This window comes from Pan troglodytes, chromosome 6 (genome assembly GCF_028858775.2).
Source record: "Pan troglodytes isolate AG18354 chromosome 6, NHGRI_mPanTro3-v2.0_pri, whole genome shotgun sequence".
NCBI classification, from domain to species: Eukaryota; Metazoa; Chordata; class Mammalia; order Primates; family Hominidae; genus Pan; species Pan troglodytes.
The window spans coordinates 6,927,876-7,172,500 of record NC_072404.2 but is presented as its reverse complement, the minus strand read 5'-3'; the positions used below and the strand labels follow the sequence as shown (position 1 = coordinate 7,172,500).

The window sequence follows — 244,625 nt, the reverse complement described above, 5'->3', positions numbered from 1 at the left end:
AGATATTTATCCACGTTCGGAGGGCTGTAGTTACATGTTTGAAGTTAGGGGGGAAAAGTGAAGGATCTGAGCTGCCATTCTAAAAATACATTAACAGTTTCCAAAATCTATATCGTTGCTTAATTAAATATGTTATCCTGTTTATAGGATCTGTGGCTAATTATTTAGAGTCATTTAATCTACTCAATTTGCACGTTAATTAAACAGCATCGGTTTGCAGAGCGCGGCCGGGCGGGCTCGGAGGGGCGCAGCGCCGCCTGGTGGGGATCGAGCCTGGACAGCGCGCTCGGGGCCGGAGCCGCGCGGACCGGGCCTGGATCCCGGGGTCCCGGGGCCAGAGTCCCCAGAGGGTGAGCGGCCCCGATGGTGGAGGCCGGGAGAGGGGCTGCGCGGCTTCCAGGAAACGCTCTCAGGTCATCCTGCAGGGAGACATGGGGTGGCTACGGTCAGCCACCAGGACGCAGCTCTTGTTATTTACAGGCAGGGGGATTCATTCATTCATTCATCCATTCATTCACTCATTCACTCACTCACTCATCCATCCCTCCCTCCCTCCCTCCCTCCCTCTCCCCTGCCCCTCCTTCTGCCGCCACTCCAGGCACCGGGACGCAGCTCTTCTGTTATTTACTGTCAAGGGGATTCATTAATTCATCCATCCATTCATTCATTCATTCACTCATTCACTCATCCATCCCTCCCTCTCCCCTGCCCCTCCTTCTGCCCCCACCCCGGGCACCGGGACGCAGCTCTTCTGTTATTTACGGGCAGGGGGATTCATTCATTCATTCATTCATTCACTCACTCATCCATCCATCCATCCATCCCTCCCTCCCTCTCCCCTGCCCCCCTTCTGCCCCCACCCCCTGCACGGAGTGGAGGGGTCAGGGCGTAGTGCAGGCCGGGGTGCAGGACTCGCGCACGCAGCAGAAGCTGGTCTGCTCTGCGCTTCGGCACCGCTCCAGCCTGGGGCGTGGGGCCCGCGCCGGCCAGGCCTGGTTAACTGGAAAACGATGGAGCCGCGCCCCGCCCCCGCACTTGCGGCCTAATTGTTTTCCCTCGCCCGTCCCCATCTGTCCCTCTCCGCCCGTGTGTGTTTTGGCCTTTGTCTCGCTGCCCCGCGCTGACACCCTCTTTCAAAGGCCGCTTCTGTCGCCCTTCACCGATCTCTTCTGCCCCATTAACCCATCGGCACGAGGCTCCGGCAACAAAGGCCTGAAATCGGATCGACGCGCGCGCGCTCTCCCCACCGTCCGCCGCGGTCTCCGCGCCCCGCTCAGCTCGGCCCGGCCCGGCCCGATGGGGCGGGAACGGAGCTGGCCAGGAAAGTGCTCGCGGTGGTGGCCCGAGCCCGAGTCCCGCCTGCAGAAGCCGGAGCCTTGGCAGGGGCCCCGAAGCAGCTGCACCCCGGGAACCCACCGCGCGCTGCGAAAGCTAATCCGGCCGCGTCCCCCTTTGTCCCTCCCTGGATGTGAAACTGTCGAGTGGGGGGCCCAGGGCTGCGGGAGGAGAGAGGCAGGTCCTCCTCGGAGCCTGGTAAACAAAGACCAGGAAGCCGGGGACCGAACCTGGGGTGGGACCTCTTCGGATTCCCCCCACCTCCCCGAGAAGGCCACGCAGCGGCCGAACCTCAGGGCGCGCAGATGCCAGCGCTCATGCCCAAGCCGCGAAACCCTTGGGGCAGGAAACCCACGATACCGGGAGGGAGCAGGGTCCTGAGGCCCCAGGCGCCCTCCCCAACCCACCGCCCTCACGGAGGCCGGGACCTCCGTGCAGCCTCTTCGACTAATGCTCATGGGAGAGGAAGGGGTCGAGGCTTCCCCTGGGACCTGTGCAGTAGCTTGACGCCTGGCAGCTCCTTGGAGAGGGCTGGGGGCAGAGGGGAGCCTCCAAGCCGCCTGTCTCTGCAGTGCGGCCTGCATCTTCCCTCTCCTGGGCGGGGGTTCCTCCCAGGGCTGCCTTCTTCTGACCGCTGTGGCAGGAGGAAGGTGGAGGTCACCTGAGTGTCATCCTACAGGCCACCCGAAGGTCACCTTTCTCTGAAGCGGGGCTTGGGACCTCGGCAGGAGGCCTCACATTAGTCCAGCTGGTGCTGAGATGCCCATGGGTGCTTAGCCAGTGTAGTCTAGGAGTCCAGCTCAGAGAAAACTTTTTTCACCCAGCACTGACCTGTTTTTATTTTCTCTCCTATGACTCTGCAATGCTCTCTGCAGAGCCATCCTAGGAGACGCCGAGCTGGTCCCCGGGAGGATGGGGACACCTTGTGTCCAGGCTGGGTGAAGGGGTTCCAGTGTCAAACTCAGCCTGGGTTATCTTCTTGTTTTTCAAATTCATTAAACGTTTGAAATTAGGAAGTTGCAAGAACAAGAAAGGGCATAGCAAGGCCGATGCAGACCTCCCAGTCCCCTCTGCCAGGACCTCCCATGCCTGATGGGCCTCTCCATGCTCCACCCTTGCGCTCCTTGGACCAGAGGCCCAATTCTGGGAGTTCTGCCATTTCCTGCGGCTGATCTGGTGAAAGAAGGGTCTTTGTATTATTCCTTTTGGAGGGTCTGGTGGGCTCTAAGGATCCAGAAAGGGCAGGGTCTTCACTGTCTCCCTATCTCCCTTTGACTGGGGCTCAAGTCACATTTCAGTTTTTCTGCTACAGGAGTTTTGTTGTTTTTTTTTTTTTTTGAGACAGAGTCTCACCCCGTCGCCCAGGCTGGAATGCAGTGGTGCGATCTCGATCTCGGCTCACTGTAAGCTCCACCTCCCGGGTTCACATCATTCTCATGCCTCAGCCTCCTGAGTAGCTGGGACTACAGGCGCCCACCACACCCAGCTAATTTTTTGTATTTTTAGTAGAGATGGGGTTTCACTGTGTTAGCCAGGATGGTCTCAATCTCCTGACCTTGTGAGCTGCCTGCCTCGGTCTCCCAAAGTGCTGGGATTACAGGTGTGAGCCACCGCACCTGGCCCTGCTACAGGGTTTTTATAAACCCATTTTACAACTTAGAAATCCAAGCCCTGGCCAGGCACAGTAGCTCATGCCTGTAATCCCAGCACTTTGGGAGGCCAAGGCGGGCAGATCACCTGAGGTCAGGAGTTCAAGACCAGCCTGGCCAACGTGGTGAAACCCTGTCTCTACTAAAACTACAAAAATTAGCCAGGCATGGTAGTGGGTACCTGTAATCCCAGCTGTTCGGGAGGCTGAGGCAGGAGAATCGCTGGAACCCAGAAGTTGGAGGTTGCAGTAAGCTCAGATCACGCCACTGCACTCCAGCCTGGGCAACAGAGTGAGACTGTCTAAAAAAAAGAAAAGAAATCCAAGTCCTGTGTCTGCTCCAGATGCAGCTTTTAGCACATGGACTGTGGATGGGACACCAGGGGGTCTTCCATACTGGCCAACTTGTACGAGTGTTCAGGCAAAAGCTAGGGGTGAATTCAAGCTTTGAGGGCAACTCACAGAACCACTGGAGTAACTTCACGTGAGTTCCCACCCAGAGGCTGAAGACACGCAGTCTCAGCAATTGTAATAGGACTGTAACAACAGGCAAGGCTGATTTTTTTGTGTGTGTGTGAGACGGAGTCTCTCTCTGTCGTTAGACTGGAATGCAGTGGCGCGATCTCAGCTCACTGCAAACTCCGCCTCCCAGGTTCAAGCGATTCTCCTGCCTCAGCCTCCTGAGTAGCTGGGATTACAGGCATGGGTCACCATACCTGGCTAATTTTTTGTATTTTTAGTAGAGATGGGGTTTCACCATGTTGGTCAGGCTGGTCTTGATCTCCTGACCTCGTGATCCACCTACCTTGGCCTCTCAAAGCGCTGGGATTACAGGTGTGAGCCACTGTGCCCGGCCAAGGCCTATTTTTAAAATAACAGCTTTATTGAGATATCATTGACACCATCACATGCATCCTTTTAAAGCATACAATTCGGCATCTGTATATACATCCCCAGAGCTGCGTCACCACCACCCCTATCCAGTTCTGGAACATTTTCATCACCCCGAAAAGAGACCTGGCACCCATTAGCAGTCACTCTCCATCCCTAGCCCCCTCCCCCAGCCCCTGGCAACCACTAATCCACTTTCTGTCTCCATGGATTAGGCGAGGATAATTTTGCAAGAAGAGATCCTACCGTCTGGAAAGGAGTATAAAATGAGGAAAGGCGGGGTGAGGACTGAAAATACTTTCTCCTGTGATCAACACGAGAGAAAGAAACAAGGGAAGAAATGCTACCTGGGAACTGGAGGCGGGGAAGGACCAGGAGCTGAGCTCTGCGTCCCTGTGTCCTCAGCGCCCGCCATATGGTTTAAACATCAGCACTCTTGTTTTTTTCAGAGTTTACAGACATGCTCTCATATCTCCCCAGCCCCTTCTGCTGGCAGTGTCTGCATTCTGTGGGCGCAGGGTGGCTGCCAGCATGCTGAAGGTCACAACTGTCCTCTCATTCCGGCCCCTCCTGTGTGGCCAGCTCGGCCCCCGAGGGGTCCCTGGGGAGGATCCTCTCAGCCTACTCGTCCCCGCCACTCCCTGGTCTTGAGGACTCAATTCCGTATCTGCTGGGTTGGTGTCCTCCTACTACCTTACCAGGTTCGATTTGGAGTTTAATACACTTAGGAGAAAGGTGCGGTAGCTCATGCCTGTAATCCCAGCAGTTTGGGAGGCTGAGGCGGGCAGATCATGAGGTCAAGAGATTGATACCAGCGTGGCCAACATGGTGAAACTCCGTCTCTACTAAAAATACAAAAATTAGCTGGACATGGTGGTGCGTGCCCATAATCCCAGCTACTCGGGAGGCTGAGGTAGGAGAATCACTTGAACCCGGGATGCGGAGGTTGCAGTGAGCCGAGATCGCGCCACTGCACTGCAGCCTGGGTGACAAGAGCAAAACTCCGTCTGAAAAAAAAAAAACAAAAACTTAAGAGGTTGCTCAGTTCAGAAAATGCCATTTTGTTTTCCCTGAATAAAAATACTTTTGAACTTAGCCTATTTTCACACTAAATTTTGCCCTCCCCCCAGTTTTTTATAAGCCCCGGCTCCTGACAATCTCAACGTTGGGCTTCTAATGAGTATTTTCTTGATTTACAGCAGAAATGAGCAGTTATCTGCTAATACCCCTGAGTCTGAAATTAAAAGGGATAGAGAAAATCAACCAAATTGCAAAGATTAGCTCTCGTTAAATAAAGTCGTTGTGAAAAGACACGTAACAACATGTTCACACACCAGATCAGCGACACGATGGCTCGTCATTTGAGGGTTGCAATTATTTAACACTACTTAGTAGCCAAGGAACACTTACCCCAGAAACATTAAATGGACATTTGTTAATTAATTCTCAGCAGAGCCCTTCCAGCTACTTACACACAGAGAAACTGAGGCAGGGGTGAGGGGCAGGGTGGAAGGGAGCTCTTCCCACCTCCCCCCTGCTCCATTATGACTTAGGCCTCTCCCATCTTATCAACTCGTTCCTGCCCAGGGATGTATGACAGTCAGAGGGGTGGCTAAATTGCTCTGAAGATTTCATAAACAAAGGCATAGCTAAAGGAATAATGTTCCTGTTGCCTTGACCTTCCTACAGAGTCAGAGGTCAGTCAAATTCCACCCACCAGGAGAAAAACAAGAAACTTGAGATGGTTCACAGTAACCTCAAGTTAAGGAGTCCATGTGTGGTGAGTTCCGGGGGTGACGGGGGTAGGACATCTGTCTACAGAGATATGCAGCAAGTCTGCAAGAAAAAATTACATCCCAGTTAGGGTCATGTGTGAGAACTGGTCATGAGTGCGAACTGGAGCTCACCGGTGTCGCTGTGAGTGAGGGCCAAGGTGGCAGAGAAGTTTAAACCTTCAGTCTCCCAGGTTCCCGGTTCTCCCGCCTGCCCCAGCCACCAGGGGTGTCTCCAGGCCCCACACAGGAACCTGAGAGCTGTTTGCTCTCTGTGGCTTGCTGCAAGGAGCTTTCGTTCCTAGACACAATTTTTTTTTTTTGAGATGGAGTCTCACTCTGTTGCCAGGCTGGAGTGCAGTGGTGCAATCTCAGCTCGCTGCAATCTCTACTTCCCCGGCTCAAGCAATTCTCCTGCCTCAGCCTTCCGAGTAGCTGGGACTACAGGTGTGTGCCACCACACCCAGCTAATTTTTGTATTTTTAGGAGAGACGGGGTTTCACCATGTCGGCCAGGCTCCTCTCCAACTCCTGACCTCAGGCGATCTGCCCACCTCAGCCTCCCAAAGTGCTGGAATTAGACACAACTATTAACAGCAGTGGGTCAGGGGAGTGAGCCCAGGAGACCGGGGGAATGCAGCTTCTTGGTGCTCTGTCTGAGAGACTTGCTGCCCAGCTCGCAGGGGAACGTGTGCCTGGCAGGTGCAGGGGTTGCCACTCCAGGGCCCCTCCTGACCCCTACTCCTCCACACCCGGCTCATTTTCAGAACCCCTTCGTGACCTCCCGCTGGGCCATTGCAGCTCTGGGCCGGTCAGTCTGACACTGCAACGCACCCGGGGTGCACCCCACGTTCAGAATAGGCAGGAGGAGCGCTGGGGGCCTGTGTCACAATGGCCTGAGTAGAGGCTGTGTGGCCCATCGGATTCTTGGGACCACTGCAAAGCAGAGGCAGTGCAGCCTGTGGGAAGCGTGAGCGGGGGCCGCCTGCTGCTCCTCCTCTGCCCGGTTACACGGGCTAGGGCAGGCTGCTGGAAAAGGCCCACCGACTTCCCCCATGGCAGCGTCTCTGGGGTCTTGGGGCCCAGGCCACTCCCACGGAGCGGCCAAACCATTCCCTACTCACGGGGCTGCCAGCATTGCTGAAAAGGCCTCTTTTGCTTTCATCAGCATTGTTAAAGTGCGCTGGAGACCATGGGCACCTGGCTTGTCCACCTTCAGGTTTGGCTCAGGGTCACTGGCAAGGGTGGGCCAACCTCTCTCTGCCTTCTCTAGGAAACTTCTGCATCATTTGGTTATGGCTTCGTTTCCCCCTAAATAAGATACCCTCAAACTTACTAAGATGAGAGTGACTCATTTTTTTCATTAAAAAAAATTTGTTATTATTATCAGGCCGGGCTACTAAATACTAAATATTTAATATTTTTGTATTTTGTATTTAGTAGAGGTTTTCACTATGTTGTCCAGGCTGGTCTCAAACTCCTGACCTCAAGCAATCCACCCACCTCAGCCTCCCAGAAAATGACTTTCAAACAGAGTTCTGTATAATGGTGAAGAACCACAGACTTCAAGATGGAGGAAACGGTCATGAGTCAATGCCTCAGCCCTCAGACAAAACACAGGAGAAAAGAGACAGGGAAGAGGACCTGTGTCACCAGGAGGCTCCTGCGGCCGCCGTCCTGAGAAACTGGGGGCGATGCTTTCCCGAGCTCAGGTGTGTGGACGAGAAGGTGACTGGTGTGGTGTGCGGGGGTGGCTGGGAGCTGTCCTAGAAAGGAGACTTCCGTTGTCTCCCCCGAAGGACAGGCTGTTCCAAAGTCCGGGAGAAGCTCCCACCTCCCTGAGTGCCCAGGGGTCAGAGGGGTGCAGCAACCTCGTTGCCCTGTACATGGCACACATAAAGGCCCCAGCTTGAGGCAGCATCCGGGGTCTTCCACCAAGACTACCAGGCCCCACCTGCACAGGTCGGGTTATTGCTATGGCCATGAGGGAGGCCACCTATCTGGGGGTTTTGGGGGCATCTCAATAAAGAAGAGTGAAAATGGCCGGGCGCGATGGCTCACGCCTGTAATCCCAGCACTCTGGGAGGCAGAGGTGGGCCGATCACTTGAGGTCAGGAGTTCGAGACCAGCCTGGCCAACATGATGAAACCCTGTCTCTACTAAAAATACAAAAATTAGCCAGGCGTGGTGGCACCCACCTCTCGTCCCAGCTACCCGGGAGGCTGAGGCACGAGAATCACTTGAACCCAGGAGGCAGAGGTTGCAGTGAACCGAGATTGTACCACTGCACTCCAACCTGCGTAACAGAGTGAGACTCTAAAAATAATTTTTTTAAATGTCAATTAAAATAAAATAAAAAATATTAAAATTTAAAAATGCACGTTTAGTCCCAGTTACTTGGGAGGCTGAGGTAAGAGGATCACTTGAACCTGGGAGGTCGAGGCTGTAGTGAGCCTTGGTTATTCACTGTACTCCAGCCTGGGCAACAAAACGAAACAAAAAAACAAAAACAAAAACAAATGGGTAACATGGAAAATTTTATGTTATGTCTCTTCAACACAGTGAAGAGACAACTTGCAGAAGGGGAAAAAATATTTGCAAACTATCCACCTGACAAGTGACTAATACTCAGAACGTACAAAGAACTCAACAGCATAAACCCAAAGATTACAGTTTAAGAATGGGCAAAGGATCTGAAGAGACTATCTAAAAAGAAGACATATAACTGGCCAACAAACATATGAAAAAATGCTTGGCATCACTAATCATCATGGAAATGCAAATCCAAACCACAATGCGATATCATCTTACCCCAGTTAGAATGGCTATTATCAAAAAGACAAAAAATAACCAGTGCTGGTGAGGATGTGGAGAAAGGGGAGCTCTCATATGCCCTTGGCGGGAATGTAAACCAGTAAAGCCGTGACGAAAAACAGCATGGAGATTCCTCAAAAAACTAAGAGAGGGGCAGGTGCGGTAGCTCACGCCTGTAATCCCAGCACTTTGGGAGGCCGAGGCGGGCGGATCACCTGAGGTCAGGAGTTTGAGACCAGCCTAGCCAACGTGGTGAAACCCCATCTCTATTAAAAATGCAAAAAATTAGCTGGGCATGGTGGTGCATGCCTGTAATCCCAGCTACTTAGGAGGCTGAGGCAGGAGAATCGCTTGAACCCAGGAGGTGGAGGTTGCAGTGAGCTGAGATCGCGCCATTACCCTCCAGCTGAGGCGACAGAGCGAGACTCCGTTTAAAAAAAAAAAGAAAGAAACAAAAAGAAAACAGACAAATGAATAAAGAAAATGTGGTATACTGTGCAGGATCTTGATTTAAAAGAAAAGGAAATGTGGTATATATACACCATGGAGTACTACTCACTCGTGAAAAAGGATTCGATCCCGTCACTTGCAGCAAAATGGGTGAGGCTAGAGCTCATTATGTTAAGTGAAATTAGCCGGGCACAGAGAGACAGGTACTCCTTGTCCTGACTCATGTGTAGGAGCTTAAAAAGCTGAGCTCAGGCCGGGGGCGGTGGCTCACGCCTGTCATCCCAGCACTTTGGGAGGCCGAGGCGGGTGGATCACCTGAGGTCGGGAGTTTGAGACCAGCGTGACCAACATGATGAAACCCCGTCTCTACTAAAAATACAAAATTAGCCGGGTGTGGTGGCGCATGCCTGTTGTCCCAGCTACTAGGAGGCTGAGGCAGAAGAATCACTTGAACCCGGGAGGCGGAGGTTGCAGTGAGTCAAGATTGCACCATTGCGCTCCAGCCTGGGCAACAAGAGTGAGACTTCATCTCAAAAAAAAAAAAAAAAAAGTGCTGAGCTTGTAGAAGTAGAGAGGAGAATTGTGTTAGGAGAACCCGGGACGGGGAGGGGAGGGAGGGCGAAGAGAAGTTGGTTAATGGAGCAGAATCACAGCGGGTCGGGAGGAGTAAGTTTAACTGCTGCATGGCACTGTCGGGTGACTCAAGTTAACTGTAATTTATTGTATATTTTCAAAACGCTACAAAAGCAGATTTGGGTTTCTTTGGGGGGGTTATTTGTTTTGGTTTTAGTTTTTGTTTTTTTTGAGACGGAGTTTCACTCTTTTTGTCCAGGCTGGAGTGCAATGGCACAATCTCAGCTCACTGCAACCTCCACCTCCTAGGTTCAAGCGATTCTCCTGCCTCAGCCTCCCGAGTAGCTGGGATTACAGGTGTGTGCCACCACGCCCAGCTAATTTTTTGTATTTTTAGTAGAGATGGGGTTTTCGCCATGTTGGCCAGGATGGTCTTGATCACTTGACCTTGTGATCCACACGCCTCAGCCTCCCAAAGTGCTGGGATTACAGGCATGAGGCACTCCACCTGGCCTTGCTTTTGTTTTTTGAGACAGAGTCTCGCTCTGTCACCCAGGCTGGAGTGCAACTTCCACCTCCAGGGCTCATGATCCTCCGACCTCAGCCTCCCGAGGAGCTGGGATTATAGGTGTGCACTACCATGCCCCGATAATTTTTTTATTTGTAGAGACAGGGCCTCACTATGTCGCCCAGGCTCGTCTCAAACTCCTGGGTTCAAGCAGTCCTCCTGCCTTGGCCTCCCAAAGTGCTAGGATTACTGGCATGAGCCATCACAGCCACCAAGAGTGGAACTGGAATGTTCCCTACACAGATGATGATAGATGTTAGAGTGGTGGGTCTGAGAATTGCCCTGATTTGATCATTATGCACTGTATACATATATACAAATATGGGGTACAGGGTGATATTTGGGTACATGTATACAATGCATAATCATCAAGATAAATATGCCTAATGATCAAAATAAAGTAAAAATGATATAAATTATTACATAGCAACTAAAAAAAAGAAGAAAATATTTCTCAAACCGGCCCCCAGCAGAAGTGGGGCTTCCTCCAGGAAAAGGGTCTTGGGTGCAGGTTGAGCTCGGCTGGGCGGGTCCGAACGCCACACCTGAACACAATTTGGGTTTCAGCAAAGCCGTGAAGTCCATGGAGGCGGGGAAGTAGAACAGGTCCCAACAGAAATCTGAGGGCTTGATCTCATTCCTTCCATCCTGATGGGCTTCATCCCAAGCCAGCCTTTCTTGCTCTGGGTGGCTCTTGCCCCTCTTTCTAAGGAGTCCTCAACAAGACCCAGGACACCCACCGAACGCAGGCAGGCTCTCCCTGCGCCTCTCTCTGCGGCAACTCAAGACGCAGGGCTTCCTTGGTGCCCCCTGGCTCCCGGGGATGCGCCCCAAGGGGGAGGCGTCAGGAGGCTTCGGGCCGCTGCTGGCTCCCTCAGGGTCCCTCTGCAGACCTCAGTCCCACTGCATTCCCCGGCTTAGAGGTCTCGCAGTTCACACCTCACGCTCTGTCTCCCCCAGACACACGGGTGTCTGCCCACAGGGCAGGGCACCGATTTCTGGCCAAGTTTAAATTATTTCCAATTCTAGTTCTGGCATTGAGGGAAGAAAGCTGGCTGCATGAGGACCACACTAACCAAGGTTTTCTCTTCCCTACTGCTTTCATTTTTAGACTCTCCTCACCTTTAAAAAAAACTCTGCCAGGCCGGGCGCAGTGGCTCACACCTGTAATCCCAGCACTTTAGGAGGCCAAGGCAGGCAGATCACGAGGTCAGGAGTTCGAGACCAGCCTGGCCAATATGGTGAAACCCCATCTCTACTAAAAATACAAAAATTAGTTCGGCGTGGTGGCAGGTGCCCGTAATCCCAGCTACTCGGGAGGCAGAGGCAGGAGAATCGCTTGAACTGGGAGACACAGGTTGTAGTGAACCGAGATCAAGCCACTGCTCTCCAGCCTGGGTGACAGAGTGAGACTCCATCTCAAAAAGAAAAAAAAACAAAAAAAAACAAACTCTATCTTATCAAAAACACTCCCATTTGATCGGGGAGAGAATCTCTCAACAGAGTAGACTCCGACTAGAAGCCCTGGGCTCCGACACGGGTGCTTTTCCAAACCATAGCAGTCATGCTTCCTGCAGACGCCGCGTCTGATGGAAAATCCCCTTTATCTATGATCACACATCACACCTGGAATTTGTTTCCTTTCTTCCTTCCTTTCTTTCTTTTCCTCTTTCTTTTTTCCCCCTCCTTTCTTTCTCTTTCTGTTTTTCCTTTCTTTTTTTTCTTTTGAGACAGAATCTCGCTCTGTCGCCCAGGCTGGAGTGCAGTGGCGCTATCTCAGCTCACTGCAACCTCCTCCTCCCGGGTTCAAGCGATTCTCCTGTCTCAGCCTCCCAAATAGCTGGGATTACAGGCATGTGCCACCACGCCCAGCTAATTTTTTTGTAATTTTAATAGAGATTGGGTTTCTGCATGTTGCCTAGGCTGGTCCCGAACTCCTGACCTCAAATGATCCGCCCACCTCGGCCTCCCAAAGTGCTGGGATTACAGGTGTGAGCCACTGCACCTGACCTTCCCAGCACTTTGGGAGGCTGAGGCGGGTGGATAACCTGAGGCCAGGAGTTCGAGACCAGCCTGGCCAACATGGTGAAACCCCGTCTCTACTAAAAATACAAAAATTAGCCGGGCGTGGTGGTGCATGCCTGTAATCCCAGCTACTTGGGAGGCTGACGCAGGAGAATCGCTTGAACCCGGGAAGAAGAGGCTGCAGTGAGCCAAGATTGCACCACCGCACTCCAGCCCGGGTGACAGAGAGAGACTCCATCTCAAAAAAAATTAAAAATAAATAAATAAATAAAAATAAGCCACCAAAAGAAGAGGGTTAGTTAAAGGCCCAGGGAGATGTTCAATGCACAGAGTGAGGGAAAGGCACTTGGAGGGCATCTGTCCGGCCCCTGCGCCACCGGGCAGTCGTAACACACAGTGTGTCCCCGTATTTGAGCCTCACGGTCCCTAGCCTCAGCTGTTTTATTAATTTTTTTAATCTACAATTTTTAAACTACTGTTGCATTTATGAGAAGAATGGGGGAGCTTATTGAGGTTGTGTTTTTATTAAAATTTATATTAACTTTTGCTATCAGTGCAGTTGTAGATTAATTAATTTCTACTACTCTTCTACAGCAAAAAAGTATGAGAGCCAATCCCAAATTACCTCAAATGTGAAACAAGCCAGAGAAAGAGCAAGCGTGATCTCCAAACGCACATTTACACTTGGAAGAAGTTTGTGACTGAGGCACTGAGGTCAGCCAGGCGGCGTCTTGGGAGAAGAAAGCTTCCCTTTGTCTAGGAGAGATTCAGGTGAAGTTCCGCTCGAAGAAAGATGCTCTTAATTCTGATCAATAAACACATACCGATTTACTCTTTTAGTTTAGTTTCGGGGAATGTCGTTCTAAGAGTTTAAATTGAGGTTAGATTCACATGATATAAAATTCGCTATTTTAAAGTGAGCAGCAGCCGGACGTGGTGGCTCATGCCTGTAATCCCAGCACTTTGGGAGGCTGAGGTGGGTGGATCATTTGAGACCAGGAGTTCGAGACCAGCCTGGCCAACACAGTGAAACCCTGTCTCTACTAAAAATACAAAAATTAGCCGGATGTAGTGGTGCATGCCTGTAGTCCCAGCTGTTTGGGAGGCTGAGTCAGGAGAATCGCTTGAACCTGGGAGGTGGAGGTTGCGGTGAGCTGAGATTGCGCCACTATACTCCAGCCTGAGAGACACAGTGAGACTCCATCTCAAAAAATAAAAAATAAAAATAAAATAACAAACAGGCCAGGCATGGGGGCTTCCACTGTCATCCCAGCAAGAGGAATGGGAGGCTGAGGCGGGTGGATCACTTGAGGCTAGGAGTTTGAGACAAGGCTGGGCAATAGAGCAAGACCCCATCTCTAGAAAAAAATAAAACAGTTAGCCATGTACTGTGGTGTGTGCCTGCAATCTCACCTACTTGGGAGGCTGAGGCAGGAGAATCACTTGAGCCCGGGAGGCAGAGGTCGCAGTGAGCTGAGATTGCACCACTGCGACCCCGCCTGGGTGACATGGTGGTGCACACCTGTAGTCCCAGCTACTTAGGAGGCTGAGGCAGGAGAATCACTTGAGCCCGAGAGGCAGAGGTTGCAGTGAGCTGAGATTGCACCACTGTGACCCTGCCTGGGTGACATGGTGGTGCACACCTGTAGTCCCAGCTACTTAGGAGGCTGAGGCAGGAGAATCACTTGAGCCCGGGAGGCAGAGGTTGCAGTGAGCTGAGATCGCACCACTGCGACCCTGCCTGGGTGACATGGTGGTGCACACCTGTAGTCCCAGCTACTTAGGAGGCTGAGGCAGGAGAATCACTTGAGCCCGGGAGGCAGAGGTTGCAGTGAGCTGAGATCGCACCACTGCGACCCTGCCTGGGTGACATGGTGGTGCACACCTGTAGTCCCAGCTACTTAGGAGGCTGAGGCAGGAGAATCACTTGAGCCCGGGAGGCAGAGGTTGCAGTGAGCTGAGATCGCACCACTGCGACCCTGCCTGGGTGACATGGTGGTGCACACCTGTAGTCCCAGCTACTTAGGAGGCTGAGGCAGGAGAATCACTTGAGCCCGGGAGGCAGAGGTTGCAGTGAGCTGAGATCGCACCACTGCGACCCTGCCTGGGTGACATGGTGGTGCACACCTGTAGTCCCAGCTACTTAGGAGGCTGAGGCAGGAGATCCCTTGAGCCCAGGAAGTCAAGGTTGAAGCATGTTGTGCTTACCTCACTGCATTCTAGCCTGGGTGACAGAGTGACACCCTGTCTCAAAAAAAGAATAACAAACGGACCTGAGGCAACTCTGGCTGCCTTCATCCCCCTGGTCTGGACAGTCCTGGCTGAGAGGGCATCACCGCCATTCCAGAGCCTCCTGCATGGGGCTGCCGGGCTGGGCCGTGTTGGCTGCCCGTGTGGCTAGCTTGGCTTTCGTGCCTGGCCCCCACCGGTCCTCATCTGTGCCCAGCAGCCGGCTCTTCCTCTAATGATGACACTGGTGGGTTTGCCAGTCGAAACTCCTGCTGTGGGCCCCGGGGGAGCTCTCCAGTGTCTGTGTCCAGGGACCCTGTGGATCGAGCATGACGTGGACGGCCAGGGACATGGCCCAACCCCACCTGCTCATGAGAACGGAGTTCTCTTCCTGTGGCTTCTCCCAGATGAATCCCTGCAGAGATACCGAGGCATGAGGAACCCACACAGGCACCAGGGTCTGCGGCTGCAATCACCAAGCGGAGGTCGGGCAGCCGCTCCTTTGCACTGCCAGGCAGGAAGGGGTGCCACGCACGGGTCTGGGCGGTGCAGAGAGGAGAAAGGCGGGCAGCGGAAAGGAAGCCGGCCCGGCCTGTCTCAGCTCGGCCTCCAGCCCTGGTCCCTCTGAGCAAAGCAGCGATGGTGTGGGTGTGGAACGTGCGCCTGTCGGGTCAACAGCGGTCCCCGAGCAGAGGGCACATCTGGTGCCCAGGTGCTCCAGCTCCGCCTGGCAGCCGGCCAGCAGGCGGGACCCCACTCCCCTTCCTCTGACCTCGCCGTGCTCCGTGTTATCCGAGGAACAACTGGGAGTCGTTGCCTGAGTTGGATGAGGCCAAACAGCAAAGCAGCTTCTGTCTGAGAGCCCGGGCTTGGCTTTTCACCCCATACCCTGGCTCAATCCTGCCTTCTGTGCTCTTGCTGGAGAAGGAGGGAAAGGAGGTGCTGGGCTGACGTCTCCTGTCTAATGAGAGCAGCTGGGATGAGAGGCACCCACGGATGGGGGAAGAGTTTCCTGGGAATGTTGTGAAGAGAGGCTTCCTCTGGGCTTTGGGAATACCCTCCCAGACTAGGAAACTCCCCTCTGGGGACCTGCAGCCGAGGACGTGCCTGGAGGGGGCCTGCGCCAGCAACGCAGCCCAAGACAGTCCCCCCACCGTGGCTAACGTGCCTCTTTAACCCTCACAGACAGTGAGCACCGCTTCCTACCATTTACACAGAAGATGAGAGTTTAGAAAGGGCTTTACATCCTGCGTTTGTCTTTTTTCTCTTTTCAGGGACAACTGTCCAGGAGGGGCTCAACTGCAAGACAACTAATTGCAGAGAACAGACCTGGGTCTGCTGGAGGGTCCACGGCTCCTCAGGGCGGGAGGTGAGCCAGAGCTCGTGGCCGCCAGGAAGCCCAGGGCAATGATTTGTCTGTCAAAGCTTGAAAGCATAAACGCAGTTATCAAAATAAGCACCGGCTCCTATGCATGGGACCAAAAATAAATTAGGGTGGGCTTAAAAGAAACGGGCCGGCTGCCAACTGAAACACGGGCGTCTCAGAGAGGAGTCTATAAAGCTGATCCTGTTTATTTGGATGGCGTTCTCAAGGAAAACCTTTTTTGAGTGGAATTCTGGGTGTTTCTTCCTGAAATTTCTTTTTTTGTTGTTTGATTTTTTTTTTTTTTTTTTTGTAGAGACAGAGTCTGTTGCCCCAGCTGGAGTGCAGTGGCACAATCTCGGCTCACTGCAACCTCCGTCTCCCAGGCTCAAGTGATCCTCCCACCTCAGTCTCCCAAGTAGCTGGGATTACAGGTGTCCACCACCACACCAGGTTAATTTGTTTGATATTTTTGTTTATTTTACTTTTATTTATTCATTTATTTAATTAATTTATTTTTTTGAGATGGAATCTCCCTCTATCACCCAGGCTGGAGTGCAGTGGTGCAATCTCAGCTTACTGCAACCTCCGCCTCCCAGGTCCAAGCGATTCTCCTGCCTCAGCCTCCCAAGCAGCTGGGATTACAGGCGTGCACAACCACACCAGGCTAATTTTTTGTATTTTGAGTAGAGAGGGGGTTTCACCATGCTGGTCAGGCTGGTCTCGAACTCCTGACCTCAAGCGATCTGCCTGCCTCGGCCTCCCAAAATGCTGGGATGACAGGTGTGAGCCACCGCACTCAGCCTGAAATTTCTTAAAATGAAATTAAATTAACAAATGGTTATTGTGGTTGTATGATGAGTAAGGTATTGTTTTGGGTGCTGTAATTTGGGAGCAGGAAAGGAAGAGAGAGAACAAGGATGAAAAGGAGGGTCAGAGGATTCCTGTATCTAAACCCAGGTGGGGGCAGGCAGAAGAGAGAGCAGGGCGAGGTGAACTCAGGGCCGGCAACAGGGCAGCCCAGGGAAGCTAAGAGCCTGCAGGCCAGTGAGGCCACCTGCGTCCCTCTCACAGGTGCTCGGGGAGGACATGGAAATGGGGTAGAGGCCAGAGGCAGAGGGAAGGGCTGAGAATTTTATGGAACTGATGAAAGATAGATATTCCTGGACTCAGAAAACATAAGTCCCAAGCAGGATGCATGAGAAAAAATCCAAACCGAAACAGGCCTCAGTGGAAAAAACACAGGCCATCAAAGACAGGGAGACGGCTCACAGACCTCCAGGGATAAGACACCGGTCACCCACGGGCGGGTGACGAGAGGGGCGGCAGACTCCCTAGCGGCAGCAACAAGCAGAAACGCGACAGAACGAGGCCTCTGAACGCTGAGAGAAAGCAGAGGCCAGTGTAGGAGTCTGCACACCCAGCTGAGCCATTTCAAAAACATTTTGTAATAGAGTCTTGGCCTCTCTCTGTCGCCCAGGCTGGAGTGTGCTGGCGCCATCATGCCTCACTGCAGCCTCCAACTCCAGCCTGCCTCACCCTCCTGAGGAGCTGGGACTACAGGCACGGACCACCGCACCAGGCTCCAGCTAAGCTGTCTTAAGGTGAAATAAGGACTTTTTTTTTTTTTTTTTTTTTTTTTGAGACGGAGTTGCACTCTTATCACCCAGGCTGGAGTACAGTGGTGCGATCTCAGCTCACTGCAACCTCCACCTCCTGAGTTCAAGCAATTCTCCCGCCTCAGCCTCCCCAATAGCTGGGATTACATGCACGCACCACCACGCCCGGCTAATTTTGTATTTTTAATAGAGTTGGGGTTTTGCCATATTGGCCAGGCTGGTCTTGAACTCCTGACGTGGTGATCTGCCCGCCTCGGCCTCCCAAAGTGCTGGGATTACAGGCTTCAGCCATCCCACCCAGCCCAGGACATACATTTTCAAACAAGAACATTTACCTCAACAGGCCTTTGCTGAAAGAACTATCGGGCCAGGTGCGGCGGCTCATGCCTGTAATCCCAGCACTCTGGGAGGCTGAGTTGGGTGCATGACTTGAGTCCAGGAGTTCAAGACCAGCCTGGGCAACATGACGAAATCCCATCTCTACAAAAAATACAAAAAAAAAAAAAAAAAAATAGCTGGGTATGGTCCACCTGTGGTCCCAGCTACTCAGAAGGCTGAGGTGGGAGGATCCCTTGAGCCCAGGAGGTAGAGGTTGCAGTGAGCCAATATTGTACTTCTGCACTCAAGCCTCGGCGACAGAGTGACATTGTATCTCAAATAAAATAATTTAAAAACACAAAGAACTACTAAGGAAATAAGGAAATTCCAGAAGAGGGAAGTGAGATGCATGAAGCATTGGTGACATAAAAAAAAAAAAAACCAGTGGCCAGGTGCAGTGGCTCACACCTGTAATCCCAGAACTTTAGAGGGCCAAGATGGGAAGATCGCTTGAGCTCAGGAGTTTGAGACCAGCCTGGGCAACATGGCAAGCCCCATCGTGAAAAAAGAAAAATTGGCCAAGCACGGTGGCTCACGCCTGTAATCCCAGCACTTTGGGATGACTAGGCAGGCAGATCACGAGGTCAGGAGATCGAGACCATCCTGGTCAACATGGTGAAACCCTGTCTCTACTAAAAATACAAAAATTAGCCGGGCATGGTGGCGGGTGCCTGTAGTCCCAGCTACTCAGGAGGCTGAGGCAGGAGAATCACTTGAACCCGGGAGGCAGAGATTGCAGTGAGCTGAGATCGTGCCACTGCACTCCAGCCTGGCCACCAAGCGAGACTCCGTCTCAAAAATAAAATAAAATAATAAAATAAAATAAAATAAAACGAAAAGAGAAAAAATTACCTGGGCATGGTGGTGCACGCCTGTGGTCCCAGCTACTCAGGAGGCTGAGATGGGAGGATCACTTGAGCCCAGTGCAGTGAGCTGCTTGCACCACTGTATTCCAGCCTGGGCAACAGAGCAAGTCATGTCTAAAAAAAAAAAAAAAAAAAAATTGAAAACAAGATGGAAACAAAATGCCGGTTAACAATAACATGTAACACAGAGGATGGTTGTTACAACTGAAGAAACCTAAGGTCCTTGTGTCTGGTTCAGGAGGAGGGTAAGATTCTAGTTCATCGTATATTTTGTTAATTCAACTATGCCCGTTAAAAATTAAGAGTAGATGGAACCCCGCCTCTACTAAAAATACAAAAAAAATAGCTGGACATGGTGGCATGTGCCTGTGATCCCAGCCACTTGGGAGGCTGAGGCAGGAGAATCACTCGAACGCAGGAGGCAGAGGTTGCATTGAGCCAAGATCGCGCCATTGCACTCCAGGCTGGGCGATAAGACTGAAACTCCGTCTCGGAAAAAAAAAAATATTAAGAGTAGGCTGGGCGCAATGGCTTGCACCTGTAATGCCAGCACTTTAGGAGGCCGAGGTGGGTGGATCATTTGAGGTCAGGAGTTCGCAACCAGCCTGCCCAACATGGTGAAACCCCATCTCTACTAAAAAATATAAAAATTAGCCAGGCGTGGTGGCAGGCACCTGTAATCCCAGCTACTTGGGAGGCTGAGGCAGGAGAATCACTTGAACCCAGGAGGCAGAGGTTGCAATGAGCCGAGATCGCACCACTGCACTCCAGCCTGGGCAACACAGCGAGACTCCATCTCAAAAAAAAAAAATCAGGAGTACAGGAGTCCCCCCTTATCCAGAGGGGATACGTTCTAAGACCCCAATGGAGGCCTGAAACCACAGACAGTCCCAAACCTACTTATACTAGATATTTTCCTATGCACACATACACACCTATGATAAAGTTTAATTTATAAATTAGGCACAGGAAGAGATTAACAACTAGTAATAAAATAGAGCAATTATAGCAATAGGGTGTAATACAAGTTATGTGAATGTAGTCTCTCTTTTTTTTTTTTTTTTTGCATTGCCATGAAAGTTTATTTTGGCTTCTTACAAAGTTATCTTTTTGGGATTTTATCAAATGGATTCCTTAAACCTGACTAGTATCAATCTTCAGAAACCAATTATATGGTTTCTTTTTTTTTTTTCTTGTTTATCAACATTCTTTTGGTTTTTTTGTTTGTTTGTTTGTTTTAATTTTATTAATATTATACTTTAAGTTTTAGGGTACATGTGCACAACGTGCAGGTTTGTTTCGTATGTATACATGTGCCATGTTGGTGTGCTGCACCCATTAACTAGTCATTTAGCATTAGGTATATCTCCTAATGCTATCCCTCCCCCCTCCCTGCGAATGTAGTCTTTCTCTCTCTCCCAAGATACTGTAACATTTTCAGACTGAAACAATAGAAAGCAAAACCTTAAATCAGGGGGCACTGCCGTCCTCCCAAAAGTGTAATTCTACAGCAGTGAGGTAGAGCTTCATCTCAAGTGAATTTATTTAAGCTAAAAGAGCAAATTTGTTTAAAAAACAGGTATCATAGTTGATCATACAGGTGGTCTGGGGATGTGGCCGTGGCTGAGCACGGGGCGTGTGAATGACTGAAGCTTGGAAACTTGGTTGCAACAGATGTCACAGAACTTGGTTTCAGTTGAAGGATATCAAATTTGTTTGAGTGCTTGGGATTTTTTTTTTTCCTGTGCAATCCTCGAAAGCTATCTTGAGGCTGGGCGTGGTGGCTTACGCCTGTCATCCCAGCACTGTGGGAGGCCAATGTGGGCGGATCTCCTGAGGTCAGGAATTTGAGGCCAGCCTGGCCAACAGAGTGTAACCCCATAAGTACTAAAAATACAAAAATTAGCCAGGCCTAGGCCGGGCGTGGTGGCTCACGCCTGTAATGCCAGCACTTTGGGAGGCCGAGGTGGGTGGATCACCTGAGGTCAGGTGTTTGAGATCAGCCTGGCCAACATGGCAAAACCCCACCTCTGCTAAAAATGCAAAAATTAGCTGGGCGTGGTGGCAGGTGCCTGTAATCCCAGCTACTCCGGAGGCTGAGGCAGGAGAATTACTTGAACCTAGGAGACAGAGGTTGCAGTGAGCCGAGATGGCACCACTGCACTCCAGCCTGGGCAACAGAGTGAGATTCTGTCTAAAAAAAAAAATTAGCCAGGCCTGGTGGCAGGCACCTGTCATCCCAGCTACTCGGGAGGCTGAGGCAGGAGAAATCACTTGAGCCTGGGAGGTGGAACTTGCAGTGAGCAGAGATTGCACCACTGCACTCCAGCTTGGGTGACATAGTAAGACTCTCTCTAAAATAAAAATACAAAAAAAAAAAATACAAAAATTAGCCAGGTGTGATGGTGGGCACCTGAAATCCCAGCTACTTGGGAGGCTGAGACAGGAAAATTGCTTGAACCCAGGAGGCAGAGGTTGCAGTGAGCTGAGACTATACCATTGCACTCCAGCCTGGGCGACAAGAGCAAAACTGTCTCAAAAAAGAAAGAAAGAAAAAGAAAAAGAAAGAAAGAAAGCTATCTTCAGTATTTTCAGACCCTTGTCAACTAATGCTATGAACACTCATAATTACATCTTTTAGATTTTCAAGTAACACCAGAATCTGTGGGTGGTTCTATTCAAAATGAAGTCGCCGCTTGGTGTCCCTGGAGGTCATCTATTTTCTTAAACCAAAATGCGCAGCTGAGGACTTGTGCTCTGGTGCTGTTCTCTTCCTGGTGTCACCAATCATGGTTTTAAATGAACACCGGCAAGAAGGCCTGGAACCCAAGAAGGCCCCACCCAGCGCAGCTGAGCCCAGACGCTACCAGAAATTCACGGCAACACCACTTGTGAGGCTTGCCAGAATAAATACGGAGCTCCTCACACAGCCCAGGAGGGGGAGAAAGAAACCCTGCTCCCTGACTGCAAGCAGCATATTTTTTATAGAATCAGAGTTAGAGGGGAACTGTCTTGCTCTCCAAAATCCTTAGCCGTGCACACACACACACACACACACACACGCACGCACGCACATGTGCACACACACGCGCACACACACACACACGCACGCACACACACGCACAGCTCCAGCAAAGCCCGGTTGGCTGCCAATGGGGGAGTGCACACGTGCTGTTTTGGGGGAATTTGTCCAGCCAGCCCTGGCCTCAAAGGCTCAGATCTAAAACAAAAACAGAGTGAGGTGCCTGGGCGGAGTGGCCGGCATGCGTCCCTCCCCTGGGTCTCTGGCCAGCCTTACTTAATTTTTTTTTTTTGAGACAGAGCCTCACTCTGTCACCCAGGCTGGAGTACAATGGCATGATCTGGGCTCACTGCAACCTCCACCTCCCTAGTTCCAGCAATTCTCCTGCCTCAGCCTCCTGAGTAGGTAAGATTACAGGCGCCCACCACCACGCCTGGCTAATTTTTTGTATTTTTAGTAGAGACAGGTTTTCACCATGTTGGCCAGGCTGGTCTCGAACTCCTGACCTTAAGTGATCTGTGTGCCTCAGCCTCCCAAAGTTCTGAGATTACAGGTGTGAACCACCTCGCCCAACCTGGCCAGTCTTATTTATTTCACATTTTGTTTATTATTTGGGAGTTCAGATTAAATTACTTGACAAATTTGAATACTAAAGAGAAAATTTACACATTTGGCCAGCCTAAATCACTATCGAAATTTACCCGTGGCTCTTTTCCCTCCATCACCTGTTGTCGGAGTTTATAAGTATTGCTAAAACCTGAATGTGTCATGTCTTCCCATGTATCTGTGCCTTGTGACGGTAACTTACATACATTTCCAGATCTCCCTCAGCGCCCGTGGTTCTGAGGAATACTCCTTCCAACCTTAGAGAGAATGAATTGCTGCCGCCTTTAGGTTAAATGTGATTTGGCTTCTTTCTGTTGCACAATCTCTTTTTTTTCTTTTTTTTTTTTTTTGAGACAGAGTCTTGCTCTTGTCCCCCAGGCTGGAGTGCAATGGCACAATCTCGGCTCACTGCAACCTCCGCCTCCCAGGTTCAAGCGATTCTCCTGCCTCAGCCTCCCGAGCAGCTGGGTTACAGGCATGCACCACCACACCCGGCTAATTTTTGTATTTTCAGCAGAGACGGGGGTTTCACCATGTTGGCCAGGCTGGTCTTGAACTCCTGACCTCAGGTGATCCACCCACCTCGGCCTCCTAAAGTGCTGGGATTACAGGCGTGAGCCACCGCGCCCAGCCTCTGCTGCACAACCTCTTTTGCACAAATATGTCAAATTTGAATTTTCACATATTAATTAGCCCCATTCAATGGCTTCTCAAGTCAGCTTTCAGTCAGTGCAGGCCATTGTACTTTGGTAATTGCATAGTGTAAACCTTCTTCTTCTACTGGTCCACAGATTCTCACTAGTGAAGTGCTATTCTCTTTTCATCGGGACTAAAAATAAGAAATTAGGGACCCTCTGTTTTAAGTATATTCTGCATGACACTACTGTGGCAGTTTGGGGAAGAAAGAAGGGAAAGAATTTGCAGGCTGGGCACAGTGGCTCAGGCCTGTAACCCCAGCACTTAGGGAGGTGGAGGCAGGAGGATCGCTTAAGCCCAGGAGTTTGAGACCAGCCTGGACAACATAGCAAGACCCCATCTCCACAAAGGAAAAATTTTAAAATTATCTGGGCAAGGTGACACACACCTGTGGTCACAGATAATTGGGAGGCTGAGGTGGGAGGATTGCTTGAGCCTGGGAGTTCAAGACCAGCCGGGGCAACACAGTGAGACTCCACCTCTAAAAAATTAAAAATAGGCTGGGCGTGCCAGGTGCAATGGCTCACGCCTGTAATCCCAGCACTTTGGGAGACCAAGGCGGGCGGATCACGAGGTCAGGAGATTGAGACCATCCTGGCTAACATGGTAAAACCTCATCTCTACTAAAAATACAAAAAATAGCCAGGCGTGGTGGCGGGCGCCTGTAGTCCCAGCTACCTGGGAGGCTGAGGCAGGAGAATGGTGTGAACGCAGGAGGCGGAGCTTGCAGTGAGCCAAGATCACACCACTGCCCTCCAGCCTGGATGACAGAGGAAGACTCCATCTCAAAAAAAAAAAAAAAGAAAAATATAGGCTGGATGCAATGGCTCACACCTGTAATCCCAGCACTTTGAGAGGCTGAGGCAGGCGGATCACTTGAGCTCAGGACTTTGAGACCAGCCTGGCCAACATGGCAAAACCCCGTCTCTTGTAAAAATACAAAAATTAGCCTGGCATGGTGGCGGGCACCTGTAGTCCCAGCTACTCGGGAGGCTGAGGTGGGAGAATCACTCAAACCCAGGAGGAGGAGGTTGCAGTGAGGTCACTGCACTGCACTCCAGCCTAGGTGACAGAGCAAGACTGCATCTCAGAAAAAATAAAAATAAAAAATAAAAAAAGTAGTGCCTGAGCGTGCTTCCGTGCTGTGGACGGCAGGTGCCTTTGGATGATGACAACGGAGGTGGCCATGGTGGCAGCACAGCACAGTTGCTGAAAAAGCCTCTGCATAGAGGCCCCTGTCCATGCCACATGGCCACCTCCAGGGGACCAAACTGCCAGAAATACCAAGACAGGAATACCGAGAAGCCAGCAGAGAGGCCTCACGACCTCTGCTCCCCGGGACCTCCGGCTCTCACTTTCACAGCCACAGAGATGCACCCGGGCGATGTGGCAGGGCCGTTTCTAAAACTGGAAAGGTTCCCTTGTCCCCCTCGCAGGACGTGTGATGAGATGTGTCTCGCTTCCTCAGTACCCCGCTCTCAACCTCCAGGGCAGCATACAGACGGGCGGGCTGTGGGGCTCCCACCCCACGGCAGTGTCTAAGGCTGGATGTTTCCAGCTCCTGAGGCCCCAGTGGGCGTGTGTTCCAGGGTGCCCTATAGGCAGCTTGTGTTAACCAGCTCAATTCGACCCTCTACCTTGCCCCAAGGACAGAGGGCTTTCTGCATCCCAGGTTCTTGCCTTGGTGTACCAGAAGGATCACACTTCGGCTGGGAGAATGAGTGCAAAGTTTTATTGAGTGGAGGTGGTTTTATTAAGCCAGAAGGGAGATGGTCTTTCCCTGGAGATGGGCCTCTCGGGGGTCCCAGCTCTCCTCTGACTGCCCCGGTTGATGGATCGATGGTCGGCCAGCGTGCCAGAGTCTGTCGGTGAGCCCTCCTGGCTGGCGTGCTCCTCTCGATGACCAGCCACATGCATCTTCTTCCTCCGATGTGCTCCTCTCCATTTCTGGCCACCTGCGTGTCTGCCCGCTAGGGTCTCAGGTTTTCAGAGGCCCAGGATGGGGGTGTGGCGGGCCAGGGTGGTCTTGGGAAATGCAACATTGGGGCAGGAAATCCCTGTCCTCACCTAGGTCCATGGGGGTGGAGCCCTAGCCAGGGACCCGCCTTTCTCTACCCAGCACTTCCCTCCTGTATCATTGAAAGGGGACACACTCTTCCCTTCCCAGTACTCCGGTATCATTTCCACTGCAGAAGTGGCAAATGTGGCCGTGGCCTGCATGGCCAAGCTGCAGCGTTCGCAGCTGCACATCTTCTGCACAACTTTGCAAGGAAGAGGAAGCACTCCCGGTTTTGGGTTTTTTTTTGTTGTTGCTTCTTTTTTTTTTTTTTTTTTGTAGACGGAGTCTCGCTCTGTCACCCAGGCTGGAGTGCAGTGGTGCCATCTTGGCTCACTGCAAGCTCCACCTGCTGGGTTCATGCCATTCTCCTGCCTCAGTCTCCCAAGTAGCTGGGACTACAGGCGCCTGCCACCACGCCTGGCTAATTTTTTTTTCTATTTTTAGTAGAGATGGGGCTTCACTCTGTTAGCCAGGATGGTCTCGATCTCCTGACCTCGTGATCCGCCCGCCTCAGCCTCCCAAAGTGCTGGGATTACAGGCATGAGCCACTGTGCCTGGCCTGTTGTTGCTTTTTTGAGACGGAGTCTCGCTCTGTCACCCAGGCTGGAGTACAGTGGCATGATCTTAGCTCACTGCAACTTCTACCTCCTGGGTTCAAGCAATTCTCCTGCCTCAGCCTCCCGAGTAACTGGGATTACAGGCACCCACCACCATGCCTGGCTCATTTTTGTATTTTTAATAGAGATGGAGTTTCACCATGCTGCCCAAGCTGTTCTCAAACTCCTGACCTCAGGTGATCGTGTGCCTTGGCCTCCCAAAGTGCTGGGATTACAGACGTGAGCCACCACACCCCACCCACTCCTGGTTTTTTGTTGGCTGAGGTTAAAAATCAATCTTAAGAAGCAACAACACCAAACCACTCTGAAGAGCGCTGTTCTCACGCACGCACGTTCTCGGGGCTCCTGGGTTTGAGCGCAGCCTCCCTGGGATGGGAGATTGGCAGCCTGGAGCCCTGGGGGACCGACCCATTCAGCATCTTTACCTTAATTGCTTCCATGCGCCATATGTATCCGAGGACCGCCTAAACAACAGCCCAAAACAACAGGAGGCAGAACTGTACTTCTCACCGGGGCTTCTGTGGAACTTGGGAAAACTGCCAGCAAGATTCAAGAGCCAAGCGCGGCGCCTTCCCTAGGCTCGAGGCCAAGTGGAGGCCGGGGAGCGCGCAGGCAAGGGCCTCCGAAGAACTGCACGCCCCTTGGGGGGCCCCGAGTCGGGGAGCCAACACCCAGCACTGTTGGGACAGGCACAGACCCATCTCTAGCAGGGAGACAATGTGCGTTCATTAGAATTCCGTGGGGCCCGGGGCGGCTTCTGAGAATTTAGAGGCCAGCAGTTTTGCTAGGTGAGGAGGTTAGAAGAAAACAAGCCCCTTGACCCAAACTTCACTTAAAAAAAATTATGTATTTTATTTCTATGGATTGATTGATTGATTGATTGAGACAGAGTTTCACTCTGTCGCCCAGGCTGGAGTGCAGTGGCATGATCTCAGCTCACTGCAACCTCCACCTCCGGGTGCAAGCAATAGTCCTGCCTCAGCCTCTCAAGTAACCGGGATCACAGGCGCCCGCCCGGCTAATTTTTGTATTTTTAGTAAAGGCGGGGTTTCACCATGTTGGCCAGGCTGGTCTGGAACTCCTGACCTCAGGTGATCTGCCCCTCTTGGCCTCTCTAAGTGTTGGGATTACAGGTGTCAGCCATCCTTCTGGCCCAATTTTTGTGTATTTTAAAAGTAAAGTTACAGACAGGATTTCACCGTGTTGCCCCAGCCGGTCTTGAACTCCTGACCTCAAGCAGTCCTCTGGCTTCTGCCTCCCAAAGTGCTAGAATTATAGACATGAGCCACCACGCCCAGCCCCTAACTTCACTTTAAAAATACGACTTTTCGCTGGGCACGGTGGCTCACGCCTGTAATCCCAGCACTTTGCGAGGCTGAGGAGGGCAGATCACGAGGTCGAGAGATCGAGACCATCCTGGCTAACACGGTGAAACACCGTCTCTACTAAAAATACAAAAAAATTAGCTGGGTGTGGTGGCGGGCGCCTGTAGTCCCAGCTACTCAGGAGGCTGAGGCAGGAGAATGGCATGAACCCGGGAGGCGGAGCTTGCAGTGAGCTGAGATTGCGCCACTGCACTCCAGCCTGGGCGACAGAGCGAGACTCCATCTCAAAAAAAAGAATACGACTTTTCTGGCCAGGCACAGTGGCTCATGCCTGTAATCCCAGCACTTTGGGAGGCTGAAGCAGGTGAATCACGAGATCAGGAGTTCCAGACCAGCCTGGCCAACACAGTGAAACCCTGTCTCTACTAAAAATACAATAATTAGCCAGGCGTGCTGATGCATGCCTGTAATCCCAGCTACTGGGGAGGCTGAGGCAGGAGAATCACTTGAACCCAGGAAGCGGAGGTTGCAGTGAGCCGAGATCGTGCCATGGTACTCCAGTCTGGGCGACAGAGTGAGACTCTGTCTCCAAAAAGTGATAGATAGATAGATAGATAGATAGATAGACAGACAGACAGACAAATAGATAAAAATACAAAAATTTAGCTGGGCATAGTGGTGGGCACCTGTAATCCCAGCTACTTGGAAAGCTGAGGCAGGAGAATCGCTTGAACCCAGGAGCCGGAGGTTGCAGTGAGCCGAGATCGCACTATTGCACTCCAGCCTGGGTGACAGAGTGAGACTCTGTCTCAAAAAAAAAAATACGGCTTTTCTTCATAAACAATAAACACGTTACGTGAGTCTGTGTTGAACTATCTAGTCTGGGCTTCAGCCTCGGTGGCAGATGTCTTGTGTATGACATCTGAGAAGCCGCTGTTACCCCATAAATATTTATGGGCAACCGTAATCCTCTCACATTACAAGGATTTCTGTACTCATTTTACAACCCTGGTCGATGTTCTGTGCTGGGTTAGAAGTCATTTCACCAACGTGTGTTTCTAACACTCCAGAAAACCCTCTCCTCACTCTCGTCTCTGAATGAAGAACAGAGTTACAACCAATGCGGGTCAGTAACAATGTTTAAACCCCTCCAACACCGGGCAGCCGGGCCAGATGGTGCCAGCGACGCTGCTGACATGGCCACGTTGGTCTGGTGCCCAGTTCAAAGGTATCTGGTGGGCCTTCCTTTGTTGGTGAGATTTTCACAAGAATGCGTGCGATTTCTAGCTCCAGCCAACTTGGCCCCAAATCTACGACTGTAGGAAAAAATCCGCTGTTAATACGGTCTCACTCTATCTTAAAAGAGTTTATGTATGCACTTAAAATTTAGCCATTTATTATTTTATTATTATTATTTTTTATTATTATTTTTGAGATGGAGTCTTGCTCTGTTTCCTAGGCTGGAGTGCAGTGACACGATCTCGGCTCACTGCAACCTCCGCCTCCTGGGTTCAAGCGATTCTCCTGCCTCAGTCTCCCAAGTAGCTGGGATTACAGGCGTGTGCCACCACGCCTGGCTATTTTTTGTATTTTTAGTAGAGATGGGATTTCACCATGTTGGCCAGGCTGGTCTCTAACTCCTGACCCCAAGTGATCCGCCCACCTCAGCCTCCCAAAGTGCTGGGATGACAGGCGTGAGCCACCACGCCCGCCTTATCCATTTCTTTAAAACAATCACTGTGCATTTTCTTCTCTGCAAGCTGTGAGGTCTCTCCTTTATTTTTCATCTATTGATGTGAGAATCGCTAATTTGATGGTCCATTTAATGACTATCGATTGGCTAGGGGAACAGGACAAAGTTTCTGATCCCATGGAACTTATATTTTAGGGGAGAGAGACAGAAAATAAAAATAGTCATTTAAATAGAAAGGAAAATACCAAACAGCAAAAAGTACAAAGAAAATTAAAATAGGGTGTCCTGCTTCAAAAAAGAGAGTGGCTCTGACATGTCGGGTGGCAAGTACAGCCCTCGCTGGGGAGGTGACCTTTAACCTGACGTCCGCCCCACCAGGGGACAGGCAGGCCCAAAGAAGAGCTCAGGTCCCGAATCACTGATGTGAGGCGGGTGTGGTGGCTCACGCCTGTGATCCCAGCACTTTAGGAGGCCGAGGCAGGAGGATCGCTTAAGCCCAGGACTCCCAGACCAGCCTGGGCAACACAGCAAGACCCAGTCTCTACCAACAAAAAAAAAGAATTAGCCAGGCATGGTGGTGAGCGCCTGTAGTCCCAGCTACTGGGGAGGCCAAGGCGGGAGGATCTTCTGGGCCCAAGAAGTTGAGGCTGCAGTGAGCTGTGAGTGCAACTTTTCACTGTACTGCAGCCTGGGCAACAAAGTGAGACCCTGTCTCAAAAAAAAAAAAGCAAAAGACCAAAGTCACTGATGTGAACGCAGTTTGTGAACTGTAAAGGATTCCACAGCCTCCTGTGTTCCCCCCACCCGCCTCTCTTCATCACAGCCTCCTGTGTTCCCCTACCCGCCCCTCTTCATCACAGCCTCCTGTGTCCCCCCACCCGCCCCCCTTCATCACAGCCTCCTGTATCCCCCCCACCCACCCCTCTTCATCACAGCCTCCTGTGTCCCCCCACCCGCCCCTCTTCATCACAGCCTCCTGTGTCCCCCCACCTGCCCTTCTTCATCACAGCCTCCTGTGTCCCCCCACCCGCCCCTCTTCATCACAGCCTCCTGTGTCCCCCCACCCGCCCCCCTTCATCACAGCCTCCTGTATCCCCCCCACCCACCCCTCTTCATCACAGGCTCCTGCGTTCCCCCCACCCACCCCTCTTCATCACAGGCTCCTGCGTTCCCCCCACCCATCCCTCTTCATCACAGCCTCCTGTGTCCCCCCACCCACCCCTCTTCATCACAGGCTCCTGCGTTCCCCCACCCGCCCCTCTTCATCACAGGCTCCTGTATCCCCCCACCAGCCCCTGTTCATCACAGGCTCCTGCGTTCCCCCACCCGCCCCTCTTCATCACAGGCTCCTGTGTTCCCCCCACCCACCCCTCTTCATCACAGGCTCCTGCGTTCCCCCCACCCGCCCCTCTTCATCACAGGCTCCTGCGTTCCCCCCACCCACCCCTCTTCATCACAGCCTCCTGTGTCCCCCCAACCACCCCCCTTCATCACAGGCTCCTGCGTTCCCCCACCCGCCCCTCTTCATCACAGACTCCTGTGTCCCCCCACCCGCCCCTCTTCATCACAGGCTCCTGTGTTCCCCCCACCTGCCCATCTTCATCCATTCTCCAGCCCTGGGAGGTGAATCCTGGAAATGCTGACCACAGTCCTATCCCGCCAACGTGTGCGTGTGTGTGTGCGTGTGTATGTGTGTGTGTGTGACAGAGAGAGAGAGAGAGAGAGGGACAGGGTCTTGCTCTGTTGCAAGGCTGGAATGTAATGGCACAATCACAGATCACTACAGCCTCAACCTCCTGGGCTCAAGTGATCCTCTCGCCTCAGCCTCCTGAGGAGCTGGGACCACAGGGGTTCACCACCATGCCCAGCTAATTTTTTAATTTTTTGTGGGGATGAGGTCTCACTACGTTGCCCAGGCTGGCCTCGAACTCCTGGGCTCAAGCAATCCTCCTGACTCAGCCTCCCAAAGTGCTAGGATTACAGGCGTGAGCCACTGTGCCTGGCCCCAAATCACTTCACAGCAGGTGGAAAATAGTAACCAGACACCAGGCTGGACCGTGGATCTGGTAATAAAATCAAGGAAGGTGCCGTGGGCTGCAGGGAAGGTGACGTTCCTCCAGTTGAGAGGATGATCTGGAGAGTCTGTGAGCTGGAAACTGCGGTCTTTGGGGTCAGATGGCCCGAGGTGGAATTCCGGCTCCGCTCCTCCTGGGTTGGACACCTTGGGCAAGGTCCCTCGCGGCTTTGAGCTTCATGTCTGTGACCAACACCCACACTGACCTGCAGGGTCACTGTGAAGACTGGACAAAGCACGGCGCGAAGGGCACAGGGGCAGGCTGCGAGCGGCGTTTCATAACGGTAGGAACTGGTTTTCTGTTTGTTTGTTTTTGTTTTGAGACCGAGCCTTAGTCTGTCACCCAGGCTGGAGTGCAACGGCACCATCTCGGCTCACTGCAACCTCCACCTCCTGGGTTCAAGCGATTCTCCTGCTGCAGTAGCTGGGATTACAGGCTTCTGCCACCATGCCCAGCTAATTTTTGTACTTTTCGTAGAGACAGGGTTTCACCACGTTGGTCAGGCTGGTCTCAAACTCCTGACCTCAGGTGATCTGCCCACTTTGGCCTCCCAAAGTGCTGGGATTACAAGTGTGAGCCACTGCATCTGGCTGGCAGGAACTACTGGGTTTTTTTGTTTTGTTTTATTTTGTTTTTGAGACAGAGTCTCGCTCTGTCACCCAGGCTGGAGTGCAGTGGCACGATCTCAGCTCACTGCAAGCTCTGCCTCCTGGGTTCACGCCATTCTCCTGCCTCAGCCTCCCAAGTAGCTGGGACTACCAGCGCCCACCACCACGCCCAGCTAATTTTTTTGTATTTTTAGTAGAGACGGGGTTTTACCGTGTCAGCCAGGATGATCTCGATCTCCTGACCTCGTGATCCGCCCGCCTCGGCCTCCCAAAGTGCTGGGATTACAGGCGTGAGCCACCGCGCCTGGCCGGATCTACTGTTTTTATCAGCTAAGAGCCAATACTGAAATCAACAGCTCCCCAAGCAGAAAGATTTCTTCCCCAACATTTATCCAACATCAAGACCGCTGATCTCGGCTGAATACCTGCCTCCAGGAATGAGTAAACTCCACAACCCCCTGTACCCTAGCACGGCCCCTTGGGGCACATGGGAGAACTCGGGAGCCCAGGCTGTCCGGGGCATCGCTGTCCTCTGCAGAAAGCTGCACCTGTTTGTCCCGGGGACACCTGCCGTGTTCAAGGACATGCTCCCAAGATTCTGCTAGGTTCAATCACCTTCTCTGCGTTTCCAAAATACAGATGAAGGAAACTGACTAGATAAAAGATTTCTAAATGGCCCCTCCACAGCCAATCCAGTTCCTGAAAGAAATGTCTAAGTTGCGTGGTCCAAACCAGAACAACGTGATTTTTAAACGCAAAGCTCTGAGCAGCACAGGTTTCCTGAGCCTTGTGGGAGCAGGAGCACTTCGAGCCGGAGGGATGCCTGTGAGGCAGAAAGCGCCTGGGAGGCCGAGGGCTTTCACGCCGCGCCGGGCACCACGCTGCCAGCAGAGGCCAACGGTGAGCAAACAGTGCCACCCCCTGGCACCCGGCTCAGAGACACTCACGCACGGGCTCTGCAAAGCCAGGGTGTCCTGAGAGAGGCAGGGTGAATGAACATTCCGGAGCAGCTGAGATTCCCATGCAGTGTCCCACAGGGGGGCTCGTCTGGGGAGACAGCTGCCCTGGGGTGAAGCCCACTCTCTCTCCAGCTCGATGGCTCCAGCACAGCCCTGTCCCGAGGCTGCACGCAGGAACCGCCTGGACCCTTCACAATCACCCTCCGAGGCTGCCACCTGTATCTCAATCTCTCTTCTTCAGAGCAGGAAACTGGGGCAGACCGGCCCACACAGCTGGGGAGCGGCAGAGTCAGGAGACAACACCAGCGCGTCGAGAGCTGCGCCCGCTCCCTGACATCAGGGCGACAGACCCCTAGGACGGAGACCCAGGTGGGAAGAGCCACTGCCTGAGAAAAGCCAGGTGTGGCTGCGTGGGGCCCCTCGGGTGTACGGGGACGGCTGGACTGAGGCACCCGGTGCGGAGTGAACTCAGTGTTCGTTCATTCATTCACCCACCCTCCGACATCCACCACGGCCTCAACGCAGGCCCTGCTCCAGGCACTGGAGCTACGGTGGCCTCGGTTTTTTTGTTTTTTGTTTTTTGTTTTCTGCTTCATCGCCCAGGCTGGAGTGCAGTGGCGCAATCTCAGGTCGCTGCAACCTCCGCCTCCCAGGTTCAAATGATTCTCCTGCCTCAGCCTCCTGAGTAGCTGGGATTACAGGCACCTGCCACTACGCCTGGCTACTTTTTCAATTTTTTTTTTTTTAATTATACAGTGGTGCGATCTTGGCTCACTGCAACCTCCGCCTCCCGGGTTCAAGCAATTCTCCTACCTCAGTCTCCCATGTAGCTGGGATTACAGGCACCCGCCATCATGCCCAGCTAATTTTGTATTTTTTTTAGTTGAGATGGGGTTTCACCATGTTGGCCAGGCTGGTCTCAAGCTCCTGAGCTCAAGTGATCCTCCTACCTTGGCCTTCCAAAGTGCTGGAATTACAGGCTTAAGCCACCACACTCAGCTCATTTTTGTTTTTTGCTTTTTGATTTTTTGTTGGTGGGGTGTGGGTGACAGGGTCTTGCTCTGTGTTGCCCAGGCTGGAGGGCAGTTGTGCAATTGTATTAATAGCTCACTGCAGCCTCAACCTCTGGAGTTCAGGTAATCCTTCCACCTCAGCCTCCTGGGTAGCTGGGACTACAGGCATGAGCCACCACGCCCAGCTAATTTTTAAATATTTTATAGACATGGGGTCTCTCTCTGTTGGCCAGGCTGGTCTCGAACTCCTGGCCTCAAACGATCCTCTCGCCTTGGCCTCCCACAGTGCTGGGGTTTCGGGTGCGGGCCTGCACACCTGTGGCCTCGGTTCCATTTGTTCTGGTGCCTCCCCACTCTGCAGGTGACTGAGGGTCCCTGCTGGTGCTCCCCATGTCCCCAGGTTGCATGTAGATTGCCCCACACTAGTAAACGACTCCCCACCTTCAACTCCCTTTTGGTTACACAACCAGAAGGCGGCTCCGTTTTCCTGTTTGGACTCTGACTAACATGAAGCCACAGGAAGTCTTAAACGGCCAAATGACATCATCGTATTGCTGTTTTTGAAGGAAATCTCTCTGGCCATTGTGTTAAAGAAGGATGTTATAGGGTAAAGGCAGAAGCAGGAAGTCCAGCCGGGAAGCATCACAGCTGTCCTAGGGAGGAGGACGCGGCCTGGACCAGGGCGGCTGCGGTGAGAGGGACGGGGTACAGCAGCAGGCAGGTTGGCTGGGGAGAGAGGACGCGGCCTGGACCAGGGCGGCTGCGGTGAGAGGGACGGGGTACAGCAGCAGGCAGGTTGGCTGGGGAGAGAGGACGCGGCCTGGACCAGGGCGGCTGCGGTGAGGGGGACGGGGTACAGCAGCAGACAGGTTGGCTGGGGAGAGAGGACGCGGCCTGGACCAGGGCGGCTGCGGTGAGAGGGACAGGGAGCTGCAGGCAGGCTGGGGAGATGCCTGGGGGTCATCAATAGCAGGGAGCCCCAACCTTTTTGGCACTAGGGACCAGTTTTGTGGAAGACAATTTTTCCACGGACAGCGGGGGCAGGGGATGGTTTCGGGAGGATTCAAGCACGTTCGATTTATGTTGCACTTTAGTTCTACTATTATTACACTGTGATACAAAATGAAATAATTCTACGACTGGCCATTGTGTAGAATCAGTGGGAGCCCTGAGCTTGTTTTCCTGCAACTAGACGGTCCCATCTGTGGGTGATGGGAGACAATGACAGATCATCAGGCATTAGATTCTCATAAGGAGTGTGAAACCTAATCCCTCGCATGCACAGTTCACAATGGGGTTCACGCTCCTGTGAGAATCGAACTCGGCTGCTGATCTGACAAGGTGGAGCTCAGGCGGTAACGTCGGCGATGGGAGCGGCTGTTAATACAGATGAAGGGGCTGGCTGTGGCGGCTCACGCCTGTAATCCTAGTACTTTGGGAGGCTGAGGTGGGTGGATCACCTGAGGTCAGGAGTTTGAGACCAGCCTGGACATCATGGAGAAACCCCATCTCTACTAAAACTGCAAAAATTAGCCGGACATGGTGGTGCTCACCTTTAATCCCAGCTACCCAGGAGGCCGAGGCAGGAGAATCGCTTGAACCCTGGAGGTGGAGGTTGCAGTGAGCCAAGATTGTTCCACTGCACTCCAGCCTGGGCAACAACAGTGAGACTCTGTCTCAAAAAAAAAAAAAAAAAATACAGGTGAAGCTTTGCCCACCGCTCACCTGCTGCTCACCTGGTGTGCTGCCCCGTTCCTAACAGGCCATGGATGGGTACCAGTCTGTGGCACGGGGGTTGGGGACCCCTGGTCAACAGGACGCAGTGATGGATGGAATTGGGGGTTAGGAAGGAAACAAGACATCTGTGTCTCCTGGGTGCTGGCCGGGGCGGCTGCAGGAGGCGGCTCTGGAGCTCTGTTCCGAACGCACTTTGTCCAAGTTCCAGGGAGCAGCTGGGTGCTCACAGCAGCTGCTGCCCAAGGGGGAAGGAAGGCAGGAGGCTGTGTCCCAATTTTGTCTGGGACTAAAGTTGACCCTTCCTTGAAATACACTTCTGATTTTTTTTTTTTTTTGAGACAGAGTCTCGCTCTGTCGCCCAGGCTGGAGTGCAGTGGCGTGATCTTGGCTCACTGCAAGCTCCGCCTCCTGGGTTCACGCCATTCTTCTGCCTCAGCCTCCTATGTAGCTGGGACTACAGGCGCCCACCACCACGCCTGGCTAATTGTTTTGTATTTTTAGTAGAGACGGGGTTTCACCATGTTAGCCAGGATGGTCTTGATCTCCTGACCTCGTGATCTGCCTGCCTCGGCCTCCCAAAGTGCTGGGGTTATAGGCATCAGCCACCGCACCTGGCCTCACTTCTGAATTTTATCCCTAAGTTGGCACGGGAACGTTCCAGAAGGCAGAGATGGTTACTCCCTGTATGCCAGTGAATCTCAAGTTAGCTCAGGTAGCAGAGCCTCCAGAGGTCATGGGAGTTTTCTTAAACATTTAGAACTATGCCTACATTTGACTCCCATGTACATTTGACTCCTGCCTACATTTGACTCCCGCCTACATTTGACTGACTCCAGCCTACATTTGACTCCCGCCTACATTTGACTCCTGCCTACATTGGACTGACTCCCGCCTACATTTGACTGACTCCAGCCTACATTTGACTCCCACCTACATTTGTCTCCCACCTAAATTTGACTGACTCCCACCTACATTTGACTGACTCCTGCCTACATTTGACCCCCACCTACATTTGTCTCCCACCTAAATTTGACTGACTCCCACCTACATTTGACTGACTCCTGCCTACATTTGACCCCCACCTACGTTTGAGTCCCACCTACATTTGACTGACTCCCGCCTACATTGGACTGACTCCCGCCTACATTTGACTCCCACCTACATTTGACTGACTCCTGCCTACATTTGACCCCCACCTACATTTGACTCCCACCTACATTTGACTGACTCCTGCCTACATTTGACCCCCACCTACATTGGACTCCCACCTACATTTGACTGACTCCCGCCTACATTTGACTCCCACCTACATTTGACTGACTCCTGCCTACATTTGACTCCCACCTACATTTGAGTCCCACCTACATTTGACTGACTCCGGCCTACATTTGACCCCCACCTACATTTGAGTCCCACCTACATTTGACTGACTCCTGCCTACATTTGATTCCCACCTACATTTGACTCCCGCCTACATTTGACTCCCACCTACATTTGAGTCCCACCTACATTTGACTGACTCCTGCCTACATTTGAGTCCCACCTACATTTGACTGACTCCTGCCTACATTTGACTCCCACCTACATTTGACTCCCGCCTACATTTGACTCCCACCTACATTTGAGTCCCACCTACATTTGACTGACTCCTGCCTACATTTGAGTCCCACCTACATTTGACTGACTCCTGCCTACATTTGACCCCCACCTACATTTGAGTCCCACCTACATTTGACTGACTCCCACCCACGTTTGACTCCCGCCTACATTTGACTCCCACCTACATTTGACTGACTCCTGCCTACATTTGACTCCCACCTACATTTGACTCCCACCTACATTTGACTGACTCCTGCCTACATTTGACTCCCGCCTACATTTGACTCCCACCTACATTTGACTGACTCCCGCCTACATTTGATTCCTGCCTACATTTGACTCCCATCTACATTTGACTGGCTCCCACCTACATTTGACTGACTCCTGCCTACATTTGACTCCCGCCCACATTTGACTCCCACCTACATCTGACTCCCACCTACATTTGACTGACTCCCACCTACATTTGACTGACTCCCGCCTACATTTGACTGACTCCTGCCTACATTTGACCCCCACCTACATTTGTCTCCCACCTAAATTTGACTGACTCCCACCTACATTTGACTGACTCCCGCCTACATTTGACCCCCACCTACGTTTGAGTCCCACCTACATTTGACTGACTCCTGCCTACATTGGACTGACTCCCGCCTACATTTGACTCCCACCTACATTTGACTCCTGCCTACATTTGACTCCCACCTACATTTGACTCCTGCCTACATTTGACTGACTCCCGCCTACATTTGACTCCCACCTACGTTTGACTGACTCCCGCCTACATTTGACCCCCACCTACGTTTGAGTCCCACCTACATTTGACTGACTCCCGCCTACATTGGACTGACTCCTGCCTGCATTTGACTCCCACCTACATTGGACTGACTCCCGCCTACATTTGACTGACTCCAGCCTACATTTGAGTCCCACCTACATTTGACTGACTCCTGCCTACATTTGACCCCCACCTACATTTGAGTCCCACCTACATTTGACTGACTCCCGCCTACATTGGACTGACTCCTGCCTACATTTGACTGACTCCCACCCACATTTGACTCCCGCCTACATTTGACTCCCACCTACATTTGACTGACTCCTGCCTACATTTGACTCCCGCCTACATTTGACTCCCACCTACATTTGACTGACTCTCACCTATATTTGACTGACTCCCACCTACATTTGACTCCCGCCTATATTTGACTCCCGCCTATATTTGACTCCCGCCTACATTTGACTCCCGCCTACATTTGACTCCCACCTACATTTGACTCCCACCTACATTTGACTGACTCTCACCTATATTTGACTGACTCCCGCCTACATTTGACTCCCGCCTACATTTGACTCCCGCCTACATTTGACTGACTCCTGCCTACATTTGACTGACTCCCGCCTACATTTGACTCCTGCCTACATTTGACTCCCATCTACATTTGACTGGCTCCTGCCTACATTTGACTGACTCCCGCCTACATTTGACTCCTGCCTACATTTGACTCCCATCTACATTTGACTGGCTCCCACCTACATTTGACTGACTCCTGCCTACATTTGACTCCCGCCCACATTTGACTCCCACCTACATCTGACTCCTACCTACATTTGACTGACTCCCACCTACATTTGACTGACTCCCGCCTACATTTGACTCCCGCCTACATTTGACTCTTGCCTACATTTGACTGACTCCCACCTACATTTGACTGACTCCTGCCTACATTTAGCTCCCACCTCCATTTGGCTCCTACCTCCATTTGACTCCCAACTGCATTTGACTCCCGCCTCCACTGGACTCTGTCCTGCATTGGACTGACTCCCACCTACATTTGACTGACTCCCACCTACATTTGACTCCTGCCTACATTTGACTCCCGCCTACACTTGACTCCTGCCTACGTTTGACTGCCGCCTACATTTGACTCCCTCATCAATAAACTTCCCCAGGGGCAATTTGCATATAGTTCTCTGAACCTAAAAATTCACTCTAAAAAATATAATATTTCAAGAAACCCCATTTTCGCTAGACAGAAGTACATTTCATAAGTCTGTTTAGTAAATCCAACGTGCAGGGTCATGGCAAAGCTCAGCTGGTGCTGGACAGCTAAGCAACCGGGCGCCCTCCCTGGCAGCAGGTAGCAGTCCTGGGTACCCAGGGTCTGAGAAAGCTGTAGACAGAAAATCCTTACATCAAGCACATCCCATCGTTAATTTAGTCTCCTTCCCCTGAGACTACTTTCTTCTTATCTTTATTCTGTTTCTGGAGACAGCGTCTCACTTGTTGCCCAGGCTGCAGTACAGTGGTGTCAGCTCACCTCACTGCAGACTCAACCTCCCCATGCTCAAGCAATCCTCCAGCCTCAGCCTCCTGGAGAACTGGGACCACAGGGATGTGCCATCGTGCCCAACTAATATTTTTGTGTTTTTTGTGTATTTGGCAGAGTCTCTCCGTGTTGCCCAGGCTGATCTTGAACTCCTGGCCTCAAGCGATCCTCTCACCTTGGCCTCTCAAAGTGCCGAGATTACAGACATGAGCCACTGCGCCTGGCTGAGACCATTTTCTTACTTTGTTACAGGATCCCCTGGGTCCCCAAACCTCAGCGTTAAAGAGCTGCCCATAGTGGACAGCCCGTCTAGCTAGGTGCGTCACGGCCAGTGGAGGAGGTGGGGTCGCAGACTAAGGAGGCCTTGCCCGGCTTCTTCTTCTTCTTCTTCCTCCTCCTCCTCTTCCTCCTCCTCCTCCTCTTCCTCCTCTTCCTCTTCCTCCTCTCTTCTTCCTCTTCCTCTTCTTCCTCTTCCTCTTCTTCCTCTTCCTCCTCTTCCTCTTCCTCCTCCTCTTCTTCCTCTTCCTCTTCCTCCTCTTCCTCTTCTTCCTCTTCCTCTTCCTCCTCTTCCTCTTCTTCCTCTTCCTCTTCTTCCTGTTCCTCTTCTTCCTCTTCCTCTTCTTCCTCTTCCTCCTCCTCCTCTTCCTCCTCCTCTTCTTCCTCTTCCTCTTCCTCCTCTTCCTCTTCCTCCTCTTCCTCTTCTTCCTCTTCCTCTTCTTCCTGTTCCTCTTCTTCCTCTTCCTCTTCTTCCTCTTCCTCCTCCTCTTCTTCCTCTTCCTCTTCTTCCTCTTCTTCTTCTTCCTCTTCCTCTTCCTCCTCTTCCTCCTCCTCTTCCTCTTCTTCCTCTTCCTCCTCCTCTTCCTCTTCTTCCTCTTCCTCCTCCTCTTCTTCCTCCTCCTCTTCCTCTTCTTCCTCTTCCTCCTCCTCTTCCTCTTCTTCCTCTTCCTCCTCCTCTTCCTCTTCTTCCTCTTCCTCCTCCTCTTCCTCTTCTTCCTCTTCCTCCTCTTCCTCCTCCTCTTCCTCTTCTTCCTCTTCCTCCTCCTCTTCCTCTTCTTCCTCTTCCTCCTCCTCTTCCTCCTCCTCCTCTTCCTCTTCTTCCTCTTCCTCCTCCTCTTCCTCTTCTTCCTCTTCCTCTTCCTCCTCCTCTTCTTCCTCCTCCTCTTCCTCTTCTTCCTCTTCCTCCTCCTCTTCCTCTTCTTCCTCTTCCTCTTCCTCCTCCTCTTCTTCCTCTTCCTCTTCCTCTTCTTCCTCTTCCTCCTCCTCTTCCTCTTCTTCCTCTTCCTCCTCCTCTTCCTCTTCTTCCTCTTCCTCCTCTTCCTCCTCTTCTTCCTCTTCTTCCTCTTCCTCCTCCTCTTCCTCTTCTTCCTCTTCCTCTTCCTCCTCTTCCTCTTCTTCCTCTTCCTCTTCCTCTTCCTCTTCTTCCTCTTCCTCCTCCTCTTCCTCTTCTTCCTCTTCCTCCTCCTCTTCCTCTTCTTCCTCTTCCTCTTCCTCCTCTTCCTCTTCTTCCTCTTCCTCTTCCTCTTCTTCCTCTTCCTCTTCTCCTCTTCCTCTTCCTCCTCTTCCTCCTCCTCTTCCTCTTCCTCTTCTTCCTCTTCCTCCTCCTCTTCCTCTTCTTCCTCTTCCTCCTCCTCTTCCTCTTCCTCCTCTTCCTCCTCCTCTTCCTCTTCTTCCTCTTCCTCCTCTTCCTCCTCCTCCTCTTCTTCCTCTTCCTCTTCTTCCTCTTCCTCCTCCTCTTCCTCTTCCTCCTCTTCCTCTTCTTCCTCTTCCTCTTCTTCCTCTTCCTCTTCCTCCTCTTCCTCTTCTTCCTCTTCCTCCTCCTCTTCCTCTTCTTCTTCTTCCTCCTCCTCTTCCTCTTCTTCCTCTTCCTCTTCTTCCTCTTCCTCCTCCTCCTCTTCCTCTTCTTCCTCTTCCTCCTCTTCCTCCTCTTCCTCCTCTTCTTCCTCTTCCTCTTCCTCTTCTTCCTCTTCCTCTTCCTCTTCTTCCTCTTCCTCTTCCTCCTCTTCCTCTTCCTCTTCTTCCTCTTCCTCCTCCTCTTCCTCTTCTTCCTGTTCCTCCTCTTCCTCTTCTTCTTCCTCTTCCTCTTCTTCCTCTTCCTCCTCCTCTTCCTCTTCTTCCTCTTCCTCCTCTTCCTCCTCTTCCTCCTCTTCTTCCTCTTCCTCTTCTTCCTCTTCCTCTTCTTCCTCTTCCTCCTCTTCCTCTTCCTCTTCTTCCTCTTCCTCCTCCTCTTCCTCTTCTTCCTCTTCCTCCTCTTCTTCCTCTTCTTCCTCTTCCTCTTCTTCCTCTTCCTCTTCTTCCTCTTCCTCTTCTTCCTCTTCCTCTTCTTCCTCCTCCTCTTCTTCCTCTTCCTCTTCTTCCTCTTCCTCCTCCTCTTCTTCCTCTTCCTCCTCTTCCTCTTCTTCCTCTTCTTCCTGTTCCTCTTCTTCCTCTTCCTCTTCTTCCTCTTCCTCTTCCTCCTCCTCTTCCTCTTCTTCCTCTTCCTCCTCCTCTTCCTCCTCCTCTTCCTCCTCTTCCTCTTCCTCTTCTTCCTCTTCCTCTTCTTCCTCCTCCTCTTCTTCCTCTTCCTCCTCCTCTTCCTCTTCTTCCTCTTCCTCCTCCTCTTCCTCTTCTTCCTCTTCCTCCTCTTCCTCCTCCTCTTCTTCCTCCTCCTCTTCCTCCTCCTCTTCCTCCTCTTCCTCTTCCTCCTCTTCCTCCTCCTCTTCCTCTTCTTCCTCTTCCTCCTCTTCCTCCTCCTCTTCTTCCTCTTCCTCTTCTTCCTCTTCCTCCTCCTCTTCCTCTTCCTCCTCTTCCTCTTCTTCCTCTTCCTCTTCTTCCTCTTCCTCCTCCTCTTCCTCTTCTTCCTCTTCCTCCTCTTCCTCCTCTTCCTCCTCCTCTTCCTCTTCCTCCTCTTCCTCCTCCTCTTCCTCTTCTTCCTCTTCCTCCTCCTCTTCCTCTTCTTCCTCTTCCTCCTCTTCCTCCTCCTCTTCTTCCTCTTCCTCCTCCTCTTCCTCTTCCTCTTCCTCCTCTTCCTCTTCTTCCTCTTCCTCCTCCTCTTCCTCTTCTTCCTCTTCCTCTTCTTCCTCTTCCTCTTCTTCCTCTTCCTCCTCCTCTTCCTCTTCTTCCTCTTCCTCCTCTTCCTCCTCTTCCTCCTCTTCTTCCTCTTCTTCCTCTTCCTCTTCTTCCTCTTCCTCTTCCTCTTCTTCCTCTTCCTCCTCTTCCTCTTCCTCTTCTTCCTCTTCCTCCTCCTCTTCCTCCTCCTCTTCCTCTTCTTCCTGTTCCTCCTCTTCCTCTTCTTCTTCCTCTTCCTCCTCTTCCTCCTCCTCTTCTTCCTCTTCCTCTTCTTCCTCTTCCTCTTCTTCCTCCTCCTCTTCTTCCTCTTCCTCCTCTTCTTCCTCTTCTTCCTCTTCCTCTTCTTCCTCTTCCTCTTCTTCCTCCTCCTCTTCTTCCTCTTCCTCTTCTTCCTCTTCCTCCTCCTCTTCTTCCTCTTCCTCCTCTTCCTCTTCTTCCTGTTCCTCTTCTTCCTCTTCTTCCTCTTCCTCTTCTTCCTCCTCCTCTTCTTCCTCTTCCTCTTCTTCCTCTTCCTCCTCCTCTTCTTCCTCTTCCTCCTCTTCCTCTTCTTCCTGTTCCTCTTCTTCCTCTTCCTCTTCTTCCTCTTCCTCTTCCTCCTCCTCTTCCTCTTCTTCCTCTTCCTCCTCCTCTTCCTCTTCCTCCTCCTCTTCCTCCTCTTCCTCTTCCTCTTCTTCCTCTTCCTCTTCTTCCTCCTCCTCTTCTTCCTCTTCCTCTTCTTCTTCCTCTTCCTCTTCCCCTTCTCCTTCTTCCCCTTCTCCTCCTTCCCCTTCTCCTTCTTCTTCTTCCTATTATTTGTAGAGATGGAGTCTTCCTTTGTTGCCCAGGCCAGTCTTAAACTCCTGGGCTCAGGTAACTCTCCTGCCTTGGCAGGAGGAGGGTTAGGTTTAGGGTTAGCGTTAGGTTTATGGGAAGCAACACCATCATTTTAGACTAAAAAGTCATGGTAGATTAATCATCTTAATGTACAGAATGTGGTGAGATGCCTGCTTCTTTCTTTTTGGTCAAAGAGAAGTAAGCTAGAGTTTTTGCCAGAGAAAAAAGGTGCCTCTGGCACTCCCAGAAGCCTGGGCAGGCCAGGAGCAGTGCTCATGCCTATAACCCCCACACTTTGTGAGGCCAATGCAGAAGGATCCCTTGAGCCAGGAGTTCAAGACCAGCCTGGGAAACAGAGAGAGACCCCCCCCCACCGCCCCCGCTCTACAAAAAATTTAAAAATTCGCTGGGCATGGTGGCTCACGCCTGTGGTTCCAGCTACTCAGGAGGCTGAGGTGGGAGGATTGCCTGAACTCTGGAGGTCGAGGCTGCAGTGAGCTATTAATACGATTGCACTGCACTCTAGCCTGGACAACAGAGCAAGACCCTGTCTAGAAAAACAAAAACAAAAACAGACTCAAAGACTCAATAATTCAAATTCAAAACTTCTCAAAAGAGAAGATAGAGGCCGGGCGCGGTGGCTCACACCTGTCATCCCAGCACTTTGGGAGGCCGAGGCAGGTGGATCATGAGATCAGGAGTTCAAGACCAGCCTGGCCAAGATGGTGAAACCTCATCTCTACTAAAAATACAAAAATTAGCCATGTGTGGTGGCACACACCTGTAATCCCAGCTACTCAGGAGGCTGAAGCAGAGAATTGCTTGAACCGAGGGGGCGGAGTTTGCTGTGAGCCGAGATTGTGCCACTGCACTCCAGCCTGGGCGACAGAGTGAAACTCTGTCTCAAAACAAAAAACAAAAAAACAAACAAAAAAACAAAAAGAGAAGATAGAGACAGACTTCTTTTTTTGGTGCGGGGGGATGGAATCTCACTCTGTCACCCAGGCTGGAGTCCAGTAGTGACAAGATCTTGGCTCACTGCGACCTCCGCCTCCCAGGTTCAAGTGATTCTCCTGCTTCAGCTTCCCAAGTAGCTGGGATTACAGGTGCCCACTGCCACGCCTGGCTAATTTCTTTGTGTTTTTAGTAGAGACAGGATTTTACCATGTTGGCCAGGCTGGTCTCGAACTCCTGACCTCGTGATCCACCCGCCTCGGCCTCCCAACGTGCTGGGATTACAGGCGTGAGCCCCCGCGCTGGCCGTGGCCTATATTTCTACACAGCTGTCATTTCAGGAATATCGTAGGCATGAAACCACATGGATCACAGCCTCTGGGACTGACTTCTCATCCAGCACAATTCTCTGGAGATTAACCCACGTTGTGTGTGTCAACATCCCTTCCTCTTTCTTGCTAAACAGATTCCACCTGAAGAGATTTCAAAAGAAAAGAACAGTTTTAAAGACCACGTGCACTTTTCAGATGAAGGGGGATTCACCCTGCTAGGTTCTGCGTCACTCAAACAAAAACACATTCTCGCATAGCTCCAGAGTCTTAAAAATGCCTAAAAATTCTACTTGCTTGTCTCTTTTTTAAGGAACTAACTAAATCTCCCCCCGCCTTTTTTTTTTTTTTTTGAGACAGAGTCTCGCTCTGTCGCCCAGGCTGGAGGGCAGTGGCGCGATCTCGGATCACTGCAAGCTCCGCCTCCTGGGTTCCTGCCATTCTCCTGCCTCAGCCTCCTGAGTAGCTGGAACTACAGGCGCCTGCCACCACACCCGGCTAATTTTTGTATTTTTAGTAGAGACGGGGTTTCACCATGTTGGCCAGGCTGGTTTCGAACTCCCGACCTCAGGTGATCCTCCCGCCTCAGCCTCCCAAAGTGCTGGGATGACAGGCGTGAGCCACTGTGCCTGGCCAGGAACTAACTTAATCCCGATCATGTAAAATTTCAGCTCAATTTATCACCTCTTACTTCACTGCAATTAAATAATCTCCAACACATATATTAAAAGTTATAGAAGTCATTTATTGTTCCTCTTTAAAGTTATTTCTGCACAGAATATAACCTACATCTTATTTCTATTTTATTTTCCCTGTGGTTAACACGCTGTCCATTCGTCTCTTCCGTCGGCTTGCTTTTTAATCATGCTACTGCTCTAATATATGGTCTTTATTGTATTAGTTTATGCCTTATATTAAATTATGTTCATATAAGATTTGCAAGAAAAATAGCTTTTCGGCTTACTCAGGAATTTGGGAGACTTAATTTTGGTCGGCTGATTCTCAAGAAAGAAATTACAGTGTGAAAGGCAAAATGCCAGGGGAGGGCTGGAGGCTTCGGAGGACGGGAAGGCGCCCTCAGCCTCATGCCTTCTCTCAAGGTGACAGGCACCTGAAGATGTTTTCACTCAACACTTTCTTTTCTGTTTTTTGTTTTTCCAGACAGGTCTCACTCTGTCACCCAGGCTGCAGCTCAGGGTTTAATCATAGCTCACTGCAGCTTTGACCTCCTGAGTTCATGTGATCCTCCCACCTCAGTCTCCCAAGTAGCTGGGACTACAGGCGCACACCACCATGCCCGGCTAATTTTTCCGTTTTTAGTAGAGATGGGGTTTTGCCATGTTGCCCAGGCTGGTCTCGAACCCCTGACCTCAGGTGATCCGCCCACCTCGGCCTCCCAAGCAGCTGGGATTACAGGCGTGAGCCACTATGCCTGGCTTCGTTCATTAAACACTTTCCATGGCAAGGCAGGGGGCTCGGGTAGGGCGATTGGCTGCAGGGCCCCCGTGGGGAGCAGGTGCTGGGTCGAGACCGGCACTCCTGGGGGCCTCTGACCTCCCCAGCAGCTCTTCACTCGGTTTCCCCGTTGCAATGATAACATCAGCTTGTGCCTGCCCCCGTCTGCCTGAAGCTTCTCCTCAGATCCTGCTGCCTGGCTCGGGCCACTATGGACCCTGGGACTGACAATCTAACTGCCTCTGCTGCACCTGGCGGGGGCCCTGTAGACCCTGTCCACATGCAGCCTGTGGACATCCAGTGCTCAGCCAGTCTTCCCTGCTGGGGGCTGAGGGTGGGCAGAAAAGGCGGCAAGGAAAGTCCTCCACGGAGGGGGAGGGTGGATGGAAAAGGCGGCAGGGAAAGTCCACGGAGGGGCCGTGGGTGTCGGGGCCACAGCATGACCATGGAGACAGCTCGGTCTGCGTCGCCACGCTGAGAGGTGCCATCCTTTCAGGGCATGGCAGGTCAGGAGACCGAGGCAGGGGAGAGGTGCACAGTGAGGCGGTGACTCCTGAGGCCACAGTCCTCACCAGCCATTTCAATGGCAGCTGGAAAAGAAGTTCCCAGCTCTGTCCCTGGGACAGGGCTGGCCGCGTGTGTGGCACATTCTCAGTGCATGTTGCTGAACCAGGAACACGTGAATGTCAGACTCCAGTTCCACGCCTGGGCATGTGCCCAACAGAAGGGGGTGCCTGTGGCCACCCAGAAACAGCGCTGGTCAGAGCATGATATTCATAACAGTCAAAAAATGGAAGCATCTGCCAGACTGGGCAATATAGTGAGACTCCATTGCTGCAAAAAAATAATTTTTTTTTTTTTTGAGACGGAGTCTCGCTCTGTCACCCAGGCTGGAGAGCAAAGTGGCATGATCTTGGCTCACTACAACCTCTGCCTCCTGGGTTCAGGCAGTTCTCCTGCCTCAGCCTCCTGAGAGTAGCTGCAGGTGCCCGCCACCACACCTGGCTAATTTTTGTATTTTTAGTAGAGATGGGGTTTGCCATGTTGGCCAGGCTGGTCTCAAACTCCTGACCTCAGGTGATCCACCTGCCTTGGCCTCCCGAAGTTGTTAGCCAGGCATGGTGGTGGGCACCTGTGGTCCCAGCTACTCAGCAGGCTGAGGTGGGAGGATCACTTGAGCCCAGGAAGTCGAGGCTGCAGTGAGCTATGATTGCACCACTGCACTCCAGCCTGGGTGACAGAGTGAGACCTTGTCTCTAGGGGAAAAAATAAAAGACAAACCAAAAAACCAAGGAAGCAGCCCAGATGCCCATCACAGAACGGGTGGGTGTGAAATGCACTCATCATGGAATACTACACGATAAGGAAGCAAGGAAAACTGCTGCACATGGCCACACAGATGAACCTCACAGAACCCGAGGCCGGGTGCGGCGGCTCACACCTGTCATCCCAGCACTTTGGGAGGGCAAGGCAGGTGGGTCACCTGAGGTCGGGAGTTCGAGACCAGCCTGGCCAACATGGCAAAAGCCCGTGTCTACTAAAAATAGAAAAAATTAGTCTGGGCACGGTGGCTTACGCCTGTAATCCCAGCACTTTGGGAGGCCGAGGTGGGTGGATCACCAGGTCAGGAGATCGAGACCATCGTGGCTAACATGGTGAAACCCCGTCTCTACTAAAAATACAAAAAAAAAAAAAAAAAAAAGCTGGGTGTGGTGGTGGGTGCCTGTAGTCCCAGCTACTTGGGAGGCTGAGGCAGGAGAATGGTGTGAACCTGGGAGGCAGAGCTTGCAGTGAGCCGAGGTCGTGCCACTGCACTCCAGCCTGGGTGACAGAGCGAGACTCCGTCTGAAAAAAAAGGAATGAGGCCAGGTGTGGTGGCTCACACCTGCAATTCCAACACTTAGGGAGGCCGAGGCAGGAGGATCAATTGAGCCCAGGAGTTCGAGACCAGCCTGGCCAACATGGCAAAACCCTGTCTCTACTAAAAATACCACATTAGCCGGGCGTGGTGGCGGGCACCTGTAATCCCAGCTACTCGGGAGGCTGAGGCAGGAGAGTCATTTGAACCTGGGAAGCGGGAGGTTGCAGTGAGCCGAGATCGTGCTACTGCCCTCCAGCCTGGGCGACAGAGTGAGACTCTGTCTCAAAAAAAAAAAAAAAAAAAAAAAAGCCTGACTCTGGGCTTTGCAATATCGCCAGGAAAGGCAGGCACTCCACACCCTGAACGGAGGTAAAGTCCTTGTGCCTCCCATGGGCCCAGCTGAGCTGGACTCAGGTTCTCATCCCTCCAGGGCGGTGTCCACCGCTGGAACAGGTGTCTTGCCTGCCTATTGCCACTTGGTGGCAGCGTGTTGACCAAAGGAGAATTGGATCTTTTCCCCCAGTTTCCCAGGAGCAAATCACAATGGAAAACCTTCAGTGGGGAGCAGTGGCTCAAGCCTCTAATCCCAGCACTTTGGGAGGCTGAGGTGAGAGGATCGCTTGAGCCCAGGAGTTTGAAATCACCCTGAGCAACATAGAGAGACCCTGTCTCTACAAAAAAATACAAAAGAAAAACTTTGCCAGGTGTGGTGGTGTGTGTCTGTGGTCCCAGCTATGGGGGAGGCTGAGTCAGGAGGATCACTTGAGCCCAGGAGGTGGAGGCTGCAGTGAGCTGACAGTGTACCACTGCACTCCAGCCTGGGTGACAGAGTGAGACCCTGTCTCAAAACAGAAAAGAAAAGAAAGTAAAGCTTTGTAAAGGAGGTTCTCATCCCTCCAGGACCGGGTCGGCTGCTGGAACAGGTGTCTTTCCTGCCTCTTACCACTTGGTGGCAGCGTGTTGACCGAAGGAGAATTGGATCTCGTTCCCCAGTTTCCCAGGAGCAAATCATGGTTCCTGGAGAGCAAGTCATCCAGTGCATAGGATTTATCCAGAAGGCTGCGCATCGGCAGTAGCCACGGGTCTGTGTCTGCAAGAGCAGCGCATCCGGGTGCTGAGTGCTGTGGTTCCAGGGCTCCCTGAGTCTGGGGGAGTTCGCAGCAGAGGTGATGTCTACGCTGAGCGGGGTAAGGGATGGTGTGCAGAGCTAAATGGACGCCACCCTCCCTCCAAGCCCGGTCTTACCACTGTGTTCCCCATGCAAGTAGGAAAGGGGTTCATTTCCTGCCCTAAGCAAACTTGCCCAGGCTCAATAGGAGACAGGTCTCAAACTCTGAACCCTCCAAATATTCCAAGCATGGCTTCTGTTTTTAGCCAAATGCATTCACTCATTCAGAAAATACTTATTCATTTATTTAACTTATTTTTTAGAGAGTTTTTTGTTTGTTTGTTTGTTTGTTTTTGAGATAGAGTTTTGCTCTTGTCTCCCAGGCTGAAGTGCAATGGCATGATCTTGGCTCACTACAACCTCCACCTCCTGGGTTCAAGCAATTCTCCTGCCTCAGCCTCCCAAGTAGCCGGGATTACAGGCGCCCGCCACCATGCCTGGCTAATTTTTGTATTTTTAGTAGAGATGGGACTTCACCATGTTGCCCAGGCTGGTCTCGAACTCCTGGCCTCAGGTGATCCACCCGCCTCAGCCTCCCAAGGTGCTGGGATTACAGGCATGAGCCACCACACCTGGCCTTGTGGTTTTAATTTGAGTTTCTCTGATGATTAGTGATGCTGAGCATCATTCATATACCTTTTGGCCATTTGTTTGTCTTCTTTTGAAAAATGTCTCTTCATATCCCTTGCCCACTTTGCCCCTCCCGGTTTCAAGTGATTCTCCTGCCTCAGCCTCCCGAGTAGCTGAGACTGGAGGTACGCACTACCACACCTGGCTAATTTTTGTATTTTTAGTAGAGACGGGGTTTCACCATGTTGCCCAGCCCAGTCTTGAACTCCTGACCTCAGGTGATCCACCTGCCTCGGCTTCCCAAAGTGCTGGGATTACAGGCATGAGCCACCGCACCTGGCCTGTCTTTAATTTCAAATGCTGTGTGTCACCGATGTATAGGAAAGCAACTGACTTTTGTTTCATAACCTCGTACCCTACATTTGCTCATGAGTTCCAAAAGTTGTGTTTTTCTTTTCTTTTCTTTTCTTTTCCTTTTTGGATTCTTTAGGATTTTCTGCAATCACATCATTTGTGAACAAAGAAGTTTTATTTCTTCCTTCCCAATATGTATACTGGTGATTTCCTTTTCCGGTCTTTTTGCTCTAGCGGGGACTCCCAGTTTGAGGCCTGATGGGGTGGTGGGAGGGGACGTTCCTGCCTCTTCCTGATCATGGCTCCCTTCAGTTCTGCCTGCTGGGCCCTGAGTTGCTCTGGGAACCGCTGAGCACTGGCTCTGTAAGCCTCGGGCCCCCATACCACTTTCCTGCGGGCCCTGCCCTGCCTGCCTGCCTGCCTCCAGGCCCCACAGCCCTGTGGAGCCGCCCAGTTGAGCAGTCCTGCCCCCTCCCTGCCACGCCCCCTCGGGGGTCCTCACTGCTCCCAGATGAAAGCCCCTGTTGTCCCCAGAGGCTCTGTCTCCTTGGGGGACGTTCACCAGCTGCCTCTCAAAGGACCATCTGAGACCAGACACTTCCGTGGCCTACGGCTTCCTCAAGGACTCTACAAGACACAGAAATCCCTGCTGTCTCCACTGAAAAGAAAGGGTAAGGAGGGTCATTTCGACATCATGTCAGAGCCGTTCCTCACTGCCCCGGCTTCCTGTGTGACCAGGTGTTGGTGAAACGAGATTAATCCACCACTCACACGCATAGGAGTCCGTGACCAGGCCCCCCGCCGTGCTGGGCTGAGTGGACGGCACGGGAGACGGCCCACGGGAGACGGCCCACGGGAGATGACCCACGGGAGACGACCCACGGACCATTCTCGCTTTGCCTCCAGTGTCGCTCAAAGGGGACCTGCATGAAGGAGACGTGGGGCTTTGGAGGTGCGGGATTTCTTCTTACCTCTGTTCCCACTACTTACCTTCAGAATAAATCTCTAAGTCCGGTATTAGCAAATTCTTCACAGATGTAGGCCACACAAAGCACCCTCATTGTCTGTCATAAATATAATATCTTTTAAAATCTCCAACGCAACGCACGGGCCTGTTTCTTCTCATAAATCTAGGCTGCCTGTCTCTGATCAAATTCTGCTTTTCCAGCAGTTTTACAGCTAAGTCCTCCCACATAATTTGTAATCGTTTCTTTACAAAGGACATTAAGCTAACCGTGATCCTGTGCTGAATTATGTAGCATTTACCACGCTCCTGTTTTTAGATTCCTTATCCCTTTCTAGTGGATTCTAAAAATATCAGTTAAGCCACCAACTAATTTCTAATCCTTGCTTCTATTAATATTGACCGTTCGTCTCTTAGCCTTTGTCCTTGCTTGATTAAGGAATTCAAATCTTTTCCTGAAAATGTGATTGTTGACAATATGACCGGCTCTGGCTAGAGCACCAGGCAGGAAGGGATTCTGGCTCGCGGGGGTCCGGAGACCAGCTTAGCCACAGAAAGCCCTTCAGGTAACTCGGAGTGTTCTCTCCCCGTCTCACTCTCTCGTTAGGCAAGAAACCAACAGTATCTTAACATATAGATTAAATTTTAAATTCTCCATTATCAGCACCCTGCACGGTGAGACAGGCCTCCAGATTTTGAGGTTGGCTTAAAAGGCCTCCTAACCGTGAGGCGGCCCAGGTGGACCACTTAACCTCGAGCCGCATCTGTCAACGCAGACAGCTTCTCTGATGAGTGAGATTCGGCTGAGATCTGAAGCGGGTAGTGGGTGCTGGAGTCCACCATCCAGAGCCCTGCAAAACGGAGGTGCTCATTCCCCTAGCTGCCTGTCTCTGCAAGGGAACTTCCCTCCGCCAAAGGGGCCTCCGCACCCAGGGTCTCACGGAATCATTATGAGATGCAGGGACAATGCCCAGCCCCTTGGCCTCAATTTGGGACTATGGTGAAGGGACATCCCAGCTCCAGAGCCCCTGGGTGCCCTCGGATGCCACTGGATTGTGTTCCTTTTTTGAGACAGAGTCTCACTCTGTCGCCCAGGCTGGAGTGCAGTGGCGCGATCTCAACTCACAGCAACCTCTGCCTCCTGGGTTCAAGTGATTCTCCTGCCTCAGCCTCCCAAGTAGCTGGGATTATAGGTGCACACCACCACGACCAGCTAATTTTTTTTTTTTGTATTTTTAGTACAAACGGGGTTTTGCCATGTTGGCTAGGCTGATCTCGAACTGCTGACCTCAGGTGATCTGTCCACCTTGGCCTCCCAAAGTGCTGGGATTACAGGTGTGAGCTACCATGCCCAGCCCACTGGATTGCATTTCAGCTTCACCCTCTGCCCCCCAGCTTCCCGCAGGGCCTTCCAGGTGCTGTCCTCGAATGCACCCCTTAGTAGGCCCCTGCACGCGATGATCCGTCTGAGTGTGTTTCCAGGGAACCCAACCTACAGCAGTCAGTGCCAGGAGCGGTCCCAGCAAGTACACTCTGCAGGGGAGGCTTAGAGCCGGGCCCCTGCCAGCCAGTATCAAGGCTGGCCACCAGCACCCGTCACCAGTGGTTGTGGATTACATTCTGATAGCCCCTAGCAGGTGCAGGGAAACCATTTTTAAGGCTTTTAATAACATCTGACTTCAAGACTTAACATGAAGCTACAATAATCAAGACAGCGATATCAGTGAAACAACACAAATAGATCAATGGAACAGAAGGGAGAGCACAGAAATTGGCCACACGAATACGGTCCGCCGAGCCTTGACAAAGGAGCAAAGGAAACGTAATGAAGGAAGAATAGTCTTTTCAACACATGGTGCTGGGACAAGTGAACATGCATATACAAAAAGAAAAAAAAAGAATCTAGGCCAGCCTCGGTGGCTCACGCCTGTGATCCCAGCACTGTGGGAGGCTGAGGCAGGAGGATCACTTGAGGTCAGGAGTTCAAGACCAGCCTGGGCAACACAGTGATACCCAATCTCTACCAAAAAAATTTTTTTTTAATTAGCCGGGCATGGTGGCGTGTACCTGTAGTCCCAGCTACTTGGGAGGCTAAGGCAGGAGAATCGCTTGAACCCGGGAGGTGGGTGTTGCAGTGAGCCAAGATCGTGCCATTGCACTCCAGCCTGGGTGACAGTGTGAGACTTCATCTCAAAATTAAATTAAATTAAATTAAATTAAGTATATATATATGTGTATATATATACATATACATATATAGACACAGGCTTTACACCTTTCACAAAAATTAACTCAAAAATGGATCATTACTTAAAATCACTTGATTATAAAATGCAAAGCTATAAAACTTCCGGAAGATTACATAGGAGAAAATCAAGGTAACCCTGGGTTTGGCAATGAGTTTTTATCATCTTTATTATTATTATTTGAGATGGAGTCTTGCTACATTACCCAGGCTGTTCTCCAACTCCTGGACTCAAGCAATCCTCCCTCCTCAGCCTCCCCAGTGGCTGGGACTGCAGGCACACACCACCTCGCCTGGCTTGGCAACGAATTTTTAGATACCACACCAAAAACATAATCTATAAAAGATTGATAAGTTGGATCTTATAAAGGGCATCAGATGCCAAAGAAGATATACAGATGGCAAATAAGTATATGGAAAGACGCTCAACATCTTATGTCTTTAGGGAACTGCCAATGAAAACGACAATGTAGAAACCACCACACCCCTGTTAGAATGACCAAAATCCAGACACCGACATCACCAAATGCTGGTGAGGACGTGGAGCAACAGGAACTCTCATCATGGCTGTGAGAATCCACAATGGTCCGGCCACTTTGGAAGACACTTGGGTGTTTTCTTACGGATCTAAACATATTCTTGCCATCAGATCCAGCAATTGTGCCCCTTAGAATTTACCCAAATGAGCTCTCCCTCTCCCTCTCCGTCTCCCCACGGTCTCCCTCTCCCTCTTTTTCCACGGTCTCCCTCTCCCTCTCTTGCCACGGTCTCCCTCTGATGCCCAGCCGAAGCTGGACTGTACTGCTGCCATCTTGGCTCACTGCAACCTCCCTGTCTGATTCTCCTGCCTCAGCCTGCCGAGTGCCTGCGATTGCAGGCGCGCGCCGCCACGCCTGACTGGTTTTCGTATCTTTTTGGTGGAGACGGGGTTTCGCTGTGTTGGCCGGGCTGGTCTCCAGCTCCTAACCGCAAGTGATCCGCCAGCCTCGGCCTCCCGAGGTGCCGGGATTGCAGACGGAGTCTCATTCACTCAGTGCTCAGTGGTGCCCAGGCTGGAGTGCAGTGGCGTGATCTCAGCTCGCTACAACCTCCACCTCCCAGCAGCCTGCCTTGGCCTCCCAAAGTGCTGAGATTGCAGCCTCTGCCCAGCCGCCACCCCGTCTGGGAAGTGAGGAGCGTCTCTGCCTGGCCGCCCATCGTCTGGGATGTGAGGAGCCCCTCTGCCCGGCAACCGCCCCGTCTGAGAAGTGAGAAGCCCCTCTGCCCGGCAGCCACCCCGTCCGGGAGGGAGGTGGGGGGGTCAGGCCCCCGCCCAGCCAGCCGCCCCGTCCGGGAGGGAGGTGGGGGGATCAGCCCCCCGCCCGGCCAGCCGCCCCGTCCGGAAGGGAGGTGGGGGGGGGTCAGGCCCCCACCCGGCCAGCCACCCCGTACGGGAGGGAGGTGGGGGTGTCAGCCCCCCGCCCAGCCAGCCACCCCGTCCGGGAGGTGAAGGGCGCCTCTGCCCGGCCGCCCCTACTGGGAAGTGAGGAGCCCCTCTGCCCGGCCAGCCGCCCCGTCCAGGAGGGAGGTGGGGGGGTCAGCCCCCCACCCGGCCAGCCGCCCCGTCTGGGAGGGAGGTGGGGGGGGTCAGCCCCCCGCCCAGCCAGCCGCCCTGTCCGGGAGGTGAGGGGCGCCTCTGCCCAGCCAGCTGCCCTGTCCGGGAGGGAGGTGGGGGGGTCAGGCCCCCGCCCGGCCAGCCGCCCCGTACGGGAGGTGAGGGGCACCTCTGCCCGGCCGCCCCTACTGGGAAGTGAGGAGCCCCTCTGCCCGGCCACCACCCCGTCTGGGAGGTGTACTCAACAGCTCATTGAGAACAGGCCATGATGACAATGGTGGTTTTGTGGAATAGAAAGGGGGGAAAGGTGGGGAAAAGATTGAGAAATCGGATGGTTGCCGTGTCTGTGTAGAAAGAAGTAGACATGGGAGACTTTTCATTTTGTTCTGTACTAAGAAAAATTCTTCTGCCTTGGGATCCTGTTAATCTATAACCTTACCCCCAACCCTGTGCTCTCTGAAACATGTGCTGTATCCACTCAGGGTTGAATGGATTAAGGGCGGTACAAGATGTGCTTTGTTAATCAGATGCTTGAAGGCAGCATGTTCGTTAAGAGTCATCACCACTCCCTAATCTCAAGTACCCAGGGACACAAACACTGCGGAAGGCCGCAGGGTCCTCTGCCTAGGAAAACCAGAGAACTTTGTTCACTTGTTTATCTGCTGACCTTCCCTCCACTATTGTCCTGTGACCCTGCCAAATCCCCCTCTCCGAGAAACACCCAAGAATGATCAATAAAAAAAAAAAAAAAAGAAAAAGAAAAAGAAAAAGAATTGACCCAAATGAGTTGAAAACATATATTCACACAAAAACCTGCATGTGAATGTTTGTAGCACTTTTATTCACCATTGTTCAAATTTGGAAGCAACCAAGGTGACCTTCAAGAGGGAAATGTTGAATGGATAAGCAAAGTGTGGCCCATCCGTATGGGGAAATATTATCTGACAATAAAAAGAAATGAGGCCGGGTGCAGTGGCTCACACCTGTAACCCCAGCACTTTGTTAGACCAAGGTAGGCGGATCACATGAGGCTGGGAGTTCGAGACCAGTCTGGCCAATATGGTGAAACCCCATCTCTACTAAAAATACAAAAAATTAGCGGCGTGGTAGTGGGCACCTGTAATCTCAGCTACTTGGGAGACTGAGGCAGGAGAGTTGTTTGAACCTGGGAGGCAGAGGTTGCAGTGAGCCCAGATTGCACCCAGGTCACACCACTGCACCACTCCAGCCTGGCCTCGACACAGTGAGACTCCGTCTCAAAAAAAAAAAAAAAAAAAGAAAAAGAAAAAGAAAAAGAATTGACCCAAATGAGTTGAAAACATATATTCACACAAAAACCTGCATGTGAATGTTTGTAGCACTTTTATTCACCATTGTTCAAATTTGGAAGCAACCAAGGTGACCTTCAAGAGGGAAATGTTGAATGGATAAGCAAAGTGTGGCCCATCCGTATGGGGAAATATTATCTGACAATAAAAAGAAATGAGGCCGGGTGCAGTGGCTCACACCTGTAACCCCAGCACTTTGTTAGACCAAGGTAGGCGGATCACATGAGGCTGGGAGTTCGAGACCAGTCTGGCCAATATGGTGAAACCCCATCTCTACTAAAAATACAAAAAATTAGCGGCGTGGTAGTGGGCACCTGTAATCTCAGCTACTTGGGAGACTGAGGCAGGAGAGTTGTTTGAACCTGGGAGGCAGAGGTTGCAGTGAGCCCAGATTGCACCCAGGTCACACCACTGCACCACTCCAGCCTGGCCTCGACACAGTGAGACTCCGTCTCAAAAAAAAAAAAAAAAAAAGAAAAGAAATGATCTGGCTGGTTGCAGTGGCTCACACGTGTAATCCCAGCACTTTGGGAGGCTGAGGCAGGAGGATCATTTGAGCCCAGGAGTTCAAGACCAGCCTGGGCAACATAGCAAGACCCCATCTCTACAAAAACTAAAAAACAAAATTGGCTGGGCATGGTGGGGTGCGCCTGTAATCCCAGCTACTCAGGAAGCAGAAGCAGGAGGGTCGTTTAAGGCCAGGAGTTCGACGCTGCAGTGAGCTGTGATGTTACCACTGCATTCCAGCCTGGGCAACAGAGCAAGATCCTGTCTCTAAAATATAAAAATTTAAAAAAGAAGGCTCCAGGAAGTGGGCAGCTAACAGAGAGATACCACATAAAGCTGGAAAGGGATGCTGGACACTTCAGGGACGGCTGGACGGGCGTCTAGGCTGCGGTTGATGCTCAGGGAGGGAAGCTTCCTCGTGCCCGGTAGGTCTTCTGGTCCCGACCAGCCGTCATTCCCGCAAACACCGCTGGAGGGCGCGCGTGGTAACTGGAAAACACCCACATGAGTTCCTCGGTGTGACGAGCTGTAATGGTGCCACTGCACTCCAGCCTGGGCAACAGAGCAAGATCCTGTCTCTACCATAAAAAAAAATTAAAAAAAAGAAGGCTCCGAGAAGTGGGCAGTTAACAGGGAGATACCACATACAGCGGGAAAACACAATAAAACCAAAACGCCAGCCAACCACGTTGCACAGGAGGGCCCAGGGGAATGCAACCTGGTATCAACAAGGAATGGGCTGGCCGGGGGCACCGGTGCTGTCAAGGGGCTCAGGAGTGTCTGTCCTCTGTAAGCCAGAGCAGACGATACAAGACGTGGTTCTAGAAAGGCTTCCCTAGTAGCAATGAAAATCATGGGACCCCAGAATAATTGGGGTCAGGTGGCAGTGCTGACTCATCAGAAGCCAGGTGGGTGGAATCCTTGCGAGGGCAGCAGGCTGAGTGGTGAGGGGGAAGCGGGAGCTGCAGACGGCTATGAAGATGGTTCATAAAACGTGGTATTCCTAGGGGACAGACAGACAGACAGCCAACAAGAATATTACTTAAAGATCGAACCAAGAGAAGTCAACAATGGATACCAGAGGGCGGCGGGAAGCCACTCCAAGGCAACGTCTCGGTGCTTTGCTTGGCTTCCTGACCTGAGCCAGCCTTTGACCTGTGACTCAGTGCCTGCAGGGAGACCTCCCCAAACCACAGCGCGTGCAAGCTGTCACGATGCGCCTGGGCCTTGCACGAGAGGACCCTACAGCCTCCCTTGAAGGAGATGCCGGACACTTCAGGGACGGCTGGACGGGGGTCTACGCTGCCGTTAACCCTTAGGGAGGAAACGCTCATGGTGCCCAGTGGGTCTTCTGGTCCCGACCAGCGTCATTCCCGCAACCACCACTGGAGGGCGCACGTGGTAACTGGAAAACTCCCACATGGGTTTCTCGGTGTCCCGGAAGCTGTCCTGGCTGACGCGGCCACGCAGAAGCCTCTGAAACTGCAGCCCCTGCTGCCCCTGCTCCCCTTGCAAGATAAGAAATCAAAGCAATGATGTGTTCCTGGGAGACGGGCAGGGCTTTGAGCCAGCTGTAAAGATCCAGAGGTCCCCATCCCCTGCCCGTTTAAATAATTATTCTGGCCCCTGCAAAAAAGCAAGACCAGTCATGAAATACAACCGAGGATGGTGCAGACCTCACCAAGTCAAAGCCCGAAATGGCTACAGGCATGGCGTCTTTCCCGGAGCAGGCACACGGCCTCAGGGATGCGACGTTGGCCGCTGAGCTGGAAAGGGCCTTTTCCCATCCCTGTCAGTACGGAGATCAGAAGCAGTTCCTGTTCACACGGAAGGACAAGAGCATGCGTTTAAATTTTGTCCTGGCTGGGCACGGTGGCTCACACCTGGAATCCTAGTGCTTTGGGAGGCCAAGACGGGTGGATTGCTTGAACACAGGAGTTCAAGACCAGCCTGACCAACATGGCGAAACCCCATCTCTACAAAAACAATGACAGAAATTAGCTGGGCATGGTGGCTCACACCTGCTGACCCTCATGGCACTAGGGGTATCTTGGGTGGGAAGAGACGTGTGTGGAATTCATGACAGCCCGACCAGAGAACACACTGTATTCCCAAGGCTCCACAGCAAGGCCAGGTGTCCCCTGCCCCATGTCCCCTGCAGCAGGGAACCGTCTGGCCCTGGCGGAGACGGAACAGGGCACTATCTGGCCAGGGGGCATGAAGCAACTGTGTGGCAAGAGCTTCCCTTCTGAGTTGGACCCCGTCAGATCCAACAAGTCACAGGCCAGGCAGCCCAGCCGCAGGGCTCCGAGTGGAAGGGTCCATGGGACAGGCCCAAGCAGGTCCGAGTGCGGGGGGGACACCACCCTCCACTGCCACGCCAGTACCTTCTGCCCATTCCCACCTGCGGTCATGGGAGGGGAACTTGGTGACCAGCAGACGGAGGAAGAACAGAGCTGCCCTTGGTTCGCAAGTGGGTTGGCTCAGTACTGAGCGCCCACTGAAAGTGGATTGTTGCCACGTTACAGGCCCACTCAGAGGTGGCCCTGAAAGACACTGTGGACAGAAATCTCCGGGCCAGAGCCTCAGGCCACGCATCTGGCCGTCCACTCCTCTGTGTAGGAAGAACAGTGGCCCACGGTAAGAACACACACAGCCCACGGGCGGTGGCGGGTGGCGTGGCTGTTTTGTCAGGGGCCTGGAAGTGAGGTGGGAGCGGGGACTTGACTCCAGAGGCGGGGCTTGGACATTAGACCTAATTGAGGACTAGCTGAAACAGGGACGAGGCCCAGACGCGGCCGCTCACGCCTGTAATCTCAGCACTTTGGGAGGCCAAGGCAGGTGGGTCACCTGAGGTCAGGAGTTCGAGACCAGCCTGGCCAACATGGTGAGACTCCGTCTCTACTAAAAATACAAAAATTAGCCAGGTGTGGTGGCATGTGCCTGTAATCCCAGCTACTCAGGAGTCTGAGGCAGGAGAATCACTTGAACCCGGGAGGCGGAGGTTACAGTGAGCCGAGATTGTGCCACTGCCCTTCAGCCTGGGTGACAGAGCAAGACTGTCTCAAAAAAAAAAAATTAAATTTAAATTAAAAAAAATAAATCAGTGTGTGGAGTGGGGGTGCTCTCACCTCACTCTATTCACTGCATCTCCTGGCTGACACGCGTCCAATCCAGCTAAAATCAGTACTTCCTAATGATAGCAGCCTGGTCTCTCCATGCGCGCCTTACTTACGACACCCCAGAGAGCTGAGTAACTGCCAATTATTATTGCGGGGAAGGAGGTAAGAAACCTTAACTGTGTTCTATACCTTTACCCTGAAGGAGACTGTCAGGGAGAATGGGAAGGGATGAGGTCCTGTGCCTGTGGGACTCAATTTTAATGCTCGTGTGGATGTGGCACGTCGGGCCCATTTCCCCCCCGGGTTCCTGGCCCTGGATGTATGGGGCTGGGGAAGCTCAGCGCTGCTTATCGAGCTCTGCTGCGGAAGCTGCAGCCACATAATTACTCATTTGCCTTGTTTGTGCCTGTCTTCACGGCGCACTCTTCCTCTGGTTCTAGGGTCTGTTCACGTTTGCGAGTCTGTGTCGCTGGGTTCTTTATGTGCCCACTTAGCCACCCTGGCACCTGCCATCCTATTTCCTGCTTAGACCTAACAGGAATGGATTTCCATCACGGGCGTTTCTAATGTGCTCTGAGCAAGCTTCTGGGAGGCGCCAAGACGTGCAGAGTGGATGGCTACTGATGTGGCAGGCGGAGGGGAAGCAGGAGGCACACTGGGGCCTATGTGTCCTTAGAGAAGAGACGGGGTTTACCGGGTGCGGTGGCTCACGCCTGCAATCCCAGCACTTTGGGAGGCCAAGGTGGGTGGATCACCCGAGGTCAGGAGTTCAAGACCAGCCTGGCCAACATGGCAAAACCCCGTCTCTACTAAAAATACAAAAATTAGCTGGGTGTGGTGGCAGATGCCGTAATCCCAGCTACTCGGGAAGCTGAGGCAGGATAATCACTTGAACCCGAGAGGCGGAGGTTGCAGTGAGCTGAGATGATGCCACTGGACTCCAGCCTGGGCGACAAGAGTGAGACTCTGTCTCAAAAAAACAAAAAAAAGAGAAGAGACAGGATTGAGCCCCATGTGTGAGAGCCAAGGATAGAGGAGATGGCAGCCTCAAGGCTGCCATGCAGTGGGCAACAGTGCGCTGTGACTGCGGATCCAGGGGACGGAATCTTCCACCCCCAGCTACCTGGACCATGCCATCCGAAGCCAGGGAGAATTCGGCCCCGGCAACCTGGCAGAGGGCAGCTGTCTCCTGCTGATGACGGACAGCCACAGAGTACACCCCACCCACCCTTCGGCGCCGCATGGCCAGCAGCAGCAGCTCTGTCAGATTTCATATCCGCAGTCCTCCATCGCGTTGCACTCGTGACTCAATGTTCAAAAGCTTTCGGCCAGCTCCGTTCTGCCCTCTCTGGGATAATATAATAATCAGAGAAAAGGAGTTTGGCCTGCACGGGAGGCCCCAAGAGGAGCCGGGTTCAGGCCACGTGGCTTCCAGCGCCTGCGTCCGCTTGCCCACCAAAGAAAAGGTACAAAAGTGGGAGAGTCTGTGGTTTCCTCATCAGCTTAGACCAAAGCCGTGACAGGGGAGAACCCCAAACTGCTAATTAAATCCATTCAGTTTTGGGGGTGGGGGAAGAGTAAACTCCTTCTCTGTGAGCACCAGGCAGTGGGTTCTGATTCCCACGCAGGCCAGCCTGGTGCTGTGGGTGAGGGCAGCTACTGCTGGCTCCTGCCCCAGTCTCCTGCCAGCTGCTCAGACCCGGAATGTCAGGGACCTGGCACCCGCCACCCCGGGCCAGCACTGTCCTACACCCTAACACAGAATCCAGCCACCGAGCTGCCTGAACTCCAGCCAAGAGGGACCAGAGAGGATGGAAAGGCCGTCGGTACCTGGGCTTTGTCTACCTCGCCCCTAGATGAGCACCTGAGTGAGTGGGAGGGGCTGGATGAGGAGCAGGGCCCCTCCCCGGGGGCAACAACCACCTGAGAGAGTGGGGATGGCCTGGACAGACGGGGGGGCCCTCCTGGGGGTGATGAGCACCTGAGTGAGTGGGGGGAAGCTGGGCAGGGAGGGGGGCCCTCCTGGGGGTGATGAGCACCTGAGTGAGTGGGCAGGGGCTGGACAGGAGCGCAAAGCCTCCTGGAGGTGATGGACACCTGAGAGAGTGGGTAGAGGCTGGACAGGAGCAGTGGGGCCTCCTGGGGGTGATGAGCACCTGAGTGAGTGGGCAGGGGCTGGACAGGAGCGGCGGGGCCTCCTGGTAAGGTCCGTTGTGCTTTGCTTTCTGCCTGGCCTCAGCGGAAGAGTTTGGTAATTGATTGCTATAATGGTGGCTGTTTTTAGAGTTTCTGTTGCTGGCAAAAAAGGACACAGGGACCCTTTTCAAAGAATATTCCAGGGAGTAGCGGGAGCTTCGGGGATGCAGGGACATAGTGTGTCCGGAGGTGGTTCCTGCTGGTGGGTTCGTTGTCTCCCTGACTTCGATAATGGAGCCAGGGACCTTTGCAGTGAGTGTTAACAGCTCTTAAAGATAGCACGGACCCAAAAAGTGAACAGTAGCAAGGTTTATTGTGAAGAGAGAAAGGATAAAGCTTTCACAGCATAGACGAGGACCCGAACACGTTGCCACTGGGGGCTGGAGGTGGGGGGGGGGTGGTTGGTGGCAGCCAGCTTTTATTCCCTTATTGGCCCCGCCCATGTTCCATTTCTGTCCTATCAGAGTGCCCTTTTTTCAATCCTCTCTGCGATTGACTACTTTTAGAATCCTGCTGATTGGTGCATTTTACAGAGCACTGATTGGTGCATTTTACAGAGCCCTGATTGGTGCATTTTACAGAGCCCTGATTGGTGCATTTTACAGAGCCCTGATTGGTGCATTTTACAGAGTGCTGATTGGTGCATTTTACAGAGCGCTGATTGGTGCATTTTTACAGAGTGCTGATTGGTGCATTTTACAGAGCGCTGATTGGTGCATTTTACAGAGTGCTGATTGGTGCATTTTACAGAGTGCTGATTGGTGCATTTTACAGAGTGCTGATTGGTGCATTTTACAGAGCGCTGATTGGTGCATTTTACAATCCTCTTGCTAGATAGAAAAGTTGTCCCAGTCCCCACTTGACCCAGGAAGTCCAGGTGGCTTCACTTTTCAATAGGGCTGCCTGGGAGGCCGGCGCCTGCCACCTGCTGTCTCCCTCCCGAGGACGCAGCCCACCCTTCCCTCCAGGTGGAATTCCCTAGGACACAGCCCACCCTTCCCTCCAGGTGGAATTCCCTAGACCTAATCACAGCATCCTGGAAGGGCCAACCCCCCACGGCTCAGATTGGCGTGGGGCGTGACTGGTCCAGAAGGAACAAAGCGTGAATACATCAAATCCCAGGAGACTAACGGAGTTCCCCTGGGGAAACTCGAGGGTCTGACGCTTCGCTCGGATTTCAGACTCACAAAGACCATCAAGCACTTTCAGGTTCCTCAAAGATCCCAGGGGTCAGCTGCTCGTCGTGCTGACTTCGGGCCTGGGCTGAGCTCTCCCTCTGCTGGTAAAACCCTTCCTCACCCTGCACAGAGGTCAGAGCCCTGTGTTTCCCAGGGACCCCCTGGTCCCCTTTCCAGCCACGGGCAGGGTCCCCGCAGGTCCAGCCGGCCGCATACTTGCCCCCACAGCCTCTGTGTACCTCCAGCACTGTCTTCGTCACTCGGCCTGTCCATGCTGGTGCTACTTTGGGTTGAGCTGTCCTGAAAAAATACATACATTGGCCGGGCACAGTGGCTCACGCTTGTAATCCCAGCACTTTGGGAGGCTGAGGCGGATGGATCACATCGTCAGGAGTTCGAGACCAGCCTGGCCAATGTGGTGAAAGTCTGTCTCTACTAAAAATACAAAAATTAGCCGGGCATGGTGGCGTGCACCTCTAGTCCCAGCTACTTGGGAGGCTGAGGCAGGAGAATCGCTTGAACCTGGGAGGAGGAGGTTGCAGTGAGCCGAGATCGTGCCACTGCACTCCAGCCTGGCAACAGAGGGACACTCTGTCTCCAAAAAAAAAAAAAAAGTATATATATATATATATATATATATATATATATGTATATACACACACACATACATTTGCATTCTCCATGCAGCTTACAAGCTGAAATCATGCTTTCCCCAGCTGTACCCCGCAAAGGATCTCGTGTGAACCAGGTCTTCAACAGCTCCCTACAGCTTGGGTGGGAAGGCTTCGATGTCTTCCAGGGTTAAATCGAACAAAGAACAGCCTAAGGGCCGCAGTCCACGCCACCAGCAGGTGTGGCAGCCAGACGGGAAATTAACTTCCTGTCTGTTTCAAACTAAAATTTGTGGAAGAAAGAATGTTGCAGTCCTAGCCAACGCGCATCCATTAAAATAAGGGACAAACCCAGCGGCCAAGCAGCGGAGGGGCTGGCTCCACAAAGACCCGCTGCTGCCGCCAGGGGGAGCTGCCAGGGTGCAGGGCGGAGATTGGAGGGGTTGCAAGGGGGCGTGGCCGGGAGGGAACATGGCGGCACAGAGGAGGAAGGGGGTGGCCCTTATTCAGAACCCCTCAGGAAACAGAACAAAGTCGAAACAACCCGCTGACTCCGCATTGTTGGTACTGCGTGCAGGACTAGGCTTTCTGACCCGCGTTCTCGGGAACAGACGCCTGGGGATCCCGAGGCCACAGGGGCTCAGATCAGAGTAGCATTGTAAAATCAGGGATGACTTAAAAACTGTTTCTTTTTGTAGAGACAGGGTCTTGCTATGTTGCCCAGGCCGTTCTTGAACTCCTGGCCTCAAGGGATCCACCCGGCTCGGCCTCTCAAAGCGCTGGGATTCTCAAAGCGCTGAGATTACAGGCATGAGGCATGGCGCCCGGCGCAAGGATGGCATTTCTGATGCGAAAATACCATGAGTGATGTAGCCTGAGTGTGGTCATTGCTAATGTGGGAGGAAAATAAGGAGAGGAGGTGTCTCTGCAGCCGAGGAAGAGCGTGTTGTTAAGAGGTAGGAGGGCAACCCGCCATGGCTGGTGAGAGCCAGGCTGAAGTGTCTGTTGGACTTAGCAGGTGGGAGGCCGGTTCGCCTTCAGGACGTCCCGGAGGTGGTGGCAGAAGTCGGGGGAAATGGGCTGAAGGAAGGCTGGATAGAGGCAGGAGAAGCTCGCATGCCTAAAGATGATGAATGTGTTCACCCGTCCAGCCTGGCAGACAGGTGACTCCCCACTGCCCGCTCCCCATGACACCCTCTCTTCTGCTTGGACACAGTGGATTGGACACAGTGGATTCTACCTTTGCATTTATAATTCACAGCCTCAGCAAATATTTGTAAGAAGTGCACAGCAAAGATAAGAAAGATGAAGGTGGGTCCTGTTTCTTCCCCAGAGCTTACTGTCTTCTTGTTCTCAGACAGAAAAAAGGGTTGGGCGCGGTGGCTCACACCTGTAATCCCAGCACTTTGGGAGGCCAAGGCGGGCGGATCACCTGAGGCCAGGAGTTCCAAACCAGGCTGGCCAACATGGTGAAACCCCATCTCTACTAAAAATACAAAAATTAGCTAGGAGTGGTGGCAGCGCCTGTAGTCCCAGCTACTCAGGAGGCTGAGGCAGGAGAATCGCTTGAACCTGGGAGGTGGAGGTTGTGGTGAGCCAAGATCGCGCCACTGCACTTGAGCCTGGGGGACAAAAGTGAAACTCTTGTCTCAAAAAAAAAAAAAAAAAAGCAAAGCAAAGAAAATCCACGTCCTGAAACAACTGGACAATAAATGTAAACGTTGCGTTTATGAGGGTGAGGCAGAGGCTGCCATCATTTTTGGAATTCAGGGAGTGAAAATTTCCCAGCGCACACCTGAAGCAGCTGGGCTGGCGTGTCTGGGAGTTTCACAGTGGAGGAAGACCCCAAGCGCCTTTGAACACAGGGAATGGGATGGGGTGGGGACACCCAGGGAGACTGCTGAAGCCAAAGTTGTGTGTCGGCCGGGACTTCTGATTGCATGTGGCAAGAACCCAACTCAGAATAGGTTCTGTGAAAACGGGAGTTTATGGGCTCCTAAATTTTAGATGTGCCCAGATCCAGGAACTCACGTGTGGTCCTTGATGCCTTTCCCTGAGAGCCGGCCCCTCTCCCCTGACTGCAGAGCAGCCCCTCGGGGTAGCCAGGAAGCAGCTACCGTCAACGCAGCTACTCATGGGCAGCACCTGAGGGTCTCCCTGCAAGCCTGCATCAGAATCCACGCAGGAACTAGGAGGAGTTTTTTTGTTTGTTTTTGAGACAGTCTCACTCTTGCCCAGGCTGGAGTGCTGTGGCACGATCTGGTCTCACTGCAACCTCCGCTTCCCGGGTTCAAGTGATTCTCGTGCCTCAGCCTCCCGAGTAGCTGGGATTACAGGTGCCACCACCACGCCCGACTGATTTTTGTATTTTTAGTAGAGACGGGGTTTCACCATGTTGGGCAGGCTGGCCTCGAACTCCTGACCTCAAGTGATCCACCTGCCTCAGCCTCCTACAGTGCTGGGATTACAGGCATGAGCCACCATGCCCAGCCTGGATGATTTTCTTGACCTCGTTTAGGGTGACTTCACATGACACTAATGGAGACATTTCTGAGACTGAAAATGGGGTGCTCTGAATAATTTTGCTAGAACAGTTAACATAACCTGGGACTCTTCTGGGAAAAGCAGGACATAAAGTCACTGTCATTGTTAAGTGGACACTGAGGGATGACCCACCAGAGCCACATAAAATTGGGGAGAGGTATCACTCCAAAGGGGTGGTCCTGGCCGGGCACGGTGGCTCATGCCTGTAATCTCAGCACCTTGGGAGGCCAAGGTGGGAAAATCGCTTGAGGCCAGGAGTTCTAGACCAGCCTGGTCAACATAGCAAGACTCAATCTGTATTAAAAAAAAAAAAAAAAAGGCTGGGCGCAGTGGGTCACACCTGTAACCCCAGCACTTTGGGAGGCCGAGGTGGTCGGATCTCTTGATGCCAGGAGTTCGAGCCCAGCCTGGCCAAAATGGCAAAACCGTCTCTACCAAAAACACAAAAATTAGCTGAACGTGGTGGTGGGTGCTTGTAATTCCAGCTACTCGGGAGGCTGAGGCAGGAGAATTGCTTGAACCTGGGAGATGGAAGTTGCAGTGAGCCAAGATCGCACCATTGCACTCCTGGGCGATAGAGGAAGACCCTGTCTCCAAAAAAAAAAAAAAAAAAAAAAAACTCACCAGAAAGGACTAGTGCTATTGACAAATGCAGGAGAGACAGGAATGCTGGAGTTACAAAACTAACAGGCATGGCCGGGCACAGTGGCTTACCCCTGTAATCCCAAAAAACTAACAGGCGTCGTCCAGGTTTGAATTCTGACTTCTCTGTTTCTTACCCCCTCCACGCCTCAGTTTCCCCTTATTTAAAATAGGGATCGTAGCAGGGACCCGTTGGCGAGGAACACTTGTGGCCCCTTGTTGCGGAGTTGATGTGTTACTGGAGACGCTGCGACTTCCTTTTTTTTTTTTTTTTTGAGACGAAGTCTCGCTCTGTCACCCAGGCTGGAGTGCAGTGGCGCAATTCTCGGCTCACTGCAAGCTCTGCCTCCCGGGTTCACGCCATTCTCCTGCCTCAGCCTCCCGAGTGGCTGGGACTCAGGCGCCTGCCACCACGCCCGGCTAAGTTTTTTTATTTTTAGTAGAGACGGGGTTTCACCGCATTAGCCAGGATGGTCTCAATCTCCTCATCTCGTGATCCGCCTGCCTCGGCCTCCCAAAATCCTGGGATTACAGGCGTGAGCCACCACACCCAGCCACGATCTCCTCCTTTCTAGTGGACATCTCGAGATCTGCAAACTAAGGCCATGAGAGCTGCCCGCCTCCCTGCAGTCGTGCTATTACAAGGCCCTTCTTCCCTGCTGACCACAAGGCAGCTATCAGAGGCTGTCTTAGGAGGACTTCACGTAAAAAGAAGCCCCTAAGCTTGATAGGCTGAGAAACCTAAGTACGCCACGGCCACCTTACTTATGCGTGGTGGTACTTCTCTGTTTCTTTGAATGCAGGTGTTCAATTAATTACAAAAAAGATGAAACTTAAAATTCTGACTTGGCCGAGTGTGGTGGCTCACGCCTGTAATCCCAGCATTTTGGGAGGCCAAGGCAGGCAGATCACAAGGTCAGGAGTTCGAGACCAGCCTGACCAACATGGTGAAACCCCGTTTCTACTAAAAATACAAAAATTAGCCAGGCCTGGTGGCACATGCCTGTAATCCCAGCTACTCAGGATGCTGACGCAGGAGTATCGCTTGAACCCAGGAGGCAGAGGTTGCGGTGAGCCGAAGATTATGCCGCTGCACTCCAGCTTGGGTGACAGAGCAAGACTCTGTCTCAAAAACAAAACAAAACAAAAAACATTGAGCAAATAAGAAAATCCACTGAGGACAAAGGAGCCAGGTTTCTCACTGCTGGAGAAGGTATTCACAATCGTGAAAGGTAGAAAGCTAGAAAGAGCCCGGAGGTGTTGGACTGAAACTGAAGGTATGGTTATGGATTTGGTTTTTGGAAACACACATGTATGCAACATAGACATAGCTACAGACGTGTGTATATACACAGGCACATACATCTTACGTTCCTAGCCTATGTCCACTGAGAGAGCCCAGAAGCAATGAGCGCACTGCTCACCCAAATCCTGCTGTTTTTAAAATTATTATCCTTTTTGAGATGGTGTCTCGTGCTGTCACCCAAGCTGTAGTGCAGTGGTGCAATCTTGGCTCACTGCAACCTCGGCCTCCTGGGTTCAAGAGATTCTAGTGCTTCAGCCTCCTGAGTAGCTGGGATTACAGGCACAGGCCAACACACCCAGCTAATTTTTTATTTGTAGTAGAGACGGGGAAGGGTTTCACCATGTTAGCCAGGCTGGTCTCAGACTCTTGGCCTCCAGCGATCCGCCCACTTCGGCCTCCCAAAGTGCTGGGATTACAAGCGTGAGCCACAGTGCTCAGCCCAAATCCTGGCTTCTAAATGCCACCTTCCATAAAGGAACCAACGTCCTTAGGGAGATGGCTGACTGCAGGGTTGGAGCAGGGAGAGAAGAAATGACCCTGGAATATCTGAGGCCAGGAGGTAAGGAAAAGTGCAGAGAAGGACGGGGACACGTCAGCACTCGGGAGCCAGTGTGTAGGGGTGCTCACTCACCAAATCTGGGATGTGAACATCAAAATAAATCATGACTGCAGTAGAATACTCCCCAGTGAATGAGACAGAACTCTGCATCCATATGGTGGTGACTATAAACTAACAAATAAATGAGTAAGAAAATCTCTCCTTTACAGTAGAATACCAACTAAAGGTGTAGAAGAAACTATGGAAATTATTTTAAAAAGCACCACTGGGCAACAATCAGAGGGCTTGAGGTAGAAGTCACCGACGGAGGTTCAGGTGGGTCTGCAGAGGTTTCATGAATAAGACAATGGTTGTGATGGTGAACTGAAGGGTGGCTAGATGGCTGGTATTGTTTCTGGTGTGAGGGTGCTCCCAGAGAGACTGAAATTTGAGTCAGTGGACTAGGAGAGGAAGATCCACCCTCAGTGGGGGTGGGCACCCTCCAACCGGCTGCCAGCGCGGCTAGAACAAGGCAGGTAGAAGAAGGTAGGTAAGCTAGCTTGCTGAGTCTTCTGGCTTTCGTCTTTACCCCATGCTGGATGCTTCTGTCCATTCCTCCTGCCCTTGGCCATCACACTCCAGGTTCTTTGGCCTTTGGACTCTGGGACTTACACCAGTAGCTTTCCGGGGTCTCTGGGCATTTGGCCACAGACTGAAGCCTGAACTGTCGGATTCCGTTTGAGGCTGTTGGACTCCGGCTGAGCCACTGCTGGCTTCCTCACTCCTCAGCTTGCAGACGGCCTGTCATGAGACTTTGCCTTGTGATGGTGTGAGCCAGTTCTTCATAAACTTTCTTTCATATGTACATATATCCTATTAGTTCTGTCCCTCTGCAGCACCTTGACTAAGACAATGCTGTAATCTCAGAATGTCTTCCTGGAAAATACGAATCAACTGACAAATGAAAACACGGTGTCTTCATTCTGGCAAAACCCAGCAGACACCAATACCACCAGGGAATTGAGATAAACATAACCCAGGTAGAATTGGCTGGAAGCCTGTGCCCCGACATGAGGACCCAGGACACGGCACCTTCTCTGCAGTCCCGCCAAGAATATATGATCCATCCTAGGTGTATGAGAAGTCTTTGCCCTTTAATAAGGATGGGAATCTGCAAAGACATATTCCAGTTTGGGGGAAGCTGAAACTGTGATAGTGGATGGGATCCTAGAGCGGAAAGGAAAAGAGACATTGTTGATACTGTTTGTAAAATCTGCAGGAGGCTGAGGCAGGAGTATCGCTTGAACCCAGGAGGCAGAAGTTGCAGTGAGCCAAGATCACACCACTGTACTCCAGCCTGGGCGACTGAGCGAGACTCCGTCTCAACAACAACAACAAAAAACTGAATGGGGTCCGAGGATCAGAACTTAGTATTGCTTCTTTTCTTTTTTTGAGACAGAGCTTCACTCTGTCAACCAGGCTGGAGCGTAGTGGCACAATCTAGGCTCACTGCAACTTCCACCTCCCAGGTTCAAGCGATTCTTCTGCCTTAACATCCTGAGCAGCTGGAATTACAGGTGCGCCGCCCCCGCCACCACACCTGGCCAATTTGTTTGTTTTGTTTTGTTTTGAGACGGAGTCTCACTGTTGCCCAAGCTGGAGTGCAGTGGGGCGATCTCAGCTCACTGCAACCTCCACCCCCGAGATTCTCCTGCCGCAGCCTCCCGAGTAGCTGGGATTACAGGTGTGCACCACCATGCCCGGCTAATGTCTGTATTTTTACTAGAGAAGGAGTTTCACCATATTGGTCAGGCTGGTCTCAAACTCCTGACCTCAGGTGATCCACCCGCCTTGGCCTCCCCAAGTGCTGGGATTACATGCGTGAGCCACCGCACCTGGCCACACGTAGTTTCTTGATTGCAAGAAGGCTGTCATGTGCCTAAGGGAGAAAAAGACGTGCTGATAAACTTCAGTCAGGCATGAGTGACACAGGTACTGGCCGTGAATTCCATGTTAATGAATCAACTAGACATTATTAAATAAGGAACCTTGAGAGAGAGACACGTACAACAAGGTTAACGATGAACTGCTTAACAAAAATGCTGTGGCCAGCGGCTTGGAGGAACCTGACTCTGTATTTCCCCAGGAGCCAGTGCCTAGGGGTGTTACTCACCAACACTCACGACAATTAGATGATTCCATGTTTGCTGCGACTTTGCAGAACTATCACTGAGCAACGCAAGGTGAAACATAAGCAGGGCCACTCACGTTTGCTTTTTTCACAAGGTCAGACTTTTATTGATACTTAATCAGAAAAGCCGTAACTACACAGGGTTCCCAAGGTGGCAATTCCCCTTAGCACAGCCTGTTCACTTGGTGGCCACAGCCCCGGGCATTCAGGCTCAGACCACTCCACAGGTGAGTCAACACTGCAAACCATAGATAGTAGTAAACTTAATGCATAAATGTTACAGATTATGGATTTAAATGTCCACTTACATCAAGAGAAAAGGGGGGCAGGCCGGGCACAGTGCCTCACGCCTGTAATCCCAGCACTTTGGGAGGCCAAGGCGGATGGATCACCTGACCAGGCTGGCTAACATGGTGAAACCCCATCTCTTCCTAAAATACAAAAAAATTAGCTGTGTGTGGTGGTGTGTACCTGTAATCCTACTTGGGAGGCTGAGGTGGGAGAATCACTTGAACCTGCAAGGCGGAGGCTGCAATGAGCTGAGACCGAGTCTTTGCACTCCAGCCTGGGCAACAAGAATGAAACTCCGTCTCAAAAAAAAAAAAAGAAAAAAAAAGAAAATGTGGGTAAAACAGGGTTAACGAACCAGTCCAAGGAGAGCGATGTGGCCAAGGAGGAGGTCCTGCACTGATCCAGACATCTTGAAAGGTGGGAGTCCGGGCCTGGGCAGAGCCTTCAAGGGGAGATGTTGTGTGATTGGGAGGGACAGCAAGATGGAGCCAGTCACCACCGCCGTGCAGCTGGTGAGGTCCTGCTCTTTTCACAGCCCTTGAGTTCTCTGGTGAAAACCGAGAGTAAAGACTGTACAATAAGCCGGGCACAGTGGCTCATGTTCTGTAATCCCAGTGCTTTGGGAAGCCGAGGCAGAGGGATCACCTGAGGTCAGGAGTTCAAGACCAGCCTGGGCTACATAGCAAAACCCTGTATCTACAAAAAATACAAAAATTAGCCAGGCATGATGGCGCATGCCTGTAGCTCCTGCTAATCAGGAGCCTGAGGAAGAAGGATGGCTTGAGCCTGGGAGGTGGAGGCTGCAGTGAGCTGTGATCATCCCAGTGCCCTTCAGCCTGAGCCACAGAGGAAGACACTGTCTAAAGAAAAACAACAAGCTGGGCGCAGTGGCTCACGCCTGTAATCCCAGTACTTTGGGAGGCCGAGGCAGGTGGATCACCTGAGGTTGGGAGTTCGAGACCAGCCTGACCAACATGGAGAAACCCCGTCTCTACTAAAAATACAAAATTAGCTGGGCGTGGTGGTGCATGCCTGTAATCCCAGCTACTTGGGAGGCTGAGGCAGGAGAATAGCTTGAACCCAGGAGGTGGTGGTTGCGGTGAGCCGAGATCACACCACTGCACTCCAGCCTGGGCAATAAGAGTGAAACTCCATCTCAAAACAACAAACAAAAAACAAAACAAGAAAGAGCATGCCTGGTTGTGTCTGTCCTTACCTGATTGGGCGTGGTCTCTATTGATTAGGCGACCATCTGGTCCGGTTGACACGACGCTTTTTGGGTTTGAGGAAGGGTCTGCTCTGCTGCCCAGGCTCTAGTGCTGGGCGCATTCACAGCTGACTAATGCCTCCACCTCCCAAGAGGCTGGGACTGCAGGTGCATGCCACCATGCCGCGTTCATTTCTTATTTTTGTGGAGACAGGGTTTCGTCATGTTCACCAGGCTGGCCTTGAACTCTTGTCAGGCCTCTGAGCCCAAGCTAAGCCATCATATCCCCAGTGACCTGCATGTATACATCCAGATGGCCTGAAGCAACTGAAGATCCACAAAAGAAGTGAAAACAGCCTTAACTGATGACATTCCACCCTTGTAATTTGTTTCTGCCCCATCCTAACTGATCAATGTACTTTGTAATCTCCGCTACCCTTAAGAAGGTTCTTTGTAATTCTCCCCACCCTTGAGAATGTACTTTGTGAGATCCACCACCTGCCTGCAAAACATTGCTCCTAACTCCACCGTCTATCCCAAAACCTGTAAGAACTAATGATAATCCCATCACTCTTTGCTGACTCTCTTTGCCGACTCAGCCGGGCTGCACCCGGGTGAAATAAACAGCCTTGTTGCTCACACAAAGCCTGTTTGGTGGTCTCTTCACACAGACATGTGAGACACTGACCTCAGGCCATCCTCCCACCTCGGCCTCCCAAAGTGCCGGGATTACAGGCCTGAGCCACCGTGCACCGTCCGGCTAATATTTTATTTCTGCAGAGATGGGGTCTCGCTATGTTGCCCAGGCTGGTCTCCATGTCCTGGGCCCACGCCCTCCTCCTGCCCAGCCGGGCGGGGTCTTACCCAGGCGGAGCCCCTTACGTGCAGGGCGTTCTGTGCAGTGACCGCGGCCCTGGGCAGAGTCAACCCCACGCGGCCACATAACCGTCCAGGGGGCGGGGGACAGCGCGGTGAAATGGGAAAGGGTTTAACTGGGGGATCTAGGTGCTGGGGACACTGACATTTTCGGTATTATTCTTGAAGCTTTTCCCTAAGTTTGAAATTACCTAAAAACACGTTGTTTTGAGATGGAGGCCTCCTGGGGCCCGCAGGATGCGCGGCCATGGGCGGGTGCCCGGGGCGGGAGGCGCCGGATGGGTCGCTAGGCCTCCTCCCTCAGGCCGGCCTCGCGCTCCTACCCCGCAGGACCCCGGCCGCAGCCCTGAGTCAGCTTCCCCGCTCCTCGCCCGCCCGGCTGCGCCTGCGCGGAGCCGCCTCACTGTCACTCAGCAAGCGCGCCGCCTGCGAGAAGCGACCGGACACTTCGAGAAGGGAAGTGGAGAGGCGAGGAGTGGGCGGGCCTGCGGGGCGCGGCGGGGCGGGATTGGCCGGATGGCTGGTGTCGTCTTCGGTGCGCGCCGGCGCCACTGGGCCGCGGCCTGGCGGGATTGGCCGGTCTGCGGGTGACGTTGTCGGGGCGCGCCCGGAAACCCCAAGGCCCGGACGGCTCTCAGATCCGGCGGCTGCGGATAAATGGCCGTAGGCCGCGGGCAGCGAGATGTTGCGTTCCGGTGTGGGTGTGGGTGTGCCTTCGACGGCGTCTCGGTGCCAGTGTCGAGGTTCTTTCTGCTTAGCTACCCAGAGCCGACTACGGAGGAGGACACCTGAGTTTACGTCTCTTCCATCTGCTATTCACCTCAGCTACCTGGGTCCCCGACGAGAGCCAGGTACGGGACCGGGATTGCGCTGTCCCCGGGGACAGGGTCTGCCGGGGGTCGGGCCTGCCTTGAGGTCAGGTTGCTCGGGGGTTCGGCCTGTCTGCTAGGAGTCCGGCTGTTGAAAGTCCGGCTGCTTGCTGGGGGTCAGGCTGCTGGGGGTCCGGCTGTCTGCTGGGGACCGGGCCTGCCGGGGTGTGGCTGTTGGGGGTCCGGCCTGTCTGCTGGGAGTCTGGCTGTCTGTTGGGGGCTGGGCCTGCCATCGGGGCCGTAGTACCGGGTCGGACGGGGTCGTTAACCCGCCAGCCGAGTGACAGCCACGTAGATGTGTGTTTTCTTGCTGCGGGCCCGGCCCGCCAGGGTAGGGTGTTGGCTTCCTAGGACGGGTGCTGTGCGTCCAGAACAAAATCATTTAGGGATTCACATCAAACTCTTGTGAATTCCTTGAACAAAACAATTTCGGAACGCCTGCTGTGTGTCGGGCACCGGGAGCTAATGGTAAACCAGCGGATCCGTAGTTGGAAGCTGTGGGCGAAGGAGGGCTGGGAAAGGACTAATGGGCACCTTAAGTAGCGGGCGTGTAACATAGAGGGAACTGGGGAGGGTGGGAATGGCTTTAAACTGAGGCGGGAGGGGATAACTAGACGTTTGCCATGGGCGAGAGTGTTCCAGTCTTAGGCGACAGTCTAAGAGGCCTCCAAGAGCGGGGAGAGAGCTGATGGGAAGGTCAGGAAAAGGCCCCGGGAGGGGCTAGTGAGTACTAGATGACGGGACCTCGTGAGCCCCAGGAAAAGGCCCCCGGGAGGGCTGGTGGGTACTAGATCATGGAGGGGACCTCGTGAGCCCCTTGATTCTCTCTCGAGTGCGGTAGTTTCACCACCTGTCTGCCTGTTTTCCATAGTGACTTAACAGCTTGCGCTTCTCCCTCATCAACTCCACGTTGATGTCATCGAGGAATAAGTTCACAGTAAGATTCAATGCCTAAGGGAGTTGAAGAGAGAGGCGAGGGACAGAGTTAAATCTTCTCTGGATAATGGAGTCAACTGATGTGATTTAGCACCTAGTAACAGAGTTTTGTTTATGTCAACAAGTATATTCCATGGATAAAATTGTGACTTAAAATTCACCAAAGTCGTAATCATCACTGGCAGCTGTGTGAATTAGCTCTCGCCCCCTCAGTGTGAGTTTAAATAGAAACCCGAGTTCAAGGAGTGCTTCATAGACAAGGAATTAAAAGGCCTATGAAGGAGTCCGTGTCTCTTAATGGGGTTGACTACGAATGGCGGACACCTGGTATTTGTACTAAAACTCCGTGGAATGCTCCCCACACAGTGTTTGTTGACTTTCATTAGCAGTAATTACATTGTAAATCCTGGTGACTGAAGGGCAGTCCAGCTTTCCTCCTAACTATTCTGATTCTCTTGTAGGTGACACTTAACTCCGCCATCTGCGTTTTGAGCACTGTTCTCATAATGGAGTTTCCTGATTTGGGGAAGCATTGTTCAGAAAAGACTTGCAAGCAGCTAGGTGAGTACTTTTAAGAGACTTAATAGAAAATGGTATTTTGTTGGGGGAAAGCTGGCTGTTCTGTTAATTAGCTGATAATTGTGTCTTGGCCTTCTTGGCTCTTCAGTATTGGGAACTGTGCTGGTGCAGGTTCTGTTTGACACTTAGCATCCACCAGAGGCGGGGTGCAGGGGTGCAGGCTGGCTGGCAGGGCCAGGTGGATCCAGGGGGCTGCTGGAATACTTGCGATGCCATAGGAGGTCTCTAGAAGACAGCCTGACCCTGGGATTGTTTTCACATGTGTGGCCCTCGAGGACCTGTCCATCTCATAGGCCTAAAGCACCTAGTGTAGGTAAACACTTTGATAGTACTATCTGAAAGTATTTTGTTCCAGTTGTTAAAACACTTCCCTGTTTTTTGTTTTTTAGATTTTCTTCCAGTAAAATGTGATGCATGTAAACAAGATTTCTGTAAAGATCATTTTACATACGCTGCACATAAGTGTCCGTTTGCATTCCAGAAGGTAATTGATCCTTTGTTCAAAAGTTTCTCATCTTCACCGTCTGAAGCTGCACTGTCTTGCTGGTATGGTAGGGACTAGCCACGTGTGGCTAACTCAGTGAAAATTAAATTTTAAAATCCAGTTTGTCAGTCCCACTAGCCTCGTTTCAGGTGCCTGCTGTTAGGCAGTACAGAGGAGCGTGTCTGCCCTCACAGGACATTCTGTTGGGTGACTCTCAGACAACTGAAATCTTATTTTCAGGGACTCATGGAGTCACTTAGTTGTAACCTTATGTTCCAAGCTTACTTTAGATGTTCAAATACTTGGTTCCTTTGATCCGTTACACCATAGCTATTACACCATAGCTGTGTCTTCACCAGATGCAAGAAAGGTTTTAATATTTGACTTGGAAGCCAATCAGGAAGGCAGTAAATATGCTTATTGATTTGAATAACTGCAGCCTTGACATCGTATTTAGGTGACTCCCAGAGTACACAGCAGAAACTGAAAGAGGACCTAAGGAAGTGAGCTTGCCCCGAGTCCAGAGGTTTGAGACTTCTGTTGACTTTTCAGATGGTTCCCAGCCCGTGTTCACTTTGTCTCTGGATGGGTCACAGGTCATTTTAGTGAACTCTGCCACTTGACCCTGGTGGTGGTGGTAATGTGGGTGGCCCAGCATTCTGTGCTTTGACCAGTGTTGGCCAGGGTCTGACCCTCCAGCCATTTTTAGGCCATCACGGTGGGTGGGGAGGGTGACTCACATTCCCTGCGTTTACTAGGCACGGATGACTAAGCCAGACTGGCCAGCTTGTCTTCCCACTGCCCCTTCCTGCCCCAGCATGGGGTGGGGTCTGGCTGGAGACCGTTTACTAATACTTTATTTCATTTGACCAAATGAGGGAGTACCACCACCTGTGACTCTCCCAGCTCGGTCTGCAGACGGTGTGCGCATAATTCCGTGAGCACCTGCCACCTGTTCGATGTTGGTTGCCACCTCAGTTTTCTCATTGACCTTTCCATTAACTCCTGCCCTGGCTCAGGTTTTTAGCCATGCTGGGCGTTAGCTGCTGGGCGGTCCACCCCTCCAGAGCCCCCACAACCTTGGCCTGCAGCCAGTGACGGTCGTCAGTACCTGGGAGCTCACCCTAGGTACACGTGGCCTCATCTGGGTGCAAGCAACTCTCTGTGTACGTGGAAGCCACTGGGGAAACCGCAAAGGGATCAGGCCGTTGGCGACTGAGGGGAGCTGGAGGGTCTTTGTGGTCCGTGTTTCCCTCCATCTCCTCCCTGTGGAGGTGTCTGGGCAGGCTCTGTTCTCACCTGGGCGGTACCAGCCTGAGATGGCCCCAGCTGGTTTCTGCAGTTGGCTGAAGTCCATTCGTTGAAACTTCACTAGACTCCTCAGGGCAGCTGATGCCCACATTCTAGAGACGGCTGCCGCTAATCCATGACCCAGTGATGCTTTGTTCTCGGAGGGCTCGGGAGACCGGTTTTTGTCCTCTCTTTGTGTTTAAGTGTGCCGCACAGGAGTACTCGTTTAAAACTTGTGTGAGTTTAGGTTGCGTGAGTCTCAGATGCCATCTTACCTTTGTTATTTTTAGGATGTTCACGTCCCGGTATGCCCACTCTGTAATACGCCCATCCCAGTAAAAAAGGGCCAGATACCAGACGTGGTGGTTGGTGATCACATTGACAGAGACTGTGACTCTCACCCTGGGAAGAAGAAAGAGAAGGTAAGGACAGAGCCCGCCTCAGTTCCTTCATCTGGGAAGCCTGGTTTTTCCTTGGGAAGAGTCAGTTTGCTACCTGAAAATTACTCCCAATAGTTTATGTACAAAGTAGAAAAGAAGAGTCCTAACGCTGCGTTATCCCTGTCCTAAACTGCGAGGGGCCTGAGTTTTCAGTTTTATATATGTTCTTTAATATGAGGGATCCCAGGTCAGGTTCGCCTTTCTTGACTGGAATTTACTAGTTTCCCTCCTGAGATGGAGAATTCACATGGCTTTCTAGATCCATTCTGTTCATGTGCGTTTCATTTGTTTGTTTGTTTGTTTGTTTTGAGACAGAGTCTTGCTCTGTCACCCAGGCTGGAGTACAATGGTGAATGGTGCCGTCTCGGCTCATTGCAACCTCCGCCTCCCGGGTTAAAGCGATTCTCCTGTCTCAGCCTCCTGAGTAGCTGGGACTACAGGCGCATGCCACCACATCCAGCTAACTTTTGTATTTTTAGTAGAGACAGAGTTTCACTGTGTTGGCCGGGCTGGTCTTGAACTCCTGACCTTATGATCTGCCCACCTCAGCCTCCCAAAGTGCTGAGATTATAGGTGTGAGCCACCACGCCCAGCTCAAGGAGCTTCTCTAGTGAACTGGCTGCTGTCAGGCTTAATCCGTTCCTAGTCATGGGTCCTGATTGGTGGTTACCAACTATCTTAGTATATGATGTTCAATACTTTACAGTTATGATTACCATAAACCAAGTAACTTTTGGTCTCAAACATAGAGAATAAAATCAGTGTTCCTTAGTCTGCCACACAAAATTCTCTGTGCGGAAGCTTGCTCTGGTCCCCACTTTCTGGCCCTGTCTAGCTCTCCCTGCTGTGGCTGTGCCCTGGGACCCTCAGCCTCTGGAGGTCTCTTAAGCCTCTGAGACATCACAGCTCTCTGGCACACCCGCTTCTTCCACACGACACAGCTTCCCTTGCTGGGGGCTCACCCAGCACTGCCCCAAGGCCCCCACACAGGTATGCCCTCCCGGCTGCTCCTGGCCCGCTGTGCTCCTGCCCTTTTGGTGGGCACACCCTGTGTTCTGCCTGCATCCCTGCACGGGTCCCTCCTGCATGGTCGCTCAGCATGGCCATGCCTGCCTGCCTTGGCCGGAGGGCCACCCCCGGCTACTGGAACCCTCCCCACTCTCCTCACTGCCTTCCCCTCTTGGAGTTCTGACTCCTAGGACTTTATATCGCTGCCTACATCCTGGCACCAAAAAAAAAAAAAAAAATGACCGGTGGGTACTGGGACATGATAGATATTCCCTTGATGGGGACAACCTCCACTGTCCCAGGGCTCCTGGAGCCAGTGCCTCTGTGGGGCTTGCCTGTCATCTGTGCTTGGCCTCCTTCCCTCCCGCTCCCTGCTTCCTGGCCGCCTCTCTCTGTTGTCCTCCCAGCAGCACCTCTGGGCCATCTTCACGGGAATCCCCAGCTTCAATGCTGACCGGCTTTTTTTCTTTCTTTCTTTTTAAAGGGATGAACTCTTGCTCTGTCGCCCAGGCTGGAGTGCAGTGGCACAATCTCAGCTCACTGCCGCCTCTGCCTCCTCTAGCAATTCTCCTGCGTCAGCCTCCCAAGTAGCTGGGATTACAGGCACCACGCCACCATGCCTGGCTAATCTTTTATATTTTAGTGGAGATGGGGTTTCACTATGTTGCCCAAGCTTGTCTCGAACTCCTGAGCTCAGGCAATCCACCCATCTTGGCTTCCCAAAGTGCTGGGATGACAGGCATGAGCCACTGGGTCCAGTCCCATGTTCTTCTTACCTACACTGAGATGGTCAAATGAAACTTTGCATCTGTACTCTGTGCAGACAGGAACCGTGTCCAGTTTAAATGTGAATGTTCTTACCAGGGGCTGTTAAAGAATTTATTAAGGCCGGCACAGTGGCTCACACATGTAATCTTAGCACTTTGGGAGGCCAAGGCGGGAGGATCACTTGAGGCTGAGTTTGAGACCAGCCTGGGCAACATGGCAAGACCCCATCTCTATGAAAATAGACAAAATTAGCTGGACGTGGCGGTGTGTGCCTGTAGTACCAGGTACTAGGCTGAAGCAGGAGAATCACTTGAGTCCAGGAGGCAGAGGTTGCAGTGAGCCAAGATCAAGCCACTGCACTCCAGCCTGGGCAACAGAGCGAGACCCTGTCTCCAAAAAAAGAATTGCTTGTTGAAGTCACTTTGCTCTCTTAGATTTTTACATACCGTTGCTCAAAAGAGGGCTGCAAGAAGAAAGAGATGCTGCAGATGGTATGTGCCCAATGTCACGGCAACTTCTGTATCCAGCACAGACACCCTTTGGACCACAGCTGCAGACACGGGAGTCGCCCCACCATCAAAGCTGGGTGAGAAGAGACTCCGCTGCGATGGCTCAGAGCACGCAGTAGCATGCGTGGAAGCAGCTTACACTCTAGTGGGAAGTGGAGCCCCATTGAGCACCATCCCACACTGGCTGCTGATCTTGTTTGTTGAGGGAGATGGGACTATAATAAAATTGAATGCTGAAGTTGATTCTAGTTGTTCTCATTTCCCACTGCTGCCGTCACCAAGTACTAAAAACTGGGTGGCTCAAACCATAGAAATCGGTTCTTTCACAGTTCTGGGGGCTCGAAGTCCAGGTGCAGGATGTCGGCAGGGCCAGCCCCTTCTGAGGGCTGCGGGGAGCATCGGCTGCGTCTCCCCAGCATCTCGGGGCTCGTCAATGCACAACCCCCGTCTCCACCTTCATCTTCACATGGCATTCTGTGTGTGTCCCGACTTCCCCTTTTTGTAAGGATGCTGGTCATGTGATGCCACGGTCATGACCTCTGAAAAGACCCTGTCTCCACAGAAGGTCACACTCTGAGGTCCCGAGTCTAGGGCTCCGGCATGTCTTGTGGGGACATGATTCAACTCGTAATGCTAATGTTTGACAAATCGAGAAGCATCTGTATTTGCCTCAACTGTTGCACCTGGTGGTGTCTGGCGTCCATCCCTGGGCCAGGCCAGTGGTAGTTGCTTACCTGCAGGAAGCTGTGTGGGTTCTTGTGGTCAGCGCATGGAGGCTGAGCTGATCCATCCACCATCTCTGTAGGTGCTCACCCATGACAGTCTCTGAATCCAGGCCGTTGGGAGATTTCCTCACCCTGGCTCCTGGCGGGCTGGCCCAGCGACTCGGGTGCTGGTTCACCCGGCTCATGTGAACGCAGTTTGGTCTGTGTGGGGTGCTGCAGCTCTTGGTTGGTGAACACGGAAAGGTTGCTGTGTGTAACTGCACAGTGTGACGCGATGCTCCAGTGGTGTGACTTCATCAGGATGGATGAAGGACACAGGACTGGGACCCCAAGTTACAAAAGCAGCTCGCTCCAGCGCAACCTCTCGGCAGCAGCAGCATCATACAGCTGGTTTCTGAAACACCTTTTCTGCCCTCCAAGATCCTCTGACATGATCAACATTTCTGCATCATCAAGACAAACCTGAAAAGAGCTGTTCTTTGTTCTTTTTGGTGGAAAGTGGTGAGGTCCTTCCCGTTCGCACTGCCGTGTGGGTTATTTCCACTCTAGGTAACTTCCGCCTTCGGGTACTCCCCATACTTCTAATGGCCCAGCAGCACCTCCGGGCCATCTTCACGGGAATCCCCAGCTTCAATGCTGGCTGGCTTTGCTTTTTTTTTTTTTTTTTTAAAGGGACAAAGTCTTGCTCTATTGCCCAGGCTGGAGTGCAGTGGCACAATCTCAGCTCACTGCCACCTCTGCATTCCAGGTTCTAGCAATTCTCCTGCCTCAGCCTCCTGAGTAGCTGGGATTACAGGCACCAAACTGCCATGCCCGGCTAATCTTTTATATTTTAGTGAAGATGGTTAGCCTGAAACCTTGAAATTTTCCCACTGAAATACACAAACTAGGCCGGGCGTGGTGGCTCACACCTGTAATCTCAGCACTTTGGGAGGGCAAGGTGGGTGGGTCACCTAAGGTCAGGAGTTCAAAACCAGCAAACACCAGACAGCTCACTTGCGCTCTTCACCATGTCACCTCTGTAACGATGTGACTGTCTGGCCAAGAAGGGGGAAGGACATCCACCTGCCTGGCCGAGGGTACTTGTCCAGTGGTGGCCACAGGTGCTACTTGCATTCTCTGAGGGCACAGCTGCGTGCCCGTTCCTGACCTCCAAGGGGCTGGGACACTCTGTGAGAGAAGGTGTGTCTTCCTGGACCACTTGTCCCTGCCACGGCCAACTTCTTAAAACAGGCACAGTTCAGCCAGGCGCAGTGGCTCACGCTTGTAATCTCAGCACTTTGGGAGGCAGAGGCAGGCGGATCACCTGAGGTCAGGAGTTTGAGACCAGCCTGGTCAACATGGTGAAACCCCATGTCTACTAAAACAAAAATTAGCCAGGTGTGGTGGTGGTACACGCTTGTAATCCTAGCTACTCAGGAGGCTGAGGCAGGAGAATCACTTGAACCTGGGAGGCGGAGGTTGCAGTGAGCCCAGATTGTGCCACTGCACTCCAGCCTGGGCAACAGAGCAAGACTGAATCTCAAAAAAAAAAAAAAAAAAAAAAGGTACAGTTGTCAGCAGCCAGCAAGCCCGAGAGCTGCTTTGCACCTGGATCTATTTCAGCACCAACAAGAAAGTTGCAAAATGCCACCTGTTGAAGATGGCTCTGTCCAGTGATGAATCAGTGGAAACTTCCAGAAGTGACTTAAAACTACAATGGCAGGAACTAGGGCTTCCACAAGTGCCAGAGATTACAGGAAACTGGGTTTTATAGGTTTGAAGAGCAGAAAGCCAAAACGGGAGGGAAGGGGGGTAGTGAGGTGCACAGTCCTTTGTGGCTCAGATGACAGATGCGGCCTTCGTGGCCTGACACTTTCCACCACCGTCTAATTTTGTGAAGTGATGAACACGGGTAACGTAAATACTGGTGTTAGATTTATACTGACAGCCGCTCTGCTCATCAAGAGTGCAGTGATTTCCTGGGAACTTAGGGGGTGTCAGGGAATAAGGTGAAACAAAATTACCCCAAGTTCTGTCCTGTTCTGAGCTGCCCCGGCCATCCAGCTGTGCCCACCAGACGTCCCGCTGAGACAGTTCACAAAAACACAAGCCACTGCATTTTTTTTTCTGGTTTCACCATCTAAAAATGGGAAGGGTTTGTATTCTGTTGGCTTCTGCAAAAAGGTGGTCAGACCTGCAGTCAGGCGAACGATGTTTCTGTCGATGACGGACCGTGTATATGTTGGTGATTGCAGAAGATACTGTATTTTCACTATATCTTTTTATTTTAATCTGACAAACTTTTTTGCTTTTATTTTAATTGACATAATTGTACATATTGATGGGGTACATTGTGGTATTTGGAGGAGTTTGAGACCAGCCTGGCCAACATGATGAAACCCCGTCCCTACTAAAAATACAAAAATTAGCCGGGTGTGGTGGTGAGTGCCTGTAATCCCAGCTACTTAGGAGGCTGAGGCAGGAGGATCGCTTGAACCCGGGAGACAGAGGTTGCAGTGAGCAGAGATCGTGCCATTGCACTCCAGCCTGGGTGATAGAGCAAGACTCCATCTCAAAAAAAAAACAAAAAACTTAAGAACAAGCTAGTCACCCTGCAGTCCCACAGAACACTAGGATGTAATCCTCCCAGCAAGCTGGACCGCACCACGCCTAGGTTTAGGAGCACAAACACGCAGCGCCGTGCCGCAGTGGCCTACAGCATTCAGCGCAGTAGCGCTCTGCACGCATTTGTAGCCTGGGAGCCACAGGCTATGCCCTACAGCCTGGGTGTGGAGGAGGCCGCACCATCGAGCTCTGTGTAAGTCCCTGTAGGATGCTTGCACAACAATGCAATCACCTGGCCACGCACATCCCTGACGGTGGGTGACATGTGACTGTTGCTGTGCTTATTTCATGGTGTCTGTCCTAGGCCGGCGGTTCCCAAGCCCTAGCCTGTGTCAAAACACAGGGCTCCTTACGGGAGGGTGCTGGACCCCACCCCGAGGCCCTGGTTCTGTGGTCTGAGGTGGACTCAGGTTTACACCTGGAGCTGCCCGGGTGACATGTCTGGTCTGGGACTGCGCTTGGACAAGCCGCTTCCCTGTGTCTGCAGCACCTGTGGCCGCGTGTGCTGTGGAGCAAGGAAAATGCAGCCAGCACAGTGTTCAGTGTGGTTAAGTTTAAAAACCACTAACTTGGTTCAGTCAGTGGAAAACAGGTACGTTAGGAACCTGGGTGTGTGAACTGTGAATCTGCAGATCAGGTGTTCTAATGAAAAAATGTTTTTAATTTTTAAAGTCTTGAGAAACAAAGTTCTGATAATTTAATGTCCAAATTGAGATGTATCCAGCCGGGCCCAGTGGCTTATGCCCGTAATTGCAGTACCTTGGGAGGCTGATGTGGGCGGATTGCTTGAGCCCAGACGTTTCAGATAGGACTGGGCAATGTAGTAAGACGTCGTCTCTCAAAAAAATAAATAGCCAGACATGATGGTGCATGCATGTGGTCCCAGTTACTCAGGAGACGTCAAGGCTGCAGTGAGCTGTGATCACACCACTGCACTCCAGCCTGGGTCACAGAGAGCAAGACTGTCTCATTAAAAAAAAAAAACAAAAAAACCAAAACAAGGCCAGGCGCAATGGTTCACGCCTGTAATCCCAGCACTTTGGGAGGCTGAGGCGGGTGGATCACAAGGTCAGGGTTCGAGACCAGCGTGGCCAACATGGTGAACCCTGTCTCTACTAAAAATACAAAAATTAGCCAGGCATGGTGGCAGGTGCCTGTAATCCCAGCTACTCAGGAGTCAGAATCACTTGAACCCGGGAGGGAGAGGTTGCAGTGAGTCCAGATTGTGCTATTGCACTCCAGCCTGGCCCACGGAGTGAGACTCTGTCTCAAAAAAAAAAAAAAAAAAAGTATCCAAAACACACTGGGCTTTGAACATAATACCAAATTATCTATCTATCTATATCTCACTGTTAAAGGTATTGTTTACATGTTGCCTTTATTGTAGAGTGGGGTCCAGGCACCCACTGGGAGGCTTGGAACAGATCCCCAGAGGATAAACGGGGACTGCTGTATAATTTTTGTAGCACAGAGTTAGAACTGTGTGTATATTTCTAGAAATGCAAATAAAACCAAGGCCTGAAGAGTAAAAAAATATTTACATGTTGAAATAATATTTTGAATATGCTAGGTTAATAAAACATTAAAATGAATTTCACTTGGGTTTTACTGTGATTGCTCAAAATTTTGAGACTGGGTGGTCAGCTCGGTGCTGTCCCTGTTAGATGGCGTTGTCTAGCTCTCCCACCAAAGGCCAAACAGCCCTGGCACATTTTCTCAGCGGGGAGAGGCGGCGCCTGGTTCATGCATTGCGTTTTCTGTCTTCGATTTGACGGAGTATTGAAGTATAAAACTTAAGAGTGAGGCCAGGCGTGGTGGCTCAGGCCTGTAAGACCAAAACTTTGGGGGGGCCAAGGCGGGTGGATCACTTGAACCCAGAAGTTCAAGACCAGCCTGGGCCACATGGCAAAACCCTGTCTCTACAAAAAATACAAAAATTACCCAGGTGTGGTGGTGCGTGCCTGGAGTCCCACCAACTTGGGAGACAGAGGTGGGAGGATCGCTTGAGCCCAGGACCTCAAGGCTGCAGTGAACCATGACTGTGCCACTGCACTCCAGTCTGGATGACAGAGCGAGACCCTTCTCAAAAAAAAAAAAAGTTGATGGAACCCAAAGCCTCCCTGATGGAAATGAAGTTGTCCCCAGAGTGCCACTGAGAGCGGGCGAGTCGGCCGTGGCCCTGCCGGCTGGAGTGCCACTGAGAGAGGGCGAGTCAGCCGTGGCCCTGCCGGCTGGAGTGCCACTGAGAGCGGGCGAGTCGGCCGTGGCCCTGCCGGCTGGAGTGCCACTGAGAGCGGGCGAGTCGGCCGTGGCCCTGCCGGCTGGAGTGTCACTGAGAGCGGGTGAGTCGGCCGTGGCCCTGCCGGCTGGAATGTCAGAGTCAACCGTGGAGGTCACTGGCCCTGCCTTTTCTTTTTTTCTGAGATGGAGTCTCACTCTGTTGCCCAGGCTGGAGTGCAGTGGCACGATCTCAGCTCACTGCAACCTCCGCCTCCTGAGTTCAAGCTATTCTCATGTGCCGCCTCCCCAGTAGCTGGGATCACAGGCGACCGCGATCGCGCCCAGCTAATTTTTGTATTTTTTAGTAGAGACGGGGTTTTGCCATGTTGGTCAGGTTGGTCTCGAACTCCTGACCTCAGGTGGTCCACCCGCCTCAGCCTCCCAAAGTGCTGGGATTACAGGTGTGAGCGACCACGCCCGGCCGAGGCCCTGCCTTTTCAAAAGCAGATTTGGACCTGGGCTGGTGCGGCCGCGGGAGCAGATGTTTGCAGATGCTGAACGTTTTCTCTTGCTGGGTTGAACAGGCTCACAGTCCCGCGCCTGGCATCTTGCGTCACCCCACCTGCCTACAGCAGAGGAAGCGCGTCTTGGGAAGTGTCCTCGCCCCCTGCCTCGGCGGCTCTCCTTTGCCTGAGTTGGGCTTTGGCTGGCATCACTGTTTTATCTGGGCAGGGCCCAGGGCCGTGCCGTCACCCCTGGTGCCTGGCATCTTGGACAGGAGCCTGGGAGCCTGGCTGCTACTTCCCTTTCTGGTGTACGGGCTGCAGTATCAAAATATTTTCACAAGATGTCCCCAAAAGGCCTTTTAAGTCAGAGTGAGGGTTGACAGCGTCCGGTATTCCTGGTGAGAAATTAGGTCCAGCATCACAGGAAGGACGGATATAACCAGCCCGTCAATCCTAACTCAGTTTCTCCAGGTTAACAAAGTTAAAAGGGATCGGGGATATTTTTAAATGTACTCTTCATTAACCTTCCAGATGTATTCTTTGCAGTAAGCCTAAGACTGCACTTGAATGATCAGCTCAGAGATGAGTTCCTAAAATAGGTCAGCGGCTGAAATTGCCGTAGTTTTCCAAATGCTAAGCTTAAGAATGAGGATCTTTGACATCCGCTCAGTATTGTAAATGTCTGTATTTCTTTGGAGACAGGGTCTTGCTCTGTCACCCAGGCTGGAGTGCAGTGGTGCATTCATGGTTCACTGTAGCCTTGAACTCCTAGGCGTGAGTGAAGCTCCTACCTCAGCCTCCCGAGTAGCTAGGACTACAGGTGTGCACCACCATGCCCAGCTAATTTAAAAATATATATATTTTTTATAGAGATAGGGTCTCACTACGTTGCCCAGGCTGGTCTCGAACTCCTGGCCTCAAGTGACCTTTCTACCTTGGCCTCCCGAAGTACTGGGCTTATAGGCGTGAGCCATGGTGCCTGGCCTTCAATATTGCAGATGTGTTGAGAGGATCATTGTGTTCTGGGGAACCCGGTGACAGAGAAACTAGTCTGACTTTTCTGTGTGGATGCATATGAAGTTTTTGCAGATAAATGTTGATTTACTTCATTTTGCTGAAATGATATTAAAAACTTATAATCACAGTTTATTATACAAGGTGAATAAAGCAAAGAGGAGAGTATTTAGGCCGAGATATTAGTTGAATGCTGTTAGAGAGATTTTTTGCTGTTTTTCAATTTGTTTGTCTTATTTAGAGACAGTCTTGCTCTGTCGCCCAGGCTGGAGGGCAGTGGCGTCATCACAGCTCACTGCAGGCCTGACCTCCTGGGCTCAAGGGATCCTCTCACCTCAGCCTCCCAAGTAGCTGGGACTACAGGTGCATGCCACGATGCCCTGCTAATTTTTAATTTTTTTTGTAGAGGTGGGATCTTGCTATGTTGCCCAGGCTGGTCTCTAATTCCTGGGTTCAAGTGATCCTCCCACCTCAGCCTCCCAAAGTGCTGGGATTACAGGTGTGAGTGCCCGGCCCTGTTTTTCATTTCTTTTGTTTGAGGATGTTGTTCTTTGATTTCTACCTCACATTGTTCCGACATCGGGATGGGGAGGCTCTGCTGACATGCAGTGTTGAGGCTGCACACACTCCTGAGCTACATTATGACATCATCTTAGAACACAGTAAAAGCTAAGATTTTCTTGCAATCGATGCTGCAAGAAATGCCTTTCAAAATGGCCTTTTTTGGCCGGGCGCGGTGGCTCACGCCTGTAATCCCAGCACTTTGGGAGGCCGAGGTGAGCGGATCGCGAGGTCAGGAGTTCAAGACCAGCCTGGCCAACATGTTGAAACCCCGTCTCAACTAAAGATACAAAAAAATTTAGCCAGGCGTGTTGGCACGTGCCTGTAATCCCAGCTACTCGGGAGGCTGAGGCAGGAGAATCGCTTGAACCTGGGAGGTGGAGCTTGCAGTGAGCTGAGATCGTGCCATTGCACTCCAGTCTGGGCGACAGGGCGAGACTCTGTCTCCAAAAAAAAAAAAAAACTTTTTAGAGCAGCTCTGTAATTTTTCATTCTGGATGTTTCGTTCCACACTAAAGCTATTTTTGCACATAGTTGGGCTGTGGTGAATCTTAAGAAAAAAATGAAACAGCAGTCCACTCAGAGGACCAGCGTTTCCCTCTCCTGGTTTCACTTAAACAGTCCCTGGAGAATGAGGGCAATTAGAAAGGTTACTGTTTCTATGGCAATTGGGTAAAAAGTTGATGAGATTCTAGATAAAATCGGCTGTTCAACGAGCCGGGGTCAGCGCACACAGTGCTGAGCAGTGTGATCGTTTGCAGGGGTGATTTGGGCCAGTTGTTTGGCTGGGCGTTGGCCCATTTCCCCAGGACTTCTGTGGCACCCACGCTTTGTCCATCACTCGCAGCCTCTGATTCCCTGTTCTGCGGGAGCCAAGCCCATCTTCCATCGTGCTACACAGCTGGGTCTCTTGGCGGTAAATCTTGGAAGTTCTGTCTGAAGCAGTGATTCCTAAACTTGTTCAGGTGTCAGAAACCCAACCAGTTTTGGCCTTCCACGGCCTACCAAGAATACAGCTGAACTGAGTGCTGCACATGCAGTGTTCTGCAACACCAGATGCATCAGATACTGAATCTAGCATAAACAGACAACAAGCATCCAAGGTGTGAGATGAAGTTTGTAGGAAGAAAGATACCGTGGAGAAAATGGTATCACTTTAAGCTTTGCTGTAAATGAGAAAAGCCAGCTTAATCCAATTTGAGGGCCAGAGATCCTTGGGAGATGGTTAAGAGTATTTTGCAACAGTTGGGTTGATCAGCTGTGGTTCATGGTCTTATTAAAACAGCTAGTAACGGCCGGGCACGATGGCTCACAGCTGTAATCCCAGCACTTTGGAAGGCGGAGGTGGAGAGATCACTGAAGTCAGGAGTTTGAGACCAGCCTAACATGGTGAAATCCTGTCTCTACCAAAAATACAAAAATTAGCCAGGCATGGTGGTGGGCGCCTGTAGTTCCAGCTTCTCAGGAGGCCGAGGCAGGAGAATTGCTTGAGCCCATGATGTGGAGGCTGCAGTGACTCGAGATCGTGCCACTGCACTCCAGCCTGGGCAACACAGCAAGACTCTGTCTCAAAAAAAAAAGTTTCATACCTCAGGTGTCAATAATTTAGTGTTCAATAAAGTAGGAAGTGAGTGATATAACTCCTTAATATTCTAAAACTTGCATACCTCCTCAAACAATAAAAGAACCTAGTTAAGATAATAGGATATAAAACCAACACACAGGATCAAAATCCTTCATTCACACAAACAATAATCAGAAGATGTAATGGAAGAGGAAAACTCCATTTACAACGGTAATAAAGATAAAACACATAGGAATAAACTTAGGACATATGTAAGACCTATATTGGATAAAACTTTAAAACATGTTTCATGAAGTATTATTTTGGGAAGAAAAGAGAAAAATGTGTGTCTCATGAAAGGTACAATAGTAGATGCAAATCAATGGACAGACAGTCCTTGTTCTTGGAAGACTCAACAACCAAGAAAGACGGGTGCCAGACATGACGTGAGAGTATGTGAGGATGACCCTAGATAGCCTGACAAGGGTATCGCCTGAGAATGTGTGAAGATGACCCCAGAGAGCCTTACAAGGCTATCTTGTAAAGGATGTTCAGATTTACCTATTCAAGGCCCATCTTGAGCTCTCCCTGCCACAGCCCTGGGATCAGCCATTTCTCCCAGGAGCCCTGGTCCGTATTCATGGGGGATGGTATTTAGGAGCCGTGTTCTGGGTGCCAGGAGTGCTCAGTGCCACTGGGATGTCATTGCATCCAAGTCCTTTCAGCATTTCTGTATTAGTCAGTATTCACACTGCTATTCAGACATACCTGAGACTGGGTAATTTATAAATAAAAAGAAGTTGAATGGACTCACAGTTCTACGTGGCTGGGGAGGCCTCTCAGTCTTGGCAGAAGGCAAAAGGCACATCTTACATGGCAACAGATGACAGAAAATGAGAACCAAGCAAAAGGGGTTTCCCCTTATCAAACCATCAGATCGCATGAGACTTACTCACTACCACGAGAACAGTATGGGGGAAACTGCCCCCATGATTCAATTATGTCCCACCAGGTCCCTCCCACAATGCATGGGAATTATGGGAGCTACAATTCAAGATGAGATTTGGGTGGGGACACAGCCAAACCATATCAATTTCCAAAAATAAAAATGAAAAAAATTTCCTTTTTTCCTTTTTTTTTTTTTTCACCCAGGCTGGAGTGCAGTGGTGGGATCATAGTTCACTGCAGCCTCCATCTTCCAGGCTCAAGCAATCCTTCCACCTCAGCCTCCTAAGTAGCTGGGACTATATGCGTGCACCACCACACCCAGCTAATTTTCTATTTTTATTTTTGTAGACATGAGGTCTTACTATTTGCCCAGGCTGGTCTTGAACTCCTGGTGTCCATCTATCCTCCTGACTCAGCCTCCCAAAGAGCTGGGATTACAGGCCTGAGCCACTGCACCTGGCCATGATTCACTTTTTTTTTTTTTTTGAGCTGGAGTCTTGCTCTGTTGCCCAGGCTGGAGTGCAGTGGCGCGGTCTCAGCTCATTGCAACCTCCGCCTCCCGGGTTCAATAGGTTCTGATGCCTCAGCCTCCTGAGTAGCTGGGATTACAGGTGCATGCCACCATGCCTGGCTAATTTTTGTATTTTTAGTAGAGATGGAGTTTTGCCACGTTGGCCAGGCTGGTGTTGAACTCCTGACTTCAAGTGATCCATCCACCTCAGCCTCCGAAGTGCTGGGATTACAGGTGTGAGTCACCACACCCAGCCGACTTCTAATGAACAGAATATGGCGAAAGCCTAGGGAAGTCACTTCTGAGATTAGGGTGCAAGGAGACTGTGATGTGCGTCTTGTGTGTGCCTCCAATTGTGTGTGCTTGCACCGTCTAAGGCAAGCCAGCTGCAGTGTTGTGAGCTTCCTTGTGGTAAGGCCCATGTACCAAGGAACTGAGGGTGGCCTTTGGGCAGCAGCCAGCAAGGCTGAGGCCCTTCTCTAATGACCTTGGAGGACTGAGTCCTTACGATATCCGCGTGTGTGAGCTTGGGAGTGGATCATTCCAGACAAGCTTTCCGATGAAACCACAACCCTGGGGGACACCTTGACCACAACTTGGTGAACCCTTGAGGCAAAGGCACAGAGCTTAGCCACGCCCACTTCCCTGACCGCGGATACCATGAGAAAATAAATGTTCTTTTAGGCTGCTAAATGTTGGGTTAATTTGTTATGCAGAAAAAGGAACCAAATACAATCTTCTACCAGTAAGGAAGAGTGCACCTTCTTTGCTTGTCACCTTTGGATTCCTGAGGCAACGTACATCATACTTGATACGGCTGCCAAGCACTTAACTTACTGGGTGACTTGAAAGCATGCTTTTTTTTCTTTTTTTTTTTTTAGACGGCGTCTGGCTGTGTTGCCCAGGCTGGAGTGCAATGGCTTGATCATAGCTCACTGCAGCCTCCATCTCCCAGGCTCCAGCGATCCTCCCACCTCAGCGTCCAGACTATCAGGAACTACAGGCACGTGCCACCACACCCGGCTAATTTTTATTTTTTTAATTTATTTTTTATTTTTTAAAACAGAGTCTCATTCTGTCGCCCAGGCTGGAGTGCAGTGGCACGATCTCGGCTCACTGCAACCTCCACCTCCCGGGCTTAAACGATTTTCCTGCCTCAGCCTCCCGAGTAGCTGGGATTACAGGCACCTGCCACCACGCCTGGCTAATTTTTGTATTTTTAGTAGAGACGGGGTTTCGTCATGTTGGCCAGGCGGGTCTCGAACTCCTGAGCTCAAGCGATCCGCCCGCCTGGGCCTCCCAAAATGCTGGGATCACAGGCGTGAGTCACCGCTCCCGGACACAAGCATTATTATAACACTACCCACCCTGTGTATTTTTAGCACCTATCCTGATTTTTTAAATTCAGCACGAAGTTTAAGTCCTAGCCCTGTTGATCCCAATAGCCGTAGCTCATCCATTTCGACTCCGAGCCGAGCTCCATGCCCTGGACCCTCGGCGGAGGCCCCACCCCGGGACGCCAGCCCGGCCGGGGCAGCTTGCTCCCCAGACCCCCAAGCCCTGCGGGGCCCAAACCTAGTCATCTGCACTTGTTCTGGGCAGGGCGGGTTGCCTTGGCAACCAGCTGCTCTCCAAGTAACTCTAGGCCTCTAGAGATGGCGTCAGTAGCCCGCGCCCGGTCCCGGAACCGCCCCCCGTGCTGCCGCCGCTTGCCATTAGCCGGCGGAGAGACGGACGCAGACCTCGTCCAATGGGAGGCTCCGCGCTCCTGAAGGCGGGACTAACGCTTACCTGGGGCGCGGGTCCCTGCCGGAAGGCGGCGTCCGCGACGCAGCTGTTCACGCTTAGGTGGGCGACGTGGGCGCAGGTGGGCGCAGGTAGGCGCGTGGGGCGGCGGCGGGGTGGCCGGCGGGTCAGGGCGCCAGGAGACCCAGAGCCCCGGGGCGGGCTCCCGCGGGGCTCCGCCCCCTCCACGTGGGTGCGCGGAGGCCCGGCGCCGCGCGACCGGGCGGTGGCCCTGGGGTCCGCGGTGCTGGGGAGGCTGGTGCGGCCGGTGCGTCCCGGCGCGGGCTCCGACACCCGCACCCCCCTCTGGGTTAACTCAGCGCGGGCGAGTGGAAGGGACTCAGCTGGCTCCTAGGTTTCAGGCCGTCAGGGCTTGCAGTGGCTCTGGTTTCATTGTCTTTCTCTGAAGACGCCCTGATTGCCCTCCGAGGCTTTCAGCTCGCACTTTGTCTTTTTTAATTTTTGAGGCAGTGTCTCGCTGTGCCTCCCAGGCTGGAGTGCAGTGGCGTGATCATAGCTCACTGCAGCCTCCACCTCCTGGGCTCAAGCCGTCCTCCCGCCTCATCCTCCAAAGTAGCTGGGACCACATGCGCGCGCCACCACACCCGGATAATTTTTAAAAATGTTTTTTGTAGAAATGGGGTCTCACCATGTTACCCAGGCTGGTCTCGAATTCTTGGGCTCAAGCGATGGATCCTCCTGCCTCGGCCTCCCAAAGTGCTGGGATTACAGGAGTGAGCCAACGCGCCCGGCCTCACTTTCCATCATAAGCATGCTTTCCATTTCCTTCCTTCCGTCATTCATTCATTCATTCATTCATTTTTAAAAAACGTTCATTGGGTTCCTCCTGCACTGTTCGGGGCATTGGGCTACAGCTGTCAACAAGTGGAGACAAGTCTGTGATCTAGTGAACTTCCATTCTGGAGGGGAGAGACAGATGAACAAGTTGCACAGAGCAGGTGATGGTAAGTGCCATGGAGAAGATGAGAACAGGGGTTTTGAGAATGGAAAGGAAGCAGGAGGAGTGAGGCACCAGAACATTCCAGGTCGAGGAAACAGCAGGTGCAGGGGAAACAGCAGGGAGCCCAGTGTGGCTGCAGCCAATTTGGGAACAGAGAGAGAAAGAGGAGGTGAGTTCCCAGAGATGCGAGGAGGGGCCAGGGCAGTCGTGTGGACCTTACCAAGTGCCAAGGACCTTGACTTTCCCTCCAAGTGGAAGGGGACAGCTTGGGAAGTTTTTTGAGTGGAGGTGACACACCATCTGATTTAGGAGTTTAAAAGCCATCGTGAGAGGTGGTGGCTTGGACTGGGTACCTATGGGATCTTAAGGGAGTCACATTCTGGGTGTATTTCAGTAGTAAACCAACAGGAGTTTGTGGTGGGTTGGACGAGTATGTGAGAAAGAGAGGATTTGTGGATGGACCAAGGTTTTAAGCTTTAGCTACTATGTGAACCTCATCAGATGGATGTTTATGGAGAGGATGAACACTAGGAAGCTCAGGTTTGTGGAGGGTGATCAGGGGTATTGATTACGAATTCTTAAGCTTGAGATGATATATGTATAGATGATATATATGTACATATATATGGTTATATATAGTTATATATATACACAGTTTATACACACACCCGCATATATACATATCTCTATATATATTTATATATATTTTTATATATTTATATATTTATATATTTATATATTTTATTTATATATATATTTATATAGTTTATATATATTTATATATATTTATATATTTATATAGTTTATATATATTTATATATTTTATATGTTTTTATATTTTTTATATATATTTATATATACTTATATATATTTATATATAAGTATATATACATATATATTTATATATGTATATATACTTATATATAAATATATATGTATATATACTTATATATTTATATATACTTATATATATTTATATATACTTATATATACTTATATATATTTATATATATTTATATATACTTATATATATTTATATATATTTATATATACTTATATATATTTATATATACTTATATATATTTATATATACTTATATATATTTATATATATTTATATATACTTATATATATTTATATATATTTATATATACTTATATATACTTATATATATTTATATATACTTATATATACTTATATATATTTATATATACTTATATATATTTATATATATATACTTATATATTTATATATATATATACTTATATATTTATATATATTTATATATACTTATATATATTTGTATATATTTATATATACTTATATATATTTACATATATATTTATATATATTTACATATATATTTATATATATTTACATATATATTTATATACTTATACATATTTACATATATATCTTTATATATATTTATATATTTATTTATATATTTATGTATATATTTATATATACTTATATATTTATATATCTACTTATATATACTTATATATTTATATATACTTATATATATTTATATACATATTCTTATATATTTATATTTTTTTATATATTTATATAAATATATATTTATATATATTTATTTTTATATATTTATATAAATATATATATATATTTATTTTTATATATTTATATAAATATATATTTTATATTTTATATATATTATTTTTTATATATAATATATTATATATTATATGTAAAATATAATATATAATATATTATATGTAAAATATAATATATTATATATTATATGTAAAATATAATATATAATATATTATATGTAAAATATAATATATAATATATTATATGTAAAATATAATATATTATATATTATATGTAAAATATAATATATAATATATTATATGTAAAATATAATATATAATATATTATATGTAAAATATATTATATATTATATGTAAAATATATTATATATTATATGTAAAATATATTATATATTATATGTAAAATATATTATATATTATATGTAAAATATATTATATATTATATGTAAAATATATTATATATTATATGTAAAATATATTATATATTATATGTAAAATATAATTTATATATTATATGTAAAATATAATATATTATATATTATATGTAAAATATAATATATTATATATTATATGTAAAATATAATATATTTTATATATATTATTATTTTATATATATTATTATAAATAAATAAATAAATAAATATATATATATATATATATACACATATATTTCTTTTTGAGGTGGAGTCTCACTCTGTTGTCCAGGCTGGAGTGCAGTGGCGCGATCTCAGCTCACTGCAACCTCCACCTCTCGGATTCAAACGATTCTCCTGCCTCAGCCTCCCGAGTAGCTGGGTTTACAGGTAGGTGCCAGCACACCCAGCTAATTTTTGTGTTTTCAGTAAAGATGGGGTTTCACCATGGTAGCCAGGCTGGTCTCAAACTCCTGACCTCAAGTGATCCCCCCGCCTCGGCCTCCCAAAGTGCTGGGATTACAGGTGTGAGCCACCATGCCCGGCCATACACATACATATATATACACACATGTATATATATGTGTATAAACAGTGTAAACAGAGGTCAGGAGTTCAAGTATATATATGTGTATATATGTCTAGGTACACATATATGACCATATATATATATATAACTATATGTATATACATATAACTACAGCTATATACATATACACAGTTGAGTTGGCGTGTAGTTCAAGGAGAGGGTTAATAAGAGACTGTAAAGAGAGGAAACAAAGTCATCAGTGTCTAGTTGGTATTTGAAGCCACATGACTGAATGGGATCACGAGGGAGTGAGGAGGCTGAGCACTAAGCCTGGGTCCTTCAGTGTTCAAGGACAGGGCGATTAAGAGGTGGGAGCAAAAGCAGGAGTTGTGCTGTCTGTGCTGGATGCGAAGTGAAAAATGCCTGTCAAGAGAGAAGGAAGGATCAACAGTCCAATGCTGTTAGGTCAAATAAGTTGCATACTGAGAGTTGGCAATGGGATTTAGCCACATGGGTGTCATTGTGGTAGGGTGTTTGGGGCAAAAGCCTGATGGGATGGGGGAAGGAAAGGAGTCAGAGACAGGGCAGGTAGATGACTCTTTATTTATTTATTTATTTATTTATTTATTTATTTATTTATTTTTGAGAAGGAGTCTCGCTCTGTAGCCCAGGCTGGAGTGCAGTGGTGCGATCTCGGCTCACTGCAAACTCCGCCTCCCAGGTTCACATCATTCTCCTGCCTCAGCCTCCTGAGTAGCTGAGTAGCTGGGACTACAGGCGCCTGCCACTATGCCCAGCTAATTTTTTGTATTTTTTAGTAGAGACGGGGTTTCACCGTGTTAGCCAGGATGGTCTCGATCTCCTGACCTTGTGATTTGCCTGTCTCGGCCTCCCAAAGTGCTGGGATTATAGGCGTGAGCCACCGCACCCGGCCTATTTATTTATTTATTTAGAGACACAATGTCACTCTGTTACCCATACTGAAGTGCAGTGGCGCGATCTCGGCTCACTGTAATCTCCATAGTTTCAAGTGATTCTCCTGCCTCAGCCTCCCGAGTAGCTGGGACTACAGGCACGCGCCACCACACCTGGCTAATTTTTGTATTTTTAGTAGAGATGGGGTTTCACCATATTGGCCAGCCTAGTCTCGAACTCCTGACTTCAGGTGATCTGCCCACCTCGGCCTCCCAAAGTGCTGGGATTACAGGTGTGAGCCACCGCGCCCAGCCTTGCCCCCCCCCCCCTTTTTTTTTTTAAGAGACAGTCTCTCGCTCTGTTGCCGAGGCTGGAGTATCGTGGCGTGATCGTGATTCACTGCACCCTTGAACTCCTGGGCTCATGTGATTCTCCTGCCTCAACCTCCCAAGTAGCTGGGACTACAGGCACGCACCACCATGCCCAGCTAATTAAAAAATATATATATATATTTTGGGGCCAGGTGTGGTGTCTCACGCCTGCAATCCCAGCAGTTTGGGAGGCCAAGGTGGGAGGATCACTTGAGCTCAGGAGTTTGAGACCAGTCTGGGAAACATGGCGAAACCCCATTCCCACAAAAAATACAAAAGTTAGCTACGTGGTGGTGTACACCCTTAGTCCCAGCTACTCCAGAGGCTGAGTTGGGAGGATTGCTTGAGCCTGGGCAGTCGAGGCTGCAGTGAGCTGTGATTATGCCACTGTGTTCCAGCCTAAATTTTGTCTCACAACAAACATTATAGCAAATGATCTTTCTCCCATTCATTTATTTATCGTAAAGTAGCACTTGGGTGTTTTTTTTTGTTTTTTTGTTTTTTTTTTTTTTGAGATGGAGTCTCACTCTCGCCCAGGCTGGAGTGCAGTGGCTCGATCTCGGCTCACTGCAATCTCCGCCTCCCGGGTTCATGCCATTCTCCTGCCTCAGCCTCCCGAGTAGTTGGGACTACAGGCGCCTGCCACCACGCCCGGCTAATTTTTTTTTGTATTTTTAGTAGAGACAGGGTTTCACTGTGTTAGCCAGGGTGGTCTTGATCTCCTGACCTCGTGATCCATCTGCCTCAGCCTCCCAAAGTGCTGGGATTACAGGCATGAGCCACCGTGCCCGGCCGCACTTGGGTGTTACATTTTTAAATTTATGGTAAATAATTTGAGAGGGATTATGGTTTTTTTTTTTCTTTTTTTGCAGTATATCGAGGGATTGTGAAACCATCACCACAATCTAATTTTAAGACTTTTTCCTTCTGCCACAAGAAACCCTGTACCCCTTAGTGGTCACCCACTCTTCCCTCCACTTGCCCTATCCCTAAATAATCTCTCATCTCCTTTCTGTCAGTATAATTTACGTATCCTGAGCTTTTCACAGAAGTGGAATTTTGCAGTGTGGAGTCTCGGGCGTCTGGCTTCTCCTGCCCGGCACAGTGTCTTCTGGGTTTATTGTCTTGTGGCACATGTCAGTATCCCATTTCCTCTGGTGGCTGAATAGTATCCCCTGTGTGAATACGCCACGTCTTGTTTCCCCCTTCGTCCATGGATGCACAGACACGGAGGTTGTTTCCACCACTTGAATATTAGGCACATACTGCCGTGAACATCATTGGACACATTTTTATGGAGATGTGTTCGTTTCTCTTTGATTGGCATTTCCTAAATGACCCGTGATGCTGAGCTGTGTTTCATGTGCCTGTTGGTCATTCGTGTATCTTCTTTGGAGAGACGTCTCTTCAGATCCCTTCCCTATTTAAAAACCGGGTTATTTGTCTCCTGTTGTTGAGTTGTTAGAGGTCTTTATATATTCTGGTTACTAGTGTCTTGTCAGATATGTGATTTGCAGGTATTTTCTCCAATACTATGGGTGGTGTCTTTTTTTTTTTTTTTTTTTTTTTTTAAAGACAGGTTCTCACTCGGTTGTCCAGGCTGGGTTGCAGTGGCATAATCATGGCTTATTACAACCTCGACTTCCAGAGCTCAGGTCATCCTCCCACTTCAGCCTCCCAAGTAGCTGGGACTACAGGTGTGCATCACCATGCCCAGCTAATTTTTTGTATTTTTTGTAGAGATGGAGCCTCACCATGTTGCCCAGGCTGGTCTTGAACTCCTGGGCTCAAGCAGTCCTCCCATCTCATCCTCCCAAAGTGCTGGGATTAGAGTTTTGAGCCACCGTGCCTAGCCTGGGTTTTCTTTTTGTTTTGTTTTTTGTAGAGATGTGGTCCTGCTGTGTGGCCGGGACTGGTCTGGAACTCCTGGCCTCAAGTGATCCTCCTGCCTTGGCCTCCCAAAGTGCTGGGATTACAGGCATTAGCCACTGCACTCAGCCTCTTTACTTTCTTGCTGGCATCCTTTGCAGCACAAAAATTTTAAATTTTGTTGTAGTCCAATTTATTATCTCTTTTTCTTTTGCCGCATGTTTTTGGTGCCATATGTAAGAGGCCATCGCCTAATCCAAGGTCATGAAGATTTAATCCTGTGTTTTCTTCTAATAATTTTATAGTTTTAGCTCTTCCATTTAGGACTTTGATCTATTTTGAGTTAGTTTTGTGTATGGTGTGAGGTAGGGCTCCAAATCCATTCTTTTATATGTTCGTAGCCAGTTGTCCTGGCACCATTTGTCTTTCCCACTGAATTGTCATGGCACTCTTGTTGAAAATCAGTTGACAGTAAATGAAAGTAAACGTCATTTTCCATAACAAACATTCATTATCTCAAAGCTTGAGTCACTTTCCCTTAGAACTATTTAAAGGAACCTTTCCATAATATGGAAAAGTCTTTTATCCCTTATTAGCAAATAGACATAGTGATTAAGTTTTTAAATGATAACTTACAGAATGAATATAGATTTTACTTAACTTTTATAGTAATGGGTGTGTAAATATTTGCTGAACTTTTCTTACTTCTCTCACAAGGTAATTGGCTGGCATGGTCTTTTGTCTTTCCAGAGCCCCTGTGTCAACATTATCTCATTCTTTCAAGATTTCTTATTACACAGCTAATTGAAATCTGTAGCCTCTGGCTTCTGATGCTTTTTAAAGATAAGGCTCAATTAAAGAATAAGGGGCTTGGGGTTTTCTGATTCCACAATAGGAATATTCTTCCAATGTGCTGTTACCAGTGACAGCCCCGAGTGGGAATGGGGGGAGCCCTTGTGCAGGCTCTGCCCTTTGGACAGGGCCTTTGCTCTTTGACTGTCTCCTTGGTTTCTGGCCTCACCTGGCATCCCAGGCCTGTCTTGACCTCCCCTGACTCTTTTTCACAGCGAAGGGTATTTAGACCACACCTGGGCTCTAGGTGGGCTCAATGCTGCCAGGCCCTTTCCATGATGATCATGCTTTTTAAACTGCTGCTCTCCTGTAACCTTTCCTGCTTTACTCTTCTTTTTTTTTTTTTTTTTTTTTTTTTTTTAAAACTCAAGGTCTCATTCTTTTGCCCAGGCTGGAGTGCAGTGGTACAGTCATGGCTCACTGCAGCCTCGACCTCCCAGGCTCAAGCAATCCTCCCACCTCTACCTTCTGAGTAGCTGGGACCACAGGTGTGCACCACCAAGCATTGCCAATTTTTAAAAAATGTTTTGTAGACGTGGAGCCTCGCTATGTTGCCCAGGCTGGTCTCAAACTCCTGGGCTCAAGCAGTCTGCCCACCTCAGCCTCCCAGAATACTGGGATGACAGGCGTGAGCCACTGTGCCTGGACTGTTTTACTTTTGGGGTGGGATCTGGCTTTCTGGGTGTTCCCTGGCTTACTGACGTGGTCCTTTGTGGGTGTGTGTCCGAGCCGTCCGGGCTGGAGGCCATGGTGAAGCAGCGTGCATGCCGCGTGTGCTGGTTGTTGAGCTCCTGTCTCTTGGCTCCCCAGCACCTCTGTGGCACCCCCCCGCCCCCACCCGCCCGGGGCCCACATAGCCTGGGGCTCTGCAGGACACTTTTCTGTTCTCAGCTCCTTTTAGGCTGCACCCAGTGGGGGCGGCAGAGGAGACTGGGAGCTGGAGGGTGGGGAGGAGTGTAGGGAGGAGTGTGGGTGAGGGGGTGGCCCTGGGGAGGGTGGGCATAGGAAGGGAGGGGTGGGGACAGGGGCATGGGGTCAGGTGAGGGCTTCTTCTGCTCCTGCTGTCCTGCATGAGTGAGCCCATGCAGGAGGCTTCGCTGCAGCAGCAGGCGTGGGCCGGGCCCCTGCTTCTCCCTCCTAAAAGCAGCCTTGTCCCTGCCCGCTGCCACCCCAGGTTGTTCCTTAGGTCCTGGCCACAGACGCCAGCACCCCTCCATCAGGGGCCCAGGGCCTGCTACCCCAGCCCCTCCAGCAGGCTCCCAAGTCTGGTGGCCTCAGCTGCCTCTTTCGGCTCCCTCATCACACAGTCCACAAAGGACACGGGTTCTGCCGTCCCTGGACTTCTCCGTCCTGGCGTGGTGTTCTGGAGACAGCTGTGCTGGAGAAAGGAGGCCTAACCACATGCCCCTTGAATGCCGCATCCACCCTCATACGTGGCCTGCTCCATGCTCCTTGCCCGCTCAGAGGAGACCCCAGACTCACGGTGGTCCTTGAGCCCCTCCACCCGAGGGGGCCAGGTGTCCTGTGATGGGCAGGAGCGGTGCCCGCAGCCCGTGTGGTGCCACAGCTTCCCTAGTTGATGGGGAGCATGAGTGAGCCTGATAGGAGAAAGTGAAAACAATTCAAAATATTCAGTAATTAGAGAGCAGGCAGATTTTCACCTTTGGGAAATTATGATAATGTCACTAAAAATGGTGTTTCTCTTCATCTTAAACACTTTGTGTTCATGTTCAGTTAGAAATATAGAATATGTAATCCATGTATGATTGCAGCTATGTTAAATAAAAACACTCAGAAAAAAGACCGAATGGGGCTGGGCACGGTGGCTCATAGCAGTGGCCCCAGCACTTGCGGAGGCCGAGGCAGAGGATGGCTTGAACCAAGGGGTTTAAGACCATCCTGGGCAGCATAGCAAGACCCTGCCTCTACAAAAAATTTAAGTTAGCCAGGCATGGTGGCATCCGCCTGTGGTTACAGCTGCTCAGGAGGCTGAGGTGGGAGGATGGCTTGAGCCTGGAATTTTGAGGATGCAGTGAGCCGAGATGGCGCCACTGCACTCCAGCCCGAGTGACAGGGTGGGATCAGCCAAGACGGCGCCACTGCACTCCAGCCTGGGTGACAGTGAGATGAGCCGAGATGGCGCCACTGCACTCCAGCCTGGGTGACAGGGTGGGATCAGCCGAGATGGCGCCACTGCACTCCAGCCTGGGTGACAGGGTGGGATCAGCCGAGATGGCGCCACTGCACTCCAGCCTGGGTGACAGGGTGGGATCAGCCGAGATGGCGCCACTGCACTCCAGCCTGGGTGAAAGGGTGTGATGAGCCGAGATGGCGCCACTGCACTCCAGCCTGGGTGACAGGGTGGGATGTGCCGAGATGGCGCCACTGCACTCCAGCCTGGGTGACAGGGTGTGATGAGCCGAGATGGCGCCACTGCACTCCAGCCTGGGTGACGGTGGGATGAGCCGAGATCGCGCCACTGCACTCCAGCCTGGGTGACAGGGTGGGACGAGCCGAGATGGCGCCACTGCACTCCAGCCTGGGTGACAGGGTGGGACGAGCCGAGATGACGCCACTGCACTCCAGCCTGGGTGACAGGGTGGGATCAGCCGAGATGGCGCCACTGCACTCCAGCCTGGGTGACAGGGTGTGATGAGCCGAGATGGCGCCACTGCACTCCAGCCTGGGTGACAGGGTGGGATCAGTCGACATGGCGCCACTGCACTCCAGCCTGGGTGACAGGGTGGGATCAGCCGAGATGGCGCCACTGCACTCCAGCCTGGGTGACAGGGTGGGATCAGCCGAGATGGCGCCACTGCACTCCAGCCTGGGTGACAGGGTGGGACCAGCCGAGATGGCGCCACTGCACTCCAGCCTGGGTGACAGGGTGGGACAAGCCGAGATGGCGCCACTGCACTCCAGCCTGGGTGACAGGGTGGGACGAGCCGAGATGGCGCCACTGCACTCCAGCCTGGGTGACAGGGTGGGACGAGCCGAGATCGCGCCACTGCACTCCAGCCTGCGTGACAGGGTGGGACCAGCCGAGATGGCGCCACTGCACTCCAGCCTGGGTGACAGGGTGGGACGAGCCGAGATGGCGCCACTGCACTCCAGCCTGGGTGACAGGGTGGGATGAGCTGAGATGGCGCCACTGCACTCCAGCCTGGGTGACAGTGAGATGAGCCGAGATCGCGCCACTGCACTCCAGCCTGCGTGACAGAGTGAGGCCCTGACTCAAAAAAAAAAAAAAAAAAAGACAGAAAGGAAATATACCAAAATGTGTCAAGCTGGTTGTCCATAGGTTATGAAATGTGGGAGTTTGAGTTTATTTTAACTTTTATATGTTTTCCATAATACTCTTTTTTTTTTTAATGGGAGAGTGCCCTACCTCTTTTTATTTAAAAATCTTATATGAGTTAAGCCTTTTATTTCCTTGTCTTCAGCAATTTACTTTCTCTGTTGCAGGATGGCAAAACAGAAGAGAAAAGTTCCTGAAGTGACAGAGAAAAAGAACAAAAAGCTGAAGAAGGCGTCAGCAGAGGGGCCACTGCTGGGCCCTGAGGCTGCACCAAGTGGCGAAGGAGCCGGCTCCAAGGTAAGGCCGCCTGTGCTTCACTGGCCCTGCCCTCTGGGATCCACCTGTTATCTGATCCAGAGGGAGAGGGGGCAGCTCAGCCTGCTGGTCTCTGTGGAGCAGAGGCTGGAACAGGTGCGGAGGCGTGGTTGGGCTTGGTGCCTTCCAGAAGCGATTGTAGGACAAAGAAGGATTTTAGTAAATTTTGAGTTGGAACCCTATGACTGCCTTTCTTAGCTGCCAGGAAACTGCTGTTTTGGGTGCCGTGTTGTGTAGGGGACTTGGTGGCGGCATGCAGGATGGTGAGGGGCCTGCAGCAGGCCTTCGGTTGGGCCCTGAGAAGGTGCGAGGGGCGGCTCCTCACCTGGGCATGTGCAGAGGGGTGTCCTGAAAGCCTGTGTTTAAAAATGCACATCTAGAAATGTTCGTGTCGAATAACACGATTATTGTCCGTTTGAAAGTCACCTATTGGTATCACGTTCTAAACGGTGTGCAGCGGATTATGAATAACGTTGAGATTTGAGTATCCACCACCATTCAGTTGAAAAGACACGTGAGCCATCTTCTCCTAAAGTGATGCATTTTTATTCTTTGTTTTCTTGAGACACAGTCTCTGTCGCCCAGGCTGGAGTGCAGTGGTGGGATCTCAGCTCAGTGCAACCTCCATCTCCTGGGTTCCAGCGATTTTCCTGCCTCTGCCCCACAGGTAGCCAAGACTGCAGGTGCACACCACCACGCCCGACTAGTTTTTTGTATATTTGATAGAGACCGGGTTTCACCATGTTGGCCAGGCTGGTCTTGAAACTCCCGACCTCAAGTGATGCACCCACCTCGGCCTCCCAATATGCTGGAATTACAGGCGTGAGCCACCGCACCTGGCCTGCATTTTTATTCTTTTTTTTTTTTTTTTTTTTGAGACAGAGTCTCGCTCTGTCACCCAGGCTGGAGTGCAGTGGCGCCATCTTGGCTCACTGCCAGCTCCGCCTCCCAGGTTCATGCACTCTCCTGTCTCAGCCTCCTGAGTAGCTGGGACTACAGGCGCCTACCACCACACCCAGCTAATTTTTTGTATTTTTTAGTAGAGACGGGGTTTCACCATGTTAGCCGGGATGGTCTCAACCTCCTGACCTTGTGATCCACCCGCCTCGGCCTCCCAAAGTGCTGGGATTACAGGTGTGAGCCACTGCGCCAGGCCCTGCATTTTTATTCTTGAAAGTGTTTTATTATGTACTGTATCGTTTATCTTCCACAAAAAGATGCATATACATTTAAATTTGAAAATATAAAAAATTTTTTGACCCACCAAGTTCTGAGTGTTAAAATTTTTCTTCTACATTGAGCTGTGTTTACCATTAGTAGCATGCAGTTGATCGAAACAGCATAATAGATTAGGAATTTTCACAAATGATTCTACATAAAGTGAAATCTGACGACGCGTGCATCACATCGTGGTAAGAGCATTGTCACCCCGTGTTACCACCCCGTGGAAGGGCAGGGCTTTCCGTGTCTGCGGTTGGCACACTCACCCGTGGATCCGCGCTGTCATTGCTCGAGAGAAAGTGGGTTTCCACGGGCTTTGTTCCTGTTCTCATGTCAGATTTCAGTGCTGAGCGCCCTTGCTGACATAGATGAGTAAATGGGAACAAGAGTAGTGTTGTAGCTTTGTTGCTTAAGTCCTTAAACTTTGAGACCATTCTGTGGTTTGGGCACATATTTTCAGGATTTATTTTAAAGCTCTATCAGTAAGTGACAGGTAGACTGGGTCCCTGAGTTGTGCAGGGGCTCGGTGCTGGCTTGTTACATTTGTTCACTTCCCCAGGGTGACACCAGGGTTCAAGCTTGGCCATTGATTAGTGCTGGAGGTCTCGTGCCCGGGGCAGTGTGCCATTGTGAGATGTGGGGTGGCAGGTGGCCCTGTTTTTCATGAAATGAGAAAATGGCCGCTGTGCAAAGGGAGGTGGAAAGGGGGAGCCCACGCGGGCCCTTCAAAGCGGCTTCCAGCAGGAGGTGGGCACAGCCAGTGCTTGGAGGGGTCGGTCTCTGGGCTACCCAGCCGCGGATGCCCGGGACGGTGGAGTGTGCCTGGTTGCTGGGTGTGGCCCAGCTCACTCTGGGATCCTGTCCAGTGAGGCAGTGCTGAGCTCTCAGAAGGTGGTGTGGAATCACGTCCACCACGTCTGTGGCTGCAGGCGGCTCAGCAGGCGTGGGTGGAGGGGAGAAGCTGGGGTGTGTGCCTAGAGGAGGTCCTGGCTGTCTCGGAGGGTCGTCTCTCACTGCCACCCCCCGGGCGAGGGAAGCCAGACAGCACCCCAAGCACAGCCAGACAGCTTGTCCTGGGCTCTCTAGCAGAACACCCCAAGGTCACCCGGAGGCTGAGGCCTGGCAGGTGCAGAGGTCCTGCGGCTCCCGCGCAGCGGGTCAGCAGGCAGCCCCGCGTTCCGCCTGAGCCTCACCTTGAATTTCGGTTCCTCCTCCGCAAGCTGTTGAATTCCTGTGTCCCCCAGGCCGACTGCCTCTTACTCACTCCTTCTTCACAGCCTGAGGTCCAGTTGTGCTTTTTAGTTTGGGTTCCAGATGGACCCTGGTTTCCTGAGAGCTGTTGGAGCTCTTGTTCTGTGGTTCAGCCCAGTCTCAATTCCGCAGAGCCTCAGGCACACACGACTTTGGTGGGCGCGGCATCACCCTGGACTTTTTGAGTTGAGTCAAGAGGCTTCTGGCTCTCCCTTCTTGGTGAACCCTCCTCCAGCCAGATCCCCACACAGGCCGCTGGTCACTGGCAGGACCCCCAAGACAGCTCGGCTTACAGTGACTGTGGGCAGAGGTTAAAACTCCTGCCCAAGTGAGGGAGTGGTGTCTGTCCTTTTGTTTAGGTTCAAGTAATTATTTTAAAGTATGTGATTATTTTTCATTGTTAAAATACGTGTTGATTAAAAGAAAGCTGGAAAGCAAGAGGGGAAAGAAGAAAGCCTTTGTTTCCTCCAGCTCCGCTTTGAGGGCTGGACTCTGCTGGTCTGTAACATGCGGCTGCCGGCAGAGTCACCAACTCTCACTTGGCTTTCCGGCCACTGGTGTGGAGTTGGTCTCAGGCCCGCCCAGCTGAGCATTGGGAAGCGACCTGGAGCTGGTTCCTTAGCCTTTGGAGGAGCTGGCAGCGGGAAGAGGGCCTGGGAAGCCAGGGAATGCGGTCTCGGTGGAGCCCGTTCACCAGCAGGGGTCGGCAGCACGTTCCTTCCGAGGGAGCTGGCGGAGGGAGCTGCCTTCACTGGATTCTCTGCAAACTGCATGCCCCTGTGGCCAGTTTCCAGGCTACTGGGAGGGTTTTCAGATGGAGTGTGGGGGCTCAGGGGCTCATGTTCTTGTATGTCTGGGAGCCAGTCTCCCAGCGAAATGGGGTGTCTCTGCTAATATGGATATTTCCTTGCTGACTCTCCCTGGTTCTCATGGGAAATTGTTTAAAAAAAAAAAGTTTCAAGCGTTTTTGTGAAGCTGAACCCAAGCGCTTAGGAGGGTGGGCGGCTGGGCCTGGGGAGCAGCATTCCTGGGCTCCGGCGGAGCGTGTGGAAAAGTACTGCGCTGCTTCCCTCCCCTCCCCCAGTGGATCCTGGATGAACCTCCGGAATCCACCATCGAGGATGGAGAAGCCCGTGTCCCCCCGTGGGCCATGGTGTTGTCCTCCCAGCAACGTCCGTCTGGGGAGCCTGCGGGTCAGCGGCCACTCCCGGGGCCCCGTGCAGCCTCTTCCCACAGCATGAGCACTCTGAGCTTGCGCCAGGATTGCCGCCATGTCCCCAAGTGATGGGAACTTCATCGCCCCTTGGGGAGTGTTCCTTCAGCGTTCCGGTTCCCACTCAGGCCTGTGGGCTTGGCCCGGGAAGCCTCCTGGGCCGGGTGCACTCATTCTCCCAGGCTTCAGTCCCTGGTGCCTCTGTCTGGCACTGGTGAGGTTTGGCCGTTCCTCGGTCCTGGGCACCAGGGCCTCAGGGTCTCGGCTCTGGGTGTTGTTTGCTGAGCTCCCCATCCTGGAGGGCCCTGCTCTCCTGGAGTGCTGGGGAGGTAGGTGGCTTGTGGTGGCCCCGGCAGGAGGAACAGTTGCTCCCATGGGCCTGTCTCGTGTCTTGGTGACTGGGCTGTATGATTGCCCACTGGTCTTAGGAGGGACTGGCACCTGCCGCTTCTGTCCTCCTCAGCTCTGCGGGCAGGAAGTTCTGCCGCTGGGGTTGGCGCCTTGGGCCTTTCCTCTTGTGGACCAGAGGGGTCCCAGGGTTTGCCCTGTCTGCTTCCTGTTTCATAGCTAAGCCCTCCCCGGGGAGCTGGGGTTTAGGAGTTCTGTTTTCACGTTCCTTTAACCCTTCCAGGCCTGGTTTCCCACTTGAGCGGGTTGTGAGGATGAAGTTTCAAATGACACATGTCCTTCGGGAGGACTGTGGGGCCCCAACTGAGCCAGGCCTGCTGCCCAGCATCCCTTGGGGTCGGCGGACGTGGTGGGAGGTCATGTGACTCGGCAGGTCTTTGTGTCTTTCGCCCTCCTCCTGCCTCTCCAGTCTCACTAAAGGGGACCCTTAGCTTCTCTGTTTCTGTCTGAAGCCACGGAGCCGTATGCGGGGGAAGGCGGCATACGCATGACCACCCCATGCAGAGCCAGCCGAGTGGCTGCTGGTGTGGAGGCGCCTGTGATGACCTGGCCGCCTCCCTGCTGCTGTCAGTGCTGTTTGGCTGCCTGGAAATGGAAGGTGGGCTCCCTCAGTCCACTGCTGTCAGCATGTCAGCAGAACCCCCCTGGCTTCCTCTGCCTCGTAAGAATCCCTCATGTGTGCAACACTTTCCGTCCCCACGAGCATCTTGACAGCTGATTCTCAGCAGCCTGGAGGTGCCAGGGGCAGAGGCGTGGGTGTTGTGCTGGTTTCAGTCACCCGGCCAGCTGGTCCTGGGGAAGAGACTCACCCCTGGTTTCTGACTCTGGTTACCTCATGGAGCCCACTAGCAGAGACCAGGATCCCTTCCTGTGGCTGGCTGCGAGCCAGCGGAGCCTCAGTCGAGGGCAGGGTCCATGTGTCGAGGTGCCGTGTAAGGACCATGAGGGCTCAGACAAGGCCTCGGGCGTGTGCAGCATGCTGCCCTGTGTGAGTGCAGTGGGTGGGTGCAGCACGCTGCCCTGTGTGAGTGCGGTGGGTGGGTGCAGCACGCTGCCCTGTGTGAGTGCGGTGGGTGGGTGCAGCACGCTGCCCTGTGTGAATGCGGTGGGTGGGTGCAGCACGCTGCCCTGTGTGAGTGCAGTGGCCACAGAAGGCTTCGTGGGCCACAGTAAGCCCAGGGTACCATGTTCCCAGGTGCAGTCTTTCTGGCCCTGGGTGTTTCGTGGTCTTGGCTGTAAACCCGCCTGGCGTGACCGCCTGGCTGTGGGGCTTGCGCCTCGCACAGCCAGAACGCGGGGCACAGGTGGTGGTCAGCGGAAGGGAGCAGGGCTACTTGGCTTGAACCGGCGTGTAGAGGCTCTGGATTTGCTGCTTTTGTAATCTTGAAAATCAGTGTGTATTACTTGAGCATGAAGCCCACAGCTTTATAAAACCATCAAATGAGGCCGTGAACTTCATGGCCTTGAGAATTTGCTCTGATCCAAAATACTTAAGACCAATGGTATTTTGTCCCAAGAAGCATTACTGCCCTGGCAGTGGGATTGTGTGTCATTGAACTCTTGGGGCTGAGTGGTGGCTGGTGTCTGTGGAGGCTCCCTGGGAGCCCGAATTGTTTTTCTTAGTAGAATTCCACCCACCCCCACCACATTGTTTTTATTTTCTCCTGTCTGACTGCTGCATGCTGGGTTGTCTGCCGACTGAATTTTGAACTCATACATGTACAGGGCTGAAAGGCAGGTGGAACCTGAGGAACAGTCTTACGTGTGGGGGAACTGAGACCCCGAGAACTTGTGTGGTCTCCCTGAAGCCCGCGTAGGCAGCGGGAGGCCGGCTCCCTCCTCCATCCCTGCCGGCCGCGCTGCCCCGTGTCCATCCGTTTTTGATCCGTTTTTGTGGCTGAGTAAAATAGTCCATCTGCCCCATGTCCATTCATTTTTGGGGCTGAGTAATAGTTCATGGGCTGTCTGCCAGCCGCGCTGCCCCATGTCCATCTGTTTTTGATCCGTTTTCATGGCTAATAGTTCATGGGCCGCCTGTCGGCCGTGCTGCCCCGTGTCCATCCGTTTTTGGGACTGAGTAAAATAGTCCATGGTGCGGAATGATCACAGATTCTCTCACCCGTTTACCAGGGTTTGGAGACTGAGTTGTTTCCAGCTTGGGGCTGTTATGAATGTGCTGTGAACATTTGCATCTGCGACTTTCTATGCTTTCGTTCCGAGGACCGGAATTGCTGGATCCTATAGTAAGTGCGTGGTTAATTTTTTGAGAAGCTGCTGGCTGGGTACGGTGGCTCGTGCCTGTAATCTCAGCACTTTTGGGAGGCCGAGGCAGAAGGATCACTTGAGTTCAGGAGTTTGAGACCAGCCGGGGCAACATGGTGAAACCCTGTCTGTATAAAAAATACAAAAATTGGCCAGGCATGGTGGCGTGCACCTGTAATCTCAGCTGCTAGGGAGGCGAAGATGGGAGAATCACCAGAGGCTGCAGTGAGCCAAGATTGCACCACTGTACTCCAGCCTGGGTGACAGAGCGAGACCCTGTCTAAAAATAAAAAAAACCCCAAAATGTTGAACAAAAAGGAAGCATGAGGGTCCTGGCGCCTCCACACCCTGGTCGACACGTGGTGCTGCTAGCTTCTTAATCTTGGCGGCTCTGGTAAGTGCTGTCTTGTCATACTGAGTATGTGGTTTTAAAAAACAGCTTTTTATTGAGGTATAATTTTTGGCTGCTCTTATAGGTGTAGTTTCATCATTCTGAGTATGTGGTTTTAAAAAACAGCTTTTTATTGAGATATAATTGACGTAAGGTCAGTTTTTTTCTTTATGACTTCTGTTTTTTTCTTCCGAAAGAAGTGCTTCTCTTTTATATTTTTTAGAACTAATTTAAATTTGTTTTATGTGTGATAGGGATCTAACTTCTTTTGTTCTAAAAGAAAGATACACTTGCCTTAGAATCTTTTGTTGAGCATTCTATCCCTTTTTTTTTTTTTTTTTTTTGACGGAGTTTCGCTCTTGTTGCCCAGGCTGGAGTGCAGTGACACAATCTCGGCTCACCACAACCTCTGCCTCCCGGGTTCAAGCGATTCTCCTCTCTCAGCCTCCCGAGTAGCTGGAATTACAGGCATGTGCCACCACGCCCAGCTAATTTTGTATTTTTTTGTAGAGACAGAGTTTCGCCTTGTTGGCTGGGCTGGTCTTGAACTCCTGACCTCAGGTGAGCAGCCTGCCTCGGCCTCCCAAAAGTGCTGAAATCACAGGCGTGAGCCACTGCGCCCAGCCGAGAGTTGCACTTTCTCCATGTCCTCGCCAGCACTGTGATATGTGACCTTCTGATTCTAGATATCCTAGTGTGTCTGGGAAGTACACTTGCAGGTATTTTCTCCCATTCTGTGGCTTCTCTTTCACTTTCTTGATGTCCTTTGAGGCACTTAAGATTTCGATTTTGATGAAGACCAGCTGATCTATTTTTCTTTTGTTGCCGGTGCTTTTGATACCACATCTAAGAAGCAAGCCTCCTGCCTTGGCCTCTCAAAGTGCTGGGAATACAGGTGTGAGCCCCTGTGTCTGGCTTTACATTTACGTTTTTGATTTGTTTTTTGTGAATTGTTGAGTGTAGTGCAAGGTGGAGATACGGTTTCATTCTTCTGCATGTGAATATCTACTTGCCCCAGCTCTGCTTGTTGAAAAGACAGTTCTTTTATCATTTGAATTGTCTTAGAATCCTGGTTAGAATATCCTATTAACAGGTGTGTGCCACCACGCCTGGCTAATTTTGTATTTTTAGTAGAGACGGGGTTTCACCATGTTGGCCGGGATGGTCTCGATCTCTAGACCTCATGATCCTCCTGCCTCGGCCTCCCAAAGTGCTGGGATTACAGGCGTGAGCCACTGTGCCCAGCCCACAATAGCCTATTTTTTTTTAAGAGTCTCATAGTATTCCATTATCTTGTTATACTGTAATTGATTTAGTGAGGTCCTTACCACACTGTTTAATACTTTAGTTTTTTTTAAAAAAATATGCTTTAATATCTAGCAAAGTAAGTACCTCTTTTTTTTTTTTTTTTTTTTTTTTTTGGTAGAGATGGGGTCTCACTATCTTGCCCAGGCTGGTCTCAAACTCCTGGGCTCAAGTGATTCTCCCTCCTCAGGCCTCCCAAAGTCCTGATATTACAGGCGTGAGCCACCTTGCCCGGCCATAAGAAACTCTTTCTTCATTGTTTTTTTGGACAGTGTTCTTGGCCTTTTATTTATGTGAATTTTGGAATCAGCTTTTCTACTCCACGAACATTTTTTTGCGACTTATTGAGGTTGTCTTTTCTGTCATTCAGGAAAGTTTTATGGTTTTCTCTGGAAAGGTCTTGCTTGTTTCTTGTTAGGATTCTTGATACTTTTGAGTCTGTTTCCTCCTTTGGTGTGTCATAATGGTTATTGATGGTGTATTGGGAAGTTATAGATAATTTGGATGTTGATCTTAGAGCTAACAACGATGCTGAGTTTTCTAATTCTATTGTCAATTGATTCTCTTGTATCGGGTTTTTTAAGTAAGCGAAAATGTCTGCAGAGAATGGCAGGTGTGTCTCCACTTCGTGTTTATGCCGTCTTTGTTTTTCTTCTAGCAACGGCTAGGACTTTTGAGCCAGTGTTGTATGATAGAGGTGATCATCTTTAATATGACCATATAATTCACATTTTCCAAAGCAGAACTACTTTTTTGTTTCTGGCTTAACCCAGAAGCCTGGTGTTTTAATATTTTTGCTGGGTAAGCATTGTGCTGTGGTTTTCTTGTTTTGGTCTCAGTTGAATTCTGAAGGAAACATAGTGTGGCTCTCTGGGTGAGAAGATGGGCAGCATGTGACACTGGCAGCATTCCCGTAGCAGGAACGATGGGCTTCCTTTTTGTCTGTTTTTGAATAAGCACAGGCCTGTGGTCCCAGCTTCTAGGGGGGCTGAGGTGGGAGGATCCCTTGAGCTCAGGAGTTCAGGGCCAGCCTGGGCAACGTAGCAAGACCTGGTCTCTAGAAAACAAAACAAAATGAAAAAGGCATGTGGGTGATGGAAGCCGGTCGGTAGAGCTGGAGCGATGTCATGCTGCGTGGGCGTTGGTGATGGAAGCCAGTTGGTAGAGCTGTAGCGATGTCATGCTGCATGGGCGTTGGTGATGGAAGCCGGTCCTAGAGCTGTAGTGATGTCATCATCCTGCGTGGGCGTTGGTGATGGAAGCCGGTCCGTAGAGCTGTAGTGATGTCATCCTGCGTGGGCGTCGGTCCGTAGAACTGCAGTGATGTCATCATCCTGCGTGGGCGTCGGTGATGGAAGCCGGTCCGTAGAACTGCAGTGATGTCATCCTGCGTGGGCGTCGGTGATGGAAGCCGGTCCGTAGAGCTCTAGTGATGTCATCATCCTGCGTGGGCGTCGGTGATGGAAGCCGGTCCGTAGAACTGCAGTGATGTCATCATCCTGCGTGGGCGTCGGTGATGGAAGCCGGTCCGTAGAACTGCAGTGATGTCATCATCCTGCGTGGGCGTCGGTGATGGAAGCCGGTCCGTAGAACTGCAGTGATGTCATCCTGCGTGGGCGTCGGTGATGGAAGCCGGTCCGTAGAGCTCTAGTGATGTCATCATCCTGCGTGGGCGTCGGTGATGGAAGCCGGTCCGTAGAACTGCAGTGATGTCATCATCCTGCGTGGGCGTCGGTGATGGAAGCCGGTCCGTAGAACTGCAGTGATGTCATCCTGCGTGGGCGTCGGTGATGGAAGCCGGTCCGTAGAGCTCTAGTGATGTCATCATCCTGCGTGGGCGTCGGTGATGGAAGCCGGTCCGTAGAACTGCAGTGATGTCATCCTGCGTGGGCGTCGGTGATGGAAGCCGGTCCGTAGAACTGTAGTGATGTCATCATCCTGCGTGGGCGTCGGTGATGGAAGCCGGTCCGTAGAACTGCAGTGATGTCATCATCCTGCGTGGGCGTCGGTGATGGAAGCCGGTCCGTAGAACTGCAGTGATGTCATCCTGCGTGGGCGTCGGTGATGGAAGCCGGTCCGTAGAACTGCAGTGATGTCATCCTGCGTGGGCGTCGGTGATGGAAGCCGGTCCGTAGAACTGCAGTGATGTCATCATCCTGCGTGGGCGTCGGTGATGGAAGCCGGTCCGTAGAGCTGTAGTGATGTCATCATCCTGCGTGGGCGTCGGTGATGGAAGCCGGTCCGTAGAACTGTACTGATGTCATCATCCTGCGTGGGCGTCAGTGATGGAAGCCAGTCCGTAGAGCTGTAGTGATGTCATCATACTGCGTGGGCGTCGGTGATGGAAGCCGGTCCGTTGAACTGTAGTGATGTCATCATCCTGCGTGGGCGTCGGTGATGGAAGCCGGTCCGTAGAACTGTAGTGATGTCATTATCCTGCGTGGGCGTTGGTGATGGAAGCCGGTCCTAGAGCTGTAGTGATGTCATCATCCTGCGTGGGCGTCGGTGATGGAAGCCGGTCCGTAGAACTGCAGTGATGTCATCTTGCGTGGGCGTCGGTGATGGAAGCCGGTCCGTAGAACTGCAGTGATGTCATCATCCTGCGTGGGCGTCAGTGATGGAAGCCGGTCCGTAGAACTGCAGTGATGTCATCATCCTGCGTGGGCGTCGGTGATGGAAGCCGGTCCGTAGAACTGCAGTGATGTCATCCTGCGTGGGCGTCGGTGATGGAAGCCGGTCTGTAGAACTGTAGTGATGTCATCATCCTGCGTGGGTGTCGGTGATGGAAGCCGGTCCGTAGAATTGTAGTGATGTCATCATCCTGCGTGGGCGTCGGTGATGGAAGCCGGTCCTAGAACTGCAGTGATGTCATCATCCTGCATGGGCGTTGGTGATGGAAGCTGGTCCCTGGAGCTGTAGTGATGTCATCCTGCGTGGGCGTTGGTGATGGAAGCCGGTCCGTAGAGCTGTAGTGATGTCATCCTGCGTGGGCGTTGGTGATGGAAGCCGGTCCCTGGAGCTGTAGTGATGTCATCCTGCGTGGGCGTTGGTGATGGAAGCCGGTCCTAGAGCTGTAGTGATGTCATCCTGCGTGGGCGTTGGTGATGGAAGCCGGTCCGTAGAGCTGTAGTGATGTCATCCTGCGTGGGCGTTGGTGATGGAAGCCGGTCTGTGGAGCTGTAGTGATGTCATCCTGCGTGGGCGTTGGTGATGGAAGCCGGTCCGTAGAGCTTTAGTGTTGTCATCATACTGCGTGGGCATTGGTGATGGAAGCCGTCCCTAGAGCTGCAGTGATGTCATCCTGCATGGGCGTCGGTGATGGAAGCCGGTCCGTAGAGCTGTAGTGTTGTCATCATACTGCGTGGGCATTGGTGATGGAAGCCGTCCCTAGAGCTGTAGTGATGTCATCCTGCGTGGGCGTTGGTGATGGAAGCCGGTCCTAGAGCTGTAGTGATGTCATCATCCTGCGTGGGCGTTGGTGATGGAAGCGGTCCCTAGAGCTGTAGTGATGTCATCCTGCGTGGGCGTTGGTGATGGAAGCCGGTCCGTAGCGCTGTAGTGATGTCATCCTGCATGGGCGTTGGTGATGGAAGCCTGTCCGTAGAGCTGTAGTGAAGTCATCCTGCGTGGGCGTTGGTGATGGAAGCCTGTCCGTAGAGCTGTAGTGATGTCATCCTGCATGGGCGTTGGTGATGAGGAGGGTGGATGGCGTCTGACCTGGGAGGTGATGAGGAGCGCCTCCTGATTTCCTGTTCTCTGTGTTAAATAGCAAACATCCCCTGGCGCCCAGTGAGGGCGAGCCTGGGGGCTGGGTCTGTGGTGGGGCGTTTCCCGAAGGGTGGGCAGTGGCAGGGCCGGGGCCGTTTCTCATCTCAGTGAATGCCCAAGAAGTGTTTGGAGAAATTTAACACGCAGACATGATGAAAATCAAACAGTTTCTTCCCTCTCCCCAAGAAACACTCCTAAAAAACAGCAAAGATTTATTATAAAATGAGACATATCTTTTTGGATCTTATTTATCTCAAAAGATGAGAATTTTTAAGCAAGTAGAGACTTTGAATTGTTTCCGCCAAAGCATGAGCTTTCACTTTTGTGGACTGCAGCCTGGTAACAGACATGCCCACGGTATCCACGAAGGCGAAACAGGACCCCCACAGGCATCTCAAACAGGAAGGGGTTTAACACAGGGAGTTTGGTGCTTATGGGTTTGCTGGGAAGGCTGCAGAGTGACCATGGCTCCCACCCACGTCCAACCCTGCAACCCTGTGAGAGCAGCTGCTTCGTGCGGGGCAGGGGCAGCTCTCCTGCGAGCCCCTCCACCTCCCCTCCTGCCCTGTGGGGCCTCGGACACCTGCCCAACCCCCCGGGCAGAATGGCTCCCGGGCCACCCTCGTTTCTGAGCCCCGGCTCACCCCGTGATTTGGGCCTGGCGATTCCTTGCTCTTGTCAGCCCTGGTTTGCTGGTGTTCCTGATCACCATCTCTTTCCTTCACCCATGGGAGAGCTGGCCTCAGTCCTTCCGTAAAGGCCAGCTGGGGAAGGGGCTAGCCCTTGGGCCCCGCGCCCATCACGGCCTGTGGAGCAGGAGCAGCGTTAGGCCATGAGCGGCCGAGCGGGGGCAGCCGTGTCCAACCAAAGCTGATTTACCCACAGAGGCTGCCGGGGGCTGAAGTTTCATTCTCCGAGACTAAACATCGAGTCCACCCAAGGCAGAAACAGCACTTCTCCAGGCTCACCACAATTCACGCTGGTGACAGGGGCGCATTTACCTCTTTAACCTGCAGCTTAGGACCTGCGTCTGAGGTCACTCCCCAGCTGCGGGCGGCCTCTGCCCTGACAGATTGTGGCATTTAGGCAGCAGGTCTTTCTGCCTCCAGTTCTGCGTCTCCTACCACGTGGAAGAGGCCCAGTGGTTGCACTTTGAGTAAGGAACAGCCCGGCCCTTGTCTGGGCCAGTGGCCTCACGGTCTGGCCTGCACCCCTTGGGAGGTTGGCAGGACTCTGGGTTTATTGTGGGAAATGATCAGGGCCGTGTCCTTGCTACAGTGGGAAAGCTTGCCATGGGCACCGCTGCACTGCGGGTTAATTAGGAGAAGAATAGGGCATCAGTGAGCAACAAGAGGACATTTAACTTGAAATATAAAATTAGTATCTACGTCGACGGGAAGTTGAGCCCCTGAGAGGTTTGTACTGCTTCCTGAGCTTGGGCCTCTCCATTCGCTCCCTGGAGACAAGTTTGAGAAGAGCCCCGGAGCAGAGCGTGGCCTCCCGCCATCCAGGCTGAGTCCTGGAGCCTCTTTGCCCTTCCCGCCGTCCAGGCCGGGTCCTGGAGCCCCTTTGCCCCTCGAAGCCTGCCATGGCTCAGAGTTTCTGCACCGCTCCTTGCCTGGCAGTCAGAGCTGGCACCCGCGGGTAGGAATTACAGGCAGAGACGGTGGCTTGGGATGAGGCGCGCTGTCGGAAAATCAGTGCTGTCTAAGAGGAGGTAATGAGTCTGTCCTGGGAAATGCTCGGGCTGGGACGAGGTGGGTGTTGTAAGGGCCGCCCGGGAAGGAGTCCTGTGGAGCGTGAGATGTGAAGTAGATGAGCTCCGAGTCCCTGCCCAGCGCTGCCATCTGATTCCAGCTGTTCTGCATCCTGTGGGGCGTGGTGACCCATCAGCACCTCGTGATGCTTACGGAATCTTCTCAGTGTGGACGGTCGAAGCGAGTCCGTGCCCCTGCCATGTGGGTCGCACACCTGCTCCCAACAGGAAGAGCACCAACCTGCAGAGAACAGGAGCAGCTGCTGCTGCCCGGGCGGCGCCTTCCGGGAGCGGGTACTCCTGGCTTTCAGGGCATTGGTTGCTGGGGGACAGCGTGAAAACACAGTACTCAGCAAGCCAGTGCCATCGGGGCGCTCACTCGCACTTTCTCTTAAAGCAAGTTTATGTTTAAAATAACGGTAGATTCATAGTAAATTAAAAAAAAAAAAGCATGAGGGGCCTGTGTGGCCTGGCTTCCCCAGGACATCGACGTGGATGCCTCGCACAGAGCTCGTCCAGAGTCCACGGTTGTACGTGCGGGTGTGTGTGCACCCTGCAGTTTTTCCACGTGCATAGCTTTCTGTACCCACCACTGCGGCGGCCAGGATACAGGAGGATCCTGCGCTGCACGGCTCCTGGCGCTGCTGCTTTATAGACCCTTATTCATCCACGGTGCAAAGAACATCTGGATCTCTGGGCTTTGGCTTTTGTGAATAAAGCTCTGTAAATATGCCTGAGCATACGTTTCCATCGCTCTGGGGTAAGTACCCAGGACGTGGCTGCCGGGTTGCGCGGTGCATGCATGTTTAGATGTTTACGAAGCCGCTGCGCTTCTCCAGAGTGGCCGTGCTGTTTTGTGTTCGCACCGCAAGCACAGCTGAGGCCGGACCCCGCACCCTCACTGGCACATGGTGTGATCGCTTTTTCTTTTTCTTTTTTTTTTTTTTTAGCCATTTGGATCACAGCGCTCCCGTTTCGAAGAGGACAGCCGATTAATGTCCTAGGAATTAGGAGAAGCAGAATTAAAGCTCGTTTGCTTTTCCAAGGCTCGTGATATGTGCTATTGGCCCAATCGTTGCTGGAAGCTGCCAGGTTCCGTGGGACTTTCCTGGCTTCATGTGGGGCCATCCACGGTGTTCCTGTCCGAGGAGGCTCGTTCACCCTGTCTGTGTGGGGCACTCCTGTGGTCTCTTTCTCCAGGAGCCTTTTGGGGGTAGCCGTCCCAGCCACCTTGCCAGGCGTCTCTCAGAGTGAGCAGGTGGAGGCCGGGCCGCAGGGCAGGTGAGCTGTTAGCTGGCACTGGGCTCCCGGCCGGCCTCTCTCATCTCTAAGCTGGGCTTTCTTAGCCTGCTGGTCAGATCCAAAGAACTGCTGAGAAACTGGAGGCTCGCCGGCCTTCCTCACTGCCATGGAGATCTGACCATCCTCATTCTGGGCCAAAGAAAACAGGATCCACTTCCCCATATTCCAGAAAGCCCACTGTTTCCATGTCAGTGGAATTTCCATCTAATGCTGTCATTGCTGCTGTGATCAGCCCAGATGTTTGCCAGCGCTGCTTCTTTGTGGTCAACAGAAAAGAACTCAGCAAAATGTAATTTTAAAAAAGTAATGTGTATTATTTTTCCTGAGTTATACATGATTAATGTAAAAGAAATCAGAAAATACAGAGAAATTTATGGAAGAAACCAGAAAGACTGATTCTGCCACCGTGAAATGACGCTGTGGTTAACGTCTGTAGCAGCCGCGTGTGCTGAGGATTTCTGCAGTGGGCATGTTTGCTTTTCCATCCACAGCGAGTCCTCACTCAGTGTCACCCACCCCGAGGCCCTTGGAAACTGCAACTTTTTTTTTTTTGAGAGGGTCTCCGTCTGTCACCCAGGCTGAAGTGCAATGGCGTGATCCTGGCTCACTGTAGCCTCAACCTCCCTGGCTCAAGTGATCCTCCCACCTCAGCCTCCCAAGTAGCTGGGACCACAGGTTTATGTATCACCATGCCCAGCTAAATTTTATATTTTTTGTAGGGACAGAGTCTCCCTACGTTGCCTAGGCTGGTCTTGAAATCGCAGGCTCAAGCGATCCTCTCGCCTTGGCCTCCCAGAGTGCTGGGATTTCAGGGATGAGCCACCGCACCTGGCCAGAAACCGTGACTTTAAGCAAAACGACAAGCAGCAGGCCCTTGAATAAAGACTGTTTTGTTCAACACCTTTGTGTTATGCCATGGATGAGAATAGTAGTTGCTTTCATTTTATGTCTTTCCCTTAAAGTTGCACTTTGAGAAAACCTGTGCCATCAAGATGGTTATATGAGGCCTGGGCCGCAGCAGAACACCTGCTACCCTGTGTCCTCCCTGGGTGTTGTGATCCAGTATGACAGGAAGTAGTGATAGCTGGTGATTGCTTTATTTTATTTATTTATTTTAAATAGCAAAACATTTTAATCAGTTAATTCTAAAAATAACAGACACATGTTATATCTGGTGCCACCTCCTCAAAAGTTTACTGCGGATTAGACAGGCAGACTGCAAAGCACCAAGCCAGACATTAAATGTTTTTTGTTGTTTTTTTTTTTTTGCTTTTTTCTTTTGAGACGGAGTCTCGCTCTGTCGCCCAGGCTGGAGTGCACTGGTGCGACCCCGCCTCACTGCAACCGCCACCTCCCAGGTTTAAGCAGTTCTCTGCCTCGGCCTCTGGAGTAGCTGGGACTACAGGCGTGTGCCACCACACACGGCGTGATTGCTCTAATTTCAGCTTCTTAGATTACGGTTGATCGTCATTTTCCATGTACATATTGGTCATTTGGTTTTTTTTTTGTGAACTGCCTGTGTGTGGTTTTTTTTTTTTTTAACCACTTCTATTGTAATTTATCTTTTCTGTACTGATTTGCAAACACACTTCTTAAACTAACAGCCTTTATCTTTCCTTCATGTTTCAAATATTTTTCCAGTTGGGCTGTTTGTGTTTATGGCTTTTGCCCTACACAGACAGCGGCCTCCCACGCCCCACAGCGCTGTGGCCGCACAGGCCCCGCGAGGCCCGTGTCCCGGTCTGCTCCCTCGGGATGCGGCCCCATGGTGGATCTCCCCAAACCCCCGACACCCGCTCCCGCTCTGCCCCACGGGAGCCATGGGAAGACGTGGCGGGAGGCGCGGGAAGAGCGCTCAGGCTGCCCAGGCGGCCGTGCCTTCGCACTGAGGGGCCCTTCCCAGCCTCCATTAGATTTGGAGACCTTGGCCCGGGAGGTGCCGGCGCGGGGAGAGGGGTGAAGGGTCTTTGGTGGCTGGCTTTTCCTCTCGGAGCCGCACCATGAAGATGGAAGCCCTGCTCGGCATCCTTGTCGTCGGAGGACGTGCCTCCCTGATTTTCACAGCGGATTGTTTAGCTTCGCTTTTGTGGTGGTGTGTGCGCTTTCCTTCCTGGCATCTCGAGGTATTCTGGCGGGAAGCTAGGAGCGGCTGCGTGGGGATTTTGCTACCACATGCGCTGGTGCCGCCAGAGCTCTTCCACAGACTGAGCCCTGCCTCGGCCGGCGCGAGCTCCTCCGTCTCCTGTGGGCACCCGCTCGCCTCTGCGCTGGGGGCAGATTTGCGTAGCCTCCGTGTCTGGGCGTGGAGGGCCCGGGAGAAGGTGCCGGCATTGGTGTCCTCCCCACGCTGCCCTCCGGCTCATTACTGTAGCCCTGGCTGCAGCCCACGGCCCGGCGAGGCGGCGCTCGCACTGGCATTTGTGGAGAGAGCGGAGGTAGTTAGAGTCTGCCCCTGAGGAGGTGAGGATGGAGGTGGTTGCCTGGTAGACAGAGAGATGTCTTTGCTGGCATCTGGACCGAAAGTCACCCGTGGCGCCGAGACGCAGAGGCACGTGGGAATCGGGAAGCTGTGCTGCCCCAGGGCCTGGCGGGCGGGAAGGGCTCCGCCGCCCACGGAGGGGTGAGTGGGGAGGGCCTGGCGGGGGAGGGGAAGGGCCCTGCTGGCCATGGAGGGGTGAGTGGGGAGGGCCCGGCGGGCGGGAAGGGCTCCGCCGCCCACGGAGGGGTGAGTGGGCAGGGCCTGGCGGGGGAGGGGAAGGGCCCTGCTGGCCATGGAGGGGTGAGTGGGGAGGGCCTGGCGGGCGGGAAGGGCTCCGTCGCCCACGGAGAGGTGAGTGGGGAGGGCACGTCCACCTGTTCCGTGTTCGCACCTGCAGACTAAACTCACCGCACCCCAGGGTGTGGAGTGACTGCGTGCTGAGCTGCAAGTGAAATGGAGTGTTACACTGTAGCCTTTACAAAAATGAGCAGTGAACGTGTTTTTTATATGCTTTTAGGAACCACGCAGGAATGGGGGGCCTCAGGGGCCACGCGTGTCGGCTGGATTCCCAAGGTGATCTTCAGGCTGGTGGTTTTCAGCCTGTTGGGATTAGGACCACTTGAAGAGTCTTAATTCTTTTATTGGATTAAGGTATTTTAAATTGTTTAAAACAAATACATGCTTGTCATGAAAGTTTAGGCAATGCAGATATATGGAACTTCTGTCAATATGGTGGATTGGTCAACATGGGAAATCGTCCCTTCTGCCTCACACACATAAAAATACTGGAAGAGGCTGGGCGTGGTGGCTCCGAGCACTTTGGGAGGCTGTGGCGGGTGGATCACCTGAGCTCAAGAATTTGAGACCAGTCTGGCCAACATGGTGAAACCCTGTCTCTACAAAAAATAGAAAAATGAGCTGGGTGTGATTGTGGGGCGCCTGTGATCCCAGCTACTTGGGAGGCTGAGGCAGGAGAATCGCTTGAACCTGGGAAGCAGAATTGCAGTGAGCCGAGTTTGCACCACTGCACTCCAGCCTGGGCGACAGAGCGAGACTCCGTCTCAAAAAAAAAAAAAAAAAAAAAAGCCTGGGAGAAATATCACAGCCGAATTTTCTAGCATAGTTAATTCAAAAGCAGGTGGTAAAGAAGAGACCCAGCAGCCGCTCCAGTGAGGGGGGTGCACACTGGATGGCCCCCATCGGCATCAAAGCGGGTGCACACGGTAGGGGCGTGTGTGTCAGCAGTGACACAGCAACCCGGGTGATCTCAGACACTCAGGCAGCAGAGAGTGGAACTCAACTGCTCTCCTAGCCGAGAGCCATTTGTCCTTAAAATGGGAGGTACAAAATCCTTTTAGCTGGCTGAGACACATGGCAGGGAAGCTGGGGTGGATAGAAAGCCATCCGCACAGAATCAGAACCCCAGGCAGATTTGCACTGCCCCCGCCTCATGGGAACCCCCAGTTGACAAGTCAGCACACCCGTGCGTTTGGGCCGTGAGATTCGTGGAGTCCGCAGCAGATAGGTGCAAAGCTGCCCACAGGGCCTGCCAAGGAGAGCAGCCCCCCTCTGCTTCCCCCGGATCGCGGGACACAGCCCCCCTCTGCTTCCCCCCGGGGCGCGGGACACAGCCCCCCCCGCTTCCCCCCGGGGCGTGGGACACAGCCCCCCTCTGCTTCCCCCCAGGGCGCGGGACACAGCCCCCCTCTGCTTCCCCCCGGGGCGCGGGACACAGCCCCCCTCTGCTTCCTCCCGGGGTGCAGGACTCCAGTGTGGGACACAGCCCTCCTCTGCTTCCTCCAGGGGTGCGGGACACAGCCCCCCTCTGCTTCCTCCCGGGGTGCGGGACACAGCCTCCCTCTGCTTCCTCCAGGGGTGCAGGACTCCAGTGTGGGACACAGCCCTCCTCCGCTTCCTCCAGGGGTGTGGGACACAGCCCTCTGCTTCCTCCCGGTGCGCGGGACACAGCCCTCCTCTGCTTCCTCCCGGGGTGCAGGACACAGCCCTCCTCTGCTTCCCCCCGGGGTGCGGGACACAGCCCCCCTCTGCTTCCCCCCGGGGCGCGGGACACAGCCCTCCTCTGCTTCCTCCCGGGGTGCGGGACACAGCCCTCCTCTGCTTCCTCCCGGGGTGCGGGACACAGCCTCCCTCTGCTTCCTCCAGGGGTGCAGGACTCCAGTGTGGGACACAGCCCTCCTCTGCTTCCTCCCGGGGTGCGGGACACAGCCCTCCTCTGCTTCCTCCCGGGGTGCGGGACACAGCCTCCCTCTGCTTCCTCCAGGGGTGCAGGACTCCAGTGTGGGACACAGCCCTCCTCTGCTTCCTCCAGGGGTGTGGGACACAGCCCTCTGCTTCCTCCCGGGGTGCGGGACACAGCCCTCCTCTGCTTCCTCCCGGGGTGTGGGACACAGCACTCCTCTGCTTCCTCCAGGGGTGCGGGACACAGCCCTCTGCTTCCTCCCAGGGTGCGGGACACAGCCCTCTGCTTCCTCCCGGGGTGCGGGACACAGCCCTCCTCTGCTTCCTCCAGGGGTGCGGGACACAGCCCTCTGCTTCCTCCCAGGGTGCGGGACACAGCCCTCTGCTTCCTCCCAGGGTGCGGGACACAGCCCTCTGCTTCCTCCCGGGGTGCGGGACACAGCCCTCCTCTGCTTCCTCCAGGGGTGCGGGACACAGCCCTCCTCGGATGCTTCCTCCCGGGGTGCAGGACTCCAGTGTGGGACACAGCCCTCCTCTGCTTCCTCCAGGGGTGCGGGACACAGCCCCCCTCTGCTTCCTCCCGGGGTGCGGGACTCCAGTGTGGGACACAGCCCTCCTCTGCTTCCTCCAGGGGTGCGGGAAACAGCCCTCCTCTGCTTCCTCCCGGGGTGCGGGACACAGCCCTCCTCTGCTTCCTCCAGGGGTGCGGGACACAGCCCTCCTCTGCTTCCTCCCGGGGCGCGGGACACAGCCCTCCTCTGCTTCCTCCAGGGGTGCGGGACACAGCCCTCCTCTGCTTCCTCACGGGGTGCAGGACTCCAGTGTGGGACACAGCCCTCCTCTGCTTCCTCCAGGGGTGCGGGACACAGCCCTCCTCTGCTTCCTCCCGGGGTGCGGGACACAGCCCCCCTGTGCTTCCTCCCGGGGTGGGGGACTCCAGTGTGGGACACAGCCCTCCTCTGCTTCCTCCAGGGGTGCGGGACACAGCCCTCCTCTGCTTCCTCCCGGGGTGCGGGACACAGCCCCCCTCTGCTTCCTCCCGGGGTGCGGGACTCCAGTGTGGGACACAGCCCTCCTCTGCTTCCTCCCGGGGTGCGGGACACAGCCCTCCTCTGCTTCCTCCCGGGGCGCGGGACGCAGCCCTCCTCTGCTTCCTCCTGGGGTGTGGGACACAGCCCCCCTCTGCTTCCTCCTGGGGTGCGGGACTCCAGTGTGGGACACAGCCCTCCTCTGCTTCCTCCCGGGGTGCGGGACACAGCCCTCTGCTTCCTCCCGGGGTGCTGGACACAGCCCTCCTCTGCTTCCTCCCGGGGTGCGGGACTCCAGTGTGGGACACAGCCCTCCTCTGCTTCCTCCAGGGGTGCGGGACACAGCCCTCCTCTGCTTCCTCCCGGGGTGTGGGACACAGCCCCCCTCTGCTTCCTCCCGGGGTGCGGGACTCCAGTGTGGGACACAGCCCTCCTCTGCTTCCTCCAGGGGTGCGGGACACAGCCCTCTGCTTCCTCCCGGGGTGCTGGACACAGCCCTCCTCTGCTTCCTCCCGGGGTGCGGGACTCCAGTGTGGGACACAGCCCTCCTCTGCTTCCTCCAGGGGTGCGGGACACAGCCCTCCTCTGCTTCCTCCTGGGGTGCGGGACACAGCCCTCCTCTGCTTCCTCCCGGGGTGCGGGACACAGCCCCCCTCTGCTTCCTCCCGGGGTGCAGGACTCCAGTGTGGGACACAGCCCTCCTCTGCTTCCTCCAGGGGTGTGGGACACAGCCCTCCTCTGCTTCCTCCAGGGGTGCGGGACACAGCCCTCTGCTTCCTCCCGGGGTGCGGGACACAGCCCTCTCTGCTTCCTCCCGGGGTGCGGGACACAGCCCCCCTCTGCTTCCTCCCGGGGTGCGGGACTCCAGTGTGGGACACAGCCCTCCTCTGCTTCCTCCAGGGGTGCGGGACACAGCCCTCTGCTTCCTCCCGGGGTGCGGGACACAGCCCTCTCTGCTTCCTCCCGGGGTGCGGGACACAGCCCCCCTCTGCTTCCTCCCGGGGTGCGGGACTCCAGTGTGGGACACAGCCCTCCTCTGCTTCCTCCAGGGTGCAGGACACAGCCCTCTGCTTCCTCCCGGGGTGCTGGACACAGCCCTCCTCTGCTTCCTCCCGGGGTGCGGGACTCCAGTGTGGGACACAGCCCTCCTCTGCTTCCTCCAGGGGTGCGGGACACAGCCCTCCTCTGCTTCCTCCCGGGGTGTGGGACACAGCCCCCCTCTGCTTCCTCCCGGGGTGCGGGACTCCAGTGTGGGACACAGCCCTCCTCTGCTTCCTCCAGGGTGCGGGACACAGCCCTCTGCTTCCTCCCGGGGTGCTGGACACAGCCCTCCTCTGCTTCCTCCCGGGGTGCGGGACTCCAGTGTGGGACACAGCCCTCCTCTGCTTCCTCCAGGGGTGCGGGACACAGCCCTCCTCTGCTTCCTCCTGGGGTGCGGGACACAGCCCTCCTCTGCTTCCTCCCGGGGTGCGGGACACAGCCCCCCTCTGCTTCCTCCCGGGGTGCAGGACTCCAGTGTGGGACACAGCCCTCCTCTGCTTCCTCCAGGGGTGTGGGACACAGCCCTCCTCTGCTTCCTCCAGGGGTGCGGGACACAGCCCTCTGCTTCCTCCCGGGGTGCGGGACACAGCCCTCTCTGCTTCCTCCCGGGGTGCGGGACACAGCCCCCCTCTGCTTCCTCCCGGGGTGCGGGACTCCAGTGTGGGACACAGCCCTCCTCTGCTTCCTCCAGGGGCGCGGGACACAGCCCTCCCCTGCTTCCTCCCGGAGTGCGGGACTCCAGTGTGGGACACAGCCCTCCTCTGCTTCCTCTAGGGGTGCGGGACAGAGCCCTCTGCTTCCTCCCGGGGTGCGGGACACAGCCCTCCTCTGCTTCCTCCCGGGGTGGGGGTCTCCAGTGTGGGACACAACCCTTCTCTGCTTCCTCCCGGGGTGCGGGACACAGCCCTCCCCTGCTTCCTCCCGGAGTGCGGGACTCCAGTGTGGGACACAGCCCTCCTCTGCTTCCTCCAGGGGTGCGGGACACAGCCCTCTGCTTCCTCCCGGGGTGCGGGACACAGCCCTCTCTGCTTCCTCCCGGGGTGCGGGACACAGCCCCCCTCTGCTTCCTCCCGGGGTGCGGGACTCCAGTGTGGGACACAGCCCTCCTCTGCTTCCTCCAGGGGCGCGGGACACAGCCCTCCCCTGCTTCCTCCCGGAGTGCGGGACTCCAGTGTGGGACGCAGCCCTCCTCTGCTTCCTCTAGGGGTGCGGGACAGAGCCCTCTGCTTCCTCCCGGGGTGCGGGACACAGCCCTCCTCTGCTTCCTCCCGGGGTGGGGGTCTCCAGTGTGGGACACAACCCTTCTCTGCTTCCTCCCGGGGTGCGGGACACAGCCCTCCCCTGCTTCCTCCCGGAGTGCGGGACTCCAGTGTGGGACACAGCCCTCCTCTGCTTCCTCCAGGGGTGCGGGACACAGCCCTCCTCTGCTTCCTCCCGGGGCGTGGGGCTCCAGTGCAGGAAGGTCTTCCCTGCAGGCCACTGGTGGGATTCAGGGAAGAATTTGCAGACTGTACATCACGGTGGTACAGTTGTGGGGAGAGAACCCCTAGTGTTCATAAGATTGTCAAAAAGAGTTCAGAGCCCTGTCCAGTAGTTCTGTTTTGTTGACTGAGCTTTTGGCATGTGCTTTGCAGCTTGTGGGCAGCATGGTGTTGGAAGTCACAGCGAATTCTGTGATTGGGAGACAGAACCTTCATCTCATGGTCTTATTCTCTGTAGAGTGGGAAGAAGCTACCAGCTTCCCTGGGTTAAGAAGCAGGAGGAAGAGTCATGTCTGTTGGTGGTTCCGCAGTCACTGGCTTCTGTGTAGTGGGTTCTTGGTAAATGGCAGTTTTCTCTCTTTTTTGCAGATGGGACCGTATTTGTTGACCCGTGCATAGCTGGGTGTCTGTGAGCGCATCATGGGCTCTCTCCCATTCCTAGGCGGGCTGTGGAGTGCCCACTGAGCTTGGGGATAGTGGGTTGCAGACAGGGCTAAGCGGCAGTTTTTCCGGGTGGGTGTTGGCCTTGCTCACAGTGCACATGGACACATGGCTTCCTCTGTGGCTCTTTCCTTTCCCCGCTTCTCTTCATGGTCCTGCAGTACAGAGCATTTGAGCTTCCTTCCTTCCTGGAGTCGAGTCTGCGTTCCTTCCAGGCAGAGCTGACGCTGCGCGGGCAGGCAAGGAGGCTGGTGCTGGCAGGGCTGCGCTTCCCCGTGGCCTGGTGCAGTCCCAGCAGGACCTGCTGTTGGGGGCTCCTGGCCGTGGTCACGGTGGGCAGGGAGCCACATCCCTCTGTTCGGCCTGGCTGTGCACCACAGTTTGGCTTCCTCTGTGTGTGTTCACCTGGCCCAGCTGCCCTTCGCCACTGCAGAAACAGCACGGAGGGAAGGGGGTGGCAGATTCAGACTTGAGGTCAGTTGGTCTTTTGGGAGCTGGGAGCACAGCCAGGGATTCCCTCCGGCAGCACCGGCATCTTCTCTGGTTTCTTTTCTGGCCGCACCCCACACCCAGTAAGCCCTGTCTTGTCTACCTTTGAAATACACCCTGAGTGGGGCCCTTCTGCCTGCCCCAGGCCCGTCACCCTCACCAGGCTGCACCTGTTCTCCCGCCTGCCTTCCTGTTTGCTCATGTGGGCCGGGCTCCTCCTGACATGTCAATCCGTCTGTGCTGCCAGCAGACTCTGTGGAAGCTCTCAGCCCCTCCAGCCTGAGTCTGGCCCCTGCCTGCCCCTCTCCACATTGATCCCCTCCTGCATCCTCTCCCTGCCACGCTGTCCTGGCCTCTCTTGGCTCTGTCCTCTCCCCGACACGGCACCCAGAACACAGGGGCCCTCAGAAGCGCTGGACGGACGTGTCTCTGGGGTTTCGCTCTGGCTGGGTCTGGATGGCCGTCTGATGCCCAGACACACACACCCTTGAGTCTGTGCAGGGACCAGGTGGCTGTCTCTGTTGGGCAAGTTGGTGGTGGCATCCGCATGTGGAGAGTCCGCATGGCTGGCAGAGCCCGACAGCTGAGTGCTCGCCCAGGCAGTGTGCGGGACTCGAGGATGGGAGCGGTGAGCAGCGGGTAGAAGCTACTTCTGCAGCATCTGCATGGTGCATGCCTTGGAAACGCTCTGCATTTCCCGTTCGTTTCCTAAATAAACAGCATGGAAATCATACAAGGAAAAGTTGAGCAAGGAAAGCAACTCCCTCTGCCCCTTCACCTCTCTCCTCTCCCCTCCGTGTGCTCCTCTCTGTTCCTGTGATATGGACGCGTCTTTCTGACACGGCCGAACTCTCAGCGTAGATTTGATTTATACATGGTCTTTTAATATCATTCTTAATTTAATTTTAAAAACAAAGCCTTTTCCTCCTCTTTTTAAAAGTAAAACACACCCATTATGAAAAATACAGAAAACATGAAAACATTTAGAAAGAGAAATGTTAGCCAAGCGTGGCGTGCGCCTGTAATCTCAGCTACTCAGGAGGCTGAGGCAGGAGAATCGCCTGAACCCAGGAGGTGGAGGTTGCAGTGAGCCGAGATCACACCGCTGCCTTCCAGCCTGGGCGACAGAGTGAGACTTCGTCTTAAAATATGAATAAAATAAAGAGAAATATTTGGTACATTTTCACATGCTTGTAATTTTTTTTTCTAAGTATTTTTAAAAGCATGGCTGGCCTCCTGGTTTTGCACATAGTGTCACCACAGTAATCTGTGGAGTGAGTAACGATCAGCATCTCGCAGTTCATTGATTCCTTTGCTGCTTTTGAGACTGAACCACAGGCCACCCCATGAGGCAGCCCCTGTTGTTCTCAAGCACCTGCTCTTAGAGGCTGGGGCGTCACCCTCGGGCTCCAGAAGCCTGTTCCACAGCCGGCCGGCGGCAGAACCAGGCCAGCACCCTGGGTCTCCTGACTGAAGCTGTTTCTGGGGCTGTTGTCTTCTTGGCGTTCGAAGGGCATGTCAGTTGGTCACCATATTGAAATTGCTGGTCACGGTATACGTTTGGTATTTTAAGCTGAAGTGAGATTTTATTCCAGAGGTGCCCAGAGCCTGTGGCTTGTCCATGCTCCTGCCCTGGCCCTTTTACCCAGGATTGTAACACCTCTTCCTTCATGACAACTATTTTTCTTTTATAAAATTGCGATACATAGTAAGAAAATAGAGAGTGCAGAAGAGTAGGCTTCCTGTCTGTCCCTCTCTTCTACTGCGATTATCTCCACTTCCTGACTGTTCAAAGGAAGCCTCTGAACTTATTGTTCTCAGTTAAGTGAACTAACATCACATTTATTCAAGGAAGCTTATTTCATTATAACATTCACTCATGTTTATAAAGAATATTAGTCACTGGCTAAGCGGATAGTGTGCTCCAGAAAGTTCTTCAGTTTTGGGTCTAAAGTACCAGAATGGACAGATGAGGCTGCATATTTGTACGGTCTTTTCAAAATTATTTTTGTAGTGGTATGAGCAGATTTCCCAGGACGGAGCATTCACAGCTGGGAAAACAGTTGTTGCTTTGAAGATGGTTTTCCCAGGCACCCAGCTCACGTCTCCTGCTGTCAGGCGCATAAACAGTGTCTAGTTTAAACTTGCTGCGCTCCTGGTAATTCTGAGTGGCACGGGGTGGCCTTTCCACATAAGCTGCATGGGCCCCTCGGGAACACAGTTGCGCTGACCTGGAGGAAAGCTCTGCTGTGATTTGCCCAGAGCTGCAGTACTGACATGCGGGCGTCAGGGTGTGCAGCACCTTGGAGCCACCGGCCTCTCAGGTGTCTGAGCTTTCGTTTGCTGCTCATAGATGACGTGAATACATTAGAGATGGGTCTCGCTGTTTCCCAGGCTGGAGTGCAGTCACTATTCACAGGCATGATCATAGCTCACCGCAGCCTCGAACTCCTGGGCCCAGCAACCCTCCCGCCTCAGCCTCCCGGGCCACTGCATGCATGGCGGATGATGCTTTTAAAGGCTGGTAAATAAATCCAGTGTTGAGGCCCTTGCCTCGGTGCTGACAGTGGGGGTTGGCCTTCTCCAGGGCCTTTGTGGCCTGACAGAGCCCTGCCCACAGTTCAGGACTCAGCATAGCTGCCACCTCAACCCAGGTACTTTGGTCCCGCCTGGCAGTGTGAGATGGTAACCAGATGGGGCGAAACCTGTGGGTGCCACGGCAGAGCCTGGTGGGTGCCAGCACGGGGCTGGTGCTTAGGTGGCACCGAGATCCCAAAGCACAGAGCTTGGAGTTTGGTGGGAACTTACTCCCTGGGCAGGGGCCAGCGCTGCTGTGGGCCGTTCAGGCCAGGGTTCCTTCCATCCTTCCAGTTCTCCCCTGCCCCACCGGGTGCTCTCCACGCTGCCTGGTCCTTGGGAGCCCACCCCCAAGCTAGTTCCGGGTTGGGCACCCTCTGCACACCTGTGTCTCACCGTGAAGTGGGGACAACCGCAGACCCGTCTCGGGCTGGGGAGATGCCGTGAGAGTACACGGGAGACGGAGCACAGCCCTCTCCTGTGCAGGGTGGGGACGTCGCTGTTGGTTTTGTTTAAACTCGATCATAATGAAAGCGTGGTCTGAATTTCTGAAGTTGGGTTTACATTTGATCATAATGAAAGCGTGGTCTGAATTTCTGAAGTCAGGCTTTGTAGCAGGAAGTCTGGCTTTGTCAACAGTTTCATCAGCCAATGTCTCCTGATACAGTTGAACTTGGGGAATGGAAATACAAATAAGGGCTAATTCGTGTGGTGACAGGCTCCTCAGCTGCAGATATACCGCCAAGAGGACTGCGTGTTTTGTGGGGTGTAAGGTCATTCTAACGACTGTTGTGTGCATAGCGCCTGATAGCTGGGGTTTTCCTTAAAGAAGCCGAATGACTGTGCCTCCCTGCGCGAGGGTTTTTCTCCAGTAGCCACTTCCACTTCGACGCTTTCACCCGACAATCTCAGCCCAGGGGATGAAGCTTTCGTCCTTGCCCAGCATGCACACTTGTCTTTTACCACAGGGTCGGGCGTGGGAGGAGGTTTAGTTTGGATAGCCACGTAAACGCCTTCCCTGTGGCCTGCGATGTTCCACACCGTTTATGTGTGAACTGGCCGCACCCGCGCCTCCCGGACGGGGCTGCCAGGGAGGAGGGCCCGGGAGACCCCGTCCAGACCCCGGCCCGCACGCTGCAGAGGTCTGCTCTCAGACATGTGGTGGGCTCCGTGTCACGGGTAAGGGGTCGGGGTCTAGACGGCAACAGAGTGTCTCTCTCTTCTCGCTCCCTGGTGTGCCCACCTTCCTGTACAGTGTTTCTGTTCAAGCTGCTGCAGGGGGATGGGGTATTTTTCCTCCAGACTCTATTTTCCTGCAAGGAAGAGCTGCTGTCCTTTTTCTTACTGAAGCCCCTGATTCTGTGTCTGATGTTGCTGACGCCGTGCTTGCTTTCTTGCCCGTGTGCAACTTCCCAATCCCAGCACACGTGCTCACTTCCCAAGGGTGAGGCGGGCACCGTGCCTGCAGGCGGCCCACCCTCACGGAAAGGGGCGCAGGATCACAGTTCAGTGGGTCACCTGTTCTCCAGGTCGCCCGCTGGGTTCTCTTCCGAGTGCACCTTCCTTTCTCTCTTAAAGCTTTTTAATAAACGTCCGCCCCTGCTCTGAAAAAAAAAAAAAAGTTTTAAAAACAGGTGAATGGAAGGTGGGCATGGTTTGAAACACTCCTTTGGTTTTACCAAAGAAGCGAGACCGTCCCCTGTGGAAGTGACAGTGACCTGGTGTTGAACGCCAGTGTGGCCGGAGCTGTGAGCTTCACAGTCGTGGATGAGCGGAAGAACTTGAGTGTGGCTGCAGACGCCGACTTTTCCCTTCTTCTCCCCCTCCTCTTCTTCTTGTAAGATACACAAATCAAGAGCTGCCCGCAGCTTTAGTGGGACTGCACGGTGGAGAAGGGAACTGCCACTGCCGCTGGGCCCAGCTCCTCGCTTCTCTCTAGAGCCGTCTGCTGGGCGCGCAGCTCTGAATAATGCGGTTGGCTTTGCTCGTGGGTGGACTTTGGACGGAGTTTGTGTTTTGCCTTTTTTTGTGTGTTTTTCTTTTCTGGCTGGCTGCACTTGGCACTGGGCTGTTGCCTGTAGCTCTGGATGGTTAACGTGGGTGGTGCACGTGCCCCAAAGCCAGGTCTGTGGTCAGCGGACATGCTGCCCAGCCCCTGTGGGGAGAGTGCTCTGCTGTGATGACTTCTATGGGCAAGACCTTCTGCATTTCACACGCTGCCAAGGCACTGCAGCTTGTTCCTGGCTCGGCCGGCCTGGCCGCTGCCTCTTGAACCAGAGAGCAGGGTGACGGTGGCCCAGCGAGCCGAGACTCAGGAGCGAGCCTCGTTTTCTGGAGGCCGAGCAGGGCTTCGTGCTGTGTCCGCGACGCGCACCTCCTTGCTTGTGATTGCCTGGGGCAGCTGACATCTCCCTGGGCCTGCTGCCGGCCCCTCATTGCAGAGAGCTGCGGGCTGCGTGGATACCGAGGCTGGGAGTTCAGGCTGCCGTGGCCGTGCTGAGTGGGCCCTCTCAGGAGGCACGCCGTGGGCAGGGCCCGGTGCTGGGACACGGGACGGTCCACCCTGCAAGGAACCTGGGCGGCTGCGCGAAGGCCGATCCCGGCGGGAATCAGACAGGAGGCTGAAGGTGCAGAGCTCTAGAAGTTGTTCAGGAATAGCTGGGGAAGGGGCGGGAGCAGGAAGGAAGGGGCTCTGTGTAAGGAGCCGCTCACTGTGTCGTGTTCAGAGGCTCAGTTGGCAGATGCTCACATTCTACAGAGCCAGCCCCTGGTCCGACGCCGCACGCGCCTGCTCTCAGAGTAGCTGGGCCCCTTTGGGGACTCCCAGCAGCTGACTTCTGGCGGTAGGTTTCAGGTGGAGTCCACCCCAGTACCTGGGCTCAGCAGCACACCAGCTTCCAGGGCGTTTGTTCTGTGCTCCTTTGGCTTTTTAACCCTTGTTCCCAGGCTCCATCCTCCACCCACCAGACAATGGCAGAAATCAGACCAACCGCAGCAGCGGACGTTTCCCAGCAACGCAGCCTGGGCGTGTGCGAGAGCAGAGTCTGCAGGAGTGTGCGCACATACACGCCTGCCCTCGTGGCGCACGTGTCACCTCAGGGGCCACCATGACACTGGGAGCCTGTGGCAGGGCCGCCTGGGCCTGTGTTCCCTGAAACGGGCTGTGTCCTTCTGAGTGGACCGTGAGCCTCCCTGACGGGCTGTGCCTGCGGTGGAAGGGCCTTTGCAGACCCCGCCTAGGCCAGGAGCAGGGGTGCACGGGGCTCTGTGCCTGCGTCTGTGGGCCTCTCCCATCTCTGCCCCTCAGCCGTTCCCAGGAGACTTGCTGATGGATGTAGACGCAGCTGTCCTTTCGGGGTGTCGTCTCTGCCTGTGGGCGAGATGGGTAAAGTGCTCAGAAAGGGTTTTTTTTTTTTTTTTTTTAACCACAAGAAGCCCCTGTGGAGGCCGGGAGGCAGGGAGGCAGAGGGGACAGTGAGGGGCTCTGGCTGGGGACATTTCACAGACGGCCCCTCCCCCAGCCCCCACTTTGTTTCCGCTAGAGCTGGGTCAGCTGACTCACCACCTGCCAGAGAGCCAGGAAGGCAGGGGCTGGTCATGTCTGGAGCAAAGGCCTCCAGCCATGGCTTCTTGAGGGCGCACGGCCCAGGCTCCCCAGCTGACGCCGCTTGGCGAGGTGGAGGCTTTTCCTCCCCAGGCTCAGACAGAAGCTCCTGCCGTGGAGATGGGCCGCACGCCTCAGAGCTCAGACCTGTCCCGGGTCTGTGCAGCCTGCGTGTGGCCTGCACCCACAGGTGTGGCTTTGCCTGCCTCTGGTGTCCACTCTCTCCCAGAGAATTGCTCACCAGCCGGACCTGAAGAGCGAGAGCGGCCTGAACACGGCACCCAGCCTCTGTCGGTTCCTGTGGGCTGGCAGCAGCTTCAGGAGGCCTGAGGAGAGGCCTAGTGCCAGCAAACGAGACATGGGGCTCCACTGAGGGCTCATACGGGGCAGGGTGCAGTGGTGGCCGGCTGGACAGGAGAACGCACCTGCTTGAAAAAGGCAAGTGGCGTGTATAGCATTTCCACTCAGCACCCTCCACCTGGCAACCTTCATGTAACCCAGAACACAGGCTCTCCCTCCCATTTGGCTTGCAGTGCACAGAATGGGGATGGGGGCTCAGATGTTCCTCTTAAATGAGAAGTGGATTATCCAGTTGTCCATACCCAGGTTCCATAGCTCAGATTGGAACTCCGAACCCACCCTCAGGTGCGTCTGCCGCACGGCGTTACTCAGGGTTTGCCGTGGTTGAGTCCCCGCCGTCAGGTGCGTCTGCCACACCGTGGCCTGAATGACGTACCCTTGTCCTCTGGAGTTCTGAGCAAACCGCCCAGTGAGACGTGTCTGCGAACAGCACACAGCAAACGAGACAACAGCTTGTGTCCTCACCTGGCCACATCTGTGCACAGGTCAGACGGCAACGCCCAGGCAGCCTGACCCAGCCCTGGCAACCAAGCTCTGCAGGAGGCGGAGCTGGCATCTCCACTTTCTGAGGGAGTCCAGAGAGACTCAGTCAGTTCAGCTCTAATTTTGACTAACGCTCTTTTCCTCCATTTTTAATTTAAAACTACATCCAAAGACACTCCAGGTAATGAGTTTCCCACCGTGGAGAAGAAAAGTAAAGCTCGACTTACCAGGCAGTGAGCGAGAAGAGAAAGCTTTAATTAGAAGCTTTACAATAAATGCTGGAGGATGGCGTCTAGGATTCCAGATGGCGGAAACCCTTCCGCTCTTAGGAAATGTTTTGTGGCTGCTAACGAAGTGTGTGTGGAGTGTTGGGCTGGCGTCCCCGTGGCCCACCAGCACGGGGCAGCTGTTAGCCAGCACTGTCCGATGGTGGCCTGTGCTTCAGAGGGACAGAATTGGTCTGCAGAGACCAGCAAGGCTCTGGAAGGGAAGGCTGGCTGCAGGAACGCGACAGCGAGGCTCTGGAAGGGGAGGCCGCTGCGGGAACGCGACAGCGAGGCTCTGCCCATGTGATCACCCAGCGAGGGGCTGTCCCGTCTCCACTGTGTGGTGACCTTTCCCCGAGCACTAATGAGCCATCCGTGGGGGACAGGTAGGCTCTGCAGTCCCCTGCACCTCACTGCCCCCTGAGATTCGCCCTCCATTTGTGACTCTTACCTGCCCCCGTCTCCCTCTGAAAGGTGCAGAGTGATGCTTTTCCAACTACTTTACCAGCCAGCACTTTATTAGAAACGAGACTCTTCCCATTCATGCATTCTTTCATTTTATTTAAATTATATTAGGTCTGTTTGTTGTTGGAGTAGACTTGCGGACTCCTGCTTTTCATGGTCTATCACGATTGTCTCTTCTTACTCATCTTACTGCTCACGTTGTCCCAGCTTTGGCGAGGACACCGTGTCCTTTGGGTGTCACCCGACGTGCTCTTGGAGCCTTTCTTGTCTCAACCAGAACCACCTGTCCCAGGCTCATCTTGTCTCTCCCTGCCCCGGCCCAAATCAGCCATTTCTCCCGGAGTCCTGGGCCCTTCTGGAGGGTGGCAGTGTTCGGGGCCAGGCCCTGTGCAGGTGGGCTGCAGAGATAGAACTTGGAACATGTGAGCGTGTGTCTGTGAGTGTTCAAACGTACTCCCATAGTCCATGTGCTGCTTCTTACTTTCAATGTCTGGGTTAAGCCTTGTCCTCAGCCCTGACCCGTTCCCATGGGCTCCCCTCGCCTGCCCTGTCTCCCACCTCTGCTGGGAGAGCCCCGGCTTCAGGAGCCTCCTCACATTGCCTCATGTGCCCAGTTCACGGGGCGTCTAGGATGGCTTTGGAATGGCTTCCCACCCCGCCACAGAAACACCCTCCTAAGAAGGTTTCTTTGTAGTTGTCTCCCCCACCCTGCCCCCCAAGACTGCAGGTGAGTGGGCGCGTGAGCATTAGTGAGCCCACCGCTGCCGCTTCTCACTGAGTGGGAGGTGCGGGGCCTGGGAAGGGCGGGTAAGCCGTGTCACTCTCGTGAGGTCAAGAGTTGATTGTTAAGCACAAAGAACGATGAGGTCACGTTCATTGCTAACACGGGGGTTTTTCCCATGCTTGCAGCTATGTACTTTTGAGCTCTTTATGGGTTTAAAAAGCACTTATGTATAGGAGAGTTGGGTTACCAGGAAACAACAGAGCAGTTAAGACGCCTTGATTTTATCTCACTGTGGGCCTGCCAAAAATAATTACATTTGCCCTGGCTCCCAGGCAAGCGCTTGAGAAGGGCGTGTGTGGCTGCGCCGGCGGCACCCGCAGAGTCCCTGCCCGGCCTGCTGGTCTCTGTCCTACAGCTCCCAGCTCTGGGATCTCAGGGTCAGGGACTCCAGGGCCCAGGGTCCAAGGCTGGCTCTACTGCGTGGGGACCTCAGTGTTGCACCTGCCCTTACCGCAGCCCGGCGGCTTGGCTGCTGGGTGCCTGTCGTTCATGTGACTGGCCTCAGAGCAGTGCCGCCGCCAGCTTCACAGGTCAAGAGTCTGCTTCCGGCGGCTAGATGGCGGCGTGTCAGCTCTGTCTGCTCAGAGCCTTGGGCAAGTCCCCAGAAGAGACCTGGCGGAGAGGAGCGGCGTAGTGGGGCGGCGTGACGCTTCCACGCACTCACAGCAGTGTCTGGTGCGGGCAGGATGGAAGCCGCGTCTGTGGCAGGGAGGGAAGGACGCCACAGTCAGCACTGTTCCCTGTGGTGGGTTGACGTGGAGGAATGAGTTGAGTCCCGTCCCTGATTGATGCCTGGGGCTCTGTTCAGACGCAGTTCCCACCCAGATCACCTTAAGGGAGCCCTCCCCGCTGCCGCTGCTGCCGTCCCTGCACTTCCTGCACAGCAGGCTTTAGAGGAGGTTGGGCTGGTGACCTTGGGTGACCCCTCGATGCCCATGGCCCCCAGCCCTGTATGATTTCTGCATGGCGTGCTTTTGCCAGTTAGACGCCAGGGGTTGCCGAGTGCTACAGAGCTTGTGGGCTTTGAGCCAGGAGAGCGTGGCTGAATTCCTGGCTGTGTCACCCACCATTTAAGGCTTTGAGCAGTGACTGACCCTTCTAGTGCCTCTTTGGTGTGGTGGGGACAGCGCTTACCCCACGGGGCTGCTGTGAGGGGTGGGGACCAGACCACGTTCCGTGTGGGTCTCCCCACGTCAGCTCGTCAGAACTGGAAGTCAGAAATGCTGGGTCTCTAGTCTGCGTATTTTATTTTTATTTATTTATTTATTTATTTATTTTTTTTGAGACGGAGTCTCGCTTTGTCGCCCAGGCTGGAGTGCAGTGGCGCGATCTCAGCTCACTACAAGCTCCGCCTCCCGGGTTCACGTCATTCTCCTGCCTCAGCCTCCAGAGTAGCTGGGACTACAGGCGCCCGCCACTACACCCGGCTAAGTTTTTGTAATTTTTAGTAGAGACGGGGTTTCACTGTGTTAGCCAGGATGGTCTCGATCTCCTGACCTCATGATCCGCCCGCCTCGGCCTCCCAGAGTGCTGGGATTACAGGCGTGAGCCACCGCGCCCGGCCTAGTCTGCGTATTTTAAAGCGTCTGCCCTTGCCCCTGTTGAAGCTATGTGAACGGGACTGTGTGTGGGGAATGCCTGACAGGTAGTTGGGTGCCTGGTGGTAGAGCACCCACCCCGCCTGCTTTCTGGGACTTGGATGGTTTTTCCCCATCGGCAACACTGAGGTCAAAAGGGGAGCTTCATTGAAGCATGCATCTTGTAAAGACAGCGCCCAGGTGTGGCGGGGGGGGGGTTTGGGGGGCTGCTGCCTGGCTGTCCTGGGCATTGAGAGAGTACATCCCTGGGGAGGAGGGCAAGTCTCGTCCCTGGGGCCTGGAAGGAGCTCCAGAGCACGGATGTCAGTGTGATGGCCATGTCCTTTTAGCTGGGGTGACTTGCAGGGCAGGCTCTGGAAGGGCAGAGGGAGGGGTGCGCCGGGCCTGAGTCGTGGCTCAAGCCACGCACGGTGTTCTGCAGGACTGTGCCATACGTGAGCCTGGCTTCTGGCTTGGCCACCCCACAGCAATCTCCACTTCCACGAGACCTGTTAGTGTATGGGAGCCGCCCTGTTCCCAGGCTTCCCGGTGGGCCATTTATGAGGAAAGCAATCCTGATAGAAGTGGGCACAGAGGCCGCTCCTGCAGGCCACGGTCTGGGCAGCGCTCTCTTCCTGAGGAGCCCAGCACCACGGTGCTGGGGTCATGGAGAATACAGGCCCCACCTGCCTGAGAGACCCAGGCTTCCCACACCCACCGACACACAGCTTCATGTCCCACAGACGGGAGGAGAGAGGTTTTACTGGACTCACTGTGGTTGTGTTATGTCCCACAGACAGGAGGAGAGAGAGTTTCCTGGGCTCAGGTGTGGTTATGTTATGTCCCATGGACGGGAGGAGAGAGTTTCCTGGGCTCAGGTGTGGTTATGTTATGTCCCATGGACGGGAGGAGAGAGTTTCCTGGACTCAACATGGCTGCGTTCAGTCTTCATTGTGCTGCACCCGTTCACCCCCTGCTCTTTTGCAGATGTTTTCTTTAATTGGCCTTTTCCTTTCAATATGTTTGCATATCAAACTTTATGTTATCACAAATAAAAAACAGTATCATAGCTTTTAAACAGAACAGAACCGCAAACACAGGAAAAGTGAGGGGGTAGTACAGGTGGCTAGTTCCCTTCACCCACACATCCCGACGCCCTGCGCGGGTTTCTGTGAAGATGGAGAAGCAGGCGCTGGTTCAGGTGCACCTTGGTAACATCAGGGACAGCTGCTGCCAGGTGGGTGAGGCGGGAAAGGAGGGGAGCAGCGCCAGGATCCAGCCCCGGTGATGGGAGAAGGAGCAGGAACCTTCCCGGCCAGCTGCTCCAGGAGCGCCTGGGTGCCGCAGAGCTCTTGGGCCTCGCACGCGGCCGAGAGCCTTCTAGAAAGGCAGCTTAGGTCGCACAGGCTGCTGGACAAGGCTGAGCCCTGCCTCCTACATTCATGGGAAGCTCGTCATGGCACCCAAGCATGACACAGAAGTGCCCCCACGGCATTTTGGACAGCCTGGAAATGCCAGGTTAGGTCCGGCTGGCCGGACTCAGAGGCTGGCCTTGTGAGAGTTTTCAGCGTGGCAGGGGAGGGCTGTGTTTTCTGTGAGGGGGGAGGGATTCTCCCGAGTGCCCCATGCCCACCCCACGTCCCACCCCACTTGGCAGACCCCCAGGACAGAGCCTCCGGAAGGATCCGCACATGACAGGTTTATTGACAAAGGCTGAACGTCACCAGCCTCATCAGCTTTTCTTACATTTTATGGGAAGGTTTTTACATCATCACTGCAGTTGTCCCCAGCTGTTATTTCTGTAGAAACAAATTCGTCAGCCACACGTGCTGGAGTATTTCATTGTCCTGGCACCCGACTAACCCACACGGCAGCTCGCACGGTCCCAGTCCACATGAGTGCAATTGCCATGTTGATGTCAACAAGCAGCGACTGAACCACCCCGGAGCAGACGGCGGGCACTCCACAGAGGGGCCCTCCTGCTGCCACGGGCTGGGCGCTCCACAGAGGGGCCCTCCTGCTGCCACGGGCCGAGCGCTGCTGCTCCTCGTGGGCCTGGTGAGGCCGCATAGCGCCATTGCTGCCGTCCTGGAAGATGGAGGACGCTCAGGCGTGCACCAGAGCAGCATGTTTTCCTTCTCCTCTTTAACTCGGCGGTGCGCTAGCTAGCTCTGACCGTGGGCACAGAGGACACACCACGACGTCCAGCTCAGACCCACCAGCACCTTGCATCTCCAGCGTCAGTTCCCCCATGGTGGCAGATTTGCTTTAGGGTTCCTGTGTAACTGAGGCGCTTCACCCACAGTGGCCTCTCCGTGTGGCTTTCCTGGTTGACGGTGTCAGAAATGTTTCCTGCAGCGGCAGGCAGGTGCGGCGGCAGGCAGGGTTGGCGGGGAGGAGCTGGGCGACAGGCTGGTCACCGCTGGCCTTTGGACCCTGCGGGGCGAGCGCTTTGGGATTGTAGCAATTCTGTGTGAGGAGTGCAAGGTGACCAGTCGTGAGGTTTCCTAAGCAGCCCCAGGGTGACCAGGCAAGCGTGACCCTCGCGAGGCCCCGAGGAGCCAGAAGCCACATCTGACCGCAGTTTAGAGACATGACGTGGCCGTGCCTTGTGTCCACCCAGGTGTGTGCAGCTCCCGAGTCACACCCTGGCTGGGCCTCTGCGGCCAAGGCTGTCTACACGGCACTGCTGAACCTCACATCCGACTGCTCGGTGCTGTCTGGAATGACGGCCTTCAGGGCAGCGTGACAGAAGCGGTTCAGGGCCGGCAAATTTGTTTTCTGCTCAATGTACAGCCTCAGCTTGTCCCTGAAGGTCTCCCCGAGAAAGCTGTAGATGAGGGGGTTTAGGCAGCTGTTGGAGAAGGCGGCGAGGTTGACAATGTGGCCCGTGAGGGGGTGGGCATGGCGGAAAGACTGCTTGCAGGGAGCGGCCCCAGGCTGCGTCCGCTGCAGGAGGTGCACGCTGATGAAGACGTTCTCCGGCAGCCAGCAGACGAAGAAGACCAGCACCACCGCGAGGATCATGCGGAGCGCCTTCTGCCGCCGGGGCCGCAGCCCGCGGTGCCGGTGCGCCCTGACCAGCACCCGGACGATGAGGGAGTAGCACAGGCCGATGATGGCGAAGGGCACGATGAAGCCCAGCGTGACCTCGAGCCACTGCACCTCCCGGACATCCGCGAAACAGAAGCAGGCCTCGTCGGTGTGCTGCAGGTGCACGGCGGTGAAGGGCACCAGCGTGGCCGACACGGATGCCATCCAGATGAGGCCGCAGCTCAGCCGGGCGTGGTGCTTGGTGCGGAACAGGCTGCAGCGCATGGCCCTGGCCAGGGCGATGTAGCGGTCGAAGCTCATCCAGGTGAGGAAGAAGACGCTGCTGTACATGTTGACCTGCAGGAAGAGCGACATGAAGGTGCACAGGACGGCGATGTCGTAGTACCGCTCGTGCAGGTTGAACACCTCGATGAGGGAGTCGGCCACCAGGATGAGGTCCGCCACCGCCAGGTTGATGAAGTACAGGTCGGGGATGGTCATCTTCTCGCGGAAGCTGATGTTCACCACCAGGATCAGGATGTTGCCCACAAAGCCGATGGGGAAGAGGAAGATGGTGTAGAGGCACGAGAGGAACAGGCCGATCACGTACTGCTGGTGCTCTGAGAGCTCACCTGTCCCATTGGCCAGGGCGGTGCCCAGGAGCGGGTGGGACAGGTTGAGCTCGGGGGAGGTGGTGTTGGGGGCCGCAGGCTGCGCGGTGCCCGGGTACATCTCCAGGCCCACGCCCCGGGCTTGGGAAGTCACATCCATGTCTCTGCGCCGTGTAGCTTTCAAGATTTGCCGAAAGGCTCCCAGAGCTCTGTTTTAAATGGTGAATCCATCTTTAGAAAGAAGCGTGATTCTCCTTGAAGTGAGCCTGGCATTTGTCAGACAGGAAACTCCCCAGGAGGAGCACCTGTGGTGGTTTGGGTTGGGTTTGTTAACTGCAGAGAGTGGGAAGAACAGATGCTCCGCACACCGGCATGGTGCATCCGTGGAGGCGAGGGCCCTCCGCGTGCTCGTCCGGCGGGCGTCCCTGCGGGTGTCGGCCACCGTGCACAGTCCTGCGTGGAGCCGCTCACTCTCTGGGTACCTGGAGAAGCAACAGGAGAGGATGAAGTCTCATCGAGTGGCCCCAGCTTTGGGACAAGGCCTGGCTCCCCTGGCCGGGTGTCTGTAGAGTCTGGGTGTGTCAGGAGCACTGGGGAGGGCCAGAACCTCAGCTTTATGAGCTCGGGAGGTGGCTGTGGTTGAGCTGAGGTGGAAGAGTTGCCTGTGGGAAGTACATGGCCTTCTTTCCTGCAGGTCCCACGGCCGCTCAGCTGCAGCTGGAGGCTGGACGTGAGTCACTCCCACAGGCAGGGGTGTTTTTCCCTTTATAGCCACAGAGCAGGCCCAGGAAGCAACGGGGGTGTGGGCACGGCCGCCCCAGGACAACGGCATTATTTGTGAGGAGAGGGGAAAATGCATTTCAGCAGCTGATGGAGAAGTAAGATAGGAAGGGAAAGCCAGTGTTTCTGAGAGAGAGAGTGGGTCCAGAAAGCTGGACATCGGAGCAGAATCTTCTCTTACGATAAAACAGAAGTTCAGCGGTTTCCTCATGCTAGTTCTGTGTTCTAGGTACCAAAAATAAACTTATTTTCATAATATAGAGTGAAAGGGGTCATTGTTTTGGGAAATAATATGTACGTTTTTATTTCATGTTTTAACAAATTATTGTAAAACCTAATATGTTTTTGCAATGCTGTTTGTAACCTAGGAAGAAACTCCAGGGAGAGAGTCCCTCCCGAGCTTATCCTCTGCAGAGAGGGAGAAGTGGGCTGTCCGCCCACGGCGGTGCCCGGGCTCTGCCGCCAGTGGGGAGGGTCCCGTCACCCACCCCGTGTCACCCTGGCGTTGCCGCCAGTGGAGAGGTCCCGTCACCCGCCCCGTGTCACCCCGGCTCTGCCGCCAGTGGGGAGGGTCCCGTCACCCACCCCATGTCACCCTGGCGCTGCCGCCAGTGGAGAGGTCCCGTCACCCACCCCGTGTCACCCCGGCTCTGCCGCCAGTGGGTAGGGTCCCATCACCTGCCCTGTGTCACCCTGGCTCTGCCACCAGTGGGGAGGGTCCTGTCACCTGCCCCGTGTCACCCCGGCTCTGCCGCCAGTGGGTAGGGTCCCATCACCTGCCCTGTGTCACCCCGGCTCTGCCGCCAGTGGGGAGGGTCCTGTCACCCGCCCCGTGTCACCCTGGCCCTGCTGCGAGTGGGGAGGTCCTGTCACCTGCCCCGTGTTACCCTGGCCCTGCCGCCAGTGGGAAGGGTCCCGTCACCTGCCCCGTGTCACCCCGGCTCTGCCGCCAGTGGGGAGGGTCCCGTCACCCGCCCCGTGTCACCCTGGCCCTGCTGCGAGTGGGGAGGTCCTGTCACCTGCCCCGTGTTACCCTGGCCCTGCCGCCAGTGGGGAGGGTCCCGTCACCTGCCCCGTGTCGCTGTGCTCCTGGAAGTTCTCTATGCAGCGGGCCACGGGGGTCTCAGCCTGCAGACACTGGCAGTCTCTGGGGATGCGGGGGCAGTCACAGGGGGGTGCTGGTGGGGCCAGGGCTGCCGCTCAGCTCCCTACAGTGCCTAGGACAGGTGCCCAAGCCCAGCAGAGAATTACCTGTCCCAGATGGCGCTGGTGACCTGGAGTAAACTAACACTTCAGAATGGGTTTGAGTTGTTTTTCCTTTGGGAATTTTCATTTTACCCTTTGAAATCATTAGGAGTTATTGTTTTGAATGTTTTTTTTTTTTGGTCACCCAGGTTGGAGTGCAGTGGCACAATCTCGGCTCACTGCAACTGCCGCCTCTCGGGTTAGAGTGGTTCTCCTGCCTCAGCCTCCTGAGTATCTGGGATTATAGGTGTGCACCACCACGCCTGGCTAATGTTTTATATTTTTAGTAGAGATGGGGTTTCACCATGTTGCCCAGGCTTGTATGGAACTTCTGACCTGTAGTGATCTGCCCGCCTTGGCCTCCCACGGTGCTGGGATTACAGGTGTGATCCACCACGCCGGGCCAGGGGTTATTGTTTTGAAGTGCTACAAAACCAGACTAGAGATTTATTGACCTATTGCTTGAAAATACTTACTTAAAAAAAAAAAAAAAAAAGGCTGGCCTATAATCCCAGCACTTCAGGAAGATGAGGTGGGAGGATTGCTCAAGTTCAGGAGTTCGAGACCAGCCTGGGTAACATGGCGAAACCCTGTCTCTACTAAAAAAAAGACAAAAAAAGTAGCTGGGCATAGTGGTGTGCGCCTGTAGTCCCAGCTACTCGGGAGGCTGAGGAAGGAGGATTGCCTGAGCCTGGCAGGTAGAGGTTGCAGTGAGCCGAGATCACACCACTGCACTCGAGCCTCAGCCGAGATCACACCACTGCACTCGAGCCTGAGCTACTGCAGTGAGGCCCCATCTCAAAAAAAGGCGGGTGGGGAAGACAAGATGAATCACTGCCTCTGTGTCAGTTATTCTAAAAGTACTCAATAACCTTCACTTAGCTGGGGCTGGTGAATTTGATTTTGGTTATTTTGCACTCTTGATTCATCTTTAGTAGATAATACCATTGAGCAGCATAAATGCCTCTGCTCTCAGGCTCTGTCGGGAAGGTTGAAAGACTCCGCATTTTGCCTCTGTATTTAATTTCTTAAAAACGGCACAGAGGACTTGTTTTGCTCTTTAAATGTAGAAATTTTGGAACGTATTAGACCGTGGCGTGGCAGGAAGTTTAAAGGTGGGCAGAACCCTCAACTTACGTTTATTTTCTTTCCTAATTTTGTTAAATGAACTCCAAGGGAAAAATAGTTTAAAAACGAGTCATTCATTTCTTTCCCATATAAATTGAGTCTTTTGATCGTTGGCAGACACCGAGAAGATATGGGACCTGGTGTCTGATGTGTCCTAGTGTCTGATGTGGTCCTGGGTGAGAGGAACCTAGTGTGCCATTAACCACTGGCCCCACATCCTCACTGGAGGTGGCCATGGAGTTATAAACAGTGCAATACCTCATTTCAGATTTCCTCTGCTTGTCATAGAGAAATAAAGCCACACTTTAGTCAGCTGTATTAAGTCTGCATCTGTCAAAAGGCGTGTGGCCCTCCCAGGACTTCAGGGTTGGTGAGAGTGACTGGGGCGCCGCAGGGCAGGGCAGAGCAGGCACCCTCATTTTCTTGAAGTGAGACACGTTCTTGCTGGGACAGAATGTGACGGAATACTGGGTCCTGCTTTCAGCACGAGTTAGAAAGGCCATCCAGGCAAAGCCCCTGCTGCGGTCACGCTGAGACCACCGGAGCTCTGTGGGAGCGGGGTCTGTGCCTTGAGTTTGGGAAGCTGGGTGCTGCTCTCACGAGGGGGTGAGGTGTCTGTGCGTGTCTGTGTCCAGCTGTTCCCATAACAGGACAGCGGCCTGGGTGGCACCACCCACCCGCTCCCCTAGTCAGTGGTATGGCACCGCCAGGCCGAGGCTGAGTCCTACCTGGGTTGCAGCCCCTTCTGTGCTCCTGGAAGCCTCCTTGGTCAGGCCCATCAGGCTGGAGGTGCACTTGGAACCCGCTGCAGGAGGTGTACCTCTGCTGGACCTGCCGAATGCCTGAGCAGGGCTAGAGAGAGGAAGAGACCCGCCCTGGGAGCCCGCGAGGGAAGGTTCCCGGCTGGCTGGCGGGTGCGTCCTCCCTCTGAGCCAGTGAGTCTGCCCCTTGGCACAGGGCTTTATAGGCCCCCTCCGCCCGCTCCTCTCTGGCTCCTCTCTGGCCAGGCTCTGGGCGGCCTCCTCAGAAGGCTAGTGTTAACCATTTTTTTGCTGGCGCTTTTTCTCCTACACTTTGGCAATCAGCTCAGTTCCACTAGACTTGTTTTTATGGAAGTTTCTGGTTTAACTGCTTTTCTTCACCCACAGATACAAACGTTTCTTTAAGTTTGAAGGCATCATACTAGGTGTTGTGTATCTTTTAGGCAATAACCTGTCCTCCTGGGTTGAAGCAAGCAATATTCTTGTTTTTGCAACTGACCTGCGTTAAACACTAAATTTCATAATTAACTTAGTAGCATGTGCATGATCCATAAAGAATTTAACAGGAATTTCACAGACATTTGCAGAGAGAAGTGTAATCCCAAGAAATAGGCATTTCTGACAAGTAACTTAGGAATCTGAGTACTGGTTAAGCATCTGGAAATCTGAAATCCAGAGTGCCCCACAGTCTGACACTGTTGGAGCGTCGTGACACAAGTGGAAAATTCCACACCTGACCTCGTGTGGCGGGCTGCAGTTCAGGCACAGTTCAAAGTTTGTTTTATGCATGAAATTGTTAAAAGTGTTTTTATAAAGTTGCCTTCAGGCAGTGTGTATAAGGTGTGTATGAAACACAAATGAATTTCGTATTTAGCTTTCTCATTCTGTACCTGCAGATATTCCAAAATCTGCAAAAATCTGAACTCCGAAACTCTTCCGGTCCCAAGCACTCAGACCAGGGACCCTCAGCCGGTAGTTTTCTCTGAGTGTTAGCCGTGCCTCAGGTCCCTCCTCCCGCGCTCGCTGCAGAAGCGTCGGAACTTACCTGCCGTCCAGATGTTGGTGGCCTCTTCCCCACCAGGGCCGCCTCTCCTGCTCATGGTTGCGGATTTCACAGACTCGTGCAGGCGGAGAATAAACCTCCCTCCCCGGACTCTCGGGGCCGCTGAACTGCCTCATGCGGGGCGGCCACTTCCGAGTGCGCCCCCTACTGGCCATTCGAATTTTCACTCACCGCTTCGGGAACCGATGGCCGCCCCATGAGGGCAGAGCGAGGACCCCCAAGCCCGCGTGGGCTGTCCAGGCCGAAGGGGTCCTCAGGCACCGCCAGTCCCGGCTCTCCAGGCGGAGGGGTGGGTCTTCCTCAGAAGGGAACTTCAGCGAATCTCACTCCTACTTCTAGGTGTCGTTTTCCCTCTGTAATGTTTTGAAGCGGTGAGATTGAATGCTGAGTGATCCTTTGTCCGCTGAGTGTGAGTAATGCGGCTGCTGCAGCCTGAGGCGTGGTTCAGAGACCTGCGTGGGCTCCCCCCTTCCCCCTACCCCCCAGGAGAGCTGGTGCAGGCAGAGGACTGGGGTGCTGGGCCTCCAGGTGCACTCGGCCCCTCGGGACCTGCTCCCCGCCAGGAGAGCTGGTGCAGGTGCAAGAGTGGGGTGCTGGGCCTCCAGGGGCACTCGGCCCCTCGGGACCTGCTGGGGCTCAAGGCATCTGTGCAATAGCAATTTAAAGTCTTTCAGATGTGTATTTTAGGAAATATACACACATTTCCTAAACAGAATGCTGTGTTAATTTTTTAATGGAAAAATACTAACGTGGAGTTTTCTTCCAGCAGTAGAAAGTTGACAACTCTAATATGTACCTTTTTGCATTTGGATGATAAAGAGCTGATTTGCTCTTAGACATTTTTTGACCAGCTGTGAAGTTGAGATGATTTTAGCATTAAAAATGCCTGAGACACAATTTTGAAAGATGTGAGTCATGAGAAAGTACAGAAAAAAATAAGTAAAATAAAAATCCAAACCTCGAAATAGCCGAGACATGTCACTTAAAAATAGCTGCACCCTGCTCGTGCAAACCCATGGCTTCTGGTCTCTCTGCCCATCCCAGCGGCTGAGGAAGAGCTCAGCTCCCAAGCTCTCCACTCATGTGCCCTGGGTTTCCTGGGGAGCCTGCCCTGGGCGGGCGAGTGGCCGATACTCCTAGATTTCCTGCTTGCAGCATAGAGTCAGCGGATCGGGGCGTCTGGGTCTTGGAGCGCAGCCTTCTCCTGTGGGCACTGGGCGGGTAAGTAACTTGTACTGTACAGCTACTGATGTAAGAGACAGGGCCCGGACTGCAGGAACTTCCGTCCCCAAGACCTACTTAATACTTGATGTGTGACGGCATGGCAGGAATCTCGTGGACTATTTGTAAGGCATAGAGACCTTTTGCCGATTTTTAAATCTTTTTTTTTTTTTCTTTTTTTATTGATCATTCTTGGGTGTTTCTCGCAGAGGGGGATTTGGCAGGGTCACAGGACAATAGTGGAGGGAAGGTCAGCAGATAAACAAGTGAACAAAGTTCTCTGGTTTTCCTAGGCAGAGGACCCTGCGGCCTTCCGCAGTGTTTGTGTCCCTGGGTACTTGAGATTAGGGAGTGGTGATGACTCTTAACGAACATGCTGCCTTCAAGCATCTGATTAACAAAGCACATCTTGTACCGCCCTTAATCCATTCAACCCTGAGTGGATACAGCACATGTTTCAAAGAGCACAGGGTTGGGGGTAAGGTCACAGATCAACGGGATCCCAAGGCAGAAGAATTTTTCTTAGTACAGAACAAAATGAAAAGTCTCCCATGTCTACCTCTTTCTACACAGACACGGCAACCATCCGATTTCTCAATCTTTTCCCCACCTTTCCCCCCTTTCTATTCCACAAAACCGCCATTGTCTTCATGGCCCGTTCTCAATGAGCTGTTGAGTACACCTCCCAGATGGGGTGGTGGCCGGGCAGAGGAGCTCCTCACTTCCCAGTAGGGGCGGCCGGGCAGAAGCACCCCTCACCTCCCGGACGGGGCGGCTGGCCGGGCGGGGGGCTGACCCCCCCCCCACCTCCCTCCCGGCCGGGCGGGGGGCTGACCCCCCACCTCCCTCCCGGACAGGGCGGCTGGCCGGGCAGAGGGGCTCCTCACTTCCCAGTAGGGGCGGCCGGGCAGAGGCGCCCCTCACTTCCCCGACGGGGCGGCTGGCCCGGCGGGGGGCTGACCCCCCCACCTCCCTCCCGGAAGGGGCGGCTGGCCGGGCAGAGGGGCTCCTCACTTCCCGGTAGGGGCGGCCGGGCAGAGGCACCCCTCACCTCCCGGACAGGGCGGCTGGCCGGGCGGGGGGCTGACCCCCCCACCTCCCTCCCGGACGGGGCGGCTGGCCGGGCGGGGGGCTGACCCCCCCACCTCCCTCCCAGACAGAGCGGCTGGCCGGGCAGAGGGGCTCCTCACTTCCCAGTAGGGGCGGCCGGGCAGAGGCGCCCCTCACCTCCTGGACGGGGTGGCTGGCCGGGCGGGGGGCTAACCCCCCCACCTCCCTCCCGGATGGGGCGGCTGGCCGGGCGGGGGGCTGACCCCCCCACCTCCCTCCCAGACAGAGCGGCTGGCCGGGCAGAGGGGCTCCTCACTTCCCAGTAGGGGCGGCCGGGCAGAGGCGCCCCCCACCTCCTGGACAGGGCGGCTGGCCGGGCGGGGGGCTGATCCCCCCACCTCCCTCCCGGACGGGGCGGCTGGCCAGGCGGGGGGCTGATCCCCCCCACCTCCCTCCCGGACGGGGCGGCTGGCCGGGCGGGGGGCTGACCCCCCCACCTCCCTCCCGGACGAGGAGGGAGGACGCTCCTCACTTCTCAGACGGGGTGGCTGTCGGGCGGAGGGGCTCCTCACTTCTCAGACGGGGCGGTTGCCAGGCAGAGGGTCTCCTCACTTCTCAGACAGGGCGGCCAGGCAGAGACGCTCCTCACATCCCGGACGGGGCGGCAGGGCAGAGGTGCTCCCCACATCTCAGACGATGGGCGGCCGGGCAGAGACACTCCTCACTTCCTAGATGGGATGGCGGCCGGGCAGAGACGCTCCTCAGTTTCCAGACTGGGCAGCCAGGCAGAGGGGCTCCTCACATCCCAGACGATGGGCGGCCAGGCGGAGACGCTCCTCACTTCCCAGACGGGGTGGCTGCCAGGCAGAGGCTGCAATCTCGGCACTTAGGGAGGCCAAGGCAGGCGGCTGGGAGGTGGTTGTAGCGAGCCGAGATCACGCCACTGCACTCCAGCCTGGGCGCCATTGAGCACTATCTTTTTTTTTTTTTGAGACAGGATTTTGCTCTGTTGCCCAGGCCAGTGTGCAGTGGCCTGATCTCAGCTCACTGCAGCCTCCACCTCCCAGGCTCAAGCCATCCTCCCACCCCGGCCCCTGAGTAGCTGGGACTACAGATGCGAGCCGCTAATTTTTTTTTTTTTTTTTTTAATTTTTTTGTAGAGATAAGGTCTCACTGTATTGCCAAGGCTGGTCTTGAACTCCTGGGCTCAAGAGATCCTCCTGTCTCAGCCTCCTTCAGTATAGAATGTGACATTGTACACATGCATGCTGGGCGCTGTGCGGTGCTCTGCGTGCTTGATCTTAGGTCACCCTCCTTCAGAGCCTGTGAGGCAGGGCTGTCCTTCTCCCCGTCTCATGGTTGCAGAAACTGACTGCAGGGAGGTGGTGTCACCGCGGCCTCACAGCTGGCCAGGAGCAGATCTGGGAGGGGCCGGCTGACTCTGAGCACATGGTCTCGGCCTGTACACCAGAGGCGTCCCGGGTCAATAGTCATCTTTTCAGGCACTGATTTCCTTGTTGGATCTGATGTCGTTATGAATTTTTAAGAAGTGAAAATATTTTTCTGTTCATCCCCAGGATAGAATAAAAGGAAAGAACTTCAAGGGGAATTTCATCTGATCATTGCTTATTGAGTTAAATGCACACATAGCCAAATACTGGATAATGCATAGAGAAAAACACGCACAAAGTAAGGCAGTGCGTCTCCAGCTTCAGGAGCCCTCCCGAGTGAATGCCATGTAGGAAACCTTGGCCTCGCCTTTGACCCTTCAGTCCTCGCGTGCAAAGCCCAGTCCTTGTGCTGAGAGGCCCCAGACGCAGGGCCTGCAGTGCCTTCCCAGCGCCCCTCCCTCTGCCAGCACTGACTGACTGAGCAACCCCTTCCTGCTCCCTGTCCCATCCCCAGTCCTCTCCCATGCACTCCATGGTAGGCAGCAGCATGGGTCCCCCTGATTCTGCAGGAGCAGAGCCCTCAGGGAGTTGCATGTCGCCGTCCAAACAACCCTGGTTTTCAGCGTTGCCGGCCCCAGCCCGGGTTCCACTTCCTCACCCCACGTGCTGTGTGATACCGGGCAACGTCTCTAACCTTCCTGAGCCTCAGTGCCCATCTGTACAGTGGGGGTGCGTGGGTCTACACGGTTCTGTGAGGTCCCACACACGCCTTGTCTCTGCTGGGCGGAGTGAGGCTTCCCTTCCCACCACCTGCTGCTCCTTTTCAAGGGGAGCGGTCCACCAGGGGCAAGGGTGGGGCGGCACTGCCTGAGATTAGCCCAGTCCTGGCTCATTTGCTTCTCCCCCATAGGCACAAGGGAGGGAGCAGTTGGTTGGAGGTGCTCACAGTACCACGCGCCGGATCCACCTTACAGGGGAGACATCAAGCTGTGTGCAGAAGGAATTTTAGAGCTAACACATGCTGGAAGACAGCCCGAGGTTCGGAGAAGTGCGCCGTGTCTCACATGCCAGGCGGACACTTTCTCTGATGATCCAGAGTCAAGGGAGGCCGAGAGCCCCTTCCCACGCCCCCGGGAGGGCATCGCTGGCGTCCCCCGCCTCCGTGTGACATGCAGGAGCACCCTCGGGCATCCGATCCTCACAGGCCTGGAGCATTAAGGAGACATGCACCAGCAGCCCCTTTATAGAAAGAGCCCAGGTCCCAAGGAGGCTGCGTGTGGGGTGTGCGGGTCTTGCCGCACCAGTGGCAGGCGGGGTTGGAACTCTGCTCCGATTTCTGCATTCCGTGCCATATCCTGACTTTAGGGACATCCTGTGACCTCCCCTCAGACAGACTTGCCATGTCTTCCATCTGTTCCATTCCGGCCTGGGGAGGTGAGCTGCTGTCAGGATGTGGTGCGGCCCACAGTGACTTCGTCTCTCTTGTTCCTTCAGAAGCACGCAGGCCGTGGCTCCGCGCCAGGTTGGAGCCTTTCATTCAGGGTGTGTGCCTGCCGAGCCCGGAAACAGTGCGGTGAGGGGCAGGGCATCCTGGTTTTCTGCTGTGTCGCCTGGCACTGGTGGACGTGGGTGCGTTGGTGCCGCCGTCCTGTCCCTGTTTGGTGTCTGCAGCGGGAGGGCCCAGTTAACGGTGGGTGTGTGCAGACCACAGTTGGCCACGGCATGCTGAGCATGGAAGCTCAGGTGCCCCGTCGTCTGCGCCTCCACACTCTCATGGTTTTTTTGTTTTTTTTGTTTTTTTTTGAGATGGAGTCTTGCTCTGTCGCCCAGGCTGGAGTGCAGTGGTGCGATCTCCACTCACTGCAAGCTCCACCTCCCGGGTTCACACCGTTCTCCTGCCTCAGCCTCCCGAGTAGCTGGGACTACAGGCGTCCGCCACCACCCCTGGCTAATTTTTTGTATTTTTTTTAGTAGAGATGGGGTTTTACCACGTTAGCCAGGATGGTCTCGATCTCCTGACCTCGTGATCCACCCGCGTCACCCTCCCAAAGTGCTGGGATGACAGGCTTGAGCCACCGCGCCCGGCCCACACTCTCATCTTCTATCACTTTCCCTCACAAGACGGAATTTGCCGCACTCAGAGACCATCTGGCCCGTCAGCCCCTCGGCGTGACTCCAGCGCTGAAGGCGCGTGCGGCTGCTGGCCTACAAGGCATTGGCAGTTTTGCGGGTCTCCCAGTAGGGCCCCCTCAGTGGTTGCTGGGAGCATTCTGGGCGCATCCTTGGGTTCTCTGGGAGTGTCGTGCCAGGGGCACTTTACAGAAGAGTGGGCAGGGTGGTGCTGGCTGAGCTCTGCCCTTGGGGGACCCTCCGCCCCCAGGAGCACATGGCGGAATATCCGAGGAGAGGCCAGCACCTGGGCATTGTCCCAGCCCCACCTCGGTCACTGCCAGGCAGTTCCTCAAGGAGCCTCGGGGAGGCTCCTCCCACCCCACCTCAGTCTGATTTTATCTGTTTGAACGTAAGACATCGTGAACCCTTTCTTTGGATAAATGCAAATGACGCATCCTCTCTTCAGTAGCACCACACTCCCCGGTGCTTCCTTAGTTCTCTGCGGGCGCTGGATCTTCCCCTTGGTGGGAACATGGAACACTGCCTGTTCTCTGCGTTCTCTGTGTCCAGAGGGTTACAAGATGGGGCAGTGGCAGGAGCTGGACACAGGAGCAGGATCATGCAGCACCTGCCCTGCCCCCCAGGGCCACCCCAGGGGATGTGATATGCTTTGCGATGCCCACCCCATGAAGCCCACTATTCTGGAAGCTGCAGTCATCTCTGCCCATCGGTGGCCTGGCCGGCTTTGGGTCTCGGGTGAGAGTGTGGTGCGTGGCCCATGCTGGCCCCTCCTCCTGTGAGCCCGTCCCAGCCACTCACAGCACCTGTTTAACCCCATTCACTTTGTCTTTTAAGTGGGGATGGATCATCCCCTGCTCTGAGTAACTCAGACCAACGGCCCATGAAGACTGTGCTGTAGAGTCCCGTGCACGCAGCGCCCTCGGGCCCCATTGTGATGTGCTTCACAAGCACCTCGCCCCCGCCACCCTCTCTCACCCCCCAGGCACGCAGGGCACCGCGGAGCCACACGCTGGGCGGGAGCGCTCTGGCCTTACCGTGAGGGGACGTCCACCTGCACCCGACAGTGATGAGTGGTTCCCAGGACTCCGAGTGCCAAGGAATGAAGAACAATGGTCAGACTGAGAGGAAGTGGTTTGGAATGTTTGTTTAATTAAGGCAAATTGGAAACAAGATCCTTTTAACATGGACTGCAGGTCTGAAAGCTGCGTGAGGCTGTCCAGATGTCCCCTCCCGGCGGCTGTCAGCTGCAGGCGCTTTGTGTGGGAGTGCGTGCTCCTGCGGGGCGGCGTTTGTGGATGTCGCCGTCAGGTGCTGTCCCCGTTCGCGGGGTCCGCCCTGCTCTCCTGTGCGGTCATAGCCAGGCCTGGCCACCTGGTGGGTGGGGGGACAGGCACACACCTGAACTTGGCCCTGAGAACGGAGTCTGGAGCTGAGGTGAAGGCTGCTGACTGCTTTCTCCTTATTACTGGGCTTTTATCGTGGACAGGAGGGGCCCCTGTGCAGGCAGAAGAAAGCCATGGGTTCGAGAGGCCTCCCTGTCCCTCCCCCAGGCTGCACCTTGTCTGGGTCGGGGCTTCCAGGTTCCTCGACTGGCTCCAGCTCCACAGCCTGTGTGCTGTGTATGGCATGAGGTCCTGGTACCTGGCTACCAAACGACGTAAGCGTGACCTGAGCCCTGGGTCTCAGCTTCCCCGTCCGCATGGCGGATGCCAGCACAGGCTTTCTGGCTCCAGTCCAGGCTGCCCCCTTGCCGCCACCCCTGCGCCGTGCCAAGCCCCGCTCGAGCCCGCCGTGTTTGTACTTAGGTTTTGTTCTGGTTCTTCTGCTCGGGCTCGGGCTCTACAAGGAAAGGGAAGAATTCTGAGTGGTCCCAGACAGGCTCCCCTTCCCCCACCTTTAATGGCTCCCTGACTTGGGGGTCTTAGGAGAGGGGGGTCCTCACAGTTATCCCCGAAGCCCTCTCAAATCCCGGCCTGGCAAGGTCAGTCTGGTGGAGCGGGGCTGGGTGTGCTTAGCTCACCCCCACCCGGCCTGGGCACCAAGCCCGTCTCCCAGCGGCACTGCCCGGCACAGTCCCCGGCCCTGGTGGCCCTGGATGACGGCACGCTGGGAGGGACCAAGCCCTTTGGGAGCCGCAGGTTGTAGCCTTGCTGGGCTGCCGGGTGGGGGGCGTGCTCCCCCTCCTCCACTGCTACCACTGCATAGTCTAAGAGGCAGAGTAACAAATGCAGGGCCGTGCAGGCTCCAGCTCGGCTGGCCTTCCTCTTCTTCCCACCTGGCCCCCTGCACCCTGGGCCTTGACAGCCTGGCACCTTCTCCCCGACCTTACCCGCAAAGGCAGTTCATGCAGAGTGGGACGAGGTGCAGGGCCCAGGCCAAGCGGCTCTCAGCCCACCCTCTCTCACTGAGAGCTTCCCATGTGCGTGGCACTGTGTATATAATTCGCCGTGACCCTCTGCAGCTGAGGTCACGGAGTCAGAGGGATGAGGTCATTGCTGCTGGTACCCAGCTGCTTAACGATGTGTCGGCAGTCTGAGCCTGGGTGCCTTAGCCGAGAACCTGTAGTTTTCAGATGATCATTTCTGAGAATTTGTGTGCAGTAAAATACTCCTTTTGGCTTTCACCACAGAGGCATCTAGTCGTGGAAGCACGGTGCTCGCAGGCAGCGCACAAACCGTCCTGTTCCAGACTCCTCTGCCCGTCCCTGGGTGGTCAGCCCCTCCCTCCACCCAACCTGGCGGCCGTGCGGCTGCACTCTGCTCCCGTGATCAGACTCCCCGGACCGTCACGTGGGTGGCACCTGTGCATGTGCAGCCTCCAAGCCTGGCTGTCCCCGTGCCTCCTGCGCTTGAGATGGTGTGTCACGTCGTGCACACCAGGTGGCCGTGGCTGCTCGCCACTGAGCACGGGGGGCTGTGCCGCGGTCTGTGTCCCGCCATCGTGGGAGCGACATTTGAGTTCTTTCCAGATTGTGTCTATTATAAAGCTGCTTGAAATGTTCACATACAGGGTTTCATGTGAGCGTCATTTTATTTTGGGTGGATTGCTAGGATTGGGCATCGCTGGTTCCTACAGTGTGTGCACATTTAGCTTCATACAAAGCTGCCAAAGTGGCCACTCTGTTTTGCGTTTCCGCCAGCACCTGTCCTTCTAACCCCAGGGAAAGCAAAGGGTCCTCCTGAGCCCTGGAATTCCCTGGGAGGAGGGGTTGGCCCTTCACAGTCTGTTTTGGTGGCCGGTTTCCGGCCAAGAGCCAGGGGCTTGTGGGACTTGTTCCTGAGCCACGCAGAGGGGCTGCCAAGGTCAGGTTCGGGGCCTGGGGGAACTCCCCAAAGCCGGGACCTTGAGAATTGTGTGTTCTTGACGGCAGCATGGGCCCTCGCTGCTTAAACAACCCTTCAGAGAGGTTCTAGAAAGCACGGGTGCCACTTCTCCAGGGCTGCTTCCCCAGAGCTAGGAGGCCGGGGACTCCAGTGGTGAGGGCTGGTGGCTCCTGCAGGGCCCTGGACCCTCTGGAGGGCATCTGGGAGTCACTCCTGCCCCTGAGCCCTCCCAGCCCCCACCAGGGCCTGCCTGCCACGGGGCCCCTCAGAGGAGCTGCTGCCCCTGCCACTTCCCGTCACACGTCTACATTGGGCAGGGAGGGGGGTTGTGCAGATTCCCTCAGCACGCTGGTTTATTGAATGTTTTCCCGGCCTCTTCCTGGGTTTTATTATCATTTTTAATGGATAAGTAGTTATAGGCTGTGGTGGTAGCTCACGAAACCGTCTCCCCAGGGTAGACAGTTGAGTGGCTTCTGAACTGCTTTTCCAGACCTGCGCTTGTCTTTCATACCATCCCAGGATGGTTCACACGTCACTGTTTCTGTGCAAAAGCAGCATAAGCTTTTGAGGTCACAATTCTCGTGTGATTTGAGGTGTCCCCATAGGGAGGTGGACAGCAGACGAGCAGCCGGGCGTTGCCTGCCTGGGGACCCAGGATGGCTGTGAAGGTCTGTGGCCGCCCCTCCCCAGCCTCAGGTGTGTCCCTGTGGCCTGCGGATGTCAGCTTCGAGTGGCTTGGGAGGTTTGTTTGCGGCTGTTGACTTCCTGCTCCTCCCGTAGCCACCTTTGTGCCCTGCTGGTCTTGTGGCCCTGGCCCTCCCTCTCCAAAGGCCTGCCTGCCTCCTCAGCCGGTCATTCACCAGCAGTCTTGACAGAGCCCTGACCCGCTGGGGTGGGGGATGGAGCTGAGTGTTTGGGGGAAGGCTGAGCTGGGGCTTGAGGGGGCACCTGGCCAGCCAGAGCCAAACAGGTGAGCCGCAGGCTCTGCTTCACTCCATGTGCCCCTCACAGAGCTCCCAGCCTCTGTCTGGAGCAGGCACTGTCCCGGGGTCCCAGTGGGCAGGTGGGCACATGGCCTGGCCGTGAGTTCTGCATGGTTGTAAGGCAGCGAAGCCCAGGTTTTCACTGGGCCAGCCTGTGATCCTGCAGACTAGCCAACCCCCCCGGGAGTGCATTTGGGCCCTGTCGTGAGCATCTTGGTGGGAGTTTGAGGAGACAAGATGAACCGGCGTGGGGGGCGTTAGGCCTCGCCTGTGGTCACGGGAGTGTGGGGTGCAGGAGTATCTCACAGGACTCCCACCTGAGCGCAGCGCCTGCCTTGTGTAGAGCCTGGCTGGGGTCCCTGCTTGCTGTGGAAGGTTTAACCCCAGGCCTCACGGGGCCCCCTTCGCAGGCCTTCGTCTTCTGGGTGGGAAAACTGATGTGCCTGAGCCCCCCCCTACCCCGCAGCTGGTGGAAAGAATCCTCCATTCAGGTTTCGGGCCCTGTGAAAATATACGCTCTCCAGGCGTGCCTACTATAGGGCACCCTCTGTGCTCTGCCACGCGAACCGTCTCCACTTCCTTGCCCTGCCGCAGAAATCCCACCAGAGCTGCATATCTGTCAGCTGAGCCACAACCCTGACGTGTTTTCTGACTGTCCGCACACCTCGTCCAGCTCTGTCTTCAGGAGACAGGACTAGAGCCACCGTGAATCTCAGTCATTTCCAATCCCAAACGCTGTAAAAATACACCGTATGTTCTTTTATTTAATGGGGCCAATCTGTAGTATAGAGAAGCTTTCGTTTTAGGAGAGAAACTTCCCACCACTGTGAAGTTGCTCCCATCTCCTCGCACACACGCCCAGCGGTCATGGAGCAGGTGGCGGCAGAGGACGCCGAGGCCGCGCTGGGGCTGCTGCTTCCCAGAGAAAGTACACAAAGCATTTCCCTCTGCCCAAGGCCAGCCGTGGCACCGAGGCCCGCCCTTGTGTCTGTCCCACGCCTCCTTCAGTTGTTCTGTGCTCAGCGAAAACAGGCACAGAAAACCTAGAGTTGTGTAAAGAAGACAGGAATCTGGTCTGAAGCCGCTCACACCACACTCAGTGCGCGTAAGCAGCGTCTGGCTTGCCCGTGTGACCTAGGAAAATTCAAACTAGCCCTGGTAGGAGGCAGCCAGCTTAGTACTGCAGAGGGAAAAGGTGGTGTGTGCCTGTGCACAGGGCACCTGAGGGCTTGCACGTTCAGAAAACAGCCCTGCCAGAGCAACTTCAAATAGGACCTGAGGCCAGGCGCGGTGGCTCACGCCTGTAATCCCAGCACTCTGGGAGGACCAGAGCAACTTCAAATAGGACCTGAGGCCGGGCGCGGTGGCTCACGCCTGTAATCCCAGCACTCTGGGAGGCCGAGGCGGGCGGATCACAAGGTCAGGAGATCGAGACCATCCTGGCTAACACGGTGAAACCCCATCTCTGCTAAAAATACAAAAAATTAGCCAGGCTTGGTGGTGGAAGCCTGTAGTCCCAGCTACTTGGGAGGCTGAGGCAGGAGAATGGCGTGAACCTGGGAGGCGGAGCTTGCAGTGAGCCTAGATGGCACCACTGCACTCCAGCCTGGGCGACAGAGAGAGACTCCATCTGAAAAAAATAAAAATAAATAAAAATAGGACCTGAAAGCCCCCAAGAATACCAGGGAAAAGTGCTCAGGCCTTTGTAAGCCCAAGAGCGCCTTCCTCGGACCCTGTCGTACAGTCTCGAGCTAAGAGCCAGCATTGGCATCTGGCCCAGACCGGGGGTCTCGGCCCTCTGGCCGCAACAGCAGGGTACCCAGAACAGCAGGAGCTCTGGACTGGACACTGGGTAACCTGAGTCTTGGCTGCAGAGCAGGGGCCGGCCCCTCGCTGACCACCCCGTAAGCCTGTGCCAGGAGCGTCACCCAGGGGTTGGGCGTGGGCTGTGCAGGAAGCGTGGCTAGAAGGCAGGTCCTCTCCCCAGCCAGGCAAGGCGTGCACGTCCCCATGCTCTCCTCCCCCGGCTTTCCCGAGAAGGCTGTGGCGCTGGGCTGGGAAGAGTCCTGGCCAAGGCCACCGGTCCCTGAAGGGAGAGAGCCCTGCCAAGTGGAGGAAAAGATCTTGGACATTAATTCAGAGCCAGCTTCCCTCTGCGGCTTTTCCCAGGGCCAGCCCTGTTGGAAACTGAAAGTGTAGACCTTTCTTACATCCCTCCCCGGTGCTTGTGCCCTGTGCATGACGCTTGCCTGTGTTAGGGGAACCCTCTCGGGCCTCTTTACACGGTGCCCAGTCCGCCTGCAGGCTCCGAAAACCAGCATGGCACATCCATGGGAAACCACCGGTGCCACAGGGGAACTCCTCCCCAGAGCCCATGCCTGGGAGGGAGGTGCTCCCCAGCCTCCTGCGGAGCAGCATGCAGGCTCAGGAAAGGGTGCTCCTTGCAGCCTATCTGGTGGTGCTCCTCCCTGGCCTGCTCCTCCTTGGCGGTGCTCCTCCCTGGCCTGCCTCTCCCTGGTGGTGCTCCTCCCTCATGGTGCTCCTCCCTGGCGATGCTCCTCCCTGGCATGTACCACACTGCACTGCTCCTCTTACCCTTCTAGCAGGTCTGATGCTTATTCCAGCCGATTTTGCAGCCCTGGCTCTGCCATGTTGGCCTCCCTCAATTGCTTGTCACCAAGACCCCTGTGGTTTTTGACAAGGCGCTGGGCATGGATGGGTCTTTCCGAGCTCCACTGTGAATCACCTCGCTCTCTGGTCCTTGGGCCTGTCCTGGCTTGGTGGACTCAGCCGCTGGAGCTGGGAGTGGGGCGCCCTGGAGAGTGGCAGCCCCGGGCTTTGGTGACTCAGACTCCGTTGTTCCTACCTGAGGTCAGGAGGGTTTTTTTTTTTTAATAAATGTGACCCGGGCTGGGCGCGCTGGCTCATGCCTGTAATCCCAGAACTTTGGGAGGCTGAGGTGGGCGGATCACGAGGTCAGGAGATCGAGACTACGGTGAAACCCCATCTCTACTAAAAATACAAAAAATTAGCTGGGAGTGGTGGCGGGCACCTGTAGTCCCAGCTACTCGGGAGGCTGAGGCCGGACAATGGCGTGAACCCAGGAGGCGGAGCTTGCAGTGAGCTGAGATTGCGCCACTGCACTCCAGCCTGGGTGACAGAGCAAGACTCCTACTCTGTCTCAAAAAAAAAAAAAAAGTGACCTGATTTGTTGTGCGGCCTTGGTCAGCTTCAAGAGCCCTAAAACGGTTGTTTCTTTTCCTTTTTTTTAAATTTTTTTTTTGAGACAGAATCTAGCTGTGTCACCCAGGTTGGAGTGCAGTGGTGCGATCTCGGCTCACTGCAACCTCTGCCTCCCCAGTTCAAGCGATTCTCCTGCCTCAGCCTCCCCAGTAGCTGGGATTACAGGCGCCTGCCTGTAATTTTTGTATTTTTCCCCGGCTAATTTTTGTATTTTTAGTAGAGACAGGATTTTACCATGTTGAAGAGGCTGGTCTCAATCTCCTACCTTGTGATCCGCCCACCTTGGCCTTCCTAAGTGCTGAGATTACAGGAGTGAGCCACCGCCCCCGGCCTAAAATGGCTGTTTCTAACCACCCGTCTAGCTTGTCATTGCTCAGATGGCCTAGGAACCACGCCCCTCCCGTGTTTGGTCCTCAGGAGAATTCAGTGAGGCCAGAGGACGGGTTGTGTTGGACGGAGGTGGCGGCAAGGCTGCTCCTGGGATGCTGCAGGGCCCCTGCACAGACCTTTCGGTTCTTGGTCCATTCTGCGCCCTCCCATGGCCCACACATCTGCAGTCGCAAGGAGGAGCCCCCCAGCTCACACGTCCTCCCGCTCACCACAGGAGGCAGCCACCAGGCTGGAGGGACATCTGCCCTGCGCTCAGCCCTGCACCCACCCTGGGCTCTGCCCACCTTGCCCTCTGCTCTCTGATCTGTGAGAGGAGGAAGGCCAGAGCTGATGACACATGGGCGGGTCCCTCAAGCGGCTGCTCGGCAGGCTGCGTGACATCCCAGGCGCGGGCCTCACCTCCCCAGCTGCTGTGCTGTTTCTTCTTCGTCTCCTCGGTGCCCCTCCTGGCCTTGGACACCTGCGCGACCTCAGAGCATGGGGCCGGGGCCGTCGGACACAGATGCCTTAGGGATTTGCAAGTTCTTGCACAGCAGTGTTTCTGAGGAAGGCGTTTTTTGGGGTGTCTCCAAGTCTCCCAGCGCTGCTTCCTTGCCCCCCGCCCCGCCCTGCTGTCATGGTGGCTGTGGTCACTGAGCACCTCTGATTTGCCGAGGGCCGTGTGCTGCCGTCTACGCCGCCTGGTTGTAGTTGATGCAGTCCTGTCCCCTGGGTTCCGTTGTTGTGATTGTCCTTTTGTAGATGAGGAAATTGCAGTTTAGAAAGCACCTGTTGGAGGGGCCTGGCCGGTCCCTGCAGGGGAGGGAGGAAGGCGCCAGACGCTCGCTGCCAGGTCCTGTGCTGTGGGACACAGACAAGGGTGCGGGGGCCGGGAGGCGTGATGGCAGCGGGATGGGGGTCAGGGGGTGTCACGGCAGCGGGGTGCGGGGTCGGGGGCGTGACGGCAGCGGGGTGCGGAGTCGGGGGGCGCGATGGCAGCGGGGTGAGGGGTCGGGGGTGTCACGGCAGCGGGGTGCAGGGTTGGGGGCATCACGGCAGCGGGGTGTCGGGGTCGGGGGTCACGGAGCGTGACAGCAGCGGGGTGGGGGGGTGGGCGTCACGGCAGCAGGGTGCAGGGTCGGGGGGAGTGACGGCGGCGGGGTGCGGGGTCGGGGGGCATCACAGTAGCGGGGTGAAGGGTCGGGGGGCGTGACGGCAGCGGGGTGTGGGGTCGGGGGCGTGACAGCAGCGGGGTGCAGGGTTGGGGGGCATCACGGCAGCAGGGTGTCGGGGTCGGGGGTCACGGAGCGTGACGGCAGCGGGGTGGGGGGTCGGGGGGAGTGACGGCGGCGGGGTGAGGGGTCGGGGGCGTGACGGCAGCGGGGTGCGGGGTCGGGGGGCGCGATGGCAGCGGGGTGCGGGGTCGGGGCGGGCGTCGCGGCAGAGGGGTGCAGGGTTGGGGGGCATCACGGCAGCAGGGTGTCGGGGTTGGGGGTCACGGAGCGTGACGGCAGTGGGGTGGGGGGTCGGGGGGAGTGACGGCGGCGGGGTGCGGGGTCGGGGGCATGACGGCAGCGGGGTCGGGGTGTGTGACGGCAGCGGGGTGAGGGGTCGGGGGCGTCACAGCAGCGGGGTGCGGGGTCGTGGGGGGGCGTCACGGCGGCGGGGTGCGGGGTCGGGGGGCATCACGGCAGTGGCGGCTTTGAACAGGCGACTTTCAAGGACTTTCTTCGCTTTCTCCACGGAGCTTCTGTTTTCATGAGAACCGAATATGGGCTGGGGAAGGAAACCACAGTAAAAAAAGTGTCTCAAGGAGTTGTGAGAAAGTAAGAAAGCTCTACGATGTTGAGGAGCAGCAGGTCGATGCTGTGGCAGATTCCAGCGGGATTAGGGGGTGGGAAGCAGAGCCTGAGGGACGGCGGGAGCTCAGCTGGGGCGCCGGAGGAGCTACCTGCGCGGGGAGTAGCTGCCGGCCACTTGTCTCCGAAACGGGAGTGGAATGCGGTGAGGAGGTGAGGAGGGAGGGCAGTGTTGCTTGAAAGCTCTCTGCCCTTCCCTTCCGCTGCCCTCTGGTCATTGTATGTATTTTGAAATTCACACCAAAGGAGGGTGTAAGTTGTTCCTGTGTGTGAAGCCGCAGAGTGGGTGAGAAACAGGCCAGAGGAGCGCCTTCCTCTCCTGCTGCCAGTCCTGGTTTTCAGGACCTGGTTTTGGTCGGTGGGCCTAGGACATTTTCAGATCCTTCTATAGACAACAGAATGACAGTAAGGGAACGTTGTAACAACTTTATGCCAATACTGGGCACATTGTTTTAAGATACAGATTACCATACTGACCCAAGAAGAACTTTTGAAGGCTCTGTCAGTCCTGTAACGATTAAAGAAATTGACTCCAGGCCAGGCGCGGTGGCTCACTTGAGGCCAGGAGTTCAAGACCAGCCTGGCCAACATGGTGAAATCCCATCTCTACTAAAAATACAAAAATTAGCCAGGCGTGGTGGCGCACGCCTGTAATCCTAGCTACTTGGGAGGCTGAGGCAGGAGAATCACCTGCACCCAGGGGGCGGAGGTTGCAGTGAGCTGAGATTGCGCCACTGCACTCCAGCCTGGGCGACAGAGCGAGACTCCGTCTCAAAAAAAAAAAAAAAAAAAAGGAAAGAAAAGAAATTGACTCCATAATTAAAGCCTTTCTACAAGGAGGGCTGCAGGCCTGGCTGGCGGCACTGGTGTCACCCCTCAGATGTTTAGGGAAGCAGTAACTTCAGCCCACAGACCGTTTTGGAAAGCTCTGTGTCTCAGATGCAATGATCATATCTAATTATGAAATGTGTTTAATCATATGCCTAAACGCAGAAGCAGAACGCACAGCCCTTACTTGACTGGACCCCATTTGACCCTGGAAATCCGAGGAACAGTCGTGGTCCCGTGAGTGTGCAGGGCCTGGCAGGGCCGACCGGTGTCTGCCCCACTGCGTGTGTGCAGGGGCATTCATGAGCTTCGCTGCAGTCGTGCGTGCTTTGGACGTTTTCCGTGCCCTCCTCAGCACACGGGCTGCAGATGGGGAGTGGCGAGAGAAGAAGGGCAGCAGAGGCACCGTGGGCGGGTCAGTGTGTGCTGACCGTGGGCAGCCAGGAGGCTTACGGCTCCAGGACCATGGGGAGGTGGGGGCACTCTGTGTGCATGGGAGGGTCCGGGTATCGGAAGGCCATCTTGGATCCCCGCTTAGGCCAGAGTCTAAGGTGTCTATGGATGCCTTGCCCAGGGCTCTTCCATCCTGAGAGCTGGGCCCCTCCCCACTCTTCCCCTGTGTGGCTGGGTGACTGTTGGGTGCCGCTTGCCCGGAGCTGCTTGGCTCTGTCCTGCAGCCTCCCCACGTGCGCCGACCAGGTGCAGAGCCTGTGCTGCGGCCGTGCGGCCTGGGCCTGGGGGTGCAGTCTTGGGTGCCGAAGCCCTCCTTCTAAGGTGTCCTAGGCTGGCTCCGCTCAGGTGGGCGAGTCCCACAGGGGCAAGGCTGCCTGTTGTATGTGGTGTCGCCCGCAGGCATGCCATTCCACCTTGTCCCATGCTGGTGACACCGAATGTGGTCACTTGACTGAGGTGGGCGTGCATCATAGGACTTCCCTGGCAATGCGTCCTGTGGCGACGGTGCCCTCCTGACCCCTCCCACCCGGTGCCTTTGCGTCTCCTGAACCTGTTCCTGCCCAGGGACTGTGGAAACAGTGGCTTCTATGAAGACTCACAGTGGTACTTCTCCCTCTCCCCTTTCCTCCCTCTCCCGCCTGCTTTTTGGAGTGTCGCTGTGGACTCATCAGTTTTTGTGGTTTTTAATGTATTGTGTGGCCAGTGGGAGCCCCCCAGCTGCCCCCACCAGTGCCCAGGCCCACCTCACATCAGCTTTTCTCCAAGGAGCTCTGGTCCTCTCAGCGCACCTGAGACTACCAGTGCTAGTGCCACAGAGCCCGGGGCCACAGCACCTTCCGGTTTCACCACTCACCAATGCATCATTTATTAAAGTTTCTTTCAAAAAGAATTTTTAAGCCTATGTTGTTGTACAGCTGTTTCTCGCTTGCTTTTCTTGCCATTGCACCTGATCTGCTGCTGACGTGCGGGAGGGTCATTAAAAGATTGACTTAAATTTGATACCAGAAATGTCAGCGTGGCTTTGCTTGAACAGCCGCGTGCGGGGCCTCTATGAGTGGAATCCAGTCTCATGGCCCCCCCATGGCTCCTGTTACCCTGGAGGGGGCTACTCCATGAGGCTGGCTCCAGTGGCACTGCCTCGGGGCTGCAGGTACATGTGTGTGCATGTGCGTGTGCATGCGTGTGCACGTGTGCGTGTGCCCATGTGCGTGTGCCCGTGTGCGTGTCTGTGTGCGTGTGCATGTGTGCATGTCTGTGCGTGCTGTGTGTGTATGTGCGTGCATGTGTGTGCACGTGCACGTGTGTGCGCCCGTGTGCGTGCCCGTGTGCGTGTCCGTGTGCATGCGTTGTGTATATGTGCGCACGTGTGGATGTGTGTGCATGTGTGCACGTGCGTGTCCGTGTGCGTGCGTGTGTGCATGTGTATGTCTGCGTGCGTTGTGTGCATATGTGCGTGCATGTGTGCGCGTGTGTGCGTGTTCATGTGCTCGCGTGTGCATGTGTATCGTGCACGTGTTGTGTGCGTATGTGCGTGCATGTGTGCATGTGTGTCCGTGTGCATGCGTTGTGTGCGTATGTGCATGCATGTGTGCATGTGTGTGCATGTGTGCGCGTGTGTGTGCGTGTCCGTGTGTGCGCGTTTGCGTGTGTGCGCGTCCCTGTGCACGTGTTGTATGTGTATGCATGTGTGTGCACGTGTGCATGTGTGCGCGTGGATCCGTGTGCCCGTGTGTGTATGTGTGCATGTGTGCACGTGTCTGTGCACGCGTGTGTATGTGCATGCATGTGTGCGTGTGTGTGCATGTGTCCGTGTGCATGCATTGTGTCCGTATGTGCGTCCACGTGTGCACGTGTGTGCAGGTGTGTGCCTGTGTCCGTGTGCACGCGTTGTGTGCGTATGTGCATGCATGCGTGTGCACGTGTGTGCGCGTGTGCGGGTGTCCGTGTGCGCGTGTGCGGGTGTCCATGTGCGTGCGGTGTGCGTATGTGCGTGCATGTGTGTGCGCGTGCGTGTGCCCATGTGTGCACGTGCCCTGTGCACACGTGTGTGCATGTGCATGTGTGTGCAGGGAACTGCACCTGGGGACTGGGCTCTCCCCTGTGCTGATGTGAGAAACAAACTCACCCGTCCAAACCCAAAGAATGGACTCAGAGGCCTGGAGAAGAGCGAACGTGAGACTTTATTTATTTATTGTTTTTTGAGACGGAGTTTCGCTCTGTCGCCCAGGCTGAAGTGCAGTGGCGCGATCTTGGCTCACCGCAACTTCTGCCTCCCAGGTTCAAGCGATTCTCCTGCCTCAGCCTTCTTCGTAGCTGTGATTATAGGCATGTGCCACCATGCCCAGCTAATTTTGTATTTTTAGTACAGACGGGGTTTCTCCATGTGGTAAAGCTGGTCTCGAACTCCCAACCTCAGGTGATCCGCCCGCCTCGGCCTCCCAAAGTGCTGGGATTACAGGCATGAGCCACCGCGCCAGGCCTAAACGTGAGACTTTTAATGACGGTCTTGCAAGATCGGGTGTCTGGTGGGCAGGCACACCCAGCACGGTCACAACAAGCCATTTATCCCCCAGTACGCAGGCCCCTCCCCCGGTTCCTCACAGGCTGAGTACTCTGGGGTCACAGTCTTCCCGGACGTCACCTATTGGTTGTCGGGCAGGGGCTGTAGGTGTTTTTTTAGGGTTGTCCTGCTGCATTTTGTTGCAGCCCACAATGCGTTGCAATCCTAGTCAGTTCAGGGGCTTTTCAGGTATTTGACTTATGACCTAAGTAGCTGGGCAGACTGATAAGAACAGACAAAACGAGCTATGTTGCAGATGAGTAAAACTTTCGTCATAGACTAAAAGTTTTTGGGTCAGGTGAAGGCAACTAAGCGTTGGGGGGAAGACTGGGGAGGGGGAGGCCGACAAGCAGGCATCGGCAACCCAGGCAGGGGCCTGGTCTTCTGTAGCTTGCTGACCTAAGCAAGCAAGACACTGTGTCTTGGAAGTGGACCACTGTGTACATTATTTCCTTCACTGAGAACTGATTTTGCAAAGCCGAGGTTGCGTGACTGTGGAGGGCGAGTGTCCACACCAGGCAGCGTCCAACTCAGCGCTGTTTCTCAGACTGATGTCCCGGGGACAGTCACAGACCCCCGGGGCTGTCCTGCTCCCTGCCGGGTGGCAGTGACCATGGGGATGTGCATGAGGGCTCTAGGTCTGAGGGGTGGTTTGTCCAAGGTCATGGTCAGAGCCAGGACTGACACCTGGGTTCCGGCCTCCATTCCAGGGGTGCGGCGTGAGCACCACGAGGGGAAACTGGGGACATGTGACACACTGCAGCGCTGAGGGGCCCTGTTCTGAGGAGCCGGTGGAGACCTGAGGACAAAGCATCCGTGTCTCAAGGCTTTGCCCTCTGCTAAGGTGGGCACTGCAGGGACCCCTGAGATCCACAGAGAAGCGGACCTTACTGGGAGAGAAGCCTGGTGCGCAGGACCGTTGCTGGGGCCCCAGCGTGTGCTGCAGCGTCCAAACGCAGCTCTGGGTTTGTGACTGAGCATGGCGGTGATTTCTGCCAGAGGCGGGAAGCCTCCCTGGTGTGCACTCCAGCCTGTGTGAAGACAGTGCCCCAAACCCTCACCTCTGGGGTGCACTCCAGCCTGTGTGAAGACTGTGCCCCAAACCCTCACCTCTGGGTGCACTCCAGCCTCCACCAACAGACTGTGCCCCAAATCCACACCTCTGGGGTGTACTCCTGCCTCCGCCAACAGACTGTGCCCCAAACCCTCACCTCTGGGATGTACTCCAGCTTCTGCCAATAGACTGCCCCAAATCCTCACCTCTGGGGTGTACTCCAGCCTCCGCCAACAGACTGTGCCCCAAACCCTCACCTCTGGGTGCACTCCAGCCTCCGCCAACAGACTGTGTCCCAAACCCTCACCTCTGGGTGCACTCCAGCCTCCGCCAACAGACTGTGCCCCAAACCCTCACCTCTGGGGTGTACTCCTGCCTCCGCCAACAGACTGTGCCCCAAACCCTCACCTCTGGGGTGCACTCCAGCCTTTGTGAAGATTGTGCCCTGAACCCTCTCCTTTGGGGCATGTGGGGCCTTCCCTCGTGCCGGGCTGGAGGCTCAGACTTAGGGATGGGCATCGGCCTCCCCAGCAGGCCCCTGGCCGACAGCTGGGGACGCAGTAGCAAGGGTCTGGGGCTGGTGGTCTGGGAGCCTCTGGGCATCCCGTGGACAGACAGGTAGGAGGGCAGGAAGGTAGAGGGCAGGTAGAACCCCTCGTCCCCCCTTCTCTCCTCCAGCTTTTTCCACGTTGAGGTCTGGTCCTGGACTTCCCAACTTACTGGAAGGAATGGCCCGGGATGCTGGGACAGTTTGTAGGGGAGGGAAAAGCTGTTGAGCAGGGCCCCCCGCCGGGAAACAGGCAGTATCCTCCGCTCCCCTGTCCCTCAGCATGGCCCGGAGCTGGCATCTGTGGGCCAAGATGGGCCCCAATTAGCCTGGCCCCAAATCTGCTAGGCGGCGTCCAGGCGGCGTGGGGGTCCCCTAGGAGCCCCGCCGGATGCGCAGACACCTACGGCCGCACCGTTGCTGCGTTTGTGATCGCCGGTATTTTTCCCATGCCGGTCCCCTTCTGTGGGCCTGGGGAAATTCTGGGGCAGGGTGGGCTTTCTGGGCCGGGACCCCGCAGCGCCGTGGGGCTTGTTCAGGAACAGAACCGGCGCATTCTCCTTGTCCTCCAGCCGCTGGCTGCCGGCGAAAGCCGTGGCGGGAACTCACCGAGTCGTGTCGGCCCCATCCCGCCTATTGAGAGGCATCCGTGCCGGCCGCGCAGGGCTCCCTCTGGTCCAGGCGCTCTGGTCCTCGGCGGGGCCCCTGCTCTCCTGGTGGGGCCCGGAAAGTGACGGCACCCCGACGGCCACTGGAGGGAGCTCCAGAACCGAGCCTGCCCTTGAGGCCGGAAACCGCGGCTGGCCCTGGAGCTGCCTTTGGATCGCGGAGTGTTAAAAGTGCCCGCACTTGAAATCTTACTGCGTGTCCTGAAGAGCCCTGTCCCTTTCCCATGAGATGCTGAGCCGTGATCTGCACTCGGGAAGCACACAGATCTCCTCTCTCCACCCAGGCGCGTTCTGACAGGTGCAGCCGCTGTGTCATCAGCACCCCAGCAAGGGAGACCGCTCCGGCAAGGGAGACCGCCTCCGTCGCCCCTCCCTGGTCCACGCCCTCCCAGACCCGGCCCTCGTCGCCGCTGTGTCGCTGGTGAGGTGGGTTCCCTGCTCTGGAGCCGCTGAAGAGGCTCCAGTAGTTTGCACGTGCTCACATCTAGCTGTGTCCCCGCAGCTGCATGTTTTCTGAGGTTCACCCTGTTGCCGCGCCTGTCCCCGGTGGGTCCATTTCGCTGACGAGTAGCATTCCTTCGATGCGCAGGCCACATCTGTTTATCTGTCCACCTGTTGATGTGCAGTTGGGTTGTTTCCAGTGTTGGGCTCTTATGAGCAAAGCTGCCGTGAACATTTGTATACAGGTGCTTGTGTGGACTTCCGTTCCCATTTTTCTTGGGTAAATGTCTGGAATTGGACAGCGGGGACAGATGTTAACCATGTTTAATTTTGGAAGTGGCTGCCAAGTGGGATACGTTTTACCTTCCTCCCACCACCTCAGCTGCACACTTAGTGTATGCCAGTTGGCTGGAGCTGGGCAGGAAGCCAGCCTGTCTAGCCTTGGGTCTGGAGAGGGGCCCCAAGGGGTGCCGTGGCCCCTAGAACAGGATGGGGCCATGTTTCCTCCTGCCCAGGGCCTCATCGTTTCTCAGACTGGTGCTGGGAAGAATCTTCGTGCCCCAAGGGGCTCTGCAGAAAGCGTCCTGTGATGATTAGGGTTGGACAGCGGGGAACGCTGTCTTTTCTCTTTAGAAGCCTTAAGTGTGTGTGGCACAGCTCAGATGTCCTGCAGAAAAGAATCGGATGCTGCTCGCTTGACCCGGCGTTTCCCACCCTCCCTCCTGGGGCCTTCTGTGCGCCCTGAGTATGGGGTGGGCTGGGGCTTCTGGAGCCCTGGAGCCTGGCAGCAGGGGCTGCTCACTGCTGTGGGACCCTCTGGGCTTCAGTCTCCCTCGTGTCCATGGGGCGTCCCCCAGGGTCCCTGCTGGCCCCACATCCGACAGTCTGGGGCCAGGCGACTCAGCCGAGGGAGGAGTCCCTGCACCACGCTAGTTTGGGTGGATGCAGGGCTGGCTCTGGAGACGCAGCCTTTGTCTGCCGGTGCCTTTCAGGGTGACACTTGAGCTTTGAGCTTCGGTTCTCCTGTGTGAGGTCAGCTCGGGATTCCCTCCCTTCCTCTCGGGAGTCAGGGTGTTGCGTTTAGGCGCAGTGGGAAGCTCAGGGTCAGGGTCTGGAACCTGTCAGTGCCCCTGCTCCCCACCGCTGTTCCTTCTGCCCTCACCTTCCATGTCTCCTGCTGGGGGCAGCCTCCCTGCGCAGCGTCTCCTCAGAGTCCCTGGAGCAAGGTAAGCCTTGTCTCCCTACAGAGCCACCATCTGCTTCCAAGAGTGGAGCCATTGTGCGTCTTTCCGGGGCCTGTTCTGTGGCTGCTAAGGGCCTGGTCTCCCCATCTTCACGTCACAGCCCATCAGGACCCGGCGCTGTGTCGGGTCTCCTACCCTGCAGCCGACGCGTGTGAAGCCTCTTCTGGTCACAGTGTTCCCGGGGAGGAGACAGATGTGTGTGTTTGTGTGTGTGTGCATGCATGCTTGCATATGTGTGCATGCTTGCACGCATGTGTGTGTGTGTGTGTATGCTGCCTGAGGCACATACATCTGTCTAAGGTTCGAGATGTTGAAGTGACTCCCTCCCCTCAGAGGCTGCCAGTTTTGAGTGTGGCTAGTCCCCCTGCCCCCCACCTCTGCAGAGGGAAGAGCAGGCTGTTTCTGAGGGGTCTTCCATCTTCCAGGTGGGGACTTGCGGAGCTCTGACTTCTCTGTGGTGTGGTAGAGCTCGCCCTTCTGTGGAAAGAGAACAGCACAGTTACAGGGGTACAGTTAGATTAAGGAGCCGTGGCAAGGGCCCACATTCAGATCAAACCAGGAAGGACCTTACATCACTTAGAAACATGGGCAGAATCCCTAAAGAGGCGCTTCTTTGGAGAGGCCAAGACATCATTAAGATGGGAAATGCCTTAATCCTCCCCTGGCTTGGCACAAAATACCAGAGACACGTGGCACCAAGGGCAGGTGAGGACGTGAGACCACACTTGGTGAGTGTGCGCGGCTGAGGCTCTGTCTGCCCGAGGAGTGCCCCACGCAGGGGCCCGTGGTGGGCGCTGGGAGACACGGCAGAACAGCGCCGCTTCGTGCACGAACGCCTGAAGTTGGAAACAGTCCCCATGTTTGTCAGCAGCAGAGTGGACCAATGAATTGTAGTGCCTGGAACCCGTAGGACACGGGACACGGGAAAATGACGCACACCCCAGGAGCAGCACAGGGAGCCCGTTTCTCAGGAGCACGCGATCAGTCGCAGAGTGAGGAAGAGAGCCAAGGCAGTGAGCAGAGGGAAAGCCAGGGGCTTGCTTACGTTGCCAGACCGGCTGCCAGCCCCTGCCCAGTCCTTGTCCCAGCCTCAGGACACCTCCCATCTGTACCCAAAGCTTTGCTGTTTGGGGACAGCGTCGTGTGGAAGCCCCAGATGTGGCCGGGCTCAGCTGGCAGTGTCAGAGCTGTGTTCATCTTGTGGTCCCCCAGCGAGTCAAGGTGGCTGAGCAGGATGGGGCGTGGGTCTGTGAGCGATGCCAGAAGACACAGGATGGAGGAGCCCAGAGAGAACGGAAGGGGCAGGTCAGGTGCACTCACACGCTCAGGCTTGGCAAAGCCAGGCAGGCCCAGAGCGATTCTGTAAGGGTTAGGGTTCAGATGAGGGTGTTGAGGGTTAGGGTTAGGGTGGTTAGGGGGTTAGGAATAGGGTGTTTAGGTGAGGTTTAAGTTTGTTAGAGTTAGGGGTTAGGGGTAGGAGTAGGGGTACATGTGAAATGGGCATGTTCACGTTATGCTTCCTGCCTAGATTCTCTGCTCTTCCTTCACTTCCCAACCTGACGGAGTGCGGACCGTGCGCACCGCCATACAGCTCTTGCCAGGCTGCCCTGTGCAGCAGGGCAGAGGCAGGAACGTGTGCTCTCACTTCTGCCGGAATCCTTGGGAGGGCTGCAGGATACCCCAACACCTCAGTTCCATCCTCAGGGCCACAGAAGCCCTTAGGGGTGTAGTCAATGGTGACTTTATTCTTAGTTTTCTGGGAGGAGTAACGCCTGTGTGGGGCAGGCCTGCTCCTTCAGCCCGCGTGGCTTACTCCTTCGCCAGCAGCCAAGGCACTCCCTCCGCTGCTGTTTGAGACGTGTGGAGACATGGTTCGCGTGCCGGGCGTGTGTGAAGTGGAACCACTCCTGGGTGATTGGGTGGACAGAATTTCTGCAAAGAGGAACTACAGAGGGGTAACCGAAAGTATTAAGACGTACAATTCGAGGGGAAATAACCAATTTTATGATACTTTCTGTTACGGTTACTATTCCTGCTTTCCCTCTGTCGTGTGCTGTGTATGAAAGAAGACGTGTGTAGATTTCCTGATCTCTCTGCCACAATTCACAATAGATCCAGCTTCCTACAATAACTCTTAGAACTTTAATGAAGTGAATCTACAACTAAACTCCCTTTCTGGAATCTTACTTAAGGAAGCAGGGCAAGGTTTTTTTGTGGATAAACAAAAATAAGATGAATGATTTTTGAACTATAGTAGTCAAGAAGTGTTGGTAGCAATATCATTGACCCTGGGACGTCACGCGCTGAAAAACTCCCATCCTGGTGTCTCACAAACTGGGGAAGAATTGGGGAGTTGGGGAGACAGCTGCCTGGAAGAATTGGGGAGTTGGGGAGACGGCTGCCTGGAAGAATTGGGGAGTTGGGGAGACGGCTGCCTGGAAGAATTAAGCAGTGGGAGAGATGGCTGCCTGGAAGAACTAGGGAGTCGGGGAGACGGCTGCTTGGAAGAATTGGGGAGTTGGGGAGACGGCTGCCTGGAAGAATTGGGGAGTCGGGGAGATGGCTGCTTGGAAGAATTGGGGAGTTGGGGAGACGGCTGCCTGGAAGAATTGGGGAGTTGGGCAGACGGCTGCCTGGAAGAATTAAGCAGTAGGAGAGATGGCTGCCTGGAAGAACTAGGGAGTCGGGGAGACGGCTGCCTGGAAGAATTGGGGAGTTGGGGAGACGGCTGCCTGGAAGAATTAAGCAGTAGGAGAGATGGCTGCCTGGAAGAACTAGGGAGTCGGGGAGACGGCTGCTTGGAAGAATTGGGGAGTTGGGGAGACGGCTGCCTGGAAGAATTGGGGAGTCGGGGAGATGGCTGCTTGGAAGAATTGGGGAGTTGGGGAGACGGCTGCCTGGAAGAATTGGGGAGTTGGGGAGACGGCTGCCTGGAAGAATTGGGGAGTTGGGGAGACGGCTGCCTGGAAGAATTGGGGAGTTGGGGAGACGGCTGCCTGGAAGAATTGGGGAGTTGGGGAGACGGCTGCCTGGAAGAATTAAGCAGTAGGAGAGATGGCTGCCTGGAAGAACTAGGGAGTCGGGGAGACGGCTGCTTGGAAGAATTGGGGAGTTGGGGAGACGGCTGCCTGGAAGAATTGGGGAGTCGGGGAGATGGCTGCTTGGAAGAATTGGGGAGTTGGGGAGACGGCTGCCTGGAAGAATTGGGGAGTTGGGCAGACGGCTGCCTGGAAGAATTAAGCAGTAGGAGAGATGGCTGCCTGGAAGAACTAGGGAGTCGGGGAGACGGCTGCCTGGAAGAATTGGGGAGTTGGGGAGACGGCTGCCTGGAAGAATTAAGCAGTAGGAGAGATGGCTGCCTGGAAGAACTAGGGAGTCGGGGAGACGGCTGCTTGGAAGAATTGGGGAGTTGGGGAGACGGCTGCCTGGAAGAATTGGGGAGTCGGGGAGATGGCTGCTTGGAAGAATTGGGGAGTTGGGGAGACGGCTGCCTGGAAGAACTGGGGAGTTGGGCAGATGACTACCTTGACTTTTTACAAGTAGCTCCTTTTTCTGCCCCGAGTGGCTCAAGTTCTTGTGTTCTGTGTGTGATGAGGTGAAGGCTTTGGGAATCTCTCAGGGGCGGCAGGAGGCTCAGGAGGTGCCGAATCTTCCCAGGTGAAGGCAACATAGAATATAGATGAGCAGGTGTCTCAGGAAAAGTCAGCGACGCAGCTCCTGGGAAGCAGCCACAGAGACTGGCGGGGGCCTGGGGATGAGGATGGAGGCCTTGGCGCTCAGTGGAGGGTCTCAGGCAGCAGAGGCTGGCGGGAACCTGGGGATGAGGAGGGGACTCGCTGGGTAGGGGGTTGGGGCAGGCCATGGTGCACAGTGAAGTGTCTCAGGTAGCAGGCGAGGGTCTGCGCTGGAGGCACGTGCCTGCCCTGTGTGGGGCCCACCAGGAACAAACAGCTGACCAGGCAGCAGGGTGTCCCTGGGGCCCTCCACAGGGCCACCCAGCAGGGTGGGGTGAGGGGTATTGAATGCAGGCCAGTCCCTGCAACAGACCCACAGAAATGAGCCAGTTTGCACCCAAAGCCACTGAGAAATTGAAATAGTGATTTTAGGCCCCTCCTGCCTTTGGGGAGGATAGTTGGATGGTGTAATTCCCGGGCAGAGGCAGCCCAGCGCCACCCTCACCTGTGTGTGGGGTCTGCCCCTTTCCTGGGAGCTCAGCGTGGAGCCAAGGGGGCTGGAAAGTATCGGCCAGGAAGAGGGTCTCCAGATTCAAGCACGGACACCCCACCCTGCAGAGCTGGGCCGCAGGGGGAGGAGGGTTGGGGTGACGGCACCAGCCGCTGGAGCAGGGACACCCCACGCTGCAGAGCTGGGCCGCAGGGGGAGGAGGGTTGGGGTGACGGCACCAGCCGCTGGAGCAGGGACACCCCACGCTGCAGAGCTGGGCCGCAGGGGGAGGAGGGTTGGGGTGACGGCACCAGCCGCTGGAGCACGGACACCCCACGCTGCAGAGCTGGGCCGCAGCAGGAGGAGGGTTGGGGTGACGGCGCCAGCCGCTGAGCAGGGTTCTGTGGGATTGTGTGATCATTTCCTCATCGGATGCCAGGGTTTCCGCGCAGGCGTGGAGATGGGAAGCCCAGGACCATCAGAGACGCAGCCCTTACACCAGCTCCGGCTCCAGAGGGAGTGGGAGGGAGGTCAGGCCTGCGGCTTTAAAGGTTCACACCTGAAAACAAAACACTGACAGAAACAGCTCAGAAAACTGTTCTCTAATCCCACGGCTTAGGAGCCTGTCCTGTGGGTCTGAGCTCCCCGCAGGAGCCACCCAGAGCCGCGTCCTCACGAGGCCAACTCTGACCTGCTTGCAGCACATGATGAATAATGCCAGTGACCTCGTGGCTGAATTCCCAGGAGACTGGGACCAGAGCGTGATGTCCCCACGTCGATGGCTGCAAGGTGCCGCTCCCCCCACCCTACCCCCACTGTCCCTGGGGCCGGGCATACTCAGAATTCCAGCACGTTCAGGCTGTGGGGAGGAAGTGTGCCACAGAACCCCGGGGCGCTCAGGGCAGCTCCCACAGCCACATCGCCCGTTTTCAGAAGGGGTGGGGTCCTCATGGACATGAAGCTCTCACACCCCTTCAGGTCAGGGATCGCTGCCCAGTGAATTTGCCGCAAACTTGGGGGGAACATCTTCCTGTTTTCAGAGCTTTGTGGGCTTTAGAATTGGAGGTAGGGGATTGCAGACCTATACTTTAATCCTAGAAAATCGGGGAGAGGCGAACAGATGGTGGGGAGGAATGGGGGCTTTTCTCACGGCCATATTTTAAAGTAGATGTTTTACAAAATCCCAATGGGTGGAAGGTCTCCAGCCAGGCTGACGAGGAACAATTGCCCCTGACTATAGACCCGCCTCACTAAGACCCGCCTCACTAAGACCCGCCTCACTACGGACCCGCCTCACTAAGACCTGCCTCACTACGGACCCGCCCCACTACGGACCCACCTAAGACCCGCCCCACTATGGACCCTCCTCACTGCAGACCTGTTCGCCCAAGTGGAACAGGCCGGTCCGGGCCCCATCTGAGGCTGCGAGGGCCGCGGAGATACGGATGCTGGTCCCAGGTGCCTTCGGAGCTGGCCTAAGGTTCCACCCTGGCCCTCCCACCAGACCCCGTGTGACACAGCCTCCAGCCCTCTGTCCCCTGGGGGCCCTTCAGCTCTGGTATTCAGTCAGAAATCCTAACACACCTTTCTTTTGTTTATTTATATTCTTTAGTTTTGTGCACACTTTGAGGAGTTGATTTAGGACAGGTACATACTGAAAAAAACCTCAGCTGATGTTATCTGTGGGGGCTGGGGAGGGTGTCAGGGACATTTGGTGGCTGAGGAGAGCGCATCACTGCTATTGAATAGCTCCATTTAACACCAGCCATGTCTCCGCGTCTCAGGCACTTCTGTGAAATGTTCTCAGAACCCTGTGGTGACCGCGGCACACCCGGCAGGCCTGGCTAGCACACGCCGCCCACTGGCAGGGCCCGGCCACCCTGGCTGTTGCCATTCTTTCGTAGGGTTTTGTTCATTTTAATACTTGTCATTTTTCTAGAAAACATCTGTTTTTGTAAAACAAACAAGGGGGAATCAAGTATTTTAACCACAAAGTATAAATACTGGCTCTAAGCTTTCATCACTTCATTGACAAACTGAATGCTGAGGAGGCTGAAGGCGAGGAGGCTTTTGCGGATGTGGACCTTGAGCTGCGTGTTTGGGAGACGCACAGGCCTCGGGGAGACTCAAGCCAGATGCCAGCCACGGGGACCACAGCCTTGGCCCAAGAGTGGCATTTGTGGGAAAAAGGAAACTTCAAGAAAAACACCCCTCCTGCTTCTCTTCCAGCAGCTCATCTCCTTCTGGAAGGATGTGGAGAGCGTCCAGGGTAACTAAGTGCTCTGCGTCCACCAGAGTCACGTCTCCCCAGGAGGGCTGGGCCGCCTACGCCAGCACCTGCTGCACCCCCATGTGGTCCGGGGAGCAGTGCCGGTCCCCGCAGGGCAGCTTTTTCATCAGCCGTCGGAGCTTGCTGGGGAAGCTCTGGTTCATGTAGCGGTAGAGAAGTGGTGTCACAAAGCTGCTGGAGAAGGCCAGGAGTTTGGAGAAATCCTTCACAAAGTGCAGTAGCCCCAGGTAGTGTGCGTCCACGGGCTTCCCTCGCGAGATGATGACCGTGTGCCCCAGCAGGATCAGATAGTGCGGCGTCCAGAGCCCAAACTGCGTGCACACGGTGGCCACCAGCAGCCTGTGTGCCGAGGGCTCCAGCCGGCCCGTGTCCCGGTCCAGGGGCGTGTCCTCCCTGTGGACGCGGGAGAGTAGCACCAGCGCGTAGAGGGCGGCCAGTGCTGGCACCACGTAGCCGATGAACACCAGCGTGGCGTCGGCAGCTTCTGCGTTCTGCATCTTGGCGCACTCCAGCGCGCGGGTGGACACGTGGCTGCAGATGTAGAAGAGCAGCGAGGAGAAGCTGGTCAGCAGCGCGCCGCCCCACACGAAGCCGCACACGTGCCGCGTGTTGTACACGCTGGCCATGTAGGTCCGCGGCAGTGCACGCTCGATGTAGTGGTCGAGGCTCAGCAGGGCGGTGGAGTACATGGCCACCAGTGAGGACACATTGAAGGGGATCTGCAGTGCCACGTGGACTTCGCCGCCCACACTCCACAGCGCCCACCGGGAGCTCGGGGGGCCGAGCAGGTGCACAGGGGCCAGGGCGCTGAGCACCAGGCCTGCCACTGCCATGTTGACAAAGTACACGTCCGGCATGGTCATGCTGGCCTTGCTGTGTAGGTTGGCCAGCACCAGCAGGGCGTTGTAGCACAGGCCCACTGGCACGCCCACCACCAGGCCCAGCAGCGACAACAGTGACAGCCCCAGCTGCAGGTCCTGGCAGGCAGGCAGCTCCTCCACCAGCCCTGTGCCGTTGAACCAGCTGCAGCTCCACATGGCGGCCGGCGAGGCTCCGCGACCCTGCGGAAAGAAGGAACAGGTGGTCAGCTCGCGTCCCATCCCAAAGCCCTGGCCCAGAAGTGCTGCAGGTACAGGGGTGCCTTCTCCTGGTGCAGTAATCGCTGGAGACCACAGAGCGAGGCTGCCTTGGGTGCATTTCTGTGAAAGTGAAGTTGAGTGTTGAAAAATGGCCGTCTCGGGTCCTGACCGGGGGCTGCTGTGGCTGCACTCATTTCAGCGGCTGGGGTTGGGGACCAGAGAGGGAGCCTGGTGTGCCCCACATTCTCAGAGCCCACTCTTCATGGGCTGCTGCGAGGCCTGGGTGGTCGTCCTGAGTTGGTTGGACGGGCCCCGCGCAGTGATTCCCGAAGTTTACTAGATGTCTGTGGTGTTCGCATCTTGCCAGCGCCGGGAGGGACAGGCAATGTGGACGGTCAGCCCTGAGCCTCCCTCCCTCCCTCCCGGCAGCTCAGGACCCGGTGCCTTGGAGTCCTTGCAGAGCCTGGGCTCCAGGGAGGGTGACCTGTGGGTCGCAGCCCACAGGGGGCTCTGGGGACATGGGAACATAGCCAGTCTTGACGTCACTGAACGAGAACCTGGCGGCTGGAACCATCCTAGAGTAAGAATTTCACCACCCCCACCCCCCCACCCCGCCAAAGCACAGGCATTCCTCAGGGACCTGCAGCTATCTCGGGAAGCCTGATGTCCACCATGTCATTTGGCCCCGGCTGACCTCCTGCTCTCGGAGTGGAGTGGAAAGCGTCTCAGGCAGACGAGCAGACGGCATCGTTCCCATGCCCAGAGGCAAGAGCAGTGAGGAGGCCGGGTGCGGGAGTGGGTCCTCACCCGCCACTGCAAGACCCACACCACACACAGGGCCACAGCAGGGCGGGAAGAGGAGGCTCGGGAGGTGGAGAGCACGGAGGGGCCAGGGCCCGAGGTCCCCAGTGCCAATAGCAGTGTGCGCCCCACAGCAGGAGACACGGCCCTGCGGCCAGGCATGCAGGCAGCTGGCAGATGGGCGGGTGGGTAGATGTGGGAATTCCCATCCAGAGGCTGGTGGGCAGGACGGGAGGTGTGGGTCATTGTGCAATCCTGGTGAATGCCGCCCAGCAGCCGCAGTGAGGGTCAGGTGGTGACAGGCATGCAGAGCTAGGCCGCTGCTGGGTGTGCCCAGCCACAGTGCCGCCACAGCACCCCCAGGTCCTGGGTCCAGGCTCCCTGGCCCCTGCTTCTCACGTGCTCACCTTGTATAGCCCCTCACTAACACATCTTGACCAGCACCTCCTCGGCCAGGCAGGCAGCAATCTGGGGGATGTTGGTAGTGGGGGATGGGCTGTGGGCTCCACTCGCCGGGCCAGCACAAGCTCCAGACAGGATGCACCTGCTCCAAGCACAGAGGCGGGGGCCGGTGAGGGGGACGTCCGGGCCTCTGCGGGCTTCTCCCTTCCTGCTGCGCCAGGGTCCAGAGGACGGGGTTCTTCAGGATCGTGGTCCTCCACACCCCAGCTTCTGCCTGCGAGGCTGCGTGGCTTTGGCTGTCACAGAGTGGCAGCCCAGTTTGGGGACGTCACCCCCCAGACTCCACTTGAGTCCCCAGGAAACACAGGCCACTGCGACTGGGTGTCAGTCAGCAGCCTGGCCTGGCCTCACGGGGCGCCCAGGGCCCCCGGATCTGTCCAGGGTCTGTGGTTAGAAGATCGGAGCGGGAGGGCTGTCTCACTGTGTGCCCTGTGTGCTGCCTCCAGTCACTGACAGGAGGACACACCCGGCCGGCCGCCTTCACCCCACAGAGCTTGCCAAGGGCCGGGACCCCTCAGTGTGCTCTGTCTCGGCACCCCTTCATTCCCTACTTAGAGATGTCCACCGGTGGCACTGTACAGAACCCCCTGCGTCCCCTCTCCCACCTGTGCTGCACAGAGTCCCCCACGTCCCCTCTCCTGCCTGCACTGCACAGAGCCCCCCACGTCCCCTCTCCCACCTGCGGGCACCACAGGCTCTCACCTTTACTTTGTGGCCCAAGCCTCTTGGTGCTGTGGGCCCTGGCCACTGTCGGTGAGCAGCATGGCGGGACAGAGGTGGCCACCAGAGCTCTGGTGAGGACCTGCGCGCTGCTGCGCTTCTCTGCAAACCCGCAGGCTCTTATCAGCAGCGCGCCTGGCCTCCTGCGCGTGCGTGTGAGGGCCCCAGGATGCAAGCACTTGTTTTCCTCTGGTAAGTTCCCCGCAGGGCCTCTGCCTCCCTTGGCAGGCGCCACCGCCCCTCCCTCCTGCTGTTTACAGCCGGGTTCCAGAAACGAGGGGCCGTGCTTGGACGGGACCGCACTGCAAACTGAGCACAGCTGGCCTCTTGTCCCACCTTTCTGATAGCCTGGCTCATGGAGGCCGTGGCCTCTGCCCACAGGCCCCTGTCTGCATCGCTGCGGGGCATCCCACCGAGAGCCTGGGGGCAGGTCAGGCAGACACGTGTCCAGGTCCATGCAGCCCCCCCTGGTGTTCAGTGTGCTTGAGATGTTGGTTACGAACCCTTTTTTCCGTGAGGAAATCAACAGAAGGGTCTACTGTCGAGCGAAGGCCTGGCCATGCTCACTCAGCCCACAGGACACAGGAGCCCTCGGAGGCACAGCGGAAGCCGAGGGCAGGTTCAGGTCGGAAGCAGAGAGGGGAGCACGTGCATCTGGCGTCTCCGTGCACAGAAGGGACATGGGCATGGCCAGAGAAAAGCTGAGCCGGCCCCACACACGGAGCCTCCTGCGAGGGCTCTCCCTGCAGGTGGAACTGCGCGGGGCCAGCCTCTTGCCCGCCGCACCCCTCCTTGCAGGGAGTCAGAGAGAAGCTGCCTGGACTGCTAATGCCTGCCCTGCCGTGAGGCCAAGTCAGAGGGAGGCAGCCAGCGTCTGCAGGGCTAAGAATGGCTCGATTCTTGGGAGGTGGTCACGTGGAGTGGGATCTGCTGGCATTTCCTCCCTGCGCTCACGTGCGTCCCACTCGCCCTGAGCCGGCTCTCGAGTGCGTGCTGTCACCCCAGCCGGGACCTGGGAACGCCGGCCTCCAGGTGGGGTTCAGGTGGAAAGTTCTCCTGTGTGCATTTTTGTTTACTGGCAGCTGACAAATACTGAAGGATTTATAAACTTCCAAAGCTGCAGGTTGCTCTCTGTGCAGTTCACCAGGTATCAATGATGAGGATGGTTTCTGTTTCCAGTGAAGGTTACAAGCCGAGCCGTACCTGTTTTCCTTCACTCTCCGCCGGTTGGAAGGTGACGCGCTTTGCATGTTGGCCCCAACATTCTCCCTGGAGTCCTCCTTTTACCAGGCATTACCTGGAGATCGTGGGAGGGAAGGCAGCTGGGGCGGGCTGCTCCGTGGGCTCTGGGGGACGTTCCTAAAGCCGAGGAGCTCAGGTTCCCGCCTTTGTCAGGAGCTGGGCTGAGAGGCATGGAAGGAAGGCAGGTCAGCAGAGCGTGAGGAAACCCCTTCCTCGGCCACGCCTGGGTGGACAAGTCTCCTTGGCCCGCCTCCTCTCTGGCAGGGCTCGTGGTAGGAACAGGGTCCCTGGGAGTGCCCTCCAGGAGCTGGTTTGAGAGTCTCCTGCCTGCAGGCTGTTAGCCATGGCTCCCAGAGAAGTGAGCATGAAGTGTATGGTTTTTTTGTTTTTGTTTTTGTTTTTGTTTTTTTGAGATGGAGTCTCGCTCTGTTGCCCAGGCTGGAGTGCAATGGCACGATCTCAGCTCACTGTAACCTCCACCTCCCGGGTTCAAGCAATTCTCCTGCCTCAGCCTCCCGAATAGCTGGGATTACAGGCGACTGCCACCACACCCAGCTAATGTTGTATTTTCAGTAGAGACAAGGTTTCTCCATGTTGGCCAGGCTGATCTCGAACTCCCGACCTCAGGTGATCCGCCCACCTCGGCCTCCCAAAGTGCTGGGATTACAGACGTGAGCCACCATGCCCAGCGAGGTGTACATTTTGAAGGCTGGGAGCTGCAGGGGGCACCCACAGAACCACAGCGTGCCAGGGCCCGGCGAGTCATGTGAGCCAGTGTTCCCATCTCTCCTGGTCACAGGAGACTCGTGACGCGTGCCCGACCCTCACAGCCAACCCAGCTCCCTGTCACTGAGCTGTTCCGGGCACATTAGCCGGGGTCCTGTCCTGCGCAAGGTTCTGGGCTCTACCGTGGACACCCCTCCCCCGCCGTCGCCACACCTGCGTCCGAGTGAGGGGGATGGCCTGGGCCCCATGTGCCTGCCTGGCCGCAGAGGGGTTCTGTGGGAGCCTGGCCTGGCCCAGGCGGGTGGAGCCTTCGACTCCTTGCCTGTCCGTGGTCTCCCGCTTGCCTCTGTGCCCCCCACTTGCCTCTGTGCCCAGAGACTTCCTTTTCCTGGCTGCCGGGCTGTCTGGGGAAGCAGGGCATCCTGGAACTGGAGAACAATGGCCTGGCTTCTACCCCTGCTGGGCAGGCCCGCTGTGCCTTCTTTCCCGTCAGCCATGCACTCTGCTGACTTCCTTCAAGGGAAAGAGGAACGGGGAGCCAGGTGATGGGAGACTTAGAGGCTGGGAGAGAAAGCCCAGATGAGCCTCTTCAGAAGTGGGCTCTTTTCCTACACGAAAGCCTGAGTTTGTTGCGGCGGCGATGAAAGATTCTGGAGGCTCCCTCAGAAGGCAGGAGAGACCACAGAGAAGGGCCGCCTGCCCCCCAACCCCATGCTGCAGGTCCCTCTTGGGCCAGGTTTGAGGAACAGAGCTGGCACATGCCCTCCAGTCACCCGTTTCGCTCTGAGCACTGCCTGCCCAGTGGTGGGGGTGATATTCAGCTTCCGGGGCCCGCCACTGCACCCTCAGCCAGCAGGGACCCTGTGGGCCTCTCCTCCAGGCCAGACCCACCCTTGCACTGAGAGACCACCAGCTTCTCCCCCAGTTCCTGGCCACCCTTCCAGGCCAGGCCGTCCCTGGCAGCTGCTCCTTCCTGGCTCCCCTACTTCTTCCACCAGGCCCTGCTCCTCCAGCACCTCCAAAGTCACACTGCTGGTTTCACTGCCTACCTCCCACTGTTACCACCAGCATCTCCCCCCGAAACCCTCCCCCATGACTCCTCAAGACCTGCCACCCACACACAGGTCCCTCCCCAGGCCCACGTCGGTGCCAGCACAAGCAGCCCCAAGGCCCTCCCCTAGGGAGGCACCCAGGACTGGGCTCTTCTCAGGCGAGTGTCCCCAGCCGAGCTGCACGCTGCAGGTCAGCCTTGCCTCTCAGGAGGGCACGCCTCGACGCAGGCGCCTGCTCAGAGGCTCCTCACCCACTCAGCCTGGAGCAGGCCTCAGGGTCCCTTAGGGACAATGACAGCATCTCGGGCCAGGAGGGGAGGGGCTGCAGGCAGCATCTTGGCTGGGAAGGTGGAAGGAGCTGGCCCTGCCTGGGCCTCAGCTGTCCAAGATGGCCCAGTTTCAATCGTTTTATTTTCCCTATAAGAGAATTCATTAATGTCACAAATGGGATTCATCTATTCCTCCTTCTGTTTTTATTTTTTTGTTTGGAGCCAGGATCTCTCTCAGTCACCCAGGCTGGAGAGCAATGGTACCATCATAGCTAACTGCACCCTCTGCCTCCTGGGCTCAAGCGATCCTCCCATTTCAGCCTCCCAAGAAGCTGGGACTACAGGCATGTGCCACTACAGCTGGCTAATGTTTTCATTTAACGTTTTTTGAGACAGGGTCTCACTATGTTGCCCAGGCTAGTCTCAAACTCCTGGGTTCAAGTGACCCTCCTGCCTCAGTCTCCCAAAGTGCTGGGATTACAGGTGTGAGCCACTGTGCCTGACCTGTTTTTGTTTTTTAAATAACTCTCATAAAAAGGGCCAGCCTTGCACCTACTGCCCGTCCTTCCCAATCCAGTGGTGGCTGACATGCGGGAGATATCTGACCAGTCTCATTTGGATGGGGTGAGAGGTCTTTACAGCTTCAAGGCTGGGCCTGGGCCGTGGGCCAGCAGTGGACAGGAGAGGAGAGCTTAGAAAGCCCAGCGGAAGCGGGAGGGTGTTAGAGCCCAGGGCTGGCCTCAGAGTGTACAGCCAGCCTGGGAGACGTGAGCAAATGTGCTCCCCACGCTGTGCGGGAAACTGCTGCACCCCTTACGAGCTCAGAACCTCGGCGGCCTGGCTCAGGGTCTCCCAGCAGCTGCTTAAGCAGAAAGGGGGCAGAGCTGGACACCAGGTGCACCCTAGAGAGCTGAGACAGAAGTGACATTTCCACACAGGAATCCTGAGAGGACCGGGGTTGGGACACAGTGTTGATGGGAGTCTGGCGCCCCGTTTTCTGGGAGCAGCAGCTTCTCTGAGTGACAGGAAGGGGCGTGGGCCTCTGCCCACACGCTGCTTGTAGGGCCTGGGAGCTGTATGAAGCCTCCGAGAAGTCCGGGTGTGCTGGTGCCCTCTGCGGCGCAGGGGTGGCCTCTGGGCCCCATAAGCAGCCATCTGCGGGGCTGCGCACTCCCACCCAGGCCTCTGCTGGCCTGTGGGGTGACCTCAGCCAATCTGCCCATCCCCCTCTCTGATGGCATGGCCGCCATCTCCAGCAGGCTAGGGTGAGGCCTAGCTAAGCAAGAGGCTGGGAAGGACAGGGGTAGAGTTTCTCCGAGACCCCCTGCGCGTCAAGCCTTCTGGGTTCCTGGTCCCTGCCGAGCGCCTGTGGATGTCGCTGTTTCCGGTGTGCCCGTCTCTGGGTCCTCAGCTGTGCCTCTGTGTCATCTACTGAGCGGTGCTCACTCCTAATGCGTACTCGTGAGGATAGAACGTGGGGTCTTTTCTTCCGAGACCCCGTGCTGGGCTCCGACTGCAATTTCCTGGGAAGATGCTTCCTAGGCTGCGGCGTTCCAAGCCTGGGAAGGCTGCTGGGCCTTACTTCCTTGCAGGCTCTCCCGCGTCCGTCCGCCTGCACCAGGGTGCAGGGACGCCACTTGCAGAGCATCCGCTCAGAGCTGGGAGCCCCAGGCTCAGGACTTGGAGAAGCTGGGGCAGCTTGAGAAATGAAAGCCAAAAAGTGTCAGACTCCCAAGCCTCAGGGACCGATGGGACAGGATCCTTGGTTGGCTTGGGCAGCCCGTCTGGGCAGCTGTCCCTGTTGGCTTGGAAGTCCATGGATGTGCCCGTCGCAGGTGGACGGCTCCCTGCTCTGCTCTGAGCCTGAGCAAATGCCCTGGGGATCTGTTCTGTTCCTGAGCTAAACCTGAGTGTGTGCAGCTCCCTGGAGAGCCCCTGACAGACCACCTGTGACTTTGGGCCACTGTGCCTGAGGAGTCACTGCCCACAGGGTGCACAGGCAGGCTGGGAAAGGACAGGGTGCCCAGCGGTGCCGGCCCCTGTGTCCCTGCACAGCCCTGAGCCTGCAGGCCTGTGCTGACAGCAGGTCCTACACTGCAGAAGACCCTGTGCTTGCGGTTCAGAGTGGGGCCCGCTGGGGGGGCCCTGCCAAGGCCTAGCCCGCCAGAGAGACCTGGGAGGGCCCGTGTGTCCTGAGCTTTGGGGGCCGACAGTGTGGGGCAGCTCTCCTTGTTGGGGTGGGGTGGGGTGGCTGCTGGCTGCTGCCAGGCCTGGCTGGTGGGAGGCAATCAGGAGGGCCCAGGTGCACAGCTTCAGCTGTCCCTGCCCAGGGCTCCTCGCACGGGACCTTGGTGGCTTCTCTGTCATAGAACCCAGTACAGTGGTGCCCAAAATTTGACCGAAAACAGTCCTAAAACTGTTTTCCTACTTTGAGAAAGCACCGCTGATTCCAGCCGCTGCCTTCACCTCTGGTCTAATTCCTTCTACCTGACATGAGGGAACGTCAGACAGGGCTTCGTAGTAAGCCTGCTAATAGGAAGGACCGTGCCCTGCTGTCTGCAGGGGCCTGGATTAGTGGTGGGCAGCAGCAGGAGTTGACATAAAGCACTGTAAGAAACTCCCTCGCCCTCCGTCTTCCTAGGAAGGAAGTGGTTAAGGGCCTGGGCTCTGGAGCGGGCAGCAAGCATGTGCACTGCAGGCTGAGCTTTTCCAGTCCTGGCTTGCACACAGGTGCCTTTGCAGGCAGGTGACATCCTTGCTGTGTGCCTCGGTTTCCCCAGGCTTAGTAAAAATCTTCATGAGACAGGAGGGTTAAGTAAACCAACCCATGTGAAGCACAAGAGGGTGCCGGCACTTGCTCCCTGTCACCAGCCCTGGCCTGGAATGATGACGCCTGCAGATCTTTGGCCTCCTCCCCACATATAAAGGGCAGAGGAAGCTGTTCTGTGACCTTTTGCTCAGAATCTTTGTGAACGGACACGTGTGCAGGGGAAACGTGGGGCAGGTGGGGGTGACAACAACATGGGCCCCGTCACACCCCACACTGCTGGCCAACGTGGAGGAGGCAGCCCCCAGGACGCACCTGTGGGTGGCGCTTGCATGGGTAGCACAGGGTCAGACCGCGGAGGCCCGGGGAGCGCACGCTCAGACTGCAGAGGCTTTGTAGTTTTATGGTTTTTATGTTCTGAGTTCGGGCTTTGATACCAACACAATGAATTTCCTGATGTTTCACTAGTACTAAACTGGAGTATAAACACTTGCTTCCCTGGCCTCTATTCTTTGCTTTCAAAGGAACATGGGACTGGGAAGGAGAACCTGCTCCAGGGGTCTTGGTTCTCTTTGGTTCATAACTCGTGAAAATGTCTGGAGCCCATGTGCGGCTGTGGAGACCATGGCCATGGCAGGGTGTGGGCAGGGGCGACAGGACCCCGTCAGGCTAGCTGTCAGGAGCATTTCAAGTGAGACGTTGGCATCTTTCTTCCTATGTCTTATTTAAAAAGAGCCCAAAGTGCTATCAAACAGTCTGTTAATAATGAATGTCTGTGAGCAGTGAGGTGAACTTGGCTGAGACCCGGGGCTAACTTTGATAGGGTTTCCCAATAGAAATGGACTGCCCCAGGCCTGTTCAGAAGCAGCAGGCCTGGAGACAGGGGGCCTGAGTGTGGGGATGGTGACCACCCCTCTCAACCTGAGAGGCACCCGGGTCCCTGTATGTGTGTGTGAGAGAGAGAGAGCATCATAGTGCCTGCACTGCACAGAGCTGGCAGAAACAGAAACCAGCAGAGGAATCCTCTGCTCCAAGGTGGCTGAATTAGTTTCACAAAAGCCATCGCTTTTGATGTTGCTGTCCCTGTTAGTCGGGAAGTTCTTTTCTCTGTTGCTCAGGGCCCTGTCAGAGCTGGGGCCGGCAAGTCCCACGCCCGGTGATCCCCGCGAAGTTTCCGGGTGCTGTCTTTCACACTGTCTTTTGCGGACGTTGATCCCTTGCCTAGAACACCCTTTCTCACTTCCCCTCATTCTCTCAGCAAACACTGGCTCGTCCTTGACATTTTATTTTGGGCATCAGTACCCCCGGGAACCCACCCCCGACCACTGTCTCCACACCCCTCCGCCAGTCTTGCTGGGTTAAGCCTGTCCGCACATCCATCTCTTTCCCACCTACTCGGAGCTCTTTGCAGGCAGGGGAAGCTTTTATGTGTGCTGCAGCAGCCTGGCTGACTGTTGGATGAAAACCGTGGAAGGGGATGTATTCAGTGACGTAAAAGGCTTTTCCCCGAGGCGAGTGATCCACCGAGGCGAGTGATCCACCGAGGCGAGTGATCCACCGAGGCGAGTGATCCACCGAGGCGAGTGATCCACCGAGGCGAGTGATCCACCGAGGCGAGTGATCCACCGAGGCGAGTGATCCACCGAGGCGAGTGATCCACCGAGGCGAGTGATCCACCGAGGCGAGTGATCCACCGAGGCGAGTGATCCACCGAGGCGAGTGATCCACCGAGGCGAGTGATCCACCGAGGCGAGTGATCCACCGAGGCGAGTGATCCACCGAGGCGAGTGATCCACCGAGGCGAGTGATCCACCGAGGCGAGTGATCCACCGAGGCGAGTGATCCACCGAGGCGAGTGATCCACCGAGGCGAGTGATCCACCGAGGCGAGTGATCCACCGAGGCGAGTGATCCACCGAGGCGAGTGATCCACCGAGGCGAGTGATCCACCGAGGCGAGTGATCCACCGAGGCGAGTGATCCACCGAGGCGAGTGATCCACCGAGGCGAGTGATCCACCGAGGCGAGTGATCCAATTTCCCCACTGAGTAGAAAGGAGAGCAGGCAGGGTGGGGACTCAGCGCTTCTTATTGTCCCAGGACAGTTGTTGAAGCTTTAGAGCCTTAGATTTGAGTGGAAAGAGAACTGCGAGGCCCCGGGCACTGCATCCTCAGAAGGATGGCAGGAAAGGAGTGGAAAGGCCACGGCCAGCTCCTGGCCGAACCTGCCATGCACCATGAGACGCTCAACCTTGGGTGAATGTTCTAGAACAATCAAAATGCTTTCAAAATGACTCTGGAATGTTTATTTTCTTTTGTAGTAATGAACCCAGGCTTTAGCAACAATTAACATCCAGCTCCTAGGAGCCAGACGCTTAGGAAAGGCTGCTGTTTTCACAGGGTTTCCACGTGGAGAGCTTATGCACACTGATTCCTATCTGTGCCTTCCTGGGCTGTGATAAGAAACGGTTCATTACATAGGTGGATGGTTTTGATTTTTGTAGCCTTTTGCTTTTTACAATTGCAAACTGCAGAGTAGTGAGAGTGAATCAGGTGACTTGGCTTAGACTATAAACAAAGAGAATGCCTCTCTTTTTCCATGGATAATAGCGAGCATGTTTGTGGCTCCAGGACGGGCTCTGGGGGCCTGAGACCAAGCACCTTGCTGGGCCAGTGAGCGGGCTGGGCACCTGTGCCTGCAGCTATGGGTGCCAGTTCCCTGGAGGAAGGTGGAACAGCATTCTTTTGTTTACTTGGCTTTTTGTTCCCTAACTGGGTGTGAGGCTAATTCCCTCTCCAGGTACATCAGACCAGGGAAAAACAAAAACAAACAAAAAAGACTTCCTCAGAAATTCAAAGACATGGCCAAGAACAGAGAGTCTCTACTGCAGACTCTGGGCAGGCTTGGCACCTGCCGGGGCTCCTCAGTCGAGCCCCGGTTTACTAGGCGTGGCCTTAACCTGCAGGGAAGTGCTCTGAGCCGCAGATCTTATCACCACCTTGGTTCTTTCCCAGGGAGGAGCCAGCAGGTTATTTCTCCTCATCACACTAGCTGTGGTAGCAACAGTGGTCTGCAAGGCTTGCTTTGGTTCCAATTAAAATGGGGAAAGTCCTTGGCCTTTGCAGGAAGGGACCTGGGTGTGGCTCTGTGGGGATGAACAGACACCTGCCCCACTCCACCCTGTCCCTCTGCTGCTCAAGGGGGTGTTTTGTTTGCACACAGAGGCTCCTGGGTAGACAGCACGCTCCTAAGAAACTGACTTCTGGTCCCGGGCAGCATCTCATTTTGGGATCTCAAATTGGAGCGAAACGTTATTCTACTCTCCAGACTGGGTTCCCTCTCCTCTTTGCTACCTGGATGGTGTCTTGGGGTCCTGAGCCTTTGAGACCCCTGGACAGATGTGGGCTAACCGGACAGCCTAATGCTGGTCAGTTGGGCAGGTGGGTTAGTGAAAGCCCTGGAGAGCAGAGGAGCCGGCAGGCAGGAGGGAATGGCTGGGAAACACTGTTGACAGAAAACAGCACCGTGGGATCGTCGTGTGCATGACACGGTCGGCTGGATTCTCTGGGTGATAATTTCCTTCTGCAAAGGCAAGACCTCGCTGTGGTTGGGTCATTAAAGGCCAGGTGGCAGTTATTTTTTCAGGATTCCAGGTGACATCCTAGGGGCTGTGAGAGCTGCAGCTCCCTGAGGAGCCCCTTCTTCTCCCTGCCCCAGTGAGCAGCATGTCCCTCTTCCGACTGTAAATTACATGAGCATATTTCCCCATGCAGCGATCTGTGCAGTATGCCATTGATTCATTGTATGATAGACATAATCAGCCTTTACATCCTAACCTAAGACCCACATGAGGTGCGCGCCCTTTGCCCTTCTCTCTTCATCAGCCTACTGGGGCTTATGAGTTGCAGGGACTCCGAGTCAACTTTCACATTTACATTCTGCCCTAAATCTGCGTTCCTCTGTCCTCCATCCTCGGGATATGTCCATGCTGGCTAGAGAGGCAGGATGACACGTGGACGCCAGCACGGATGTGTGTGGCGTCGGGCAGTGAGCTGCTCTGGCCCCGACCTCTTCTCTGTGAAAAGGCATAACAGTATTCAATACATATAAACTATGTTCTTAAGTCACTTGTCTTCAGAGGCCTTCTTCATTGAGGAAGACAACAGGGGTTCTGGTTGGGGAGCCAGGCCTTACAGTAGTTCTTGAAGGAGCTGCACAGCAGGTCATGGGTACTGTGAGTGTGCACTTCGTCTAATTATTAACAGTGCCTCCGTTCACTCTCAACGGTGCCCCAGTTAGGACGGTAGACTATCTCATCACCACTATGCGTGAGGAGCCTGGGAGCATGGTCAGAACCATTTTACTCATATAAGTTTGCAGAGGCCTTTAAAGCAAGCCTCTTGGCCCTCTGTTATTGAATGCCGGCCTCTGCTAGGTGCTGCAGGTAGCAAAAGATAAAAGATGTCGTGCTGTTCCGTGTGGACAGGAGCTGGCTATTTAAAGTGGAATGGAGGACTCAAGTACATCTTCATGGGCAGGGAAGAGATCAAAGGCTGTGGACGACGAATACAGAATTATCCTCTGGTCCACCACGTAGCATGCATGCAGAGATAAGCCACTGTGACCAGTCACATCAAGATTCATAGACTTATGCCTAATTTAGAGAACTGACTTGCCAGGTTTGTAATACTAACTTAATAGTGGGTTTTCTGCTGCTGGTAGTGGTGGTTTGGCGGCTGGAGAGCACTGCCTTCCAGTGAAGCTTTGAAAGAGCCGTCCCATGCCCTGCCAACTGTCCAAGACAACTGACAGCAGATCCGACACCTCCATGTAGACACAGATCCAAAACTCACTTTAAAACACTAATCACAGAAGGGGCCGAAAGCAGTCACCATAGTGGCCCAGGAGAGCAGGATCAGTGGTGCCCTGTCGGACGTGGGAGAGCCGGTGGCGGCGCTGTGCCGCCTACGCCAGCAGCAGATTCAGCTGCCATCACCAGGTTAATGACCGAAAGCCCGCCCCCGGGGTTCAGCTCGGAGCGCGGCCGGAGGACAGCCGTCCCCTCCTGGCAAGGGCACGGAGCCCCGCAGTGGGCAGCGGCCAGAGGACCCGAGTCCCAGTAAGCGCAGCGCCCGCCGTGGGAGCCACAGCAGCTTGGGGCTGGCTCCCTCCCCATGCGGAGACCGGGGTGTGCCTCACCGACCCGACCCAGGCTCCCGGGCCCCACTCACCGGCTTGCTGGGCGGCGGCCGGCGCAGTCGCCGCCGGGCGGGCAGCTCGGGCTGGAGGAGGCGGCGGGGCTCACGGCGCGCACGCCGCCAGGGCCCTGTGTACACACGTGACCGTCGGCCCCGCCCCCGGCCGCCGAGCGGCAGCCATGCCTGGCCCCGCCCCCAGCCTTGGTCCCGCCCTGGCCTCCGCCCCCCGGCCCCGCCCTCGCGGCCACACCGCGGGGAACCGCTCGGACCAGTGAGTTTGGGGGGCGGTGGCGGTGGAGGCAGTGCTGGTTGTGTAACCTGAGACCAGCCATTTGACGAACTCGTGCGAGATTCCCTGTGGGAGGACACACACCCAGGGCTCTGGGAGTCTTTGAGAATTCTCTTAGTGCCCAGCGCGGTTTCTTTTTACAGGCGCTGGTGCCTATTTTGCTGAGTCAGAATATACCCTAATCTGCAGGGTGCAGGCCCCACCGCCCTCCAAAGGAAATGAGTGGCTGCAAGTTAGTCCTTCCAGGTACACCTGCCCCTCTTTCTTCCCCGAAGTTTGCTTGCTGTTTCCAAAGTCACCAATTACTTCCTGGTTTTAGGAGTTTCTTTGTAAACGGAACACTCACAGGAAAGCCGTTTAAAGAAACACATTGTTTGCTGCCTGATTACTTTTGTAGCTATTGTTACAAGTTAAACATTGGAAAAGTTGAAACAAGGACATTTACTTTGCTGTAATTTTTGAGGTGAAACAGTCCCCCCTGCAGCACATTCTGGTTCAGGATCTAAGAACATTTCTGAAAATCAAAGCATGTGGGTTGCACAGTTCCGCATAGACTTGCTGTGAGCTGCGGGCCGAGTGGAACACCAGCAGGAAGAATAGCGGCCACTGGCCCTCCGCTGCATGATGCTGTGGCCTACTGTGTTCAGGGATGTACCTCAGCCACCTTCCTGGACAGGACGGCTTCCTGACCGTGGGTCGGAGTGGGACGTCGGGATCAGCTTTCTATTCCAGCGGGAGGGCAGGGAGAGGCTCACCACGGCCCACGCCTGCTGATGTGATACTGACTTGCTGCCCAGCCCGGCACCAGGTCCCTGGCACAGTGGATGCAGCCCGGGCCCTGTGTGCCCAGAGGTGCCGGGTACTGACCTTACTTGCCAAAGTCAGTCACAAGCAGCCAACACCGATACCTGAGGGCGTATTCTGTGTCAGGTTCTGTTCTGAGCCTCAACCATTGTTTTGAGGTAGATACGTCCGTATTTCATCAAACCTAAGACACGATTGATTAGTGTTAGCTATGCCATTACTTTATGAATTACTAAAAAGAAGGCCCTCTGCCCACTGCATTCCGACATACTGCTGATTTTAAGGCGCAGCCTCACGTTAGAGATGATAAAGTGAGAGTACGCCTTAGCGTCAATGAGATAGGTCACCATGTGCATTTTAATATATATATTTTTAAAGACAGAGTTTCTGTCATGTTGCCCAGGCTGGAGTGCAATGACACGATCTTGGCTTACTGCAGCCTCAGCCTCCTGAGTAGCTGGGATTACAGGTGCGTGCCACCACGCCCAGCTAATTTTTTTTTTTTTTTTAGTAGAGATGGGGTTTCACCATGTTGGTCCGGCTGGTCTCGAACTCCTAACCTCAAGTGATCCGCCTGCCTGGGCTTCCCAAAGTGCTGGGATTACAGATGTGAGCCACTGTGCCCGGCCATGCATTTTAAATTTAATTGTGAAAACTTAAGCAACTTACCCCAGGTCACACTGCAGGCCGTGGAGCCAGGATTTGAACCCAGGGGTATTCTGGCTTTTTAGATCAGGGTTTGGGACTTTGGGCCCTCCTAGCAGCCCGCCTAAGAGTAAGCTTCGTTATCTCCATGGTATAAATGGCCCAAGACCTCAGAATCCCTGGTCAGAGTATGCACCGTGCTGTCTGGTCCCTGTAATGCCAGGCTCTGTGGGTCCTACCCACAGGGGTGCTCTGTGGCTGGGGAATGCTGGAGGTTAGCTTCCTCTGAGCCACTGAGCTTTCAGGTCACTGCAGACCGCCTTATCTGCAGAGACTTCCTGTGCCAAGCAGGCCAGTCCTGCCAGGGAGAATGGCAGAAAGCTCGTGTGTGTCCTGGGGAGATTGTCAGAGGGAGCCACCCTCCACCTGAACCACAATAAGTACTCGTAGCTGGGGGTGTAAACACTCTCCAGAGGCTGCAGCTGCGTATCCAAGGGTCCTGGCCAGCCCCTGTACAAGACTCAGTTGGTGGGGGGAAGGGTGGGCACAGATTGGGGCGTGGGGGGTGTGTGGCCCTGACTCAGCTTCGCGGTTGCACCCTAGTCTAGTGTTGATGTTTGAAGTCACGTGGACGTGGCCTCCCCTGTGTGGCTGCTGAGGGTGTTTGAGGGCAGTTGTGTGCTCCTGGCCTGGGGTCATGTGTTTGTGGCTGTGTGCCGTGGCTGCTGAGGGCATTTGAGGGCAGTTGTGTGCTCCTGGCCTGGGGCCGTGCCTCTGTGGTTGTGTGCCGTGTGTGTTGCGGGTGGGGGGGTGCCCTAGTTGTGCACCTGATTCTGCAGCCCCGCGCACTGCCGAGGCTGCTGTGATGCAGCCGCGTGTCTCACGGAGATGTTGGGGCCGCCCTTCCCCTTCCCCTGCCGCATTCAGGCGGGTCGGCAGGCTTTCTTGGTTATTCTGAGTGGCGGTCGGGAAGGTCAGCTGCACGCCACCCAGGGATCCGGGGCTGCTGCTCAGGAGCTGGAGACAGGGGCCCAGCTGGCCTGGGTCTGTTTGCACGTGGGCTTTCTCGGGGGGGCGGGGAGTGGTGGGAAAAGCTGGCTGGCGTTCCCCTCGGAGATGAACCTGCTCTAGTGATTGTGTTGGCAGAGTGAGTCTGATAGCGTGTGCCGTGCTGATCAAGGACAAGGAGTATTTTGCAACGAACTTCCTAGTTCTTGTGAGTATGGCTTGTGACTCTCTTTGTGGCCTGTTGATTATAAGGCGCACCCTGACGTTACAGATGATAAAATGGGAGTGAGCCTTAGCATAAGTGGGACAGCATGTCATCATCTGACACTCTGTGCATGTGCTAGTAAAACGTGGTGTTGTTCAGAGCCCCCATAAACGGCAGTAACATCAGTAAGGAATTGTGGAGTCCCTCGGCAGAGCCCAGGTCCCGTTCCCCGCAGCACGGAGCCCAGGTCCCGTTCCCCGCAGCGCGGAGCCCAGGTCCCCTTCCCCGGAGCGCGGAGCCCAGGTCCCCTTCCCCGGAGCGCGGAGCCCAGGTCCCGTTCCCCGCAGCGCGGAGCCCAGGTCCCCTTCCCCGCAGCGCGGAGCCCAGGTCCCGTTCCCCGCAGCGCGGAGCCCAGGTCCCCTTCCCCGCAGCGCGCAGCCCAGGTCCCCTTCCCCGGAGCGCGGAGCCCAGGTCCCGTTCCCCGCAGCGCGGAGCCCAGGTCCCCTTCCCCGCAGCGCGGAGCCCAGGTCCCGTTCCCCGCAGCGCGGAGCCCAGGTCCCCTTCCCCGCAGCGCGGAGCCCAGGTCCCCTTCCCCGCAGCGCGCAGCCCAGGTCCCCTTCCCCGCAGCGCGCAGCCCAGGTCCCCTTCCCCGCAGCGCGCAGCCCAGGTCCCCTTCCCCGCACCGCGCAGCCCAGGTCCCCTTCCCCGCACCGCGCAGCCCAGGTCCCCTTCCCCGCAGCGCGGAGACCAGGTCCTGTTCCCTGCAGTGCGGAGCCCAAGTCCTCTTCTGGAGCATGTGGCCACCACCTCGCCGTGCAGGGGCCTCCCTCCCTCTCCTGCACTCTCTCCATTCCCTCTTCCTAAATTCCGTCTGCACAGCTTCCAGCCTGGACCTTTTCCATGTTGTGCAGAAGCAGCTGTTCCCACAGGGAGCGTGGGAGGTGCCCAGGATGGGTCTCCAGCATACTGCCAAGCCTCTGGCCTCGGGTTGACCCCGGGAGGCACTGTCAGCTGGAGGCCCGGCATGCAGCAGTCACTCACTCATGGAGCGTGGCTGCAGCCGGCACGTCTGCCTTTGCTCATCCTCCCAGCCCTGCTCCGAGCTGCGCCTTCTCGTTGTTTGTGTGTTCTGGACGCTAGGCTTTTGTGTATGTGTGGTTTGTAAATATTTTGTCCCAGTCCATAGCTTATCTCTTACATCCTCTTAATGAGGGTTTTGCAGAGAAAAGGCTGTTTTCTTTTTAATTTTGGTGAAGTGTAATTTATCCTTTTTTTTTGTTCTTTTTAATTTTAAGGATCTGCTTTTGGTGTCATGGTTAAGAATTCCTCAATGACTCCCAGGTCCCAAAGATTTTCTCCTACATTTTCTTATCAAAGTTTTATAGTTTTACATTTGACATTTAAATAGATGATCCATTTGAGTTCATTTTTTGTGAGGTTTAGGTTGTTGTTTTGGTTTTGTTTTTTGTTTTTGAGACAGGGTCTCACTCTGTCATGCAGGCTGGAATGCAGTAGTGCAATCATAGCTCACTGTAGCCTTGAACTCCCAGGCTCAAGCAATCCTCACTCCTCAGCCTCCTGAGCACCTGGGAGTACAGGTGCGTGCCACCATGCTTGTCTAATTTTTAAAGTTTTTTTTGCAGAGATGGGGGGTCTCACTATGTTGCCCAGGCTGGTCTCAAACTCCTGGCCTCAAGCAATCCTCCCACCTCAGCCTCCCAAGCAGCTGGGAATACAGGTATGTGCCAGCATGCCCAGCCTGGATTTTTTTTTAATAGACTTTTTTTAAAGAGTAATATTAGGTTCACAGCAAAATTGAGCAGATGGAGTTTGCATGTACACCCTCCTGACACACATGCACGGCCTCCCCCATTATCAACACCCTGCACCCTGAATAGTGCATTTACAACAATGATGACCCTACACGGCCACACCACGAGCACCCGAACCCTACACGGCCACACCACGAGCACCCGAGCCCTACACGGCCATGCCACGAGCACCTGAACCCTACACGGCCACACCACGAGCACCCGAGCCCTGCACGGCCACAGCACGAGCACCGGAGCCCTGCACGGCCACACCACGAGCACCTGAGCCCTGCACGGCCACACCACGACCACCCGAACCCTGCATGGCCATACCACGACCGCCCAAAGTCCGCAGCTTATGGGGGGCCCCTCTTGGTATGGCATGCTCTGTGGGTTTTGATAAATGAATATCCACTGTGCATCCACTGTTACAGCACCACACGCAGCAGCTTCACTGCCCCAAAAGGGCCCTGTGCACCACCCATTCATCCCTCCCTCCCCACCACCACTGACCACCACGGAACCCTTTCCTGGCTCCATGGTGCTACCTGTTCCAGAATGTCATGCGGTGGGACCCCACAGCGTGCAGCCTTTTCAGCCGGCACCTGTCACTTCGCAGAATGCTGTTAAACTTGCTCACGTCTTTTCACGGCATGACAGAGCCTTTCTTGTGCTGTCTGGATGGACTACAGTTATCCAGTCCCCTACTGAAGGGCATCTTGGTTGCTTCCAATCTGTGGCAGTTATGAATAAAACTGCTCGAAATATCTGTGTGCAGGTTTCATGTGAAGCTAAATTTTGAGTTCATGTGGGTGAATACCAAGGGGCACATTTGCTGAATCCTGTGGCAGGATTTTGCCTACTTTGGTAAGAAACCACCAACTGACTTCCAAGTGACTGTGCCATTTTGCAGTCACTTCCCACAGCGATGAGTGCGTTCCTGTTGCTCCACATCCTCACCCGCATTTGGTGATGTCGGCATCTGGATTTGGGCTATCGTGACAGGTGTGCGGTGCCTCACTGCTATTTTCATGGGCGCTCCCTCACGTCAAAGGATGTCGCGCTTCTGGCCCCATGCTTATTTGCCATCTGTATATCTTCTTTGGTTTGAGGTTTATTGTTTTCCTGTGGACATCCTGTTGTTCCAGCAGCATTTGTTGAAAAGATTTCTGTCCCCATGGAATTGCCTTTACAAACTTTGTCAGAAATCAGATTGCTCCATTACTGGGTTTACGCTCAGAGGAATATAAATCTTTCCACCATAAAGATGCATGCATGCAAATGTGCACTGCAGCCGTGTTCACAGTCGCAAAGACATGACCCCAGCCCAGCACTGTTCACAGTCGCAAAGACATGACACCAGCCCAGCACTGTTCAGTCACAAAGACATGACACCAGCCTATCACTGTTTACAACAGCAAAGACATGACACCAGCCTAGCACTGTTCACAATAGCAAAGACATGACACCAGCCCAGCACTGTTCACAGTCACAAAGACATGACACCAGCCCAGCACTGTTCACAGTCACAAAGACATGACACCAGCCTAGCACTGTTCACAATAGCAAAGACACGACACCAGCCCAGCACTGTTCACAGTCACAAAGACATGACACCAGCCCAGCACTGTTCACAATAGCAAAGACATGACACCAGCCCAGCACTGTTCACAGTCACAAAGACATGACACCAGCCCAGCACTGTTCACAGTAGCAAAGACATGACACCAGCCCAGCACTGTTCACAGTAGCAAAGACATGACACCAGCCCAGCACTGTTCACAATAGCAAAGACATGACACCAGCCCAGCACTGTTCACAATAGCAAAGACATGACACCAGCCCAGCACTGTTCACAATAGCAAAGACATGACACCAGCCCAGCACTGTTCACAGTCACAAAGACATGACACCAGCCCAGCACTGTTCACAGTCACAAAGACATGACACCAGCCCAGCACTGTTCACAGTAGCAAAGACATGACACCAGCCCAGCACTGTTCACAGTAGCAAAGACATGACACCAGCCCAGCACTGTTCACAGTAGCAAAGACATGACACCAGCCCAGCACTGTTCACAGTAGCAAAGACATGACACCAGCCCAGCACTGTTCACAGTAGCAAAGACATGACCCCAGCCCAGCACTGTTCACAGTAGCAAAGACATGACCCCAGCCCAGCACTGTTCACAGTAGCAAAGACATGACCCCAGCCCAGCACTGTTCACAGTAGCAAAGACATGACCCCAGCCCAGCACTGTTCACAGTAGCAAAGACATGACCCCAGCCCAGCACTGTTCACAGTAGCAAAGACATGACCCCAGCCCAGCACTGTTCACAGTAGCAAAGACATGACACCAGCCCAGCACTGTTCACAGTAGCAAAGACATGACCCCAGCCCAGCACTGTTCACAGTAGCAAAGACATGACACCAGCCCAGCACTGTTCACAATAGCAAAGACATGACACCAGCCCAGCACTGTTCACAGTAGCAAAGACATGACACCAGCCCAGCACTGTTCACAGTCGCAAAGACATGACACCAGCCCAGCACTGTTCACAGTAGCAAAGACATGACACCAGCCCAGCACTGTTCACAGTCGCAAAGACATGACACCAGCCCGGCACTGTTCACAGTAGCAAAGACATGACACCAGCCCGGCACTGTTCACAGTCGCAAAGACATGACACCAGCCCGGCACTGTTCACAATAGCAAAGACATGACACCAGCCCGGCACTGTTCACAGTCGCAAAGACATGACACCAGCCCGGCACTGTTCACAGTCGCAAAGACATGACACCAGCCCGGCACTGTTCACAGTCGCAAAGACATGACACCAGCCCGGCACTGTTCACAGTCGCAAAGACATGACACCAGCCCGGCACTGTTCACAGTCGCAAAGACATGACACCAGCCCGGCACTGTTCACAGTAGCAAAGACATGACACCAGCCCGGCACTGTTCACAGTAGCAAAGACATGACACCAGCCCGGCACTGTTCACAGTAGCAAAGACATGACACCAGCCCGGCACTGTTCACAGTAGCAAAGACATGACACCAGCCCAGCACTGTTCACAATAGAAAAGACATGACACCAGCCCAGCACTGTTCACAATAGCAAAGACATGACGCCAGCCGAAATGCCACCAATGGCAGATTGGATGAAGAAAATGTGGTACATATACACCATGGAGTACTATGCAGCCATTAAAAAGAGTGAGATCATGTCTTCTGGGAACATGGATGGAGCTGGAGGCCATTATCCTTAGCAAACTAAGGCAGGAACAGAAAACCAAATACCACATGTTCTCACTATAAGTGGGAGCTGAATGATGAGAACTCAGGAGCACAAAGAAGGGAACAACAGACACAGGAGTGAATTTGAGGGTGGAGGTGGGAGGAGGGAGGAGGAAAAGGAGGGTGGAGGGTGGGAGAAGGGAGAGTAGGTGAAAAATAACTACTGGGTACTAGGCTCAGTACCTGGGTGATTAAATAATCTATACAACAAACCTCTATGACACAAGTTTACCTGTATAACAAACCTGCACAGGCACCCCCAAACCTAAAATAAAATTTTGAAAAAATCACATTGCTAACATGGGGCACCTCCTGGGTTCACTGTTCTCTGTTCCTCTGTGTGTCTCCCACTGCCCGTGCTGCACCACAGCTGTCTGATGTCCCGAAATCAGGCATGCAGTTCCTTCTAGTCATCCTTTTTCAGCGCTGTTTTAGCTATCCTTGTTACTTTGCTTTTCCATATACGTTTTAGAATAATCTTGTCTTTACCTACAAAAAAAAACCCCCTGAAATTTACGGTAGGAGTTGCATGAAACATGTACCTCAATTTTGGGAGAATTTGTGTCTTGACTCTGCTGTCTGTTCTGACCATTAACATAATGTGTCTCTCCATTTATTTGGATTCTTCAAAGTTTGTTTCTTCAGTGTTTTGTGGTTTTTAGCATTTAAGTCCCATACAGGTTTTGTTAAATTTACAGCTAAGCATTTCCTTGTTGCTGAGCAGTCGTAGGTGGTGGTAGCACGGGAATGCCAGTTTCCGCGAGCCCATTGCCAGCTCCCTGACTGTCTGCGGTCCCATGCCTTCTGAACCCACTCACAGTCCCAGGATTTATTTCGTAGATTCTCTGAGATTTCCTGCATCAACGGTCATGCCACTTGCAAATACAGAGAGTTATATTTCTTCCTTTCTGGTCCTTTTCCTGCCTGTGGCCCTGGCCAGCCTGATGCTGGATAGCAGTGGGGACAGTGGGAGGGTGGACACCCTTGCCCTGCTCCTGGCCTTGGAGGAGCACCTGCAGATGCGCCTCACCTCACTCAGGAGGCACCCCCGTTGCCGATTTCCCGGGTGTCTCCTCACCTCACTCAGGAGGCACCCCCGTTGCCGATTTCCCGGGTGTCTCCTCACCTCACTCAGGAGGCACCCCCGTTGCCGATTTCCCGGGTGTCTCCTCACCTCACTCAGGAGGCACCCCCGTTGCCGATTTCCCGGGTGTCTCCTCACCTCACTCAGGAGGCACCCCCGTTGCCGATTTCCCGGGTGTCTCCTCACCTCACTCAGGAGGCACCCCCGTTGCCGATTTCCCGGGTGTCTCCTCACCTCACTCAGGAGGCACCCCCGTTGCCGATTTCCCGGGTGTCTCCTCACCTCACTCAGGAGGCACCCCCGTTGCCGATTTCCCGGGTGTCTCCTCACCTCACTCAGGAGGCACCCCCGTTACCGATTTCCTGGGTGTTTACCACGCGTGGGTCTTGAACTTCGTCACATGCCCCCTGCATCAGTTGGTGTGACCACGTCGTATTTCTTCTGTAACCTGTTGATAGGGTGCATTATATCGATGGTTTTTTTTTTTTTTTTTGAGACGGAGTTTCGCACTTATTGCCCAGGCTGGAGTGCAAATGGCATGATCTCGGCTCACTGCAACCTCCACTTCCCAAGTTCAAATGATTCTCCTACCTCAGCTTCCCGAGCAGCTGGGATTACAGGCATAACCCACCATACCCGGCTAATTTTTGTGTTTTTAGTTGAGACGGGGTTTCTCCGTGTTGGTCAGGCTGGTCTTGAACTCCCGACCTCAGGTGATCCGCCCGCCTCAGCCTCCGAAAGTGCTGGGATCACAGGCGTGAGCCACTGCGCCCGGCCCAATGGATTTTTAAATAGTGAGCGAGCCTTCCACCTCTGGAGTGAACTCCACTTGTCATGCATGGTGTGTGACTCTTTTTCCATGTTGCTGAGTAGGATGTTTGCGTCTGTATTTATAAGGGATATTAGTCCGTAGTTTTGTTTTCATCTGGTTTTGGTATCAGGGTTCTACTAGCTTCACAGACCGAGCTGGGCTGTGTTCCCTCGTATCGAGGTAGTGGTAGGTCTTCTTTCAGTGTGTAACGGACTTGCCGAGACTGTCCGTGGCCTGGGTCCGCACCGCGAGTGCACAGAGGAGAGGCCCTCCAGCAACCTGGGGCTCACAGGTTTCCCAGAGAGGGGGTATCCCAGCAGGGTAGTGAGGAGCATGCAGGATTGGTCAGGCTGACAGTGTGACTGGGCTGGAGGAAGGATGCTTGGGGCAGAGGCGCTGCCCACATACGTGCAGTACCCTAGCATCGCGCTTTCTGGCGACTCCGACCCGTGTTTTCTCTCGGGGACCTGCTGATTGGGTGGTTTTCCTGCCCCTGCCTGTCATGGACAGACTGGAGCAGCCCAAGGGCACCACTGTCACCTGAGGGTGCCTGGCAGTGTGGGCGGGTGGCTGCGGCCTCTGAGGGCCACTGTCACCTGGGGGTGCCTGGCGGTGTGGGCGGGTGGCTGCGGCCTCTGAGGGCCAGTGTCACCTGGGGGTGCCTGGCCGTGTGGGCGGGTGGCTGCGGCCTCTGAGGGCCACTGTCACCTGGGGGTGCCTGGTGGTGTGGGTGGGTGGCTGTGGCCTCTTAGGGCCAGGGCCTCCACTTCTCAGGGCCTCCTGGCCCTCACACCTCCGCAGTGGATTCTCGTGATGCCACGAAAGTGATTTGGCAGACAGGAGCCTCGCCGAGGCCTCCACGGCACCTTCTCTGCTCTGGCCAACAGCAGATCCACCTGCGGGGGGCTTCATCCTCGGCCCCAGGTTCCATTTCAGAGACTTTATTTTCAGGCGGGCCGAGTGCGAGGGACGTGTTGGGGCAGCCCCGTGGGCCGGGAGCAGTTCTCTGGATCTGGGGCCCATCTACCCTGCGTTCTCTGGGGCGTGGTGTGTCCAGGAAGTGGGGCCCACTGGCCACCTGAGCAGGGCGGTTAATTAAAAGACCGTGTCGGACATAGTTATGTCTGTCTTGAACGACTCAGAATGCTCCACATGGTCTTAGGGTGCCTGGGCCCGGGTTTCGAAGGCGAATTCTTATTACCTGGGGAAGGTTTGGTGACCAGGTTGCTCTCACCCCCTCGGCATGTCCTCGCAGCCACCCTGCACTCTCGGCCCGTTCCCCGGGTGGTGCTTGCTGGCCGCTCCCCGCACCTGGACCACTCTGCCCTCCCTGCAGGTCTCTGCCCTCCCTGCAGGTCTCTGCCCCCCCGGACCACTCTGCCCTCCCTGCAGGTCTCTGCCCCCCCGGACCACTCTGCCCTCCCTGCAGGTCTCTGGTCTCTGCCCAGGAGCCGCCTGTGGTGCTGTTTCGCTGACTTCCTTCCTCCCCCAACCATTTTAAATCTCAGAAAAACAGCCTACCCTTAATTTTTCTCCTCAGTATTATTACAGCCTCAGGATAGCCTCTCAATGGGCACGCATCTTTGTCTTGTTCTGTCCAGATATGTAGCGTGTGGAACAGCATCCCGTGTACGGAAGCAGTTCACCAGCTATCTGGGGGTCCTTCCTTTCCTCTTGGCCCCTCCTCCTGACCAGGACCTGCCGACCTGCTGGGGGAGGGGACTCTAGGGTCTCAGTGTGGACCACTGGCCACTGATGCTTCAAGCCAAGGCAGTGGGAGGGCTCCCTCCTGGCCACTCCACCCTTGAGACTGTACTAGGTACAAGGGGCCCTTAGCTCAGCCTGGGTGGATGCATGGACTGGTGCGTTTGTGGGGGTGGTTGGATGTGCCGGTGCAGTAAGCAGCCTTGCACCTGCTGCTCTGTGTTGGGGTCCGGGGTGTGGGCTGTGGGAAAGCAGGCATGGCGGCACCTGCCCAGAGAGAGCCCCACCTGCCCAGAGAGTCCCACCTGCCTGGGGAGAGAGAGAGAGTCCCCGCCTGCCCCGGGAGACAGAGAGTCCCCCCCCTGCCCTGGGAGAGAGAGAGTCTCCCCCTGCCCCGGGAGAGAGAGAGTCCCCGCCTGCCCCGGGAGAGAGAGAGTCCCCCCCCTGCCCCGGGAGAGAGAGAGTCCCCCCCCTGCCCCGGGAGAGAGAGAGTCCCCCCTCTGCCCCGGGAGAGAGAGAGTCCCCCCTCTGCCCCGGGAGAGAGAGAGTCCCCCACCTGCCCCGGGAGAGAGAGAGTCCCCGCCTGCCCCGGGAGAGAGAGAGTCCCCCCCCTGCCCCGGGAGAGAGAGAGTCCCCGCCTGCCCCGGGAGAGAGAGAGTCCCCGCCTGCCCCGGGAGAGAGAGAGTCCCCGCCTGCCCGGGGAGAGAGAGAGTCCCCGCCTGCCCGGGGAGAGAGAGACTCCCCGCCTGCCCAAAGCCACAAGCCTATGTGTGCCTTCATGGGTCAGGGGACAGCACAGCCCTACAGGTGGTCACTGGGCAGAACCTAGGAAGGCGTAGCAGCTGGTATGTGTCCACCTTTGCTGGGCTTGGTTCCCCCTCTGTGAATTGCAAAGAGCAGGGTAGCTGGAAGCGTGAGATGGAGTGGAGTGAAGCCCTTGGGGGCCACGGGTCCTCAGCCGGCACCACGTCCCCATCCCTGTGGGGCTAGTGGCCCAGCCCGGGGGACTGCACCCCACTGCCAGGCCAGCTTCTCCCGCTCCTGCTCTTGTCTTTGTCTCCCAAAGCAGCCCAGAGCCACCAGCACAGAACTACGGGGAGAAGAAACCTGGTCCCCAGGCTCAGGTGTGGAGGCGGGTGGCTGTGCGAGTTGGTGCGCTGGTGAAGACGGCATATGAGCAGGATTGGCGCGTTCATGGAGGCGGGTGGATGCGTGGGTTGGCGCGTTCGGGAAGACAGGTGGATGCGCGGGGTTGGCGCATTCATGGAGGCAGGTGACTGTGTGGGCTGGCGCATTCATGCTGGGGACACACTGGGGAGTCAGCACACAAGGCCACTGGGGCTCAGAAGGCCCAGAATTGAGTCCCTCCCATGAAACCGGTGACTGAGCACACACTTCCTTCTCTGAAAGTGGGGTGCGGAGACCAGTGGCAGAGACACTAAATCGGAAGCACTGCTGCATAGCGGCTGCAGGCAGTGGGCAGGACATCCCTTCCTGGCCTCCTCGTGTCCACCAGCTCCAGGAGGCCTCCAGTCCACCCTTGCCTGCCCCGCTGCCACCACGGAGCAGGCCTCTGCATGGGAACAGGCCTGGAGATGGTGAAACAGCTAGGAGGAAAACAGCCAGCCCCAGGCCTGACTCCGGCCTTGCAGATCCTTATTCAGCGGGGGACTGGAGTGCCCACACCATCTCCCCAGGCGGGGGTGGCCTCCAGAGCAGGCCCCGTGACCAGAGCACAGTGTGTCCTGGACCCTGACGCCTTGGGAGGGAGTCTAAGCCTCTCCTCGCCCTGGAACCGGCCCAGCCTCCGGGCTCACTGTGCTCCGGGTGGCCAGTGCGGCTCCCTCGCACCATAAAATTGATCTGCAAGGCAGGCACCGTGGTGCATGCTTGTAATCCCAGTCAGTGCTTTAGGAGGCCAAGGCAGGAGGATCACATGAGTCCAGGAGTTCCAGCCTCCTATGCCAGGCAACATAGACACCATCTCTCCAAAAATTAAAAATTAGGCTGGGCATGGTGGTGCACCTGTAATCCCCGTACTTTGGGAGGCCGAGGCAGGAAGATCACTTGGGCCCAGGAGTTCGTGAACAGCCTGGGCAACGTAGTGAGACCCTGTCTCTACAAAAAATTAAAAAATTAGCTGGACACAGTGGTGCACTCCTGTGGTCCCAGCTACTCGGAAGGCCAAGGTGGGAAAATCACTTGAGCCCAGGAAGTTAAGGCTGCAGTGAGCTACAATGGTGCCACTGCACTCTGGCCTGGGCGACAGAGCAAGACCCTATCTCCAAAAACAAACAAGCAAAAAAACTGATCTGCAGTCTTAGTCCCAGGGCAGGGAACACACAAGCCAGAAGAGATCTAGACGCCCTCTGTGTGGTGAGGAAAAGGCTGCGTGACTCATCCATGTATTCAGCCAGCCGGTATTGAGCACCTCCCCTTTGCTGGACACGTGGATGCCATGGGAGGGCTAGGCCTCTGCCTGCAGGGCCTGGGTAGGGGAGATGGGGGGACATGGAGTCAGACTGGGGAGAGATGGGGCAGATTGGGGAGATGGCAGACTGGGAAGATGGGGGTAGACTGGAGGAGATGGGGGGCATGGAGTCAGATTGGGGGAGCGATAGGGACAGATGGCGGCAGACTAGGGGAGATGGGGACAGACTGGGGGAGATGGGTCTATGGGGGCAGATTGGGGGAGATGAGAGGATAATGGAGGCAGATGGGGGAGATGAGGGAAGTAGGGGGACGATAGGGGCTGGGTGGGGGCGGTCAGAGGCAAGTACGTGCAGCTGGCAGGGGCCCTGCGCGGGGCGGTGCGCCCTCCCCGCAGTTCGCGCAGGTGGACCGGAGGCCCGGGCGGCCAGAGAGCCTTGTCGGAGGAGCAGTGGGGCTGCAGCAGGGTCCACCCCCGCCCTCTCAGCGCCGAGGCCCCGCCCCGGCTCTCCCACCCCCGCGCCGAGGTCCAGTCCCCGCAGGCGCGCTGGCGTCACGGTCCAGCCGGCTGGATCTGGTTCCAGCCGCGCCGGGCCGGCCGGGCATGCGCAGTGTGGAGGCGCTGCGGCTGCTGGAGGCGCGGGCCGGGCGGTGCGCACTGCGGGCGCATCCCTGCCCCGGCGCCATCCGTGCCCGCGGGACCTGACAGCCGGGTCAGAGGTCAGTGCGCGGGGTCAGGGCCCGCATCCGGGCTGCAGGGAGGGGATGGGAGGGGCCTGCCCCAGCCCCGCCCCGCGGCGACAGGTGGGCGCTCCCGTGGGAGGCCGTGGCGTCCAGGCGCTGCTGCGGGCCCCGCTCCGCCCTGCAGACCCCGGGCCGGCCGAGCCGCGCTTCTCGGGGCTCCGCTGCGCGCCGGTCCCCGAGCAGGCTCTGGACGGTCCCGCGCCTCCTCCCACTTACTCTCCTGGGGGCGCAGGGCCGGGCCGCGGGTGGCAGGGTGGGGGTCCAGGCCCTGCAGGCACTGCGAGCCCTCGAGCGGCCCCGCAACCGGCCAGGCTCCCCTGCGCTGTGGGGGCGGACCGGGCCCCCAGCCGCGATGCAGCAGCCCCCGGGGGAGACACGAGCTCTGAGGACCCTGGGTGGGCTGGAGTCGTCGGCCGCCGCGTGACCCTTGAGAGGGCCTGTGTCGCCCGCAGCGCCGCCTCGCCCCTCCCTGTGCCGGGGTAGAGGACCCCGTCGGGCGCTCGGAAGCCAAGGGCTTCCTTGCCTGAGGCAAGGCGGCCCCCACTGGCGCGATGGGTGCTAGTGCGAAGCTGTGTCAACTAAAGCAAAGACTCATGATGAAAACAATTGGGATAGTTTCACTCGGGAGCCTTCCTGAGGACGGCGGAGCAGGCCGGCAGCTCCTTCCAGAGGCTCTGCCGCTGCTGCGTCGGGGCTCAGCCGGGTTTGGGTTGGAGAGCGCAGAGGTGCTTGGAGTAGGTCTTTTATCTTCTGAGGAGGCGGTGGCCCGGGCAGGTGGCGGCCCCGTGCTGGTCCTGCGCTGTGTCTTCGGAGCGTCCTCAGCTGCTGCGCGCACAGCCGGGGGCCGTGGACCGTGGACCAGGCGTCCGCACAGACACGCGAACCGGGCTGCCTAGCCTGCTGCTGGGCCTCACGGCTGCACAGACGATAGGAATGGTGACCGTTGCTTCAGAGTCCTTTGCTTATGAGTAACTCACCGAATTGACAGTGATTTTTATGAATTCGTTGTGTTCACTGAGGAGTTGTGGCAAAGTGAGAAAACGTAACCCGTACTTAGTTCCTAGATGTGAGTGTTTTAAACTATGTGTAACAACTAACAAAATTGACATGATGATACACTTCACGGACATTTAATTTTGATCCTGCCATTTCCTCATTTTAGAGGCGGTAACATGTTCTGGTTTTTTTCTCGTCGCTCAAACATCTTCCAGGCTCCTGCACGGTGGGTGCTGTGTCTCCGGGCCCAGGTGACCTCGGGGTGAGAAGGAAGGGGCCTCTGAGATGAGAACATAGTTTTGCTGTTTTCAGTTTATACTCAAAGCCCTGCAGTTTCCTGACAGCACAGAGTACACCTGTCACGCGGGCAGGATGAAGCGCAGAGGCTGCCTGGTGAAGTGGGCGGCGCGCTGGAAAATCCACGTGCGGAGTAGCTTTGTTCCCTCCACGGGGAGTGTGCAAGGCCCTCTCGGGCGCTACGGGAGCCTCGCCCTCTGCACAGACTTCGGAGCCAGGTGCTGGAGCGGCAGCAACTGAGGGGCGTGGATGTCTTTGCATGGTTCCCATACGTTTTTTAAACGTTAATAATCTGATTTTCAGTAAAGTGGCAGGATCAGCATTGAAGAATGGGGAGCAACTGTGAGCCGATTTCCTGCGAGTGGTTGAGAAGCAGGCTTTGTGTGGTTGGCCGCCCTTGTGCTTAGCGGCTGCTCCTGCCGGAGCTGCCTGCCTGTCTTAGAAACAACGCCGCCTCCGACTGCTAGTTAGCGGTGGCTTCCACAGGTGAAGCCCAGGCAGGTTAGTGTTCTCACAGCTAGGAAGGACATGGGCCTGGCAGGGAGCTGCAGCACAGCCTCTGTCGACACAGAAGCACTGCCGTGCAAACCCCTGCCTCCCAGGACAGCTGTTGCGCGCCCAGCAGCCGGAGCGCTGGCTCCACGAGGGCTCTTCAGCAGTGCCAGGTGCAGCTGGGCTCCACCCTCAACTGGTCCAATAGTAGCGAAAGAAACGAGGAGTGTCGTGAATCGTTAAACAGCGTCCATATGCCTAAGTTCAAATTGGAGCCGCCCAGCCCTACCTGTGGATGCAAAGCTGCCGTTCAGTGGGGAGCTGGAGCCGAGAGGCCTATGTGACACCCCTGCATGTGGATGAAAGTCACCCAGAGGCCCTGCCAACATTCTGGGAGGTGGCAAGGGGGCAGGGCCTCTGGGATCTGGGGTCAGGAGTTCCAGGAGGCCTGCTTCTGCTTCTGCCCAGCAGTTCACTCTTCCCTCCACTGCAGCTGAAGCTTGAGCTGCTGCGGGGCCCACCTGGCCAGAGGCAGAAGGGAGCCCTCCGTCCCAGGCAGCGTCCTGGTGGGTGTCTGTCCTGTGCCAGACACTGGCCGCAGAGGCTGAGAAAGGAGAGGACCCCAGCCTGCCTCTGGAAGCCCAGGGGAGGCAGTGAAGGGCCCAAGGCTGGTGATGCAGGAGTTTCCAGAGCGCAGGGAAATACGGAGCAAGAAACGCCAGCCCTCAGCTCCACTGGGGAGCCACGCAACCTCTACCGGTGCTGAGGGGTTACAGGGCTCTGTTACCAGCCCCATTCCTCCTGGATAGGTGAGGTCGGTCCGTATCACACCCCCTAACCTCTTGTGCTCTGCGACCTCAGAATACACGGAGCTGTGTCCACAGGCCTCAGCGGCTGTGAGCCCCTCGCCTACACTGGGGGGTTCTCAGCTGACACCTGAGCCAGTGTCCTGTGCCGCAGTGGTGCCAGGGCAGAGTCCCCCTCCCCGACCTGACTTGTGCACCTTGTCACCCACCGCCAGCAGTGTCCCCCCACAACAGGCTTGCGCAGACCCAACCCAAGTCCCCAGCACCCACACCCCAGTGAGTTTCCTGTGCCCTGTAGGCTCAGCTGCTTCTCGTACTCCCCCCACTTGGGATCCTTGGAACAGGGAGTGGTTCTTATTTAGGTCCCTGAGGTACCAAGCACAGGCTTTGCTCTTAGCAGCCGCCACTCCAGTGATGAAGCCGTTAGCAGACTGGCCTCTGCAGAGCTCTGGGGGGAGGTGCCTGGCTTCTCCGGCCTCCACCCTGGCCCAGAGCTGCCTCCTGAGCAGCGGATCCCAACCTGCCTGCCCCCGGGGCTGGGTCTCCAGCAGTCAGGACTGAGCTGCTGCTAGCTGCTGACAGGTGTGGGGCGAAGGGGGCGCATTTGCCCCATGTCCCCATTGGCAGCATCTCCACGCCTTCCCTTGTGACACCTCCAACCAGAATAGACCAGGTGTGTGGGAGCCCCCACCTGCTCCCCCAGCGCCCCGGGGTCGTCTTCTGCCTGCTCCTTCTGTCCTCCACACTGAAGAGTGTGCTCCAGCTGGGGATGGGCATGCGTGACGCTGGGGAATGGACACCTGTGAAATGGTGGAGTGTGCATCAAGTCTAAATAGCCGCTCGCAGGATCTGGGGGCTTTTTGTTTCCAGAAACCTGATCTGATCTTTATAAAAAGTGCTCCCCCACTCAGTCAGCCTGAGTGTCCCTCCCATCCAGGCCAGCAGCGCTGTCTGGCTCGGCAAGGAGGGGCTGAAACTGGAGAGCCCCTGGGAAGGCTCTTGTGGGCCAGGTGGCAGCGGGGAGGGTGGCTCTTGTTCCCCGCCCTCATCCTAGCGTTTAGCAGACTGCCTCACACCACAGGTTTCCATTTTCACCCTTGGGTTAAGAGAAAAGCAGAAATAAGTTTCTAATGTTGCTTGCGAAATTCAACACTGGCCACCAGAGGCACCTGGGGCTTCTGCGTCTCTCTTGTCCCATGGGGCTCCTGCGTCTGTCCTGTCCCATGGGTCCGTTTCTTGCTGTTTATTGCAACCCGCCTGCATCGTTGGTGTGTGCAGCTGAACTCAGGCTGTTTAGGAAGCACACGGGCAGGGCTCTGTGGGGCCCATTCCTGGTCCCACGTCTCTGGCAAGGGCTCCTCTTGAACTGAGGCTTCTGAGCTCCTGCAGGCGGGCGTAGGGAGGCAGGTCCCACTGTCAGCCAAGCTGCAGGGTTTTTAGGAAGAAAGTGGGGGCTGTGCACTGTGGGCTCACACCTATAATCCCAGCACTTTGAGGCTGGCCGGAAGGATCGCTGTGGCCCAGGAGTTTGAAAACTCATGCCTATAATCCCAGCACTTTGGGAGGCCGGCCAGGAGGATCACTTTAGCTCAGGAGTGTGAGAGCAGCCTTGGTCCTATCTCTATAAAAAATTTAAAAACTGGCCAGGCATGGTGGCACATGCCTATAGTCCTGGTTGCTTGGGAGGCCGAGGTGGGAAGATTGCTTGAGCCCAGGAGGTCGAGGCTACAGTAAACTGTGATGGTGCTGCTGCAGTCCAGCCTGGGCCACAGAGCAAGACCATGTATCAAAAGGAAAGGGCTGCTGTGGAAGGGCCTCCAGTCCCCTGGCCTGGGCTGCAGGGGCCGCTGCTCCAGCCCTGCCTTCTACATGTGCCGAGATGTGAGCAGTCACCCCTGGAGATCCTCACCCCTTCTCTGTAGAACGAGGAGTCAGGCTGCCAGGGATTGGGGTCTGGGCGCGTTGCTGTCGTGGGTGTGTGTGTGTGTTTCCTGGGAGGAGGCCCCCACGGTCTTTGTCATGTTCTGCAGGGCCCAGTGGGAAGGAGTTGGAATTTGGATGGAGAGAAATGTGGAGTAGGGCAGGAACCTCCTTCCTGGGAAGGATTTGGAATTTGGATGGAGAGAAATGTGGAGTAGGGCAGGAACCTCCTTCCTAGGAAGGAGCCTGCGGGGGACCCTGCATGGGATCCCAGGTTCCCAGGGGGCCTCGGGTGTGGTGTTAGAGGGGCGCTGGGGCGGGGAGTCTGTCCATGTCTTCAGCCTGGGTCTCGTGAGTTCAGGGAGTTTGAACCTGGGTGGAGAATGAGCCCCTGTGTGTCTTCACTAACCTCCAGCTGACACGAGCTTCCGCAGACCCCGCGGTGGCGGGTGTGGGTGCTCCCCGTGCCATCTGTTGGGGACACCTCACGCATCACCTGCGCTCAGCCCGTGTCGCGGCTGCAGGAGCCACCAGACCCTGTAAATACTCGGATGCCCACATCTGCTCGTCTGTGTCTCCCTGTGGCTGTGCATCAGACCTCCCGCGTTTAAAACGTCCTTCTGAGAAGGGGCCACAGGCAGGTGCCACCCATTGCCACGGCACCACGGCAGGAAGCGTCCCATGCTCTGCAGGGGTGGCAGGAAGCGTCCTGTGCTCTGCAGGGGCGGGGCGGCCGCTCTCCCTGTCCTCCAGGAGCTCACGTGTGCCTGCCTGTGAGCGCCTCGACGACAGAGCCAGCGCCTGCCCCAGTGTCTGCGCCGGGACCGCGGAGTGGCCAGCTCGCCGCGGAGACGTCGCCGCACTTTGTAGCAGCCCCTGGACTCGTATGCGTGGGTCTTCTGATGCAGTGTGTTTTATTCGGTATCAACGTGGCAGGGGGAGAGCATGGGATGTTCCACTGGTGTCCTAGGGAGGAAGTAACTGGGGAGGGAGGACGGTTGGGGGGATTCACCCTTAAAGAATTTGAGAGCTTGTTTATTTTGCAGAATAAGAGTCAATTAATCCCCTGTGTGTTTCTGATCATTAAGAAGACCACATCGATGCTGCTGGTTGTGGGACTGTCATTTCAGAGTCCGGATCCGAATGTGGTCCTGGCTACTCTGCGAGGGTTGCCGTGGGAGGAGGTGGTGGAGGGCACGTGGGCGTCCCGTGTTCCCTCACGACGGCCGTCACCTGCGATTGCCTCAAAATAAAAGGCTTAATTCAAAAAACTCTTGTTTCTCAGAAAAAGCAGTTTACTACTGTGAGTTAACGCCGTGGAATTGTAATAATTGAGGTGACAAATCTGATTAAGGCTTTCTTTAAATTGGAACAGAATCCGTACGGGTGCCCCATGAGAGGGCTGTGGGACGTGGGACCAGGCTCCTGACCTTGGAACCCCTGGGTGGGGTCTGAGGCGATGCAGGAGAAAGAGGAGCTGGTGGTCCAGGAGGCGCCCGTGGGTGGGGACATGCCTCCCCGCAGGCCTGCGTCTGTCCTCGTGGGACGGGGCCAGGCTTCTGGTCCTTCCCTCCTGAGCCGCCGTCACCACCGTGGCTCACGAACGGTGCAGCGGGGCTCCTGGGGGTCTGCTCGCAGACCCCGGTGGACTCAGGGTTGGTTGCCCTGTCCAGGGGGCCTCGAGTGCTCCAGGACACGGCCTGTCCAATGTGGCCCAGGCGCCACACCTGTGGGCCGTCATCGCTGTCACCTGGGTGTGCCGAGGGACTTGGGCTTTCCTGCCACCCCTGCAGAGGATCGAACCTTGTGACCCAGGCCGAGGGAGCTGCCCTGGGTGCCCCTCAGGCTCCTGCTCCCCAGGACTCAGTTTATACCCCAAAACCCAGCCTCGCCCCGCGGAGGGGCGCTCATCCCAGTGTGTTTCCCTGTGCCAGGCACAGTTCTCGCTGGGCGGGTATTTTTGCCGCATGCTTTCTTTTAGTGCGCTGTTTGTGTATGGTTGCTGGTGAGCTGTGGTTTCTGTCTGGTGACAAGTAGGGAGGTGTTAGGTGGGTGGTGTCCTGCCTCCAGCCGACCTGCCGGGGTTCCCAGAGGGCACTGCGGTGGCAGCAAAGCCAGTCACACTGGGGCTGGCAGATTGCCCCTCTCCCATCCAACAGCACGGGGAAATGATTGATGACTGACAGCTGCTGAAGCCCCACTCCTGTGCGGTGGACGGACAGTGCTCCCTGGGGTCCCAGCTCCAACTGCTGGCATCTTGTCAAAGCAGCAGCCCAGGTGGCCACCACTGCCGATCAGACTTAATGGATGAAGACAGGGAGGCTGGGCAGAGCCCTTCAGCTTCCGACTCTGGTTCAGTCACTGAAATTCGCAATATCATCTCTGTCAAGGTCAGGTCCTACTGCCACGATGAAAAGGCTTCTGGGGAAGAAGAAAGAAACCTGCCCCATGGGTGCCAGCCTGGAGGTCCGCACTAGAGGTCCCTGCTGGGAGATCCTCAGCCTGGAGGTTCCCAACCTGGGGGTCCGTGCTGGGAGGTCCCCAATCTGGAGGTCCCCAACCTGGAGGTTCTTAACCTGGTGATCCCCAACCAGAAGGTCCCTACTGGTATGTCTCCAGCCTGGAGGTTCCCAACCTGGAGTTCCCTGCTGCGAGGTCCCCAGCCTGGAGGTGCCTGCCTGAAGGTCCCCAGCCTGGAGGCCCTGCTGGGAGGTCCCCAACCTGGAGGTACCTGCCCGAAGGTCCCCAGCCTGGAAGTACCTGCCTGAAGGTCCCCAGCCTGGAGGCCCTGCTGGGAGGTCCCATCTGAAGGCTCCACCTGGTGGTGTCTTTCGTAACCCCAGTCTCCAGCTCTGCTGTATCAGGACGTTACAAATGGCCTGATTGCCCCCGAGAAAGTCGAGGGGTCCTGACCCCTGCACTCCTCCGTTTCACACAGCCTGGGGAGCCCAGAGGAGCAGGACATCCAAGGCCCAGGCCGTCCTCAGGGGTGGTCAGCAGACGGCAGTAATGGGCTGGTGTCTGCCCCTGAGATCAGAGGTGAACAGGAACGGGAGCCTCTGTTTCCTGCAGGTCCTCCCTGCTCGGGAGGTGGGTTCGGTAAGGGCTGGGTTTACTGTCATTCATTTCCTTACGTCATCTTGGTCTTAGCTGTGTGAGACTAGCTGTCCCTGCAGTCTGGGAGGGGTTGGCCTGTTCCCCAACCCGCTACAGCCCCCTTGTGTGTGGTATCGGCCAGACATATCTCGATAGTGGGGGCTCCAGGTGGGGGCGCCGAGGGGCCCTTGGGTGGAGACGCAAGAGGGGGCAGCGGCTGGCGAGAAGCGAACCTAGGGGGCTCCTCTCTGGGGCCCAGGAAGAGTTCTTGGAGAGGCTGTCCTGGCTCTGACAGGAGAGCGGGCCTCCCCTTTGGTGGCCGGGCTGGGCCGGGCCCCAGGTTGCAGGAGGACTGTGATGGGAGCAAGGGGTGCCCCCTCTCTCAGGGAGCCCCAGGAGGGCAGAGGCTGCAGCACGTGTTCACAGGACGGGAGCATGAGGGAATGCACTCCGCGGCGTGGGGAGAAACAGTCGTGGGGACCAGGGCATCGCCCGCGGGGCCTGCCGCATCCATGCACTGCTGGGCCTGGCGCCCATGTTCCCACAGAGCAGCAGACACCACCACTCCGCCGGCCCTTGGATCTCTCCTCAGTGGGAAGACAGGCTGGGGACGGGCCGGCCACCTGCCGCCTCGCTGGACTTCTGCCCTGGGATTCCTGAGACGAGAGCTGAGCGTCCTAAGCTGCCCTCGTCCAGGTGCCCCCTGGCCTCCCTTGGGAAACACACTGTAGCTTGGCCTCCGGGCCGCGGTCAGTGCCTCGGGGCCACTGGGTCCAGGCTGTGGGAACTGTCTACTTCCTGGGAGGGCAGGAGTGAGAGACCTGAGTGGGTGACCCCAGGCAGCCCCAGCCCCCCACACTCCATCAGGAGAAGAGGGGTCAGGGCCACAGCCAACCAGTCTCCGCTTCCTGCTTGCTTCCCACCGCCTTTGCCCATCTGGAAGCCCTGGCTGCAGTGGGGGCCCTCCTCATGGTGATGGGCCTGGAGGTTCTTGGCGGCCACTGGAGCTTCCTGCAGCCACTAGGCCTGCGCAGCCTCCCCTCTGCCCACAGGGCAGCCCCACGGCCGCCTCCGCTCTGTGGTTTGCCTTCCTGGACTCAGGGCCTCACTGTTTTGAAAAGCCCGGGTGCTGCAGTGAGGACCCCGCTCCGCATTTCTGCCGGGAGCTGTGAGCAGCCAGGCCAGCCTCCTCACGGTGCCAGGAAGCCTTTCCTTCTGGCCCAGAGCAGCAGCTGCCCCTTCCAGCATTGACCGTGGGTGATCAACAACCTGGCATGTGGGCAGGATTCTCCCTATAGAACCATTGAACAACACGGACCTGTTAGCTCAAGGTACCTTCTGGCTTTGCAGGTGGCTAGAGATCCACGCAACCACAGGTGGGCCTGGTTGGGCCCCTCCAAGCCCTCACCCTCTTCCTCCCTCCCTTTCACTCCCCATTTTTTTTGAGACAGAGTCTCACTCTATTGCCCAGGCTGGAGTGCAATGGCGCGATCTTGGCTTACTGCAACCTCTGCCCCCCGCGGGTTCAAGCAGTTCTGCCGCAGCCTCTCGGGTAGCTGGGATTACAGACGTGCACCACCATGCCCGGCTAATTTTTGTATGTTTAGTAGAGACGTGGTTTCACCATGTTGGCCAGGCTGGTCTCGGACTCCTGACTCAGATGATCCACCCACCTGGGCCACCACGCCCGGACCACTCCCCAGTTCTTGACAAGTCTGCAGTTCCTGCACTGTCCCCAGACTATGGAACACCTGGGAGGGACAGAGAGCTTGTCCTGGGACCACCAGCTGGACAAGCCTATCACCCACCCCCGAGGCAGAAGACCTGGGGCGCAAGCCCTGATCTATTGATTTTTTTTTTGAGGGTCTCACTCTCATCCAGGCTGGGGTACAGTGGTGTGATCACAGCTCACTGCAGTCTCGAATTCCTGGGCTCAAGCCAGCCTCCCACCTTGGCCTCCCAAAGCACTCAGATTAACAGGTGTGAGCCAGTGCACCTGACCTCCACCCTGATTTACATAAAGACCACACTCTGGGCTGGACCCCACCCGCCCGCGTGCACACCTCAGCTGGCGCCCACGCCAGGTGCCTGCTCCCACTGGGCAGGAAGTGCGGACCTCCGGGAGGCACAGGCTGGGCCTGCTGGCCGTGGGTGTGCCCTTCGCGACTCCCCCATCACGACTCCCTCATCATGTCTCCTCATCACGTCTCCTCTCTGCTCGGGGCCAGGCTCTGAGACGCCACAGGCTGATGGCCGGAGCCAGGCGGACTTTGAGTCTGGGTCTGAGATGGCTCCACGTGTACAATGCACACTGGTTTCAAAGCTGTGGAGTGAGAAGAAAGACGTGCTTTCATTAGTCACTTTTTATATGGGTTACCTGTTGAAGGGGCAACCCCTTGTTCCTGTAGGGCCTCGGCTCTCACTTCCTGACTTGGACCCCACCCGCCAAGCCCTAGTTTGCGTGTCCTGGGCCTGTGCTTCCTGCCTGGTGGGAGCTGGTGCTTAGCCAGGGCTCAATGGAGAGAGCAGAGATGATGGCAGGGGTATGTGTGCACGTGTGTGTATGCGTGCTCGTGTGAGTGGGGATTTCTGCCTAGGGTGTGGGAACGTCTGAGCCCCGTGGGGACTTTGGGTCATTATTTAAATTTGGGCTAAGTTCTACTAGGTCTTCTGTCACCTGCTGGAATTATTTTCTTTCTGCCACATTTTAGAAAATAAAACGCACCGAACAAACATGGGGTGCTCCTACCGCAGCATGGGAAAGGCGAGGCGCCATCCCACCAAGGCGGGTGTGGTTTTGAGCCCTGGATGCTGGGCCCCAGAGCGCCTGGCCTTGTGTGCAGTGGGGGGCAGGGGCAGAGAAGCCCCTTACCCTGCCGTCCGCAGCTGCCCCTTCCCTGCCGTCCGCGGCTGCCCCTTCCCCGCCGTCCGCGGCTGCCCCTTATCCCGCCGTCCGCGGCTGCCCGCGGCAGTCAGTTCACGTGTTGGGGTGATCCCACTGGAGAAGTGTCCCCTCCAGGAAAGTTCGTAAGCGTTGAGTCCGTGTCTTGTTTCCCCAGAAGAAGGTGCAGGAGGGTGTGTAGCTGTCTCGCTGTCCTCCACCCCCCTGTGTGGAGCCCTCCCCACCTCCCCTGCCATCCAGGGATGCTCCCCAAGGGCCCGATGCAGCGACACTGGAGCCCTGGCCCCGTCACCCGGCTGACATCGTAGGACAGCAGCGCCTGCCTCCTGCACACCATCCCCTGCATGTCTACTGGACGGGGTCCAGGCCAGGTGACCCCTTCACCCACACAGCAGGGCACGGCAGGCCAGGCTGGTGGTGTCCTTCCCTGCAGCCCCTTCACCCGCACAGCAGGGCACGGCAGGCTGGGCTGGTGGCGTCCCTCCCCGCAACTCCAATTTGAGCAGGGAGCTCCTTATCTTTCCTCTGAGAGACAGTGGGTCCTTTCTCTGCCATTCTTTGATCCAGCACGGCCACCACTTCCCCAGGGAGCCTGAGCCTGGGGCCAGAGGCAGAGGCCCAACGCCCACAGCCTGAGGTGCTCTGGGCCCGCGTGGCCCTCAGACCAAGGCTTCCGAGTGGTCCGGGCTCTCCGCAGACCCCACACCCTCAATGACATGCGCAGCAGAGGACCAGGGTGCGTGGGTGGGCGCTGCTGTGCGCTGGCGTGTGCTGCTGTGCGCTGGCGTGCGCTGGCGTGTGCTGCTGTGTGCTGCTGTGCGCTGACGTGCTGGCGTGTGCTGCTGTGTGCTGCTGTGCGCTGGCGTGCGCTGCTGTGCGCTGGCGTGCGCTGCTGCGCGCTGGCGTGCGCTGCTGTGTGCTGCTGTGCGCTGGCGTGTGCTGCTGTGTGCTGCTGTGCGCTGGCGTGCACTGCTGTGTGCTGGCGTGCGCTGCTGTGCGCTGCTGTGTGCTGTGTGCTGCTGTGCGCTGCCGTGCGCGCTGGCGCGCGCTGCTGCGTGCCGGCGTGTGCTGCTGTGCGCTGCTGTGTGCTGCTGTGCGCTGGCGTGTGCTGCTGTGCGCTGGCGTGTGCTGCTGTGTGCTGCTGTGTGCTGGCGTGACACCGGAGGGGGAGCGTGTTTTGTCTGGGATCCTCATGTGACACCTCAGACACTAGACGGTCCTGCCCAGACGCCGGTCCGGGGTCACTGCGGGGCGTCAGGAGTATTTCCGTCTGGTCAGGTGACATCAGTGTCACATAGGCATTGCTCACAGAAGGGCCCCTGGAGGAAGGAGAGTGGCGGTCAGCACATGATGACCTTTGGCCTCGCTTCACCGTGGGTGAGGAGCTGCCCACCGAGGAAGCCCGGGCTGGGTGTTGGGACGCGCTCCTGCCTTGGTGCCTCCACGAGGGCTGGGCATTAGGGGCCCACAGGCCGCAGCTTCAGTCCCTCTGGCTCTCTGGGTTAGTCCTGGCCCCCCCCCCACCAACCCTCTGGGTTAGTCCTGGGTCCTCCCTGCTCTCCTGGGTCAGCCCTGGGTCCTCCCTGCCCTCTGGGTGAGCCCTGGGTCTCCCCACTCTGCCCTCCTTTCTTAGATGAAGGCTCTGCTCCCTTAGACTTGGGGGGAAACAGGAAGGTCTGGCTCAAACAGATGACTTTTTCTAAACCCTGAGTCCAGAGCGGCGTGGATGCCTATGGGCACTGGCAGCTGACAGCTTGCATGAACCCAGCCTCTGCAGGGGCTCCGATGGCCCAAACCCTGTTCATGAGACAGGGACTTGCACATTACTCCCTGAGCCTCAGGTTGACAAAGACCTGCTCATGCCTGGGGGACGGGGAGCCCACACCTGCTCTCATGCCCGGGGGACGGGGAGCCCACACCTGCTCTCATGCCTCAGGGACAGGGAGGCCACGCCTCTTCCTGACCCCACCTCTCTTTCCTCACCCCTCAGCCCCCCCAAACAATTTAGCAGGGACCCAGGAGCCACCCAGGTCACTTCCCATCACACCTCCCTGGTGTGAGGCTGCGGCTGGGGAAGGTCATTCCCAGGCTGGAGAGACTGAGCAGGGGTCACTGTCCTTTTGGGCCGTTCTCAGAGCCCACAGCACCCCTGTCAGGCCCTGCCCGGCAACGCGGCCCCCACACAGGACCTGCTGGACCAAGGCTGCCTGCTCCTCCCAGCCCTGGGGCTCTCACCGCACAGCCTGCACACTTGTGCTCACTGCACCATCCCTGCAGGGCAGGGAGGGCCCGCAGGCAGGAAGGGGCTGTAGACGGAATTGGTGCTCGGATCTGAGAGCTGGGCTCAGGCCAGGACAGGGTGACACCAACCGGAACGCTGCCGTGGCCGGATCGCTGCCGTGGCCGGCGGCCAATGTGGCCCCCTTCTCAGGGCTCGTTTCTGTGCATGGGATGTTCGCAGTCATCACTTAGGAAAATTCGGAACCGTGGAGATTGGTGTCCAGTCCAGGGACCTGGTGCCAGAGCCGGTGCCAGGCTGGCTTTATGGAGCCCCGCGTGTTTGTCCCACGTTTCCTGTTGGCTTAAATTCACAAACCTGGGAAATGATGATGGTTTTTATTTTTGCCAGTTCTTTTTGTTGGGGTATGACTAGCACGTTACCCACCTTGGACATCTCCAGGAAGAGCCAGTGTGTCGTGGCGAAGCCTCACGCTGGGGAGCACGGCTCACACAGGGCCCGTGTCACACAGATGGACGGGTGGGGTGGGCGGAAAGGAGCTGTTGGGTCTCTGCTGCCTCAGTCGAGTCTACGGGAACCTTTTCAAATCAAATTAGTGTCATTTCTTCTCTGTGTCTCTTGCCAGGAGTTAAAGGCATAAAGGAAAAACATAGTTTTCATGCAGTTGTATTTTCTCAAACAGTGTCAGCTTCTCTGTAAGAATCTCATGGCTCTCTTCTCTGGAAGCTGCCGTGGCCACTGATCCACTTTGCTCCTCCCAGCCTGTAGGGTTTGGCTTTGTGGTTTGTTTTCAGTGTATTTGTTGAGTACAGTGAACATTTTCATTGCCTGATGGTAATGATTTCATGTTTGACTGCACGAGTGCCGCGTTGCTTGAGGTAGCCTGTGGAAGTGTCCGTGTTGTGAAATACACAGCGTAGGTGCCCTGACAGGCCCGCTGGCCGCCTCCCCATCCCAGTCCTCGGGGTCGCAGTTTATCTGTGTGGGTGCAGGTCCTGCGTGAAGCTTTTCATGCGCATTGAATTGTTTTATGCATTTTCAAATGTAATCCTCAAGACATCTAACCGCAGGAGACAGAATGTGTGGCTGGAATTTTTATTTTTCTGTTCTTCATATGAGTGTCTGTATTTCGTCAAGTCTGAAATGCTGAAGACTGTCCTAGCATTGAGATAGGGTGACTATACTTTCGTACATCTTTCTGCTTGCCCTGGGATGGTCCAGAGACGCCGGCTTTAGACATCACACGTCTGTGACAGGCCGGTGCTTCCTTCCATGAGGCCCGTCCCGTCTGTGTCGGAAAGCCGTCATGTTAGGAGAGAGACTCTTGCCCTGACAGCGTCGGCTCAAAGCTGCCCACAACACCTCTCCCAGAAGAGTGGCCCCAGACTGCAGGGTCTGTGGGGTGGACACTGGGCCTAGAGGGGCTCCAGGGGGCCCAAAGTCTGCCCCTTCCCAGAATCCTGGAGGCGGCAGGAGCCTGGAGTCACCCCTGGCCGCTGCGCCAGGCTTTGCATCCTAGGCCTGAAACTCAAGTCCCTAGAAGGGGCCCTCATAGGCTTTTATTTGACAGTGGGATTCTTTTAAAATTTTTTTGGTGTGTACTTAGGTAATTTACAAGCCCTTGGGGCAACTTTGGGAGCTCTATGTGATAGTGTCAAGTTTGTTAAAAGTATTTGCTAATTAAACCCACGTTCTTATTTGCTAGTGAAACCGGCGTTCTTTGGAGGGTCGGCACGTGGGTGGCAGTTAGATAAAGTTGTCCGCTGCTCGTCCGTGGGTGACAGCCGTCCTGCCTTGCTCACCTGTGCTCTCTGGGCCAGACATTGTGCAGGCCAAGCAGAGCAAGCAGCGGGTCCCGGCATCACCACGCCCGATCCTGGCGGCCCCACCACCCTCCGGCGCTGCTCCCACTCCCCACGACCTGCCGAGGCCTGTGCCCTGCAGCCTGCCTGGACCTGCTGCCTCCCGCCCCCTCCAGCTGCACACCCTCCCGGGGCCCGCCTGTGTCATCCCAAGATAGCTGAGGTCGCTCACGTCATGGTCACAGCCTTGGTGAATCGCCTGGTCCAGGACAGTGAGTGCGAGCATAGGGCGGCCGATGGCGCGGAGTGGAGCCGGCACCCCCAGGGCAGCGAGCGCAAGCACGGGGCGGCCGATGGTGCGGAGTGGAGCCGGGCACCCCCAAGGCAGCAAGTGCGAGCACGGGGCGGCCGATGGCGCGGAGTGGAGCCGGGCACCCCAAGGCCCCTGGCTGTCCGGGCGCAGCGCCCTCACTCCAGCTGCCCCTGTGTCTTCTGTTGAGGCCCAGCACAGAAAGCAGGAGTTTGGAAAAGTTAAAGGTGCCCCGGCCAGTGTCAGGCACAGCCCAGGGCATTGGGTGGCACTCCTGAGCTTCCCACCTCGTGGCCACAGTGGCTCCCTCGGGGACACGGGAATTGGGCTGTGACTCCTGCCAGGTCGGGAGCGCTGGTGGCCAGAAGCAAGAGTGGGTGTGAAGGAAGCTGTTTCCGCAGCATCCAGGCTGGTGCCTGACACAAGAAGCAGCCCTGCACCGGGCGCTCGGGAAGCCTGCGGGAAACAGCTGGGCCTGCGGGTCCCCGGCTTGTCCCCGATATGGGACGGCCTGGGTTCCCCTCGCCATCCACCCCAGGCCAGTGCCCACGTTGCTGTTGCCCACAGCCTTGGCCCTGTCCTCACCACTCTGGCCACCAACCTGGGACCCTACCACAGGGCCCTGCCCACCTGCTCAGGGCCTGTCCGGGTGCCCCACACATGTGGGCTGACAGACCCTCGGCCACCGCGGCGGCCCCTGTGCAGCCCTAACAGTATTGTGGACTTTGGCCCGCGTGACCAGCCGTGGCCTGCATGGCCCAAGGGGTGGGGGCCGAGGCTGGGCCTGTGCCAGGAGGGTTTTTGCCTTTCAGGGCCAGGTGTTGTGCCTGCCCCGTTGGCAGCTGTGGGCGGCTGTGGGCCTAGGAGGTGGGCGTGGAGCTGGTTGGAGCCGGTGAGTCACCAGGCTCCCCTGGGGGTGTCCACATCCCCACCATGAAAATCTTGCTCCCCAGAGCCCTGCGTGCCTGGCCTGGTGGGTCTCGGAGCTTCCCGCCTGTGTGTCTGGGAAGCCTAGGCCTTCCCACCGGGACTCTTCAGCCTCTCTGTGCCGGGCATCTGCCAGGGAGGGTGCCCCTCGCCCCCCAGGCCCTGTCTCTTGCTGCGGACCCCTGGCAGGCTCTAGGGGTGTGGCTGTGGGTGTGTTGGCGTGTGTGTGTGGTGTGTGTGGGTGTCTGTGGGCGTATGTGGGTATCTGTGGGTGTCTGGGTGTGTGGGCATCTGTGGGCGTCTGTGGGTGTCTGTGGGTGTGTTTGGGTATCTGGGTGTTTGTGGGTGTCTGGGTGTGTATCTGGGTGTGGGCGTGTGTGGCTGTGGGTATGTTGGGATGGTGTGTGGATGTGTTTGGGTGTGTTTGGGTATCTGGGTGTTTGTGGGTGTCTGCAGGTGTTTGGGTGTTTGGGTGTGTGTGGGTGTGTCAGGGTGTCTGTGGGCGTGTGAGGGTGTGTCTTGGTGTGTGTGGGTGTGTCTGGGTGTCTGTGGGCATGTGGGTGTTTGGGTGTGTGTGGGTGTGTCTGGGTGTCTATGGGTGTTTGGGTATCTGTGGGTGTCTGGGTATCTGTGGGTGTCTGGGTGTGGGCGTATGTGGGTGTCTCTGGGTGTGTTTGGGTATCTGGGTGTTTGTGGGTGTCTGGGTGTGGGCGTGTGTGGCTGTGGGTATGTTGGGATGGTGTGTGGATGTGTTTGGGTGTGTTTGGGTGTTTGTGGGTGTCTGCAGGTGTTTGGGTGTGTGTGGGTGTGTCAGGGTGTCTGTGGGCGTGTGAGGGTGTGTCTTGGTGTGTGTGGGTGTGTCTGGGTGTCTGTGGGCGTGTGTGGGTGTTTGGGTGTGTGTGGGTGTGTCTGGGTGTCTATGGGTGTTTGGGTATCTGTGGGTGTCTGGGTGTGTGGGCGTATGTGGGTGTCTCTGGGTGTGTTTGGGTATCTGGGTGTTGGTGTCTGGGTGTGTATCTGGGTGTGGGCGTGTGTGGCTGTGGGTATGTTGGGATGGTGTGTGGGTGTGTTTGGGTATCTGGGTGTTTGTGGGTGTATGCAGGTGTTTGGGTGTGTGTGGGTGTGTCAGGGTGTCTGTGGGCGTGTGAGGGTGTGTCTTGGTGTGTGTGGGTGTGTCTGGGTGTCTGTGGGCGTGTGTGGGTGTGTCTGGGTGTGTCTGGGTGTCTGGGTGTTTGGGTATCTGTGGGTGTCTGGGTATCTGTGGGTGTCTGGGTGTCTGGATTTGTTGGATGTGTGTGGGTGTCAGTGTGTGTGGTTGTATGTGGGTGTGTGGCATGTGGGGGTATCTGGGTGTGGGTGTGTTGGGTGTGGGTGGGTGGGTGTCTGGGTGTCTGTGGGTGTGGGTATGTGTCCGTGTCTGTGGGTGTGGGTGGGTGAGTGTGGGTGTATGGTGTGTGTGGGTGGGTGTGGGTCGGTGTGGGTACATGGGTGAGGGTTGGGGGCTGTGTTTGGCTGTGGGGGTGAGTCTGTGAATGTGTGTGTCTGTGTCGGGGGGGTGGGTTGCATATATATCTGTGTGTAGGGGGGCCCTTGCCTCACCCTTCTTTGCTCTCCCTGGGGTGGGATGCGCAGGCGTGGGCTGTGCCCGGCCCCCCTTCCTGGAAGCTCCTGGTGGGCGCTGCCTGGTTCCGATTCCCACGCCCCGAGCCGTTTCCCTGGGCTCCTGGCCTTGCTCGGAGTCTACACTGATGTTCTGATTTTTCCAAAAAAGACGAAGCATGTGGACAGCGGCTGGGGTCACCTCATGGTCACCCTGTGGCCCGGCTGCCCCGGTTTTGACGCTTTGCACCATCCTCTTCTTTTGTTAATGAGGGGAGGGTGGGCAAGACGGAGGGCCTGTGGTTTCCTGGCAAGATGTGGCTGGGGACACATGGTCACAGCGGGCCCTCTCCCTCCCTCGGGGGTCTTGGCCCCCTCCCTGTCTCCAGCCTGCAGCCCGGGGGGAGCCAGGCAGCCAGCGACCTGCCAGAAAGCAGCAGGCCCCAGGCACCGTCCTCGGGATTTGGGTCGGGCCTGGGGCCAGCACCTGGCCTGTGTGATAACAGACACCGGCACACCTTCAGCCCTCCCTGGGGGCCGGCCCGGATCTTCCCACGTTGTGCGGGGTGGGGCAGGACCTCACAGAGCCTTGGGAGCCGGGAGTCTGTGGGAGGTGGACCACGGGGGTGGGGAAGGGGCCTCTGGGCAGTTAATCCTGGCACCTGGCGCCTGCCCGCAGGACTGGCCATCCTCACGTGACCTGTCTCTTCGTCGTAGCACAGGCTCAGCAGGATGGTGTCGGCTGGGGCCAGACCCAGTGCTTGGGGACAGAGCTTTTGGCCACTACCGAGGCGAGGGTGGGCTCGGGAAGCCCCAGGCAGCGCACCCGTCTCTGGATACCCTCCATCCCCGAAGCCTAATGTGTTCCTTGACTTTCAGGGAGAAGCTGTGCTCAGGCCTGGGCTGGACGCAGAGCCAGAGCGGTCCCCAGAGGAGCAGAGGGTCCTGGAAAGGAAGCTGAAAAAGGAACGGAAGAAAGAGGAGAGGCAGCGTCTGCGGGAGGCAGGCCTTGTGGCCCAGCACCCGCCTGCCAGGCGCTCGGGGGCCGAACTGGCCCTGGACTACCTCTGCGGGTGAGCGGCCCTGCCCCACGCGGTTCTGTCCCGGGCGTGCGTCTCAACCCCTGCCTGAGGGGGTCGCAGCCTTCACCCGCACATACTGTGTGGAAGGTTCTAGAGCAGTGAGGCATGAGCGTTCATGCCAGGCCTGTGCTGCCACCGCTGCCCTTTCTGTCTGAATGGCCCAGAGCCTTCAGGAACTTTCAGGGGCGGCAGCAGAGCCGCTGCCCGTGCAGGGGTTGCCTGGAACTGTGCTTTTAGAAATGGGTCTGATGGTGAACCTCGCCCCAGGTGCACGTCACCACAGGAAGAATCCGCGGGCCTGGGTGCCGCTTGGATGTGGGGGTGAGGAGGAGGGAACTCGTGGCCTTCAGCCCTCACTCACAGTGACAGGAGGCGCCACTGCCACCCGAGAGCGGGAAGACGGGGATTGTGGGGTGCTGGGCACAGGGTGCCATCTCCCTGGCTGCCTGCGGCGTGGCTGGGTGGACGGTGCCTGCGGCGTGGCTGGGTGGACGGTGCCTGCGGCGTGGCTGGGTGGACGGTGCAGGATTGCAGGGGTCTGAGGCTTCGGCGTGGGCTCCACAGCCTTGTGGGCCGTGGCCACCTCCCCGGCGCTCACCAGCACAGGCTGCTGCCCGTTCCTGTCCGTCTCCCTGAGTGCTGACTGCACCTAGAATAAGGGGTGTCACGGCGTCCACGTGGCTGGCTTCCTCGGAGACAAGAACTGGGTCCCTGTGATGAAGTCACCCTGAGGGGCAGGGTGTCCTGTTGGGGGCACTGGCCCTGCCTGGGAGGACAGGCTCCAGCCGCACCTCTGTGGGAGGCCCTCGGAGAGATGACCCCCAGTGTGGCTGTGCAGCTAGCGGAATGAGCAGCGGGGCCTGCGTGGATGTGCACGCTGCGTGCACGTGTACGTGTGTGTGCATGTGTGTACGTGTGTGCATGTGTGTGTGTATGTGTGTTCGCATGGGTGTGCACGCACACGTGTGTTCGCATGGGGGTGTGCACGCGCATGTGCATAAATGTGTGCATGTGTATACGTGGGTGCACGTGTGTACGCATGTGTGTACATGTGCATGTGTATACGTGTACATGTGTGCGCATGTGTATACGTGTGTTGTGTGCATGTGTGCGTGCGTACATGTGCATGTGTATACGTGTTGTGTACATGTGTGCACGTGCATGTGTTTACGTGTGTGCGTGTGTATACGTTTGTGTATACGCGTTGTGTATGTGTGCATGTGTATACATGTATACACATGTGTACATGTGTGCGTGTGTGCATGTGTGTTTATGCACGTGTGTGTTTATGTGTGGACATGTGTGTTGTGTGTGCATCCCCAGGACGGCCCTCCACCTACAGGAGAGGGGCTCTTGGCCGCCCTGCACCAGGCTCAGCGCTGGGCTCAGGAAATGGGGATGGGGGCGAGCCTCGTGCTTCTCGGAGCTGAGGCTGCCTTGGGGGTCATAGAATGAGCTCAGCCATAGCGTTGGGTGGATCCGGCTGGAACCAGTTGAGTCATCATGGGTCTCTGCACTGGTCAGTTCTCTGGGAGCCTTAGCTTCCCTCTCCCTGAGGAATGTGGGGCTGAGGCCAGGTGCCCAGGGCTACCCCAAGAGCTCTTTCTTGCTCCGAGAACGCGCTTGGCCCAGGGGACGGTGCTGGCTGTGGTGTGAGGCCGCTACCCCCTGTGCTCGCTCCTGCTTCTCGGCAGGCAGGGCTACAAGCCACCGCAGGGTCAGTCGCTGTAGACAGAGGGGGCTTCAGAGGCCGTTGGTGCAGCATCTCCAGCCCAGGTGTGAGCAGGGTGTGGGCTGGGCAGAGGCGCAGGTGGACACAGGCCTGGAAGGTGCCAGCTGCAGGAATGGACTGTAGGCTCCTTGTGGGAGGCAGAGGGCGACTGGGGCCTGCAGCTATGCCACCTGCACCTTGCCTGTCTCCACTGGCAAGTGCCTCGGGGCGTGGCTGTTCTGGACCTGCCCTGACGCCTGGGGTGGGCGGGGTTTGTCCGCCTTCCTCCCCAGGCCTGCCAGCACTTTCGGCTGCTCTCAGCATGGACTGTTAGACAAGGGGGACATTGGGGACATGGGCAGGAGAGGGGGGACCATCCGCTTCACCACGTGGCTGCTACTCCCTGGTCTTCACCCTGGAGGCGCCCTGACTCCCCTCCCATGATCACACACCCTCCGAGCACCCCACGGGAAGGTCCTGAGTGCCTGGGAGCATGCCCTGCTCCTGTCCTCAGCCTCACCCTCCTCTCCCGCTCTGGGACCTTCCCGTGGCCCCCTCATGCTACTCGCAACCCCCCAGCGGCAAGTCCTGTGCGGAGGCACTGTGTCCTGCGTGTGGGAGGAGGGGGGACTCTTATTCCTCAGAAACAAAGCAGCCCCTTCCCACAGGAGCTTCTTCCAAGGCCTGGGATCCGCACACCAGGAGGCCAGCCACAGACACGGGCACCCCGGCAGGAGCTTCTCCTCTTTCCTGGGGGTCTCCAAGGGCGCCCGCAAGTCCAGCCGCATCTGGCTGCCAGATCAGAGCCCACGTGGATGTGTGGAGCCCACGGTATCCCTGGCAACTCAGGGTTTTCCAAAGAGAGGGAGCCCAGGGATTCCCACAGGGGAGTGTCCTTAGCCTGGGGGCTGCTGGGGACCACTGGCCACGCCACGGCTGGCCCATCACAGAGCCCCCACCCCAGGGGCAGCGGTGAAGGTAGGTGCCCGAGTTGTCTTCCCCCTGCAGAGGCCCTGGACTGGGACTCAGGAAGGACATGCTGGCCGCCATGGCCCGTGGCCATCTTATGGGCTTTCCACGAGGGGTTCCTCCTGGAGGCAAAGCCATCTGCAGCCAGGTGGGCTGTGTGTGGAGGAGATCCCAAATTGTTCTGGTGAGGCCTCATGGTGGAGAGTTTCCTCTCATCTCTCCGGGAGGCACCCCACCCATTCCAGGATGCCCTGGTGGTCTCCCCTCCAGATCCCCCGAAGGCTCTGCCCCCAAGACACGTCGACTCAGCGCCCGTGGGGTCTTCATGCCCCGTCCCTAGAACCCGGGTCGCAGGCTGGGCATCGTCCCCACACGGTGACCTTGGCCTGTGACCTGTGACCATACCCTGGGCTGTTCTTGCATCTCAAGGGTTCATCTTCTCTGCAGCCTTCCTGGGGTGCTTCTGGCTTTGTGTGAAGCTGGGGCTGGTGGGAGCTGTGCAGCAGGGCTGGGGAGAGGAGGGTCCAGAGGCTGAGATGGGGGATTGTGGCCGTCGTGCGCTCTTTTCCTGCAGTATGGCCGTCGTGCGCTCTTTCCCTGCAGTATGGCCGTCGTGCGCTCTTTCCCTGCAGTATGGCCGTCGTGCGCTCTTTCCCTGCGCTGTGGCCGTCGTGCGCTCTTTCCCTGCGCTGTGGCAGTCGTGCGCTCTTTCCCTGCAGTATGGCCGTCGTGCGCTCTTTCCCTGCGCTGTGGCCGTCGTGCGCTCTTTCCCTGCGCTGTGGCCGTCGTGCGCTCTTTCCCTGCGCTGTGGCCGTCGTGCGCTCTTTCCCTGCGCTGTGGCCGTCGTGCGCTCTTTCCCTGCAGTATGGCCGTCGTGCGCTCTTTCCCTGCAGTATGGCCGTCGTGCGCTCTTTCCCTGCAGTATGGCCGTCGTGCGCTCTTTCCCTGCAGTATGGCCGTCGTGCGCTCTTTCCCTGCGCTGTGGCCGTCGTGTGCTCTTTCCCTGCAGTATGGCCGTCGTGCGCTCTTTCCCTGCGCTGTGGCCGTCGTGCGCTCTTTCCCTGCGCTGTGGCCGTCGTGCGCTCTTTCCCTGCGCTGTGGCAGTCGTGCGCTCTTTCCCTGCAGTATGGCCGTCGTGCGCTCTTTCCCTGCAGTATGGCCGTCGTGCGCTCTTTCCCTGCAGTATGGCCGTCGTGCGCTCTTTCCCTGCAGTATGGCCGTCGTGCGCTCTTTCCCTGCAGTATGGCCGTCGTGCGCTCTTTCCCTGCAGTATGGCCGTCGTGCGCTCTTTCCCTGCAGTATGGCCGTCGTGCGCTCTTTCCCTGCAGTATGGCCGTCGTGCGCTCTTTCCCTGCAGTATGGCCGTCGTGCGCTCTTTCCCTGCAGTATGGCCGTCGTGCGCTCTTTCCCTGCAGTATGGCCGTCGTGCGCTCTTTCCCTGCAGTATGGCCGTCGTGCGCTCTTTCCCTGCAGTATGGCCGTCGTGCGCTCTTTCCCTGCGCTGTGGCCGTCGTGCGCTCTTTCCCTGCGCTGTGGCAGTCGTGCGCTCTTTCCCTGCAGTATGGCCGTCGTGCGCTCTTTCCCTGCAGTATGGCCGTCGTGCGCTCTTTCCCTGCAGTATGGCCGTCGTGCGCTCTTTCCCTGCGCTGTGGCCGTCGTGCGCTCTTTCCCTGCGCTGTGGCCGTCGTGCGCTCTTTCCCTGCAGTATGGCCGTCGTGTGCTCTTTCCCTGCAGTATGGCCGTCATGCGCTCTTTCCCTGCGCTGTGGCAGTCGTGCGCTCTTTCCCTGCGCTGTGGCCGTCGTGCGCTCTTTCCCTGCAGTATGGCCGTCGCGCGCTCTTTCCCTGCACTGTGGCCGTCGTGCGCTCTTTCCCTGCACTGTGGCCGTCGTGTGCTCCTTCCCTGCAGTATGGCCGTCGTGCGCTCTTTCCCTGCACTGTGGCCGTCGTGCGCTCTTTCCCTGCAGTATGGCCGTCGCGCGCTCTTTCCCTGCACTGTGGCCGTCGTGCGCTCTTTCCCTGCAGTATGGCCGTCGTGCGCTCTTTCCCTGCACTGTGGCCGTCGTGCGCTCTTTCCCTGCAGTATGGCCGTCGCGCGCTCTTTCCCTGCACTGTGGCCGTCGTGCGCTCTTTCCCTGCGCTGTGGCCGTCGTGCGCTCTTTCCCTGCAGTATGGCCGTCGTGCGCTCTTTCCCTGCGCTGTGGCCGTCGTGCGCTCTTTCCCTGCACTGTGGCCGTCGTGCGCTCTTTCCCTGCGCTGTGGCCGTCATGTGCTCTTTCCCTGCAGTATGACTGTCGTGCGCTCTTTCCCTGCGCTGTGGCCGTCGTGCGCTCTTTCCCTGCGCTGTGGCCGTCGTGCGCTCTTTCCCTGCAGTATGGCCGTCGCGCGCTCTTTCCCTGCACTGTGGCCGTCGTGCGCTCCTTCCCTGCAGTATGGCCGTCGTGCGCTCTTTCCCTGCGCTGTGGCCGTCGTGCGCTCTTTCCCTGCCGTATGGCCGTCGTGCGCTCTTTCCCTGCGCTGTGGCCGTCGTGCGCTCTTTCCCTGCACTGTGGCCGTCGTGCGCTCTTTCCCTGCAGTATGGCCGTCGTGCGCTCTTTCCCTGCGCTGTGGCCGTCGTGCGCTCTTTCCCTGCGCTGTGGCCGTCGTGCGCTCTTTCCCTGCGCTGTGGCCGTCATGTGCTCTTTCCCTGCAGTATGACTGTCGTGCGCTCTTTCCCTGCGCTGTGGCCGTCGTGCGCTCTTTCCCTGCGCTGTGGCCGTCGTGCGCTCTTTCCCTGCAGTATGGACGTCGTGTGCTCTTTCCCTGCAGTATGGCCGTCGTGCGCTCTTTCCCTGCACTGTGGCCGTCGTGCGCTCTTTCCCTGCAGTATGGCCGTCGTGCGCTCTTTCCCTGCAGTATGGACGTCGTGTGCTCTTTCCCTGCAGTATGGCCGTCGTGTGCTCTTTCCCTGCACTGTGGCCGTCGTGCGCTCTTTCCCTGCAGTATGGCCGTCGTGCGCTCTTTCCCTGCAGTATGGACGTCGTGTGCTCTTTCCCTGCAGTATGGCCGTCGTGCGCTCTTTCCCTGCGCTGTGGCCGTCGTGCGCTCTTTCCCTGCACTGTGGCCGTCGTGCGCTCTTTCCCTGCAGTATGACTGTCGTGCGCTCTTTCCCTGCACTGTGGCAGTCGTGCGCTCTTTCCCTGCAGTATGGCCGTCGTGCGCTCTTTCCCTGCGCTGTGGCCGTCGTGCGCTCTTTCCCTGCGCTGTGGCCGTCGTGCGCTCTTTCCCTGCGCTGTGGCCGTCATGTGCTCTTTCCCTGCAGTATGACTGTCGTGCGCTCTTTCCCTGCGCTGTGGCCGTCGTGCGCTCTTTCCCTGCGCTGTGGCCGTCGTGCGCTCTTTCCCTGCAGTATGGACGTCGTGTGCTCTTTCCCTGCAGTATGGCCGTCGTGCGCTCTTTCCCTGCACTGTGGCCGTCGTGCGCTCTTTCCCTGCAGTATGGCCGTCGTGCGCTCTTTCCCTGCAGTATGGACGTCGTGTGCTCTTTCCCTGCAGTATGGCCGTCGTGTGCTCTTTCCCTGCACTGTGGCCGTCGTGCGCTCTTTCCCTGCAGTATGGCCGTCGTGCGCTCTTTCCCTGCAGTATGGACGTCGTGTGCTCTTTCCCTGCAGTATGGCCGTCGTGCGCTCTTTCCCTGCGCTGTGGCCGTCGTGCGCTCTTTCCCTGCACTGTGGCCGTCGTGCGCTCTTTCCCTGCAGTATGACTGTCGTGCGCTCTTTCCCTGCACTGTGGCAGTCGTGCGCTCTTTCCCTGCAGTATGACTGTCGTGCGCTCTTTCCCTGCGCTGTGGCCGTCGTGTGCTCTTTCCCTGCCGTATGGCCGTCGTGCGCTCTTTCCCTGCGCTGTGGCCGTCGTGCGCTCTTTCCCTGCAGTATGGCCGTCGTGCGCTCTTTCCCTGCGCTGTGGCCGTCGTGCGCTCTTTCCCTGCGCTGTGGCCGTCGCGCGCTCTTTCCCTGCGCTGTGGCCGTCGCGCGCTCTTTCCCTGCGCTGTGGCCGTGTGCGCTCTTTCCCTGCAGTATGGCCGTCGCGCGCTCTTTCCCTGCGCTGTGGCCGTGTGCGCTCTTTCCCTGCAGTATGGCCGTCGTGCGCTCTTTCCCTGCGCTGTGGCCGTCGTGCGCTCTTTCCCTGCAGTATGGCCGTCGTGCGCTCTTTCCCTGCGCTGTGGCCGTCGTGCGCTCTTTCCCTGCGCTGTGGCCGTCGTGCGCTCTTTCCCTGCGCTGTGGCCGTCATGTGCTCTTTCCCTGCAGTATGACTGTCGTGCGCTCTTTCCCTGCGCTGTGGCCGTCGTGCGCTCTTTCCCTGCGCTGTGGCCGTCGTGCGCTCTTTCCCTGCAGTATGGCCGTCGCGCGCTCTTTCCCTGCACTGTGGCCGTCGCGCGCTCTTTCCCTGCAGTATGGCCGTCGTGCGCTCTTTCCCTGCGCTGTGGCCGTCGCACGCTCTTTCCCTGCACTGTGGCCGTCGTGCGCTCTTTCCCTGCAGTATGGCCGTCGTGCGCTCTTTCCCTGCGCTGTGGCCGTCGTGCGCTCTTTCCCTGCCGTATGGCCGTCGTGCGCTCTTTCCCTGCGCTGTGGCCGTCGTGCGCTCTTTCCCTGCACTGTGGCCGTCGTGCGCTCTTTCCCTGCGCTGTGGCCGTCGTGCGCTCTTTCCCTGCGCTGTGGCCGTCGTGCGCTCTTTCCCTGCGCTGTGGCCGTCATGTGCTCTTTCCCTGCAGTATGACTGTCGTGCGCTCTTTCCCTGCGCTGTGGCCGTCGTGCGCTCTTTCCCTGCGCTGTGGCCGTCGTGCGCTCTTTCCCTGCAGTATGGACGTCGTGTGCTCTTTCCCTGCAGTATGGCCGTCGTGCGCTCTTTCCCTGCACTGTGGCCGTCGTGCGCTCTTTCCCTGCAGTATGGCCGTCGTGCGCTCTTTCCCTGCAGTATGGACGTCGTGTGCTCTTTCCCTGCAGTATGGCCGTCGTGTGCTCTTTCCCTGCACTGTGGCCGTCGTGCGCTCTTTCCCTGCAGTATGGCCGTCGTGCGCTCTTTCCCTGCAGTATGACTGTCGTGCGCTCTTTCCCTGCACTGTGGCAGTCGTGCGCTCTTTCCCTGCAGTATGACTGTCGTGCGCTCTTTCCCTGCGCTGTGGCCGTCGTGTGCTCTTTCCCTGCCGTATGGCCGTCGTGCGCTCTTTCCCTGCGCTGTGGCCGTCGTGCGCTCTTTCCCTGCGCTGTGGCCGTCGTGCGCTCTTTCCCTGCGCTGTGGCCGTCGTGCGCTCTTTCCCTGCGCTGTGGCCGTCGTGCGCTCTTTCCCTGCGCTGTGGCCGTCGCGCGCTCTTTCCCTGCGCTGTGGCCGTGTGCGCTCTTTCCCTGCAGTATGGCCGTCGCGCGCTCTTTCCCTGCGCTGTGGCCGTGTGCGCTCTTTCCCTGCAGTATGGCCGTCGTGCGCTCTTTCCCTGCGCTGTGGCCGTCGTGCGCTCTTTCCCTGCAGTATGGCCGTCGTGCGCTCTTTCCCTGCGCTGTGGCCGTCGTGCGCTCTTTCCCTGCGCTGTGGCCGTCGTGCGCTCTTTCCCTGCGCTGTGGCCGTCGTGCGCTCTTTCCCTGCAGTATGACTGTCGTGCGCTCTTTCCCTGCGCTGTGGCCGTCGTGTGCTCTTTCCCTGCCGTATGGCCGTCGTGCGCTCTTTCCCTGCGCTGTGGCAGTCGTGCGCTCTTTCCCTGCGCTGTGGCCGTCGTGCGCTCTTTCCCTGCGCTGTGGCCGTCGTGCGCTCTTTCCCTGCAGTATGGACGTCGTGTGCTCTTTCCCTGCAGTATGGCCGTCGTGTGCTCTTTCCCTGCACTGTGGCCGTCGTGCGCTCTTTCCCTGCAGTATGGCCGTCGTGCGCTCTTTCCCTGCAGTATGGACGTCGTGTGCTCTTTCCCTGCAGTATGGCCGTCGTGTGCTCTTTCCCTGCACTGTGGCCGTCGTGCGCTCTTTCCCTGCAGTATGGCCGTCGTGCGCTCTTTCCCTGCAGTATGGACGTCGTGTGCTCTTTCCCTGCAGTATGGCCGTCGTGTGCTCTTTCCCTGTGCTGTGGCCGTCGTGCGCTCTTTCCCTGCACTGTGGCCGTCGTGCGCTCTTTCCCTGCAGTATGACTGTCGTGCGCTCTTTCCCTGCGCTGTGGCCGTCGTGTGCTCTTTCCCTGCCGTATGGCCGTCGTGCGCTCTTTCCCTGCGCTGTGGCCGTCGTGCGCTCTTTCCCTGCAGTATGGCCGTCGTGCGCTCTTTCCCTGCGCTGTGGCCGTCGTGCGCTCTTTCCCTGCGCTGTGGCCGTCGTGCGCTCTTTCCCTGCGCTGTGGCCGTCGCGCGCTCTTTCCCTGCGCTGTGGCCGTGTGCGCTCTTTCCCTGCAGTATGGCCGTCGTGCGCTCTTTCCCTGCGCTGTGGCCGTCGTGCGCTCTTTCCCTGCAGTATGGCCGTCGTGCGCTCTTTCCCTGCGCTGTGGCCGTCGTGCGCTCTTTCCCTGCAGTATGGACGTCGTGCGCTCTTTCCCTGCGCTGTGGCCGTCGTGCGCTCTTTCCCTGCGCTGTGGCCGTCGTGCGCTCTTTCCCTGCAGTATGACTGTCGTGCGCTCTTTCCCTGCGCTGTGGCCGTCGTGTGCTCTTTCCCTGCCGTATGGCCGTCGTGCGCTCTTTCCCTGCGCTGTGGCAGTCGTGCGCTCTTTCCCTGCGCTGTGGCCGTCGTGCGCTCTTTCCCTGCAGTATGGCCGTCGCGCGCTCTTTCCCTGCACTGTGGCCGTCGTGCGCTCTTTCCCTGCGCTGTGGCCGTGTGCGCTCTTTCCCTGCAGTATGGCCGTCGTGCGCTCTTTCCCTGCGCTGTGGCCGTCGTGCGCTCTTTCCCTGCAGTATGACTGTCGTGCGCTCTTTCCCTGCGCTGTGGCCGTCGTGTGCTCTTTCCCTGCCGTATGGCCGTCGTGCGCTCTTTCCCTGCGCTGTGGCAGTCGTGCGCTCTTTCCCTGCGCTGTGGCCGTCGTGCGCTCTTTCCCTGCAGTATGGCCGTCGCGCGCTCTTTCCCTGCACTGTGGCCGTCGTGCGCTCTTTCCCTGCGCTGTGGCCGTGTGCGCTCTTTCCCTGCAGTATGGCCGTCGTGCGCTCTTTCCCTGCGCTGTGGCCGTCGTGCGCTCTTTCCCTGCAGTATGACTGTCGTGCGCTCTTTCCCTGCGCTGTGGCCGTCGTGTGCTCTTTCCCTGCAGTATGGCCGTCGTGTGCTCTTTCCCTGCACTGTGGCCGTCGTGCGCTCTTTCCCTGCAGTATGGCCGTCGTGCGCTCTTTCCCTGCAGTATGGACGTCGTGCGCTCTTTCCCTGCGCTGTGGCCGTCGTGCGCTCTTTCCCTGCAGTATGGCCGTCGCGCGCTCTTTCCCTGCACTGTGGCCGTCGTGCGCTCTTTCCCTGCGCTGTGGCCGTGTGCGCTCTTTCCCTGCAGTATGGCCGTCGTGCGCTCTTTCCCTGCGCTGTGGCCGTCGTGCGCTCTTTCCCTGCGCTGTGGCCGTCGTGCGCTCTTTCCCTGCAGTATGGCCGTCGTGCGCTCTTTCCCTGCGCTGTGGCCGTCGTGCGCTCTTTCCCTGCAGTATGGCCGTCGTGTGCTCTTTCCCTGCACTGTGGCCGTCGTGCGCTCTTTCCCTGCAGTATGGACGTCGTGTGCTCTTTCCCTGCAGTATGGCCGTCGTGTGCTCTTTCCCTGCACTGTGGCCGTCGTGCGCTCTTTCCCTGCAGTATGGCCGTGCGCTCTTTCCCTGCAGTATGGACGTCGTGTGCTCTTTCCCTGCAGTATGGCCGTCGTGCGCTCTTTCCCTGCGCTGTGGCCGTCGCGCGCTCTTTTCCTGCAGTATGGCCGTCGCGCGCTCTTTCCCTGCACTGTGGCCGTCGTGCGCTCTTTCCCTGCAGTATGGCCGTCGTGCGCTCTTTCCCTGCGCTGTGGCAGTCGTGCGCTCTTTCCCTGCGCTGTGGCCGTCGTGCGCTCTTTCCCTGCGCTGTGGCCGTCGTGCGCTCTTTCCCTGCAGTATGGCCGTCGCGCGCTCTTTCCCTGCACTGTGGCCGTCGTGCGCTCTTTCCCTGCAGTATGGCCGTCGTGCGCTCTTTCCCTGCGCTGTGGCCGTCGTGCGCTCTTTCCCTGCAGTATGGCCGTCGTGCGCTCTTTCCCTGCAGTATGGCCGTCGCGCGCTCTTTCCCTGCACTGTGGCCGTCGCGCGCTCTTTCCCTGCACTGTGGCCGTCGTGCGCTCTTTCCCTGCAGTATGGCCGTCGTGCGCTCTTTCCCTGCGCTGTGGCTGTCGTGCGCTCTTTCCCTGCAGTATGGCCGTCGTGCGCTCTTTCCCTGCGCTGTGGCCGTCGTGCGCTCTTTCCCTGCAGTATGGCCGTCGCGCGCTCTTTCCCTGCACTGTGGCCGTCGTGCGCTCTTTCCCTGCAGTATGGCCGTCGTGCGCTCTTTCCCTGCGCTGTGGCCGTCGTGCGCTCTTTCCCTGCGCTGTGGCCGTCGTGCGCTCTTTCCCTGCAGTATGGCCGTCGTGCGCTCTTTCCCTGCAGTATGGCCGTCGTGCGCTCTTTCCCTGCAGTATGGCCGTCGTGCGCTCTTTCCCTGCGCTGTGGCCGTCGTGCGCTCTTTCCCTGCAGTATGGCCGTCGTGCGCTCTTTCCCTGCGCTGTGGCCGTCGTGCGCTCTTTCCCTGCAGTATGGCCGTCGCGCGCTCTTTCCCTGCGCTGTGGCCGTCGTGCGCTCTTTCCCTGCGCTGTGGCCGTCGTGCGCTCTTTCCCTGCACTGTGGCCGTCGTGTGCTCTTTCCCTGCGCTGTGGCCGTCGTGCGCTCTTTCCCTGCAGTATGGCCGTCGTGCGCTCTTTCCCTGCGCTGTGGCCGTCGTGCGCTCTTTCCCTGCAGTATGGCCGTCGTGCGCTCTTTCCCTGCGCTGTGGCCGTCGTGCGCTCTTTCCCTGCACTGTGGCCGTCGTGTGCTCCTTCCCTGCAGTATGACCGTCGTGCGCTCTTTCCCTGTGCTGTGGCCGTCGTGTGCTCTTTCCCTGTGCTGTGACTGTCCCCTCGTTTTCCCAGCAGGGGCCCCAGGCTTGGTCGCCCAGCTCTGTTTTTCCACCTCAGAGCCGTGTTGCTCTGGCCTTGCATAGGCGGAAGTTTGGGAGTGCTGGGAGCAGTCCCTCCACTTTCTGTGGGTCTCTGGGCTGCTGGGTCCACTGTGGTAGTTACACGAGCGAGGCACACGGCTGTCAGCGGGCAAGCCTGTTCCTCATTAAAGAGAAAAAAGAGTTTATTTATGTGCTTAACGCAGGAAATTGAAGATTTACTTTCCGTATAACTGAAAGAAGAAAACCAGCATCCCTCAGGGCCTCAGCCACGCCTGCTGGGTGTTCACGTTGGGGGCGGGTGGCGAGGTGACCGCTGCCTCCCTGGTCCCTGCAGACTTTAGCTTGCCATTCTCGGGGGCCGGCCCCCTGCCTGGGTCTGCTCGAGGCGGGAGGTGGTGCCCCCACAGGAGAGAGAGGAACTGGGACCCGGGCCACACGGATCCAGCCCGGACGGGGTCCCTCACTCACCTGCGGGGGGACGAGAGCAAGTCACTCCGGCCGTGGGGCAGCCCAAGCCCACCCTCCTCAGGCCCCCCATGTTGCCCAGCACAGCATGGCCTCTTAGCTTCCTTGCACCCCGTGGCCTCCGGGCCTGGAACCCTGGAATGACAGGCCAGAGCAGAGGCCAAACTATCCCATCAGCGGAGCTTAGGAGACATTTCTTGGGGGTCCTTCCCTACCCAGGCCCACTGCCCCGCTGCCGAGGGACAGCCCAGCTCCAAGTATGGGAGGAGCGGCCAACCCATGAGACCCGGCCCCTGTCCGCGACAGCCCCGCTCAGGCCTTCGTGGGCATTGGGTTGTGAGCTCACCGCGGCTGGCAGTTCCTGCTGCAGTTACGAGCACGTGGACGCTGTGGCTGCGGGCCGGCTTCAGATGCTGTCTCAGTAGAGACCCTCGCTCGGTTTTCTTTTGGAAGGGGGTTCAGCAAGAAGTCCCTGCTTTTTGTGGGTTGGTTGGTTTGTTTTAAGATGGAGTCTCACTCTGTCGCCAGGCAGTGCAGTGGTGCAATCTCGGCTCACTGCAACCTCTGCTTCCCAGGTTCAAGCGATTCTCCTGCCTCAGCCTCCTAAGTAGCTGAGATTACAGGCATCCGAGACCACGCCCGGCTAATTTTTTGTATTTTTAGTAGAGACAGGGTTTCACCATATTAACCAAGATGGTCTTAGTCTCCTGACCTTGTGATCCGCCCTCGGCCTCCCAAAGTGCTCAGCTTACAGGCGTGAGCCACTGTGCCCAGCCGCCCCTGCTTTTTTTTTAAAGCCCAGTGGGCTAGCAGGGACTCTGGTTGTCCACCCAGCTGGTGAGTACCACAGGGGAGGAGGTTCTTCTCTCTGGGACGCTCTAGGCAGCTCTGGACAGATGACCCTGCAGTGGCCGTGGCCGTGGCCCTCGCTATGCTGGGGACAAGGGACTTCCCTCTGACTGCTCTCTTTCCTTTTCCAAGATGGGATCTCCTGTCTCCTGCCCCACCTAGGCAGAGAGAAAGAGGATTGTGTCAGGCATCCTGTGAACTGTCTGCAGCTGCACAGCGACCAGTCCCCAGGGTGGGTGGCAGAGGCGGCCATCACTCAGGAGGCCTCGCCCAGTGCCGTGGGAGCCACAGGCGACACTGAGCACCCCACCCGCCCCTCGCTGTGTCTGCTCTCCCAGTGACGAGGCCAAGAGCGGGACGGCTCATCTTCCATGGTGAGGGAGATGGGCTTGGCTTGAAGCCTGCCTGGTGGGGGCTCGGTGAGAGAGAGGCGCCCTTGGTTCAGGGCCGTAGGCAGCAGTGCCGTGGGCCAGCAGTGCTGTGGCCTCGGGCCCCATGGGAGGGCAGTGTGCAGAGCAGCTGTGACTGACTCACCGTGCGTGGGCTCTGGGAACACCCGTGAAGTGGGGTCACCACTCCACGTTCCCAAGGAGGAAACAGGCTGGTGGAAAGCAGCAGCTCAAGGTGGGAGAGTTAGAAGGTGGCAGAGCTGAGATGCCAACTTCTGCCCTGCAGCAGTAAAACAGCCCCCAGCAGGCAGATGCCATGGCCTGGCTGGCCCGGGTGCACCTCACAGGGGCCCACGCTGGCCGGGTCGGCCATCCGGGGAGCAGACCACCAGGGGCTGTCTAAAAAGAAAGGAACTAAAATTAAACCTCCCTGGAGGCTCCTCTCATCACGCAGGAGCCCTGCGTCAGTGCACATGGGGCTGGCGTGTCACCTAGCAGCTGCACAGCCGGGCTCCACACCTGCAGGACTCCCCACCCACAGGACTCCACTCACCCACAGGACTCCACTCACCCACAGGACTCCACTCACCCACAGGACTCCCCACCCACAGGTCTCCACTCACCCGCAGGACTCCCCACCCACAGGACTCCACTCACCCGCAGGACTCCCCACCCACAGGACTCCACTCACCCGCAGGACTCCACTCACCCACAGGACTCCACTCACCCACAGGACTCCCCACCCACAGGTCTCCACTCACCCGCAGGACTCCCCACCCACAGGACTCCACTCACCCGCAGGACTCCACTCACCCACAGGACTCCCCACCCACAGGTCTCCACTCACCCACAGGACTCCCCACCCACAGGACTCCACTCACCCGCAGGACTCCACTCACCCACAGGACTCCACTCACCCACAGGACTCCACTCACCTCCAGGACTCCCCACCCACAGGACTCCCCACCCACAGGACTCCACTCACCCACAGGACTCCACACCCACAGGACTCCACACCCATAGGACTCCACTCACCCACAGGACTCCACTCACCCACAGGACTCCACTCACCCACAGGACTCCCCACCCACAGGTCTCCACTCACCCGCAGGACTCCCCACCCACAGGACTCCACTCACCCGCAGGACTCCCCACCCACAGGACTCCACTCACCCGCAGGACTCCACTCACCCACAGGACTCCACTCACCTCCAGGACTCCCCACCCACAGGACTCCCCACCCACAGGACTCCACTCACCCACAGGACTCCACACCCACAGGACTCCACACCCATAGGACTCCCCACCCACAGGACTCCACTCACCCACAGGACTCCCCACCCACAGGACTCCACTCACCCGCAGGACTCCACTCACCCGCAGGACTCCACTCACCCACAGGACTCCCCACCCACAGGACTCCACTCACCCGCAGGACTCCACTCACCCACAGGACTCCCCACCCACAGGACTCCACTCACCCGCAGGACTCCACTCACCCACAGGACTCCCCACCCACAGGACTCCACTCACCCGCAGGACTCCACTCACCCACAGGACTCCACTCACCCACAGGACTCCCCACCCACAGGACTCCACTCACCCACAGGACTCCCCACCCACAGGACTCCACTCACCCACAGGACTCCCCACCCACAGGACTCCACTCACCCACAGAACTGCACTCACCCACAGGACTGCACTCACCCACAGGACTCCCCACCCACAGGACTCCCCACCCACAGGACTCCACTCACCCACAGGGCTCCCCACCCACAGGACTCCCCACCCACAGGACTCCACTCACCCACAGGACTCCCCACCCACAGGGCTCCTCACCCACAGGACTCCACTCACCCACAGGACTCCCCACCCACGGGACTCCACTCATCCACGGGACCCCACTCACCCACGGGACCCCACTCACCCACGGGACTCCCCACCCACGGGACTCCCCACCCACGGGACTCCGCTCACCCACGGGACCCCGCTCACCCACGGTACTCCACCCACAGGACCCCACTCACCCACAGGACTCCACACCCACAGGACCCCACTCACCCACGGGACCCCACTCACCCACGGGACTCCACTGACCCACGGGACTCCCCACCCGCAGGGCTCCACACCCACAGGACTCCACTCACCCACAGGACTCCCCACCCACAGGGCTCCTCACCCACAGGACTCCACTCACCCACAGGACTCCACTCACCCACAGGACTCCCCACCCACAGGACTCCCCACCCACAGGACTCCACTCACCCACAGGACTCCCCACCCACAGGGCTCCTCACCCACAGGACTCCACTCACCCACAGGACTCCACACCCACAGGACTCCACTCACCCACGGGGCTCCACTCACCCACAGGACTCCCCACCCACAGGACTCCACTCACCCACAGGGCTCCCCACCCACAAGGCTCCCCACCCACAGGACTCCCCACTCACAGGACTCCACTCACCGACATGGCAGTGGGAACAGGCGGGCTGGGCAACGCTCACAGCAGGCACAGGGCCCTCCCCCGTGCTGAGCCTACAGTCTTCAGACCTGGGCCTGCACACTGATGGAGGCTTCTGGGCTCGGCTGCCCTGCCTGGCCCTGGAAACACATGTCTGGGAGGAGGTCTCTGGAGTAAACCCTGCCTGGCCCTGCCCTACCCACAGCGCCAGCTTCGCTCCATCCGCAGCTGCCTGATGTCCACAGGCCCTAGTGCAGGAGCGGGGCGGGGGCAGGGCGGTTGTGGCCCTGGGGAGCGGCCCCTCTAGCAGCCGGGAGCTGCTCGTCCCCAGGCCCACTGCCCCCTTGTTGTGAGGGCCTGGGACTCAGGGTATTGTTCCTTACAGTCTTCCCATTTTCATGTAGAAAATACATCATCAATTAAATCGCTCCCTTTCCTCCCAGAGAAACTCACTTCATCCTTCCCCCCCTGTAAAATCCGTGTGACCCATGGGGTGGGGGAGCCCACGGGGACTTGGGGTCAGTCGTGAGCCCCGGGGTGGCCAAGGTAAGAGTGGCGTCCACATGCTTCCTGGGCAGGCGGCAGCAGGGCGTGGGGTTGCGGCTCCTCGCCTCGGGCAGGGGAGGGGCTCCAAAAACCCCCTTCACATGAGGCCTTGGTGTGTAGTACCTGGTGGGGCTCCCTCTCCTAAGATGAGGCGTCCCCGATCTCTCAGGGCAGACAGCTGCCCGGGAGTCTTTTGCCCAGCACCCTGAGATGTTTGTCTTTCTTTCCCTAGATGGGCCCAAAAGCACAAGAACTGGAGGTTTCAGAAGACGAGGCAGACGTGGCTCCTGCTGCACATGTATGACAGTGACAAGGTGTGTGCACGGCGGGGCAGGCACGTCTCCCGGGGGCTGAGGTCTGTGCACGGCGGGGCAGGCACGTCTCCCGGGGGCTGAGGTGTGTGCACGGCGGGGCAGGCACGTCTCCCGGGGGCTGAGGTGTGTGCACGGCGGGGCAGGCACGTCTCCCGGGGGCTGAGGTGTGTGCACGGCGGGGCAGGCACGTCTCCCGGGGGCTGAGGTGTGTGCACGGCGGGGCAGGCACGTCTCCTGGGGGCTGAGGTCTGTGCAAGGCGGGGCAGGCCCGTCTCCCGGAGGCCAAGGCCTGTGCACACTGGGGCCCTGACAGCAGAAGCCACAGTCTGAAAGGGCCGCCCTCAGGGCCCACTGCAGGGCGGGTCTCCCGGTGCCTTTGTTCTAAGAGATGAGCAGCGTTGCCTCCTCCAGGAGCCCTGCCGCCGGCCTTCAGGGCAGAAACCAACATGCGGAGACCTTAGGGAGGCCACCTGCACGTGTGCGTGTGACGTGTGTCTACACGTGCGTGTGTGCATGACGTGTGTCTACACGTGTGTGTGCACGTGATGTGTGTCTACACATGCACGTGTGGGCAGCTGCCCTTTTCAGGGGCAGGATGTGAGATAGGGTTTCACAGGATGAAACGAGACTGAATTCTGAACTAAACCCGGCTGCTGGGCGGCGGGCTGGAGCTGCCCACGTCCTGTGAGGCTGGAGGAGCCCACGGTTCTGCTGAGCTGCATCCGGTGGGCAGTGCCTCCTGCCTCGCCGGCTCTCCTGCGCCCACGTTACTAGAGGCCAGGCTTTGCATGCCGTGCCTGTGTTTCTCCTGCCGTGCCTGTGTTTGCAGACTCTCAGAGCGGGGCAGGCCCACCAGCCCCACTCACAGCCCTGGGACATTCCAGGCATAGCCTGCAGCCACTTGCTTTCATTATTTTGTTGTTGTTGGTTTTTCGTGGGCGTTTTTTGAGACAGGGTCCCGCCCAGGCTGGAGTGCAGTGACACAACCACAGTTCACTGCAGCCTCGACCTCCTGGGCTCAAGCCACTCTCCCTCCTCAGAGTTAGAGGACATACACATTGCAAGCCCTATTGTAAGCCCTATTGCAAGCTCCGGTAATCGCGACACTGGGGCAGGCACAAGGGTGGAAGTAGAAGTGACTGGAACAGCCTGGGAAGCCTGGAAACCCTCACGCCCGGCACAGCTGATTCCAGCATGCGGGCCAAGCCTGTTCCATGTGGAGGAAACCTCTTCTTAACAGAGCCAGGGACAACTGGGTTTCCACGTTTTGTTTTGTTTTGTTTTAACCAAAGTTTACGTGGTTTTATTTATATGTTACTATTACCAAAAGTAAACTTTATACAAAACTTTTTATACAGAAAAATAATCCTTAGTTAGGCAAATCCTTGGTTAGCCATTTATATGTGTGTACACACACACACACACGCAAAGTTATCTTACACTATCATAATTAAACGTATTTACAAACACACAAATGTGCATTTTACTTATACATTTTTATTTCATATGTGACCATACATATTTATGAACATGCCGATACTTAATGCACGCAGCCCCCAGCTTCACACCATATGCAAAAATTAACTCAAAATGGATCAGAGACTTAAATTTAAAAGCTAAAACCAAAACTCGTAGATGAAAGCCTGAGAGTCCATTTCGTGCCCTTGGGTGAGGCAACAGTTTCTTAAATGTGACTCTAGAAGCACAAGCGACAAAGGAAAAAGTCGAGAAAGTGCCTTCATCAGGATCTAAGACTGTGTAGCCGGGCGTGGTGGCTCACGCCTGTAATCCCAGCACTTTGGGAGTCTGAGGCGGGTGGATCACTTGAGGTCAAGAGTTCGAGACCGGCCTGGCCAACGTGGCAAAACCCCATCTCTACTAAAAATACAAAAATTAGCTAGGTGTGGTAATGCTTGCTTATAATCCCAGCTACTTGGGAGGCTGAGGCAGGAAAATTGCTTGAACCTGGGAGGTGGAGATCGTGCCACTGCACTGCAGCCTGGACAACAGAGCAAGACCGGCTCAAAAAAAAAAGAATCTAAGACTTTGCACTGCATACAGAACTAGCTGGAAAGTGAAATGGTTGCTACAGAATGGGAGACGTTTGCAAGTCCCACATGGAATTAGAACTCTGCTAACTCAATAATAAAAAGAGCCCAGTGTTGAAAGCCGCTGCCGTGGGGACCTGAGGAAACGTGCCTGCAGAGCAGATTGGCAGGTGACCGGTAAGCCTGTGCAGAGGTGCCCCCACCACCAGCAGACAAGGGTGAGGCCACCAAGAGATGCCACCTGGCCACTGCCACGCTAAGCAGAAAGGCGAGCGTGCCAAGTGCCGGCGCGTACGTGGCTTTTTGTTCCTAATGCACCTTTTATCACAGACTACCCCTGTTTAATTTGTGTCGTATTTTCTCATTTTTCTGAGGATTTTTACGATGTTTGTGAAATGTTCTCCCCACGTGGCTTCTGTTTTACCCAGGTTAATTGAGTGTTTTGTCTGCCTCTAAACAGGCATTTCTTCTTCCAGTGTCTGGGGCAGGGTCTGTGGCCAGGCCGCCCGCACCCTCGGGCCGCAGTGGGAGGACGGAAGCCTGAGGCCCGGGTGTCCTTGGCTGCAGCGTCTTGTCTCCTGCTGTTCAGCGGCCCCTCCCTGCCCCGCCCCTGACCAACTCCGTCTCTTCCCCATCCAGGTTCCCGATGAGCACTTCTCCACCCTGCTGGCCTACCTGGAGGGGCTGCAGGGCCGGGCCCGAGAGCTGACGGTGCAGAAGGCGGAAGCCCTGATGCGGGAGCTGGATGAGGAGGGCTCTGATCCCCCCCTGCCGGGGAGGGCCCAGCGCATCCGACAGGTGCTGCAGCTGCTCTCCTAGTGGGTTCAGCGCGGGGTGGGGCCGCTGCCCAGTGCAGGGCTGCCTCAGACCACACAGGGTGCAGCTCCTCCGGCGGTGGGGGCCGGGATCACCAGCAGGGCAGCGGCTGAGCAAGGGCTTTCAGCTCCTCCGGTGGTGGGGGCCGGGATCACCAGCACCAGAGCCTCGCAAGGGCCCCTTCCCTCCTCCAGACCCTCCTTGGCCGGTGACGGCTGTGACAGTGATAGCAGGTTCAGTGCCTTCAGCACAGAGCGTGGATGCTCTGGAATCACCCGGACCCCTGGCCTTGGAGGGACCCTCCAGCCCTAGGAATCTGCTTTGGAGGGAAATGTCTATTTTTCTACCGGGAATATTTTAGAGATTGGGGCACGCTGGCTCCTCCCGCCAGCTGCAAACCTGCACCTTCCGCCTGATTCCCCATCCCCCTGTGTGGGCCGCATCCCCTGCCTGCGTCCATCGAGGGGCCTGGCTGTGGCCTGTTTTCCTTTGACCCCACACAGCGTCATTGCGGGTCATGGGGAGCCCCTGGTGGGAGCTTGTGGAGTTGGATCACGTACCTGTGCAGAAACTGTCTCTGTGGCTGCATTTGAAATAAAACCCGACCCAGCAGCGGCCGTGGGTCCTGCTCTGTGCAGTGCGTCCCCTGCCTGTGGACTGCGGAATTCGTGTCCCCCATGCCAGCGCACGCCAGGCTGAGACCCCATCCTTGGTGGCCACCCCAGGATGGCATTGGGGGCGCTCCGTGTGTGGCGTTCCTGGCAGTGGGCGCTGGCTGATCACTTGCGTTCAGGCCGGCCGTTTCCCAGCGCTGGCAGTGACTGACCCTGCCAGGAAACACACTTAGGCCGCACAGAATCAAGCCACACACTTCCTGTTCCCAGCAGCACGTGGTCCCTGCCCCCAAGTGATGTGAGGTGCCGCGGGGCACCAGGAAGGCCGTGGTGACCGCAGAGCTCTGGGCAGCTGCCGGGGAGGGCCGGGTGGCCATGGCAAGGAGGTCCGTGCACCACTGCAAGGCCAAGTCTGTTTCAGGATGGGCCCTGGGGAGGGCTGAGGCCAGCAGCTCCGGCCTGGGCCTCCACAGAGCAGACACCCAGGTGCTGCTGCCCCAGAGCCACCTCCTGCCCAGCCCAGGTTGGGGGTTTGTGCTGCCGTCTCAGTGCTCCCCCAACTGATGGTGGAGCAGAAAAGTAGCTGCAGCCGCCACCTGGCAGCCTTGGGACGCTGGCTCAGGCCCTGAGTGCCCCCTTGGGTGCCCCGCCCCCCAACAGAGCTGCTGAGGCTGAGGTCAGGCTGCCTGCCTTGGCTGCCACCAACGCACAGAGCTGCATGCAAGCCGGGAGGCGGGAGCACGGCTGGCCTCACCCCGTGAGAGCAGAGTCACGGGCTCCAGGCTGTCGTCGTGGGGAGGGCCTGGGGCTTCCTGTGGCCACTGCTGGCCTGGCTGGGCCTCCTCAGCGGTGGCCCTTGGGGCCTGCACCTCAGAGTGGTGACTGGCCTCACTGTGACCCACGGACGTCTACTGTGACTTCCTCCTTAGCTCCCTG

At 55.7% G+C, this 244,625-nt stretch overlaps 5 protein-coding genes, 2 long non-coding RNA genes and 1 other non-coding gene across 28 annotated transcripts; 4 read left to right on the top strand and 4 right to left on the bottom strand.

Annotated features, from left to right (window-relative positions):
- Positions 1 to 33,801: 33,801 nt before the first annotated feature.
- Positions 33,802 to 50,503, top strand: LOC134810481 (uncharacterized). Of its 2 annotated transcripts, XR_010158725.1 has the most exons (5): positions 33,802 to 33,894; positions 48,227 to 48,513; positions 49,555 to 49,621; positions 49,953 to 50,089; positions 50,198 to 50,503. It is a non-coding gene; the product is annotated as an uncharacterized LOC134810481 (long non-coding RNA). The 2 variants fall into 2 exon arrangements; XR_010158724.1 differs by having other exon boundaries at positions 49,555 to 50,089.
- A 17,439-nt stretch (positions 50,504 to 67,942) lies between these two features.
- On the bottom strand, positions 67,943 to 73,141 carry LOC107971977 (uncharacterized). Of its 2 annotated transcripts, XR_010158754.1 has the most exons (5): positions 72,950 to 73,135; positions 71,892 to 72,209; positions 71,031 to 71,222; positions 70,856 to 70,949; positions 70,463 to 70,622 (listed from the first exon to the last, which is right to left on the bottom strand). It is a non-coding gene; the product is annotated as an uncharacterized LOC107971977 (long non-coding RNA). The 2 variants fall into 2 exon arrangements; XR_010158755.1 differs by lacking the exons at positions 70,463 to 70,622; positions 70,856 to 70,949 and adding an exon at positions 67,943 to 69,420 and having other exon boundaries at positions 72,950 to 73,141.
- A 67-nt stretch (positions 73,142 to 73,208) lies between these two features.
- On the top strand, positions 73,209 to 91,380 carry ZFAND2A (zinc finger AN1-type containing 2A). Of its 4 annotated transcripts, XM_054687310.2 has the most exons (6): positions 73,209 to 73,609; positions 75,025 to 75,124; positions 75,532 to 75,626; positions 77,207 to 77,338; positions 79,567 to 79,718; positions 80,447 to 80,646. In XM_054687310.2, the coding sequence occupies exons 2-6, from the start codon at positions 75,070 to 75,072 to the stop codon at positions 80,553 to 80,555; spliced, it is 543 nt and encodes a 180-aa protein (XP_054543285.1). In that variant the 5' UTR covers positions 73,209 to 73,609; positions 75,025 to 75,069; the 3' UTR covers positions 80,556 to 80,646. The 4 variants fall into 4 exon arrangements, with proteins under 4 accessions (XP_054543285.1, XP_054543283.1, XP_054543284.1 ...); XM_054687308.2 differs by lacking the exons at positions 79,567 to 79,718; positions 80,447 to 80,646 and adding an exon at positions 91,179 to 91,380; XM_054687309.2 differs by lacking the exon at positions 79,567 to 79,718 and having other exon boundaries at positions 80,447 to 80,559.
- Positions 91,381 to 91,983: 603 nt separating this feature from the next.
- C6H7orf50 (chromosome 6 C7orf50 homolog) lies at positions 91,984 to 243,690 on the top strand. 11 transcript variants are annotated; one of them, XM_024357687.3, is made up of 6 exons: positions 92,092 to 92,174; positions 95,301 to 95,422; positions 103,034 to 103,163; positions 223,188 to 223,381; positions 240,130 to 240,211; positions 242,899 to 243,690. In XM_024357687.3, exons 3-6 carry the CDS (start codon positions 103,035 to 103,037, stop codon positions 243,076 to 243,078), a joined length of 585 nt encoding a protein of 194 aa, XP_024213455.3. In that variant the 5' UTR covers positions 92,092 to 92,174; positions 95,301 to 95,422; position 103,034; the 3' UTR covers positions 243,079 to 243,690. The 11 variants fall into 11 exon arrangements, with proteins under 11 accessions (XP_063671209.1, XP_024213454.3, XP_063671213.1 ...); XM_054687303.2 differs by lacking the exon at positions 92,092 to 92,174 and adding an exon at positions 92,943 to 93,047; XM_063815139.1 differs by lacking the exon at positions 95,301 to 95,422 and having other exon boundaries at positions 91,984 to 92,145.
- GPER1 (G protein-coupled estrogen receptor 1) lies at positions 139,017 to 146,540 on the bottom strand. 3 transcript variants are annotated; one of them, XM_024357684.3, is made up of 3 exons: positions 145,936 to 146,489; positions 144,858 to 144,981; positions 139,017 to 141,458 (listed from the first exon to the last, which is right to left on the bottom strand). In XM_024357684.3, exon 3 carries the CDS (start codon positions 141,134 to 141,136, stop codon positions 140,009 to 140,011), a length of 1,128 nt encoding a protein of 375 aa, XP_024213452.2. In that variant the 5' UTR covers positions 141,137 to 141,458; positions 144,858 to 144,981; positions 145,936 to 146,489; the 3' UTR covers positions 139,017 to 140,008. The 3 variants fall into 3 exon arrangements, with proteins under 3 accessions (XP_024213452.2, XP_024213453.2, XP_063671208.1); XM_024357685.3 differs by lacking the exon at positions 144,858 to 144,981 and having other exon boundaries at positions 145,936 to 146,540; XM_063815138.1 differs by having other exon boundaries at positions 144,858 to 146,062.
- Positions 139,126 to 139,927, bottom strand: LOC112209769 (uncharacterized). Its single transcript, XM_063815145.1, has 3 exons — positions 139,668 to 139,927; positions 139,326 to 139,437; positions 139,126 to 139,293 (listed from the first exon to the last, which is right to left on the bottom strand). The coding sequence occupies exons 1-3, from the start codon at positions 139,925 to 139,927 to the stop codon at positions 139,126 to 139,128; spliced, it is 540 nt and encodes a 179-aa protein (XP_063671215.1).
- GPR146 (G protein-coupled receptor 146) lies at positions 175,058 to 190,269 on the bottom strand. 4 transcript variants are annotated; one of them, XM_063815135.1, is made up of 4 exons: positions 190,122 to 190,269; positions 178,819 to 180,239; positions 178,062 to 178,198; positions 175,058 to 176,835 (listed from the first exon to the last, which is right to left on the bottom strand). In XM_063815135.1, exons 2-4 carry the CDS (start codon positions 179,291 to 179,293, stop codon positions 175,810 to 175,812), a joined length of 1,638 nt encoding a protein of 545 aa, XP_063671205.1. In that variant the 5' UTR covers positions 179,294 to 180,239; positions 190,122 to 190,269; the 3' UTR covers positions 175,058 to 175,809. The 4 variants fall into 4 exon arrangements, with proteins under 4 accessions (XP_063671205.1, XP_063671206.1, XP_016801713.1 ...); XM_063815136.1 differs by lacking the exon at positions 178,062 to 178,198 and having other exon boundaries at positions 190,122 to 190,224; XM_016946224.4 differs by lacking the exon at positions 190,122 to 190,269 and having other exon boundaries at positions 178,819 to 180,897.
- Positions 210,159 to 210,251, top strand: MIR339 (microRNA mir-339). Its single transcript, NR_035758.1, has one exon. It is a non-coding gene; the product is annotated as a microRNA mir-339 (primary transcript).
- Positions 243,691 to 244,625: the final 935 nt, after the last annotated feature.

Coding starts and splice junctions, on each gene's coding strand:
- GPER1 (XM_024357685.3), bottom strand. CDS start 141,136: ATGGATGTGACTTCCCAAGCCCGGGGCGTGGGCCTGGAGATGTACCCG.
- LOC112209769 (XM_063815145.1), bottom strand. CDS start 139,927: ATGTCTCTAAACTGCGGTCAGATGTGGCTTCTGGCTCCTCGGGGCCTC. Junction 139,438..139,667: donor CAGGAAACATTTCTGACACC/GTCAACCAGGAA, acceptor TGCACGCCTGAG/CGTCCTCCATCTTCCAGGAC. Junction 139,294..139,325: donor GCCCCTCTGTGGAGCGCCCA/GCCCGTGGCAGC, acceptor CCCTCTGTGGAG/TGCCCGCCGTCTGCTCCGGG.
- C6H7orf50 (XM_054687303.2), top strand. Junction 95,423..103,033: donor CCGAGTAGCTGGGTTTACAG/GTAGGTGCCAGC, acceptor TCTCTGTTGCAG/GATGGCAAAACAGAAGAGAA. Junction 223,382..240,129: donor GCCCTGGACTACCTCTGCGG/GTGAGCGGCCCT, acceptor TTCTTTCCCTAG/ATGGGCCCAAAAGCACAAGA.
- ZFAND2A (XM_054687307.2), top strand. CDS start 75,070: ATGGAGTTTCCTGATTTGGGGAAGCATTGTTCAGAAAAGACTTGCAAG. Junction 75,627..77,206: donor GTCCGTTTGCATTCCAGAAG/GTAATTGATCCT, acceptor TGTTATTTTTAG/GATGTTCACGTCCCGGTATG. Junction 77,339..79,549: donor CTGGGAAGAAGAAAGAGAAG/GTAAGGACAGAG, acceptor TGCTTGTTGAAG/TCACTTTGCTCTCTTAGATT.
- GPR146 (XM_063815135.1), bottom strand. CDS start 179,293: ATGGACCTGGACACGTGTCTGCCTGACCTGCCCCCAGGCTCTCGGTGG. Junction 178,199..178,818: donor GCTTGGGCCACAAAGTAAAG/GTGAGAGCCTGT, acceptor TGCTTGGAGCAG/GTGCATCCTGTCTGGAGCTT. Junction 176,836..178,061: donor TTAGTGAGGGGCTATACAAG/GTGAGCACGTGA, acceptor TTCTTTCCGCAG/GGTCGCGGAGCCTCGCCGGC.